General features: G+C 52.3%; 5 protein-coding genes and 1 long non-coding RNA gene across 15 annotated transcripts in view; 4 read left to right on the plus strand and 2 right to left on the minus strand.

The window, feature by feature from the left end:
• Positions 1-1,755, minus strand: part of LOC141424009 (uncharacterized) — a 17,120-nt gene extending 15,365 nt beyond the window's left edge. For both annotated transcript variants that reach the window (XR_012448797.1, XR_012448796.1), the window contains exons 1-2: positions 1,652-1,755; positions 1,031-1,243 (exon numbers count right to left, since the gene is read on the minus strand). This is a non-coding gene — a long non-coding RNA (uncharacterized lncRNA). The remainder of the gene's footprint in view (positions 1-1,030; positions 1,244-1,651) is intronic.
• A 103,121-nt stretch (positions 1,756-104,876) lies between these two features.
• Positions 104,877-140,689, plus strand: Eln (elastin). 4 transcript variants are annotated; one of them, XM_020164826.2, is made up of 34 exons: positions 104,877-105,044; positions 111,290-111,340; positions 112,680-112,709; positions 113,198-113,230; positions 115,186-115,215; positions 117,075-117,170; positions 117,412-117,453; positions 117,537-117,605; positions 118,273-118,320; positions 119,464-119,535; positions 119,786-119,815; positions 120,503-120,574; positions 121,379-121,420; positions 121,775-121,819; positions 122,034-122,081; positions 124,605-124,688; positions 124,773-124,832; positions 125,345-125,560; positions 127,325-127,366; positions 127,843-127,944; positions 128,476-128,514; positions 128,810-128,935; positions 130,076-130,132; positions 131,267-131,353; positions 131,444-131,491; positions 132,280-132,438; positions 132,860-132,898; positions 134,463-134,552; positions 134,645-134,704; positions 134,905-134,997; positions 136,149-136,187; positions 136,694-136,738; positions 137,158-137,187; positions 139,445-140,689. In XM_020164826.2, exons 1-34 carry the CDS (start codon positions 104,963-104,965, stop codon positions 139,486-139,488), a joined length of 2,250 nt encoding a protein of 749 aa, XP_020020415.1. In that variant the 5' UTR covers positions 104,877-104,962; the 3' UTR covers positions 139,489-140,689. The 4 variants fall into 4 exon arrangements, with proteins under 4 accessions (XP_020020415.1, XP_020020394.2, XP_020020423.1 ...); XM_020164805.2 differs by having other exon boundaries at positions 127,843-127,935; XM_020164834.2 differs by lacking the exon at positions 136,694-136,738.
• A 9,405-nt stretch (positions 140,690-150,094) lies between these two features.
• Positions 150,095-175,614, plus strand: Limk1 (LIM domain kinase 1). Of its 2 annotated transcripts, XM_020164462.2 has the most exons (16): positions 150,095-150,369; positions 152,032-152,128; positions 160,636-160,774; positions 161,120-161,229; positions 162,331-162,537; positions 164,908-165,013; positions 165,099-165,265; positions 166,435-166,618; positions 167,323-167,409; positions 167,651-167,782; positions 169,678-169,737; positions 169,943-170,008; positions 172,320-172,476; positions 173,827-173,882; positions 174,104-174,261; positions 174,352-175,614. In XM_020164462.2, the coding sequence occupies exons 1-16, from the start codon at positions 150,315-150,317 to the stop codon at positions 174,512-174,514; spliced, it is 1,944 nt and encodes a 647-aa protein (XP_020020051.2). In that variant the 5' UTR covers positions 150,095-150,314; the 3' UTR covers positions 174,515-175,614. The 2 variants fall into 2 exon arrangements, with proteins under 2 accessions (XP_020020051.2, XP_020020060.2); XM_020164471.2 differs by lacking the exons at positions 150,095-150,369; positions 152,032-152,128 and adding an exon at positions 157,639-157,778.
• A 5,760-nt stretch (positions 175,615-181,374) lies between these two features.
• Eif4h (eukaryotic translation initiation factor 4H) lies at positions 181,375-202,720 on the plus strand. 2 transcript variants are annotated; one of them, XM_020164782.2, is made up of 7 exons: positions 181,375-181,532; positions 194,840-195,027; positions 196,334-196,398; positions 196,488-196,584; positions 196,775-196,834; positions 200,161-200,298; positions 201,048-202,720. In XM_020164782.2, the coding sequence occupies exons 1-7, from the start codon at positions 181,474-181,476 to the stop codon at positions 201,185-201,187; spliced, it is 747 nt and encodes a 248-aa protein (XP_020020371.1). In that variant the 5' UTR covers positions 181,375-181,473; the 3' UTR covers positions 201,188-202,720. The 2 variants fall into 2 exon arrangements, with proteins under 2 accessions (XP_020020371.1, XP_020020362.1); XM_020164773.2 differs by lacking the exon at positions 196,775-196,834.
• A 4,597-nt stretch (positions 202,721-207,317) lies between these two features.
• Positions 207,318-221,470, plus strand: Lat2 (linker for activation of T cells family member 2). 3 transcript variants are annotated; one of them, XM_074075743.1, is made up of 13 exons: positions 207,318-208,107; positions 212,189-212,304; positions 212,511-212,550; positions 214,507-214,550; positions 214,722-214,782; positions 214,948-214,982; positions 215,173-215,208; positions 215,296-215,326; positions 215,943-215,998; positions 217,175-217,246; positions 217,757-217,828; positions 218,097-218,217; positions 220,299-221,470. In XM_074075743.1, the coding sequence occupies exons 2-12, from the start codon at positions 212,208-212,210 to the stop codon at positions 218,198-218,200; spliced, it is 648 nt and encodes a 215-aa protein (XP_073931844.1). In that variant the 5' UTR covers positions 207,318-208,107; positions 212,189-212,207; the 3' UTR covers positions 218,201-218,217; positions 220,299-221,470. The 3 variants fall into 3 exon arrangements, with proteins under 3 accessions (XP_073931844.1, XP_020020350.1, XP_073931846.1); XM_020164761.2 differs by having other exon boundaries at positions 207,986-208,107; positions 219,267-221,470; XM_074075745.1 differs by lacking the exon at positions 207,318-208,107 and having other exon boundaries at positions 214,926-214,982; positions 219,267-221,470.
• An 86-nt stretch (positions 221,471-221,556) lies between these two features.
• Positions 221,557-232,849, minus strand: Rfc2 (replication factor C subunit 2). 2 transcript variants are annotated; one of them, XM_020164705.2, is made up of 11 exons: positions 232,723-232,849; positions 230,433-230,502; positions 230,099-230,140; positions 229,777-229,883; positions 229,571-229,672; positions 227,944-228,044; positions 225,734-225,891; positions 225,496-225,561; positions 224,536-224,616; positions 223,380-223,493; positions 221,557-222,022 (listed from the first exon to the last, which is right to left on the minus strand). In XM_020164705.2, exons 1-11 carry the CDS (start codon positions 232,809-232,811, stop codon positions 221,912-221,914), a joined length of 1,041 nt encoding a protein of 346 aa, XP_020020294.2. In that variant the 5' UTR covers positions 232,812-232,849; the 3' UTR covers positions 221,557-221,911. The 2 variants fall into 2 exon arrangements, with proteins under 2 accessions (XP_020020294.2, XP_073931843.1); XM_074075742.1 differs by lacking the exon at positions 229,571-229,672.
• Between the last annotated feature and the right edge of the window lie 10,944 nt (positions 232,850-243,793).

Genomic DNA, 243,793 nt, shown 5'->3' on the forward strand with positions numbered 1-243,793 from the left:
CAGGAGTGAAGGTGGGGACCAAAGGATGCTTCTTCCACAGTCAAAGGTCATCCCTGGCACGGTGCTTCCTGGACCACATGGGGTACAACTTTAATATTAGGGCTGAGCTGGATTGGGCTGTATGGCTCACATCTGTAATCCCAGCTACTCAGGAGGCAGAGATCAGGATGATCATGGTTTGAGGCCAGATCAGGCAAAATAGTTTGCAAGACTCTATCTCAAAAAAAAAAAAAAAATCACAAAAAAGAGGACTGGTGGAGTGTCTCACAGTGTAGGTCCTGAGTTCAAATCCCAGTACTGCAAGAAAAAAAAATTAGGGCTAAACCAAGGGGTGAGGTGAGAAGTCCCACTGATAAAAACCCGCTCTGCTATCAGCAGGGTCCTGAAACCTCTCTGTGGGAGCCTCATGCGTGTGCAGCAGGTCAGAGGGGTGGGTGGCACTTGGCCTCTGGTTCTTCTTCCACTCTCTCAGCTTGGGCCCCCTAATCTGGCCTCCCCCTGTCAAAGCCGCAGACACAAAGAGAAATCCCTATTGACGTCAGGGGAAGAGCCCACAGGGCCTCTGTGTCTCCCAGAAATTTGGCTCGGGTGCCCTATGGTCGGATGTCTGTGGCTTTTAAAAAGGTGAAAAACAGCCCTCAGCTCTGATTCTGTGTCTGCACCAGAACTTGGCTGGGTAGACGGTGGGCTCTAGGGCTCCCGGTCTCCCGTCACCCACATATGCTATCCGTGCTGTCCCCAGCAGCTCCTGGCCTCCTGATCTCTCCTTCCCCCCATCCTTTGTCCAAGGTTTCTGGATACTACCAGTCTGGTGCCCACTGTCCAGTCCCCCTGGGTGCCCCCCACTCCCTGGATCTCGGGTCTCCCCTCCTTCCTCCGCAGCCAGCACACAGCTTGCACCTATAAGTGCTCACAAGCCTTTGTGGATCAGGATGAGTGAATTCCTCCTTCTGCGATCTCTCCCTTCGCCCACGCTTGTCTCCACTTCCATGAAACCACTGGTTTCTGGGAACCATTCTGTGCCACTCACCACAGCTGCTGGGAGGAGCCTCCAGCAGATCCCCTCCTTGGATTAGACCATTTGTCAGTTGTGCCCTCGGTCAGTGTGACCTGGTCCAGCAGACTGCGAACTTCAGACAGGCAGAATGCTACAGTTGTCAGGCTCACTGGGAGGTCAGCATATGGTCAGCAGGCTCATCTTGCCTCCTGATGCCTGTCCCAGAGACCAGAGTCCTGTCTTGCCCTGGAGGGACAGTGCAGGACAGATGGGGAGAGAAAGACAGACAAAACTCTGTGTCTCACCCTGAGCCTTCTTCATGATCACCACCACGCTCAGCTGTTCCATCACTGGCCTGTAGTATAAGGATGACTCCTTCCCTGGGCCAGTGTTCAAGGTCAGTCTGACCATGACCTTGGACTGGGGTCTAAGCGGCTGACAACCAACCGCCCACATCCATGTTTCCCGTCCCCTGTCCATTCATGGCTCCTCCAGCCCCTGCACCCATCACAGCTCTAGCCTTTCCCCAGCTCCTCCTCAAACCTTACACCCCAACTCTGCTAACAGCAACCTGCCGGCTGCCCCACCCTCTGTGGGCACCCCACTCAGACTTGGGGTCTCCTGAGTGGATGCTCAAACTCTGGCAGCCCTTACCTATTGTATTGACAGGACCACTGACTCCTGGGGAGGGGAAAAGAGGGCCCCAAAGTCACAGGGGAAGTTGCAGCTGGCTCCAGTGGCTACTGAGTCTTCTTTGCAATTTGCTTTTATTGCTGTCTCTGCCAAAGGTCACCTGAGTGACAATGACCACTTTTTACCAGCTGTCATGTGAGGTCCCCTGATCTTGACACCTACTCCACCTGTCTGCTCTGGAACCATGGATAAGCCTTTGTGGGCTTTTCTGGTTTTTTTTTTCACCAGGTTATCTATGTATCAAATAAACTTGATGGTTTCTGTAGAATTAGGATTTGGTCACAGTCTTGGTGGCCTCCTGCTGCCAGCACAAAATGTCATTGAAAGAACTCAAGAATGGGGAAGGTGACCGTCCTGGGTGCGAATCCAGCATCAGAGCTTAGTAACTGTCAAGCAAATTCCACATTGGGTCCCCATTTCCCATAAAGATGGGGGTGTGGGGGGATCAGCCAGACCTGGCTCCCTGCTGAGGTTGTTAAGTGCACTTGTGGTCATGACGGTGTTTGTAACTTGGACAGCGCCAGGCTCCCGAACACAGCGCCAGGCTCGGGCAGATGACCGACCGTGGCGCCCTGCCCAGGGAACGTGGCAGGTGTCTGGACGCTGCGTCCCCAGGCGACTTGTACGGGCAGAATTCCCAGGCCAGTTCCCACTGCTATGTTCCCAGCCTGTCCCACTGCTGAGCTGGGACAGTCCCCACGGGGAGCTAGCCACCCCCCTCCTCCTCCTTGTCAATGGGAGGGGTCGGGGGCCACCTGGCACTGGCCCAGCCTGGCTGGCCTCCCACCCCATGTTTTGTTCACAGAGTTTTTTGGAATGTCCTGAGACACAGAGCGCAGCTCCCTGGGGGAGACACTGGTGCCATCGCCTTGATCTCATCGCTGGACAGGTTTCTCCTTCATTCCAGCTCGGGTCTCGGCAGGCTCCCAGCTCCAGCTGCTGCCAGTCCAGGCCCGTCTGTGTCTGTCCCCGCGCTGGCAGCCAGGAGCCTGCAGCTGGGAACCGGAGGGCTTCCCAGGGGAGGCTCTTTCAGCCGGCCTGCGTGGGCATGCCTCCGAACTGGATCACCCCAGTTCCCAGCTGCCTCTCATCACTGCCTCCCTCGCCTGTGACCCTCTGACGCTGGGGCCCTGAGGTCTGTTTGGAATGAGGTTCTCGGGACCTGAGACAGGCCAGAGCATGTCAGCTGCCCTCACGTCTGTTCCCTTTAGTGGGACAGGCTGTGCACGGGGTGAGACCCTTGCTGGGAGCGTGGAGGAGCGGGTGTTGTGTGCACGTGCATTGATTCGAGGATGATCTTGGTGGTGATGGTGGTGGGGCAGGATGGGCTGGGAAGGCCAGGATCCTTGCTCAGAAAGAAGGCACCTTCACCTGGTCAGTTTACACCTCGGGTACACCTGACACCTTCCACCATGTGGGACCAAGACTTGGAGCCCACCTGGCTGGAGGCAGGAGATACAAGTAGACTTGCTGTTAGAAATGTGCAAAGGTGTGTCTGTCTGTCTGTCTGCCTACACAAGGGATCGGAAAGACATCCCTCTTTACACACCCATGTAACTGGCGCATACCATTGGCCAGTCTCAGACAACTGCACAGTTGTGGCCCACCTGCTTTGGGTGGCAGGCTGGGGGGTATCATAGTCCAACAAAGAAGAATATTCCCTGAGTTGTGGGGGGACAGACAGAGGTCTGGATGGTCCCCTGTAATCTGTCCTCATCTTGGGCAATTCCTCCTGAAGTAGGTCAGTACCCGCCCCAGGCTTAGGCAAACCTCCCTTTCCACATCATTAATGAAGAGCCTAAAAAAAAATCAGTCCCTGTGGGAGGCTCCCCCCAGGCCCCCAGCAGCCTGGCTGGGGCTGTTAATATTCTCGGTGTTTATGGCCCCCTGGCCCTGACGACAGGCCCTCTCTCTAAGCCATTGGAATTAATTTTGTGAATCAGAAAGGGGGGGTTGTACAGCCTGCTAGAATCCAGAATGATGACATCGGCCTCCCCCTGTGGCCGGTCCCACTTGCTAATTCTATAAAACAGTTTCTGTGTCCAGCCCAGCCCAGGGCCGCCTGCCTGGCCTGAGCTGCCTCATGGTTTTGCTATGCTCTCCCCCCTCCTGGGAGGGGGCTGGCCCCAGCCCCGATGATTCAAGCCCCCCAACACCTTCCACTGATGTCAGTGGGAACCGAAGCCTCAGCCTGGGACCTTCTGGCCTGTGGTCTGCGCCCGCTCCTTGCACAGGGCTTGGCCCTGGCTCGTGCCTCCCGTGACCTTCCCTGGCCAGGAGACGAGGCCAGGCTGGACAACTCTCCCTCGACTGTCTCCTCGTGAGAGCTGCCCGCCCTGGCGCCTAGCCGTCCCTTGGCCTCCTCGGGTTTCGAGGACTTGTTCTAAGATTAATATAGGGAATTCAGGGAATTTAGGAGTAAACTCCCAGACAACTCTGGCTGCCCAGGGGACAAGTGTCCCTACTTCCTCATTCCCCTAATTTCCTAGATGGACAGGACAGGTCCTCTCTGGGCAAACTCGCTCAGGATACTATTACTCTTGTATGTTGGGGTCGAGTCTTTCTCCCCCCTCACCCACCACAGAGAACTCACCTAGCCTCTTTTACATGAGAGTCTTAGGACTTGCAAATATTTTGTCTTTTAATTTCCTTTCTTTCTTTTGTTTTTTTCTTTTTTGGTGGGACTGGGATTTGAACTCAGGGCTTCACATTTGCAGAGCAAGCGCTCTACCGCTTGAGCCACACCTCCAGTCCATTTTGCTCAGGTTATTTTTGGAGATGGGGTCTCACAAACTATTTACCCAAGTTGGCCTCAAACCCCAATCTTCCTGATCTCAGCCTCCCAAGTAGCTAGGATTACAGGCGTGAGCCACAAATACTGGTCCATCTTTTTGTGTGTGTGTGCCCTTTGAAACTTTTAATTTCATAAAGTCAGTATCTCTACATTTTGTTTTGCTGCCTCTGTATTTGACTTTATATCTGAGAAATTACTGTTGAATACAAGGGTGTCATTTGCTCCATATTTTCTCCTAAGAGTTTTATAGTTTTAGGTCTTCAGTCTATTAATTTTATATATGGTGTGAGGTAGGGGTCCAACTTTATTTTATTTATTTATTTTTTGCATGTGGAAATCTTGTCATCCCAGCACCATCTATGAATAAAACCTATTCTTTCCCTATTGAATGGCCTTGGCACCCTTATAAGAAAAATATCAATTGACCATAATTGTAGCAATTTATTTGTCAATTTTATTTCATTGATTTATACGTCTGTTGGGCACTGTCTTGGTTACTTTACCTTTGTCATGAGTTTTGAAATTAGGAAATGTGAGTTCAGATTGTTTTGGCTATTCAAGGTCCCTTGAAATTTCATATAATTTTGAATTTTGGGTATTTTTTAATTTCTGCAGACTACATCATTGGGATTTTGATAGGGGTTGCATTAAATCCGTTTTTATTAGCATCATCGTTAACTTTGAACAGAGGCGTCTTCTTGACAATATTAAGTCTTCCGATACCAGAACATAGGATGTTGCCAGGTACCGGTGGCTCACACCTGTAATCCCAGCTACTCAGGAGGCTGAGATGAGGAGGACTGAGGTTCAAAACCAGCCCTGGGTAAATAGCTCATGAGACCCTATCTTGAAAAAACCCATCACAAAAAAGGGCTGGTGGGGTGGTTCAAGGTGTAGACCCTGAGTTCAAACCTCAGTACTGCAAAAAAATTAATAAAATAAAAAAAAAAAACAGTCTTTGACATAAAGTATCAACATACACCTTGTTTACAAACTAACTTTCATGAAGTGAAACCCAACTGAAATCTGCTCTGTTGACCCATTTTCCTGCCCTGCCACTGCTTGGGTCCTGGCTTCTAAGGAGACATTTCTTCTCTTCCGTCCTTCCTTCCTTCCTTCCTTCCTTCCTTCCTTCCTTCCTTCCTTCCTTCCTTCCTTCCTTCCCCTCTTTCTCTCTCTCTCTCTCTTCCTCCCTCCCTCCCCTTCCCTCCCCCCTTCTCCTTTCTCCCTCTCTTTCTCCCTCCCGCTCCCCCCTCCCTCCCTCTCCCTCCCTCCCTCTCTCTCTCTCACTCTCTCCTTTCCTCCTTCCTTCCTTCCTTCCTTCCCCCCTCCCTTTTTTCTTTCCTTTTTCAGATAGAGTCTTGCATTTTTGCCCAGGCCAGTCTGAACCAAGATCCCTCCCTACTTCTGCCTTCTGAGTGCTGGGATTACAGGTGTGCTCCACCATGCCTGACCTGGAGGGGACATTTCAATTCTAGGTCTCCCTGTCTCTAGTGACCCTCTGCCTGAGCCAGCCCCCTTCCCACAAATAATTCTTCTAAATCTGATCGTGCCATTTTCCTGCTTAAAGCTTCTAACAGCTCCTCATCTTTTCCATGAGAAACTGGTGAGTGCTTTGTCCTTGTATTTAAGACAGTTGCCACCACTACAGGCTTCAGCTGCCAGCTCTGTGCTAATGGCTCTTGTCAGTCTTTCCTACTGACATGTCCCAGATGTTACAAAGGTTTAAGGATGATTCAAGTTACAATCCAAACCAGCTCCACCTCCACCTGCAGCACCTCTATCCATCCTCCTGTCCCCACAGGAACACAGCTGTCCTCCCAGGTGTCCCTACAAATGCTGCCTCCTGGTCCCCTCTGCACCTGTTCCCTCTTCACCCATCACCACTTCCTTTAGGCTGCATCCTGGCCCAATCCCAGGCCACCAGAGAAAGCTTTCAGTACACAACCCAGCCTGCCTCAAATCTTTTCCTAAGCCTTGCCCATCCTGGTTTTTCCCCCCTGCAGGTTGATTTGCATGCTCTGTGGGGTCTTCTATAGATCCCTGATGCCTCCCTGTAGACTCTCGCCCCCTGGCAGACCCCTCCCCTACTTCCAGATCACAACCATGGCGCCCAGGATGCTTCTCTCTCTCTCTCTCTCTCTCTCTCTCTCCCCCCCCCCCTTACAAGTCTTGAAACACACCAACCATTAGCAAATGCTCACTGAGCCCCAGATGAATGGGTTTTGTGGTTTGCGGGGAGAAACAGGAACCGTGAATGTCTTTGGGAAGAGACTGGGCTTGGCGCATCAAGGTCAAGTTTGCATTTGAGTACTGTGGTGACTTCAGGTACAGGTAAGAATCACTGGAGGGTATGAAGAGGGTCTGCTGATGGCTGCACTAAGTGGGCCCTGGGGCTGAACCTGTGTGTCCCCAATACCGCCCCTCCCCCATAAGGACCCACCTGTCAGTCACTTCCCTCACCCCTGCAGGTTGGCTGTCCTCACCTCTACACCCTCTCCTGTCACCTCTCTGCCTACTCCTTCTGAGTGGTCAAGCAGCCCCAGGGAGCTCCCCTGCCCATCCTTGTCTCCCTCTGAGACCCCCGCCTTCCCCTCCGACCCTCAGTCCCTTTCCATGACTGGGCTCCACCCTCCATGGCCTCCTGTCTCACCCCACTCCTGGCGGGGTGTTGTCTAGCACTCAAGGTAGTGTTTCAATCATCACGTGCAATAGCCAGTGTCCCCTGCTAGACTGGGAGCCCGTGGAGGGTGGACACTGGTGGACACTCAGGACTTAATATGAGCCTAGTCCGAGGTGGTGCTTGACAAGTTTTTAAGTGGAACTCTAGTTTTTCTTGCTCTCAAAGTTGAGACATCCTTTGAGGGACCCCAGCAGAGCAGGTAGGGGGGTGAAGTACAGGACTGGATTGTTGGGGTGTGCACAGCCTATCATGGTGTCTCAAACCTACATACCAGCCCCAGGTCCTGGCGGCTGTGCGGGCCTGGAGTAGCCACCGGTCTCAGGGTCTGAGCTCTGAGCTCTGAGATCAGGCACTGGGTTGTGGTCTCCGCCCCATTGCTCTTCCTGCCAGGGCCTAATCGCTTCCATCTGCCCACTGAGTCACGGGGCTGTCAGGTCCTAAAAATTTCCAAGTTTCTCTCGCCCTGCGCTTCTAGGCTATTTCCCAGCACCCCTCTGCCAACGTAGGACCCACCAGCTGCTCTGTCTCATGAGGGCCACATGGAGAGGACTGAGCAGCTGGAAGAACTTCGAGACCCTTCTACCCCTGGGGAGGACTGGACAGTAGCAGAAAACATGAATGCTGAAACACTGGGCTCCAAAGAGCTATCGTGACAATGGATCCATTCTTCCGATGGGAAAACTGAGGTCAAGAGTCGATAGCAGGGCAGGGCTGGAAGATCCAGGCCCCTCAGCTGTCACTGTCACTTACATCGCTAGCTTTCCCTGTGGGGACAATTTCAATCCTGGCCCTTCCTTCCCCAAGGACCAGGGCTACTTGGTGACCAGGAGGGGATCTCCCTCTGTCCCCCTGCACCGCTGGCCTCCCTGGAGATCGCCTTCCCCAGAACATATGCTGAGGAAGTGTTTGTACCTAAACAGTGTTTCCAGGGTAACAGGCATTCCTGGGGTTGGTGGTGATGGGGAGGGGGTGTTCTGTCCAATTTCAACATGGTCAGGGATTCACAGCCCCTCTGAGCTTATGGGACTTGGGACATGGGAGCCAGTGTCACCCTTGGTCTTGGATGGAATGAACTATTTGCCATTGTGAGCATATCCTCTGTGGAACGCGTGCGTGAGTGCGTGCGTGTGTGGGGGGGTGGCAGACACACCAAATTCCAGGGGTCTCGCTTCCATCTACTCCCTAGGGAGAATGTCAAGGCTACCCCCGCCCCCTGCACACATGGACAGCCCCCCCCCCCCACTCCATGGCCAGGCCCCTTTTTCTGGCTTCCTTCTCTTTCAAGTTCAGCTTGAGGGACACAATTCCTCCTCCAAGAAGGCATCCAGAGGGAGAGGACCCCTGCCCTACAGCTCACACCCAGAGCAGACCACACAACTCACTGGCACCCAAAGACCTCCAAGGAGGAGCCTGTGTGCCCCTGACCCACAGGCAGGGCCCAAGACCTGAACAGGGCTTTGGAGCCACATCCCACCTGCGTGGAGGGCCCCCCCCGCATCTATGAGATGTCCTCAGAGGGGGGCCCTGATAGACAGAAGGAAGCAGGGGGGGTCAGTTCCCAGCAGGTGGGGAGGTCAGAGGCAGTGTCTGTGGCAGGTGACATGACTCCACAGAGGGGAGAGAGGGAGGACCTGGATCCTTTGGGTCCCCTGGCCAAGCATTACCAGTTTAAGCCTTTCCTGAGCCCGTTTCTCCTCACCATCCCCTCTCCTTCAGGCCCCTCCGGTCTCTGAGCCCCACACAGGGCCTGCAGAACTGCAGATCCTGGTGCAGTGACTTTTTCTTAGGGAATGGGCTACAGCCAAGTGCTTTCCGGGGAGACCTCTGCCAGCTCCCCCTCCCATGGCATGCTGGGAATGCAAGCCCTGAGCACACAGACCAGTGGACTTTTAAGGAGAGAACAGGGAGCTCTGGCCTGGCCCGCTGTCCTCAGCATCTGGCCCAGGCATGGAGGGCTTGGCTGGGTGCTCCTGTGGGGAGAGGTCTCAGGGCTTGGACCAGGAATGACAGCAGGCGGGAAGCACACAGAGCGTGACTGGGCTCTTTCCTTTTCTTCATGACCCAATTGGGGGATCTTCAGCTGAGGACCCCTGACTGTCTGCAGCAGGGTCTCCAGGCCAGGGACTTGGGCCTTTGGGTGGAGCTGGGGTCTTGGGGATTAAGGGTAACCCTGCCTGTGTTTCCCAGAGACAGCACGTTCTGCCTTAGTTCGCGATAATATCTTCCATCCCTGGGTTCAGTGATTGCTCCCATTTCACAGATGAGAAAATCGAGGGATCTGGAGAGATGACATACCTTATATGCCTTATATGCAAGTAGCAAAGCCAAGATTAAAAGCCAGTCCTTTGTCTCCCTGGGAGGTAGAGCTAAAGCAAAATGTCTACCCTGTCCCTGTACCCTTGGGCTGATAACAGGTCCTGGGCTCTCTGGGGAATGACGTTAGCCAAGCGCTTAGCTGAAATGTGGGGGAGAGAATGGACCCACAAGGAAGCCAGAGGGGTCAGGAATCTAGTTCCAACTTGGGGTGGGTATGGCCACCTTGCCCACAGGCCACGGAGTTGGACTTCCCAAGGGCACCTGGCTCTCTCTACCTGTTCCTCCACACTGCTTTGTCTCAGTGACTTCCTGTAGGACCCAGATGCATTGGGTTAGAAGGATACACAGGGCACAGATTAGTTGTTTCCTGTGCCTTGACCTTGGCCCTATGGTCATCAGGAGTTACCTGTGGCCAACCAAGAGGAAAGAGCCCTCTGTGGGTTTATGCCACCTATGTTTGCCAGGGGTTACTACAAACCCATCCCACTGACTCTAAGGACCTTCTGACATAGGTGTCACTGTCCCCATTTTCCAGGTGGGCCTCAGAAAGGTGGAGGAGTGTGAGGTTAGGGTCAGGATTAACGTCCAGGGCTTGAGACACAAAGATAAGCACTTTCCTTTGAGCCCACTGAGTCTTGGGTGCCTGGATCTGGGGTGACACCCACCATGGTGACAGCATCACCATCATCATGGTGATTGCATACTGGTGAAGGTAGGGGATACATTTTTATAAGAGGCACTTCAGACTACTGGGGTTGGGGTGGGGAAAGCATCCCCTGCCCCATTCTGTCCTTGTCCCTCTCTGTCCAGAGATACCTGCCAGGGATCCCAGGCCTCCGGCCCAAGCCGGGTAGCTCTTGACAACCTGTCCTTGGCACAGTAGACCCTATGGGGACCAGGTGAGCCCATGGTGGGCAGGGAGCTACCCTCTCCTCCATCTCTTCCCCGGGCCATCCATCCCACCATCCCACACTCTGGCCACAGCTGAGGGAGGTATTACCCTGGAGAGTCTGGTCTTTGGGGTGGGGAGCTCTGCTCTGGCTTGGGACCCCTGGTTTTAGGGAGACACAGTCTTGCTCTGAAGTGATGGTCTGAGGTGGGGAGGCATACCCAATCCTGGAAGCTCCAGTCTGAACAAGAATCTACCCTCTGGTCTGAGGGTGCAGGGTATGGTGTGGCAGGGGACATGGGGACCTGGGATGTGTACAAAGAGCAGGACTGAAGGTGACTGAGGTTCTCCCTTTCTTGGCAGTTCAGAAGCAAGCTTTGAGTTCTCAGCCATGCCTGGGGTCTGGGCAGTGGACATGGGGCTGGCTGAGTTCCCTCAAGAAAGAGGAGGCATGAGGGGTAAGAAATAGCACATGAGGTCAGGTGTGGTGGTGCACACCTGTAATCCCAGTACTCAGGAGGCTGAGGCAGGAGGATCACGAATTTAAAGCAAGCCTGGGCTACAAGGTAAGAGACCCGGTCTCAAACAGGGCGGGGTGAGGACACATGGAGAGAAAGGGATGAGAGGGGGTGCAATTGGGGTGAGCCGTCTTTATTTCGTGGATATGGAACAGGTAACAACGGTCCCCCTCCCCCTCCAACGCTCCTGCCGCAGTCCACTGTCTGGGTCCCAGACATGGCCTCAGTTTATGGGGCCATGTTCCCTCCCCAGCCAGCTTGGCGGTCACTTCAGACATACTCGTGCTGATCACCCCCTGCCTGGAGAAGAACAGAGAACACAGACTGTGGTCCCCGCCCAGCCACCCCCGCCCTGCTAATCCTGGGCCCACGGTGAGGCCAAGAATGTCTCCCATACTGGGCGGCAGGCAGGCCACGGAGCCCACTGGAGGGACATGAATCATGGCTCCCGCCTGCCAAATGCTCACTTGGGATGTGTTCGAGCCTGGCTGTGCCCAGAGTTGATGGGGGAAAAGAAGGGAGGGAAGGCAAGCTGGCGGCTGGGACGGGCAGACGGAGAGCAATTTGGAGGGGAGGGTCTGTCTGTCTGCCGGACCTTGTCTGGCGGCGGCACAGAAATTATGTTATAGAGTTTTCAGATCCTGGGATCATTCAGGGTTGGCTTTTCTGAGTCCCACCGGCCTGAAACACAATGCCACACGGCCCCGCCTTCCACCGCAGGTCAAGGGCAAGGGCACAGGAGGAGAGGGGGAGGCTCCAAGATGGCAGAGGTGGCCCAAGTCACACAGCGAGGTGGAGGCAGGTGTGGGCTGAACCCATGTGTCTTCTTTCCTGGTCAGAGGTTCTTTCCAGCCTCCCTCTTGCTCTGTCACCTGCTGCCACACCTTGACGGTGACTGGTGCTTTCTGGACGGTACAGTGTGGGCAGAGGTGCCTGCTGCTATGTAATCTTGGGCCTGGAGTATGGGAGCGTGGGGTACCGCCTATGTCCCCCCCTCTGTCTCCCATGGAGATCCTCCCAAATCCCATTCTTCTCTCTCTCTCTCTCTCTCCCCCCTCAGTGGGACTGGGGTTCGAATTCAGGGCTTTGCACTTGGAAAGCAGGCACTCCACCAATTGAGCCACACCTCCAGTCCATTTTGCTCTAATTATTTTGGAGATGGGGGTCTCGAGAATCATTTGCCAGAGCTGGCCTTGAACCGTAATCCTCCAGATCTCAGCCTCCTGAGTAGCTGGGATTATAGGCATGACCCACCAGCACCCAGCCATTCTGCTTCTCTTATCTGCAGTCAAAGTTATCCTTCCTCCACTTGCATCCTCCCCATCATGGATGCAAGTACCATGATGAAACCACACTGATGTCACCTTCTGTCCTTAATCACCCACTATTCAGAAATTGTCCACTGGGCACTGAGTTGGCATATGTTCCTACACCCAACCCCACCAAGCTGGCCGTGCTGGCCTCCCCCTGCCCGGCTCTCCCCCTGCCTCTCCCAGGCCCTTCCTCTGAGCCCCTCTTTCTCGTCATCTCTTTCTGGTGGTCCTCAGCCTCCTCCAAAACCCTCTTCTCTTTCCAGTCTCCTCCTGGCTCAGACCCCTCTTCCATGGCTTGATACCAAACACGCTGTGCCCAAATGGCTAGCTGCATCCTCACCAGGGCTCAGGACCAGCACGGCTGTGACCAGCTTGACGCACCCCACCGGACCTACAGCCCTCGCACTCAGCTCTCTGCTCACCCAACTTCAAGACTCTCTTCACAATGATGGGCCTGCCACCTACCCAGGCAGAGAGCTGGCATCACCCAAGGCCCCTGCCTCTCCCTCAGTCTTGCTGGTCGGTCAAGGCCAATCTGTGCCACTCCCTGCCTTCATTCTCCCTCGTCAACACTGTCCTTGCTCTGTTCTTTGCTTATATTTTTTCAGTGCTGGGATGGATGGAACCCAGGGGCTTGTGCATGCTAGCCAAGCATTATATTACTTCAGCTATGTCCTCCCCAGTATTAGGGTCTCATTAACTTTGCCTGGGCTAGTTTTGAACTTGTGGTCCTCCTCTGTCCACCTCCTGAATAGCCAGGATTACAGCTGGGAACTACCCACATCTGGCTGGCTTCTCATCTTTTACCTGCCGTTCCTTCTGTCTGGAACGAGTCTGCCTCCTTCCAACCCACTGTCTGCCTAAGTCACAAGCCTCCTCATTGCTGGGCATAGTGGTACTTGCCTGTAATTCCTGTACTTGGGAGGCAGAGGTAGGAGGATCAACAGTTGGAGGCCAGCCTGGGCTACACAAAGAAACCCTGTCTCAAAAAAGAAAAAAACACATAGTCCCTCTTTGGTGAAGCCCTCCAGGAGAGAGGCACTCCCCTGTCGCCACTGTCCTACTGAGACTTGCTGGATTGGTGACTCTGAGAGCTGGGTCATGCCCACATCTCTCCACAGGGCCTCCCCTAGAGGGAGCAAGGATTACTGAAGAAATAAACAGGTCCTAGGAGGATGAATGGCACATCCTCCTAGGACCTGGTCCTCTCTGGGGATCCCATGGCAACGGTGCAAGGTACCCCAAGCTGCAGCTCTGGGCCCTGGGAGGTCTGAGATCTGAGTCACTGCCCAATGATTGGCCTCCTCGGAGACTTCTGACCCCATGGGAGAGGGCAGGGCACATGGGAGCCAGGAGAGCTGGCAGACAGGGATGGGAGGAGGAGAGTCAGGGGACCGGGCACCTGTGCTGATGGCTGGCACTCAGCAACATCTCTGGGCATAGGAAGGTCTTTGAGGGCCATAGAGGGGGCCTGAGACCAGTTTTCCATTCTTTCAAGTTTGCCCTAGAAGCCCAGGCAGAGAAACCAGGCATGCAAGAACCAGCAGAAAGACAGATTTGTGCAACACCATTTGATATGTTGGCATAAAAGAGAAAATGGAAAAAATGTTAATTTAATTTTGAGAGTGCCCTGGGGAGGATGCTCGTGGCTATGAGCTCTCCAACCACCACACTGTCCAGCCCTGCTCCAGAGGCTCCAGGGAGTGAGGGAATGTGGGCTCAAGAGTGACGTGCTCTGAGTCCCCTGTTCCAGAATGTCCCCTACCCCTGTCACTGTGCCCAGGCCCCCTCCACGAAGCAGTCCGCACAGTGCTTCTAGAACCACGCGGCTTTTAGCTAAATGCGGGATGGTCTCCAGGGCAGACGGGCTCACTGCCTTTATATCCCAGAAGAGGTTTTGGAAAAGACCATCAGCTTGGGGACATTGCCCGCCAACTCCTGCCATCCCTGTGTGAGCCACAGAGCCTGGCAGGGAGGAGCTGGGGTACAGCAAGGTCCCCAGCACTTTGTGATCTCCTGAGTGTTGCGGCTTGCTTGTGAAAGTGTGTCCCTTCCCCCCACCAAAAAAAAAAAAGGCTCAGGTGTTGAAGGCTTGGTCTCCAGTAGGTGGCGCTGTTGACCGGTAATTGCATGGTGAGAACTGACCGTCAATGGGTTAATCCATTGATCAGTTGGTAGCTGAGTAGACAATTAGGAGGCAGAGCCTGGTGGGAGGAAGTGGGTCGCTGGGGGCGTGGCTTTGGAGACTACATCTTGCCCTGCCACTTCTTGTCTGTCTGTCTGCTTCCTGTCCACCATGAGGTAAGCTGCTCTCTGCTCCACTTACTCCCTCTGCATCATTTCGTCCTATCTCACCACAGGCCCCCAGGAATGGGGCCATGGACAAAAACCTCTGAAACCAGGCGCCAAAATAAGTTTTTCCCCCTCAGAATGAGGTAATTTTGAGTTGACACTGAGCCTGTGTGTCCTCACTGGGAGGCTCTTTAGGAGGGAATTTGCAGTCTGGGCCCAGTAGGATACAGGGCCCAAGTACCTCACTGCAGGTGGAATTTGAGCCCTTGGGTGGGAATGGGGTGGGGACAGGAATAACCAAAGACTCTGACTCCCCCATTCCCACCACTCAGAGCCCAACAGGCTGGGTGGCCCATCCCCAGATCCCAGATCCCAGGGTTGTTGACTTTCTTTTTTTTTTTTTTTTGCAGTTCTGGGGTTTGAACTCAGGACCTTCACCTTGAACCACTCCACCAGCCCTTTTTTGTGAAAGAGTTTTTTCAAGATAGGGTCTCACAAACTATTTGCCAGGGCTGGCTTCAAACTGCGATCCTCCTACCTCTGCCTCCTGAGTCCTGGGATTATAGGCCTGCACCACTGTGCCCAGGTATTGCATTTATTTAATTTATTTAAACAATCACTCCTAACTCTGGGCCACTGTGTTGGACAGTGCATCCCTGGGAGGCTGCAGGACCTGCCTCAGAACAAGGAGGCCAGGGCACTGGGCCACCAGCTCCCACCCCCACTGATTGAAGACTGTGCCTGAGGGTGACAAGTCACCTGCCCTTCTGGGTGGCCCCTAGCAATCTTTCTTGTGTCAGAAGTACCCAGACAAAGAAGAAGAAAGACACAGGCAGGTGCTTAAGGTGGGGAAGTCTCCACCTAAGGCAAACTCAGATGCACTCGGCTGACGCTTGCTGACTCACTCTCTTCTCTGACAACCCTCCCTGCTGCCTTCAGAGGCTCCTCTGTCACCAGAGTCTACCCTTTGCTGTCCCTGTCCTGTGCCACTTGGTCCACCTGCCATCCTTGCTTATGCTACCTTTGGTGCTGGACACCAGGCTGATGTTTTAAGAGGTGCTCAAACTACTTTTGCTGAAAAGCACTGACTCCTGACTTGGGCCCCTAAATTAACTACAAACAGGAGAAGCTTGGCACCCCTGCCTCCATTTTGTATCTGTCTTTGCTCTAAGCCATTCTATTTGCAGTCACTTTGCAATCACCTTGGATTCCAGAAAGGACAGATAATAACATCTTCATGGCAAGGGACAGAAACCACACCCAACAGTGGACCTTCCTTTGGATGGACCATCTGCCTGGCTCCAGATACAACTCTGGAACCTTTCCCAGAACAAGGACTGAGATGAGCAACCAGACCACACCTGTGACTGGGACTGTGTCCCCTGCCCCCAGTTCTTTGTCTGCTTAAACCTCTAGCTCATGTCTGTACCCCGAAGATGGCTGAAGATGGGCTGAGTGTAACCCTGCCTCTTCCCATGGATGTCCCGAGCCGTGTCCTAAACCTCCTTTCCCTGCCTCCACCAGGCCTCGTTATTTGGCGTTTAGGGGCGGGTGGCGGACCTGGCATATGGAGTCTCAGGAGTTTGGGCCTTGGGTTTGAAACTCCAGTTTCAATGGTTCAAGAGGTAGGGAAAACCCACCTCAGACTGGGGCTCGGGATTGCTGTTGAGGAGAGAGAGAGCGAGCGAGAGAGAGAGAGAGAGAGAGAGAGAGCGCTTTTTGCTGTTCTGGTTTTGGTTTTGGCAGTGCTGGGCTTCCACCCGTGACTTTGCACAAGGTAGGCAAGTGGTCTACCACTGCGCTGCATCCTCAGCCCAGCGAGGCCGCCCTTTTCCTTCTTCACCTCTACTTTTGCATCTCCATCACTGCCTCCAGCTTGACCGTTCTCTTTGTCCTGGATGGGGGTTTGCAGATCAGGATCTTGGTGTCTGAGTCCCCTGTGCCCAGTCTGGGCCTGGAATGAGCGGCCGGCTCACTTCCAGCAGCACAGGCTGCACTATGACTGGCGGAATCCGGTATTGTTCAGGCTAGACAACTGTTCTAGCACTAAGCTGTACCCCAGCCCTCCCCATTTAAAAAAGTTTTTTTTATCGGAATACATTTGTTGTACAAGGGAATTCATTGTGACAATTCCAAATAGGCTTATATTGTACACTGGTTAGATCACCCCCACCATCTCTCCGCTCTTTCTTTTAACTTCACATTTTTATTGAGGTACAATTGACAACATGTACAAACCCTAGGCGTGCAGACAGACACATTTTACACATTTTACGTTTGCATGTGCTCTTGCGGTCACCAGTCAGGTCAAGTTTTTGGTTCCTTGCCCCTTAAGAGACATTATCTGCTCTCTCAGGTGATCCTCATTCCCACCTCTGTCACTGTAGATTCGTGGATTAGTTACAGAAACTTTTGTTTTTGGTGGCACTGGGATGTGAACTCAGGGCCTCACACTTGCTAGGCAGGTGCTCTACCACTTGAGCCACGCCCCTAGCCCTGTTCTGTGGTGGGTATTTTCAAGATAGGGTCTTGCAAACTATTTGTCTGGGCTGACTTTGAACCGCAATCCTCCTGATCTCTGCCTCCCGAGTAGCTAGGATTACAAGTGTGAGCCACCAGCACCTGGCAACATTTTTTTTTTTTAGACAGGGTCACACCATGTAGCTGAGGCTTCCATTGAACTTACTACATAGGCCAGGCTGACCTCAAACTCTCGATCCTCCTGCCTCAGCCTCCCGAGGGCTGGGATTACAGGCGTGCACCACCACACTTGCTCGTTACAGGACTTTTAAGAAAAGGAATCAGTCAGACTTCTTTAGCTCAGCCTAGTGATTTTGGAATTCATCCATGTTTTTGCATGTAGCTAGAATTCATTCTTTTTTTATTAACGAGACAATCCATTACAAGAAAATACCGTGACTTGTTGTTATCCACTCAACAGCTGATGGACACTGGGTCATTTCTAGCTGGTGGCTGTTATAGTCAGAGCTGCTCGGAGCTTTCCTACCGGTGCTGTTTGGTGGATATGATGGATGAAATTATTAATTCCTTTTTGGTATATATTCAGGACAGAATTCTCTGCCATTTAGCAGACACCTTTCTCTCTACACCCAATGGACTTCCCTTTGTGTTCGCCTAGACTGAATTCTGCTTTGACTCTGGTGACATTACTAGGGCCACTGCCCCTGGATCCTGGTGGGTTGCTCTCTGGAGTGATAAGTGTCCTTCATAATGCTAACAAGGAGACTTGTGGCTGGGATAGAGGATGGCTTTAGGATGGGGACTGGCCACCAGAGAGACCAGGGCATGGCCAGAGGACTGACCTCCCAACCTCCCACATCTGGAGGGAGGAAATGGTGGCAGTTGAGTTCAATCACTGATGGCTGATGATTGAAGCAGTCATGCCACAAAAATTCCCAACAACATGTGCCTCCCTTCCCTTCTTTTTTGGTGGTACCAGGATTTGAACTCAGGACCTTGTGCTTACTAGGCAGGTGTTCTACCACTTGAGCCACACCTCCAGTTCTGCTTCCTCCTTTTGGCTGTTCTTGAGTTGTATCCTTTACCGTAAGCTAGTAATCATACGTGTTTTTTTGAGTCCCGGGAACCATTTGAGCAAATTATTGAACTTGAGGAAGATAATCACAGAGATCCTGATTTGTAGCCAATTGGTCAAGGTGGCCCAGAGCTTCGGACTGGTGTCCAAAGTGGGGGGTTATCCTTGTGGGACTGAACGCTTAATTTCTTGAGGGTCTGCACCACTCTAGGTAGCTAGCATCAGAATTGAATGGAAGGCTGGGTGTGGTAGTGAATATCTGTAATCCAAGCTGCTTGGGAGATAGAGGTAGGAGGATCTTGGTCCAAGGCTGGCCTGGGCAAAAACAAACCAAAAGCAAAAAGGACTGGAGGTGTGGGTCAAGTTGTAGAGCACCTGCCTAGCAAGTGCAAGGTCCTAAGTTCAAATTCCAGTACTGCCAAAAAAAAGGAAAAATAGAATTGTATTGAACTGTTGGACACCCAGTTGGTGTCTGGAGAATCAAAGAATTGGTTGTGGCTGTCTAAAAGCACCCCAGCTCCTTCCTTCTTGAGCCCCCCACTTCCCAAGAGTCCCATGACTTTGTCCTGTTGGGTTCTCCCCGCCCTTCTGAACCTCATCGGTCTCTCTTTGGCTTTTTTGAGCCCCAAGAGCCTTCTGGACATCGTCGCTATTGGGTTTGGCTTTCACCTTGGCCATCCTATCGATTTCCAAGACTTTGACATTGACCCTTAGTCCAGTCACTCCAGTGAAAATGGTGTCAGGCGAACGGCTCCACCTCCAGCCCTGCCTTACCTTCTAGAATGAGCCAGTGGTCAACTGCTGGCCATTTCTCCACTTGGGTGGACCTAGGCCCCTTGCTTAGTCAGTCCACACACCCGCGGTCTTTCCCATAGCCCCTTAGTTAACCTTTCGCCCTGCCATGGTCCACGCCAAGGACGGCTCCAGCTGCACAGGCCAGGGTCCTGTCTTTACCCACACCATCCTCGTCCTCACCTAGCAGGATGGAGACCCCAAGCCCTGTGGGCATCAAGGCGCCTCTCAGATGCCTCTCCAGCCCACAGCCATCACCCCAAACCTCTCCCCTGCAGTGTCACCTTTGCTCATCAGCCTGGCCCCATGGCTCCAGACGGAGTCCCCAGAGACAGTCCTGGTTGTGTCCCCCTCAGGGAGGCCACACTTTTGAGGCCCTGGGGCTGGGCCTGGACGGAGGTCATTCTTAGCACCGACCGTGCGTGGCAGACACACTCGGTGCCTTGGGCTTGCCGACAGGTTTTTCGAGTTAAAGATTTGGAAAGCGATCCAGTGCTGGTCAGAGTTCAAAACGCGCCAGACATAGGAGAAACCTTGGGTGAGCTCATCTTTCCTGGGGCGGCCGGCCGGGCTCAGAGTTGGAAAAATGTCACACTCCAGCTCGTCACTTGGCCAGCCTCTGGGTGTTTGGCAACTCAGGTGACTTATGGGGGGGACTTTGGGCAAACCACTAGCCAGGATGGCTGGGGCCACCTCCAGATGGGAAACAGGGGTCCCCAAAAGACAGATTCTACCAGGAGGGGCTTCCTTTTATGGAGATACACAGAGAAACAGAGAAAAAACAAGATTGGCGGGACATTTTTCTTTTTTTCCAGGAGGGAGATGGTGTCAGTTATTTGAGTTGGAAATGCTAAATTTTTGTGCTGAAATGTGTCCATGATCCTTTGGAAGAAGGGCAGTAACACATCCCAGAGGCCTTCCCTTACCATGTTTAAGAAATAAGGTCTGAGGCCAGTCTGGCTGAAGCCAACATCTAGCTGTGAAGCCGGCTAGCTGTGTGACCTTAGGCCAGTTGTTTAACCTCTCTGTGCCTCTATCTGCCTCACCAGATTATTTATGATAATTAAATATATTAATACGAGAAAGTCATTCAGGCAGTAACATAGCTCTCTCGTTGCTCCTTCCAGCCCCACAGTGGTACTTTCTACCCTCTCTGGCGAGCTCTTTTTTTTAAATTAATTAATTTTTTTTTTTTGCAGTATTGGGATTGAACCCATTGCCTCCCACATGTTATGCAAGTGCTGTACTATTTGAGGCCCCCTTACCCCAGCCTTTTGGGGCTTTTTGTATTTTGTTTTTGAGATAGGGTCTTAATAACTTTGCTGAGATTGGCCTCAAACCCGAGATTCTCCTACTTCTGCCTGCCAAGTAGCTGGGATTACAGTCATGAACCACCATACTCAAGTACTCTTGGGGAATTCTCTCTTCCTTCAGGCTCTGTTTACTTTTTTTTGTTTGTTTAGTGGCACTGGGATTTGAACTCAGGACCTCACACTTGCTAGCCAGGTGCTCTACCACTTGCTGTGTTGGGTATTTCTCAGAATAGGGTCTCTCAAATGATTTGCCTGGGCTGGCCTCAAATCACGATCCTCCTGATCTCTGCCTCCTGAGTAGCTAGGATTACAGGCGTGACCCCAGTGCCCGGCTCTGCTCTTCTTTAATTAAACATCTGTGTATCTGCCTGGCTTCCCCCCACCAGTCTGGGAGCACTTTAAAGGTGACCCAGTGTATAAATGTCTCCCTTGTTTCTAGCTCACTATTAATAATCACTTAGTAAACTCTTTGTTGAAAAAGAATTAAAAACAACTATTGACACACATTCAAAAAAACACCATACAATAGAAGACCGATCTCAAATCCTGAAATGTGGCTGGCACAATGTAGATCCTGACCAAGTCTGAATTGGCAATGATTCTGCCCAGCACTGATGCGGGGCCGAGGTAGTCAGGGCAGACTGCCTGGAGGAGGTAGACAGCCCGTATCAACCCAAGCTGACTCCAAAGATGTCAAGTGCTGTGGGCTTGGCATGTGGTACCCCATGGTCTGCCAGCCAGGGGATGTTGGCAGAGTCTAAGCCCTCCCTTTTTTTTGGTCCAAGGAAGGCACCCAGATATGAGAATGGGGCTGGTGCAGACCACCCCCATCCCACAGACACACGGAATGTCTTAGGGTGGTTTTCACGCCTCTTCCCTAATGTGAACCGTCTCTGCTTTTTGGTTCGGAAAAAACAGACATCTCCCTCCAACCTCCTGAAGCCAATTGAAGCCAAACCTCAGCTCCCTGCCCTTCCCCCAGCATCCTTGCTCCAGCCACAAGGCGGACAGCATGGCCAGCTGGGGGGGTGGGGCCCAGACCAGAGCCCCAAGGGGTCAAGTGACTCCTTCCTCTCAAGCAGGTGGGACCAGGTCCACCCATCACACGTGATGGACCCTCCAAGCCACACTCCCTTGTCCATCTGTCTGTCCTTTTGGCTCATCGGAGCAGGATAAGGACAGGGCTGGTCAAAGCCACTGCTGGAAGGAAACCCAAAGTCACACTCCCACTGGACATGGCGTCTGTGAAGCCCTCACCCCATCACCTGGCATGGGGCATCCCGCCCTCCTCCTTCCGGACCCCATCCTGGCCCTCAACTCATGTCTTCTCCAACCCCCCACAGTGGGACCAAGAGTGGCCACTTTCTCCTGTTGCACCAGGTTCAAGGTCTGGCTTCTCCCCTTCACAGCCTGGGTGACCTAGACTTATTCCTTACGTCTGTGAGCCTCAGTTTACCGGTTACAATGAGCCCTTGTGCAAGATGGGAGGACTGCAGCAAAGTGAGCATTGTTTGTGTTCCTTGCCCCTCTCCCCCAAATAACCTCCTTGGATCCCCAGAGCCCCCAAAAGTCCTGTGTTACTTTCAAACTCAGTACCATTCAGAATTTACCCCACATACCTGGTTGTACCTGATATGTCTAATTCAGAAGGGCAGCATTGAAAGACAAAGGTCTCGGTTCGAGCCCCCAATCCACCACCATGGTCCAGCTGAGACACCAAGACCAACTTCCTCTTTCCAAAAGTGGAGACAAGGCGGGCATGATAGCGCATGCCTGTAATCCCAGCACTTGGAAGGATCACAAGTTCAAGGCTAATCTGAGCTACATAGCCAGATCCTGTCTCAAACAAACAAACAAATAAAAATGGAGGACTGCTGGAGTGGCTCAAGTTGTAGAGTGCCTGCTTAGCAAGTGTGAGTCCCTGAGTTCAAACCCCAGTACCACCAAATTTTAAAAAAAGGAAAAGGAATAAAAATGGAGCTAGTTCTATCACACACCCCCTCCCAGACTTCTGACAAGACACAAATGGAATTCAGGCGTGTGAGTAGACTATAAAAAAGTGTGTGATCCTGGGGTTCAGTTCTGTTTCTGGTTTGGTGTCATGTTTCTCTGCAGAAAACAACTGCTTCCTGCTGTGCCAGGGAGGGTGACCCGGGAGAACATGGGTGGCGCAGGCAGGTGTCCAGCAAGCAGTCCTGCCTGGCCTCATCTTGGGATTTGCACTTCACCATCAATTTCTGAGAGATCCCGTTCACATGACTCACTAGGGAATCTGCAGCCTAGGCCACTTTGAACTTCAGCGGTGGATATCCAGGCATGTCCAGCTGGCTGGCCCACCTCAAAGTCCACAACCCCCCAAATTGAGGGCCCTGGATGTTTCAGTGGGCGCTAGTCCCTGCTTGGTGTCCAGATGGCCTGCGGGAGTGCTGGCAGCTGGGGGAGGGTGGCCACGGTGACCCCGTGGAGTGATTTCCAGCCCAGATCCCAGTGTAAAAAACAGCCAGATGATTTTTTTTTTTTTGAACAAGTTACCCAGGAAGCCAGCTGCCAGACATGAGGGCCCAGAGGGAGGTCTGAGGAGACACAGCCAGGGGACAGAAAAGGATACAAAAGCGGGAAAACAATCACCACACTGCATTTTCCAAAGCCCCGGCTAGAAACCGTCAAAATATAAACACTCATTGGTAAACAGAGCGTGACCATCAGATCAAGACACAGAGCCAGAAAAGTCCAAATAATTAAAATTCACTTTTGAAAATGAAAGAGTGAGAAAAGGTTCCCTGGTGTGGCTGAGGTTGGGGGGGGATGAAGAGAGGAGTGTGGCTTTGGGAGACAATGACTTCCTGAGTGGCAAAGACCAGGTGAGGCTGGGTCTATGCCACCAAGGACTTTGAACTGCAAACCTGAAGACAAGGGGATGCTATAGCAGGTTGTTAAACAGGGTGATTTTTCAGTCTACCATCTGGACATGAGCTGTAGTGAAGGGAATACTGTCTGGCTGTTTTTGAAAGCAGACAACAAGGAAGGGAGGGCCACCCTGTGGGACAATGAAGACAAAATCTGCAGGAGTTTGGATGGGGTAGGTGGAAGGTGATAGCAGGGAGAAGGTATATTAGTCTGTTTACTGTTGTTATAACAAAGTGCCTGAGGCTGTATCCTTTATAAAGAAAAAAGGTTTCTTTAGCTAGCTCACAGTGCAAAGTTTTTTGCACAAAAAATTTGCATTTCATCATCAATTTCTGAGAAACCCCACTCCCATGACTCTCACTAGGGAATCTACAGTCTAGGCCACTTTGAACTTCAATGGTATATATCCAGGCATGTCCAGCTGGCTGGCCCACCTCAAAGTCCATAATCTCCAAATTGAGGTTACCCTTGGTCTGGATCACCAGGATCCCATGAGCGCTCCATTAATCCCTTCTATGGACGCAACCCCAGTGACCTGGCCACTTCTCACTAAGCCCCACCTCTTAAAGGGCCCAGCATCTCTCAACAATGCCACTCTTAGGGCCAAACTTCCAACCTATTAACAGTTGGAGGACACACTCAAACCGTAACAGGGTAGCGAGGATGACCCTCTCACATTTTGGGACCCAGGACATGAGGTGGGCAGAAAACAAGGGAAAGAAGGCTTGAAACTGACCAAGGGTGACCTCAATTTGGGGGGTTATGGACTTTGAGGTGGCCCAGCCAGCTGGACATGACTGGATATCTACTGCTGAAGTTCTAAGTGGCCTAGACTGTAGATTCCCTAGTGAGAGTCATGTGAACAGGGTTTCTCAGAAATTGACGGTAAAATGCAAATTTTTTGTGAAAATGATTTCTTAAAAGTGTTCCCAGGATAGACTCCACAGGCACGGGGAACACTGGACAGGAAAGGGGAAAAGGGAGCCAAGCCATAGAGTGATTTCAGGCAAAGTCATAGGGGACCTGATTCCAGGGGTTTTCCTGAGCTGAGAGTGTGGTTCAGTGGGAAAGTGTCTGCTCAGAATGCTTAAAGCCCTGGGTTCGAACCCTCACCACAATATAAAGTAAAATAAAATAATAAAGAGTTCCATGGACTTAGGTGTCAGTTGGTAGTTGGGGACTTCCCCAGCAAGGGGCAGAAAAAGTAAATTTCCTAGTCAGGCATGGTGATGCATGCCCAAATCCCAGCTACCCAGGAGGCAGAGGTAGGAGGATTGTAGTCTGAGGCTGGCCCAGGCAAAAACATGAGATCCAAACAAACAAGCAAAAAACCCTAAAAGCGAAGGACTGAGGGTGTGCTCAAGCAATAGAGTGCTTGCTTAGCAACTGCTAGGTCCTGGGTTCAATCCCTGGTATCACAAAAAAAATTTTTAATAAACTTCCTGGAGCCAGGCATCAGTGGCTCACACCACCTCCTCCTCATCTCTGCCTCCTGAGTAGCTGGGATTACAGGCATGAGCCGCGAGCACCCAGCTAGCAATTTTTTTGGTACTGGATTTGAACTCAAGGCCTTGCTCTTGCTAGGCAAGTGCTCTACTGCTTGAGCCACATACCCAGTCCTTTTGGCTTTAGTTATTTTTTTCTCATAGGGTCTCCAATTTTTGCCCAGGGCTGGCTTCAGACTGCAATCCTATTTATGCCTCTGAAGTAGCTGGGATTATAGATGTGTACCACCACACCTGGGCAGATATCAAATCTAAGAGAGTACTGATTGATCACACACACACACACTCACACACACATGCCATCGCTGGACCAATCCCTTCAACAGCCCCATAGTTAAAACCATTCTTCCACTCCCTGGGTCTGCGTTTTGCTGTGTCTGTCTTCTCTCTCCCTCTACCACCCTTCTACAGTATCTGTACACTTCCTCAGGCCTGAGTCCATGCCTACCTCTGTGTGGCATGGTTAGGGTTAGGGTGGTGGGAGGTAGAAGAACAGGGAAGGGTCAACTGCTCCAAACCAGCTGGGATGGATTCCCCATAGAAAAAGAGTTGTGCAGGCTGAGTGTGCTGGTGCATGCCTGTAATTCCAGCTACTCAGGAGGCAGAGGTAGGAGAATCACAGTCTAAGGTTGACCCCGGGCAAAAATGTGAGGCACCCTGTAGTACTGGTGGAGTGGCCCTGAGTTCAAATCTTGGGGGAAAAAAATCCCAAAAGAGTTGTACTACTAAAAGGAAGAGAGGAAAAATGGGTCCTTCCACGCACTACTGGGCACTTGGCCTGCTCTTGTGCATTTGGGATGGGGAGTGACCCCACCCAGGTGACTCTGGGAATGTCAGGGTGGATCCTGGAAACGAGGGGGAGCCTGGGATATTGGAAGCCACCTGAGTCCTGCTCCCAAGTGTGTGGGGCGAGGATGAGGAGAGGCTTTGAGTGGGTGGCTGCAGGTTTCCCAAGAGCTGGCCCTGGGCAGGGACAGGGGCAGAAGCAGGCTTGAGTTGTGGCAGTTGGAGGGACCCTGTTTTTCCAGCTGTGCACAGCTGTCAGGAGAGGTAGCAGGCATGGAGCATGTCCCAGAGGCCAAGGAGGGCCTCAGATCTGGTCTCCCAGGGCAGCCTCGGGGTGGGGCCCCTGGAGCTCCAGCCCCGCAGGTGGGCACAATGGGCACAGTCAGTCCCCAGGGTGGGGAGGGGACTGGGGTGGGCATCAGAGCAGGCAGGGGGGCTCTTAAAGAGACAGAAAGAGGTTTAACCATTGCTTAGGGCTGATGGGGGCTGAGGGGAGCAGGAGAGGACTTTCTTTCTTTTAAAAAAATGGACCATACAAGAGGTTCCATCTATCCATGAGCACACTTTAAGTGGGTGCATTTTTATGATGCATGAATTATATCTTAATAAAGTGCTTTTTTAAAAAAAGTGAGCTTAGCAGTGTGCAGGTGGCTCACGCCTGTAATCCCAGCTACTCAGGGAGGCAGAGATCAGGAGAATCACGGTTCAAAGCCAGTCTGGAGAAACAGTTTGTGAGACCCTATCTTAAAAAACCCATCACAAAACATGGCTGATGGAGTGGTTAAAGGTGTAGGCCCCGAGTTCAAGCCCCAGTTCTGCAATAAATAAATAAATACAGAGGAGTGTGATGTAGGGAACAGGTTACAGAGCAGGAGTGTGTGCCAGGGAGACTGAGGCACAAGCCCTTCCTGTGGGTGGTCCCTGAAAGGGCCACTCCCCTCTTGAAGTTATGGCTGAGATAGACCCTGGGGTGTCACCAAACAGGCTGACCACCAGGCACCCACCGTAATCACAGCATCTTTGTGACACAAAGGTACTCATACTCGTCTCACCCTGATGCTTGCTAGGAGAAAAACAGTCCTTATTTTGTTCTACCAGGCCTTGTATCTGTGAGCCAGGTGTGGTACACATGCCTTTAATCCCAGCTACCAGGGAGTCAGAAGCAGGTGGATTGCAAATTGGAGGAGGCCAGCTCAGCAAAGTTAGAGAGATCCTATCTCAAAAACAAAAAACAAAGTGTAGAAACAAAACAAAGCAAAAGGCCCTGCACACCTGCCCTACTGTCCAACCTCATTGATTTTTTTCCTCTAAGTCTTTGAACCTGGCATGGCCCCAGGGCCTTTGCACTTCCGGCTGCCTTGGACTGAACCTCCTTTCTCCTCTCTTTTGGCCTTGGAAATGCCAGCCTCCCCTCCTTCCTCCTCTGCGTGCACAATTGCACATTCCTGCCTGTTAGGAATGTAAGCTTTTCCAACTCTGGACACTTAATAAAAAGGTGTAAGCTGTGCGAGGAATGGTCTCCCTGTCCTGTGGAGGCCAGAGTCCACTTGGAAGCCTCCAAGACTCCCACGTAGATAGTAGGGTGCGGGTAGATGGCAGGCAGGTGGGCGCTGTGCACCTGAGCCACAGCCAGATTAGTGTGGGGGTCCTAAGGTCACACCTCCCTCTGTGGCCTCCACTTTGGAGGCTGGGAGGTCCAGTCCAATTGCTGCTGGGGTCAGGAGTGGCCTCCACTGTGGCCTGAAGAGATGGGAGCTGGAGTAAGGACTTGTCTCGGGCTGGAAACTCACATCACGAGCTGCCGCTGGCCCTGGGACAAGAAGACCAAGTGCTGCCAGGGCCAAAAGGAGGCCAGGGCCAAAAGGAGGCCAGGGCCAAAAGGAGGCCAGGGCGGGTGGAGAGACAAATTCTTGGAAAGTGGAGTCCCCCCAAGGGGGCTGCCATGGGTCTTTGAGCCACTGGCAAGGCCATTCCAGCTTTGGCGTCATCCTGAGTGGTGAAAACAGAGTGGCTGGGTCACCTCCTGGTGACCCGTGCTGTCCTCGGTAGACTCTGCAGAGTGGGAACGCAGGCTCAGGTATCCTGGTCCCCAGCCTGGCCTCCTTTCTTCCCGCCAGTCCACCGCCTCTTCCAAGTGTCTCCTTGACTCTGAGGGAGGTGACAGTGTGTGGGCTGTGTCCTCTGTACCTAAGCATCCTTGGGACATTTTTTTTTGGTGGTACTAGAATTCGAACTCAGGGCCTCACACTTGCTAAGCAGGTGCTCTACCACTTGAGTCACTCCACCAGCCTTCCTAGCCATCTTTGGGAGGGAACTGTCAGGAGCACCCCTGTAAGCTTGTCCTTGTCAGTCCACTTGATTTTCTTTCATTTTTTTGGGAAACATTTAAAAATAACTGTGAACTTGCAGAAAAGTTGCAAGAGTCGTTCAGAAACTCCTTGGCAATTTTGAAAATCAAGGTTCATCCTTGTTTAAATATTTTGGCTCCATTATAATCTGTACACCACACACACACACACACACGCCCCACTGAGTTAAAAAAAAAAGTGGACTGGGATTTGAACTCAGGGCTTCATGCTTGCAAAGCTGGCCCTCTACTGCTTGAACCACACCTCCACTCCATTCTGATCTGGTTATTTTGGAGATAAGGTCTTGAGAACTATTTCTCCAGGCTGGCCTTGAACCATGACCCTTCCAATCTCAGCCTCCCAAGTAGCTGGGATTACAGACGTGAGCCACCGGGGGCCAGCCACAAACCACGATCCTTCTATCTTTGCCTCCCATGCAGCTGGGATAACAGACACATGCCTGGTTGGTTCGTTGAGATGGGGTCTCACTAACTTTTTTCCCCAGGCTGCCCTCAAACCACTATCCTCCCCACCTCCTGATGTAGCTGGGATTACAGCCAGCCACTATGCCTGGCCCCTGCCTATTTTTAAAACTTGTGTATTTGGGGGCTGGTGGAGTGGCTCAAGTGGTAGAGCACCTGTCTACAAGTGTGAAGCCCTGAGTTCAAACTCCAGTACCACCAAAAAAAAAAAGGTTATTTTTATTATTGATTTCTGGGAGCTATTTCCGTATTTTGGACTCCAGTCTTTTATCAGATATGTTTTTTGAACATTTTCTGCCAAGCCCGTGGTTTCTCTATTAATTTTCTTATTGTTCACTTTTTTTTAATATTGTGCTAAGAGACATATAACACGAAACCAACCATTCTAGCCACTTTCAAGTGCAGAAATCAGTAGTATTTAGTACTTTTTCAATATTGTGTAGCCACTTCTACCTAACTTCAGAACGTTTTTATCCCTCAAAAGGAAATTCAACATCCTTTAAATAGTCACCGTCTAGTCTCCTGGCAACCAAAATTCTACTGTCTGTCTGACTTGTTTATTCTGGCTATTTTATGTTAAGAGAATTATACAGTATATGGCTTTTTTTGGGGGGGAGGGATACACTGGGATTTGAACTCAGAGCCTCACACTTGCTAGGCAGGCACCTACCACTTGAGCCTCTCCATTATCCCTTTTGTGGTGGTTATTTTTTGAGATAGGTTCTTGCTTTTGCCCAGCGATCCTCCTGTTTTGTGATTCCTGTTGTTTCTGGGATGACAGGCAGTTGCTACGGCCACTTTTTCTGTTGAGATGTGATCTCAGGAGCTTTTTTCCTGGGCTGGCCTCGAATCATGATCCTCCAGATCTCAGCCTCCCAAGTAGTTAGGATTACAGGTGTGATCCACTGCATCTGGCTTACTTATCCATTTTCTTATGGTTGAGTTTTAAATTTTTTGTGTGTATTTGGACACCAGTCCTTTGTCAGTTCTGTCTTTTGAAAATGATTTTCTCCCAGTCTGTGGCTTGTCTTCTCGTTCTGACAGTGTCTTTTGTAGAGCAGTTTTAGATTCTGATGCACTCAAGCTTATCAGTTAGCTCACGTGGAGCATGGCTCTGGTGCTGTGTCTAAAAAGCTATCCCTGACATTCAAACGATGTCTTCTAGGAGCTTATAGTTTGCATTTTAAGCTTATGTCTGTGATCCACTTTGACTTAATTTTCTTGATGGGTGTTGGGTCTCTTTCTAGATATTTTTGGCAGACTGGGATTTGAACTCGAGGCCTCATGCTTGCGAGGCAGCGCTCTACTGCTCGGCCTGTCGCAAAGACTGTCTTTTTTGCTTTTGTTCTTTTGTCAAGGACGGGTACACTATAGTATTTGGATCTACTTCTGGATTCTTCATTCTGTCCTGTCTGTCTGTCTGTCGTGAATGTCACACCGTCTTGACTAAGGTGGGAACTGATCTGTCAGCGTTCTGACTTAGTTCTGCAATGCTGAGCTGTCCATTCTGAGTCCTCTGCCTCTTCTTCATAGGGAGCTACGGGGTGCTTCCTGGGATCTTGAGGCGTCGCCTTGGATCTGGATGGCAAGCTGGGAGGAGGTGAGATCTTGACGAGATGGCGTCTCCCTGTCCATGCACATGGGGCAGCTCCCTTTTTATTTAATCATTTAAGATTTTGTGGAGGTGGAGGACGTAAGGCTGTGCACTGAAAGCTGGTGAAATGGGGGTGGGAGGTGAAGGGGTGAGGGAGAGCAATGGGAGGGGCTGAATGGACCAAAGTAAAGTAGGCTCACAGCGGGGACACACTGGGAAACCCCTTTGAACACTGACTTAGATATTCCTGATGAAAGACAGGGCTGTGACACAGGTACAGTGCGGGGCACTAGTGGGGGAGGTGAATGGAGGAGGTGAAGGGGAGGGAACAGGTGGATGACCTCACATTCTTACATGAAGCAGAACAAAGACAACTCTTGCAGGTGGGGCAAGTGGGGTGGGGAGGAGGTCGGGGGAGAGAGGATGGGGGCGATCTAACCAGTGCACAACAGAAGCCTAATCGGAATTGTCACAATGAATCCCTCGTATAATGAATATTCCTGATAAAAATAAATGTGACAAAAGATTTTTCCCGTCTTTGGTTTGTTTTCTTTACATGGATCACGTAGCTAATTCATGGACTCCTGGCTCAGCATTTCACTTTGGGGTCCGCAGAGTGGGGAAGGAAGGGACAGTCCCGTGGACCAGCCTGGTGTCCTGCAATTTCACCCCCATGGTTTCAATTATCTCTTAGAGCCATCAAAAGAAAAAGGATTACACTTGTCTTCCCTCACGACACTCCAGGGGCTTCTCTGTTTTTTTTGGCATAGATGAAACTTTCATTTGATCTCATGTCTATCTGTCTGTCTGAAGAGCCTCCTTCATTATTTCTTGTAGTACTTGCTGACAGAAATACATTTTAAGCCTTTGTTTGTCTGAAAAATATTTTATTGCTTCCTCATTTTTGAAATCTGTTTTCACCAGCTAGAAAAGTGTCACTGAGTCGCTCAGTGATTGTCTCCTGGCCTGCGTGTTCCTGACATCATTTTTATCATTATTCTCGGGTATGTAATCTGTCTTTTTTTTTCCCCTCTGTCTGCTTTTAGTATTTTTTAATCTTTGATTTGCAACATATTTCTAGATGGTTGGGGCTGAAGAGAATTTATTCCACTCGGAGCTCTTTACGCTTCTAGGTCTGCGAGTTAGCACATTAATTAATATTAAAAATTGGCATATGGAATTAACATTGGGAGTTTTCCACTCCCCTTTCTCAGCAGTTTTTCTGCACGATTCCTACCCTCCCGGGTTCCCACTGCGTTTTGCCCACCACGGTTGGATGACCTTTTTCCTTCTCTCCACTCTGATTTCTTTCTGTGTTTCGGTTTGTGTGTTTTCTATTGACCGAGGTTTCAAGTTTGCTGATTCTTTCCTGAGTTGGGTTGGATCTAATGACACACCTATTGAAGACATTCTTTAGTTATTTTTTAAGTTTTTGGGGGGCAGTGCTGGGGTTTGAACTCAGGGCTTCACACTTGCTAGACAAGTGCTCCACCATTAAAGCCACAACCCTAGTCCTTTTTGCTCTGGTTATTTTAGAGATAGGGTCTTGCTTTTGCCCAGGCCAACCTGGACTGAAATTCTCCTATTTATGCTTCCCACTGTATCTGGGATGACAGGCATACACAACTATACCCAACTATTGGTTGAGATGTGGTCTCACCAACTTTTTGCCTGGGCTAGCCTCACGCTACTATCCTTCTGATCTCCACTTCCCAAGTGCCTGGGATCACAGATTTCACCCACCTCACCCAGCAGAAATTCTCCTACTGTTAATGCATTTGGTTCACCTTCTCCCCGTTAACCTTTGATCTATCACTAATAGTCATTTTAAACACCCTTTCAAATACTAATCTGAGTCGATTCTGAGTCTGGCTATGTAGCTTGCATTTTTCTTAGCAGTCAATTGCATTTTCTTGTGTGTACGTGTGTCTTGTAATTTTTGATTGAATACAGGACATTGTGAGTAGACAGAAGAGTGTCAAAAATAGCATTTATGTCTGGGAATGCGTGTTTCTGCTAAGACATTATTGTGCAGTAATTTAATCACAAGTTAAGCAGGCTTGGAGTTCAGTTGTTCTGGTCATCATTGTTTCCCTCTGAGGCTTCTAGTCTCTTCCACCTGAACCTCTGATGGCGACTTTCTTCTTGGATTTCCTGCTCTGATCTTTTTTATTTATTTATTTATTTTTTGGACAGCACTGGGGTTTGAACTCAGGGCCTCACACTTGCTAGGCAGGTGCTCTACCGATTGAGCTGGTCCACCAGCCAGGGGGCCTCTGTGTTTTGAGGTGCAGCCATTGCTACATCGTCTCAAGAACTGACCCTCGAAGGAAGTTAAGAAGGTGAAGATGGATGATGTGCTTTCTGTACAAGAATGATTATAGGATTTTTAACCGGTTGAAATCACCATGAGAAGGGGACTAAGACAGAAAGGAGAAAAATGGAGATGAACCAACTTGAGATATAACACATATATACGTGGAAATGTCACAAGGAAACTCCCTGTACAGCTGTCCAAAACAAACAACAATGCCTTTTTTCAAAAATGGAGGACAGGAAGGTAAATCAGGTCCTGACTGGGGGTTGGCACCAGTGGGAGAAGGGAGGATATAAGGAAAGGGAGCAGGAGGGTGAATATGGTGGAATATTATGCACTCGTGTATGAAAATGGAAAAATGAGACCTGCTGAAACTTCCAGGAGTGGGGAGGAGGAGGGATAAGGGAGAATGATGGGGGAGTGAATTCAACTATGATATATGGTAAGAACTTTTGTAAATGTCACAATGCACCCCCAACACGACAAATAACAAAATAACTAAAATAGCAAGTTTGATAAACTATCAAAAAAATCACCCTTTTATTTTCTATAATATCTTTCTTTGCCTTCATATGAATTACTTTTATAATTGCTCTGACCAAATATCTAACAGAGACGACTTTGGGGGGAGGAATTACTTTAGCCCACGGGTCACTCCATGCACTTGGGAAACATGGAGGTGGCAGGAGTGTGTGGTGAAGACTCATCTTCACTTCTTGACACACAGGAAGTAGACAAAGGGACAGGAAGTGGCCAGGAATGAGATACTCCCAAGCACCCACTCCCCAGTGATCTACTTCCACCAGCTCAGCCCCACCTCAATAGTTGCCAGGACCTCCCAAAATAGTGCCACCAGCTGGTGACCAAGGGTTTAACCCATTTCCTTTTCAAATCATAACATCCGCCCTTAGATGCCAAACACTGATGGCTAACCTCATAACTCAAAACGCATTTAGTCTCCAAAGTCATAATAGCTCCAACACTTCTCCAAAGTTCAAGTTCGAAGCCTCCTCTGAGACTCAGGGCAACTCTTAGCTGTCATGAATCAAAATGCAAGTCACGTGTTTCCCCAAATCCAATGGCATGGAGTAGACATTCCCCTTCCAGAAGGGGAGAGGAGTGGGGGAGCAGGGAAGGACGGGATCAAAGCAAGACAAAACCCAGCGGGGCAAGCACGAAGTCCTGCCCACTCTGCATCCAGCGCCTGCACAGGTGGTGACATCCGTGAGCTCAAAGGGCTGACCCTGTGGCCCTGCCGTCTGCAGGTCTCTTCTGGGTTGACTTCACTCGTTGCCTGTGGCTTTCCTTGGCAAGGTGCCACATGTTCCTGTCATCTCCAACAGGAGGTGGGGTCTCCATTGTGACTCAGGTTTCCCTCTCACAGCTTCGTGCATGGTCCTCTTGGAAGTCCCCCTGCAGGGACTCTGACCCTGCCACACCTTGCCTGGCCTCCCAGGCCTTCCTCTGAAATCTCAGTGGAAGCCTCCATGACCCCTGTAACTCTTGCGCCCCGTGGGACTGAAGGAGCAGCATCACACCGAGGTCACAAAGGTCTGTTGAGCAGCTTGGGCCGTGGCCAGAATCCCTTTGGGTGATGGCTGCCGCAGCCTCTGGGTGGCAGAACCCAGGAAAGCACTTCCTTAGGCCACCCCTGTGCACGCAGAGGGCAGCCAGCTGCTCTCCCTACTTGAGGAAAAGTCTTCCAAATGAGTCTTCACACCCTTCGGCCTGCAGCGGATGGGGTCTGTCCAATTCCCACAAAGCCCCAAGTCATCTCTCCTTTTGTCCCGGTGCCAAATTACTCAACTCCTTCTGCACAACCACACCTCCTTGTCCACAACTTTTTTTTTGACCAGACTGTATGTTTTTCAAATCCTTTTGCTCCACTTTCTTCTGCCAATTCTCACTGTAAAACTGGCTAAAAGCAGCCAGCAATAACCACACCCCAACCTGAAAACTCCACCAAAATAATTACTTCATTACTTTTTTGGTGGGGCTGGGACTGGGGTTTGAACTCAGGGCTTCGTGCTGGCAAAGCAGGTGCTCTAGTGCTTGAGCCACACCTCCAGTCCATTTGGCTCTGGTTATTTTGGAGATGGGGGTCTCCCAAACTATTTGCTCTGGATGACCTCAAACCTCGATCCTCCCAATCTCAGCCTCCCAAATAGCTGGGATTACAGGCATGAGCCACTGCACCAGATTCAAGTCATTCCTTAATCCAATCAAATTTCCAGTCAAAATGAACTTTTTCTTCAAGTCTGTTGTGTCTGATATCACCACAGTCACCCCAACTCTCTTTTGGTTACTGTCAGCATTGAATTGTTTTTTCTTTTCTTTTACCTTCTCCCCGTTTGTGTTTCTTGGTTTTTTTTTTTAAATCCTTTGGGCCAGTGTATGCTTTTGGTTTTATTCATTAATTTACTTATTTACATTTTTATTTTGAGTTTCACACTGCAAGGTTTATGAAAAGCACAAGCAAAGAGCTGGTGGAGTGGCTCAAGTGGTAGAGTGCCTGCCTAGCAAGAGTGAGGCCCTGAGTTCGAATTCCAGTGCAACAAAAAAAATGTTTTTAAAAAACACCCAGGTGAAAGAACCCTTGTGGAGGAAATTGGGACGGGCAGCTCAGCCAGCCTCTGAGCACCCCAAACCCTCTCGAGGTGTCAGGGCTCTGATTGTCCCTTAATGCTTATGTTAATAGCACGTTCTCTGGGAAGGGCAGATGAGGGAGGCGTCTACCTTACAAGATGGTGATTTGTGAGGGAGCCTGTCATAAAACCACAAAAACACACTTTAGGGGTTTTTTTATGTGTTTTTATATTTCTTTACTTTTGATAAACCACAACCTGAATTGCCTATCAGTTGGGTCTTTGCCTGACAGACGTCTGCGGGCTTTCTGCAGAAATAGACAAAAAGCAGGAGATTCACAGTGACAGAAGGTGTCGCAGAGGAGTTAAAACCAGGCCGAGAAGACTAGAGGGAACTGACGGCTTACTGCTGTCACTGGGCCGACTCTGTGTCCTTCCCTAAGACTGTCTCAGGGGGCAGGTGGACTGGTAAACCACCTTAAACTACTCGATAACATCTGCTGAGGCTGAACATGGCTGGGTGTGGTGGTGCACGCCTGTAATCCCAGCATTTGGGGCTCAGAGGCAGGAGGACGATGAATGCAAGGCCTGCCTGGCTACATAGTGAGAACATGTCCCAAAAACCAAAATAAAGCCAGGATCCGGTGGCTTACACCTGTCCTAGCTACTTAGGAGGCTGAGTCTGGGGGGATATGCCGTTTCAGCCCACTCTGTGCAGAAAGTGAGACCCTATCTCCAAAATAACCAGAATAAAAATGACTGGGGGCTTGTGACTCAGGCAGGAGAGCTCCTTTTTTAGCAAGCACGAGGCCCTGAGTTCAAACCCCAGAACCACGCAACCTCCTCACAAAACATTAACACACTATGAGACTAAAATTGTGTGTTTTATAATCGTCCATTTTAATGTCTTCTTGACATTTTATTCATTTACTTAATTTATTAATTTATATTTATGTGTTTATGTTTGGGGACAGGGTCTTGCTATACAGCCCAGGCTGGCCTTGAACTCGTGATCCTCCTGCCTCAGCCTCCCGAGTGCTGGGATTACAGGAGTGCGCCACCACGCCTGGCTTCCTTGTTGTTAATTTTTTTTTGCTATATATATATTTTTTAGTTATTTGTGGTTGCCCTGGGGTTTGAAGGAACACTCGAGTTGTTCTTTTTGCAGCTTTTTTACTTTATTTGTGGAAATAGAAGCTGAACCCTGAGTCTTGCACACATCGTGAGGGTTGTCCACTGAGCACACCCTCAACCCAGCTTCTTTGTTCATGGCAATCTGGCTTGGATTAATTCCAACTGAACTTCAAGAGAATCCCAAAACTTCAATCCTGCGACCTCAACCACTCGAGGATCCGTGAAGAGGGATGTGCAATTATTGACCTGAAGCACTGCCTTCGAGACAGGTAAAAAGGGCATTACAAAACCCAGCGCCTTCAACGTTTACCTGCTCGGCTCCTTTTCCTACTGTTCCAGTACTCCCCTGTGCCCTGGGCTTGTCTGTGAATGTCAATTTCCCCCTCATTTTTGAAGGAGAATTTTTATAAAATATGTCATTCTTTTTTCTTTAATATTTCTTTTTTTAGTGGTACTGGGATTTGAACTCAGGGCTTTGTACTTGCTAGGCAGGCACTCTACCAGTTTAGCCACTCCACCAGTCATTTTCTGCTGAAGCTATTTTTCAGATGGGGTCTCACAATTTTACTCAGGTCTGCCTCAGACCTTTATCTTCCTGCTTTTGCCTCCCAAGTAGCTGGGATTACAGACACGTATCACCACACCTGGTTTGTTTGCTGATTGGGGTCTTGATGACATTTTTTGCATGAGCTGGCTCTAATCTTGGACTTCTGAGTGGCTGGGATTACAGGTGTCCACAACAATGTCCAACCCTAGACACAGAATTCTTGATTGAATTTTTTTTTCTTTTAAGTCTTTGAAATATCTTCCCACTCCCTCTGGCTTCCTTCACTTCTGATAAGAAACCAGCTATTAATTTTGCAAAGGACGTGCTGTGTGTGGCGGTATCTATTCTCTTGCTGCTTTGAAGATTCTGTGCTTTACTTACTATTATTGTTATTATTATTATTATTATTATTATTATTTGGTCATACTCGGTTTGAACTCAGGGCTTCCCACTTGCAAAGCAGGAGCTCAACTGCTCACACCTCCAGTCCATTTTGCTCTGGTTATTTTGGAGACGGAGGCGGGGGGGTCTCACGAACTTTATCCAGACTGGCCTTGAACCATGATCCTCCCAATCTCTGCCTCCCAGGTGGCTGGGATTACAGGCATGAACCACCGAGCCCAGCTTTTCACTCATTTTTAATGGTCTTCTGGATTCCCTCCAGTTTTGAGCTATTATAAAAAGTTGCCAAATTCATTTGTACACAAGGCCAGATGTGGATGTGTTGTTTCATTTCTCTACCCGGGAATGAAATTGTTGAATCACTGGGCAAATTTTTGCTAAAATTAATCAGAAACTGTCAAACTGTTTTCTACAAAAACAAGAAAGAAAGAACGTGGACATATTTAAATTGCATAATTTGATAAGGGTCGACGTGTACAACCACCACTACTAGTAGTAAGACACCCGCACACACAGGGTACCCCAACTCCTGTCAGTAACCCCGATAGCCCACATGTGCTGTCCCTCCCCGTGCCTCCACGCCTCAGGGAACACTTGATCTACTTTTTATCATTATGAAGTCGTTTGCATTTTCTTTCTTTTTTGTGGTACTGGAATTTGAACTCCAGGACTCCACCTTGAACCACTCCACCAGCCCTTTTTTGTGAAGTTTTTTCAAGATAGGGTCTCTTGAACTATTTGCCATGGCTGGCCTTAAACCATGATCCTCCTTCTCTCTGCCTCCTGAGTAACCAGGATTACAGGTGTGAGTCACCACGCCAGCTAGTTTGCATTTTCTTAGAAATGCTGACTGAAAAAAAGATAGAACTGCTGATCAATAGAAATGCAACGAGTCACATATGTAATTTTAAGCTTTTAGTACATAAAATTAAATGGAATTTTGTAAACTGTATCTAAAATATTATTCCAACATGTACTCAACATGAGGTAGAAATGAGGACTAGAGGTGAGGCTCAAGTGGTAAAGTGTCTGCCTTACAAGCACCAACAACAAAAAAAAAGAATTAGAAATTGTCTGGGTGGGTGGCTCACACCGCTAATCCTAGCTACATGGGAGGCAGAGATCAGGAGGATGGAGGTTCAAAGCCAGCCTGGAGAAAATGTTTGAAAGACCCCCATCTCTACCCCATAGCTGAGCATCGCAATGCACGCCTGTCATCCCAGCTGTGTGGGAAGCATAAATAGGAGCGCTGTGGTTCAGACAGACCTGGTCATAAATTCGAGACCCTACCTGAACAATAACTAAAGCAGAAAAGGCTGGCGGTGTCCAAGTGGTAGAGCACCTGCCTAGCAAGTGCAAGGCCCTGGGTTCAAACCCCAGGTGCACCAGAAAAAAACACAAGGGACTTCTTAGGTTACCATGGGGTAATGTCCTGATAGAATCATTGTAAATTAAAAATGTCATTGTTCGAAAATGCTTTTAAGGCCAGCCGTGGTGGCTCACGCCTGAAATCCCAATGCTCAACCTCAAAGTGTCTTCATTTCACATTATCTCTGAAGGATATTTTATTAGACATAGAATTCTGATCGACACCTCTTTTCTTGCAGCACAAAAATGTGTTATACCACTTCTTTGTGGTTCTTGTGGTTTCAGGTGACAAGTCATTCAAACCCTGTGTGGCGTGTCCTTTTCCTCTGGCTGCTCTCAAGATATCTTATCTTGCTCACAGTTCAAAGCCAGCCTGTGCAAATGGTTCATGAGACCCTATCTGGAAAATACTCATCACAAAAAAGGGCTGGTGGAGTGACTCAAGGTGTAGGCCCTGAGTTCAAACCCCAATACCACAAAAACAATAAAGATACTTTATCTTTACTTTTTGTCAGCTTGATTAGGAGGTGTCTGAGTATGGGACGTCTTTGAGGTTATATTATTTGGCGTTTTTCTAAGCTCCTTGGATCTGTAAGTTCATTTATTTCCCCAAATTACAAACTATCTTTTTTCTTTGCAGAATGGGGGTTTGAACCCAGGGCCTCACGCTTGCTAGGCAGGCGCTCTACCACTTGAGCCACTCTGCCAGACCTTTTTTGCTTTGGTGATTTTTCAGGTAGGGTCTCATGATTTTTTGCCATGGCCTGTCCCCTGTGTAGCTGGGACAACAGGTGCACACTACCACATCTAGCTTTTTTGTTGAGATGGGGTCTTACTAACTTTCAGCCTGGAGTGGCCTTGAACCACAATCCTCCCAATCTCAGCCTCCCAAGTAGCTGGGATTACAGGCGTGAGCCACGGCGCCCGGAGCATTTTCTTAAGGCTCTGTCACACTGGCAGCAGTTCCGTCACTGCTCTGAACGGCAGCACTGAGAGTGGACACACTTGCTCTTGATCTTAGGAAGACTGAAATAAGTATTTACTAAACTTAGGAACTTTTCTTGTACGCTCAGTGTTTATAGGAATGGATGTTAAATTCTCTCAAAAGATTTTCTTGTGTCTACTTAAAACCCCACTTTGGGTTTGGTTTTTTTGTTTTTTGGGTATTTTTGGTATTTGGTTTTGCCTTTTATTTTAGTCTGTTTGCACAATGAATTACTGTGATTGATTTTCAAATGTTTAACCAAGCTCAGAATCCGGGGTTGATCCCTAGTTTGGTCATGATGTGATGTCATCTTCTTTTATGGACTGATTGATGATTGATGATTGACAGTTCTGCAGTTTGACCTCAGGGCCTCACGCTTGCCAGGCAGGTGCTTTGTCACTTGAGCCTCTCCTCCGGCCCAGATGTCATTTTAATATACTGTTACCTTTTCTTTTCCCCAGTGACACTAAGAAATTTTGCATTTATCCCTCAGGAATATTGGTCTTTCACTGTCTTTTCTGGAAGGATCTTTGTCTGGTTTGGGGGTCAATGTAACCCTGGCCTGGCATGGAGTTCAGAAGTACATTTTCCTCTTCGGTTTTCTTGAAGGGTTTGTGTAAATTTGGTAATATTTCCACCTTAACCAAAATATTTAAAATTTGATTCTCAATGGGTCAGTTTAAATCGTTGGTGTGAGACCTTCCTTCCTGTCTAACACAATGCTAGAAATTTTCCTCTAAATACTGCTTTAGCTATATGTCACCATCTGTGATCTGTGCTGTTTCTATTTGCTTCAAATGCACTGTATTTTTTGTTTGTTTGTTTTTCTTCTTTGACCCGTGGGTTATTTGGAAGTGTCTTACTTAGATTACAAATATTTTAGGGCCATTTTCCAGATAATCTTTCTTGTTGACTTCTAATTTCATTCCATTGTGGTCAGAGAACATGCTTCGTAAGATCTGAGTCCTCTTAAATTTATTGGGACTTGTTTTATGACCCAAAATAGAGTTCTGTCTCTATGGTTACCACCGCACATTCAAAAATCAACAGAGGTGCTGCTGCTGGTAGAGGGCCCACCATCGCCCCTCAGGTTGGTTGTGGTCGTGTTCAAGTCCTGTCTATACCATAGGTTGTCTGTCCGTCTTCTATGTTTTTTGGAATTAGCGCTGTTGAGATTTCTGACTGCAGCTGTGGACACATCTGTTTCTGTTTTGAGTTTTGGTTTCATGTGTTTTGAATTTCTGTTGTTAGAAACATAAACATTTAGGGTTTTTCAATCCTTTTGGTGCACTGACCTCCTTCTTGTTATGGACTGACCTTTCTCGTCTCTGGCACTATTTGTTGTACTGAAATCGGCTTTTTAATTATTAATTTAGTCCCTCTGCTTTCACTTTGACTAGTGTTAATGTGATAGATAACACGGTTTCAGTTTCTTGTGTGTGAGAGACAGGGTCTCAGGGCATGCCCCAGACTGGCTTCAAACTCATGATCCTCCTCCTGCCGTCACCTCTCAAGTGCTGGGATTACAGGCACACACCACCAGGCCAGGCTTCCTATTCGTTTGTTTTTGTTTTGCTTTGTTTTGGTGCTGGGGATTGAACCAGGGCCTCATGCATGCTGGGTAAGTCCTCTACCACTCCCCCAGCCCTGTTTTTTTTGTGTGTGTGCTGTTAGCTAATTTGTGTCTTCACATAAACAGGTGACTTGAGAGCCATCTAAGAGGGAATTGTTTATTTTGGCTCATGGTTTCAGAGGTTTCCATCCATGAAGACAGAGAGCTCACTGGTGAGCAAAGCTGTTCCACTCATGGCTTCCAGGAAATAGCGTGAAAACAGGAATGGCCCAGAGCGAGATAGGTCCCAGAAGGACACGCCCCCCAGTGACGTATTTCCTCCCTGTAAGCCCCACTTCCTTTCACCTCCTCCCACTCATGCCTTGACCGATGAGTCCATCACGAGACCAGGGCGCTCATTAGTTCAAAGCCTTCCTGGCCTAATCATGTCTGGAACCCCCTAACAGACACCCGAGAGGTGTGTGTTCTGATCTCCCAGGTGTCCCCCAGTCGGCCATCAGACCAGCATTTTTTGGGTCTTGTTCGTTTATTCAACCCAACAATCTCTCCTATGAAAGGGGCCATTTAAAAGTCAGTTGAAGAACCTTTTCTGTAAAGGGACAGGTGGTGAAAATTTTAGGCTTTGTGGGCTGTGTCTGGTCTTCACTTTATTTCTTATTTATTTATTTTTTCTTTTGGCAATAATGGGTGGTCATCTCTCTACCATTCTCCTTTCCTGCTTCTTCTTGCCTTCTTTTCAGTGAATTAAAATTGTCCTAAATCCATTTTATTTCATTTGCTAGTTTATTAAGTATACCTCTTAGGGTTTTTAAAAATTTACTTATTTATTTTGGGGTACAGGAGTTTGATCTCAGGGCCTCATGCTGGGTGTTCTACCACCTGAGCCATGCCTCCAGCTGTTTTTGCATTGGGTATTTTTTGAATAGGGTCTTACATTTAGGCCAGGGTCGCCTGGACCACCATTCTCCTGGTTTTGCTTCCCTTGTAGCTGGGATGACAGGCACGCACCCCCACACCCAAGTATTGATTAAGATGGGGTCTCACAAGCTTTTTGCCTAGACTGGCCTTGAACTGCCATCCTCCTGATCTCTGTCTCCTGAATAGTTAGGATTACAGGCATGAGCCACCATGCCTGGCTAGTTTTTAATTTTTTATTGTTAGTGATGATTTACTGAGTAGGACATCCATCTTTAATGTATCAGCCTACTGTCAAGTAATTTTTACGTAGAGTATACGAAGCTTACAATCGTGTACTGGATTTCCCCCTTCCAGTCCTTTGTACTTTTGTTGGCAATGTTTTTTGTCTACAGATTACAAAATCACAATACATTGCCAGCATTTGTGCTGTAAATTGTCAGTTATCTTTTGTAAAAGATTTTAAAAATAAGAAAACGTCTCAAGAGACATGTACCCACTTGCCTGATTCTGATGCTTTCATTCCTTTGTGAATCTTCAGATTTCCACTGGGTACCATTTCTCATCTGCTTTAAGGACTTCTTTTAGCTAGGTGTTGGTGGCTCACACCTGTCATTCTAGCTACTTTGGGAGGCTGAGATCAGGAGGATTGAGGTTTGAGGCCAGCCCGGGCAGATAGATGGAGAGATCCTCATCTCCAAAATAACCAAAGGTGGTGGCGTCTACACCTCCAAGTGGAGGATGGGGCAGGACATGGTGGCTCCCACTGCACAGTGACAGCTGAGTGACCTCCATCCTGAGCTGTGCCTGGCTTTGTATTCACCTGCCACGTCTCCATGTTCTGTGACAAAGATGGAGCTCTGGCTCATGGCGTCTATGAAGAAGTGATTATCCCAAGAATGGGCAGAGGTGTGCCAAGCTGAGCAGATGCAGAAGATTCTGATTCTGCAGGGTGTCGTGAAGCTGGATTCCCCACTCCTGCGTCCACACAGATTTCCCTGTGATCCTCTGTGAGCTGTGAGCCTGGGGGGGCGACGGCGACAGACACAAGCACCGCCTGCCCCAGCAAGAAACTCCCAGGCTCAAGGTGGGGAGTCCAGGTTGGGATCACAGCCCTGAATCAACTCCACTGCCCAGAACCTTCAGCTGTAAAGCAGGGACAGTCTCGCATGTTAAGGGGCAGTGGTTTATTTGTGGACAGGTGGTGGCTGGTGAAGGCTAATGACAGAGTCACAGGCCCATCTCCCTAACCCCCCTGGCAGGGCATATGCTGGTCAGGAATGCCTGGTTCCTGGTTCTTTGCCCAAGCTTGCTAGGGCCCAGCCCTGCTAGAAGCTACAGCACTTTACAAGCAAATCTGTCTTCTTCCAGGCGCTGGGCTGTGGGGCTGAGCACAAGGAGAGCTTCCTTTCCCTGACCTCCCTTACCCCCTTGTTAGAGCATTTCAGCATCTGCTACCTCCATTCCTCCCGTACTGGCCACGGGCTGGGGGCAGCACAGCCTGATTCTTCCTGCCCACCCACCACTTGTTCCCAGTCTGGGGTGGACAGCTGGCAGCCTGTTAATAGCAATGGAGACTGGTGTAGGGCACTTGACCACTGCAAATGCTTGTTACCCTCCCCCCGATGAGATGGGGCAGGACAGGCTGCGGGTGCCTGGGCCGGTAGGGACTGGCCCCAAGCCACCTATTCTATCTAATCCCTTTTGCTTTGGCACCAGGCTGTTCCCCCGTAGCTTTTTTGGGGGGGGGGAAGGGTACTATCCACTATCCTATGGTAGGAAACAGCACTCCAGGGCCGGTACCAGTAGCTATGACCCAAATAGGACTGATTCTCACTCCTTCAGAATCAGTCAAGGTAAAGTACTGGAGCCCCTTGGTAGGGGCCAAAAGGAGGGGAAAACTGTAAGAGTCTGATTTCTATATAGAGATGATCACTTTTTTTCTTTCTTTTTTTTTTTTTTTTGGCAGTGCTGGGATTTGAACTCTGGGCCTCATGCTCTACCTCTTGAGCCACTTTGCCAGCTTTTTAAAAATGCTTTATTGTGCTTCCAGAGTGCAGAAAATGGCTTGGAGGGGGTGCCTATTCCTACTTGTTAAATTTTAATAAAATTATCTGTAGATCCTGAAAGAAAAAATAATCAGAGTAAATGGAACTGGAGGTGTGGTTCAAGCAGCAGAGCGCCTGCTTTGCAAGTGGAAAGCCCTGAGTTCAAACCTCAATCCCACCAAAAAAAAAAAGAAAGAAAGAAATGAGATATCATCTCACCCCAGTGAGGATGGCTATTATTGCAGAAATGAAAAAAAATGGCAAAAGGAACAAATGGTGGCTGTAGAGAAATAGGACTTCTCGTACACTGCTGATGGGAATGTAAATTCGTACATTCATTACGGAAAGCAGGATGGAGGTGCCTCAAAAAACAAAACATACATCCACCATATGATACACCTGGCCAGCTTCTTGGTACGTGTGCAAAGGAAATGAAGTGAATGCACCAAAGAGACACGTGCACGTCCATGTCGACTGCAGCTCTGCTCACAATAGCTGAGATACGGCATCAGCCGAGGTGTTTTGGATGGATAGCTGGATGAAGAAAATGTGGCATATAGATACACAGTGGAATATTATTCAGCCATGAAGAAGGATAAAATCCTGTCATTTACAAAAGAATGAGTGAAACTGGAAGACATCATATTAAATAAAATAAGACAGGCACAGAAAGACAAGTACCGTGTGTTTTCTGTCATATTTTGAATTAAAAGAAAAAGTTGTCCTGAATGTGGAATAGCAATAGCTAGTGATTAGGAGCTAGTTTTCAATTACAGTGTGTGCAGGTGACTAGACTGCATTATACAAGGTGATAATCCACCTTCCTCACAGATTCTCATTACGATCAATGGCTTTTTTTTATATTGGTGGTTCTGAGATTTGAACTTGTGGCTTCTCACTTGCTAAGCAGGTTCTCTATCATTTGAGCCACCACCCCAATCCTGTTTTGTTTTTTTTTTTTCACTTTTTAAAGGTGGACCCTCCCCTCACTGATTTTAGACCCTTCTTTGTGTGTATAACTATCTTGATCTGTATTTCTGCTCTTATCACAGACTGGATAATTGACAAAGAAAAGAAGTCTAATTGGCTCAGAGTTCTGGAGACTAGGAAGTCCCCAAGCCTGACACCAACAACTGCTTAGGTGAGGATCTTGTTGCTACTTGTATCAGAGCAGAAGGACAAGAGGCGGGAAAGAGACGAAGCTTACTTTTATAACGACCCACTCTCGGGAGAACAGCATTAATCCAGGCACAGGGTGGAATCCTTGTGTCTTAACCACCGCCGCTCGTTTCTGTTACTGCCGCATTAGGAAGTAAGATTCCAACTCAGGAACCTCGCGTTCCACCTGCGGCCCCTAAAAGTCATGTCCTTTACACTGTGCAAAACACATCCATTTTACCCCAAGTGTCCTGAAAGTCTTAACTAGTTCCCACATCAAAAGTGCAAAGTCCCAAATCTCATCTGAATCAGACATGGAAGAAAGTGAGCACATGGTTCGTCCCAGGGTGAATTCCTTTCCAGTGGAGTCAAAACAAATTATCTCCTTCCCAAACACAATGGTGGGACAGGGTTTGCACTCACACTCACACTCACACTCCGAAAAGGAAAAACGGGCAAGAAGAAAGGAAAGGAATGAACAGGCAAGTCCAAAACCCAACAGACATTAAAGCCTCAAACTCTCACTCCACGCACGTACTACTTCCTGGACGTGCTGGGTGATCGGGGCTGCCGAAGCGTCAGGCAGTGATGCCTATGTGGCCTTGGGGACCGACCTCAGCCTTTCTTTTGGGTCAGTCTGTGCTTGCAGCTCTTAAAGGCCAGCACTCACACCGGTGACCCATTGTCCCCACCCCCATCCATAGCTCCACTCACGTTACCAGTTATTTTAGCATTGTCCCCACAGGGGCTTCCTCCGGAACTTTGCCCTGTGACCAGTCTCTGCCTGGACACCCAGGTGCTTTGTGACACCTTTTGAAATCCAGGCGGAAGCACCCACCGCCCCCACAGTTCCTGTGCTGGGTACAGCAGCAAAGTTAGCCCGAGGTGAGCAGCACCAAGGTTTATGTCAGGGACACAGTGGCCTCAGCCACGCCTGGGGCGCCTTGAGCCAGTGTGGAGATGTCACAAAGTGATGCAGCCGAACGCAGGCGGTATAGACCTGAGACGGAAGGCATTTAAACCGTCCCCTTTAGTGGATTTTCACATATATGTTGATCACACAGTCAATTTTATCACATCTTCATTACCCTCAAAGAAACTCTTAGCCCTCCTACCCCAGTCCTTCAACCCTTCCCCTTCCAGGTGTAGCCAACAACGAATCTAAAACCTACTTTATGGTTTTTGGGGAGACAAGGGGTACTGGGGTTTGAACTCAGGGTCTACCAGCCCTTTTTTGTGATGGGCTTTTTCAAGATAGGGTCTTGCCAGCTATTTGCCTGGGCTGACTTTGAACTTTGATCTTCCTGATCTCTGCCTCCTGAGTCACTGGGATTACAGATATGACCACCGGCACGTGGCACTAATCTATTTTATGTCTTTAAAGTTTTGCCTAATCTGGGCATGTTATATAAACGTCATCGTGTCACATGTGATCCTGCCACCCATTTGTTCTCATAGCCAAAAAACATCCCATCCCATGGACATAGTTAAATTTTGTTGGGTGTTGATTACCGTGGTGTAAGCTACAGCAATTTTAGGAGACAGATCTCACTTCTGCTGCCATGTAGGTAGAGAAAGGAAGACTTGGAGCAAAAATTAGAACTTCTATCGCTTCTCTCGCCTTTGGGCTGGAACTTTTAGGATTTTGGCATGATGGATGGCATGGCCTTGCTCCAAAGAGGAGATAGATACGGACCTGCCTCAAAAGGCAGGCTGGGTCTGACAAGGAAGGGATAAGCATGTTTTAGAGGGTCTAGTGGGGTTAGGGGCCCAGGCCCTGCCCTGGGAAACCCCACTCGGAGTCTGACTTGCAGACTGACTCATCAAGCCTCCCCGACCCACAGAGGTCAACAGGTCTGGACCTGCAGCCCAAGACACCATCGGCCAGCACAGGGTACAGCCTGCCTGCCCTACAGGAAGCAGCACCCAAGCAATGCCCACAACCGGGCACTGGGTCAGGACCCTATAGCACCCAGCATGGACTTTGTCCATTGCTGGTGTTCAGAGATGTCCACAGAGCTCCTGGTGAGCAGGTATTTGCTCAGGTCTGCTGGGTGTATAAGATGAGGCCCTCCATCGTGTTCTGTAGCCTGCTGTCTGATCCAGATGTAGGAGCAGCTGGGCAAAATTAATTAGGCAAAAGTAATTCCAGACTTTCCCTCTGGGACTCTCAGCCTCGAGTCACACTGGTTCCATGTCTCACTAATTTTGATGTTTGTTTATTTGTTTTTTGTAGTGCTGGGGTTTGAACTCAGGGCCTCCAACTTGAGCCACTCTACCAGCCCTATTTTGTGACGGTTTTTTTTTTCCAAGATAGGGTCTTGCAAACTGTTTGCCTGGGGTTGTCTTCAAACCATGATCCTCCTGATCGCTGCCTCCTGAGTAGCTGGGATTACAGGCATGAGCCACCAGTGCCCAGCTAATTTTGGCATTTGAGTACTGACTCCCTTCCTGCCACCGGCCTCTCCTCACATTCTGGGGCAAAGCTGAGTCTTTGTCTCCAAGTGTCCACTACACCCTGGCCTCTTTCTTAACCCAAAGTTCCCTGGGCCTCCCAGCCATGCGTGCTGGCCTCTGAATGTCTTGTGTGAGCTCTGGCCATACGCCAGGCCCATGCCTGCCTCGAGCATGTCTGTATTCCCTCTCAACTCTGCCCTTCCATCACTGGTCACTGTGCCATCCCATCAGACTTCACCCCGAGCTCTACTCCTCCCACCTCTACTTCGCTGTACCATGTACAGCTAAGTCCTGTCCTTCTGGTGGTTCAGACCAAAGCAAGACAATTGTGACATGGGTGCCCACAAATCTCTAAGGCCACCACCATATTTGGCTGGAGTTTGGGAAGAATGACATGACAGATGACTGCAGAGGCGTGTCAGGCCTCCCTGGGTGGAGCATTGAATCCTTGGGGTCACACCGCACTATGATGGAGAACTCTAAGTGACGCCAAGTTGAGCATCACGCACACACCTGGTTCAGTCTGGACATTGCAGAAGCAGAGCCTGAGTCGGGGATTTGATGCACAGCATGTCCTGAGGGAAGCAGCAGGACATGGCTGCAGGGACAGGCTGCCTGGCTTGACCTCGGGGAGGTTCTGGACCATCACTTGCACCACAGTGTTGAAGAAGGCCTCCATTTCAGTCAGTCGCTAACCAAGGCCACTCAACTTCCTTCTCATCAATGCTCCTAGCTGCGGGTCCTTCTTGGAGGAGGGGCACCTGTTGGTCACAGCAGTTGGTGGCTGGGTGCATGGCTCCATGAAGGGGCCCACTGCATCCTTCTCTGTCTCAGTTTTACAAGCAGCAAGCCTTCAGCCCGAGAGCAAGAACAACCCGGATGTGGGTGTCAGGGTGAACTGCCTGCTGGTTTTTCATTTCATCGCTGTGACAAGCACCTGAGAGAAACAATTTAAAGGAGGGTAGATTTATTTTGGCTCATGGTCGCTTGGCCCCACCGCTGTGGCGGAGAGGGTGGAGTAGAGCAGAGCTGATCACCTCATGGCGGCCTGGAAGCAGAGAGAGAGAGAGAGAGAGAGAGAGAGAGAGAAGGAAGGAGCAGCCAGGGACAAGACACATTTCAAAGGCACACTGTCAGTGACCTACTTCCTCCAACCAGGCTCCATCTTCACGTATCCACCACCTTCCAATAACACCAACAATTATGCCTCCATTAATGGACTGACCCACTGATCAGGACAGAGCCTTCATGAGCTGATCGCCGCCCCCCATGACTGGCTCCACCGACTGAGGACCAAGCTGAGCTTTTCTGGGGGACTCTTCATGTTCAAACAACACACCCCAGCAGTAGCCCTTGACCAGGTGGATGGGAGCTTCCAGGAAACGTCAATCACCTGTCAAAGCTGGGAAGCACATCCCAGAGTTCTCCAAGGCTCCTCTGGATACAAGAAGCAGGAGGCCGACCAGCTCTCAAGGGCCTTTCTTTTTTTCTCACTCTTCTCTCTTATCTCTTGAGACAATTGTCTCCCAGCTGCACATCTGTGACCAATGCTGTGTTCAGGGTATCATGACTATAATCCCTGGTGCTAAAATTTCAGCAGGCTTTCTGCTGGGGGGGCCAAGTGACTTCCTCTGGTTCTTACTCAGAATGGTCCCTTGGGGTCCCTTGGGGTCCCTTGGGGTGGTAGGAAGGAAAGATTAGGGGAAGTGAAAAGTAGAATAGTGTTTATGCCCAAGGGGGTCAGCTGGTAGATGTGGGAAAGGGACAGTGGTCACTCTGAAGGAAAAAGAGACAGACTAAGGGCTAATAGAGGGAAAGAGAGCCTGCAGCCCAAAGTCCTTGCAGTCTGGAGCCTGGGAGCAGGATAAGACTATCAAAAATGGCTGGTTTGGTGGTATACACCTATAATCCCAGCTACTCAGGAGGTGCAGATCAGGAAGATTGTGGTCAATGCCAGCCCAGGCAAATAGTTGGCGAGACTCCATCTCAACCAATAATCCAGGTGTGGTGGTGTGTGCCTGCCATCCCAGCTACCAGGAGGCAGAGATGGGAGAATCACAGTTTGAGGCCAGCAGCAGCAAAAATGCAAGACCCTATCCAAGAAAATAGCTAAAGCCAAAAAGGGCTGGTGGAGTGGCTCAAGTGATAGAGGGCCCATCTAGCAAGTGGGAGACCCTGTGGTAAAACCCCAGTACCAGAGAGAGAGAGAGAGAGAGAGTGAGAGAGTGTGTTACTGGTTTGGGAAAAGCAGGCCCTGTTTATCCGGTGCCCTCCTTCTTTAAGGAAGTAAAGATTCTTTGAAATGTCCAACAAAGGCAAATTAATGGAAGCAGAACAGACGGGTAGCTGTCCAGAGCTAAGGTTGGTGCTGGTGGTGCTAGTGATGGAGAGATTAGGAATTGGGGGGTGGGGGGGACTGATAGCTAAAGGGTTTCTTTGTGGGAGGTGATAAAAATGTTCCAGAATTTACTAGAGAACCAGGCATGGTGGCTCATGCCTGTAATCCTAGCTATTTGGAAGACAGAGATCAAGAGGATCATGGCTGGGCAAAAATTCCCCAAGACCCCATCTTAATGAATGGCTAGGCGCTGTGGTGCACACCCGTCATCCCAGCAACACGGGAAGCATAATTAGGACTGTGGTCCAGGCTGGCCTGGGCAATAATGTGGGACTTTATCCAAATAATAGCCAAAATAAACAGGGCTGGAGGAGTGGCTCAGTGGTAGAGCGTCTGCCTAGCAAGCATGAGGTGCTGAGTTCAAACCCTCATAAAGAATTGACTACTTTTTTTCTATAAATTCTTGGGTAACCCAAAAACCACTGAATGGTCTACTTTAAATGGGTGAAGTTGTATGGTATGTGATTTATACCGCAATGAAGCCATTCTTATCTGCTTGAGGCAAGGTCCCCTATGTCCCCAGAGTGGCCTAAGCAAGCCATCCTCCTCCTCCCGCGTAGCTCTGAACGCTGTTCTTTCCAGTCAAAGCAAACAGTGCAGTTACACCAGGATACGGGGGGGGGGGGGGGGGGGGGGGGGGGGGGGGGGCTGTGGGAGGAGACTGTGTGACTGATAGAAGGTGGGAAAGACCTCAAATGTCCTGTTACCCAGCCACCTGAGTTGCCAGTGGGGCCACCCCTGTGCCTGCCATGGGACATGGTGAGGCAGGGACTTCAGCCCAGACCTTCCAGACTCACGGTCCCCATGTACCCTGCCCCCCTCCCTGCCACTCCAGTCGGCAGCCGAGAGGTGGGTGACACACCACGCCCACCCTACCCTGCCTGGTGAGTCCAGCCGACCCCCCGGGGATAGCAGCCTGGGAGCCAGCCTGGGAGGACGCAGCTCGGGTGGAGGGACGTGGTGTTTGGTTCTTTGAGCAGGAGGGGCAGGAAATTGAAGCTGACACCTGGCAATGCCCAGGCCCAGGCAGCAAGCTCGCTGCCAGGCTTGTCCTGGCCAGTCCCTTGCCGGGGTCCTGGCACGGGCCAAGCAGGCGTGCCCAGGGGACCACGGGGGAGGCCGCCCACGGACAATGGAAAGGCTCACGCAAGGGTCATGGTAGGCCTGACAGTATTGCGTGTGTGGATGCGACAACAGAGCAGGGATTTGTGAGCTCTTGCCAGACCCCGGGATCTCAGTGACCGCCTCCGTGAGCTTTTAAAGAGAGCATTCTGGAACCTTCCTGCCACCACTGCCCCATTGTCACTGCAAGCAACAACCCCTCCCTCCCCAAAAGGCCCTCGGCCTCTAGTGCCTCCATCAGCGTCATCCTCTGCACCCCCAACCCTTGGCCTAGAGCTCACACGCAGGGACCCTCCACCCTTCAACGATGTCCTTGCAGACCCCCCTCCATCACAGGCCCTCCTCCCTCCCATGTCCCCAGCACCACCATCACCACCGCCAGTGTGGCCATGGTTCCATCATTCCTTCACCTCCACCTCCACCTCCACCATCACCTCCATCCTCACCTCCACCTCCACCTCCACCTCCATCACCTCCATCCTCACCTCCACCTCCACCATCACCTCCATCCTCACCTCCACCTCCACCTCCATCACCTCCATCCTCACCTCCACCTTCACCTCACCTCCATCACCTCCACCTCCATCTTCACCTCCACCTCCACCTCCATCACCTCCATCCTCACCTCCACCTTCACCTCACCTCCATCACCTCCACCTCCATCTTCACCTCCACCTCCATCTTCACCTCCACCTCCACCATCACCTCCATCCTCACCTCCACCTTCACCTCACCTCTATCACCTCCATCCTCACCTCCACCTTCACCTCCATCCTCACCTCCACCTCCACCTCTACCTCCACATTCACCTCCACCTCCACCTCCACATTCACCTCCACCTCCACCTCCATCACCTCCATCCTCACCTCCACCTCCACCTCCATCACCTCCATCCTCACCTCCACCTCCACCTCCACCATCACCTCCATCCTCACCTCCACCTCCACCTCCACCATCACCTCCATCCTCACCTCCACCTCCACCTCCACCATCACCTCCATCCTCACCTCCACCTTCACCTCACCTCTATCACCTCCATCCTCACCTCCACCTTCACCTCCATCCTCACCTCCACCTTCACCTCACCTCCACCTCCACCTTCACCTCCACCTCCACCTCCACATTCACCTCCACCTCCACATTCACCTCCACCTCCACCCCCACCCTCACCTCCACCTTTCACCTCCATCCTCGCCTCCACCTTCACTTCTACCCTCACCTCTACCTTCATCTCCTTCCTCACCTCCACCCTCACCACACCCTCACCTCCACCATCAGCATTCTAACTCACCCAGCCAGCACTCAGTTGGCTCCTGACATTGTTAAATGCTTCTTGGCAGTCAGGCATGTGTCTGGTGGCCCTGGCTGGGCTGTGTGACCAGGACTACAGGTCCTCACTGCCTGTGGCTCATGCCTGCCCTTAAAGTGTGACTCTTCCTTGCATGGCCGTGGTGGCCAGATGGTGGACATGAGTGCTGGCTAGAACCCAGACAGCCACTGCTCAAGAATCTGTAGATTGGCAGCTCACAGTCAGGGCCAGCTGGGTCACGTGCTCTGGAATCCAACAGCCTGGTCCTCCTCATGTCTGACCTCAAAGAAATCAGGGACCCAAAGAATAGAAGAACCAGAAATGGGGTCTGTACGCTAGCTGTGCATGGACTCTGAGTGCCTTTAAAAGCCACCGTCTCTCTGGGCAGTGAGTACACGTGTCTCTGCTTCTTTGTAGACCTCCCCTCCTGTCTCAGACCACCTGGTGAGTTACCAGTCCCACCTCTTCCAGCGCTGAGACCTTGGGAAGTCACTCACTGTCTCTGCTGGCCTCAGTCTCCTTGTTTATAAATGGATCAACAATGAAAAGTACCTTTTTAAGCTTTTTTACTATTTTTTATCAGTACAGGGGGTTTCACTGTGATTTGTGTACATGTATTTTGAACAAGTTTCCCCCTTTTATGGAATCTCCTTCAAGACAGCTCTGAGGATTGACTGAGCCCATCCACATAGAGCACTTGGTTAAATTCCCTCCTGTGAGCCAGGCATGCAGGCAGGCAGAACCCCACTTTTCAGAAAGGGTCATGGAGAACTCCCTAACCTCATCCAGCTAGGAGCGACAGCAGGGACTTAGAGCCAGGCCATGAGCCCCCTGTTTCCTTGTTCGAGCTCTTGTTGACTTGGGAGTATGTACCCAGACTTTAGGGACACCGAAGCCCAGCTCCTTCCCTGGAGCCCATGACCTGAGCCAGAGGTGGGAGGAAGATTGGTTGCATGACAGCAGAACTGGGCCAGAAGGGAGTGTGGAATTCTGTGCCTGGCACCTGGACCCAACAAAAAGTACTTGGGCGGGCTCAGGGTCAAGGATCCAGGGAGGAGCTGGCCTTGGGTGAATGTCAGGGAACCAAGAGGACTTGGAAAACCAGAGGCAGGAAAGAAAAGCTTCTCAGATAAGTGAATCTGAGACCCAAGTGAGCAGAGTACGTGTGAGGTCAAAGTGGGTGGACGCCCTCTTGGCCTAGCTGGCAAGTAAGACGGATCCTGGCTCCTGAAAGCCAGTGTGCAAAAGATCCATGGAGGTCACCAGCTCATCCACGTCACTCCAAGGGGAATCCATGCCAGAGAAGAGCTGGTTGGGGGCAGAACCAGAACTGGTGCCCAGGTTCCCCTCCATCCTGCCACCCATGGCTGGAGTTTGTATTTCTTACCATTGGCCAAATGACCCAGTGTCCATGAATATGGTTGTCAAAAACAGACCTAAGCCTTGGGTTTTCTTCCCTGCTGGTCTTTCTTGTTCTAGAATCCATGTCCAGGAGGCCTCCTTCCATGGGAGGCCACAGAGTCCAAAGAGGATGTTGGGATTTTTGGTGATGGGTTTTCAGGAGTGCCTCCTTCCTGGCCCCCACCACAGGCCCGCTCACCGCCGAGAGCTGCCCTTCAGTGAGCACCTACCGGATGACAGGCACCATGTCACCTTCATGTCCTAGTGGAAAACTGAAACTGAGAGAGATTAAGTAACTTGCCAACATGCACAGCAAGACCAGAGCTGGGGTTGGTCCACAGCCTGTCTGATGTGCCTAAGATACACACCACACCAGGGCCTGCAGGGGAAGGAGGTGAGCTGGTGGGTGCCCTGGGGAGGCGATGGAAAGGATGAGCCGCCAATGGGCTAGGGCTCCCTGCCACCCATGGTCCAGCTGACTCCTACCAGGGCCTGCTGCCTGCTGCACTGCGGGCGGCCAGAACGCCCAGGTTCCTCGGGCCACCACCCTCTCCTCGTAGTCCTGGCACAGTGTCCCACACCATAGGTTTGGACGCCCCAAATACCATCCACAGGCAAGCCCAGGGCTTGTCACCGGCCATGGCCAGCCCTGGGGCCTGAGTAACTGGGCAGGGACCTGGAGGGTGCTGCTCTGTGGGCTCGAATAGACCCACTGAGCAGGTGCTACAAGGCCCAGGTGACAGGGTTAGGTCTGGGCTGCCTAGGAAAGGCCTTGCTCCCTCCCCAGCTGCCCACAGCCCACCTGGGCAAGGGGAAGTCAGATGAGACCTGCTGTGGGAGGGGATCTGGGGTCTGGCAGGCATGGGCATTTTAGAAGGGAATTTCCAGATAAAAGGAAAGGAGGGAGGACCCCATACCCAACCATCTATCTCAGTGGCCAACTGTCCCTCCTCTGCACACTTCTCCCCACTTCCTGTCACTAAACATGAGCCAAAGTTTTCTGGTCAGGTTATTCTCTCTCTCTCTCTCTTATTCTCTCTCTCTCTCTCTCTCTCTCTCTCTCTTTCAAGACAAGTTCTCCCCTGCAGCCTAGGCTGACCTCACGTTCCCAGTGCTGCTGCCTCAGTCTGTCAAGAGCACTAATGGTTCTCCTGAGGGACACTGTGGTTGTTCCACTCAGGACTCCGACGTGGCTCTTAGCCTGTGGGGGCGGAAATCCACCGTCCTTCCTTGTCTCTGTGGCTACGGGACCCAGCAGGCTGGCCAGGGAAGGGCCCTGGGAGCACATTCGCCCACTCCTCTGTTCAGTAGCATTCAGGCGTTCTGTGACTACTGAGCACCTTGTCAAGTGACACAGCCCTGGGTGGCTCTACTCAAAACCACAGGGTCCAGGGCCACTGGTGGATCTGGGAAGCCAGGAGAGGCAGGGGAAATTGGTGTCTGAGGACAACTTGGTTCCTACACCCAGGGAGGACCACTTGAGGCAGCCTGATATGGGGGATGACGACTCTGAATTCAAGTTCTACCATTTCCTAGCTGTGTCCTCGGTAAGCCAATGACCTTGTGTTCATCAATTTTCTGTCACTTTGACAAATGCCTAACATAAACAACTTAAAGAGGAAGAATTTATTTATTTAGATTCATGATTTTAGAGATTCCAGTCCATGACCTGTTGGGTCCCTTGCTTTGACCCATAGGAAGGCAGAAACATCATGGCGGAAGGGCACAGTGGTGGTGGTGGCAGCCAGGAATCAGAGATAAACAGAGGAAGGAGACTGGAACAAGAAATAGTTCCCAAAGACATGCCCCCAGTGATCTACTTCCTCTAACTAGGCCCCACCTCCAAAAGTATCCATCAACTTCCAATACTGCCATTGGTGGATTAATCCACTGATGAGGTCAGAGCCCTCCTGATGCAGTCACCTCCCAGTGATTGGATCCGCCAGCTGGGGGATCACACCTTCCACACATGAGCCTTTTGGGGGAACACTCGGTATTCAAACCCTAACAGCCCTCTGAAATGTTTCCTTGTCTGTGAAGCAGGAAGTTGATGCTGGCCTGACACCCTTTCTCCTTCTGGAAGCTTCTTGTTCAATGTGGGACACAAGGGATCCCTCCTCAAAGAAGCAAGGAGTTGGGGGTGGTCCCCAGCCTGAAGAAGCCACCCTGATGTGTCTCTGTAGGGGTGTGAAGGGAACCAGGTGGTCTGGAGAAGGGGTTGCCTAAGCAAGGAGGTTTACAGACAACCATGGGCCCTGCCCTTCACTTTCCTCAGTTGACAGCGCCAGACACCAGGTAGACCCAGTACTGGCCCCATAGTCACAAGTAAGGCCAACCTTGGCCCTGGGCCATGCTGCCACTGCTTGATCACAGATACAGGTTTGTGCTTACGCTGGACAGAAGTACCTGGGGGGCTGGGCCCTGCCTGCTGACGCTTCCAGGGAAACCTGAAAAGTGGGGGCTCCTCCAAGTAGGAGCACATCTCTCTGGGTCACAGCTCCAAGGGTAGGGTCACATCCCCTCCCCAGACTTGGTTTTCTCAAAAAGACAGGGCCAGTGTCCTACCCATCCCCCAACATACCCAAGGCCCCAGACTGGACTTTGTAAGACAGGGTTGTCTTCCTTCATACCCACAGAGCAGGCTGGGTCTCACTGTTACGCTTTAAATCTGAAATGTCCCCCCATGGGTTAAAGTCTTGGCCACCAGCTAATAGATTTTGGGGCAGTGACTGGATCCAAAGGGTTCTGACCTAATCAATGGATCAATCCACTGACCATTCATAATTTGCTGGGAGGTGGTGTATTCTAGAGGCGGGACATGCCCTTGAAGGGTACCTCTTGTCCCTGGCCCCTTCCTGTTTCACTCTCAGCTTCCTGGCTGTCATAAAGTGAGCAGCTCTTCTCCACTAAGCCCTCTCCACCATTTTGTTCTGCTTCACCACAGGCCCAAAGCAATGGAGCCAATGACCATAGACCGAAATGTCTGAAACCAGGAGCAAAAATAAACCTTCCCCCTTTTACATTATTTTGCACAGGTATTTGTCACAATGACAAAAAATAAAAACCCTAACCAGCACACTCGCCCCTCCCCAGACCCTTCCTAGACTTGGTCATGTCTCCCCAACCCCTCCAACTGACTTGTTTTTCAAGGCAGGGCCATGCATCCTGCCCAGACTAAGGAGGGGAGTTCAAGAACATTCTAGAAGGAAGTAGTGTGAGAAGAGCCTGGGTGGGGGAGCCCTACAACGTGTTCCATGAGTAAGGAGAGACAACAGAAGATAAGAAATGCGGGACCAGATGGCACCCCAGGACTGGGCCTCTGTCCTGAAGACTCCAGTCTTTTGGGCCACTGTGGAGGATGACTTGGAAGGCAAGATGGCAGGCAGAGGGCTGGCCAGGAGGAAAGAGTGATTGAATATAGAAGTCAACCAGCTACCTGGTTTCTGAGGTGAGGTCCACAGGAAAGGGACAGAGGCTGGACCCACCCAGTGCCCACGAACCTCAAGAAGCAGAATTTTCAGGAGTTGGCCTGTACAGGTGGAGTTGCTGTGTGTGATGGGGAGAGGGGACATTTTGCTATGGAGTCAGGGGTCCCAAAGAGGAAGCAAGGAAGAGAAGGTTTAGAAGGCTCCCTCCCCAGGTCCCATGTGTCCAGCTGAGCCTCTCACTCTGTCCTCCAGCCCTGAGCTCAATCCTGGGCCTTCTGGAATTTTCCAGGTGGAAGTTCTCCTCAAAGGCCCTGTGTTGTTGTGCTGTGTCAATACAGCTTGTCTCTGGGCCACAACCTCCACCCCACAGCAGTCCTCTGTGTTGAGCCCCCTAGAGTCCTGGGCCCTCCTCCCAGAGGGGAGGTGGCCACGGAAGGAGACGGGCCTCCTGGTGACCCCCGCTCACCTCTCCCTGCTCCCCACCAGCTCCAGACACATTTGCGATCTATCTTTGTTGTTTATTGTATGGGAAGCCAAGCCTCCCGGCCAACTCAGGGCTGGACGGGCCAGCCGCAGCCCGAGACGTCTGTCCCAGCCAAGGCTGGAGCAGCCCCCCGCCTGACATCCCTCGGTCGCCCCTGAGCCAAGCGGGCCCTGAGCTCTGGCCTGGCCGGATGCTCTTTATGGGCCGCAGGGCCTGTCTCCCCCATTGTCTGCCCTTGATTGTCCTCCGGGTGACGCCCGGCTTGGACAGGGCCTGCGTGCCAGGCCGCGGGCTCCTCATCCATCGTGTCAGCCTCACTGCAGCGCTGCTGGGAGGGCGGCTCCCCCCCAGAATCACTGCGAGGCGGAAACCCGTTCCCTCTGCTGCACACACTGAGGGCCGTGTGTGTGTGTGTGTGTGTGTGTGTGTGCATGCATGTGCATGCGTGTGTGCATGTGAACCCGTGTGTCCATGTATATGCACATGCATATGTGTGGATTTGAGCATGTGTGCTCGTGCGTGCATGTGTGTGCATAAGCATCTGAGCCTTGTGCCCGTGTGTGCACGCATGTGTGTGCACGCATGTGTGTGCGCTCAGGAGTGAGTACATATATGTGCATCCATGTGCATATTAGGGTTGGGAGAGGGCTCACCCTCCACCCCTACCCGAGGCCGAGCAAGCACGTGAGTGGTGCTGTGTCCTTGAGTCTGTGTGCACATGCATCTGTGCACATCTGTATGCGTATGTGTGCGCGTGCCTGTCCTTTGAGGCCGTGTGTGCACACATCCAGGCATTGTCCTCCTGACAGCTCCCAGCGTGGAGCTCTAAGGACATGGACAGCACAGACCAGGCCTGGCATCCAAGCAGCTCCCTTCTTAACAGATGTGGGACTTTAGCCAAGTTGTTCGCCTCACCTGGTCTCAGTTCCCCTAGGGTAAAGGAAGGCCAGGTGGAATCCGGCCTCATGGTACACTTTGGGCCAGGGAAGAGCTATGCTGCAGACGCAGAGCCTGTCCCTCTGTCCTTCTGTCCCCCCTTCATTTGTAGTTGTCAATCTTTGGTACTCTTCCCAGAAAAATGCACCTGTCCACACGCACAAAATTCAGTAAGTTCCCCAAGTGTTTCTTTCATCTTTTTTTTTTTTTGACAGTGTTGGGATTTGAACTCAGGGCCTCATGCTTGCTAGCCTGGTACTCTACCGCTTGAGCCACTCTGCCAGCCCTCCCACCCCCTGCCATGAGTCTCTTAGTTAAATAAAACCTTCTCTATGGAGCGAAGCAGAAAATGCCTTGGGCCCGGAGCTTTCTGTAGAAAAGACAGAGCAGTGGCAGTCACCAGGATGTCCCTTGGGGCAATCAAGAGACCGGGGAGGTCACTGAGACTGCCTCCTCTGTCCTCCAGGAAACAAGTGGTGGCCAGTTCTTGGGTCCCCTGAGGCAAGGCAGAGGGACTAAGGCCACACCTTGAGCTGCGTGATGAAACAGAAATGGGGGCTCTGGGGTGCTCATGCTGCTGTGTGGCCCGGGGCTGAGGCTCCCACAAATCCCTGGCTGAGGGAGAGATCAGAGGCGACAGTGAGGAGATGGCAAATCTGAGGACCAAGGAGGGAGAGCAGGGGGTGGGAACGGGAGGATGCCTTTGTCCCCGAGCCAGGGACTGGGGGTGCGCAGGACTGTGGTGTGGCATTTGCCATCTTTACGGTGTGCTGACAGCTAGACGATATGCAGGACACATCTTCCTGCTCCCAGGGGACCGGAGTTCTGGTGGCCAGATGACCACCCCAGGACTCCTTAGGGCAGAGCTGTGTGTCTGAGCTCAGAGCCAATGGTCCACGGCGCCTCCTGCTCCCAGAAGGAGCTAAGTGCCAGGCTGTCCCCAGCCCCCCTGAGAGCAGTGACTGCTGTGGCCCTGTGCCCTCTGGGTCCCCCCTTGACCCAGTCCAGTGATCTACGGAGTGAAGACCTACCTGGGGCGCCTGGGGACCTGAGGGGCAGGGTGATTGTGGCTGAGGATGGAGGCGGGTTGTCCCCAAAGACATAGAGTCCCCAAGGCACAGCCATATCTGGAACCCAGCTAACTCATTTCCACCAACCCCCCCAAGGGACCTTTGGAGGCCAAGTGACCAGGTGGCCTAGCTGTCACCACATGCATCTCCCCAGGCTGCCTCAGGCCCCGAGAAGTTTCCACCTACCCCAGCCCAGGGCATCCAAGGAAGGGGCCGACAGGAGCAAATCTCCTGGAATGTTCTAGGAGGTGAGAGAGGAAAGGAGGGTCCTGCATAGGAAACCTTGCCCTGACCCAAATCAGATCTTCCAGGCTCTAGAGGGAGAGGGATGGTTCTGGAAAACCAAACACCTTCTTTCTTCCCATGGCAAAACCTGGTATGCAGGGAAAGCTTGCACACGTATGTGTGTGAGTGTGTGTGCATGTGTGCACATGTGTAGGTATGCTTATGTGTGTATGTGTGTGTACACGAGTGTGCTTGTGGGTGCACGCACGTACAGGGTGTACCTGCGTGGGGGTGTGTGCATGTGCACATGTGTGCAAATGTGCATGTACATTGTGTGGGTGTGTGTGCGTGCACCTGTGTGGACGTGTGTGTGTGCATGTGTGCGTGCATTGTGTGTGCATGTGTGTGCATGTGTGGACGCGTGTGCATGCGTGTGCACACCCAGGAGTGTGAGCTGGACACCTTTTCACTTTGCAGCCTGCAGGTCTGGCCCAGTCCACTGGGAAGACTCTGTGTGTGCCTGTGACTTGGGGGGAGGGGGAGGCCTTACTCAAGCCAGGTGCTAAGGGGTCGCAGGAGGTCTGGCCTGTCCCCCCACATCTGGAGTCCATGATCAAGGCCAAGGATGGCGCCCAGCCCACCCACCCCATGCACACCAGAAGCCTGCACCACTCTCTCTTCTGCTTTTCCAAGGAAAGGGGGCTGGGGCTTGCAGGTCTCCCGAGAACCCATAAAACCCAATAACCATGCGTGTTCCTCAAACTCACACCATAACACAGAATCCTGCAGAAGGAGCCGGGGCTTTGCACATCTTAAATCATCGTCCTGGGGACAGTGCCATTCGTTTCCACTTACTCTTCTTCTGCACAGGAACCATCCGTGTCTACACTGAACCTGATCCCACCCCGCCCCACATCCCACTTCCACCAGACGCCCATAAATCTGTGCGCTTGCTCCCTCGAGCTGCCCGGGAAAGAGCCGCTCGCTGCGTCTGCGTCTCCGTCCAAGCCTCTGCGCTTCCGGGATTTTACGATTTGGGGTTATGGACTTGGCCTTCCGAGTCCCCTGTGGTCGGCGGCTGTGTGAGGACAGCGGAAGGTTTTGGGTGACCTCACCTTCACCCCTCGCCTGGCCAGGGCAGGGGGGATCATGCAAGGGCCTGATGGCTTCTCATGGGGGACCTGTGGGGGAGCTCGGAGTTTGTCCCTTTATGTCCGACACAAGCCCTGCACCCCACCACCCTGAGGCTCTGGATTGCTGTTCCCTCCACTTCCTGGATTAGAGTCACCAAAGCTGCAGGCTCTGCCTCTCCCCACCTCATCCTCAGCGACTCACTTCCACAAATGACCTCCACCCCAAATTAGGGACAGACACGAGCTGCTTCGTGGAGAGATCAGTGGCCAGGGCCTCTCGCTCATGCCACAGACAGTCTGAACCTCCTCTGAGCTGCCACCGAGACCCAGGTGAAGACACGGCTGGTTTTCAGCTGATAGCCCGAAGGGCGGCACAGGTTGTCAGAGATGTTAACCAGCATCTGGAGTGAAGGGACATCTATCCTTGCCCAGAGGGGACACATAGCCCTGGAGGGGGGCAGATAAGTGGACAACCAGAGAACTGTAAGTCCAGTGCGTGCGGTGGCTCACTTCCATAATCCCCGCTACTCGGGCGGCAGAGATCAGGAGGAGCCCAGTCTGAAGCCAGCCTGGGGAAATTGTTGAAGAGATCCTGTGTTGAAAAAAATCAGTCACAAAAAAGGTCTGGTGGAGTGGCTCAAGTGGTAGAGCACCTGCCTAGGAAGTGTGAGGCCCTGAGTTCAAACCCCAGTGCTATCAAAAATAAATAAATAAAATCAGCACAAATGCTGATTGATAGAAAGTGTGCTTGCTTTTCCCCTAGCACCTTCCTGATTACAGGAATGAGGGAGCCACGGCTGGAGCTGAAGCAACCATTTTGGACCATGAGGTACCTGTTCTACATTGATGCTGGACAGAGAGAGAGAGAGGCAGGAAGGGAACATCCAGAGATTCAAGTGACTCTTGAAATTCCACTCTTGTTGACCCTTGACTGTCTTCCTCTTAACTCTTCTTAAAGATGAATAAATCCCTATGTTGAATAACTTACTTCTATTTTGGATTTCCTGATGGTAAAACACTTTTACCACGATAAAACACTTTTCTAACTGACACCACCATAGAAAGGTGGCCTCTAAGACAGAGAGATAAAGAGTGAGGACCAGTGACGGTAGAGAAGAGGGGAGTCCACACACTGGAGAACCTGATGAAATTGGGGACACAGGTGGGGTGAGAGCCAGAAGGTTGGGGTGCTGGAGTTGGAAAGGGATGGTGGCCAAGGGTTCGGGGTGGACGGGAGATCAAGAAGCCCACAGGCTGGTCCCAGGCAGCAGGAGCCATGACACTGGGCCACAGAAGAACATGCAAAACAGCGCCTGTCACCTCCAGCGTAGGAGAGGGGTGACAGAGAGGTGTGGAGGTGACCACGGTGAGGCAGAGGAGAAAGTGGCTTAGCAGAGCCTACTAGTGGGGTTTGGGGTGGGAGGGAAAAGGATAAAGAAAACACAGGACCCTGAGAATTCCATCCTTAGCCCGGGCGGTGGCTCAGGGGAAGCAGGGTTTGGGGACACAGGCTCCCTCTGAAGCAGGATGGCGACTGTGGTTCTAGAAGCCCTGGGGCCAGGCATGGGGGTGGGGGAGTAGTGAGGGGGTTAAAAGCACAGAACAGAGGCCACCGGGCAGGTGACCTGGGACTCCACTCTGGGCAGGAAGGAACCAAGAGTGGGGAGCTGCTGGCAACAAGGGCTGAGCCCTGAGCTGGCTGCATGGTGAGGGACTCGCAGCAGACAACCAGGCCCCGGGCTAGGGCGGCTGCCCGAGGGGGCTCCAGGTTCGAGACCAGCAGCCGGGGGATGGAGGGCCCCACGTTTCTGGGTGAGTAGAAGTGGGGCACAGCCCTGCTGCCCCATGTCAGGAGGGGAGGGGTGTTTGAGAGTGGCAAGGCGTCACCATGCTTACGTCCCTGCTCCTGGGCCTGAGTGTTGGAAGGTAGGGCCTCAGGTCCCCAGTTTTCTCAGGACACAGCTGGGACTGGTTCCTGAGCCACACGGCCTCTCCCACCCCTCAGTTTCCCTCCCCATTTCTTTCCAGGCCCACAGTGCAGCCCAGAGACCTAAGGTCACACGGCACCGCCCTGCGCTATCCTTACCCAGGTCTGGAGGCCGCCAGCTTGCATCCAAGCTCCCAGAGAGGACCTAGTATCCTGGACCCCCGGCTCCCAGCCACCCCCGCACCTCTGTTGAAATCATGCAGGGGCCTTGAGGCTAAAACTTGTGCCCTTGACTCAGCAGTCAAGGCCTCCATGGCCTGACATTGCTGCCACTCCAGCATGTGAAACTCAACCTCTGAGTAGCTGGGATTACAGATGTGCACTGGCTTGTTTTTTTGTTTTGTTTTGTTTTGTTTTTTAGATAGGGTCTCAATAACTCTTCACCCCAGCTAGCCTCAAACTGTGATCCTCCTCTCTCTGCCTCTCAGGAGTGCACACGTGTTGGGCTTGGATGCAGGGGGTAGTGGAAGTGGGGAGTCTGCAGGGAACAGTTCATATGGTCCACTCGGGGATATACACTGCCAGGCCATGTTGATTTGGGGGCTGGGAGGGTGCAGGTCTGGCTATACACTGACAGACACATCTGGCTAACCAGAGATAGACCAGGGACAAGCATGTCATTCTGCATGTTTGTCCTGGTAGGGAAACTAAGGCAGAAGCTTGAACCTGGAGACCTGGGGTTATGCAGTGGGTGAAGAGAAAGGACAGAACCTGTGTCCCTAGGACGGGTCAGCAGAAGGGGTGTCCCAAGGCTGAAGGATCCCAGTCCAGGCTCTGCCAGGGAGAAGAAGGCTAGGACCTGGACCAGAAGGGTCCAACAGGGGATGCAAAGGAAGGGAGCATGTCCCCAAAGAGGTGGTGGGGGTGCTGAGGCCCCACCTAAGAGTCCTGGGAGCTGGACCATGCTGTCAAGGTCAGGCTCAGTGAGAGCTGGGACCACGCAGAAGGACCTGCTCCACCCCCAGAACTGTGGTCTGGAGGGACACAGCCACCAATCACAGTAAGGCCAGGCATGAAGAGAGTCTGGGAAGAAACCCCAGCATCTCCCAGCTCCCGTCTCCAGCGCTTACCACAAGGGTGAGGGGTCAGTCAGCTGGGCACAAAGGGACAGAGAAGGTGGGGAGTGGGTGGTGGCAGAGACAGAGGGTGCATAAGAATGGGTATCATCACTCCATCATCCTTCAAGATGTCTGATTGGCTCTTTTTTGGTGTGTGTGGAATTTGAACTCAGGGCTTCCCCCTTACAAAGCAGGCACGCTACTCCCTGAGCCACACCTCCAGTCCACTTTTCTCTGGTGATTTTGGAGATGGGGTCTCATGAACTATATTTGCCTGGGCTGGCCTCTACCCACAATCCTCCTGATCTCAGCCTCCCAACTAGCTAGAATTATAGGCGTGAGCCATCGCTCTTGGCTGACTCCATTTGTTAAAAAATTTTGTTTTTCACTGTTCTAGTTTCATACATGCATATGAAGTACTTTCATCACATTCATCCCCCATCACACTCTCCTTTCACCCTCCCTCCTCCTGCTGCCTCTCCAAAAACACTTCCCCTTTACCTTCAAGTCATTTTTTTAAAACCCAGATTCCACTTATAAGGGAACAGGAGAAATTTGTCTTTCTGAGTCTGGCTAATTTCGCTTCATATGATGATCTCCAGTTCCATTCATTTTCCTGCAAATGACATGATCTCATCCTTTTTTCTGGCTGAGTAGTACTCCATTGTGTACCTGTACCACATTTTCTTCATCCATTCATCAGTTCACGGTCACCTAGGCTGATTGGCTGTTGTGAACAGTGCCGCTATAAATGTGGGTGTGCAGGTGTCTCTCTTGAATTCTGACTTGTGTTCCTTCAGGAGTGGTAGCGCCTGACTTGTTTGTTTTCTTGATGACAGCCTATGGTAGTGCTATTTTGAGTTTTTGAGGGGCCTCCATACTGATTTCCATTATGGCTGCACTAATTTACACTCCTACCTATAGTGAATTAAGGGTTCCTTTTTCCCCACATCTTCGCCAGCATTTGGTGTGTTGTTTTCTTTCCTTCCTTCCTTTTTTCTCTCTTTCTTTTTTATTGCAGTTCTGGAATTTGAACTCAGGACCTTCACCTTGAGCCACTCTACCAGTCCTTCTTTGTGTTGTTTTGGTTTTTTTTTTTTTTGAGATAGGGTCTCATAGAACTATTTGCCTGGGCTGGCTTTGAATGGTGATCCTCCTGATCTCTGCTTCCTGAGTAGCTGGGATTACAAGCGTGAGTCACCAGCGCCTGACTTGTTGTTTGTTTTCTTGATGACAGCCATTGGACTGGGGTGAGATGGAACTTCAGTGTCATTACAGTTTACATTTCCTTTGTGGCTAGGACTGTTGGACATTTCTCCATGGGTCAGAGTGTGATCTTTTTGTGGTCTCAGTGTCACCGCAGACTCGGGTGGCAGGTGGACCACAGTTAAGCGGGCCTGGAGGACCCGAGGTCAGTGTCTCTCCCTTGGGATGGCGACCTCAGTCCTCTCCTCCCTCCCTAGAGCCAGGGCCCTGAGCCCAGCTGCCTCTCATCTGGTAGCTCCCTTGTGGCCATGGCTGGCCGCCGGCCGTCACGCGGCCCGTGCTGACAGATTGGGTGTCTCCGGTGCACCGGCGGCTGCCGCTAAGTGGCTTTCTGGCAGAGAGTCAGGGGTCACCTCATCGCTGCTGTACTCCAAACAGCACTGGCCTGTTCTGAGGGGCGCCTCCCACATCCGTCTGCTGCAAGCCACTGTGTTTAGGGTCAACACTGAGATCCAGGCCCTGCCTGGTATCTCTGGGGGGAAGCAGCCCCTGGGACTGATGGCTTCCTGGCCAGAGGGACCCTGGGACCCTGACAAGTCTCTGCACTCTTGTTTGTTGTGTGCCACACTTTCAGGGTCCTTGTGTGTTCTGAGCCCTGGTTTCTAGGTCCCATTCTGTGGGTTGAGGCCTATGGCATCGCTCAGGTCTGTCAGTGGGCCTCGACTTTGGGCAACACCTTGACCTTAAAATTCTTTTTAACGTCATTCGGCATGTCCCACCGAGACCTGGCATGTCTTTGAGACGGTGGTCCCCTGTGGTCAGTGAAGCCAATATTTCAGGAATACAGTCACGGGGGTTCCAGGACTGGGGAGGCCTCCTGTGAGCTGAGTGACCCTGGGACAGTCACTTCCTCCCAGGGACTCAGTCTTGTTCAAACAATGGAGGAAGAGAGTTGACAATTTAATAGAACATAGGCAAATGTTGCCTCTCTGTCTCTTGTTCTCTGTCCTGTCCTCTGAGATGCATGGCTCTGACGTGTGTGTCACTGTAAGGCTGGTGACATGGCCCCCAGCTTGCCTTGCTTGGCCAGCAATCTTTGGCTGACTCTGGATGGAGCAGGGTTTGGGGGGAGGTTTGGATGTGACCCCGACTTTGGACAAGCCCTCAGCCTGATTGAAACCAGGGGGCTTCAGTCCAGAGGGACAAGCATTAGCAGATTTGTCACAGCGTGCAGACAAAAGACAAGACAGAGCTCAAGAGGGCTTCTCAGGCCACACTGGACCTGGTCTGGAGGCCAAGAAGGAATATTTGGGGCTAGAAGGGAAAGCCAGAAACAGAGGGACCAGCACGCGAACAGGGAAGGTTCCAGTGCTTTGGGGGAACAGATGTGGTTCTCTGGGGTCAGACAAAAGATGCTAGTGGTGGTGGCAGCTGGAAAAGGCTGATGGAGACATGGCAGAAAGAACCCTTTGGAGCCGGGCACCAGTGGCTCACGCCTGTAATCCTAGCTACACAGGAAGCAGAGATCAGGAGGATCACGGTTCAAAGCCAGCCCTGTACAAATAGTTCACAAGACCCTACCTTGAAAAATCCCTTCACAAAAAAGGGCTGGTGGAGTGGCTCAAGGCGTAGGCCCTGAGTTCAAACCCCAGTACCACAAAAAAGAACGCTTTGGAACTTGGGAAGAGAGGGACAGTGACATGGGGACCAGAGCAGGGTCTCTGTAGCTGTGGTTGGAATTGTCCCGGCTGCTTGGGGCCTGGGGGAACTTGGGGACTGTGTGCTGGGGACAGCTGAGGCCAATGTTGAGTCCCTGGAGCAACCACTCCACACTACGCTTGTGTCAGGTTCCTAGTTCAAGGTCCTGGTGGACACTCAAGTGACATTCCCAGCAGGCTGAGGTCCATTTAGCTCTACACCCTCCTCCTCCTGAGGCCAGGAGGCCCAGGCTGCAGCCGTTGGGTCCCTGGCACGGCCACAGCAGGAAGCCAGCCCCACAGCTGACGGGCGGGGCCCCATGCCGCCACACACTCGCTCCTTGTCTGCGTCTCAGCGGGAGAAGGGGCTGGGTTGGTGTCCAGACTGGGTCACCAGAGCCAGCCTGGCCCTGAAGATGCCCCCTTCTCTGGGCTTCAGGGCTTTTCTGAGAGAAGCCAGGATGGCTGCACCCCCACACTTGCTCCAAACATTTCTGGGGCTCTGTGAGTTTGCACATGGCTGTGAAGCACCCCAGACCCCCTGAAGTCCTTGGGAGAGGTTTGAAAGAATCCCTGCCAGGGGGCAGAGGGGGCTTGGGGACAGGGCCCAGGCAGGGTACAAGGGCTCTGTGAGGGGTTCGGCTCCTAAGCCCAGTGACCAGGAAGAGCTTGGCCTGAACCGAGGCCCCCTTGGCGCCTGGCACCGGGTGAAGCTGGGGAGACGCCTGCCTCTCCCGAAGCCCTCCTGGCCGGGCAGCGTGGGGCGGGCTGGGCCCGGGCGAGGCCACTCATATCTTCGTCGTTACTTCATTCATTTGCTTCTGCTGATCCTTGTTTATCTCACTGGGAATGGGGCCCATGGTAAAAGCTGGGGCCAAGGGAACAGCCAGAACCTGGGCCACCTCCAGGAGCCCTGGCCTCACCCCTGCATCCCTCACCTGGGTCCCTGAACTGAGTGCACCTGGGGACAGCCATTAAGGCACTGGCTGGGTAGAAAGAGCCGGCCTGAGAACCCACTCTCTGGAGCCCAAAAACCCAGTCTGGACTGAGCCCCGCTGCTCACAGGCTGTGTGACTAAGGCAAGGGGAAAAGTCTCTGGTCTGGCTTTTTTTTTTTTTTTTTTTTGTCTGTATGTTGAGGGATTGTTCCAAATGACCTTGGAGAGGCTATTGTCCTCAGGAAAAAGGTCTGTCATTCCACAAGCAAGCACCCTGGGCCAAGCCCCGCCACACTGGCTTCCAACTTCCTTTCTCGGTCCCAGATGCTGTCGGTCACTGTACATCACCATAATCTAGTTTTGGAAAGGGGCAGAGAGGAGTTGAGAGGTGTCCCTAGCTGGCATCCTGAAACTTCAATTGCTGAGGTAGCAATTCCTGCAATTCGGGGTTCAGAGGTGTCTCCAAGCTGGGAGAAGCCCCTCTGGGCCGGGTAGGGGTTGTGAATAGAGAAAATGAGGGCTGCTGTGGGCAGGTGTGCGAGCCCAGCAGGCCAGTGCCTGGAATGTTCATTTAAGAACTGTGGAAGGCCCGGGCACCGCTGCTCACGCCTATAATCCCAGCTACTCAGGAGGCAGAGAGCAGGAGGATTTGTAGATCAAAGCCAGCCTGGGCAGATAGTTCTTGAGACCCTATTTCAAAAAAAAAACATCACGAAAAAGGGCTGGTGGAGTGGCTCAAGGTGAAGGCCCTGAGTTCAAATCCCAGTACCACAAAAAAAAAATGCCAGATCCCCGCCAGGACTTGTCCCTGCACAGCCTCTGGGGACAGGAGGCATTGCTGGACCCTGGACACATGAGTTTATGGGTTCTGAGCTCCACTGCCAGGCGTGCTATACCTGTCTACCCTAAAAAAGCACAGCTTGAGAACAGAGGAAGTTTCTTTGCATTTTGGTTTGATTTGGGTTGGTTTGGGTTGGAGTTTTTTTGATGTGCTGGGTTCAAACCCAAGGCTTTGTGCATGCTAGGCAAGTGCTCTACCACTGAGCTCCATCCCCAGTCATTGGATTTGGGGGAACTGGGCCTTGCTATGTAGCCCATCCTGGCCTGGAACTCGATATCCTCCAAGTGCTGGGATTATAGGTATGCACCACCATGCCCAGTGGTACATTGGATTTAACCAGACCTGTCTCAGCTCTTGTCTTTAATGACAACCTCAAGGACACAACCCTGCAGGAAGGTACTGCCAAGTTTCCACCAGGGTCTGAGACAGTGGTTACATTGCTGAAAGTCACACAGCCATAAGTGACGAAGCTGGGGTAGAAGCAGAGCCTGACTGACCTGGACTTTGCTGCCCCAATAAACCCCTTGTGGTCCCCTGTGGGCTGGTCCATGCAGGAGAGTGTGAATTCAGGTTGGGCCCTCAGACCAGTGCCTGTGTTTTCTTGTCTCTTTTCCTATTTGTGACTTGATTCTCTTTTTCTTTTCTTCTATTTGTGTGTGAGAGAGGGGCACGGGGTTTGAACTCAGGGCCTCCAGCATGTTAGGCAATCACTCTACCACTTGAGCCACACCTCCAAGCCCCATGACTTGCTTTTCCAGTCTGCAAAGTGGGTCCAAGTCCAGGCTTGGAGCCTGGAGCGGGGCGAGGTCACATCTGTCTAAGGGTTGCAGCATCTTGGAAGGAGAAACTTTAGCAAAGAGAAGACTCTATTGTCCCCCCCTTTCCTTGGCCTCCTGCCAGTCCCCACCGCAGCCACCACAGCAGGCCAGCCCTGTGCATAGGCCCCGGTGGCCGCCATGTGCCAGCATGGGGTGACTCAGTGCCCCTCCCTTCCCGTGGGTGACTCAGTCTCACCATCAAAGCTTTGCTGGGGTGCTGGGGGGTGGGGTGCATAAAAAGCCAAGAAGACTGAGAGACCTTGGCTTAGAGATTCCTCACTCAGGCCATTATGGTGGGCTTGGGTAAGAAGCCAGGCGATAACAACAATCCCAGTATTTGCTTTGTGGAAGATTTGATGAAAAACTTGCACAAGCATTACCTCGATGGATGCTTGCAGTGTTGCTGGAGGGGGAAAGAGGCACCGTGATTGTCACCCCACTTCACACATGCAGAATATTTGTCCTCAGTCACCCAGCTCCTAACTTAGTAGAAATAAAAGGAAGAGATGGAATTTGAACTTGGGTCTGTAAAGAGTTCTGCAGCCAGGCACGGTGGTACACACCTGTAATCCCAGCTAGCTAGACTGGAGGCAGATTTAGGAGAATCATGGTTCAAAGCACAAGATCCTATCTCCAAAACTAACTAAAAGCAAAAGGGGGTGTGGCTCAAGTAGTGAACCACTTGCCTAACAAGAGCAAGGCCCTGAGTTCAATCCCCAGTACCCCCCTAAAAAAGAGCTCTGCAGAAGAGTCTGGTGACAAGGGCTGGACCAGGGGGACAGACCAGACCCTAGAGCTCACATCAGGCAGAGACCAGATGCCTTCTTTCTGAATCAGGACAAGGCCCTAGTACTTCTTTGCTGCTGAACCAAAAGGTTGGGACAAGTTAATTCTTTCTCCCCTGGGGTGGGGACCTTGGCCCCAAGAAGGAAAACAAATGATGCCCAAGCAATTTCCATGCTGTGAACCTCATGGGACCGTGCACAGGCAGGTGGGGCTCTACCTCTGTCAGCCACTAGCCAGGCAGGACAAATAATAGCTTGTACTTCACACATCCAACAGCAAGCTCTCGACTTCCTCCCCAGCCTGCTCCTCCCTGCGTCTTCCCCATGTCAGGAAATGGCACCATTGCCCGCCCAGGGGCTCACGCCAGAAAACTGGGAGGCAGCCTTGGATCCTCCTGCCCCTCCACCACCCACGTCCTGGTCTTTGCCAAAACCTGTCAATTCTTTCTCCAAAATAAATCCCAACTCCACTCCTCTCTGTTCGAGTTACCACCCCTGTGTTCAAGCCATCACCCGCTCTAACCCCAAACCACAGCACAGGGCCTCCGGGCCTCCCTGCCTCTCCCCAGCCTTCTCCTGACGCCTCTCCCCCCACCCCATATAAACCAGCTGGAAACCAGGTCACTTCAAACACCCTCCCCTCAATGGCTTCCTATCATATTAGGACCAAAGTTGACAGTCCTAAATTGTCCGTGACTCCATAGTGACCAGGCATCTCTTTGTAGGACCACTGGTGGTCCCTCTGCCTGGAAGCATGGCCCCGTTCTCCACCCAGTCAGACCCTCCTCGTCCCTCAGGCCTCAGCTGGTACCTCACTTTACTTTGACCTTCAAGCACAGTCTCACCCTAAAAGGCCCGTTTGCCTTCTTCCTAGGACTTCCTAGGACTTTTGTTCCTGCCAGCATTGTGGGATCCCTAAGGACACAGGCTTATTAGCTGGTTCACTGCAGGACTTCCTGGCAGGCACTTGCATATCTGTGACATGAATTAGCAACTAAGATCATACCAGCAGTCGCTATTTACTGAGCATTTCCAAGTCTTTTAGGGTATGGTGTCCTTAACCAACCACAGGTGCGTCCCATTTTTCAGACATGGAAACTGAGACCTAAGAAGCTCAGATGAGTGAAGACAGAGCCACGTTTAGAACCCAAGTGTCTGAGCTTCTAATCGTGATGCTGCGCCAATCATCTGTTGTATAATTAGCACCATTATGGTATTTATTCAGGGGTTTTTAGTTCTTTGCCATACTGGGGATTGAACCCAGGGCCTACCATGTGCAATGCAAGCATTGGACCATTAGTGCTATGCTCCAGGTCCTTTGGTTTTTATCTTGTTTTGTGCTTTTGCCTGGGTTGGCCTGGAACTCACAATTCCCCTGCTTCTGCCTGCTAAGTAGAAGGGATTACAGGCATGTATTACCACACCAGATGTCCGTGCGTTTCTTCATGGAAGTCAAGAGTTGTAAAGTGCATCATTGTTTTATGAGTCACTGGGGGAGGTAAAAACCCCAACAATGAAACCACACAGCACACCATCCCATGTGAAAATATGAAAGCAGTGCTTATTTGAGAACCTTTGAAATACAGTATTGAGGGAAGAAAAACTATTCTTTCCTTAGGGTCCAGGGCAAAATAAAAGATGGATTTCTCAAGCCAGATGTGATGATACACACCTGTAATCCCAGCTACCTGTGAGGCTGAGGGAGGAAGATCAAGTTCAAAGGCAAAGTCATGGAGTCCCTATTAAAACCCCAAAATAAAATTTGAAAAGCATGGGGGCATGGCTCCTGGGGCAGAACACTTGCTAAGGATTGGTCTGTGGTCACCAGGACACTTGGAGAAGCCCTAGCTTTGGAGGTTCAAGGTCACTGGGGGTAGCTGGGCAACGACAGCCCAATTTAATGAATTTGGTGGTTTGCGTAGACCAGGAAGGCAACAGAGGGCATTAACCCCTCTGGGGGAGGTGGTGAGGGACGCACAACAGGTCAAGCATCCCTACAAGCCCACAGCTTGCCTCAGTGGCTGGGAAACAGTCTGTAACTCCCAGGATCACAGGCCAAAGAATCTTCCAGACATATGGAGACAGTCCTCCCAGGGCCCATGAAGGAGCTGGCGTTTCCTCTGCAGGCAGGGGACCCATGAGGTCAGGCAGTGGAGTGCCAGGACTGGGTCTTTAAGTTACAAGGACAGAGTGAGGGGTGCCAGGGAGCAGGGAGGCCTGGGAATGTGTGGGCATATGCCTTGGAGGATCCTTGGTCACCCAGGACTGAATGGTGACAGATGGCTTGGGTCATATGCTCCCTGCCCTGGCATGGCTGAGCCCTCTGGAGAAAGGGGCCTGGGAGGCGGCGGGCTGGAGGACAGCATCTCCCACCCAGGCCTGGGAACGTCCGGGCTGGCCCAGGGCCCAAAGAAGGCTGGTGAAAGGCCCACTTACCATGACGGATGGGAGCCCCAGCCAGGCCTCGCCAATTATGCAAGATGGAGTGCCAGGGCCGGGCTATAAATATCTTAGCCGTCCACCGGCCCAGGAATGTAAATGGTGGCATTGAACAAGCAGGAGAAAATGTTCAGTTTGGACAGGATGGGCTTTGGGAGTTTAAAATAACATGTCCTTTTTCTCCATCATGACTTCAAGTTGGGTAGCAACAAGGCTGGTGCCCAAGGGCCGGAGGTGAGAAGGGGGGAGCCCCAAGGTTACAGTATTTGAAACCCAGAAAAACCCCACTTGCAAATTTGTCCTGATCAGAGAGGCTCTTGGGCAAGGGAGGGGCACACAGCCCAGCCAAGCATCAGTGACCATCAGCAAGTAGATGCATCCTTTGACCTTGAGTTGCCCTTCCGAGTTCACTGAGCACCTGCAGCTGGACAATGTGTGGTGTTCTTACCATGCTGAGGGGCCAGAGAAAGGAAGTCTGGCTTTGTGTCGGGGCCATGGAAGAACAAGGCTGGGAAGATCCTCAGAAGTGTGTCAGGAGACACTTGTCCTCCTACCCTAACACCTTTTAAAATCTCAAAGTAAGCCAGGTGTGGTGGCTCACACCTATAATCTTAGCTTCTCAGGAGGCAGAGATCAGTAGGATCACAGTTCAAGGCCAGCCCAGACAAATAGTTCAAGAGACCCTATCTCGAAAAAACCCATCACAAAAAAGGGCTGGTGGAGTGGCCCAAGGTGTAGACACTGAGTTCAAACACCAGCACCACCAAAAAAATAAATAAATAAACTCCGAAAGCAACCCTGACTTACAGAAAGATTAAGCTTCCGCCTCATTGCCTTACGGGTTTTGAACCAAAGGTTGCAAGAAAGACAGAGAAGCAAGGGCTGATGGGAAAGCCAGACATAATTGGTACACCTCCCTCAAATGAGCGAGGGCTTGGAGCCCCCCACCCCAAAGCAGGCGCTCAGAGGGACATAAGGATACCTGACTCGTGACAGTCCAAGTGGGGGGCCAACGCTGGAAAACGGTAGAGTGGCCACAGTCCAGGGTGAGCCAGGCCTGCAGAGACCCCAGTACAACAGCCAAGGCCAAGTCCAGGGTGTCTTGAGTACTAGAGCCTCGAGCTGGCCGTGACCCTGGGTGCCACTGTTCTGTGGCACCTGGGGACAAGTGCTCTGAAGCAGAGGAGGCCCTCTCTGAGGGAGGGAGAAGCAAACAAGGTGCAGATGTGAGGGCATGGTGGGGGGCACAAATGCAGAACTGCATCTTCTGACCCACAGCCCATCCCTGGGGACAAGGCCTTGGGGACCAGTCAGTGAGCTCGCTGGTCTATTTGAGAGATTTGCTGAAAAGTGGACTCATTTGGCAAATGTCTTTTTGGTGTGCCAGGCACTGCCCAGCTCTGGTTGGAGTTCCTGGGCACAGAGGCAGGAAGGGGTCTAGTCTGTCTGCCAGAGGAAGGCTCCCAAAGGGGACTGAGATGTCACAAGGGCTCCGTCAATCTCCACACAGAGCCCAGTTCCAAGGGAACCTTTGGGGTGGCCGATGAACCCCGGTCAGACACCAGGAGTTAGAGCTACACCAACATAAGAGGGCTGTTTAGGGCTTGGTGGGCAGAACAGACCCAGGAAACACAAGGTCAAGGTCAACACTGGTCCCACAGGAGGGACAGTGCTGCATCCTCAGCCTGTGCAGGGTGGGCTTAGGATGGAGAAAGGCCTGGGGTGGGAGGGGGAAGGGATGATCTGGGGGGGACAGAGCAGAGCAGCAGGGTGAGCTGGATCCCAGGCTCCTCCCAGTGGGCCAGCCTACCTGGTGGAGTCCAGGGCAGGCCCTCAGCTACCTGGAGAAGACCATGCTGTATAGACAGACAGAGCCCCAGCCTGTGCCCAAATGCCAGATGCACCAGAGAGACTTCAAGGGTTGTGACATTGTGCACACCAAGGTGTAAGTGTGCCTCCTTCCTAAGTGGGGCTCATGTGACCCTCCAAGGGCTCCCCCAGGGCTTCCAGGAACAACCTGAGTGTGTTAGTGTCCATTTCTCCTTCAAGTCCATGGTAACGGCCCTCTGGTCCCTTCCTCTGCGCCATCCATCACATGGCCAGATAAGTTCATCTTTTTTCTTCTATTGTTTGAAAACTTATGTAAAACTCCTTGAGAAATTTAAGGGAAATTGAGAAATGTTTGCAAACATTTCTCTAGAGGGTAAAAAAGAATTCCATTTATTGCCTATGTGCTAGAATAGGTCTAGAATTGTAATACTCATTTATATATGTCTTAACTTTAAAATCTGTCTGGAGATCACTTAATTTTTTTATATAAAATGTTTGCTAATTTGCCCCCAAATCACTGGCCCTTTGTTTCTCATTGTTAGGGGATGCTGACTTCATTGTGGATTGAATTTTTCTACATAATTGGTTCTTAGATATAATTGCTATTTTCTGTCCTATTCTAGAACGACGTATCCCTTCCCTTACTCCAGAATCATGCTATTAAGTTACTGTTCCTCGAGACCACGTTTTACTGAAGGCTTTACAGCCTAGTGATTAAGATGGTGGCTTTGAAGTCAAACTTTCATAAGAACCTTGTCACTTAATAACTGACCTTGGGCAGTTACCCACAGTTGACCATCCATAAAATGGAATTTTAGAAGTCCTATAAAAAATTTCTCTCACAAGTTCAGAACAAACTGAGAACTAGATATGCAAATCTATCGCAGACAAAAACATCAGCCCTAAAACAAAAAAATAAAAAACATCAGCCTTCTCACAAATTAAAGGTGAGCGCTGTCCACTGGCACCATCTGTACTTAATATTGTACTGGAGGTTCTAGCCTATGCGATACGGCAAGAAAAGGAAAGGAAAGGTGCTCTAGTGGACCTGGACTGTTCCACCAAAGCCTCATGTTTTAAAGGATTGGTCCACAAGATAGTGTCACTGGAAGGCAAGGGGCACTTTGAGGTCATCAGGACTGTGCCCTTAGGGCGTTGTGGGACCCTGGCCCAGTCCTCATTCTCCTTTTCTTCCTGATCATGAGGTCACACCATGATGTTCTGCCTCTGCAGGCCAAAAACAATGGGGCTGATCGATCATGGACTGGAATCACCAAAACTGTGAACAAAAATAAACTTTTTGGAAGTTAATTATCCCAGGTAATTCAATATAGTGACAAAACTGACACAAAAGGCATGACGATTAGAAAACAAGCCAAGACATAAATCTCCCTGGCATCCTAACACTTATCTCTGAGTTAGGTGAACTTGATGTCCCCAGGTCTTCCTTCCACCCTTCCACCAGGTAGAACATACCCCGAAAGTTACCATGGAGCCCAGGGGAAAATGTGAGCACCTGGGGAAAGAGAAACAGGAGTGGAAGGACCTTCAGCTGAGTCCCTTTTTACAGAAAGTTGAGATGAGGGTGGTGACAGAGCGTCTCCCAGTGACAACCTCATTTATGGCCAAAGTGGGTACAAGTTAACAAAACTGTGAAGCTCCCAGTTTGGCGTGTGACACACAGTGGGCACTAGTAAACGCCACTCTTAGCCACATGTGTGTGGTCTTGTTCTGTTTGATTTCCCCTGCCCACCCCACAACCCACCATTCACTGGATGCTACATCTACATGTATGTGATCCCAGAGAAGATGGAAGTAAATTCTGGCTCAGGACTGGGGCATCACGGACTAGAGTGGCCTGCAAGACCCAGAGAAATTGAAGGTCACAACCCAGAGGGGTCAGGGGTCAAGTGCATGATGGGAGAGGCTAAGGCAAGGATGGGGCGGTGAGGAGAGGTTGATGGGTTTGGAAACATGAGGTCCACGGTGTAGCCAGCTCAGGAGGGTGAAAGGTGGCTTTAAGAAGGTTCTGGAAGGGACACAAGGATGAGAGAGAGCAGAAGGTGTGGAGAACTCACAAGTTCCCCAAGAGCACAGGCCAGAGACAAAGGCGGCGTACTCCTCTGGATGGAGACTGAGCCCATATCCCAAGGTCAGGGTCCTGGTTCCCGTGTTCAATTCTGTCACCAACTACTGTGTGACCATGGGGACATCACCAAACCTCTTAGGACCTCAGACCTCCTTTGTCAAAAGGGAGGTGTCAATGGGGACCTGCTCTTTCTTTCTTTTTTTTCTTTTCTTTTCTTTTTTTTTTGGTAGTGGGGTTTGAACTCAGGACTTCGCATTTGCAAAGCAGGAACTCTACCACTTGAGCCACACTTCCAGTCCCATTTTGCTCTGGTTATTTTGGAGATGGGGGTCTCCCAAACTATTTGCCCCAACTGGCCTCAAACTGAGATCCTCCCTATCTCAGCCTCCCCTGTAGCTAGGATGACAGGCATAAGCCACTGCTCCCAGCCAACAGGTTCTTTCCTTACACCCATTTTTCCAGAAATGGTTCTGAGGGTTTGCCATGAGCCTGGAAATTAAAAACAGTGGTGGGCTCACAGACATGCCCTCTATGTCTGGGGGAGCTTCCAGAACTGATGTCAGAGAATCAGAAAATCATGACTTAGGTAGTTTGTGCTCTTCTGGTCCCATTGTAGCCAGTGGGGGGCCCAGTCCAGACTTGGGAATCAGGGAAGACTTCCTAGAGGAGGTGAAGTCTGAGCTAAGATATTGATGAGCAGATGTGGACCAGTCACAGCTATGGTGGAGGGAGAGGAGGGAGAGTATGGCCCAGAGAGGGAGTTGCCTGACTGAGGATTGCATGGTGCTTTGGGGGAAGGCAGGGGAGGGATGGTCCAGATCAGTTGGAGCAAAGAAGGAAAAGGAGAGGCTGGTGCAAGACTGGCCCAATAACTGGGACCAGATAATCCAGGGTCTTGTGGTCTCAGAATAATTTTTTTTTTTGCAGTACTGGAATTTGAACTCAGGGTCTTGTACTTGCTAGACAGGTGCTCTACCACTCAAGCCATGCCCCAGCCCCTGGAATGAATTTGTTTTATATTATCCTGCAGCTCGTGGGAAGTGACTGGTGGGTTTCAGGCAAGTGACAAGATAAGATTCGCGTTTCTAAGAGGGATCCAAGAGGACAGGGGTGGGTGAAGGTGGTCCTGGGTGGACCTTTCTGTTTGGAAAGCCGTCCCAGAAAGGCAGGTGAGGAAGGACATCAACCAGGAACATGGAGGGGGCGGGGAGGCTGGTGACAGGGAGGAGGGTGGTGGCAGAGGGGGTGGCGGCAGGGGGGGAGGGGGGCGGCGGGGGGAGGGGGCGGCGGGGGGGGGGGAGGGTGGCGACGGGGAGGGGGGGGAGGGTGGCGGCGGGGGGGGGGAGGGTGGCGGGGGGGGGAGGGTGGCGGCAGGGGGAGGGTGGCAGCAAAGGGGAGGGTGCTGACAGGGTGGTGAGGGTTCACTGGTGACGGGAAGGGCAAAGGCGAGGAGAGGTGGCCGTGATGGAGGAGTGTGTTAGTCACTTTTCTGTCGTTGTGACAAATTACTTAAGCGAATCAACTCAAAGGAGCAAGGCCTTAGGTTGGCTCGCGGATTCAGAAGTTTCAGTTCTTCGTCCACCCGGCCCATTGCTACGGGTCTGGGGTAAGGCAGAACATCATGGCACAGAAGCATTTGACAGAGGAAGCTGCTGATATGGCGGCCAGGAAGCCGAGACAAGCAGACAGGAAGGGGCGGGGCCAAGACCCATCCTTCACAGCAAGCCACGCCCCCGGAGAGTTGCTTCCTCCAATCAGGCCCCACCTTCCACAGTTTCCACTACCGCCCATCAAATTATGAATCCACCAATGGATTGACCCATTGGTGAGGTCAGAGCCCTCCTGATGCAGTCACTTCCCAAAAGCCTCTGCCTCTGAATTGCATTGGGGACCGCACCTTCAGGGGACATTTCAGATTCAAACCGCAACAGAGTGTTGGGGGTGACAGTAGACAGTGAGCAGAGTGGGGGAGGGCATGGTGGAATGGGGACACTGTAGGAACAACAGTTACTGGGAAAGAGAGAATCGAGGTTTGGCCCTTCAGAGGTTGAGGTGCCCAAGACACAGCCAGGAGGGGTGACACCACAGTCTGGGTTCATGGGTTCATGGGAGCCTGGGAGGGAGGGTCTCAGGTCAGGGAATGGGTAGGCCGAGATGCAGAATGTCACTAAGATGGTGAGTTCAAAACCCATCAGGCCACTGGGCGCTGATGGTTCACACCTGCAATCCTAGCTACTCAGGAGGAGGAGATCAGGAGTTTTGAGGTTCAAAGCCAGCCCAGGCAAATAATTTCTGAGACCCTATCTCGAAAAAAAAACCATCACAAAAAGTGGAGTGGCTCAAGATGGAGGCCCTGAGTTCAAACCCAGTCCACAAAAAAACCCAACAGGGCCCATGGGAGGGGGCTACATGGATGTCACAGCTGACCACAGTGGCAAGAGCTATTTGAAGGGTTGGAGGGTGAAGAAGAAGGGAGGGGGAGGGGAGGAACAGAAACAATGGCGCAGACAGCTTTTGGGGGACTCTGGTTGTGACAGGGGGACAGCCAGAGGCAACAGTGGGGTTCCAGAGGGTTTTTAATTTGCGAATAGAATGTTTAAATGCTGACAAGGAACCAATGAAGGGAGGTGGCTGCACCTCCAGGGGGTGGTAGGCTGAGGTGACTGCACAGGTAGAATGAGGCCAGCCTCTGGTGGACGTCTTGCCTGGGGACAGAGGACAGGAGCAGAGAGCAGCCAGGTGGTTGGAGGTTTGGGCTCTTGAAGACTCAAGATTGAAAACAATCCTGTAATCTGAGGGACCAAGGACCAGAGGCTTAGGGACAGTGAAGGGGATAGGAACTTGAGTCAAAGTCACTGTATGTTGTAGTCAGAAATCATTGTAGACCTGAAGCCAGGTTGGACTGGAATTAGGGTCAAAACTCAACTGGGGGTCAGAGATAGCTTTGTCTAAAGTGGGGAGCCCCTCACCCCTGGGATCCTACCCCAAGCCACTAAGGTCAAAGGTGAGCTCTTGTAGGCTGCTCACCAGCCAGGTGCCTGACCTGGCCCAGCTTCTCTCCAAAAGCCCTACACCCCAAGAGGAAATGCCAGCCCAGACCCCCTCTTTCTTCAAACCCAAAGGAGACCCCCCCCCTTTTCTCCAGCCATCTGGGCCCCAAGCCGAGTCCCGCCCCACCCAGACCAGGGTGAGAATTCCGGCCACACGTCCCTGTGATGTGGTCATGTTGGAAAAATGTTAATCAAATATTCTCCTCCGTGATTCCTTTCTTTCCCAGGCTAGATTCCTAGAAGACAGGAATTTATGGTGTGAGAGCTCCAGCCCCTGCAAACCCACGGCCAAGGTCAACAGCAGGAGGCAGCCAGGGCTGCCAAGCCGGGAGGGGAGCTGGAGTTGAGTTGCTGGATGTACAGAAAACCAAAGCACACTCATTTACAAAGCCCTGTGGCCTCAAGTCCCCAAACTGGGGTCTCAAGCAAGGGTCCCCCACCCTGCCTGGGCGGGCTCCAGTCTGGGAAGAATGCTGCCTTCGGGGACAGAGCCTGGGAGGCCACCAGCAGATCCCTCCTCAGGCGAGAGCCCACCAACTCAGCAACCAGGCCTCAGGTCATGGGCAGGGTGCTCACTGCGCCCCCACCCCTCTGGCTAGCAGCTGAAATGGAAGGAAGCCCCCTGTTGCCTCTGTTTCCCTCGGCCTGTGGAGTCTGAGGTCCTCGTGGTCCCCACACAGCAAAAACCCAGTCCCCTGTGGGCTGGAACTCCCTCTCTCAGGCCAGACCTTGAGTTTCACTTACAGGAATAGGCTGGTTCCAGCCTCTTTCAGGCCTCAGGTTGCTGCTTAGGGGGCAGGGGGGACCAGGGGACAAGGATTGGCCTGGAGATCACCTAGGTTCAATCCCAGATCAACCTCATCCCAGTGGGATGAGGCCAGGCACCCAGAAACAAGAACCAGACAGAGGGGGCCCCACTTCCAAGTGGGAGAAAGGAGGCCCAGCAGGCATGGAAAAAGAAGGTGACCATTGTGTGAAGCCAGCCAGGAAGAACTGCAGGTCCCCAAGGGGAAAGTGACAGCCCTGGAGTTGGGGAAGGACCGGAATCTGAGAAAGTTTCCTTAGAGAGGTAATTCCTGATGGGTGGCCAGAGTTCACCAGGCGGGCACAGGGGGAGGGGGGGACATTCCAACTGAGTCTGCAGCATGTGCAAAGGCCAGAATGTTTACACCTTGGTAAGACTTTTTATATAAATAAAATCTCAAATAAAAAAAAAAGGTCAACCCTTGGCAAGTCACATATCTGGATTTCTTGCTTTAAAAAATGAAGCCCTAGCCTGTCCTGGAGCCCAGGGATCAGCAGACAGTGTGACCAACATATCTCAGGGTCCCTGTTCCTCCCCCTCAGTCACCCCGAGAGTGCCACACCACACCCCCAAGGGATCCTTCACCCTTGTTTCTGCCATGCTCCCTTGCCCACTTAAGATGCCTTCCTTGTCTCCCCACACACACCTGGCTCCTCCCAGCACCTGCCGGGCACAAGCCCAGTGACCAACTCCAGCCTGTCCCCCACCCTGTGCCAGGAACCTGGGGAGGAGACAAGAAGCAGCCCAGAGTCCTTCCAGGGCTCTGGTCTAATGTGCCTGGATAGAGGAAATCTGAGCCTCTGGCTTCTATTTCCATTTTTAAATCTGCTTCTCTTTGCATATCTGAATTCCAACATCCTTATTTTGAGAGCTTTGGAACCATTATTAGGTACAATAAAGGTGACTCAACATAAACACTATGATATCTGACCAAGTGAGTGATTAATGAGAAGGTAGCATATACAACATGGATACGCAGACAGAGGGATGATTCATGTCTTGGGCACACGAGAGACAGCACAACAGATTTCATTACACTTCCCAAAAGAGCACACAATTTAAAACGTGAACTATTTATTTCTGGAATTTTCCATCTCCTTTTTCTTTTTTTTTTTTTCAGACTGTGGTTAACCATAAGTAAGGAAAACCACAGATAGTGAAGCTGGGTAAGAGGGGTTGATTTTCTTTATCCAGTCCTCCTTTCCCCAAAGGACTACTCTAAGGCATTGGTGTGTGTTCTTACACAATGTGGATTCCTAGTGACAGCCCCTGGAAACAAAGTTTCCTTTTGCAGTGAACTTGTCTAAGAACTACCTAGAAGTGATGGCTTTGTTACATTGTACATTTGCTAAGTGCTGCTACTTTGTTACATTTTTAAGTGGTTCAGGGTTAGTTTTATGTTCTGTGAATTTTTTATGCTGGGTGCATCACTGTTTGGGAGGGGATTTTTATTCACGTGACCACGTAAGCAGCCAGGAACCATTGCCCACAACTGTCACCAACTATCATACCACTTGAACCATCTTAAGTCAGGCACCGTCCATCCTGCGAGGTGGAACTCAGTGTCACCCTAGGCTCCCTCACTTAATGCCAGCCCCCGATGAACGTTAAGCAATGCTCATCACTCTTTTAAGTGAGTTTGAGCCTCTCCTGTTACGAATGGGTTTTTTCTTATTTGTCAGTTTCTTTTTGGGTGGTTGAGTTTGAACTCAGGGCTTTGCACTTACAAGACAGGCCCACTACTGCTTGAGCCACACCTCCAACTCTTTTTTCTCTGAAATAGAGTCTTTGAAATAGGGTCTTGCTTTTTGCCCAGGCCAGCATGGGGTTTGATTCCCCTGTTTTACTTCCACATAGCTGGCACGACAGGTATGCACCACCACACCCGGCTTTTCCCTCATTGAGATGGGATCTTGCGAAATTTTTGCCCAGGCTAGCCTGGAACTGCAATCCTCCTGATCTCAGCCTCCCACGTAGCTTGGGATGACAGGCTCAAGCCACCACCCCCAACTATTGGGGTCTCATGAACAATTTGCCCTGGCTGACCTTGATTCTCCCAATCTCTGCCTCCCAAGTTGCTAGGATGAGAGGCGTCAGCCACTGGCACCTGGTGAATTTTTTTTGAGCCAGGAAATCGCTACATAGCCCAGGCTGGCCTGGAACTCAGGATCCTCCTGCTTCAGCCTCCTGAGGGCCGAGATTACAGCTGTGCACCACTACTCCTGGCTTCTCAGCTGGATATTTTCGAGTACCTTGATAAACTTAGCCTAAAATTAGCAAATAAGGATAAAAATTTGGGAATGGTGAGAGGACTTTGAAAAGGGACGCAGAGAGACCTGTCCTATGCAATGTTAGCACACAGCCCAAAGCCTCAGCAAGGACAACAGTGTGGTATCAATGAAGACTAGCCCATGGGGCCAGCAGTCATAGACATGTCACAGATTCATGGGGAGAGGACAGACAGCTCTCCTGATGACACCTGGGTCCCCACCGAAGACCTCATAAAAAGTCAGCCCCAGTTGGCCCAACGGCAGACCTCACGGTGAGGAAAAGAACCTGAACTTGCGGGACCGAAGCGCAGAGAATGACTTTGGAACACGAGGTGCAAACAAAACCCCCATCGCACAGCCAGAAGGCGCGAAGGCCGCCCACCAGCCTTATCCACAGGAAATGGCTTTCCTCCCGGACGTGGCCGGCCCTGCCCACCTGGTGACTCATGGGCTCTCTAGGCTGCAGAGTGGCCGCCCTTCCCGTCGATCCCCAAGGGGGCAGCATGCAATGCCCACCTTATCTCGCCCGCCCCACCGGCCTGCAGACGTGAGGCCAGGGTCAGGGTGTGAGGAAGGGGAGGCCGGAGACACTGGAGGGTCAGGGAGAGGACGGGGTCTGTCAAAGCTGTCCCTGACTTTTGAGGTGCAAAGCAGACCCCTGGGGAACCCCAGCCGGCCTCTAGGGCTAAGGCAACTTCCTCTCATAGTGAGAGTGGCTGGGTGAGGGGACCAGGACAGGCGGCTGGCAGGGGGACAGGACCCAGAGCTCCAACCTGAGTCTCCCCACAACCCCTGCCCTCCCAGCACCCTGTCCCATTTCCCAGTGGCTCTCAGAAGCAGGCCACTTGCAACCAAGATACACGGCCAGATAGACATAAAAGAGGACCTGTCTGGTCCCCAGGGACATTTCCCAGGAGCTCTGCAGGTATCTGTGACATCTACCAATGGTCCCCCAACACCAGCACCAGCCCTTCCCGTGGGACACTGAGCCCATTGTGACATTTGTGACACCATGTGTGTCTGTGATGCAGTGTTTTGTGGCTCCTAGAGTGCCTGACACCCTGACACCTATGTGTGTGTCCACATGTGTCACTTCATGTGACAAGGATATCCAAGTACCCAGATTCCCATCTCTCTCAATTTTGCCCCTGCCAACTACACCAACCACTATTTTTCCAGAAGGTCCCTGGCACAAAGTGGTGTGTCCTCAGCCTATGTCTGGGGACTAGACTTGGACAGTTATCAATAAGTCGGTCAACAAATGTGTATAGCTAGGCCTTGATTTGCTGAGAGCCTGGTCTGCCTCTGACAGCTTTAGGGTCTGTGGAGAGGACAGTCATCCCCCCTGGTCCTGGCCCGTTTATCTCTGCAATGGAAGGCACTTGCTGCAGCCCTCCCCCTTCTCTGGGATACCATGTGTCTGGGTCTTCTTCTAAGGTGGGGGCTTATGGGGCTGTCCCATAGTCAGTCCTCCTCCCGGCCGCGTGTGGTGGTTCACACCTATAATCCCAGCACTCAGGAGGGTAAGGCAGCCTGGGCTACACAGCAGGGTCCTGTCCCAGAAAACGAAAACAAGATTCCTCCACCACCCATCCCCAGCAGAGAACCCAACTGTGCATGGAGAAAAGGTGTTAGAGAAGTTCTCTCAATATGTAGAAATAGATGACAGACAGACAGACAGATGGACAGATAGACAGACAGATGATGCATAGACAAATAAAAAGATGGATAGATATAGAGATAAAGGATAGGTAACTAGATAGAATGTATACACACATATATTACATTCGTACGTATCTCTATTATATCTAATAAAATACATCACCTGGCCAGGCACAGTGGCTCACAGCTGTAATCTCAGCTACTCGGGAGGCAGAGATCAGGAGGATCGAGGTTCAAGTGTAGCCCAGGCAAAAAGTTAGTGAGACCCCACCTCGATTAATAAGCCAAGCCCGTCATTCCAGCCACACGGGAGGCGCAGGTAGGAGGATCGCAGTCCACTGTGGCTCTGGGTAAAATGGCGAGACCCTATTTGAAAAATAACTAAAGCAGGCCAGGTGCCCGTGGTTCACGCCTGTAACCCCAGGTACTCAAGAGGCAGCGAGCAGGGGGATCACGGTTCAAAGTCAACCTCAACCCAGGCAAATAGTTGCTGTGACCCTATCTCGAAAAAACCCCGTCACTGAAAAGGGCTGGCAGAGTGGCTCAAGTGGTAGAGCGCCTGCCTGGCAAACGAAGCAAGCATGAGGCCCTGAGTTCAAGCCCCAGGACTGCCAATGTACATCAAGGTCTTCTGTTATTCATACCAAGAATGTACGTGGACTCAGATGTGAGTTTTCTTACAGCGTCACCCCACGCCCACGATGGCCACAGGTGGACAGCTCTCCCCAGAAATGACTTCTGTCTGACTTTGAACTTGCCGGCAGTGGAACAGGTCCTAGGGTTGTTCATCCGAGCTGTTGCATGGGCCCTCGGTGTCCTCAGTGAGATTTGAGATTGGATGGAGCTGCAGCCTCAGTCCCCCTCCCTCCCCATGAAGCTGCCTCCTGCCCAGGTTTGTCCCTGGACACGAGGTAGCAGAGGGGTGAGAGGCCGAGGGACAGTCTGAGGTTCCAGGGTCCTCTCACGGAAGGGGACTCGTGACCACCGCTCTGTGGGAAATGCCGAGTGGGTTGATTTGAGCAGGTGTGCATGCAGACACAGCCTCGGTCAAGAGGGGATGTGTCTGTGAGCCAGCAGACACACGTGCTCTCTCCCTGTGCCCCAGGTGTGCACAGTCCAGGGACACAGATGTGGCCACACACAGCCCTCCAGGTGTCCCTCCTCTCCTTCTCAGGGAGAGCCTGAGGCCCAAATGAGCTTCGCCTAGGGAAGAAGCAAACCTTGGGCAGCTCCTCTGATTTAGGCGTCCCCTGATTCCTCATCTGCAGCCTCCCCTTTAGGATTCCAGGACCCCTTAACAGCGATCCTCCACCTTCCCAAACAGCCGAGGGCACCTGTTCACATACAGACCAACTGTGATGCTCACTGCCTAGAACCCACTATGGCTCCCCAGTGCCTCAGGGCAAAGTCTTGGCCTGATCAACATGGTCTGCTGATCTCTCCAGCCTTGTGTTTCACTGCCCAACACCCCAGTCTATCAGAATAAACCAGAGCAACCTCCTCCCCCTGCACACACAGGTAGGTTGCTCCCAAACCTTTGCCCATTCACACCTCTACCTGGGGTACTTTCTACCCCCACCCCCACCAGGCCTCAACCACCCTGCAGTGCCCCCACCCTCATCCTGAACCACGAGATGCTTTGGGACTCCCTCTGTACCTCCAAATGGTGAACTGGGGACTCTGCTAGCCTCATCTCCTTGGACATCTGTCAATGTTTGTTGAGTGAATATATGAATGTACCCATTTTGCACACAAAGCATAGAAGAGCTGTGGCCACAGTTCAGATCCTTTGTGGAACATGGACACAGCCATCCAGGAGACTTCCCAAGAGGCTGTGAGTGGTGTCTGGGCCTCTTAAAATATGAGCCTGGGGTCACCCCACCCCAGCCCACGTCTCTCAGTCCCTACACAGAGCAGCAGCTGGATCACCACCATTCAGGAGCCCCAGGCTGGACTCTGGGGCTCACTCTCTCTCCCAGGCCAGGTGAGCCTGGGCGGGGTGCACAGCACAGAGGTGTTGGGGAGCAGCGTCTGATTTCCGATCCGGCAGGGATGGGACCAGTCTGACATGGTGGGTTCACAGGACAGACGCTCCGAGATAAGAGCCCAGAGGTATGCAAGCCATGTAAACAGCACACCGCGGGCACCCGGGCTCCCGTACCAACCAGAGACGCCGAGATGGGCAGCCATGATGGAGCCAAGAGGCTTCCAGGTCTGCTATGGCTGCCACCACTGACTGTCCCTCCCACTGCCACGGCCATGCCCTATGCAGCACAGCTCTGCCCTTCCTCCAGGCAAGCCTGCCCAGCACGGCCACCTGAACGGCCATGTCCATCTTCTAAACTGACCGTGTCTTCCTGTGGCTGGCTCTGAGCTTGAACTCTAAACCTCATCAGACCCTGCTGGTCCCTTCTCCTCCATGGAAACCTGCTCTGGCTCAGCCTTCCTGACTTCCTGCATTTCCTTGTGTGTGCTCAGAGCTTCTTGTCACCTCTGGGTCTCTGCATATGTGATGCCTTGTCCCTGCTATCTTTCCCTGCCTTGGTCAGCTGATAAACTCCTACTCAACCTTCAAAACCCATATTATAGGTGCCCTCCTCCAAAATCTTCTCTGTGCTTGGCTCTCACAGTTTTCACGTGTTTGTGTGCCTTTCTGGGTCTCTGACCTCCACTTTGGGCTAAGGAGGATTCAGACTCTCTGAGTCCAAGCTAGAGGCTCCCTTCTTTTGGAAAGAGGCCCGAGCTAAGAGGGAAAGGACGAGATCTCTGGCACTGTCCCCACCCCCACCACTAAAAGACACATCTCTCTCTGTGGTCCACCACCCCCGGGGTCAAGGGCAAAGCGTAGTCTAGCCTTTGTCCTTGATCTACAGCAGTGGAAGGAAGCAAATGAAAGGATTGGTTTTGTTCTTGGTGGCTTTTGGTTTTTTTTGGGGGGGGGGTTAGCAGTCCTGAGGATTGAATCCAGGGCCTCCCACATTCTGGGCAATACCCCCAGCCCTTTTAATTCATTTATTTATTACTTTGGTGGCATTGGGGTTGAACTCAGGGCACCCTTGAGCCACTCCCCATCAGCCTGCCCTTTTGTTTTTATAAATTCTCACACTTTTGCCTGAACCAGCCTCCAGCTCAAACCCACCATCTTCCTGCCTCCACCTCCCAATCGCTGGGATTACAGGTGTGTGCTAACACACCCACACCCCCACCGCCCCCAGGCTCACTTAAAGAAGAGGAAACAGGTCTGGGGGTGTGGCTCAGTGGTACAGCACTTGCTTAGCTGGGTTCCATCCCCAGCACCACAAAAAAAAACAGAGCAAAACAGTAAACTGAGGCTGGGGGGCAGGGCCATGCCTTTCCAAGCCACACTACACACAGCGGCAGAGCTCGAGCTAGTTGACTGTCTCTCCCTAAGTGGCCTCAGGACATGCTCACTCTAAGTACAGGGCAGGCATCACAGCTGGTACCAGGCAGGACACACGGACAAGGCAGGCCCAGGCTGGGAAAGGTGGGTCGTGTGCAAAGGCAAGAATAGATTGCTTCTTGCTCAGGAAAAAAGCCACCGTGGTCTCCATTGGGCAGAGACAGGTGCCCAACAGGAACCAGGACCTCAGCTGTGTGCACAGGTGGCCAGGGACGCAGTGGGCACCCAAAATGTCCCCATCAGACTCCCATAGCTGAGCAGCCAGGGACCAATGACTGCAGACTCTGTAAGACATGTGCCCTGCAGCCCCCACCCCTGCAGCCCTTCCTGCCCCTCCTCTCTGCCCTCCCCAGGAATGCATGACGTGGGACAGACCATGTCATCCAAGAAGCGTCCCATGTTTTCCTTGGTGTGTGCTCTGGGAATGCCACAGAAACAACCACCCACATTGCTGTCTAGATACTCGGGTGGCTGCCAGGCTGACGGGCCGCCCTGCCAGCCATGTCCTCGGTCCAGCAGGACTCAGCCCGTGCAAAGTCACCTTCTCCACCACCTGCCCGGGAGACCAGGTGGGAGTCCGGGACTGGGATCTAGGGGGACAGGGTGGTTTTCAGGGAACGGGGTCCCCACCCACCTTGTCTAGGAGTCCAGGAGACAGAGACATAGATGCCCCAAGCTTTGCAGATGCTCCTCCCTGACCCTTAGTCTGGCCCTCTGTGCAGTGGTCTCTCCAACTCTGAGGAGGCTGAAGTTAGAAACTTCTTAGTTTTGCCACGCATAGTGGTACACGCCTGTAATCCCAGCACTGGGGAGGAATTGTGAGTTCCAGGTCAGCTTGGGTTACATGGTGAAATAGTCTCAAGTTAAAGTAAAAAAAAAAAGGGCGGGAGGGAAGGAGAAAGGAAGGAAGGAGGGAAGAAGGAGGGAGGAAGGAGGGAGGGAGGGAGAAAGGAAGGAAGGAGGGAAGAAGGAGGGAAGAAGGAGGGAGGAAGGAGGGAGGGAGGAGGGAGGGAAGAGGGAGGGAGGGAGAAAGGAAGGAAAGGAAACTTCGAGTCTTGCCCTGGACAGCTCGCTCTAACAGGATGTACCATGCCCAACCCCAAGACCACAAGGACACCCAGCCTCTGTCCCTGCCGGCTTCCTGCCTCCTTCTCCCAACTCTCGGGCAGAGACCAGTCTCAGGGTCCCCCGGGAAGCCTGTGACCACAGTCTCTGCTCACCTTCCTCCAGGTTCCTGCATCCCATTCGGTGCTGTGTGTGACCCCAACAGAGTACCTGCATTTCGTTCCTCTCCATGGGGACCCAGCCCCAGCCCCCAGGTGACTCATCTCTGGGGTGGGTGGATGTCCCTGGGGACCCTGGGAGAAAAGGGTCAACCCCTGCAGCCACCTGACTTCTGTCCCTCAGAGAGACCTTCGCCCAGTGTGTGGGTCAGGTCAGTGTGTCATTGGACCTTGTGTGTGACATCAGGCAACACCCGGCACACATCTGCCAGCCAGTCATGGGCACACCATCAAAGAAGCCCACAGAGGGGACAACAGGGCTGTGCACATGGATGGGCTGGGAGGGGCTGGGGCTCCTGGGACAGAAGTGGGATGTGTCACCTGGCTGCAGCCCCCAGCCCAGTCCACTTACCCGCCCCGCAGGGGTTAACTGCGGTGCTCGGGCCTCCTCTGTTTTTAATCTGGACTTGGTAGACACGGCTAAAGGATTTGCTTATTTCCTTAAACATGTCTGGACTGAGGCCCTGGGCAGGAGCAAGTGCAGGACAGATGTCTTCAGAGAGAGGAGCTGGGCAGGGCAGTGGAGTGCTGCCATCCCAGCCTCTTGGAAATGCCCACCTGAAGGCCACATGAGAACAGCAGGCCCAGGGCTGCCCAGGCCCCAAGCCCAAAGTGCTGTCTCCACAGACAGGGAAACTGAGGCCATGTTGGGGTGGAGAAACCTGGCCTGGAACCAGGGCCCAGAGGGATACAGCTCACATGGGGACACACACACCTGCCTCTCAGTTCCTAAGGTTGTGTCTTGGAAGAAGGGCACCTCTGCAGGCCGGCTGGAGATTCAGGTTGCCATGGGCCTGTGTCTCCCCACTGGGCCCCAAGTGCCCTGTCATGGGGTACTGGTTTGTGTCTGCATGAGTGGATTTTTTTTTTTTTTTTTTGAGACAGGGTCTCCCGAATTATTTGCCCAGGGCATGCTTCAAACAGCAATCCTCCTTATCTCTGCCTACTGAGTAGCTGGGATTACAGATGTGAGCACCGGCACCAGGCAATTAAGGGATTCTGAATTATTTAGCAAATGACCAGCAGGTCTCAGGGCCTGGTGTAGTAGACCCCAAACTCAGGGTTTTGGGGGTGACAACCAAACCTAAGGTAGGCAGGGCCTCTCTCTGGTCAGCTCTTGCCTAAGAGGGAAGCTGGGCCAATCCTGAAACTCTTGACCGCCAGGCCACCCATCCTGCCTGCCCTCTGCCCAGCCTCGTTTGCCTTGGCCTCCCTCTCCGCCAGCCTGTGGAGGCCTGAGGGCCTGGAGCAGGTTATATCCGGCCCAGCCGTCTAAACAGGCCTGAGGCCTCAGAGTGTGCCGGGCCCAAAATAACATCTGAGTCAGTGTCCCTGCAGACACCCTCACTCGCCAGAGCCTCAGGGAGGGGCCTAGAGGCAGTCCAGACAGAGGACCAAGCCAGGTCAGGCAGCCACCTGCTCTGAGGGGCCTGGCCAGTGTCTGGCAGAGCTCAGGGTGCAACAAGCTTGGAGGGTACTGAGGGAGGCTGGGGAGGAGAAGGAGGAGAGGTGGGCCTGTCCAGGGGGCTGTGGGCAATGTTCCCTGAAGAGAGAAGCAGGGGGCTGGGGGAGGTGAGAGGGAGCCCTCTGTCCAGCCTGGGGTCAGAAAAATCTTCTCAGAAACAAGCCAGTCCTGAAGGATGAGCGAGGTGTAGTCAGGACAGAAATGGAGGAACACGCTAAACACCCCCGCCACTTAAGCTCAGGAACTCCTCCCTGAACCTCTGGCCTTCACTGGTCAAATGTAGACAGCCTGTGGCTTCTGCCCCAGCTGTCACACCAGAATGTCCCTTCGGACGGTGACTTGGCAGCCACATTGAGCCCATGAATCCCACACCAGCCCAGCAGAGTGCACGGGACCCTCATAGGAGGAACCACAATCATGGAGTCACCCATATCACACCCCACCCCTGTCCTTCTGGGGAGCAGGCCTGACCCAGGAGGTCCTGAGTCTACGGAAGGGTCTGCAAGATGTGGACAGGTCTTTGGCCACTTTCACTCAGTGTCTGACCCATCCAGGGTGGGATCACAGGGGCAGAGGATGCTGGGGGGGGTCACGACATCTTGGCCTATCTTAAACAGGGGTCAGGAGGAGCTATGTGACCTCAACACATCCCCACAGTGCTGGCTCAGACCACGTCATCTCCGCACGTCCCCAGTGGGTGACCTGTGTGGCTGAGGTCCCCCAGGCTGGGGCAGCAGGCAAATCCTGAATCCCTGCTGGCCTGCAGGCCTAATCCCCCAGCTTTCCCGAGAGCTGGTGTTGGCGGGTGGTCTCTGCTGAGCCTGGCACAGCCGGGGCTTGGCGCTCACCAGCGAGTGAGGGTTTGGCTGCAGCTCAGCCATGCAGTGGACATCACCAAAGCACAGAATGCGGGGCCTGGGTGGGCAGCAGGGGCCCAGATGGGCTCTGGTCAAAGGTCCTGAAGCAGAAGGGGCTGGGCGCACCACTCCTGGGGTCCGTCTTGTCTGGCCAAGGCTGCCCAGCCTCCTCCCAGCTTGCCTGGCAAAGAAAGCAGACCAGTCCTGCCCCCGACTCCTCCAAAACCAAAGTCCAGACATTGAGAGCAAAGCCCCCCATTCTTGCCCCCATAAGACGCCCCAATTCTGTCTCCACCATGGCCAGGCTTGGGGCCAAGCTCTGAGCAGGGGGTGCACAGACAAATTTTCGACAGAACCCCTCTCTCTCTCTCTGGTTTCTCAGAGTGACACAGAGCCAGCAAGTTGAGGGGCTACAAGAATTTGTCACCAACACTTGCTCAGCAACCACCCAGGACAGGCAAGTGCAACGTGCACTGTGCGCCAGCAACTCAATTCCCTGCAGCAGTTCTCTCTAACAGATGGGGAAACTGAGGCATGGGAGGGTGTCACGTGCCCAAGGTCAAATGGCTCAAAGTGAAGCAATGGGGAATTGAGCTTGAATTTGGGAAGGGAGAGAAAGACAGAGAGACAGAAAGGCTCACAGTGTAGGGAAGGGCGGAGGCTCCCCAGCTTGCTCAGAGGAAGCGAGGCACACAGTGGGGCGACCCAGGGTATTCACTACCAAATAGTGCCTGAACAGTCCTGAAGACTGTTTCAGAGACCCCAGATTTCAGATTTCAGCTCTCCCCATCCGTTTACTTAGCAGGAATTGGTCTTGGGGGTCCCTTTATGGAATACCACCTGGAGGGTACAAAGCCCCATATGCCCACCAAGAGCCTTTTTTTTTTATTATTTTTTATTTTTGGTGGTGATGGTACTAGGATTTGAACTTGCAAGGCAGACACTCTACCACTTGAGCCACTCCTCTAGGCCTTTTTGCATTAGATATTTTTCAGATAGGATCTCGAGCTTTTTGCCTGGGGCTGGCCTCAGACCATGATCCTGCCTATGTAGCAGGGATGGCAGGGGTGCTTGGCTTGTTTGTTGAGATGGGGTCTCACTAACTTCTTACCCAGGCTGGCCTTGAATCTCCATCCTCCTAATCTCCACCTCCTGAGTAGCTGGGATTACAGGAATGAGCCATCATGCCAAAATATGGAACAATTCATGAATTGGTATGTTTGTATCAGCCCAATTTTAGAAAAAATTGTAATATGATCCCATCCTCAGGAATGGGGCTGGAGGTTAGAAAAATAACACGCTCACCAGATGGTAAATGACTGTCCCATGAGACCAGTGACCCATTGATTCTGTGTATCAGTTATTGGAGTCAAGAAATGATATGTTTCTTCTTCTTCTTTGCAGATGTTGGGGTTGAACCCAGGGCCTCGTGCATGCTAGGCAAGTGTTCTACCACTGAGCCGCACCCCAGCCCCAATGATGTCAAATGAGGGATACATCAGACTAGGTTTTATTCCCCATTATAACCTCAATGTCCAGCACAGGGCCAGAAATGCAAGTGCTCAATCAGTATCTATAGAATAGCCAGCCATGGTTGAGCACGCCTGTAATCCCAGCACTCAGGAGGCAGAGGCAAGAAGATAGAGAGTTCGAGGACAGCCTGGGCTACATAATAAAGACCTTGTCTAAAAAGGAAAAAACATGAAAAATTAAAGAATAAACCAGTAAGTGTCTCTCTGTTCAAATGGATAACACCTGAGGTTCCAAACCAAGTCTACTGACCCAAACGCACTGACCTACTCTGGGTTAACCCTAACCAGAGCTTAGACCAGATCAAGGTCATTAGACCCACCCCCGCCCCTCACTCCCAGCAGAATTACCAATGAGCTGTGTGATTGTCACTTGCTGAGCGTCAACAGCCTCAGAGTCCCTCTCAACGCTGCTCAGACATCCGGGCATGTGGTGAGCAATGCTAGCTCTTAAACCTATAACCGATAGACAGGAAAAAAACTGGAAAGTCTAATCTGTGGCCACAGGGTTAGAAGGAACAGGTGAAGAGGATCCTAGGTCCTCCTTGCATCTGGGGACAGTGTGAGCAGGTGAGTTTGTCCCACGCCAGGTGGGAAAACAAGCAGACATGGCAGGAAACAGATGCTTCCCGCTCTGTCCGAATCCTGGCAGGCGTCAGACCCAGCTCTCGGCCTGTAAACCCCAGGCTTCCATTAATTCCAGGGCCTGGAGGAAAGGCTGGGGCTGTTGAGACAGGATACAGAGCTGGTGACCCAGGCAGGAAAAGTTCTCTCTCTCTCTCTCTCTCTCTCTCCTCTCTCTCTCTCTCTCTCTCTCTCTCTCTCTCTCTCTCTCTCTCTCTCTCTCCTTCCAAATACTAAGGCCACCATTGTGGAGGCATGGACAGGCAGGCTAAGTCCTGACCGTGCTGAGATTTAAAATGTTCTGTGTCTATGTAAATCATTGTCCTAAATGTAAAAAGACAAACTGTAAGTCTCCTAAAAATAAAATATCAGAGAAAATCTACAAGATTTTTGGGTAGGCAAAGATACCTTAAACAGAACAGAAAAGGCACTAGCCACTAGAGAAAAGACTGATTAACTGATTGATATATCCGACTTCATAAGCATCGAGGACTTAGCCAGGTGTGGTGATGCGCACCTGTAATCCCAGCTACGTGGGAGGCAGAGGTAGGAGGATCACAATCCAAGGCTGGCCCAAGCAAAAGCAAGACCCTATGTGAAAAATGACTAAAGCAAAAAGGCCGGGGAACCAGGCGCCAGTGGCTCACGCCTATAATTCTAGCTAATGGGAAGCTGAAATCAGAAGGATTCAGGTTCAAGACCTGCCTTGGCAAATAGTTTGAGAGACCCCATCTCCAAAACAACCAAAGGAAAATGGGCTGGAGGTGTGGTCAAGAGGTAGCACGCCTGCTTTGCAACACAAAGCCCTGAGTTCAAATCCCAGTCCCATCAAAAACAAAGAAAAACAATTAGAGTCCTACTAATTGTCTGTTTATGAGAAATGAATATAAAATGACCAGGAAAGACAGAAATATTCCTAGCAGCATTATTCATAATAGCAAAAAAGTGGAAATAACTCCAAATGTATTTCAACATTGGAAGGAGTAGATAAATTGTGATACGGGTTTCATACTCTTTATCTGAAATGCTCAAGACCAGAAGTATTACAGATATTTTTGGATTTTGCATATCTTTGTATATTTACATTATGTATATATGTATATAACATAACAAGGTGTGTTGAGGAGGGGACCCATCCTTTATTTTTTTCTTTTTGTCAGTGCTGGGGTTTGAACTCAGGACCTTGCACTTGCTAGGCAGGTGCTCTACCACTTGTGTTTTATACCCCTTACACACCTAGCGTGAAGGTAATTTTAGACAATGTATTTAGCATTTTTGTTCATGAAACAAGGCATCATTGTATGGATCTCCCAGTTGCAACCTCATGTTCAAAACAATTTTTGGATTTTGGAGCATTTAAATTTTTCGGATTAGAAAAATCCAATCCATAAAAGAGCCTGGTGCTGGTGGCTCACGCTTGTAATCCTAGCCACTCAGGAGGCAGAGATCAGGAGGATCATGGTTCAAAGCCAGCCTGGGCAAATAGTTTGTGAGACCCTGTCTTGAAAAAAAAACCCATCACAAAAAGTGTGGTAGACTGGCTCAAGCAGAAGAGCACCTGCCTAGCAAGTATGAGACCCCAGGTTCAAATCCCAGGGCTGCCAAAAAAAATTGTGAGCTATGCACTTCTGGGTTTTGTGCACTCTGCTATGTGTAGGCAATTTTGAGGGTGGCTTTCAAGACAGAGAGAGGCTGTGTCTTCCCAGAGCCGGGGCCAAGGAAACCACCCAACAAGGGTGTGTTCTCCACTGGCCTGCAAGTCTGCTTTAGAAAACCAACTTAGTGCAAACTTGGGGACCTGAGAGCCTCAGACTGTAGGAAGCACCCTAGGAGGAAGAGAAAGACACAGGCAGCAATATAGAGAGGTAGGTGGGAGAAAGAGAGAGAGATGGAGGCAGGGATGCAGGAAGAGAGGGATGGAGAGAGGAGCCAGTAAAGGGGAACCTCCATCCATCCATCCATCCATCCACCCACCCACCCATCCATCCATCTAGCTATCTATCCATCCATCCATCCATCCATATATATATTCACTTTTTTCTCACCTTCCAGATGTATTTTCCAGCCATGGACTCTAGATGGTTGCTGGGCACACAAAGGAACCAAGATAGTGCAGTGCCCAAGGATCTTCTGCCTGGGGCAGAGACTCCAGACGTCCAGAGGGAAGAGGGGCCAAGTTTTAGGTCACTTGCCTCTTTCTCTTCCTCTCTCCAGGAGTCTGTGTTTCATCCCCCTTCCCCTGTGCCACCTCAAGAATCCAGAGACCTGACCAGTCATGGTGGCACATACCCAAAAAGAAAAGGAAAAAATACAGGAAGTGATAAGGAGTGTGAGCTCTGAATGGGTTAGCTTCATAGGAAGGGTGAGTTATCTGTAGGAATTAGCTAGCCCTGAAGGGACAGTCCCTCCAGGACCAGCAAGGCCCCAAGAGATCAAAACATCAAAATACAGAATAAGAAAATGTGACTAGGGCCTGGCATGGTGGTTCACACCTGTAATCCCAGCTACATAGGAGGTGGAGATGGAAGAATCTCAGTCCACAGCTGGCTATGGGCAAAACCAAAAGATTCTATCCAAAAAATAAACTAAAGCCAAATGGGCTTGTGTTGTGGCTCAAGAGGTGAGCTCCCGCCTAGCAAGTGCAAAGCCCTGAGTTCAAATCCCAACCCTCTGATGCCTTAATCTGGGACTTACAGCCTCCAAAATTGTGAGAAAATAAATTGCTGTTGTTTCACAATCTGGGGTGCTCATTACAGCAGCCCCAAGCAACCTCCAAAAAAGTTTCTGCTTCTGTCTGGAATTAGAAGCTATGGTTAGAGATACAGTGACCTTCACACGGGGCTCTGAAGTTTGCGATCAGGATCCATCAGCCTCATGCATGAATACACACCAACATTGCCTAGCAGTCAGGTTAAAGCATGGACCACCAGTCCTGCTCCCAGAGTTTCTGGGTCAGGTCTAACCAGGCATGAGAATCTACATTGCTAGCAAGTTGGTTCCCCAGCTGAGCTGATGCTACTGGTTTAGGGTCCACACTTTGAGAACCAAAGGCCCATCCATCCACCCGTCCATCCATCCATTCACCCATCCATCCATCCATCCACCTACCCATCCATCCATCCACCTATCCATCCATCCACCCATCTACCCATCCATCCACCCACCCACCCACCCACACACCCACCCATCCACCCACCCATCCATCCATCCATCCACCTATCCATCCATCCACCCATCTACCCATCCATCCACCCACCCACCCACCCACACACCCACCCATCCATCCACCCATCCATCCATCCATCCACCTATCCATCCATCCACCCATCTACCCATCCATCCACCCACCCACCCATCTATCCACCCACCCACCCATCCACCCATTTATCCACCCACCCACACATCCACCCATCCATCCATCCACCCACCCAACCATCCATCCATCCATCCATCCACCCACCCACCCACCCACACACCCACCCATCCATCCACCCATCCATCCATCCATCCACCTATCCATCCATCCACCCATCTACCCATCCATCCACCCACCCACCCACCCACACACCCACCCATCCATCCACCCATCCATCCATCCACCCACCTATCCATCCATCCACCCATCTACCCATCCATCCACCCACCCACCCATCTATCCACCCACCCACCCATCCACCCATTCATCCACCCACCCACACATCCACCCATCCATCCATCCACCCACCCAACCATCCATCCATCCATCCATCCACCCACCCACCCACCCACACACCCATCCATCCATCCACCCATCTACCCATCCATCCACCCACCCACCCATCCACCCATCCATCCACCCACCCACACACCCACCCATCCATCCATCCACCCACCCATCCATCCACCCACCCACCCATCCATCCATCCATCCATCCACCCACCCACCCATCCATCCATCTATCCAACCATCCATAAATCCACCCATAAAACTCAGAGAACCACTGGCTGGGGTTGGTGAGGGTCACCGAGGTGAGGATCACATCAGAGATGGGTCAAGCTGTTGTGCCTGGGGAACCCTGGGAAGCTTTGCTGACATCGATGCCTGGGTGTGGGTGGGGGAATTCTAATGCACAACCAGGGTTGAGCACCTCCACTCTGGCCTGGACCCTCATTGCCCAGAGGGAGCTCCTGGTCCACAGAAGGAAGCAAGAAACCCAGAGTCACACAACAATCGGGGCAGGTCAGAAGTAGAAAGCCTGAGGACCCTGCCTCCCACCAGAGTGGTGGCTTTTACAATTTTAAATGCCTCAGAAGCATCTTCAACTTAAATGTTACTCAGAACCCTAGTATCTAAACCAGGTTGGCCTCACCAGGCATGGTGGTGCATGCCTGTAATCCCACCTAATCAGGAGGCAGAGGTTAAGACAATCAAAGTTTGAGGCCAATCCTAGGAAAAGCTTGAGACCTTGTATGAAAAACAAAAGGGGCTGGGGGGAGGGGCCTGGCTCAAGTGGTAGAGCACTTGTCTAGCAAGTACAAAGTCCTGAGTTCAAACCCCAGTACCACCAAATATATATCCAGTGTTCAGTGAAAACACCTGAACTCAAACAACAGGTGCAACAGACAGAGCTGATGTCATTTGCATGATATTTGCATATGCAGATGTTCCTCATCCTATTTATTTACACAGGAGTGCCATCTTATATCTGTCCTAGGTTGAAAATGTATTTAACATGTGCTGGGGAAGCAGCTTGGTGGTACAGCCCTTGTAAAGCACGCATGAGACCCTGGGTACCATCCGCAGTGCCACAAAGAAGAAAAAGGAAAAAAATGCCTCCAACGTCCTTCATCTAGAGTGTTGGGTGTTTTTGCCTGATGGTGCAGTGTCCAAAGACAGTATTGTACCAAATATGACTAACTCGGAAAAAGATCACAATTCAGCCAGGTGCCGGTGGCTCACGCCTGTAATCCCAGCTACTCAGGAGGCAGAGATCAGGAGGATCACAGTTCAAAGCCATCCCCAGGCAAATAGTTCACAAGACCCTATCTCAAAAAAACCCATCACAAAAAAGGGCTGGTGTGGTGGCTCAAGGTGTAGGCCCTGAGTTCAAATCCCAGTACTGCAAAAGATAAAGAAATATATGTATATATATCAGAATTCGAGCATGAAATGGTAGAGCACCTGCCTAGCAAGAGCAAAGTCCTGAGTTCAAACCCCAGTGCTGCCAAAATTCAGCGTATGGTTTCTTTCTTTCTTTTTCCCCCTTGCAGGCACTGGGGGATGAACTCAACACCACTTGCGCCCTCAGTTCCAATACATGGTTTCATAAAAGAACATTGCTTTCCAGCCATTGTAAAATCAAAAAAAAATCATAAGTGGATTCATCGTAAACTGGGACCGTGTATATTCTCATTTTATTCTGTTCAATCTCATCAGGTCTTAAGATGCTGTTTCTGATTCACTCAGTTGAGGTCATGCCCCGCTGACAGGTTGCACCCTACAATTTGAAAAGCACTGAATGAATCAGGGGCCGGAGGCTCACATCTGTAATCCCAGCTACTTGGGAGGCTGAGATGAGGAGGATTGCAAGTCAAGGCCAGTCTGGGCAAATAATAGTACACAAGACCAAAAGTAACCAGAGCAAAATGGTCTGGAGGTGTGGCTCAAATGGTAAAGAGCCTGATTTGCAAGTGCAAAGCCCTGGGTTCAAATCCTAGTCCCACAAAGAAAAAGAAAGAAAGAAAAGTGCTGAACACCATCTGTGGCACTTTAGGAAGGGCTGGCGTCCTCCGAAAGCTACTGACAGGCTGCAATGAGAAAGGGATGACGGGATGAGAAGCTCCCCGGCAGGCAGCCTCGTGGGTGGGCTGAAAGGCCAAGGCCACCCCAAGGTCAGGGCAGCCTTCAATCTTCCCGCCTTTGAATGCGCCTCCCAGAAGGGCCCTCCCTTTGGAAACTGAACATCGGAACTGAGCCCTGGCTTCAGCACCCCCAGGAAGCCTTCCTGACTGCCAGGCCCTGACCCTTTGTTCCCAAGACTGCAGGTGCAAGAGAGAGGAAGGTGGGGGTGGGGGGGTCTCTCTGTCTGCCTCCCCTCCCATCGGCTGATGCCCACCACTGCCAATGTTCAGGGATGCAGAGCACTGCATCAGGTACACACCTGTAGCCCCAGCACTGGGGAGGCTGAGCCTAAAGGATCTTGAGTTCGAGGCCAGCCTGGGCTACACAGCAAAACCCTGTCTCAAACAAACAAACAAAGGAATGCACAGCACAGAACGGAGGAGGAGATAACCCCAGGGCCCAGCAGGAGCCCCGGGCCCAGCCTCTCCGGCCTCCCACCCCACATCTGGCAGCTGTCCTGGCTGCCCAACCCCCACCCCCCAACAGGACCCGCCTGGCGCCACAGGGATCAGGCCAGCTGAGGGTTCCGGGCATGGGTGGAGGGCATTGCCCAGGGCAGGGAGCGGCCAAATGTGGTGTGGTGATAGAGATGGGCAAAACGCAGGGGGAAGAGGCTCCCGCCCAGCCTTGGAAGGGCTCCTGGGCACGCAGCAAGCTCAGGAGATAAGCACTGGGGGAAAGGAGAAAGCACAGGCAGGCGTGACAGTGCAAGGACCCCAGAGGGCCAACAACTCAGCCCCAGGCCCTGTAAAGTGCCCAGCAGAGAGGAAAACAAACAAACAAAAAAGGACACTTCTGTCTAGGCACTGAACAGGCTTTGCAGGTGGCTGCATGTGGCCACAGGGCCTTTGAATGACCTTGGGCCAAGTCCTGTGCTTCCTGGAGACTCAGTTTCCTCATTTACACCAGAGTCAATGCTCAGGAATGCAGAGCACAGTGCCAGGTGCATGCCTGTAATCCCAGCAGTGGGGAGGCTGAGGCTGAAGGACCCTGAGTTCGAGGCCAGCCTGGGCTAGGTACATTGGAAATGGTTCCACCCAGAGATGGCCCAAGCCTGGGCTTCTCCAGCCTCAGCAAGACCCCTAAACATTCTTAGGGTACAGAGAGGCACGCAGATTCCAGAAGGGGTCAGGAAAGTGGGGTTCTCCTGTCTCCAGGGAATGTCTGGATTTTGACAGCGAAGGGAAGGTGCAGAAACAGATCCAGTAACTGGGATGGAATGTGCCTGCCCCCATGACAAGGGCTCTGGGTTAAAATGAAGTTGCTCTAAGGAGATAGTCACCCAGAGCTCTTTCTGGCAGGCCCTGGGTTTGTAGACAGGGCTCCTAACCCTTCTGTTTATAAACTGAGATAATAATAACCCGATCACAAATGGAGATGTACTTTGTAAACTGTCAAATGTCAAATAAGAAGCGTGTTCTGGACGCCTCCAACCCTGGGTCCCTGGGGAGGGGGTGCACAGAGCTCCCAGCTAGGCACAGCTCGTGACGTTCCCCTCAGACTGCAGCAGACAGCCCATGAGGCCATGTGGGAACAGCCCGGGGGCAGAACAGCCAGTCCAGGACACCCACCTCCCCCTCACACCGGCCAAGGACCCAGACTGACAAATGACTCACTGACAAACAGCTGGGTCTGGGGGGGAATGCAGGAGGTGGTAGGGTCAGAGCCTGGCTGCTCGGGGAGCCAAGGCAGCCCTGGGGGTGGGGAGCAGTGGGAGGGGGGCAGCATTTGTGGAGAGGGGCTTCTCCCTGTCCCTGTCCCTGCCCCTCACCCATCCTCCATCATCTGCTCCAGTTGTCTGAAATGATGTCAGAGACCCCATCCCCCATTTGAGCACTCGCTGTGTACCAGACTCATATAGACATGAGTTTGCATTCTCACGGGTTTGTGAAGTGCCCTGTCCCCATAGGACACTGAAACTCTTAGAATTAATCATTGCTGATGTCACCATTATGAGGTGTTACAAGGTCATCTACCCAAGCTCACACCAATATTAGTGATGCAGGAGGACTGAGAGTTCAAGGCCAGCCTGAGCTGCAAAAGGTGACCCTGTCTCAAAACACCAAAAAAGAGGGGAAAAAGTGACTAGTTCAAATGGAAATGCACTCTAAATGTAATATGCACTCCAGTTTTTGTTTTGTTTTATTTGTAGTCATGAGATTAGCAGGGACTAGTTTAAGACTTAGTATGTACAAGAATTATAATTCTCTCACTAAAAATTTTGCATTGATTACCTGTTGAAATAATATTTTTAAATACGCTGGGTTCAATATAACATTACTAAAATTAATTTTACTGAAGTTTTCTTTTACAGAGCCACTAGGAAGTTCAAAGTCAGGGAGAGGAAGTTAGGTGGGGTGACCCACTCCTGTAATCCTAGCTTCTTGGGAGGCAGAGGTCAGGAGGATTGCGGTTCAAGGTGAAAAATAACTCAAGCACAAACAGGGCTGGTGGAGTGGCTCAAGTGGTAGAGCGCCCACTAGCAAGTGCGAGGCCCCGAGTTCAAACCCCAGTGCTCTCATTAAATTAAAATAAAATAAAAGTCATACTTGGAGTGAGCATGTGCTCAGTAAATATTTGCCAAATGGAGCCAGGCACTGGTGGCTCACCCCTGTCATTCTAGGTACTTGAGAGGCTGTGAAAGGGAGGATTTCGGTTCAAGGTCAGCCAGGGAAAATAGTTCACGAGACCCTATCTCAAAAATAACCAGAGCAAAATGGACTGGAGGTGTGGCTCAAGCAGTAGAGCACTGAATTCAAATCTCAGTCCCACTTAAAAAAAATTACTGACCCCCTACAGGTCTACTTGTGGCCCAATCAGCAAATCTTCAGAGGCCTGGGAGGAAGCACCACTGGGTTCCCAGCTCTTCCCAGCCCAGCCACACAGCCTGTCTGTCCTTCTTGGCTGGGCCACTGTCCCACACAGCTGTGCATCCTGCCACCAATAGAAGACAGGACCACGTGGGGACTGACTTGCACCTGACAACCAGTTAGGCAGATTTGGTTCTGAATCTTGGCCCCTTTGGAAGGTGCACAGAGCTCCTGCCATGAGCTGGGGCTCCTGAGGAGAAGGGGGACTTGGGCTGGGGTGACAGGATCCAGGACCCAGGACAGTGCAGACTACAGTCTACCCCAGCAAGTGCCCCACTATACCTCTCCCAGTTCCCCACCGCAAGCCCACTCCCTCTGGCTCTGGCCTCTCAGTCCTGGAATTAATAAAGTCAGTGAGCAGACTGCGGTTTGCAAGTCTGAAAGCCTGTTCCTGCTCACGTCACAGCCCCAGGAGCACCCCCTTCTTCCCCCTCCCCGGCACACAGGCACTTCACAGCAGTTCCTATCTCCACCAAGAGCTGGGTAGGGGACTTTAGGTCCTCAGAATTTTCATTAGCTACCCCAGTGCACCCCCAAATAAGCATACATCATATAAAAAGCTATGTACTTGCTATGCAAACATAGCTTCAGGATAATATATTCTCTCTTTCTCTCTCTCTCTCCTCTCTCTTTCAATCCCTCTCTCTTTCCAGGGTCTCTCCATATTAGCCCAGGCTAGTCTGGAACTCACAGTCCTCCTGCTTCTGCCTCCCAAGGGCTGGGATTACAGGTGTGAACTACCATATCCAGCTTTGGATGATTCTCCTAGCAGGTACCAACCTGCCAAAATCCTGGAGCTGACAAAACTGGAGATCCAGGGAAAGAAAGAGCAGATGCTCAGGGTCCCAAGAAAGTCAGGAAGAGAGCCTAGCCCAACAGCTACACCAAAACAGGAACAGAGCTTGCAGAATTGGTGACAGCAAGGGTAGTATTAGTTTAAAAAAAAAATTAAGTTCTAGAACCAGAGTGGTCCTAGGTCCACTTGAGTCTAAGACCAGTCTTGGCAGTACTGGGGTTTGAACTCAGGGCCTCATGCTTGCTAGGCAGGTGCTCTACCACTCACTTTGCCAGTCCAAGGCCTGTCTTTGACCCCTCTGCTCCTAGCCCCCCAAACCCCACCAGCACTCCACACTGTCTCTGTGCTCCTGTCTGGACCAGAGACATTTAACTCATCTCTCTCAGCCATCCTGGTGCAGGAAAAAGCCCCCAGGACACAAGGTCTCCACTTTGTCCCCTGACCAATTGTGACCTAGGTCAAGGAAACTGGTTAGTTTCCTCTCTGGTCCTCTGGCTCCCTACAGAAGCCTGCAGGCAGAATGGTCTAGAAGGTAGGATCAGGCTGGTGTTGCCCTGGAGGGGATCTTGGGGACAGAATAGGGACCTGACACACTACAACTCCATTGGAAGGTCTCAGCCTCCCCCCTGAAGTGAGGGGACAGTTGTTAGCAGATCTGGGGCGGGTGTGTACAGAGACCAGCAGGCTGTGGGACTGATCTGGGATCTAACTAGGTATAGAACGGACATGATCTTCCCCTGACCCACCCCCATACACACCCAAAGCCCCCCAGGGTCCCCATCCACTAGGGGACCCTGAGCTGGGGCTCTGAGCTCTGCTGACTTGCTGGCTTGGCTGTTTCAGTGCAGGTCGCCCCCTCCTGGCCACCAGAGGGATGGAAGTCGCGGGCATTCCCAGAGGAGCAGGGAGAACCAGCCAGCCGTCTGCAGCTCCCAGGTCTGATGTAGACACTGGTGTCACTCAGTGTGGAGACAGGTGACAAAGTGATAACATGGAGGGTGTCTGCCTGTTATCTGCATGGAGCTCCCACCTCCCTGGTCCCTGCTGGACACTGGGGGTCCAGCACGACCTTTGTCAAACACTAGCTAGCCTGCTCACGTCTGTGACCTTGTCCCGTGCAGGGTAGAATCATGTACGCCAGGATCTCCAACCTGTTCCGGGTGCCCAGACAACAGCACTTTACATGGCCTTCCCTCCCAGGTCACTCTCCCAACTACAAGCCCCTGGCCTCTGAGTCCACCAGCCCCAGACAGAAACCCTACCCCATGCACAATGAAGCTGTAGCATGTCAGAGTCCCCATTCTGTCCCCAAGATCCCCTCCAGGGCAACACCAGCTTGATCCTACCTTCCAGGCCATGCCCACAGGCCTTTCACCTCTACAAAATTCACCCCCGCCCCCAGAGCCCCCAGACCTGCCCAGCCTCCACTTTGGGACAGAGCCTGTCTCTAGCCAGGCCTGGGGGTGTTGGGGTGTCTGGAGAGCCAGGGTGGGGGCCAAGGCTCAGGACAGCTGGCCTGTGTCCCCACACTGGGCCTGGGGCCCAGCCGGAGGGGCGGGGGCCTGGCCACTCAGGCCTTGGCTGGGGCCTGGATTTTTTGGCCGGGCTGTGAGGGCCCTCCCTCCTGCTTCCTCCCAAGGGCTGTCCTGGCAGAGGCCCCCTCGCACTTTCTGGTGGGAACAGGGCCAGTGGCAGAACAGCCACAGAGGGAAAGAGGTGGGGGGGAGCATGTGTGTGTCTTGTGTGTGTGTGTGTGTGTGTGTGTGTGTGTGTGTGTGTGTGAAGGAAAAAAGCCCACAGTCCAGGCAAACCCAGCCCAGCAGGCCTTTCGTAACTGCCCCCCCCCGCCCCCTCCCCCAGCCTCCCCCTCTTCCCGCCCTCCCGCCCGCCCTCTCTCCCTCCCTCCTTCCCTCACAGCCGACGAGGCAGCAATTACGCTTTGAGGATAAAACGGGGCGCAGAGAGAAGACTGGGGCATTCCTACCCGAGATGGCGGGTCTGACAGCGGTGGCCCCACAGCCCGGAGTCCTCCTGCTTCTCCTCAACCTCCTCCACCCTGTGCAGCCTGGAGGTAAGGGCCCCTTGTCCCCCTCCTGTCGCCCACAGCCCGAGGATCCCAGCGGCTGGACTGACAGGGGGGCCTGGCAGATGGACTGGGCAGAAGGGAACCCTTCACCCCCAGGTCCTCCCTTCAGCCACTGGGCCCTGTGACCTGGTCCTCCTGGGAGCTAGCCCTATGCCACCTTGTGGGACCCTGTCAAAGGGCACCTCATCAGTCTGATGCCCCAGAAGGTCCCTGTTCTCCCAGCGAGACCCCACAGGCAGTCTGCCTACCTGTGACCCAGCTAGGTACACATGCTACTGTGGGGAAAGGAGACCTGTGTGTGAGACCTCTTAGCCACAGCCAGCTGTGTGACCCCGGCAGGTTCCTGGTGTCCCCTGGGAAGTCAGGATCCCTCTCTGAGGAAGGTCAAGGTCAAGTTCATTGTGGGATTGCAGGTTGGAAAGCTATGGTCCCTGGTGAAAATGGGTTGGGTCTCCTGAGTACGTGTGTGCACACGTGAACGGGGACTTTCGGACTCTGTCACACAGGTGTACAGGTGTGTCTACACCCAAATATGTCACTGAAGTGGGGGAGGGTCTGGAAAGGTACAAATGTCTGTTTACAAGTTCATCCCTAGGCAGGTATAGTGGGGACAGGGAGGGCGGGGAGAACACTCGTGAAGTTGCCTGTTAGTGTCTGCAAAAGTCTGCCACCCAAAACACATGTGCACATGGGAGATGGGGCGTCCAGGTGTGTGGGGGGGGGTGGAGTCCCAGCAAGGAAAGGCAAACCAGAGAAGGTGTCATCCTGGCAGCCAGGCGGGGGAGCACTGCTCTCAGCTGGGGGCATGAAAGGTGCTTCCGGCCACAGGAAGAGAGAGGTGCGAGCTCACGGGCCATCTGGAAGGGAGGCGTGGGTGGGGTCTCCTTTCCCAGGGAGTCTCCTTGCCATAGAGAACAGGGGGACTGCAGGGGGGAACAGAGCTGGGTACATTGCTGGGGGCAGGAGCTCCCAGAGACAGCTTGTCAGTACCTTGCCCTGAGTTTGGCCCCCAAACACCTGTCCACCTCCTTCCCAGACACCTGTAGTCTGGCAGTCATGAGTGGAAGAAATCCAGAAAGTAGTTGGAAGCTGTTATTTTTTACAAGGGGAGAAACTGAGACTCAGGCAGTCCGTGGGGGTTAGCTTAGGGTCCTCAGCTCTCTTCCCAGCTCAAAGGATAAGGCAACATTTGGGGACAGGCAAGCCTGGAGCCCTTTAAGGGGAAATCAGCCCTCTCCTTGTAGCTGCGGTGACATCACTGCGTGCCCAGCTGGCATCCTTCCTTACAAAGATAGATCTCGGCTCTGCCCCAGGTGGCTGCAGAGGCCAGGCTCAAATAAGGGGTTTGACCTGATGGGGTCTTCTGGGGTCTGTGTACAGAGTCTACCAAAGTCTAGAGAGGTTGGGGAGGCAGAGGGACCCCAGTCACACCCTCCCAGCTCCCCACCTGGAGGAGCCCAGCCCCATTCCTTCCCCAAAAGCCAGTGAGGTACTAATCACATTTTGTGATTAGAGTAAACAACTGTCCCCAGACCCCGTGCCATTTAAAAAGAGAGTGTGCGACATTAAATCAGAAATAACCCAACCTTGGAAATATTGGGTTTTTTTTCCCCCTGGTTTATCTCAGGGGTTTTCAACCCTGGCTAGACAGGAGAGCCACCCGGATAACTCTGAACCACTCTGGTGCTGGGGTCCTACCCAAGAATTCCTGCTGCCCTTTGGGTCTGGGGAGGAGCCTGGACAGGTGCCTCTGATGGCCTGCCAGGCAGAAAAGCTCCGGTTTAGAGGTTGATCCACTCGTGTTTCTGCTGAGGCCAAGGCAGGAGGACAAATGTGGCCCCATGTGGGAGGGGACACTCACCCACTCAGGGTGAAATTGTTTTTGGAAAGCCCTTGGTCACCTCTCCATGCAAACAACAAACAGCTTTCAGGAGGTCCCCCTGGACTTTGGTTTGCCAAAGTCCCTTGCCAAGGCCTGGCTGGCCCACTCACTGCTCAGTCTCAAACAGTCACTCAAAGATCTTTCAACCCGGAGCCCAGGGTGTGACTGGGGTCAACTGTGGGTCCCCCGCCAGGTGCAAACTGGAAAGAAACATACTTGCCTGCCTCCTAGGGCCAGTGGGAGACTGTAGCCATATAACCTCTGCCAAAAACTGAATCAAACTGGGTGCTGGTGTCTGTAATCCCAGCAACTTGGGAGGCTGAGATTAGAAGGCTTGAGGTTTGAGGCCAACCCTGGGGCCAATAGTTCTTGAGACCCCATCTCCAAAATAACCAGAGCAAAATGGACTGGAGGTGTGGCTCAAATGGTAGAGCACCTGCTTTGCAAGTGGGAACCTCTGAGTTCAAACCCCAGCCCCACCAAAAAAAAAAAAAAAAAAGTATCAAATTTGTAATATTCACTTATTTGGGATTTGCCAATTAAGGCTAAAAGATCCTTGTAGCTACAACTTTCTAAATTTAAATTCTAAGGTTTAATTCTCCCTCTCAGGAGCATCTACTGCATAAGTAGAAGAAGGAAGCAGATAGGACCAGGTGAGGGTGGCCCAGAGGAGTCGCAGGAAGGACCAGGTGAGGGCGGCCCAGAGGAGTCGCAGGAAATCCTGGAAGTCTTCCCAGAGGAAAAGACCTTTGAATTAGACCTTGAAAGCAAAAGGAATGTGTTAGCAGAGTGTGGTGGTACATTCCTGTAATCCTAGCACTCCAGTCCTCCTGGAAGCTGAGGCAGGAGGACTGGTTGGAGACCAGCCTAATGTACAAAGTCAGAGTCTGTCCCGAAAGTAGAGAGAGAGAGAGAGAGAGAAGGAGGGAGGGAGCAAGAGATACAGAACCACCTCTGCGGGCCGACCTCACAGGAGTGAGAGATGGTGAGCTTCCCGTCGCGGGAGGTATGCAAGCAGAACTAACTCGCATGTTTTACAAGGAGTCCCAGCCAGGTCAGAAGTCTGCAGTGATCCCTGAGCCTAGCATCTGAGTCCTCAATGCAGGAGTTCCGCCCTGGGCTGCTCACAGAACAAAGCCAAACCCACATAAAACAAGACAAGTGTTGCAGGCAGGAAGAGCGGGGGCTCAGGGAAGGCAGGAGGGAGAGGAGAGACGGATGCAGAGAGGGCATTCCTGACAGGATGGACTTTGCTCCTATGCGGGAGTGGAGGTAGAACTGAACCCACTGGGCTGGGGCGTGTGGAGAGAGTGTGCTACTTTCCGCTATACCGCTTGGCTTATTTAATTCTCACCTGTCCTGTGCTTGAAGAAAGACAGGCAAAGATCCTTGCAGTTTTCCAATTCCTTTGTATGAAATGGGAATCAAAAAAAAAAAAAAACACCAGCTCCAGGACAGGCAGCAGCAAGGTGGCTCACACCTGTAATCCCAGTTACTCAGGAGGTGGTAGGAAGATCACCACCCAAAGTACAAGACCCTATGAGAAAAATAACTAAAGCAAAAGGGCTGATGGAATGGCTCAAGTGGTAAGAGCACCTGCCTAGCAAGTGTAAGGCCCTGAGTTCAAATCTCACTGCTGCCAAAAAAAGAAGAAGGAAAAAAAAAAAACCACCAACTCCCCAGACGGTTCTGTTTCAGGCGTGGAGTTCGGCCAATGCTTTGGGTTTGTGTCGTGGGTGTGGAGAGGGAGGAGAAGATGAGAGCTGGAGAGACGGAAAGGGCGGGGTGTGGGAGAACAGAACCCCAAGAGGAAGGAAGTGGGGTTCAGCCAAACCAGAGAGCTTGCCGAGCCTAAAACCAGAAGGCTCCCAGGCCACTTGTGACCAGGGGACCCTCTGCCTGTCCTCCACATCACTCACCCACCATGATTTTGTGTGTGTGGTACTGGGGTTTGAACTCAAGGCCTTCACCTTGAGCCACCCCACCAGCCCTCTTTTTGTGTTAGGTATTTTCAAGATAGGGTCTCATAAACTATTTGCCTAGGCTGTCTTTGAACCTTGATCCTCCTGATCTCTGCCTCCTGAGTAGCTAGGATTACAGGCATGAGCCACCTGCACCCGGCTCATCCATCACTTATTGATCACCTATTGTTTCCCTGGTCCCAGGGCCATGGACTGTGTAGCAAAATGGGAGCGAAAGGAAAGCATTTTTTGTCAATCAACAAACACTTTATTAGCAAAAGAGACAAAATAAGTACATTGTTCTTTTGATTTTTTTCTTGGGGATAGGGTCTCACTATATAGCCCAGACTGACCTCAAACTCTTGATCTTCCTGCCTCAGCTTCCTCCTGAGTAGTGGAATTACAGGTGTGTAATTTGGTAAAACCCTGCATGGTTTCACCAAATTTTTTTTAAAACCAATTACTCTGCCAGGTGTGGACAGGCCACAGACTCCTTACTTGAACCTTTGCAACCTTATGAGGCAGTGAGGATCAAACACATTGCAGAAAAGCAGAGCGAGGCTCAGAGAGGTTAAGTGACTTGCCCAAAGTCACACAGCTAACAAGAAGCAACAAAACCAGGATTTAGAATCCAGAGGAGTGGTCTGGAGCTCCTGGCTCTTCCCACCCAACATGTTCCCTGCAGTCTGCTAGAGGGCTGGAGACCAGAGGACAGGGAAGAGAGGACAGTGAGGAAGGAGGGACAGAAACCACAGGAAGAGAGAGACAGAGAAGGAAGCATGAAAGTGCTCAGAGCTGGAGGCCGGAGCCAGGGAAGCCATCAAAGGCCCGAGGCAAGCCATGTGTGGGTTTGGCAGCTGACAATGGAGCCAAAGTGATCATTCCCAGAAGGCCCAACCCCTGGGGCCACCGCTCGGAGCCCCCAAGGCTCTGAGACATTCTTCAGGCCTGAAATGACGTCCCTGGGTGGAATGGGGTGGGGGGACAGTCCTGGGAGGGATGGCACCCAGCTTTGGCATGAGTGTGGTCATGACAGCCGGGCATCACCAGCCCTGCTGGGCTGCAGCTGACCAGGGCTGACAAGGCCCAGAGGCCGCGGGGCCATCTGTGACATGTCTCCAGGCCTCTGAGGCCAGACGTCTGGACATGCTACAAGGCTGCCTGCGTGACTGTCCCCCAGCAGCCTGTGGCCCTGAGAGACTCCCAACCACCACCACCCCCTCAGCAAAGGCTGACCAAGGCAATCAGCAAGGTGACTTGCCAAGGGTTGGTGACAGTCCATGGTAGAGTCCCCAGTGTGGCGCCCTGTGTGTTCCCAGGACCACAGCTTTGCCCCAGGTCCCCAGCCAGCATCAGAGTCTCCAGCCAGAGCTTCATGGGTCCGTGGGGACTGAACCCGTGACCTTGGCCAGGGAATTAGCTGTTCCTTAGGAAGCTTGACTTTGCTCATTCGTGGTGTTTCCCTCGCCGGGCCTCCAGCGCCTCCTAAAACAGCCCTGGGGTCAGATGGCCAGAACCCCACCCAAGTATAGCTGCCCAGCGGCCAGGATGGTGACCTCACCCCCTCCTATCAGTGTAGAAATGGCTGGGATGCAGTCGACAACTTGCTGTTTGCTGTCTGCCCTCCCGTGACCCTGGCTCTGGCCACACTGCTCGGCGCCGGAGAGCACTGTGTGCCCAGGGCTCCTAGTACCCAGCCCCGTGCAGGGCCCTCTGCCTTCCAGGACAGCCGGATGGATCCATGTCATCCACGTTGCTCACAGGAGGGACCTGAGCTGAATCCAGGCTCTGTCTCTTTCCAGCTGTGTGGCCCCCGAGACTGCTTAACCTCTCTGAGCCTCATTTTCCCAGCTGCTAAAACCACGACCATAATCCCAGCCCTTCCAACCTCAAAGGCCACTTGGGAAAGCAAGAATGTTAAAAACGTAAGCCGGCTGTGTGGTGGTGCACGCCTGTAACCCCAGCACTTGGGAAACTGAGGCAGGAGGATCTTGAGTTCAAGACCTGCCTGAGCTACATACATAACAAGACCCTGCCTCAAAAAATAAAAAGGAGTCAGGCACCGGTGGGTCACGCCTGTAATCCCAGCTACTCAGGAAGCAGAGATCAGGAGGACAGAGATTCAAAACCAGCCCAGGGAAATAGTTCACGAGATCCTATCTCGAAAAAACCCTTCACAGAAAAGGGCTCAAGTGGTAGAGCGCCTGCCTAGCAAGCATGAGGCCCTGAGTTCAAACCCCAGTACCACCAAAAAATTTAAAAATACAAAGTGAAAAGAAGAAAGAAAAAATGCAAACAGAAATGTGTTTGGCCCGCTGAAATAATCACTTTTTTTGCCATGGTTTTATGTGCTTGGCTAATGGAAAATTCTACTTCCTTCCTTCCAGGGGTTCCAGGAGCTGTACCTGGAGGAGTTCCCGGAGGGGTCTACTACCCAGGTAATGTGCGCGAATTGTCCTCACAGCCACGCAAGGCATGTTAAGATAAGACACACACACGCCCACCACTGAGGACCCACAAGGCAGGCCCAGTTAAAAACGCAGTCAACACGCGACACTGCTTCACAGCAGAAACGATCTGAAAGGTGAAACACAGTCCTGGGGAGGCTGTTGGGAGGCGGGCATCTTCACGAATTCCTCCCGTTTTACTCACTCCTAGAAATGCATCGGAAGCAAATTACTGAAAATTTGCTGGGTCCAGTGTCACACACCTGTAATCCCAGCCACACCGGAGGCTGTAGGTTGAAGGATCGGGGTTTGAGACCAGCCCCCTCTGGGGGGCTATCTGAAAAAATAACTAAAGGTCAAAGGGCTGGGGGTGCGCCTCAAGTGATAGAGCAGCTGTGTTGCAAGTGTGAGATCCTGAGTTCAAATCCCTCCTTTTCCCATTCCCCCCCAAAAAAAGAAGAGAAAAAGACCAATGCTAAAATCTGTAAAACCAGGGGCAGGTGGAGAAATGACCCAAACGATGTATGCACATGTTAACAAAAAAAGAAAACTAAATGAATAAACAATAAAATAAAATCTGTAAAACCAGAAACGTGACAGAAGGGAGTAATCAAGTGAATATTAGATAGCTATGTATGTGGTGTGCAAGAGAGAGAAGTAGCTTTGTTTTGTTTTGAGACAGGGTCTGACTATGTAACCCCAACTAGTCTGGAACTCGCAATCATCCTGCTTCAGCATCCCGAATGCTGAGATTACAGGCGTGAACCACCGTGCTCAGCTGTAGTAGAGTGTTTTTTTGAAGTAAAAATAATATAAAAACAATGATATGTACATTTGAAGATCTCGGAAGAGAATGAGCAAGATGTTTGGGTGATGACATGCGGTGGGGGGGGCTCTTTTAATGTAGACAAGAAAAGCAGAATGCTTTCAAGTTGATTAAAAAATTGAAAAGTAATATATGCAATACTTGAAAGGTATTTCAGCCGGGTGTGGCAGTAAAGCCTATAATCCCAGAAGCTGAGGCAGGAGGATTGCAAATTCAAGGGCAGCCCATGCTACATAGTAAGACCCTGCCTCAAAGAACCCAAAAAGAAAAAAGAAAAAGAAAAAGGAAGCAGAAAAGTTATTTGACTGTTCAGAACTAACATGAAGTGTTCACAAACTGACCAATGGGTTGGACACGGAGACTAAGACTTGCCCAGGGCCGTGCAGCTGGACAGTGATGGATTTGACCATGAGTAGAGGGGTGACTTGTCTGGAAAAGGTACTGATCTCTCTCTCTCCTCTCCTCTCTCTCTCTCTCTCTCTCTCTCTCCTCTCTCTCTCTCAGGGGCTGGTCTTGGAGGCCTGGGAGTAGGAGGTGAGCTCAAAACCCAGTCCTGTCTCTTCACTGAAGGGGTCTGGTGTCACCTTGTCCCCACCCACAGACCAGAGAACCCCAAAGGACCCAAGCATCAAGAGTCCCTCATTTTACAAAGACAGCATCTGTGGGGAACAAGAACCCAGGAGCTCCGGAGTTCCCCCAGCTCCCTCTGCCCCCGCCTTAGCCAGGGTCTGGGTCAAGAGGATGAGCCTCGCCTGGACGTCATGAGGTCCCAGGATCCACCCCCAGTCCATCCCTGCCCAGCTAGCTGAGAACTGGGGTTTGGAGAGTGTACACCACAAACCCAGGGCAGAGCGGGGTTCCTAGTGGCTCTGTGACCAACAGGGAGGACCGTCCCTTCCAGGGCTGGGGGTGAGAGACCCCCACAGTCCTCACTCTTCCCAGAGTAAGACTGGGGGGGTGAATGAGTCCTTAAGAGGGGTGGGGTGGGGCTCCCTGCTCACCACCATGTCTTCCCTCCACAGCCCTGGGGCCTGGAGCCAAACCACCCAAGACAGGTAAGACCCGGCCAGGTAAGGCCTGGCCAGGTAAGATGCAAGGACTCAGAGGCCTCTGAGAAAAGGCAGAGAGGCAGGGGAGGGAAAAACCAACAGAGCTGTGAGCCAGGCAAGAAGCCAACAGGTAGGAGGAAGAGAGAGAATGGTGGACAGGGGCAGCACCCAGGTATCAGCAGCCCAAGGTCAGATCCCAGGGCTCCCAGAGCCAGGGGCTGCAGGCAGCAAAATGTCCCACTCTCGTGATGAGCACCCGGCCTCTGCCCAACAGAGACCCATGTGACAGCTCCCAGAAGCCTCAGAAACAGCCCTCGTGCTACAGGCAGACATAGAAACTGAGATCCCAGTGGCCCCCAAGCCTGTAAAATGGCACTCCAGACCTAGACACATTTGGAAGGTGCTCCAGACGCCACCTGACCAAACCTGAGCTTGGCGGAACCTGACCTTGACCCTGCCTGCTTCCAGCCCCCTGCCAGCTGGGTCCAGACCTTGGAGTTTTCCAGTAAGAAAGTGTTGATAGGTCTGTCCTGGCCTCACCCATGGGGGACTGAAATCAGCCACCAAGAGGCACTCTCAGCTCTGGGGAGGGGGCCACCCCCAGAAAGGGGAAACATTGGAGGGTAAGGAACAGGTGGAAGACTGTCCATATTTACACACACGCTCCCTCCGAGTGGGACACTGCACAAGTGGCCTTGGCGTCCCCACCCTTTGCCGTGCCGCCCTGGCTCTGAAGTTCCGCATTGGAGAAGAGTTTGGATGTCTCACAGCTCTTACGAAATCCTGATGGTCACTGATCCAAGATCAAATGATTCTCGGAGACCCAGATTCCCTTTTGTTAAAGACCATCTGGGCTGCGAGACTCCAGAGCTGTGGCCGGCAAGAGTGGCGTAGGGCAAGGTGTCTGGGCACAGAGGGTCCTGGGGTCTTTAAGGGTCCCTGAGGCCAGGAGATGCTGGGGTTTGCTGCCTTTCCCTGCCAAAACCTGAGTTTGTCTTCCTGGAGGGTCGAGGGCTCTGAACAGTCTTTCTTTGATGGTAGAGGGGAAGGATGGACACAGATGGGACCACGCTTAGCCTAGAAGACCCCAGAGTTAGAGGTCATGGTTCCAAAGCTTCAGGATGCCCTGGTTGATCCACTGACAGCAGAAGAACCGTGACAGGTTGTCACTATATGCTAGAAGGAAGACCGAGACTTCTGGATGCAGAGTGAAACTTTTACGAATGAACAACTTAAGTCAGACTTCCGAAAGAACTTCCAGCTGAAGACAAAGAAGTGCACTTAGAGGAAATTCAGAGTATCTCTTCAGGAGGAAGAGGGCACTGTCCAAAGACAAGAGACTAGAGTCCGTGGCCTCCTCCCTCAGGTCGTGTTTCAGTCTGAGGACTCAGATTTACAAAGGCCCAAAGGAAAGCACCTACATCCTGGGCTGGGGGGCACATCCGGGCCTGCCTAGGCAGGATGAGATAGGGCATTAGGCAGTTCGCCTGTTGTGCTTGGGAACAATTAATCCCTTGGCAAGAGAGGGTGGGTGGCCTGGCAGCGGCTCCTTGGTGTGGCCCCACCCTGCCTTGACTCTCAGTGGGGGACCAGGCAGCTGGGAGTCAGCAACACCCACACCCACAGCACCAGCTGGAGGCCAGCCGCCCACCAAGACAAGTGTGGGCAAGGACAGGAAGGGGCTAGGGGGCACTGCCTGGGCACCTGGCAGGTCACACACTGGGAGCTGTCTGCTCCCAGGCTCCCTGGCCCTAGGAAAGTAGAAAACACGCAAGCCACAAGGACATGGGGAAACTGAGGCTCAGAGCAATGACGTGACTTGTTCGTGCACACAGAGAGTGGATAGGGGAGGCAGGATCTGAATCTAGAACTTTCTGAGTTCAGAAAGAAAGAAGGTGGACTGAAAGGGTCCTGAACTCTCCCAGCTGTGGTCATCTTGTTCCCTTTCTCCTCCTTTCCAGGTGCTGGACTTCTGGGGGCATTTGGAGCAGGTGAGTCCAAAGGGAAGTGGGTGCCAGATGGGACCGTGGAACAAAGGCCAATGGCCTGACCCCACCTCGGTCACAGCCTCCTCTCACTTCCTGGCCGGGCCCATCTTCCCCGTCAGCCCTTCTGGGGAAGGAAAGGTCTGAGCATGTCCCCAACCCTCTGGGAACTCAGGAAACAGGGCTGTCTGGAGAGAAACCGATGACAGAGCCGGGAAGGGGAAGGGGAGGTGGTGTCAGGAAGTGTTTCTGGTGGCCCCACACCATCCAACCACCACACTACCCCACATGGGAAGGACAGACCCACCTGACAGAGGTCCAGGTCACCCAAGTAGGAGATGAGAGGAAATGGCGGGTTGGAACAGAGACCATGCCCGGGGGAGCCAGCTGGACCCCCACAGGGCTCAGCAGGCCCTGTGACCGGAGCTCTGGATCCTGCAGCCCGGGCTGGCACTTCCAGGACAGACTCCCCGTAACTAGAAGCAAACCTGGCATGGTCACGAACTCCAACCTGACTGTCCATGAGTCCCAGCCAAGGCTGTGGAATGTCTCCTGGAAGGGGGTTGGGGGCGGGGGAGAGATTGGGCCCAGATGTAGGAAAGCGAGAGCCAGAGGGACCCACTGGTTCCTGGACAGCAGGGCAGGCTAAACAGAAAGACAAACAGATGGTGGGGAACAGAAGGGAGTCCCAGCCCCAGGTGAAGGGAGAGGGCTGAGTCAGGACACACCTGCCGGGAAGCAGAGGAGAGGCCTGGAGTGGGGTAGCGCGTGGACAAGGCCCGGCCTGGCCTGGGTGAAGTCTTGCTCACAGACAGTTCAGCTCTGGCACCGGCTAGATCCTGTGTGCTGCTGGGGGTCTTATGAGACACACAGGCCCGGCCCAGCTTGTTAGGGATGTTTGTCACAGTCATGTTTACCTGGTCCCTGAACTGTGGCTGCTATTTAACTGTGGCTGCTATTTCATTAGTGTCACCACACACATACATGGAGTACCAAAACTTACAGACCTGAGTTGCCATATGCCAGTCAGGTCCCCACTCATGAGGTCCCTCTCACACTGAGCACCAGTCTATTCTCACCACCTGTCTCTTCCCTACAGGCCCTGGAGGGCTCGCGGGCGGTGGCCCTGGAGCAGATTAGTGTTGACACCCGCACAAGATGCCCCTTTGGGGCAGGTGCTGGTGCTCACGCCTGTAATCCCAGCTACTCGAGAGGCAGAGATCAGGAGGATCAAGGTTCAAAGCCAGTCCTGAGCAAATAGTTTGTGAGACCCTATCTCAAAAAAAAAAAAAATCACAAAAAAACGGGCTGATGGAAAGGCTAAATAAAGGTGTAAGCCCTGAGTTCAATCCCCAGTACTGAAAAAAAAAAAAAAAGATGCCCCTTTGGGGTGAAATGGCAGCCCCTAAGCCCAGCCCATGAATCTACCTGGTGCAGAGAGCAGTGAGGATAGAGCACAAGCCAATTGCTGTCCTTGGCACGGATGACAGGGAATTGATGCCACCTGCCCTGAGCACAGGCAGGGGACAGATGTCGCAGGGGACCCTGGATACGGTTACAATGTAGTGATGAGGGTTCAGAATACAGGCAATTAGGGGACCCAGGGCTGGCTTACCAGGGGACAGAGGAAGGTATTTTGGAGGAGGCAGATGGACACTACCCAGAAGACCTGCACAGCTTGTTCAGGCTGAGCAGAGCAGCCTGACACAGTGACTCCAACCCGGAATCCGGTCCTGGTGACCGGTCTCCTCGTGGCCCTTCAGACCTACAGAGTCCAAGGTGCTTCCTGAGTGTGGACAGGGCTGGCGGGACTGGGCCTTGGCAGTGTGACCACGCAGGGCCTCTCCCCATCCTCTCTTCCACAGGGCTTGGGGCCTTTCCTGGAGGCGCCTTCCCAGGAGCTCTGGTGCCCGGTGCAGCTGCCAGTGCAGCTGCTGCTTATAAAGCTGCAGCCAAAGCCGGTGAGTGACACTCTTTGGGCCCCTGGCTTCCCTGTGTCCCCGTTTTGGAAAGAACCATCCCTTGTCCAGGCCTGGGAGGAGGTGAGCAGGACCCTCAACTCCAATCTGCTGAGGCTGGGGAGACAGCTTCTTGTGCTCAGTCCCTAATAGGTTGATGGACCCTCCAGGTGTGGTCCAGGGCCTGTTTGCCTTCCAGCATCCTTTGCGTGCTCCCTCACCTCTCCCCCTCTGGGTTCTGCAGGTGCTGGACTGGGCGGTGTTGGTGGCTTAGGAGTGTCCACAGGTATGGTGGCTAGGCCTGAGTTTCCTAGGTGAAGCCTGCAGGCCCAGAGAGAGCCAACACTGACGTGGTCTCTTTCCACGCAGGTGTGGCAGTGCCTCCGGCCGGAGTGGGAGTTGGAGTCGGAGCTGGCGGAAAGCCTGGGAAGGTGCCCGGTCAGTGTGGAATCCTGGGGGGCTGGAGGGCAGATGTCAGAGGGACCAGAGCCAACCTCTGCCTCCATCACACTGAAGAAGAAAAGGCAGGCCGTGGCTGTCACAGGGCAGGGGACATCAATCCAGGCCACACAAGTAGATGAGACTGAGGAAATTGCCTTCCAGACCCTTCTCTTATAATCTTGGAGCAGAAAGAGACCTCAGAAACAAGTTCTGTGACAGACTTGGGTGACAGATGGGGAAACCAAGGCTCAGAATGGAAAGGAGGGTGCACAGCTGGTCCCAGCAGACTGGGGTGAACTTGACACCCATCTGGAGCTCATTTCCCTGCACCAAGCTCTTTAGGAAGTGACTTCAGGTTAAACAAAAGGCTGCCTGAGTGCACACAGCAGGAGGGGACATCTGGAAGCTGTTAGCCAGAGGTGGGCTGACTGGGCCAGGCTCAGGGTAAACAGCCTCCAGGAGACAGAGATAAATCCTTGTGCAGAAGAGTTTGCAAGATGACTTCTGACAGCCATGGGAGGAGGCTAGTCACCCTTTGTCTGTCCTCTGTTGCCCTGACATTCACACAGGCTGCTGGTCCAGAGACCCCTGGGGCTACCAGGGTGGGAAGGCCTGGGAGGGGTCTGAGCTGCTGCTCACAGCCTTCCTCCTTCTCGCCTTGCAGGTGTGGGACTCCCGGGTGTATATCCAGGTGGTGTGCTCCCAGGTGCAGGTGAGCACAAGAAGGAGAAGGGGGGTTTCTAGAAAGAAAACAGCCCCGTCAGCCTCCCTGGCACCCCCACCACCCCCCAAGCAGAAGCCACCAGAGGCCTTGGGTCCTGGTCCGTGGCTGTTTCTCTAAGTGTCAGAGCCCCAGTAGTGGACATAGGTCCCTAGCATCAAAAGTCAGCTTCCTAGGCTGGAGCTGGTGGCTCACGCCTGTAATCCCAGCTACTCAGGAGGCAGAGATCAGGAGGATCACAGTTTAAACTCAGCCCAGACAAATAGTTCATGAGACCCCCATCTCAAAAAAAAAAAAAAAATCACAATAAAGGGCTGGCGGAGTGGCACGAGGTGAGGGCCCTGAGTTCAAACCCCAGTACCACAAAAATAAAAATAAAAATAAAAAAGTCAGCTTCCCCAGCCCAACCCCCAATCCCAGGCCCACACCCTTGTCACAGTCTAAGGCAGGCCCCGAAGGACAGAGTGGGTTCCCAGTATGACCAGCTGTTTCCCAAAAGCTGTGAGTCACCAGAGGGCACGCCCAGCCAGCCTGCCCTATGGGAGACCCTGACAGCTGCCCCTTTGCCTCCCTTCCTTACCAGAACCTGCCACCCCACCCAATATATGACCTCTTAAAAACCCCCCAAAAGTCCAAATTCAGGCCATTCTGCAGAATTTGCTAGCACAGAGGTCCCTATCTCCACCTCCCAGGAAAGGTGGCCCAGCCCCAGGGGAGACAAGAAAGGTGGGAGTTACTGGCTCAGCCCAGGCGCTGTCCACATCACACTGGCTTTGGATGGATTTGTGATTAGCTCAGTTTAAGAATGAGGCCCACTGAGGCACGAGCTCCTTTTGATGGGAAAACTCAGAACTTGGGCTAGGGGTGGAGCTCAGAGGTAGAACACTTGCACAGCCTGCCCAAAGCCCTGGGTTCCATCCCCAGCACCACAAACAAACGAAAAGAAAAGAAAACTCAGATTTTCTGTCCCTGGGCCAGGCAGGCAAGGAAAGTCCCCAAACAAACAGGTCCTTTGTCTCCTGCCTCATGGCCCTCGCCTGTGACTGGCAGTAGTACTGAGATCAGTGGGGGATCCCAGGCAGGATGGGGGTGCTAAGCCTCATCTTCATTCCCATACCCATCTTTGCCACTCAGGAGGTCGGTTCCCTGGTGTTGGGGTGCTCCCTGGAGTTCCCACAGGAGCAGGAGTCAAGCCCAAGGCCCCAGGTACGTAGCTGGCTGGGCTAGGGACCCAGGGTAGGACACCCTACTTGCCTGCAGGTCCCTGTGGTCTGGGGTATGGGATGCGAGTGGGAACACCCAGCTTGCCCCAGGCCCTCTGGGTAGGCACTTCACTTGCCCCAAGCCCAGAATATGTAAGACGGCCACTGTCCAGGACTGTCTGTCTGGCACCAACCAGTGGAACCCATGTGCCCCGCCTCCACGGTGCAAGGATAACAGTTTTATATCATTGCAGGTGGAGGTGGTGCTTTTGCTGGAATCCCAGGTAAGGCAAGGCTGGACCCTCCAGGTGGGAGGGTGGGAGGACCCACAGGTAGCCAGCACAGCCCCAAGAGAGGGTAGGTACCCAAAATCCCACCCAAGCCTGCTCAGTTCCCCTCATGCCCCCCACTTCAGGCCTGACTTCTGCACAAAGTGGCATCAGTCACAGTCTTGCCTCCCACCTCAAACCCCATCTGTGTAAGGCCCAAAAGAGCCCCAAAAATCCAGCAGTTTGTGCCAGGGGTTTGAGGACTGTAAGTTGGAACTAGGTCCTGAGACCCTGGCAACTTCTTGGAGGAGGTGGCCTGTCATTGGGGAATGCTCCACTGACCCACAAAGGACAGGCAGAGGGGAGCTCCAGGCAGAAGCAATGGGGAGGAGCTCATTCTGTCTGCTCAGAAAGAGGAGCACCAAGGAACAGGAATGGTGGTACACACCTATAATTCCAGCTACTCAGGATGCAGAGGCAGGAGTATTTTAAGTTCAAGGCTAGCACAGGCAAAGTTAGTGAGATCCTGTCTCAAAAACAAAACACAAACAAAAGGGCTGGGAGCATGACTCAAGTGGTAGAAGGCTTGCTTAGCAAGCTCAAAGCCCTGAGTTCAAATCCCAGGAATCTCAGGTAGAGAATTTAGAAGGGGCTGCTCGCCAAAGAACAGAGCCCAAATTTTTGTTCTCTTTATTTTCACAGGGGTTGGACCCTTTGGAGGCCAGCAGCCTGGTGTCCCACTGGGGTACCCCATCAAAGCACCCAAGCTGCCAGGTAAGTCAGAGGGAGGTGTCAAGGGGTTTGACTTGGCTGGGGTGTAGTGCAGAGTTCATCAATAACATGTGCAAGGCTGTGGGTACTATCCGCAGTAACACACACACACACACACACACACACACACACACACACACACACACACACACACAGGCTGGGCTCCTGCTGAGAAGTCAAAGTCGGCCTGAGGAGAATTTGTTTGGCCTGTGATTCTTCCGATGGGCACCAGGGAGTCCCTGGGTATTGAAGTCAGTTCTGATCAGCCAAAGAAAGCATGAGGAAGTAGTCCTCAGGGGCAAGACACACACATGTGCACACCTGTATGTGCACACACAGAGGCCCATAGCCCTGATGGGAATTCATGGTCATTATGGCAAGAAACAGGACTGGAGCCGGGCACCAGTGCCTCACGTCTGTAATCCCAGCTACTCAGGAGGCAGAGATCAGGAGAATGCCTGCTCAAAGTCAGCCCCAGGCAAATAGTGTCTCAAAAAAAAAAAAAAAAAAAAAAAAACCATCACAAAAGAGAACTGGAGGAGTGGCTCAAGCAGTAAGAGGGCCTGCCTAGCAAGTGCGAAGCCCTGTGTTCAAACCCCAGTGCTGCAAAAATAGAAAAGAAAAAAAAAATCCTCTGATGTCAAGCCAGCCACACTGCCATCCCATCAAGACCTGGCTGGAGCTGTCTCCCTCCTCCACCCGAGAGCCTCTAGCCGCAGCTCAGGATCCTTGAGCTAGGTAGCTAGTGACCCAGCAAGGTATGGGCAGCTGTGGGGTGGTCCCTGAGCCCACCCTGCCTCTTCTTAGGTGGCTACGGACTGCCCTACACCAACGGAAAACTGCCCTATGGTAAGGCATCCTTTCTGCTGGGCCTCCAGCTCTTTCCAGCTCCAGGGACCAGGCAGGGTGCTCCAGCTCCACCTAGATGGGCTGGGGGAGGGGTGGGTGCTGGAATGAGTACCCCCCCAAAAAAAGAACACTACCTGAAAGTTAGACTCACCTTGACTCTCAGTCCTGGCCCGTCACTTATCATGAGGGCTCAGACAGCGTCAGTGTCTATAAAATGGGTATAATGTCCTATGCCCAGGTTCATGTTCGTTTGCACTTTGGCTGGGGGTGACAGAGAGACTTGGGAACCTGAGAGGGGGGCATCGGAGGGATCTGAGAGCAGCAGGTGATCACCAAGCCTTCTCTATCTCACAGGTGTGGCAGGGGCAGGGGGCAAGGCTGGCTACCCTACAGGGACAGGTAAGGAAAGCCTCACCCTCTTGCAACCAAAGAGGCACTGGTTACCCCAGCTCCAGGGTCTCTCTGAAACGCAGGCCAGCCCCTGGTGAGAACCTGGAGGCAGATCCAGGTGAGGGGGCAGCTCTGCAGCCTGTCTGCTGCAAAGCCCCCACCCCATGCCCAGGGGTCCAAGTGGATTGTCCTGGGACTCACGCACTGGCCCTCCCTCCCCCAGGGGTCGGCTCCCAGGCCGCAGCTGCAGCAGCCAAAGCAGCCAAGTATGGTGAGTGCCTTGGAGGGCCCTGCCAGCTCCCAGTCCCCACCTCCCCATCCTTGTTACTCCTACTGAGAGCTGTTTCACAGGCAGCTGGCCACCCTGCCCCACCCACCCCACCTATCCATCTATCCCTCCCTCCGTCTCCATCCATCCATCCCTCCATCCATCCATCCATCCATCCCAACATCCCTCCATCCATTCATCCATCCTTTCATCCATCCCTCCATCCATCCCTCCATCCATCCATCCATCCCTCCATCCATCTCTCCATCCCTCCATCCCTCCATCCATCCATCCCTCCATCCATCCCTCCATCCATCCATCCCTCCATCCATCCCAACATCCCTCCATCCATTCATCCATCCTTTAATCCATCCATCCCTCCATCCATCCCTCTATCCATCCATCCCTCCATCCATCCATCCCTCCATCCATCCATCCATCCATCCCTCCATCCATCCATCCCTCCATCCATCCATCCATCCATCCCTCCATCCCTCCATCCATCCATCCCTCCATCCCTCCATCCATCCATCCCTCCATCCCTCCATCCATCCATCCCTCCATCCCTCCATCCATCCATCCATCCATCCATCCATCCCTCCATCCATCCCTCCATCCCAACATCCCTCCATCCATCCCTCCATCCATCCCTCTATCCATCCATCCCTCCATCCATCCATCCCTCCATCCATCCATCCATCCATCCCTCCATCCATCCATCCCTCCCTCCATCCATCCATCCATCCCTCCATCCCTCCATCCATCCATCCATCCCTCCATCCATCCATCCCTCCATCCATCCCTCTATCCATCCCTCCATCCCTCCATCCATCCATCCCTCCATCCATCCATCCCTCCATCCATCCCTCCATCCATCCCTCCATCCATCCATCCATCCCTCCCTCCATTCCCAACGTCCCTCCATCCCAACATCCCTCCATCTATCCATCCATCCGTCCATCCATCCCTCCCTCCATCCTCCCTTATCTCCACTCTTCACTCCTTCTTCTACCCATCCATCATCCTTCACTCCCTGTCTCTCTCTCCCCCACCCACCCATCCATCCGTCCCTCCCTCCATCCCTTCCCCCATTCTACTCATCCATTCATCCCTCCACCCATTCCTCTACCCTTCCCTCCCTATCCTTCCATCCATCCATCCTTCTTTCCTTCCTCCCTATCCTACTCATCCATTCACCCTCCATTCCTCTACCCCTCCTTCCCTATTCTTCCATACATCAACCTATCCTCCATTTATCCCTTCCTCCCACATATACCCTTCCCCAACCCACCCTCCCCCGTTCCCTCCCCATCCATCCATCCACTTTGCCTCCATCTATGGCCTCCCTCCATCTTTCCCCATCCCTCCCTCTCTCTATCACTACATCAGTTCTCCCTTCCTCTCATTCTCTCCCTCCTTCTTTCCCTCCCTCCCTCCCTCCTTCTCTCCCCCCATCCATAGGGAGCAGGTGACATCTTGACTGGACAATGAGGGAGGCATTATTTCTCCCTGGGGAAAATTAGGGACACTCCCAGAGAAGCCAGCACTCGGTTCAGATCTTAAAATAGAAGCGGAGTTTGCCATGTGCTTAAAACAGGAAGGAGAAGCCCAAGTAGAAGGGTGCCTTGGGGCTGGTGGAGTGGCTCAAGTGGTAGAGCACCTGCCTAGCAAGCGTGAGGCCCTGAGTTCAAATCCCAGTACTGCCAAAAAAAGATGCATGGAGGTTAGAATGATAATTTTAGGTGGTATCTATATGAGCATTTAAAAAATACAATAGTCATGATCCATTTAATTTCTACTATAAAAATGTAACTCACTCAAGTCTACAATCATTTGGAAAACCTTGCTGTGCCCATGCGTTCTGCAGAATGAGCACCTATCTCCCACCCCAGGAAAACTTCCAACTCAGGTCAGACGACTGAGGGGCTGATATCCTTTCCTCTGTCCCCAGTACCAGAGAGCCCTTATCTCCAGAGGGGGACAGAAGACAGCTCCCTCCAGCCCAGAGGCAGGGTTATGGGAGAAGCTGGGACCTGCCTCTTGGAGGTCCCCCCAGGCCTCCCTCTAGACATGGAGGCCCTTGGCCCACTGTAGCTGTGGGGCTGGCTGGAATGTGGGAGCCAGAGAGCTGGCGGCCAGGGGCTGCCAGAGTAAGGCAGCCAGGCGCTTGGATTGTGAACTTGGCCGAGTCTCCAGAACACAGGGAGAGGAAGCCTTGAACATTCCTTAGGGGGCCCCTCTGGCCCAGGGAGCGGTCGCTTGTGGTTTCTCCGTATGTAGCAGTGATTAGAGCGGGATTTGTCTGAAAGCATCCAACTCCCTTAATGAGCGTGTTGAAACAGACACTTTGAGGCCAAATCAAGAACTCTGGGGTGGGGACCTTCCCAAACAAGCCCAGCTGGAGAGGCTGGGGACCTGGCTCCCCCAGAGGCTAGGGCTGGTTGAAAGGCTAGCATCCGGGTGGCCTTCCTGCCCGGCTCAGGAAGGGACCATGGGGAGTCACATCGCACTGTCCCTGTCCATCAGGGGCCGGTGGAGCTGGAGTCATCCCTGGTGTTGGAGGGCTTCCTGGAGGAGCCGGCGCCATTCCTGGGATCGGAGGCATTGCAGGTAGCGTCCATGGCAACTAGGGACGGAGGTGTCCTTGACAAGGCCACCAGGACAGCACCTCACCCTCTGTGGCTGTCTTTCCAGGGGCTGGGACTCCCGCAGCTGCAGCAGCTGCAAAGGCTGCTGCGAAGGCCGCTAAATACGGTGAGTGTCCCCAGGCAGTACCTTGTGGATGCTGGGGACTCCAACTCACGAGGCTGGAGGGACTCTGCCTCTGTCCACCTACGGAGTCCCCTACCTCAAACAGAAGTGCACGCCTGCACCTGGGCTGCCACCTCCTGGTTCTCCGTGGATTGGCTCTGCAGGGAGAGGGGACCATGGGGAGCACCTGGCCCCTTCCACTTTAGCCCCACCCAGGGCCTGGGTCCCCACTGCAGGAATTCTGATTTGATTTAGAAATTGATCCTTTTCTTCCAAGTCATAGATTTAAACCCCAGAACTCCTTGGGGCCTCTCTTAGTGTCCTCCCACCCGCCTCCCCTGACCCATCTCTCTGATGAGTTGGATCCCTGCAAAGGAGATGTCAGTTCACCTGCATGTGATCCTGCACTCAGGACTGAGTGTCACCCCAGAGTTCCCCTGGATCCCCTTCCCTGGGAGGCCCACCGAGGTTGCCACAGAACTCAAGCAAGGAAGACAGCCCTTTTCCTTTCACAGGAGCTGCTGGAGGCTTGGTGCCTGGTGGGCCAGGAGTTGGGGTCCCAGGAGTTGGGATTCCAGGAGTTGGGGTCCCAGGAGTTGGGATTCCAGGAGTTGGGGTCCCAGGAGTTGGGATTCCAGGAGTTGGGGTCCCAGGAGTTGGGGTCCCAGGAGTTGGGATTCCAGGCGTTGGAGTTCCAGGTGTTGGAGGCCCAGGCATCGTGGGTGGACCAGGTAAGATGGGCTTTGTGTGTGTGTGTGTGTGTGTGTGTGTGTGTGTGTGTGAGAGAGAGAGAGAGAGAGAGAGAGACAGACAGACAGACAGAGCACAATGTAGAGACTAGTGCCAAGACATGAATGTTCCTCACTCATCCATCTGTACTCTTGACTGTGCCTCATCCCTCATCCTTCCTTCCTTGGCCTATAACAGCCTCCTAATTATCTACCACCACCAGCATCACCTCCAATTCCCCTTCTGGCTCTCAGTGAGCCCTAGAGAGCAAGAGCTGTGTCTTTTTCATCTGTGCTCCCAGCCCTTAGCTGAATACATGCTCACTAGCTGGTAGACAGGTGGCTGGGTGGGTGGATGGACAGATGGGCAGATGGACAACTGAGTGGACAGGTAAGTGGTCATGTGAATGAGTAGAGAAACTGATGAAAAAGGAGTGAGTACATGGTCGGATAGAGGCAAGAACGATGTACATACGCGGATGACCAGATAGAGGAGTTAAAAAGTAGATGGAAAGATAAATGGGTATGGAGAAAAACAGATGGATAGGTAGGTAAGGAGCTACATAAGTGGTTAGAAAGATAGTGAATGGACAGATGGACAGATGAGTGGATGGATGGATGGATGGATGGATGGCTGAGTGGGTAGACAGATGAATGGGTGGATGGATGGAAGGGTGGGTGTGTGGATGAATGGACGGATGGATGATTGGATGAATGGATGGATGGATGGATGGATGGATGAGTGGATAGCTGAATGGATGGTTGGATGGATGGTTGGATGGATGGTTAGATGGATGGATGGATGGATGGATGGATGGATGGTTGGATGGATGGTTGGATGGATGGTTGGATGGATGGATCGATGGATGGATGGTTGGATGGATGGATGGATGGATGATTGGATGAGTGGATGGCTGAATGGATGGTTGGATGGATGGATGGATGATTGGATGAATGGATGGATGGATGGATGGATGGACGGATGGTTAGATGGATGGATGGGTGAGTGGATGGCTGAATGGATGGTTGGATGGACGGACGGATGGATGGATGGATAGATGGATGGATGATTGGATGAGTGGATGGCTGAATGGATGGTTGGATGGATGGATGGATGGATGGATGGATGGATGGATGGATGATTGGATGAGTGGATGGCTGAATGGATGGTTGGATGGATGGTTGGATGGATGGATGGATGATTGGATGGATGGATGGCTGGATGGATGGATGGATGGATGGATGGATGGATGGATGGATGGGTGAGTGGATGGCTGAATGGATGGTTGGATGGATGGATGAATGGATGGTTGGATGGATGGATGGATGGATGGTTGGATGGATGGATGGATGGGTGGATGGGTGGATTGATAGGTAGATGAATAAATGAATGATTGAGTGGATGGCTTGATGGATGAATGGATAATTGGTTGAATGAGCATATGGATAGATGGATGAGTAGGAGATAGGTAAATACAAAATGGATAATTTGAAGAAGATTACATGAAGGCAGATGGTGGAAAAGTTGATGGACAGATGGGTGCATGGGTGGATAGAGAGTTTGGTGGGAGTTAGCTTGGGTGAGTGGATTAAAGTCCAAACACAGACAGACATCCAGTTCAGTGGATGAATGGATTGGTGAACAACTCTATGTTGACTGAATACATAGCAGATGTACCAACAGACAGATCGATGAACAGAGGAATATGTATTGAGCATCTCCCTCCATTCTCTCCTGACCATTTGTGTCCGCCCTGGTCTCTCCAGGGGCTGTGTCACCAGCTGCAGCTGCCAAAGCAGCCAAATACGGTGAGTGCTCGACCCCCCACCCCCACCCCCCCACACCCCCAGCTCTACTTCACCAGAACTAAAAGAGGAGAGCGATTTACCCAGGTCACAAAGCAAGTCCCTCACAGAGCAGGACTAACAGGAGAGTGTCTCCCTCGGTGCATCTGCCACCAAAGGAGCCTTGGTCTTCTCCAGTGGGGACAGTTCTCTGCCCTCCCTGCTCTAGCCAGAGCCATCTCCCAGGAATCCAATCCTGGCTGAGGATAAGACCACTCACAGTATCCCCCAACAAAGGGGTGCTGCCCCAAGAAGAGAGAAGTGGGGGGAAGAAAGGCTTTGTGGAGGAGGCCAGTCAGGGGCCCAGACATCACAGTTCCCTGTCCCCATGGACCACACTTGGGGGAAGCATGCGCTCTGCTTCCCTACCAGCCATTCCCCAGAGCCCACCCAGTGGCTCTTGCTGAGGTCTTTCCCACTGGGTTCTCTTCCCTCTACAGGGGCCCAAGCTGGAGTCGGAGTCGGAGGCATTCCTACCTATGGGGTTGGTGTTGGGGGCTTTCCTGGCGTTGGAGTCGGAGGACTTGGAGCTGGTATTTCCCGTGAGCCTCAGTTGCACCCAGTGGAGTGGCGGGGGGCTTCCCTTTCCTTCCCTTCTTTTTTTTTCTCAGTACTGGAATTTGAACTCAGGGCCTTACACTTTCTAGGCCTGTGTTCTACCACTTGAGTCATGCCCCCAGCCCATTTTTCCTTAATTATTTTTCCAATTAAAATAATTTTTCCAATTATTTTTCAATAGGCTCTTGAGTTTTTGTCCAGTTCTGCCTCAGACCATAATCCTCCTATTTATGCCTGCCTCATAGCTGGGATGACAGGCATAACCACCATACCTGCTTTGTTGATTGAGATGGAGTCTTGCTAACTTTTTGCCCAGATAGCATAGTGCTTCAATGGTCCCAACCTCTGCCTCCCTGGTGACTCGGATTACAGACATGAGCCATGGCATCCGGCTCACAAAACTTCCCTTCTGCCAGGCCATGGAGAAGTGGGAGGGACAGTGGACTTTAAGGTGCTTGGGAAGGGTGGGGAGAGGCAAGGGATCTCAAGGGCTCTTTCTTTGCTTTTCGTTGTAGCTGCAGCTCAGGCGGCGGCTGCCAAAGCTGCCAAGTATGGTAAGTAGCCCTGCCTGTCTGTCCCCAAGCCCTTCTCTCCCAGGCTAAGAAGGCTAGAGGGAGCTCACACTCAGGCCTCCAGGACAAGGTGGCAGGGCCACAGTCTCCCACTTTCTAAGTCATGCACAGTTCTTCTGCCCTTTCCAGTTGCCCACCGTTGGAATTATTGGCACCCAATTTACAACTTCACCCCAAAATAGCAAACTGGAGGTGCCAGGTAGCCCTACTATTCCTCCCACCTCCTGTCCCCTCCCCCACACAAGACATGACCACTGAATACTTTTCTCTTCTCCAGGTCCTGGGGTAGCTGGAGCCCTGGGAGGGCTGGTACCAGGTGCCGTACCAGGTGCTGTACCAGGGGCCATACCAGGTGTTGTACCAGGGGCCATACCAGGAGTGCCAGGCACTGGTGGAGTGCCAGGTGAGCTGTGTCCCCAACCCAGATATGGGATTGGTTTGTCCCATGGAAGAAGTTGACAGTCACCAGTGTGTCGTTTTACAGATGGGAAAACTGAGCCCAGGGAGGGAGAGGAGAGAAGTCAGTTTCCTCTACCGAGTCCTCCTTCCCAAGTGGGGAGGCTCAGGAATGTCAGCCGACCTCACCGGCACAGCCCAGCACTGCCTGGGACCAGGTGGTCCCATGCCCTGAGCCTCTCTGGTTCCTTACAAGTGGAGGACCCAGCACCCTTGCATCCTCTTGGGTTCTTTCTCCTCCACAGTCAGAGGCCAAAGAGAAAAGATTAAGAGACCATGACATTCAGTGACACCCTGTTTTGGTTTTTGGTTTTGGGATTTGGTTGGGTTTTTTCCCCCTACCAGAATATTTGTCTTCTGCATTCTTTCTTCTTTCTCGGAGAAAATTCCCCTTCTGAATTTCCTTGAGACATGAGCAGGAGTCGGAGGAGTGGCTAAGTGGTAGAGGGCTTGCCTAGCAAGTGTGAGACCCTGGGTTCCATCCCAACATGAGAGAGAGAGAGAGAGAGAGAGACAGAGAGAGAGAGAGAGAGAGAGAGAGAGGCAGAAAGAGAAATGAAAGGAAGGATGGAAGGAGGCACTGGTGGAAGGAGGAAAGAAAGGTGTGGTGGTGCATACCTGTAATCCCAGCCACTTGGGAAGCAGAGGCAGGAGGACTGTGAGTCCCAGGCCAGCCTGGGCTACATTGCAAGTCCCTGTCAAGAGAGAAGGATGAGGGAGAGGAAGAGGGAAACAGGAAGGTCATTTCCTGCGATAGTTTTGGACGAAGGTACTATCAGGATTTTTTTTTTTTTAACATCACAAGCAGAAAGGTTCACACATCTTTCAGGGCCTGGTTTGGAAGGGGGGAGGAGCACAGCACTGCAAGCTCCCTTTCAGCCCAGGGCTAGAGCCCATAGACTCACGCCTGCTTTTCAGGTCTGCACTGAAGACAGAGGGACAAGGATAGGAGCCCATGGGCTGGGGGTGTCCAGAGAGCCAGGCCCAGATGCACTGAAGGGGACTTATGTGGGGAGGATGGGGGAAATTCCGGGAGGGATGGGTGACAGTAGGGACCACCCCGTACCCTCTCTCTTCCCCCATCCAGGAGTGGGGACCCCAGCAGCTGCAGCTGCCAAAGCAGCCGCCAAGGCTGCCCAGTTTGGTAAGTGGCCCCACCTGTATCCCACCCTTTTCCTAGAGTGTTGCTCTCTCCTGTCCCCTGTTCAGGGGTCTGTCACATTCTGTTGTAGCTTTTGTCCCCTATGGTCCCATTTGGGGGGTACAGGTAGTGTTTCTGGTTGGGGAAGCAGCGTGAGATGAGGCCCTGGTGACCCCCCAGGATCACCAGGCTCCCCATCGCCTTCCCTGAGCCCCTGGACCTCCAGTGCAGCTGGATCTAGCCCTCCTTCTAGACCTCGTGCTGGGGTCCTGCCTTACTCCCTTGAGTTACCACAATCCTGATTGCTCCCTGACAAAGTTCCCCCATCTCTTGGTACATCTGAGGGCCACCCCAACAGTTCCAGGTACACACACTTTCCTGAGCATGGCCTCTTTGGAGCCCAGCTGTACTTCAGACCATGGGCTGGGGGGGTCTGTAAGCCTTGGCCTCTGGAACCTGACAGGTAACAAGGTTCAGACCAAAATCTTCAGGGCTGATTAGTACCCCCCACCAAAAAAAAAAAAACTCCTTAACTTCAAGTTCAAATACCCTTGGCCGGGCATAGTAGTACACATCTGTAATCCCAGCTATTCAGGAAGCAGAGGCAGGAGGATCAGGGGTTTGAGGCTTGCCCAAGCAAAGTTAGTTAGTGTGAGACTCTATCTTAAAAACAAAATACAAAAAAAGAACTGGGAGCATAACTCAAGTGGTAGAGCTTTTGCCTAACAAATATGAAGCTCTGGCCAGGCTCCAGTAGTAGCTCACGCCTGTAATCCCAGCTACTCAGGAGGCAGAGATCAGGAGGAACACGGTTTGAAGCCAGCCCCAGGCAAATAGTTCAAGAGACCCTATCTTGAAAGATGTCAGGACAAAAAAAGGCTGGTGGAGTGGCTCAAGGTGTAGGCCCTGATTTCAAATTCCATACTGCAAAAAAAAAAAAAAACCCTGAATTTGCACAAGCTTCATGTCAGGAAGAGGAAGCGGGGCTCCGTCAAGGGTCAGGGTCATCCAGCAAGCGACCAGGCCAGGGCTGGAATGAGACCTGCAGCTCCTGACTCCCAGCCCAGCAGCCCTGCCTTTGCTTCAGAACAATGAGTTTGGGTCTTGGATGAAGTTCTGCTGTTCCTACTCTCACAGGAGTGGGCCCTGGCATCGGTGGTGTTCCTGGCGGTATTGGCCCTGGTGTAGTTCCTGGCACCGGCATTGGCCCTGGTGATGTCACAGGTGAGTAGCCTGAGTGGACCTGGGGACAGGCAAGGGGGTCCCCTGAAGCCTCCCTAAGCTTCCATTCCTGAACCCTTTCTCTCCCTTCAGGAGCAGGGACTCCAGCTGCAGCTAAATTAGCCGCCAAAGCTCAGTACCGTGAGTGTCCCAACGGCCTCTCTCCCCTGTCACCACAGAGCTCATGGCTGGCCTGACTGGCCAGCTAGAGCTGGGCCCCAGGAAACACAGCCTCTTAGACCCACCCTACAGCAGGCCAGGGCTCAGAAGCACAGATTCTGCAGGAGGGAGACCTGGGTTCAAGTCCTGACTCCCGAGCTATAGCTGAGTGAACTCTGGGGTTCCCTGTACTCCTGCATCAAGTGTGGGTGTTGATGGCATTTATCGTATACAGACAGGTGTTAGAATTAAATAAGTTCACACAAAGAAAGAACAGGAAGTGAGCCAGGAGAGGGAGTAGGGTCCACAGTGGGCAGCCCTGAGGCCCATCCTGGGACAAGACAGCCTTAGTGGTGAATGGAGGGATCTTAGGAAGACCATTCTAACACAAGGCGTGGTGCATATGTCTATAATCCCAGCTACACAGGAGGTGGAGGTAGGAGAATCAAAGCCCAAGGCCAACCAGGGCAAAAGTTTGAGACTCTCTGGAAAACAAACTAAAAACAAAAAAAAAAACTGGGGAGCGACTCGAGTGGTGGAGCACCTGCCTTGCAAGTGTGAGGTCCTGAATTCAATACCCAGTACCACCGCCATGAAAAAAAAAAAAAGACAGTTCTAACACAGCATGGAGAGTGAGTGAAGGGGGCCAGTCTGCTGATGGGGACAAAGCCATGGAGGAGGCCACTGCTGACTGGGCTCCAGGGCAGGACACCTCCATAGGGGCATCTCCCCCAGACAGCTGCCACCACCAACTGCTTTCCTGTCTGCAGGAGCTGCTGCTGGGCTTGGGGCTGGCGTCCCTGGATTTGGGGTTGGTGCTGGTGTCCCTGGATTTGGGGTTGGTGCTGGTGTCCCTGGATTTGGGATTGGTGCTGGTGTCCCTGGATTTGGAGCTGGTGCCGGTGTTCCTGGGCTTGGGGCAGGAGTAGGTAAGGAGCTTCCTAGGTGAGTAAAAACTGCCCCTGAGCTCAGAGGAAGGAGACCCCTTTTCCTAGTGTTCTGCCCCAGGATGTCCTCACCCCCAGAGGTGCACGCTACACCCTCCACTAGGTTTTCCCCAGCTGTCACAGGCAACTGAGGCAGCAGATGGGGGAAGGCGAGGCCACACTGGGTCTGGAGGGGACAGGACAAGAGGATGGAAGGAAAAAACACAGTTCAGTCCTTAAATACCCTAGAGCAGATTAGCACTGGCACAAAGATACTGGAGCCCTGCATCTGGCCGTGGGAACGCCTAGCTGGGCAGCTCCAGGACTGTAAGGAAGCTTTGTAGGAAGAGGAAGTCAAGGTGGGCTCCCTAGAGGAAGCAGCAGATCCCAAGGCACAGAGCTGACACCTTTTCTTTTCCCCTAGCACCTGGAACCCTGGCCGCAGCGAAAGCAGCCAAATATGGTGAGTGCAGCCCCATACCCTGGTCCCCCGGCACCCTTGACAGCACAGAGCTGTGACAGTCAGGACAGAAAAAGGCCATTTGTAGGCCAGGCATGGTGGCTCCTGCCTATAATTCCAGCTACTGAGGAGGCAGAGGCAGGAGGATCACAAGTGTGAGGCCAGCCTGGGCAAAGTTAGTGAGACCTTTTCACAAAAACAAATACAGATTGGGGTGTAGCGAGGCCCTGTGTTCAGTATCGAGAGAGAGAGAGAGAGAGAGAGAGAGAGAGAGAGACAAAAAGAAAGAAGGAAAAGGCAGTTTCGGAGACATATGAATGACAGCAACAGACCTGGCACCTACCCACTAAACACCCACTAAACACCCACGTGCCTCCAACCACTATGACAACCAAAAACACCTGTCACATGTCCAAGTCCCCTGGGGACAACTCTGTCCTCAGTAATGGCATGGGTCCCAGTAGGTTGGGGCTTTAGGCTGCCTCTGCCTCCTCCCAAACCTCTGGCTGAGCCGAGCCTCCTCCGGGCCCCCAGGCCCCTCCCTCCCTTCCTGCCAGCAGGACACGGCCAGCGGGCCAGCCTGGAGGACGTGGCAGGTCTGCCTGCCTTGCCACTTGGCGCTCTGGCAGCCCAGGCTGGCCAGACTCATGCTGTCTCTGGCTCCGCATTCCTGGTCTCTTGGGAGCCAGGCAGGGGGCCTCAGCCAGGGCTGTGCCAATTGGCCTCAGTCTGTCCACTTGGGGCCAATTTCTACCTCGGAAAATCCCAGCTTCCTCAGTCACCTCCCCCTCCATTGCCTCCACCGTGGCCCCTGGTCACCCTCGCCTCCTCCTGGGTTCCTTGCTGGCTGCTCGGGAGTCCACAACCAGGATTGGGCTACTGGACTACCTCCCACCCGTGCACCCTCAAACACATGGCTTCATCCGCTCTGCCTCCCCTTTCTCGTCTGAAAAACGGGGTGATGGTGGTCCCCATCTTTTGTTATAATGCATAACAGTCAGGCTGAAACTTGGAGTTTGAATACCCATAATAAGGCAAAGGAGAGCCGGGTGCCATGGCTCACACCTGTAATCCCAGCTACTTGTGAGGCTGAGATTGGGAGGATCACAGTTAGAGGCCAGCCTGGGCAAATAGTTCTCAAGACTCCATCTCCAAAATAGCCAGAGAAAAATGGACTGGAGGAGTGGCTCAAGTGGTAGAGCCCCTGTTTTGCAAGCTCAAAGCCCTGAGTCCAAACCCCAGTCCCACCAAAAAAAATAATAAAAGTCAAAGGAATGGGTGTCATCATACCCTACAAAGAGGTGGGGATGTGGCACTCAGAGAGACCACAGTTATGACAGGTGGAGAAAGCAAGGCTTGCATGGGATTCGACCCTAGGGCTGTCAGGAACTAAGATGAGGGACCAACACTCAGTAGCTCATGGCCACCACTGTTATCCATCCATCTGTGGCTCCTGGCACAAGCCCAGGGAAGAGGGAATCAGGTCAGCCTGGACTACACAGTGAGGCCCTTCCTCTAAATAAATAAATTAATAAATAAGAAAACATGGAGGTGCCATTGCCCACAGGTGCAGCAGGAGCCGGGGCCCTTGGAGGCATTAGGGGTCTTGGAGTCCCAGGCGCTCTCGGTGGAGCAGGTGTTCCAGGCGGTATAGCAGGTGAGTTGTCACCCCAGGCTGAGCTGGGTGGGGAATGAGTCTGAGACCCCTCCAGATGGTCCCTCCCTGAGTCCTTCTGTCTGCGTCCCCAGGAGTCGGACCCGCTGCCCAGGCTGCCGCCGCCAAAGCAGCGGCCAAAGCCGCCCAGTACGGTGAGCACAGACTGGGTTTGAGGGAGCCCCTGACCTGTCCCCCAGGCTCCTGGGGCCCAGCCCACCTCCTGGCCCCTGTGTGCTGTCAGGGATCCAAAGCCCTGGCCTCACTCAGGCCTGGGATGGCACCTCGTCCCCTCTGCAGACAGTCTGGTCACAGTCCCCTGATCAGTGGGTTGACTGTCCTGCTCTCTCCACAGGTCTTGGGGGAGTTGGGGGACTCGGAGTTGGGGGACTTGGTGTTGGAGGACTGGGAGCTGGAGGAGTCATCCCAGGCGCTGGGGGCCTTGGAGGTGAGGGCTGCTGTGGAATCCATGAGTGGCTTGTGTGTGACAGACAGACAGACAGAGCAGACCCTTTCTTTCCTGCCCGAGACACCAGTTCAGCCCTTCCCAGCAGGAGACAGCAGGGGAGGAAGAAGGACATGGCAGAGTCAGCATGGGGCCAGCAAGCTGGGGATCCTGGGCAGACCTGGAGAAATGGTAGACCATACCATCTAAAGCCAGATTGGATCTGATTGTCCACTGTTCCTTACAAAGGTTTCTTAATTGAACACATGCCACCTTTTTCGAGGCCCTTTATATATGGTAGCTTGTACCCCGTTTTTCAAGCTGTCCCCTCCAACCCAGTCTGCCCAAGACCTCCGCCTCTCCCCCAGGGTGGCGAGGGCCCTACCCTCTCCTCTGGGATTCTGCAGCACTTAACTGGAGGCTTAAGCCAGGCTTGGTGGTGCATGCCTATAATCCCAGCACTCAGGAGGCAGAGGTAGAAGGATCACAGTCAGAGGACAGCCCAGGAAAAAGCATGAGACCTTTAATTAAAAAAAGAAAAAGCAGCTAAAGCAAAAAGGGCTGGGGCTGAGAGGGCATGGCTCAGGAGGGCTGCCTAGCAAACACAAGGTCCTGAGTTCAAACTCTGGCACAGAAAGAACCTGCCCAACCCCTGCAAGGGAGGGTTCTTTGGAATAATGATAGATAGTCAAGGGACTGGAGGTGTCTCTCAAGTGGTAGAGTGCCTGTCTAGCAAGTGTGGGGCTCTGAGTTCAAATCGTGGTACCACCCCCCAAAAAAAACCTTTGAATGATAGACCCATTTTCCAGACTTAGAAATCAAAGAGTGGAGAGAAAATTACTTTCCCAAAGTCTCCACCATCCTGGCAGACCTGTGTTGACACTTCCTTCTCTCTCTCTCTCTCTCTCTGTCTCTCTGTCTGGTGGCCATCAGGTCCTCCCATCTAAACTGGCCTGTAAAACTTCCTGTGTGCTCTACAAGACTGAGCACACAGTAGGAGCATAATAAAGGCTATTGTATGCAGCAGGGTGGCAGCATGTGCATGGACAAGTCAGGGGCAGAGAGTAAATGATGAATTGATTAGCAATTAGCAGAAGGCCTCAGGGAGGGACAGAAGTGGCATTCCTGAGCGCTCGGGTTTCCCCTCCCTCCAGGTGTGTCCCCAGCCGCAGCAGCTAAAGCGGCCAAATTCGGTAAGTGTGCCCCCAATGCCCTGTCCCCTCCCAAACCTGCTGGCAGCTTGCACCCCTATCCCTGTCACCAGGCTCTTGGTCTAAGGTGTCCCTGAGCCCATCCATCTGCCCTCTTCCAAGGTGCTGGTGGCCTTGGAGGCGTCCTCGGAGCCAGGCCATTCCCAGGTGGAGGAAGGGCCAGTATTTAAGTTCCAGTCAGCTCTGCCCAGTTCTAGAGGCACCTGTCTGTCTAGCAATGAAGCCATGTCCACAGGAGGACTCAAGTCTGGGGAAGTAAACATCCCAGGCAAAGGAGCAGGCCCCAGGGTTGGGGACAAGGCCAGCCCAGCTTAGAGCTGAGGCCATGGGGCACCACACCAGGGTGCCAGGCAGGGAAAAATTTGATTGAAAAAGCTTTGTGACTGAAGTGGGGATAGGGAGGAGGGTGTCCCAGACAGAAGGCCTGGGTGACAGGGCCACAGCAGGACCCACCTCCACCTGCCACCAACCACAAATCTCTCCCCCAGGAGTGGCAGCAAGACCTGGCTTCGGATTGTCCCCCATTTACCCAGGTACAGCTAGGTCCCTGTCCCCCAGGCCTTGTTCTGAGCTCTGCCAAGACTGCTCTACCTCCTGCTGGGAAGGGTATCCAGGGGTGGACCCCATGAAATGTGACCCCAAGCTGATACAAGGGTGTCCTTCGGTCTCCCTCCCTCCCCTCCGCAGATGAAGAATGCCAGCTTTCCTATCACACATTTTGTGTGATCCGAGGTCTCCACTCTGCAAGGCACACTGCTTAGAGTGAGCTGGGGACTGCTCCAAGGTCACACAGGAAGCTGACGCACAGCAGGGCTCTGGGCTTTGGGCTCCCGTGGCCCTTGGCACACTGCCTGCCCTGCTCCAGCCTCAGCTGGGCCCTCACTGTCAGGAAAGAAAGACTTGGTAGGCCCCAGATTTAGGGACACTCACAGCTCCTCTCCTTGCCTTGTAGGTGGTGGTGTTGGAGGCCTGGGATTTGGTGGTGAGTCAGCCAGAAAAAGGCATTTCATAGCGGGGACAGGGAGGGGGGGACTTCCGTGGGATGGAGAGTCCCATTGAGGGTGTGGCCAGTGGTGACCATGGCCTCTGGTTTGGGAAGGGGACCTTGAGGTAGCCCCCAGGGGAATCAAAGATGAAAATTCAGCCCAGACATGTAAGGACCCAAGTCACAGATTCCTCGGACTCCCAGCCGGGACTGAGTAGGCACCTGTAGCAAGACAGGGACCTGGTCACCCTGGGGCCTCTGGTCTAAAATAGACAAGATCCCCTAAAGGGGGGAAGAAACTGTGAGGGGAGGCCCAGAGTCCTTCAGTGGACCAGGCAGAGCCCAAGGCTCTAACAGATGGGCTGGGGTGCCCACCAAGCTGTCCAGGCTTCCAGGGGCAGCCCATCAAAAGGCACTGGAGCCAGGTACCTATAATCCTAGCTACTTGGGAGGCTGAGATCAGAAGAATTGCAGTTCAAGGCCAGCCCAGGCAAAAAGTTCCTGAGACCCCATCTCCAAATTAACCAGTGCAAAATGGACTGGAGGTATGGCTCAAGTGGTAGAGCCCCTGCTTTACAAGTGTGAAGCCCCGAGTTCAAATCCCAGTCCCACCAAAAAAAAAAGGACATAGGCTTAGGTCTGGGAGGAGAACATAGTTAGCCCACCCCCTCCCCAATTCCACCTTCCCACTACAGGAAAAACCCCAAAGTCCTATAGAGGGGCCCTGGGTACCCGGAGCTACCAAGATGAGTGACGGTCGCAGGAAGAAGCTGGGGCCCTGTCTACCAGCCTGGGATTAGGACAGGGGTGTCACACTTGCAGAAGAGAGGGATGCTGTAGGAAGGAATGACTGGATACCTCACACCAATCCCTTCTACCTGCGAGGCAGCCATTTAGAGCTAGGAGCAGACCCAGGCCCCTCCAGGCTCACCCTGAGCCAAGCAGTCCCAGAGCTGCTGCCCCCCGCCAACAGGGGGATCCTGAAGGAAAAGTGTAGACCTGGCAGGAACATGGAAAGAGAATGGGTGGGACAGAGCAGAGCCCTGGAGTCAGGGAAATTCACAGTCTTGCTTAAAGATGCAGACACAGCTGGGAGTGGTGGCTCACGCCTATAATCCCAGCTATTTAGGAACCTAACATCAGGAGGATGATGATTTGAGGCCAGCCCAGGAAAATAGTTCTTGAAATCCCATCTCCAAAATAACCAGAGCAAAATGGACTGGAGGTGTGGCTCAAGCAGTAGAGAGCCTGCTTTGCAAGTGCAAAGCCCTGAGTTCAAATCCCAGTTCCACCAAAAAAAAAAGTGCAGACAAGCATTGGAGGAGCGTAGAGGGCAGTTTCTTATCACCATCTCCCAAGGTTCCCCGGATACCCCTGGGGAGCCCCAAGAAGCCACAGCTCTGCTCCTGTGGTTTGCACTACCCAGACGAGGCAGACAAGGCCAGAAGTAGGAAGGGCCAGGGACAAGACCAGACTGACCCTTCCCAGGGTCTCCTTGGGCCCCTGCTAATCTTGTGATCCTGTCACAAGCTTCTCAAACACTCAGGATGAGTTTCTGAGAAAATTGCCTTGCCCTGTTTTTGCCTTTCCCCTCCCTGGTCGTTCTGCTCTCTGCCACCAGGTGGCGGTAACAAGCCAAGTTTAGCTCCAGCAGGTGCAGGAACGGTGGCAGTGCTGCCTTCCTGTTACAGGCTGGTACCTAGACATGAGTCTGGCACCTGATGGAAGTCCCTCTGAGCTCTTCCCTAAAACGCTGCCCAGAAGCAGTAGACTCAGAGCATGGGAATCTCACCTGGTCATTCCCCCACCTGAATGTGACCTGTCCCCTTCCTCATTCTAAGCCTAGATCTCATGGGTGATGTCTGAGTCTCTGCTCCCATTCCTGGCGTCCAGTGCAACTTTGTACAGTGGTCAGATTTTCCCTGGGCTGTAGCCTGGCTTCTCTTGGCTTCCCTGAGCTCCTGATGGAGGTGGAAAGGACAGAGCAGGCAGGAGTTCAAAAAGCAACCCAGGAGCCGGGCGCTGGTAGCTCACACCTATAATCCCAGATACTCAGAAGGCAGAGATCAGGAGAATCAAGGTTCAAAGCCAGCCCTGGGCAAGTAGTTGGAGAGACTCTAGCTTAAAAAACTCCTTCACAAAAAAAGGGCTAGTGGAGTGGCTCAAGGTATAGACCCTGAGTTCAAACCTCAGTCCACAGGGGAAAAAAAAGCAACCAGGGAAATTGACTACTGTGGGCTTCCCCCTGACCCAGGTGGGGCCTGCTTGGGGAAGTCCTGTGGCCGAAAGAGAAAGTGAGCTTCCCAGGACCCCTCACTCACGACCTCATCAACGTTGGTGCTACTGCTAGGCGGAGAATGTAAGCCCTCTGTGACCCCCACCCCACCCCTAGTCCCCACCTGGGAGGGGACGGCAGGCCAGCAGCCTTGAAGATGCACAGGACAAGGACACAAGAGCAGTGGCCGTGTGCCCCAACCAGGAAGCCCCCTACTTCAGAGGCCAGGGTGGATGGGCTCGGGCCCCCTGCCCCACCCCCACCCCAACCCCAGAGCTCCCCCACCCCGCACAGTCTCCATCTCCAGGGGAAATTGGTGCTACACGCTGGTGCTTCATCTTCCTGGGGGGAGGGAGGAGGGAAGGGCAGCCTTGGGGACCCCCTTCCCTAAGGCACCCCTAAAGATGGTGCAGATACTTTCTGGGCAGTCCCCACCTCCCCCTGCCCACCAGGACACCCACCCCTGGCTGCGTCCAGTTGGTACCCAAGCATCAAAGCCTCAAATGCTGGATTCGGTCCACCATTCCCTCTTTCCATGGATCCACCTGGGACTCCCCCGCCCCCCTTCTCCTGTGCCACAATGGCTGTTTCCCAAATTTGGGCACTTGGAGTCACAAGACCCCTGCTCCCTTCATTGGGAACAGATCCCTCGATCTTATGGAATCTATCCATCCATCTGTCCATCCACCTGTCCGTCCATCTGTCCATCCATCCTTACCCCCAGTTGATTGCCCAGTGCCACTTGCTGTCTGGGCACATCCACCATCAACCTGGTTCATTTATCATGGCAGCCTGTGCCCTGCCCCACCCTCATCATGCACCCCCGTCCCCCCCAACACTGGCCCAGTGTGTGGGGGCCGTGCGGGCTGGGGTAGGGCTCCCCCCCCACGCAGTACTGTATCCCCATCTGTCCCTCGAGCCACTGTACTACAAAGCATGTCCCCCAGCCCCGCCCATCTCCGTGTGGCTGTGATAGAACAATAAATATTTTATTTTTTGTCCTGGATATTTGGGGATTATGTCTGATTGTTGATGTTGCTCTTGAGGTTTTATTTTTGTGGTTAATTGAAAACAAAATTTTTTTCTTATCTGGGGAGCTGTATTCCCAGGAGAAATTCATTTTAATCACTTTGGTATTACTTTGGATGAAACACGTTTTTTAATAAGAAAAACAGAATTAACTGCTTCAGAAAAGACTAATAAATGAAAACCTTTCAAAGGAAATTGTCTCAGGATTCTTTGTGATCTTCTATCTGCCTTAAACTCCTGACCCACTGATGTGGGGTTCTTCCACTGCCCCAGTATATTGTGGAGGTGCCCACCTTCTGGGGCACAGCTCCTTCTACAAGGTCAGGTTTAACTATGAAAACCCCTTGAGTCAGGCACTGGAGGCTCACACCTGTAATCCCAGCTACTCAGGAGGCAGAGAGCAGGAGGATCACTGATCAAAGCCAGCCTGGGCAAAAGTTCTCAAGACCCTATCTCAAAAAAACCCATCCTAAAAAAGGGTTGGTGGAGTGACTCAAGTGGTAGAGCTCCTGCCTAGCAAGCATGAGGCCCTGAGTTCAAATCCCAGTACTGCCAAACAAACAAACAGTCCCCCACCCTCATGCAAGATCTGTGTAAGGCACCTCTCGCTTTTGTATAAAATACAAGAAATAACACCTTGCCGGGCATGGTGGCTCACACCTGTAATCCTAACTACTTGGGAGGCAGAGATCAGGAGGATCATGGTGGAAAGAACAAAGGAAGGAAGGAAGGAAGGAAGGAAGGAAGGAAGGAAGGAAGGAAAAAAGACCTTCAGCAACAGTGGGAGAACTAACCCCACGCTTAAGTGACCTGTTCCCAGAGCACATCCCAGAGCACATCCTCTTATTCTGAGAGCCCCAAATCCCTGAAGCCCTACAACTTGCCCACCTGGAGCCCTCGTACCCCTCTAACCACACTATGTATTTCAGATTCTAGAATTCTCTCCCCAAACCACCAAGTGCACTTGCAGGACCTCATGGCCGCATGTCACATCTGCCCTCCCGTGGGCAGAGCCCGTTGTCGGTGTGCACACCTCTAGGCAGGAACAGTGGCCGGGAGCTGTGGCAGGACCGTGGATGGCTGGAAGAGCTGTGCGTTCCTGTGCACAGACCCTTGCAGTACCAGAGAAGGGGATGGAAAGAGAAGTCAGCGATGCTTAGACGATAGGACCCGTGGAATTTTAAAGGGCAGAGGGCAATTTACCAGGCAGAGAAGAGAGAAGGGGAGGAGCAACCCTTCCAGGCAGAGGGCAGGACAGCCAGAGAGCCTGCACAGAGGGACAGAGCTGAGGAAACAGGGTGAATCAGCTGGTGGCAGAGTTGTGACTCATGAAAATGCAAAAGAGTGCTGGGCATGGTGGCTCACACTTGTAATCCCAGACATGCAGGAGGCAGAGGTAGGAGGATCATAAGTTCAAGGTTAGCCCAGTCAAAAGTAGCAAGACCCTATCTCAAAAGCAAAATAAGAAAACAAAAGGGTGGGGGAGTGGTTCAAGTGGTAGTGCACCTGCCTAGCAAGCTGAAGGCCCTGGTTCAATCCCCAGTATGGCAAAGAAAAAAAAATGGTGGATGGGCTTACAGCAAGGGCAACCCAGCCTGCCCCGGAGTGTGACTAAAGAGATCCAACCACTCATTCATTCATTCCTTCGACGATACTGGGGTTTGAACTCAGGGCCTCACACTCACTAAGCAAGCACTACACTACTTGAGCCATGCCCCTACCCTTTTCTTTGTGTAGGGTATTTTTGAAATACAGTTTGCCTGGACTGGCCTCAAATCACAATCCTCCTGATCTCTGCCTCCTGAGTAGCTAGAATTACAGGTGTAAGCCACTGGCACCCAGTTCACTTATTTCTTCATCCAACAAACAATATCTTTTGCTGGATCATCTCCAGTTCTCTGGTCTGAGGAGGTTAGCAAGTCCCAGCCTTCAGCCATGGTGACCCCTACCTTGGCCTCTCATCGCTCATGGCTTTATTTCATTTTTATTCATTGATTTATTTATTGCAGTATTGGAGCTTGAACTCAGGCCTTTGTGCTTCAGGCAGGAGCTCTACTGCTTTAGCTGCTCCTCCAGTCCATTTTGCTCTGGTTATTTTGGAGATGGGGGTCTCGAGAATTATTTGCCTAGAGTAGCCTTGAACTCTGATCCTCCTAATCTCAGCCTCCCAAGTAGCTGGGATTACAGGTGTGAGTCACCAGCATGCAGCCAGCTCATGGCTTTAAATACCACCTGCAAACAGACGACATCACCTGCACCTCTCCCGGGACCCTGGGATTGCACATCTAAGGCCAGTTTTCTCTGTGTTTTGCTTTGTTTCGTAATACTTGGGCTTGAACTCGGGCCTCCTGCTTTCTAGACAAGCATTCTACCATTTGAGCCAAGCCCCAGCCCTTTTGCTTTTCTTAATGTTTTTTGAAATAGGTCTTTGAGTTTTTGCCCTGGATCAAGATCCTCCTACATCTACCTCCTGAGTAGCTGGGATTATAGGCATGTACACACACCTGTCCACTCCTTGTTTTGTTTTGTTGGTGGCAATGGGTTTGAGCTCAGTGTCTCATGCTTGCTAGGCAGGCACTCTTAACACTTGAATTACTCTGCCAGTCCTCCTTTTTTTTTTTTTTTTTTTTTGAGACTAGATCTCACTACGTAGCCCAGGCTGACCTCAAACTTGAGAACCTCCTTCCTCCCCCATGCTGGGATTACAGGCATGCACCACCACACCTGGCTGCCATTTTACTTCATTTATTGTTTGATGCCTGGAACCACCCTGTAAACTCTAAGAATAGGTGCTGTTTTAAGAACAAAATAGATGAAGTTCCTGTCATCACTGATAGAACCTTCAGGTCAAAAGATGAAAGGGAATGTGCTAGGCTGATAATGACCCCAAAGACATCCAGGTCCTCTCCGTAAAACTTCCGAATGTTACTGGATTAGAGTGGTACAACGGCCATAACAAGGAATAACAGAAACGCACTTTTGTACGTTTTGTTTGGAGGCTGGAAATCCGAAATCAAGTGTTGGCGAGGTTCAATCTTGTGTGTGTGTGTGTGTGTGTGGTACTGGGGCTTGAACACAGGGCCTTTACCTTGAGCCACTCCACTAGCCCTTTTGTGAAAGGGTTTTTCCAAGATAGGGTCTCATGAACTATTTGCCCAGGGCTGGCTTCGAATTATGATCTTTCTGATCTCTGCCTCCTGAGTAGCTGGGATTACAGGCGTGAGCCACGGCACCCAGCTTAGGTTTGATCTTTTTAACAGCTCTCTGTTTGGTAATGGCGTTGCCCTGTGTCTTCACCTGGCTTCCCCTCTGTCTGTGTCCTAATCTCTTTTTTCTTTTTTTTCTTCTTTTTGGTACCCAGAACCCAGGACTTAAGCCACAACCCCAGTCCTTTGTTTTGTTATTTTATTTATCATTTTTGGCGATACTGGCATTTGAACCCAGGGCCTTGTGTTTGCCAGAAAGGTACTCTACCACATGAACCATGCCCCCGGAGCTCAGCCTAACGACGTCATCTTGACCTAAGTACCTCAAAGGCCTCATCTCCAGACATAATCACAGTCTGAGATGCTGGGTAAGGACTTCAATATTCAATAATTTTGGGGAGTCACAATTCAGCCCAAAAGAGTTACCATATGTGATTAAGCTAAGCATCTTGATATACGGAGATTATTCTGTGCGCCCTAAATGCTATCACCAGTGTCTTTATAAGAAGCTGGGGCTGGGGGAGGGGCTCCAGTGATATAGCACCTACCTAGCAAGTGCAAAGCCCTAAGTTCAAGCCCCAGTACCACCAGAAAAAGTGTTAGAAGCTGAAAGAGAACTGGACATGGTGACACACACCTGTAATACTAGCACTCAGGAGATGGAGGAAGGAGGATGACAAGTTCAAAGCCAGTCCAGGCTACCTAGGGTATATAAGACGACACAGTTTGAGGCCACTGTGTAGCCTAGGATATGGAGTGAACCCCTCAAAAGGAGTAGGAGAAGAAGGAAAGACAGCAGGAGAAGACGAGGAGGAGGAGGACGCAGGAAGGAGGAAGGAAGAGGAGGAAGAAGAAGGAGCTAGAAGAACTGTATGTCAACAAATTGGAAAATCTAGATAAAATAAGTAAATTTCTACAAACATCCAACCTACCAAGACTGAATCATGAAGAAATAGATACTCTGAACAGATCAATAATGAGTAATGAGTTGAATCAGTAATAAAAAATCCCAACCAAGAAAAACCCAGGACCAGATGGCTTCTCTGTAGAATTCTGCCAAACACTTGAACTAACACCAATCCTTCTGACAGTCTCCTAGAAATAAAGAAGAAATGCTCCCAGCCTCCTTCTCAGAGGTCAGCATCACCTTAGTATCAAAACCAGACAAAAGCCCAAGAAAAGAACTGCAGACCAAAATCCTTGGTGAACACTGATGCAAAAATCCCCACAAGCCAGGCACTGGTGTGCACACCTGTAATCTTAGCTACTCAGGAGACAGAAATCAGGAGGATCAAGGTTTGAGAAACCCTATCTCAAATATATCCAACACCAAAAAGGGCTGGTAGAGTGCCTGCTTAGTAACTGTGAGGCCCCGAGTTCGAATCCCAGTCACATATACACACACACACAAAATCATTAACAAACCAGCAGCAAGCCAGAGCCAAAGGGAGGGTGAAGGAAGGAGATAAGGTGACGGTATATGGCAGATGGACTTCATATACTTATATGAAACAGAACTAAATTACCCTTTGCAATTGCTTTAAGTGGAGTGGGGAAGGAGTTAAGGGGGAGAGACAATGGGGATGATGTAACTAGTGTATGATATAAATCTAATTGGAATTGTCACTACGAATGCCCCCTGTATAACACATATAGCCTAATAAAAATTTAAAATAAAAAAAAGCCAGAGCCAAGTGCTGGTGGCTCACCCCTGTAATTCTAGTTACTTGGGAGGTTGAAATTAGGAGGATTGAGGTTTGAAGCCAGCCCAAGTGAAAAGTTCCATATCAACCAACAGCTGAGCAAGGTGGCTCACACCTGTCATCCCAAACTACATGAGAGGCTGAGATCCGGAGGATTGTGGTTTGAGGACAGCCCATGCAAAAATGTTTGCAAGACCCCATCTCAGTGGAAAAAAGCTGGTGTAGCAGTGTGCGCCTTTCATCCAGCTACAGCAGGAAGCTTAAAATATGAGGATCACCATCCAGGCCAGCCTGGGCAAAAAGCAAGACCCCATCTCCAAGATACCCAGAGCAAAATGGACTGGAGGTGTGGCTCAAGTGGTAGAGGGCCCTGAGTTCAAACCCCAGTAGTGTAAAAAAAAAACAAAAACCAAAAACTAGCATGCCAGATTTGATAGCATATTAAAAAGATTATTCATCATAAGTTAAGTGGAATTTATCCCTGAAAGACAAGGATGGTTCAACACAGGAAAATCAATCACTGAAATATGCCACACTGACAGAAAGACAAAACCACACATTATCTCAACTGAAAAAGAATTCGACAAGACTCAACTCTCTCGTGATGAAAACACTTTGCCTCCACCTCATAAAAGCCCATTGTGAAACCCCCAAAGCTTCTTGTGCTGGTCAATCTTGACCATCAACTTGACTGGATTGAGAGACAGCTAAGAGACTTGTAAAGCACACTTCTGGGGGTGTCTGGGAGCACAGACACAATCAGATCATGAGGACTCTGACTTGATCAATGGCTTAATCCACTGATGGATTTAAAATCCGAACAGTTTATTGGGAGGTGGTGGGACTGTAGAAATGGGGTCTGGTTGGAGGAACTGGATCACTGGAGGCATGTTCTTGTTCTATGTATCTTACATAGTATTATATATGTATGTATACATGGTGGAGTATTAGTCAGCCCTAAAAAAGGAAGGAAATAATGTCACATGCCAAGGGTCAAATGAATCTTGAGAACATTACGCTAAATGAGGTAAACCAGTCACATAAAAAAAGCCAAATGCTGCACGATTCCACATAAATGAGGTCTCTGGGGTGGAGGTGTGGCTCAAGCCATACAGTGCCTGCTTTGTGAGTGTGAAACCCTGAGTTCAAACCCCAGTCCCACCAAAAAGAAAAATAAAAGGCTTTCTGTTAAAAAAATAAATAAATAAAATAAATGAGGTCTCTGCAGTAATCAGAGTCATAGAGACAGGAAGTAGAATGATGTTTACCATCAGATGGGGAAGCAGGGATTGGGGAGTTGTTTAAGGAGTCAACTTCAGATTTGCAAGATAAAAAGTTTCTGGGAAGCCAGGCATGGTGGCTCACGTCTGTAATCCCAGCTACTCAGGAGGCAGAGAGCAGGAGGATCGCAGTTCAAAGCCAGCCTGGGAGAGATGTTTGCAAGACCCTGTCTCGAAAAATAAACCTCATCACAAAAAGGGCTGGTGGAGTGGCTCAAGGTGTAGCCCCTGAGTTCAAATTCCAGTATTACAACAACAACAACAAAAGACAAAAAAAGTTTCTGGGGATGAGTTTCAAAATGAGGTGAAAGTACTTAACACTCCTGAAGTGTATACATAAGATGGTTAGGATGGGAAGTTTTGTGCTATATGTTTTTGTTTGTTTTGAGGGTATTTGGCTTTGTTCCTTTGTTTGGTTGGATTTCTTTTCTTTTCCTAAATTAAAAAAAGAAGCAGCTGGAAGAGCTAAGGTCAGCCAGGCGTGGTAGTGTAAGCCTGTAATCCCAGCACTCAGGAAGAGATTCAGGCAGGAGATCATGAGTTCAATGCCAGCACATAGTGAGACCCTGTCTGAAGAGGGAGAGGGAGAGACAGAGAGAGAGAGAGAGAGAGAGAGAGAGAGAGAGAGAGAGAAGAAGGATGAGGAGGAAAAGGAGGAGAGGAAGAGGGAGAGGGGGAGGGAGGGAGGGAGAGGGGAAGGGAGGAAGGAAGTGTCACACTTTGCTGGTGGCTCACGACTGTAATCCTATGTATTTGGGAGACTGAGATTGGGAGTCCACAATTCGAGGCCAGCCTGGGCAAATAGTTCTCAAGACCCCATTTCCAAAATAACCAGAGCAAAATGGACGGGAGGTGTGGCTCAAGCAGTAGAGCACCTGCTTTGTAAGCCTGAAGTCCTGAGTTCAAACCCCAGTCCCACCAAAAAAAAAAAAAGAAAACAAAGAGATTCACTCTCTGACCCACACTTTGACCCATGCTCAGAGGCTCTGAGAGTTAATGGGGAGGAGGAACTCAGAACCCTGTTGCCCTAAACAGCCAGCTAGACCAGGTAGCAGGTAAAGGGTGGGATTCTGGGTGTATTTTGTACACAGGGCCAACACAACTTGCTGGCAGATCAGACTTGGGGGGGAGGAGGAGCACAAGAGTCAAGGATGCCCACAAGTTTAAAATTGTGGCTGGGGATGGGGTCACTGGCTGACATGAGCAACTCTGAGGCAGGAACCGAGCTAGACACAAATTAGCACTCTGAAGCAGGATGTGCTAGGTGTAAGGTGTCACTCTTGTGACTGCAAATGAAGAGGAGATCAAAACAGTCACCAACCTATCTGCCTGGGCGAGGCCACCCAAGGTAGGCAAGGAGGGGCAGCCTGGGTCTGTTAGCAGGGATGCCTGTCTCTGTGTGTCCCTAGGCTAGGACAGCTCAGGGTTGGCCCCTGTCCTTAGCAATGACCTTGTGTGCACCCCTGAGGCAGTGTCCCCAAGAATGTGCCTGGGTACATTTTCTTTATTAAAGTCTTGCAGGGCTCTGGGCACACCTGGAGTCCCAGCCACTTGATAAACTGAGGCAGGAGGGTCCCTAAAGTCAGAAGTTCAAAACTAGTCTGGGCAACATAGCAAGACCCTGTCTCTAAAATAAATAAGTAAAATAAACATCCCAGCAAGTGAGACTTGTGTTTCCTATGAGGGCCTGACACACACCACATAAGACAACAACAAACAAGTCAGTTGGGTGCTGGTGGCTCACACCTGAATTCTCAGCTACTCAGGAGGCAGAGATCAGGAGGATCATGGTTCAAAGCCAGCCTGGGCAAATAGTTCTTGAGACCCTCGCTTAAAAAAACCCATCACAAAAAGGGCTGGTGGAGTGGCTCAAGGCGAAGGCCCCAAGTTCAAATCCCAGTACACACAAAAAAATCCAGCATTTTCTTCCCTCTCCAGGGTTGAGTGCCTCCTGCAGGCCTCTGGCCCACGGTCCTGCCTAGAGCTGTCTGCACAAACACAATTGCTGGGGCTAGACTCTGGGCTAGCTGTCTCAAGCACACTAGGTGAACTTGGCTCAACTCCATTCACTGTGGCTAGAGGCCTGGCTTCAGGGGTTCCACATGTCAGGTCCAAACCCTTGCCCCAGTACATCCACTAAAGACACAAGCAGTGGCGAAGGGCAGAGAAAGGACTTCAGCCCATCTTCGGGGTGCAGACGCGAGCTTTAGGTTTCCACAGAGGGAGAATTGGGCAGGGAAGGGAGGCTGCAGAATTACGCAGTCCTGGTCACAGTGTGGTCCCAGTTCTGGTTCTGTGAAGGGTTCGGGAAGTGGTATCACTGTCGTCACTTGAGGGAGCCATCTGGTCCCTGTGAGATGATTCCTCCTGCTCCAGGGTGCAGCCTCCTCTTTTTGTGCAAAGGGAAGTCTGTGCTTCAGAACTCTGCTGATCCTTTCCTTGAGGAAAGATGTTATCCATCAGTCCTGTCCTTCCTGGAACCCAAGGTGATTGTGGGGGAGAGAGAGAGACAGATGCAAAATGGAGACAAAAATGTCAAGTTTTTCTCTTGCTTTCAGTTAACTCATTGGGCCCAAGTAAGGAGTCAGTGGTTTTAGCAAACGCAGTTTCTAAGCACCTGTTATAACAGCTTCCCAGGCAGTGAGATGAAGTAGGAGGGTGGATCTAGGGGAGATGGGATCCAGCATTCTAGAATCATCCACTTCTATGCAGGTGCTCCACTCTTCCGGTAATGGACTGAACAGCCTTTGGTCACTTGACTCAGCCAAAACCCACTTCAGCTGTGCCTCCTCCTGGACCCTGGGTTGCCAGCAGCAGATCAGGATGACACTGAAAACATCTGCGGCAGCCTGGCACCGGTTCAATTTCTCTCCCAGGTTCCTGTGCGTTAAAAATGCATTCATGCATTAATGCCCCTGTGCAGCCTGGGAAGGCCTGAAACTGCAGAACTCGGGAAGAGGGAGAAGTCCCAGCTGGCGACCCTCTCCAAGGTGACCACCAGCTTCCTCTGGGTCCATCATGTCTAGTCTGGGTTAAGTTCCAGGTGACTTGGATCAGAGGAGGAAGGCGCTCTCTCTGAGCATCCACACCCGCCTAGTCCACTCCATCCAACCCACAGCCTGGCCGCGCCCAGCAGGGAGTTGTCACCCACAAGGAAAAGATGAATGAAAGGAAGAAAAGGCGGGGCGGCTTGCGCGGGGAGGGGCGGAGCGATTCGGTGAGGGGCGTGGCTATTGGGCGTGGCCTATCCGTCCAGGGGGCGGGGCGAGACAGAGCGCGCAGACTCAAATGCTGCAGCCGGGCCGCAGAGGGCGGGGCGTCCGCCGAGGGGCGGGGGGCGGAGCCGCGCAGGGCAGTTCCAGCGCCGCGCCGCGCCAGCTCCGCCCCTGCCGCAGCTCGTAGGCCCCGCCTCGGCCCGCCTCTCCGTGCGCTCCCCGGGTCGCCGAGATACCAAGCCGGTACCTTAGCGGTGTCTGAGAGGCGGAGGCTCCACGAGCCCTGAGCGCTCAGCTCGGCTCGGCCCGCACTCCCCGCCTCCGCCTCCTCGGACCGGCGGCGGTGGCGGGCGAGCTTGCGGGCCCGGCCGCCCCCCTAGCCCCCGCCCCGCCGGGCCCCGCCCCCCGCCGAGTGCATGAGGTTGACGCTACTTTGTTGCACCTGGAGGGAAGAACGTATGGGAGAGGAAGGTGCGCGGGGCGCAGGGTGAGGGCTGGGAGGGCGGAGCGGGGCCCCGGGGTCCCCGGGAGCAGTGGACACGGGAGGGGGCCGGGCCGGGCCGTTGTGGAGGCCGGGTCTGCTGCGAGGCCGCGCCCCTGCCTCCTGGGGATGAGCTCGTCCTTCCGAAGCCAGCAGGCCCCTCCCACCCTCCCACCGGGTGTCCCCCTCGGCCCCAGTGCTGCGCTCCCGCGGGCGGGGGAAATCCCCATTTTCCCTTTCATCCCCTTCTTGTAACCCCCCCATCCTCTTGGCCGCCCCGTAGGAATCCCAGGCACTGCCCGTCCATCCCGGCCTCCGTCCGCTGCTCTGTCCATCCGGCCTTACCCGCCCTGGGGGCCACCCCTTTATCCAGTGTCCAACCCGGGCTGAGGAGAAAAGAACAGCTGGGGAAGCCGCAGTCCTGGGTCCGAGTCGCCGCCCCGCGTTTGCTGGGCTCTTTGACCTTGAGCCTGGTGCTAACACACTAAGCCTCAGTTTCCCCATTTGTACAGTTGGGGACCGGGTAGTTGCGCTCCCCCCTCCTCCCACGTACTGGTTTTTTTTTGGGGGGGGTGGACGAGCAGATCAGGGATAATGCGGCCAGAGAACTGGTGAAGGTTAGACTACAGGACCCCTCCCCCTCTCTCTACAACAAATCGGGTGCTTGCCATCAGTCTTGGCTAGGGCTCCTGTCCTGACCTCCTCTTTACCCTCTCCCCCATTTCTGGGGTCCAGGGCTTAAGGTTGCATTACATTAAGGTTCAGAGACTACCCCAGCCTTGGACAGAGTATGGGAGTCTCCTCTTTCCTTTTCCAGGCCCACTTGGTCCCATGACAGGTCGTGGGCCTGATCTCTCTAGGGGCTTCCACCAGCCTGTCCCTAGGCCCGTGAGCATGGTTTGGTGCACAGGCTCACCTCACGTTGGCATCTACCTTAGATCCTTGAGTACTGATGGAGAATCAGGCCATGGCTTTGGAGCTTCGCTATGTAACAGAGCAAGCTTGACCTCTCTGGGCTCAGTCTCCCCTACTGTACAATGGGGAGGGGCAGGCCTAGGGCATTTTGCAGAGCCCACCAGTTCCAAGAGTGCCAGGCCCCAGGAATGACTAAGCATGCTTAGTTCCGGCTTCAAGAGGTATCAGAGTGCTAGCTCTGCCACTTCTGCCTCTCATCAAGTCAGGACATAGCCAAAGTTCAATAGTACCTTTGGGCTTCCTACCCCTGCCCATGCCAGTTCCTGCCCTTCGAAGGACTCTTAGCACTTTCTCCTGGGCATACGGGGAGGAAAGGAGGCTGGGACGAGAATGTCACCCTCTGCCCCTTTTCAAAATGCCTCTGCTCTTTCTCCCTGGTTTCCTTGCCAGACCCTGCGTTGAAGGATGCTATTGCTAGGGGATGGACATCAGATCTTCCTCCTCAGGTTTCAGATGGGGATACTGAGGCCCAGAGAGGCTTGGTGCTTGGCCAGTGTCCAAGCAGGTCACTGGCTAAGAAGGGAGCAATCTCCTTTCTTCCCTTGATTGGCACAGTGACCACGAAGCCTGGGGTTGCACAGGTGTGCACTCAGTCCCTGTGGGATCAGCAGGACAGGCTGGGCCTGCACCACTGTGAGCCCCTTGAGAATGGCTCCTGACCCCCCTTCTCTCTGCAGGAAGCGAGTTGCCCGTGTGTGCAAGCTGTGGCCAGAGGATTTATGATGGCCAATACCTCCAGGCCCTGAGTGCTGACTGGCATGCAGACTGCTTCAGGTAAGCCGGACAGGCAGGGCCAGGTGCCCAGGGCCTGCCAGAGACCCAGACATTCCTCCTGGTGCTGTCCTGGAGGTGGTTACCTCCCATGAGTCCTTGGCCTCAGTTTCCCCTTCTGTAAACAAGACCTTCTGACCAGAACAGTCCCTGAAGACCTTCCTGTTTTGTTATTTGGGATCTCTAAGGAGAGGGTGGGAGAGACTCGAATTCCAGAAAGCACAGGTGTCCTCCAGGTGCCCCAGATACAAGTCCCTTATAGAAAATGACACAGTGTTTGCAAAACCTGTGCACAGCCTCCAATATGTGTGTGTGTGTGTGTCTTTCTTGAGATGGAATCTCAATGTGTTCTGGCCTTGAACTCCTGGGCTCAAGCAATTCTGCGTCCGTTTCCCAAGTAGCCGGGACTACAGGTGTGCACCACTATGCCCCAGCTTCTCCAGTGTACTTTAAGGGCTGTCTTATTACTTGTAATACCTAGCACAATGTAAATTCTACATCAAGAGTGATTATACTGAATTATTTAGGAAACAATGACAAGAAAAAATCACCTGTATATATTCAGGATAGATGCAATTTTCCCCCCTGAATATTTCCAGTCTGAGGCTGGTTGACTCAGTGATACAGAACCCACGGGTGGGGTGGTGTGGAAGGACTGTGTTACCAAGGCCTCCTGGCACCCACAGAGGGGAGGAGGTAGAGAGCAGTGTGCCCCGGTCTCTCCGAGTGTGCTTGCTCCAGGGGAGAAAAGACAAACAAGGCCACTGTCCCTGGACCCCATATGGTTGCAAAGATGCATAGCCCAGTGATAAACACAGGGACAGTGGGGGCAGAGCTGTGGCTGAGGACAAAGAAAAGCATGTGGAGACCTGGAGGTGGCCCAGTGACCCCTCAGGGGCATCCTGAGAAGCCAGGTATAGGAAGTAGTGGGAGGCAGCTGTGGGGACAGACCTGGACCGGCAGAGGATGTGAGCCTCTTGAGTGGAGCTTTCTGGGAAGGAGCTCCAGGCAGAGGACCTGGCACTCGGCATACTGATGTCCAGTGAGTGACACAAATGCACTGTGCCTGCTGTGGCTGGTGAGGCCAGAAGAAAGGCAGGCAGCTGGTGGAGTGCCTGCCTAGCAAGCGTGAGGCCCTGAGTTCAAACCCCAGTACCACCAGAAAAACAAATACATACATATATATCAATTTTTAGCCAGGTGCCAGTGGCTCACGTCTGTAATCCTGGCTACTCAGGAGGCAGAGATCAGGAGGGTCACGGTTCAAAGCCATCCTGGGCACATAGTTCGTGAGACCCTGTCTTGAAAAAAAATCACATAAAAGGGCTGGTGGAGTGGCTGAAGGTGTAACCCCTGAGTTCAAGCCCTAGTACTACAAAAAAAAAAAAAAAAAAGGGAACATGCCCTGGGGTGGGAAGGAGGAGGTCTTTGGGAGCTCGTGGGGCTTTTGAGAGGGAGGCAGGACAGTTCAGGCCACTGAGAGAATGGGCACAGCATATTTGGTGGAAACCGGATGAGTCAAGGATCCAGATGAGACAGAGTTGAAGTCAACTTGGGAAAGGCACTGAATGCCAAGATAAGGACTTTCTGACGGTGACAGGGAGCCAGCACGCAGCTGGAGGCATGCTGTAGAAGAATGCCATCCCAGCAGGCCAATCGTGACAACTTGGAGCAAAGGGACTGTCACCATAGTTAAGGGTCTGAGCTCATGAGCCTGACCGAGGATTTCTGATACAGAAGGGCCAGTATTTGGCAAGTGCGCATACCTTATCCAAGATGCTCCAGAATCCAAAACTTGAGCTCCAGCATGATGCTACGAATGGAAAGTTCCACAACTGACTTCATATGACAGGTCAGTCAAAACAGAGGTACAGCTGGGCACGGTGGATCACACCTGTAATCCTAGCTACTCAGGAGGCAGAGATCGGGAGGATCGAGGCACACAGACACACTAATAGTATTGCATAAAATTATCTTCAGGCTATGTGGATAAGGTGCATGTGAAAGACTGATGAATTTCGTGTTCAGGTTTGGGTCTCATCCCTCAGATATCTCATTATGCATGTACACATATATCAAAATCCAAAAACGTCTGAAATCTGAAACACTTCTGGTCCCAAGCATTTCAGATAAGGGATACTCAACCTTTATCACATGAACTACTATTTGTGAAGCACTCTTTTTAATCTGTAAATTAAAAATCTTAATGTTACTACTGAAAATTGTTTAATTGAAAAAGAATATTTAAAACTATTCAGAGAGAAAGGTAAAATATGTCAATGCATAAAAGCTTTAAAGTTGCTGACCATGCACCTGTGACTCATGCCTGTAATCCCTGCTGCTGGGGAGACTGCGAAAGGGAGGGAAATAGCTCTGGAGACCCTGTCTCAAAATCACCAGAGTAAAGTGGACTGGAGGAGTGTCTTGAGCAGTAGAGCGCCTGCTTTGGAAGCACAAAGCCCTGAGTTCAGAGCCCAGTCAGGGCTGGCAGAGCAGCTCAAATGGTAGAGGACTTGCCTAGCAAGCATGATGTCCTAAGTTCAAACCCTAGTTCCGAGAAAAAAAAAAGAAGTCTGGCTTATGGACTAGCAGAGTGGCTCAAGCAGTAAGAGCGCCTGCCTAGCAAGCGTGAGACCCTGAGTTCAAAACCCAGTACCACCAAAAAAAACAGAAAAAAAGTTGCTTTTCTTTTTTTCAGGTTCCATTGCTTTATTTTCATCCACCAATGCAAACTACATCCACCATATTTCCCCTCCCCCTCCTACTTAAACTCTTTTTTTTTTTTTTCTGGTACTGGGGTTTAAACTCAGCCTCATGCTTGCTAGGCAGGCGCTCTAACCATTTGCACCATGCCACTGGCCCCTTAAGCACTCTTTGAATGTTGGTTCACCACAACCTCCCATAGCCATACGAGGTAACATATCTGCCCAGCAAATAGTTCCAGAGACCCTATCTCAAAAAAACGTATCACAAGAAAGGGGGCTGGTGAAGTGGCTCAAGGTGTAGGGTCTTGAGTTCAAACCCCAGCATGGAAAATATTTTAAAAAGGCATGCCTCTTGCAGAAGGTTGTACTAGCTTGAGCTGGGGTCAAGTCTGTGTCTCTCTCATTCCGTGGTCTGCAGGGTAGAAGTGACAAGGGTTTTCTGGGGGGCTGAGTGACAGGTCTGAGGAGGGTGTGGTTTGCTGGTTCTGATGGAGTGTTGTCTGTCTATGTTGAGTTGCGGGCACTCTGCCCAGAAATGACTTCAGAGTCCTATGGTGGCCAGAAGGTCAGAGTGGCCTCCTCAGAGCTAGCACTCGAGGCTCGAAATGGGGAAGACCTTTGCAGTGGAAGCCCTTTGGGATCCCTGTGGCAGGGTCAGGAGGGATGATGGAGCCATGGGAGATAGGGGAGGCCCAAGTGCAGCCACAGGAGAGAAGCACGCAGGGGGCAGGTTGTATGGTACCTGGCTTTGGAGCAGCCTGCCCTGCGTCACCAGAGGAGGGAGGCCCCACTGGGGTCCACAGGAGAAGGTGGAGAGAGCCCATGGGCAGTGAGGGCCCCGGCTCCCAGGTTGTGGCTTACACAAGTGTTCCTGCTCTGTGGTGTGTGGTTCTCCCAGCAACCCCCAAAGGCTGAGTGATGCTACCAGCGTCCCCACCCTTGGCAGTTAGGAAAGGGTTTAAACAGGTCACTGCTGCCCTGGGCCAGGCTGGCTGTCAGCAGGACACCTAAAACCCTGGACTTTGCTCTGTCTCCCTTTGGAAGTATCTTAGTGACATGAACCCTTTGGTAACACTGACACCTTTGTCCCCAACCCCCTTGTAGCTGCTAAGGCAGGAGGGATCTGTCAGGGCTGTCCAGGCCTGAGGTAGGAAAGGTGGCCCTGTGATGTACCACCCCTCTTCCAGATGGAACCTCCCAGGGTCTCTGTGTCAGCTTTTAGCAAGCAATCATGGAACCGCTCAGGTGACCTGTGAAGAGGATGCTGTTTGTTGAAGTGACTGGACAGATGAGGAAACAGGCACAGAGGTCAGCCTTATGCCTGCAGTCTCCCCTGCAGCCTGACTGTCCAGCCTGTGTCATCCCATGGCTCCTTCCTGCCCCTCCCAGACACAGGGGCCCTGCCTTCTATCTGGCAAGCCCAGGAAGAGACAAATGCAATGTCAGGGGCTGCTGCCACAACTCAGGACCATTCATGGATCTGGGAGGGGCACGTTCAAGGGCCTGGGGTGGAGTGTGCTCGACCTGCCATCCCAGCCACTAGATGTTTGGGGGAGTTGGGGGAGCCTGTGGGAGAGCCCTCAGATCCCATGATCTGGGGCCTGGAGTGCTGCTGCAGTCCTTAGTTCCCTGTCCTTGAGAAAGTCCCATGCTGGTGGGACAGAGAGAGCCTTAGGTGCTATTACCAGTGGCCTAGAGGAATGTGGGGAGGCTGAGCCAGGAAGCAGGTACAGCCTATGGGGAGTGGTAGAGTCGGCATCTGGCAGTAGCACTGGGTTTAATTATCACCCTGGGGCCTGCTCCTTTCCCTGAGCTGACTATGCACAAGCCCTGGGGCCACCTGTAGCAGAGGCTGGCAGAGCTGGCCCTGGGTGGAGGAAGGCAGAATGTGCCACTGGCTGGCCACTGGAGGCTGAGCCGGGATGCAACCTCCCCTTCTTCTGGGGACTTTGCATGCAAGGAGGACACACTGTCCATGCGATGTTGACCTCTGCTCCCTTGGGGGCAACACAGGAAGAGAAGAGGCAGCTGGTTCTGAGCTTGTTCTTGTCCCCAAAGAGGCCCAAGTCCTCAGTGCCTTTATCCAGGCAGAGGCTGAGGAGCACGCAGGGCACCTTTCTCCAGATATGCAGGACAAAGGGCAGACTGGTGGGATCAGAGCCTGGATCCCTCCTTCCTTGCCTCCCTGCCTGGTGTCAAAGCCTAGATACTGTCTTCCTTCCCGTGGTCAGAGCCTAGATCCATCATCATCATCTTTTCTGGTGTCACAGCCTAGATCACTCTCCACACCTCTTTGCCTGGAGCCAGAGCCTAGATCCCTTATCACAATCCTACCTGGGGTCAGAGCCTAGATCCCTTCCTCCTCACCTCCCTGCCTAGGATCAGAACCTGGATTTCTCTCTTCCCACCTCCCTGACTGGGATCACACCCTAGGTTCCCTCCTCACCATTCTGCCTAGGGCAAGAACCTAGGTCCCTTCCTCCCCACCACCCTGCCTAGGACCAGAACCTAGATTCCTCTCTCCCCATATCCCTGCCTAGAGTCAGAGCCTAGATCCCATCCCACTACCCTGCCTGGAACCAGAGCCTAGATCCCACCCTCCCCACCTTCCTGCCTGGGTCAGAACGTAGTTCTCTCTTCCCTAGTCACAGCTCCTTTTCTGTAGCCAGAACCTGGATCCCTCCCTCTCTACACCAAAGCCCAAGCAGAAGGCACTTCAGCTGCTTCCTGTTGCAGGCTTAGACCAAGGCCACATGGCTGCACCCTCCCATGTGGTGTGGTCATGCTGGCCCCACCCTCTGTACTCTCCAATCCCGAGCCCCTGGAGTAGGATGGGGAAGCTCGGGTCAGGCCACCCCTGTGCTCCTACAGGCCTCAGAGCCCCTGCCATAGCTGTAAAGGATGCTGCTGGCCCCAGCCCTGAAAAGGAGTCGCTTCCTCCGAGCTAAGTAAGTGGAAATCGTCCCCACCTGTGCCAGGCCCCTGGCTTAAGGGGTGAGACTAGGGCTGGGGGCCACAGTGGGGCAGACCCACCTGGGGCCGGCTGTGGGGCAGAACTGAAACTCCTTGGTCAGGTCAGCGGCTGAGGGGAGAGCAGCCACTGCAAAAACTTCTGGCCCATCTGGTATGGCCTCCCCACCAGGCTGTTCTTCCACCTGCTCCTCCTCTTCTGGTGCCTAGGGATGGGGCCTGGGGAGCAGGCCTGGGAGGAAGGGACCTCACACCTGTCATTTCAGACATAGCCCAGCCTCCCTGACTACAGAGTACCCATCCTCCATCCCCTGCCGCCTCCCCAGCCGTTGTCCTCTCCTCCTACCTAAGCCTGGCTCTGTCCCCACTCTCCCACCCCAGCCCCCCCACTCACTGCCTAGGGACCCCAATCTTCCTCCTCACCTCCCTGTCTGGGATCAGAGCCTGGATCTCTCTTCACCACTCTGCCTAGGGCTAGAGCCTAGATCCCTTCCCACTTCCCTGCCTTGTAAAGAAACCAGGAGGCAAGCCTCCTCTGGAGTTCTACGTTTTGGTCCTGAGATGGCTGTATACACTGGCAATACTTGGTGTGCCTCTGTTGACAAGTTTGGTGCCCTCCCTCTCCACTTCTCCTCTCCCCTGGCTGAATGTAGGCTGGGGGGGGCAGAATGGGGGGCTCCTGTGTACCTTCTACCTGCAAAAGTTCACCGAGGCCCATCTGGGATGGAGGCAGAGATACCCAGGAGCATCCAGGAGGGGAGGGTACAGATGGGGTGGGTTCCAGGCTTTGAGCCCAAAGAGCCTGCTGTTCTCTGGGACAAGCTTTGTGGCTGCCCAGCCTGGGGCCCAAGGGGGCTGACAGGTGCATGGCAGAGGGGAGGACAAACAAAGGCTGGTGACTGGGCTGCAAGGGGCCAGGAAGGGCCATCAAGGAAGTGGTGACCGGTGACCAGCAGGGGAGCTGCGAGCACTCACAGTTCTCTGGTCCCCACTGAGAGTGAGCAGCAGTGATGAGTATTTGTGGTGAGCGGACAGCAGAGGAGGAGAGTAGGAGTTTCCAGGCGGGAGAAGAGCATCTTCTTCCCCGAGGGACAGACAGCTGCTCCTACGCTCCTATGACAGAGGTGGGGGGTGGGGGGGAGCACTTCCTACAGCCTGCCAGTGGGGACTGAGGGAGGTTCCGTGATGCTTCTGTGGCCTAAGTCATGTGTGGTCGGTGGAAGGACAGGAAGCGAGTCACTGATGGAGTGGGACAAGAGCAAGAACCCAGCTACCTCTTCTACCTTTTTGTAGGGGTGCAGGGTTCTTGCCTTTCCTGCACCTTCCCTTAGGTTTACGCCCCAGGGATGGTGCGGTGCAACCTCCCCCATTGAGACTCCTCCCACTGCCCCAGCCTACTGTGAGCCTGCCCTAGGCTGTTGCTGGGGCCTTCAGGCAGTAAGCATGAGGTCATGATTGCTGTCCTGCCTCCTCCACCACCACACTCCCCCAGAATGAGCCCATCAGGCCCCTTTTCTGGGTGCTCCCCACCCAGTACTTCTGAACCCTGAGGTTTTTGTTTCCCATTGCCCTAGCCACCCACCCCTGCTACCCCCATACATACTAGACTCCTAGACAATGAGGAACCAGCTCCATTCTCTTAAAGGGACAGTGTCCCACTAGCTGCTTTGCTGTTGTCCTTCCCTGCCTCATCCCTAGCAACCAGTGCAGTGGAGGGAGTCCCTCAGCGTGTGGGGGGAGGGGCAGTGTCATGCAGACCCAGGTCCTTCCAGCCTTCTCTCTTTAGGATCATTACTCTGCAGAGCCTGGCTCCTGTCCCTGGGTGACCTGGCAGATCCCCTGGCCTGTTCTCTGCCCTGTCTTGACTGGCTGAATCCTGGCTCTCCATCCTGCCTAGTCGATACTGAGCCCAGTCCCTACCTCTTGGTTTTGGTTTTGGTTTTGGTTTTGGTTTTTTGCAGTACTGGGTTGAACTCAGGGCCTACACCTTCAGCCACTAGACCAGCCCTTTTTTGTGATGGGTTTTTCAAGATAGGGTCTTGCAAAGTATCTGCCTGGGCAACTCCAAACTGCATTCCTCCTGATCTCTGCTTCATGAGTAACTAGGTTACAGGTGTGAGCCATCTGCACCCAGTACCTACCTTGTATGTTAGTGAAACAGTAAGTTAGGTATGGTTCAAGTGGTGGAACACTCACCTAGCAAATATGAGGCCCAACTTCAAGCTCAAGGCTAAAAAAAAAGAAACAGAGAAGCTTCATGGGCCTGTGACACCCAAATGTGGGATCTGGGGCAGGGTGGACCCTCTGAGATCACCCACCTTGTGGTTCCCTTGAGCAGGAAGGTGCTGGTACTCAGTAGGTCTGTCAGCTGTATGGCCGCTGTAGCTGCTACAGGGAGGGGGAGGAGAGAAGCTGATGGCCCTAGAGTGCTGTCCTGGGGTTGCTCCACTCCCACCCCTGTGTCCTGGGCTGCCAGGTGTTGGTCCTCCCGCCACTTTGCTGGTGACCAAGAGCAAGTCACCTACCTTCTGGACCATCCTTCTGCATTTCTGGGTATCAGGGGCTCAAATGAGAAGCACTCCTCCCTCCCAGGGCTAGCAGATGGGCCAGACCCTCTGTGCAGAACAGCTCAGGGTGGTTGTGCAGGCTGCGCAATGTGTAAGGTGTACCAATAAGGAGTCCAAAGGCGGTTGGATCTGCCCCTGGCCTCACCTGTCACATCTTGTGTCCAGCACGGGCTGCTTATGCTCTAGTTCTCAGAGAGGTCCCCAAAGACCGGCAGGGCCCCGGTGTGGTGGGAGTGGACATCATCAGCCCTGCTCTCTTGCCACCCAGGTGTTGTGAATGCAGTGCCTCCCTGTCACACCAGTACTACGAGAAGGATGGACAGCTCTTCTGCAAGAAGGACTACTGGGCCCGCTATGGCGAGTCGTGCCACGGGTGCTCAGAGCACATCACCAAGGGGTTGGTCATGGTGAGCACTCTGCCCCACACACGTGCCTCACCTTGGGGTACACGCATGCATGCGTGTACACACGTGTGTACATCTGTGCATCGTGAGTGTGTTTTGTGTGCGTGCAGCTCTGCACACACGCATGTGCTCTCAGGAACGGCTACTCCACGCCTCTCTCATCCCATCTTTGTTCTTCCTCTCACCGCTTCTCTGATTGCCCCATGCATTCTGAGCCTGGCTGGCCATGTCCCTCAGCCCCTGTCTGTGCAGCCAGCTCTGTCCAGTGTGTTCAGGGATCCCTACGGGAGGCAGCTATGGAGGTTGAAGGCACCGCTGAGCTGGGTTGTTCCCCCACCCCTCCACCAGGTGGCCGGGGAGCTGAAGTACCATCCCGAGTGCTTCATCTGCCTCACGTGTGGGACCTTCATCGGAGACGGGGACACCTACACACTGGTGGAGCATTCCAAACTGTACTGGTGAGTGCCTTGGCCCCCTCTGAGCCTGTCACAGGTGTGCAAAAGCACTGGCTCCACCACACCCCACCTTGCCTTTCTGTGCAGCAAAGTTTGGCGGGGAGCAACCACCACCCTTCCGTACCTCCTTTTCCCTCCGCTGTGTACAAATGACAGAGAGCTGTGACCCAGACATAAGACACAGCAGTCTTCTTAACATGCTACCATGCAGCTGGCACAGGCCCCACAAGCTAAGGACACTGTCCCCAGAAAGAGTGTCTCAGCTTCAGACACCAGCCGCAGGATCAGGGGTCCCGGGCCAGTCACTCGCACTTCTACCAACTGGTTCCAGGTTCACGGACAACGGTTAAATTTGGACAGTTTGCTAAATAACTCACAGAACTCCTGCAAGTGCTACACATAGGGTCACAGTTTTATTACAGAGGATACAGCCCAGGACTTGCCAAATGAGGACCCTCCCCTCCCTGCCTCACCGCGCTCACCATCTGGAGCAGTGTAGACTCTTGAGATTTTTGGGGGGGCCGTTCACATGTGCTTGTAACAGGTTGAATCACTAGCCATGTGAGGTCAGGCTCTGCCCCTCCTAGGAGGCCAGGCTGGCTGACAGCCCCAGTCTCCCTTCACAGTCACTCTTCATGGTGATCAGCCCCAGTCTGACTCACTTTATTAGCAAAGACCCAGCACCAGCTGAGGGGCTCATAAATAACCCAGATCCTCCTGTTCCAAGGACTCAGAGTCTCCCAGGATCGGAGACAAAGACCAGACAGAGTGTATACAATGGCGATAAAGCCAAGTCAGAACAGCACGACTCCATTCCAGATGGGCTTTTAATGACTTCCTCCTGCACTGGACACCTCCCTGGCCCTGTCTTGGCCATCGTTCAGCATTCCCAGGAACACTCAAACCCAGACTGAGCCCCAGAGAGGCCCCAGTGGCTGGGCACACTCAGTTCCTGCTCCGCCCCCACCCCTATTCAGCGGGGAGCAGTAAGGGAAGCGGGAGGCACGGAGGGCTTGGCCCAGGGATGCAGGGAGGGTGATGCTCACGACCAGCCTGACTCTCTTTTCCTCCTCTCTGGACCCCCACCACTGGTGGCCTTTGCAGCGGGCACTGCTACTACCAGACTGTGGTGACCCCCGTCATTGAGCAGATCCTGCCTGACTCCCCTGGCTCCCACCTGCCCCACACGGTCACGCTGGTGTCCATCCCCGCCTCTGCCCATGGCAAACGAGGCCTCTCCGTCTCCATCGACCCCCCCCATGGCCCACCCGGCTGCGGCACAGAGCACTCCCACACTGTCCGCGTCCAGGGGTGAGTGACTGGCCTGCTGAGGCTGTGGCCGTGGATGTGGTGGGTGGCAGACGTCAGGACTGGGGTCCCTGAGAATGGGTGAAGCTGAAGAATCTTGAGCAAAGCAGGCCCTCTGCTGCTTAAGCCACACCTCCAGTCCATTTTGCTCTCGTTATTTTGGAGATGGGGTGTCATAAACTATTTTCCCAGGCAGCCTTGAACCATAATCCTCCTGATCTCAGCCTCTCAAGTAGCTAGGGTTTCGGGCGTGAGCCACCGGCGTCCAGTTGCGTGGCTCCTTCTGTGCATGACTGTGTCCCTTCCTGCTTCTCTCACATGTTGTGATGTCAGGAAGGCCCCCACCACAGCTGGTGCCATGCGCGGTGACTTTTGAGCCCCCAGAATCAGGAGCTAAATATTACCCTCCTTCTTTATAAAACGTACTGCCTTGGGTATGTTGTTACAGCAACACAAAACGGACTAAGGCAGATCCAAAGCCCAGAAGGATCTGCTCAAGAGTCACACAGTGTGACAGTATCTGGGCTGGCTCCCTGTACCCCTTATAGCTCAGACCTCTTTTACATTTTCTTGTCTGCTAGTATCAAAGCTTGCCTATTTGCCTAAACATGACTGCTATAGTTTGGATGCTGAATGTCCCCAGCTTGGCACTGTGGCGAGTAGTAGAACCTTTAAGAGATGGGGGTTAGGTCACTGGGGATGTGCTCATGGAGGGGATTGTGAGATCCCAGCCTCCTCTTGCCTCCTGACTGTGAGGTAACAGGTTATTCTGCTACATGCTCCTGGTCATCGCCATCCAGTGGGCCTGGCTGAGACCCACAGCAGTCAGCCTGCAGAGTTGTGAGCCCACATAAACCTTTTCTCTTTATAAACTAGCTTATGTGTTTTGTTATAGTGATGAAAAGCTGCCTAACTCATATGCCTTGTGTGTGTGTGTGTGTGTGAGAGAGAGAGAGAGAGAGAGAGAGAGAGAAGGGTTTTCGAGATAGGGTCTTCAGAACTATCTTACCTGGCTGGCTTTGAACTGCGATCCTCCTGAGTAGCTGTGATTATAGGTGTGAGCCATTCATGCCTTAATCACCTGGCTCTTGTTTTTTTTTTTTTTTTTTTTTGAGATAAGAGTCTTGCTACATGGCCCACACTGGCCTCACCCTTGCGCTCTTTCTGCCTCAGCCTCCTGTATATGGCAGCACAAGCCTGTAATCCCAGCACTTGGGAGGCTAAGGCAGGAGGACCCAGAGTTCAAGGTGAGACCCTGTCTCAAAAAAAAAAAAGTTAACAGAAAAGTTAAGACAATGAAGAATTTTTTATAGCTGGGTGCTGGTGAGACCCTATCTGGAAAAACCCATCACAAAAAAGGGCTGGCCGAGTGGCTCAAGCTGTAAGAACACCTGCCTAACAAGTGTGAGGCCCTGAGTTCAAACCACAGTGCTGCCAAAAAAAAAATTTTACAAATCTGTTTTCTTAAAGTCCTCAGTCTCCTTTCTGCCTTATCTTCATCCCTTCCCCATCTCAAGGACCTAGGAGCAAGACAAAGAAAACATTCCTTAAAAAAGCCTTTATGAGAGCCGGGTACTAGGGCACCTGCCTGTAATCCCAGCACTTGGGAGACAGAGGCAGGAAGGTGGAAAGTCTTTATGAGACAAAATAAAAACCAGAAACCAGCTAACATGAAAGAATTAAAAGAAGCAAGAGAATTCAGCAAATTGGTGGATAATCTTGGTCATCACTCTGTGTCCACCCTGGCATAGAGTGGCTGCTGCTGCCAGTTCAGGAGGATGGAGCCAGGCACCGGTGGCTCACGCCTGTAATCTCAGCAACTCAGAAGTGAGAGATCAAGAAGGATTGTGGCTCAAAGCCAGCCTGGGGAAATAGTTCACGAGACCTTATCTTGGAAAAACCCTTTACAAAAAAGGGCTGGCCGAGTGGCTCAAGTGGTAGAGCTCCTGCCTAGCAAGAGTGAGGCCAAGTTCAAACCTCAGTACCACAAAAAAAAAAAGGAGAATGGGAGCTGGAGTTGACCTTGAAGGGTGAATCTGGGGTTGAGGAGGAAGCTGGAGGATCTGGACCCTATTAGAACAGGCAGTCAACTCTGTGCTCCATGGTGGGAGCTATCGAATGGGGGCAACAGGGCATCCAATGCAAGTGGCAGATACCTGTGCTTGTACCAGCTTTCCCCATGTCACGCCCCTGGCAGACATCAGCAGGGACTATCGAGTTCATCACTCCCAACCAGAACTCTGCCCTGGATGGCGGCTACCTCCCAATCCCACAAGACACAGGCTCTCCCCAGTTCAGGTCCCCTGGCTTGGGTTTCCTGTTGGGGCTCCTGGGGACCCGCGGGAATCAGTCTGATTGCTGCTCTACCCACAGAGTGGACCCAGGCTGCATGAGCCCAGATGTGAAGAACTCCATCCATGTAGGAGACCGGATCCTGGAAATCAATGGCACGCCCATCCGAAACGTGCCCCTGGATGAGGTCGGCTCCCAGGCTGGGCAGACTGGGAGGACGAGGATGTGGTGCCACCACACAGTGACTCACCTGTCCTCATACCTGTCCCCAGATTGACCTGCTCATCCAGGAAACCAGCCGCCTGCTCCAGCTAACTCTTGAGCATGACCCCCATGACACGCTGAACAACGGGCCGGGGTCCGAACCCAGCCCCCTAGTCTCCCCTGTGCACACTTCCAGCGGGGAGGCTGGCAGCTCTGGCCGGCAGAGACCTGTCCTGTAAGCCAGCCTCATACTTCCTTTGTGCTCAGTGTCCCTGGTGCTGGTCCCCACTGTCCACTTACTCAGGCTCAAGAGGAGCCAGCCCAGCATGGAGATGCAGGGACCCCAAGAGAAGGAGAGTAGTGAGAAGGAACGAGCAGGGAGAACTCCTCAGCTGGAGTTACAGAGGTGTCCAGGGCGGAACAGCATCCTGGCTTCAGGGAGCAACTGGCAATTGGCTCAGATCAAAGGAGCATGGGGGATGGTGGGCTCCAGGCAGAGGGGTTTTGGCCTTGTCCTGGGTGGGCAGGGCCTCTGCTTCCCAAAAGGGTATATTTCATAAAGACCACTCTTTGTGGGCCAGGCATGGTGGTTCACACCTATAATCACATCTACATGGAAAGCAGAAGTAGGAAGATGGAGGTCCAAGGCTGGTCCCAGGCAAAAGCTCGAGACCCCATGTGAAAACAAACCAAAGCAGAAAGGGCTGAGGGGTGCTGAAGTGGTGGAGTGCCTGCCTAGGAAGTGCAAGGCCTGAATTCAAATCCCAGTAGTTAAAAAAAAAAAACAAAACACCAGTTCACTGGATGGGAGGGACATGAGGACACTCAAGACCAGATACAGCTAGTGGGCTACTGCAGTGGTCCAGACAGCAGTTGCCAAGGGTCCCCTTATCCTTGAACCTGGGGAGGTGGGAGACTGGGCACAAGGAAAGTGCCCAGAGGCAGCCTGGTCTTCACCACACTTTGTTGGGACCTGCTCAGGATTCCTGAAGAGGCCGTCCTGGGTGACAGCCTTGATCTAAGAGATTGCGCTGCTAAAGGCACATCCCCCCATTTGCATTTGCCTGGAACTCAGCCCGCCTGTAGAACTACCAGGGTGCAGGGTTGGGGGCACCATCCCATCTGCTACACCCCCAAAACCTAGCATGCAGAGCGTCTGTCCCTGGACCACCAGGCAGAGAAATCCCAGGACCGACATTCCCGCAAGGGCCCCTGTGCAACAATGGTCTGAAGGAGGACAGAGCAGAAGTAGGTGGAAGCTGGGTGCTAGCCCCAGAGTGCAGATGGGGCCAGGGTCATACCGCAGCCCTGAGCTGTGCCACCTCCCAGCACAGCGGGGCCACATGGACTGGGGTAGCTGGGTGGAGAAGGCAGGAGAGGTGCCACCTCCGTGTGCCTTCCCAGGAGGAGCTGCAGCATTGACACGTCCCCGGGTGCCGGCTCGCTGGCCTCACCAGCCTCCCAGCGCAAGGACTTGGGTCGCTCTGAGTCCCTTCGCGTGGTCTGCCGTCCACACCGTATCTTCCGGCCCTCGGACCTCATCCATGGGGAGGTGCTGGGCAAGGGCTGCTTCGGCCAGGCCATTAAGGTACGTGGGCTAGGGGGCACCCCTCTGTCCTCTCCTTCCCCTGGGAATCCACCTGGGAGAGTCTCTGGCTTCTAGCTCTCTGGTCAGTCTCCCCTCATCCTCCTTGAGCAAGCTATTGTTGGGGGGGGATGTGTTAGGAGTCTGGAGGTGGGAGTGGGGCAGCAGGACAGTCCAGACTGGCCCTCTGAGTCCCATGCTGAGTGTGGTGCCACCCACCATGACCTCAGAGCCGCTCACCCCCTTCCCACTCTGCCTGAGCAGGGAGACAAGCCTTTCCCTGGGTCTGATGTCCCTGCCTGTGACAGGCTGGAAGGGCCAGGATTAAAAGAAAGAGCTGCCCAGTGCCCCCCTCATTTCCCTGCCAGGCAGGGAGTCCTTGCGTGAGCCATGGCCATTGGACCACCAGGAGGACACAGTTCAATAGAGCACAGAACTGGCTAGGATTCCATTCCAGACCCAAGTCCAAGCAGCTCGATTCTGTGCCAGCTTGGTCACCTTGGGCCCTGTTAGAAAACCTCAGGGCCACAGTTTCTCCATCTGTAGAGGGATGGACACACCTGCCCTTCAGGTGTCTGAACATCCTGAGATGTCTGAAGAGCTGAAGCCATCTGTATGTCCCCTATCCCCCTGGCTGTCCCAGGGTGAATGTGGGGCTTCCTGCAGGGAGCGGGGCTCTGTCCTGACTCTTTGTGCCTCCTGCACAGGTGACACACCGGGAGACGGGCGAGGTGATGGTGATGAAGGAGCTGATCCGATTTGATGAGGAGACCCAGAGGACCTTCCTCAAGGAGGTCTGTGGGGCTGTCCTGTCCCTGAGGATCAGACATGTAGTTCCCCGCCCCTTCTCCACTGAGGGGTGGCACAGGGTTCCGGACAATGGGACACTCACGGCACATGCTGAGAGAAGAGACTGTGTCCCCCTGGAGGGCATGAGGGGGTCGGCTCAGGGCCTGGGCCTTTAGTGCCCTGGTGAGCTCTGCTGGGTGGAGGGGGGAGGGGAAGGGTGCGGGCCCAGCCTGTGTGCATCCCCAGGTGAAGGTCATGCGCTGCCTGGAGCACCCCAACGTGCTCAAGTTCATCGGGGTGCTGTACAAGGACAAGAGGCTGAACTTCATCACTGAGTACATCAAGGGGGGCACTCTGCGGGGCATCATCAAGAGCATGGTGAGTGCTGGCAGAGCAGCCCCCATCTCCTCCCCCATCCCCACAAACCCGGGAGGGCTGCTTCCTCCAGGCTTCGGGCTCCTCACCTGTTGAGGGGGACTGGCTGCAGGGGTCTCAAATACCCTCCAAGCCCAGATTCCAGATCAAGTAGGGGAACTCCTGATTCTGTCTAAAGCTGGCAGATTTAGAGAAGGTGGCAGATTTCTCCCGGGGGACACTTGGGCTGTTTCTGGTTAGACGTCCTATGGGCCTCGGCCCTGCCTTGTTGCCACTGGAACCAGCCACCCCTGCCACAGGCAGGACACCTGAGAGGCAGGTGTTCCAGTTACCAAATAAAATCATTTTCACAATACATGCCGTGTGCTGGTGGCTCCTGCCTGTAATCCCAACTACTCAGGAGAGATCAGGAGGATCAGGGTTCAAAGCCAGCCCAAGTAAATAGTTCTCGAGACTCTATCTCAAAAAAACCCATCACAAAAAAATAGGGCTGGTGGAGTGGCTCAAGGTGTAGGCCACCCCAGCACCACAAAAAAGAAAAAAAACTTAACACATTCCATAAAATCCATGCCTTTCTTTAAGGATTTAGTTAAAACTACAGAGTGCTTGGGATGGAGCCAGGGCTGAGGGCTTGTTTGCCAAGTGTATCGGGCTGAATATGCCTTGCTCCTGGTTGGTTTGAGATAGTCTTGCTATGTAGCTCAGGCTGGCCTCAAACTCTTGATCTTCCCGCCTCACCATCCTGAGTGCTGGGATTATAGGCCTACACCACTATGCATGGCTTCATAATTTCTTTTTAAAAAGTAAGCTGAGGCCAGGGATGTTACTCAGTGGTAGAACATTTGCCTAGCAGGTGCAAGAGTTCCAAGCCACCACTGGGCACTGTTGAGTCACTCCTCTAATCCCAGCTACTGAGGAGGCAGAAATCAGGAGGCGGGGAGTTCATGAAACCCTATCTCAAAAATGCCCAACACAAAAAAACAAGGCTGGTGGAGTGGCTCCAGTGGTAGCACAATGCCTACCAAGTGTGAAGACCTGAGTTCAAACTCCAGCACCACCAAAAAAAAAAAAAATCCAGGCCAGCATGGGCTACATTGTGAGACCCTAGCCCCAAAACAACCACCACCAAAAAAAAAGCCAGGCTCTGGTGACCACACCTGTAATCCCAGCTACTTGGAAGGGTGAGGTCAGGAGGATGGAGTTTCCAGGCCAGCCCAAGCAGAAAAGATCATGAGCTCCTGATGTCTTCCATCCAAGTACTAACCAGGTCCAATTGAGCTCCTGATGTCAATGGGAAGAAGCTGGGTGTAGTTGTGCTGGTGCATGCCTGTCACCCCAGCAATAGTGGAATCTTAAAATAGGAGGGTCAGGAGCCAGGCCAGCCGAGGAAAAGCAAAACCCTATCTTCAAAATAACTACAGCAAAAAGGAGTGGAACCAGCCAGTTACCAGTGACTCACACCTGTAATCCCAGCTATTTGGAAGGCTGTGATCTGGAGGATTACAGTTCAAGGCCAGCCCGAGGCAAATAGTTCTTCTGAACCCATCTCCAAAATAACCAGAGCAAAATGGACTGGAGGTGTAGCTCAAACAGCACCTGCTTTACAGACTGAAGCCGAGTTCAAGCCCCAGTCCCACCAAAAAAAAAGTGTGTGGGTGGACGCATGGCTCAAGCAGTAGAATACTTGCTTAGCAAGTACCAAACACTGAGTTCAAACCCCAGCACAACCAAAAAAAAAAAAAATTGATGTCTTTAGTTGTTCACCCACACCCCTAGAAGCAGTTGTGTGTGCAGGACAGAGCAGGGCCCCTGGCCTTCTAGGACTGTCACACACCTGTCGTCCCCTGCCCGCTGTGGTTCCCGAGAGCTCTAAGCTAGTCCATCTCCCTGGTCCCCAGGACAGCCAGTACCCCTGGAGCCAGAGGGTGAGCTTCGCAAAGGACATCGCCTCAGGAATGGTGAGTGGCTGTGACCCACTGTCCCTGTGATCGCAGCCCTGCCACTCACCTGCAGCTCCCCAAGGAAGCTTCAGAGCAGGGGCAGCAGGGACCCAGTGGAGAGTGGCCTGTCTGGGGTGGAGAGGAGAAGAGGGAGCCTCCAGGGCTTCAAGCCCTGGCTATTGTCTCAGCCCCGTGTCTCTGAACCATGCCCCGTCCCCTCCAGGCCTACCTTCACTCCATGAATGTCATCCACCGGGACCTCAACTCGCACAATTGCCTGGTCCGCGAGGTAAGCAGGGAGCCCCACGGCAGGGGCAGCACCGCCACCCTCCTGGCCTCCAGGCCCATCCTGAGCTGGAGGTCACCAGGCTGCCCCCAGCTCCGATTTAATGTCAGTGAGGAACAGGAGCCTGCAGGGAGGCAGGCAGAGGGCAGGGGACCGGCATACAGACAGACCAGCCTATGTTCCAGTCTTAGCTCTGCCGTTCACTGTGTGACATCCACTCTCAAGAAGCTCGGGTTCCTAGAAGGAGCTAATTAATCCGTGGAAGAGAAAGTGACAGGCATCTGAAAACCAGGACTGTGATATTCACGGAGGGCAGAGTGGCCTCGGCATGTGGTTAGGTTGGAGGCCAAGAGTGGAGGCCGGCAGCTGGATACATACCTATGTGTGTGATGGAAGTAGATGGGTTAAAGCATCAGAGCTTTATCCTCTCGGGTTCAGGAAGGCTGAAGTCCAAAGTCAAGTGTTGGCAGCCTTGCTTCCTTCTGTTGACTCTGGGGAAGAAGCTGTCCTGGGATCTCAGTCCTGGCTGTCAGAGGCCTCTGCCATCCTTAGCTTTTCTTGGCTTGTGTCCACATCACTCTCATCCTGCCTCTTCTTCACCTGGCCTTCTTCCCAGAGTGTGTCTGTGTGTCCTCTTCGTACGGCAGAAGGTTATACTGACCAGTATAACCTGGCTTTAACTAATCATGTCTGCAAAGGCTGTATCTCCAAAATAAGGTTGCATCCTGAGTTTGCAAGTGGCCATGAACTTGGGGGTTGGGGTGCTGTGTGCCACACCACAGGCAGGTTGAGACCCAGTCCTGGAGGAGGACCTTCCCCAGGTTAGGAGTTTGCAAGGTAAACAGTACAGGAAGAGTTCCCAGTGGAGGGAACAGCATGTGCAATGGCCCAGAGGCATGACATTCATGGTGACAGGTTTGCATAATTACACAGTCCTGGTCACAGTGCGGTCCAGTTGCTTGTGATCTGAGGATAAGTCAGGTGGGTCCAGGTCACAATAAGAATGTCTCTGCTGATCCAGGTGCCAGTGATTCACATTTGTAATCCCAGCTACTTGGAAGGCTGAGATCAGGTGGATCATGGTTCAAGGCCAGCCCAAGCAAATAGCTCTCAAAACCCCATCTCCAAACAACCAGAGCAAAATGGACTGGAGGAGTGACTCAAGAGGTGGAGCACCTGCTTTGCAAGTGCAAAGCCCTGAGTTCAAACCCCGGTCCCACACAAAAAAAAGACTCCCATGCTCAGGAGACTGAGGCAGGAGGATCTCAAGTTTAAAGTCGGCCTCAACCATGTAGCATCCAACCATCTCAAAAAAAAAAAACAAAACACCTGACCTGCCTGCCACCTGGCATTACACCTCAGGTGACAGCCCAGAGATGCCAAGTGGAGCTAGACCCGGACTCATGTTCAAACCCCCACACACACCTGAGGTGCTTGTAATTTCCTCCAGATGACTGTCCTCCTTGTATCACTCCCACAAGCAGGTCAGGGTCCTTTCCTTCAGGGTGAGCCTGGTCCTTGCCCCGTCTGGCTGGTGCCATGCCTCAGTGCCTACACAACAGTGGCCACCCAAGGCTGGAAGTGGGGTCCAGGACCCACGGACAACTTGTCCAGCTCCCTGCCATGGCACTGATGCCTAGGGGCTTGGCCTCTATCCCTGTGTTTCAGGATGACCCCCACACCTGGTTTCCTGTCCTGCTGGGGCACCCAGCCATTGGCACTGCGCTCTGTGCAGGGTTCCAGGCAGAGCAGTGGAGGACCTCAAACCTAAAACAGCAGGGTCATGGACTCTGAAGCCCTGTGTTTGAATCCCAGCCTTGGTGCTGATAGGGCTGGGTGGCCTTGGACAACTTTCTTAATGTTTCTGGGCCAGAGCCACCTCATCTGTGACGAGCACAGCCACCTTCCCAGGGTGGCAGGAGAATTAAAGACGAAGCCTGTGACACGGGGGGGTTGGGACCTGGGTGTCCAATCAGAATCTCTGTCTTCCTTTTCAAGCTGGGCAGCACCAGGGTCCTGATGGGGTTGGAGGATGGAGTGGCAGGGACACAGGCATGGTTTGGGAGAGCAGGTGGGGAGGGACAAAGGTACATACGTGCTGGGGGATGTGGCCATGCTGGCGTCTTCACGAGCTTCGGGCAACTCTATTTGCAAAGAGCAGAGGAGCTTGGGGATTGTCCCCACATGGGTCCCTCAGTGTCAGAGCTGTGTTCTCCGGGTGGACTGTGACTGGCAGGGGTGGGGGTGTCCCAGCGAGGAGCGGGCAGGGCCAGGCCTGGGGCTCAGTGGGCCGTGGCTTCATCGGAATGCGCAGAACAAGAACGTGGTGGTGGCCGACTTTGGGCTGGCCCGTCTCATGGTGGATGAGAAGACCCAGCCAGAGGACCTGCAGAGCCTCAAGAAGCCGGACCGCAGGAAGCGCTACACCGTGGTGGGCAACCCATACTGGATGGCACCTGAGATGATCAACGGTGGGCACCTCCCCTTCCCCTCGGGTGCTGTGTTCTGTTTCCCTTGGGTCGGCAGCCTAACCTGTTTCCTGACTTTCTCGGGCTCCCAGACACTGCCTCGTTCCTTGGCTCTAGGGCCCCGCCTCCTTTGTTTTGTTTTTTTGGGGTTTTTTGAGACAGGGTCTCACTATGTAGCCCAGGCTGGCCTCAAGCTTGAAGTCACCCTGCCTCAGCCTCCTGAGTGCTGGGATTACAGGCATGCATCACCACACTCAACCCCTGCCTCTACCTTCAGGCCAAACAGCACAGCATGTTCTTGTCACATCTCTCCCTGACTCTGTGCTTCCTGCCTTCCTGTGGTTGCACTGAGCCCACCTGGATAATCTAGACTAAATTCTCTACTCAACAGCCAAAATCCAGGGGCTAACGGTGTAGCTTTGTGGCAGAGCACTTGCCTAGCTCTGGGTTCCATCCCAGCATCAAAAAAAAAAAAAAAAAAAAGACCCTAATCATCCCACCTGCAAAGTCCTGTGTAAGGTGGTCACAGGGCTCAGGGAGTAAGATAGGGACACCTTCAGGGGCCATAATTCAGTCTTCCACAGGAGCTTTCCCCACTTATCCGTGGTCGGTGGTCAGTAGATCTGCATAAGCCCAGACTATAGATTACAAGGTGTCATTCCCTCCTCAAGCAGGTGACACAAACACAGGTTCAGAGCAGGCAGACCTGGGCCAGCCAGCACCAGCACCAGCACTGGCTGACATGTAGTTTGCTTGGTCCTCAGGCAACTTGCCCCATAAAACAGTGTCAGCAGTCCCTGTTTTGAGGGTCCCTGCTAACCAGTTAGCATTCAGCCAGTGACAGTGGCTGTCCTGTTTTCAACATTACCAGGCGGATGGTATTATTCCCATTTGACAGATAAGCACACTGAGGCTCAGCCTGAATTCATTGCCTGAAGCTACTGTAACAAATTACTGCAAACAGTCGCTCAAACAGTAGCAGCTTAGACTCACACTTGGGGATGCCAGAAGTCTGGGTCCACCTGGTCCGTGCATGGGACTTGGGGAACGAGATCCACCCTCCCCTCTTTCAGCCTGGTGTTTCTGAGCTTCTGGTGCCTCTCCCCAGCCTCTGCCTGTTCTTCATGTAGTCACCTCCTGTTCTTTGAGTCCTGTCTCTCTAAATACATCTAAGTTGCAAAGGGGTTTGGGTTTTTCGGGCCACACTGGGCTTTGAACTCAGGGCCTCACTCTTGCCCAGAACACTCATCCTCATCCCTCAGAGCTTCCCAAGGGTTGCTGGGACCTGGTGGAACTGGGGGCAGAGCCCAGCAACTGCCTTCTGGTCCCCACTGACCCCGTCTCTCCTTCCAGGCCGCAGCTATGATGAGAAGGTGGATGTGTTTTCCTTTGGAATTGTCCTGTGTGAGGTAGGCCTAAGGGTGGCAGCATTTAGCATTAGGGCCTGGCGGCTTCACTCCTGGTCCTCCCAGACAGTGGCTGGGAGTTCACAGGAGACTCGGGCCAGGGGCTACCCAGAGCAAGGGGACAGCCTAGCCCCAGCCAGACCCCATGTGACCTGCCCTCAGAGCACTTGGGTGGCCCCAGGCCAGGGGACCCCAGGTTAACTGTTGGGCCTCGTGCTGGACAGATCATCGGACGGGTAAATGCAGACCCCGACTACCTGCCCCGTACCATGGACTTTGGCCTCAATGTGCGAGGCTTCCTGGACCGCTACTGCCCTCCAAACTGCCCCCCAAGCTTCTTCCCCATCACTGTGCGCTGTTGCGATTTGGACCCTGAGAAGAGGTGAGGTGGGGGGTGGCCACTGTGTGGGGCAGCCAGTGGGTGGGGCCGATCCCCAGAGAGCCAGACCCACAGCCACCATCTATCCCCTAGGCCATCCTTTGTGAAGCTGGAGCAGTGGCTGGAGGGCCTGCACATGCACTTGGCCGGTCACCTCCCCCTGGGCCCGCAGCTGGAGCAACTGGACAGGGGCTTCTGGGAGACCTACAGGCGTGGCGAGAGTGGACTGCCTGCCCACCCCGAGGTCCCTGACTGACCTGGCCCACCCAGCTGCCCCTGTCCCCACCTCTGGAGAATCCACCCTCACCAGATCCATCTCCAGTTGGTGGCCAGACATGGAGCTCTCAGCCAGGGCAGCAGTGCCTGGACCCCTCCCTAGAGCCAGGCCCTGCCTTGCCTTCTGCCCCCGTGGAACACACCCTGTCCTCCCTCTGCCTCTGGCCCCGGAGCTGCCAGGCTGCACTCACCGTCACGTCGCCCTGCCTTACCTCTGTCTCAGTGGGGTCACCCTCACTCCTCCACGCATGAGCTGGATGCAGGGTGAGCTGTGCCCCTGCACGTGCCGTCCCAGCCGTCTGCACGCTATACCCGCCCTCAGCTCCCTGGAGGAGGGCTGGGCTGGGAGGCAGCCTCCCAGGTGTGCCCTGTGGTGGCTGGGCACCCAGGCCCTGTGTACAGGAGAGACCCTGGCCCCGGGGACTGTCTAGGTGACAGCCAGTAAAGATCCAAACCTCAGAGCAGAGAGGCTGAGCCTGGAGGTGCTGGCCAGGCAGTGGTCTTCCCTCTTGCCTTGGATCTCCTTTGTTCCTTTGTCAAAGCCACTTTAATGGGAAGCAGGTACCAGGCCTCAGGGTGGAGAGAGGTCCCAGGAGGAAGAGGGAGCCCCGGGCCAGTGGAGGAGGCTGTGCAGCATGGGTGAGGCAGGTGTCCAGCACAGCACAGCCCTGTTCGTGAAGTTCACCTCTGTCCCCTCCCTGGCCTCTCCCAGCGACTGGAGCAACCCCGCCCCTCTTCTCATACCCCTCTGTCCTCTGGGTTCTTTCTGTGTAATCTATTTTTTAAGAAGAGTTTGTATTATTTTTTCACACAGCTGTAGCAGCAGCTGCTGGAAGCTTCGGGTTTTATTTTTCTGGCGGGCGGGGTGGGAGGGCCATTTTGTCACTTTGCCTCATTTGAGCATCTGGGAAGTATTAAAACTGTGAAGCTAGCTCAGTGCACTTTGAACCTGGAAAACAACCTGGACAGGTCCCGTGGGACTGTGGCTGAGATGGGACACGCTCGCCCCTGCCCAGGAACCGAGCTGTCTGACAAAGAAAACCCAGACTCAGAACAATAAAGTCAATTCTGTGCTCCCCACAGGGCCTGCATCTCCATACGTGTTTAAGGCCCTGAGCCAAGTCCAGAGGGGATTAGAAGCCTAAGGAGGGGACAAGTTGGAAAGGAGGCATGGGACAGGAGAGGACCTGACCAGAGCCCAGTTAGATACAGAATGGAGTCCAGTCAGGACAGAAGGAATTTTCAGAAGCTAGGTTGGATCCAGGTATGATGGTTCACACCTGTTATCCCAGCACTCAGGAGGCTGAGGCAGGAGGATTTTGAATTTGAGACCACCCTGAGTTGCATAGTGAGCTCCCGCCTCAAAAAAAATAGGTTGCAGGTGGGCACCGGTGGGATTACACCTGTAATCCCAGCTACTCAGGAGGCTGTTATCCTCGGGAGGAGGATCACAGCTGAAGCCAACCCCGGGCAAACAGTTCCTGAGAGACTCTGTCTGGAAGAAAACCATCACAAAAATGGGCTGGAGGGATGGCTTAAGTGGGAGAGCACCTGCCTAGCAAGTCTGAGGCCCTGAGCTCAGACCCCAGGGTTGCCAAAAGAAGGAAGGGAGGGAGGAAGGGAAGGAAGGAAGTGGGCTCTAAGAGAATCAAGTACAGTGGCCACTTGAGTTATCCTACTGCAGTGTCACAAATCTCTCCAGCTTTGATGGCTTAAGGTAACAGTGGTCACTGTTGCTCACAGTTTCCGCTTGTCAAGGATTTGGAAGCGGGGATGGGGTTGTAGCTCAGTAGAGTGCTTGTTTGTCAAGTCCTGGGTTCCGTCCCCAGCACCCTCTCCCCAAAATGGGAGCAGCTGTGTTGCGTGGTTTAGATTTAGGGTGTCTCCTGAGGTTGCACTCAGGCACTGCCAGGAGTTGGAGGGTCCCTTCCAAGGATCCTTGTCTGAGGGGCTGGCAGGTTGGTGCCAGGCAAAGGGCCTCAGTTCCTCTCCTAACCTCCCTGAGGGTCCCTTGGGAGTCTCACTGCAGCCTCTAGAGAGCAAGCGTCCACAGGAGCCTTGGGGGTCACATGGTGTCACTTCCATCCCAGGCTACTAGTCACAGCCAGCTCTGATTCACTGTGGAGGTGACAGCCCCTGGCCATGAACACCAGGACCAGAGCTGGGAGTGTGGGGGTGTGGTGGGGAGGGCAGGATGCAGAGCACGTGACTAGGGACTCAAGGATACGGGTGCACGTGTGGCAGGTGAAGAAAGCCTATGCCCTCCCTTCACCTCCAGTGCTCCTCTTGGCCTCTGTTAGTGGGTGTGAACTTAGCAGGAAGCTGGTATGCAAGGGAGTCTGGGAAATGTAGTTTTCAGCCATCCAATAACAGCTGCCCAGAACAGAACAGGGAAGGGGCTTGGGACTGAGTCATGAGCACCATTCACCCACAGGGCAACCTCTGTACACAGACAGGTCTTTTCCTAAAAGGGAAACTCAGCTGGGTGTAGTGATGCATGCCTGTAATCCCAGCACTCAGGAGGCTGAGGCAGGAGGATTGGTCTCCATAGTGAGAACGCAGAAAATTAATACAAATAAAGACTTAAATATCACTTGCTAACGGAGTAAAACAGGGGTGGGGCTTTGGTCCTGAGTTCAGATCCCAATGCTGAAAGCAATGATGTTTATGGAAATTTCAGTAGCCATGTGTAACTGGTGGCTTCTGCATTGCTTTAGAGAAGAAGGAGGAGCTCACCCTGCCCTGGAGGGCTGGCAGACTCAGATCAGGGTGGGACAACCTGAATTCCAGCCCACCCTGTCTGGCCTCCTTGCTGGAGGACACAGGGTCTGAGGGAGGTCAGGTGGAAGGTTACCGGTTAGCCTAGATTCCTTTGGGCCCATAGCTGCCAGATGAGTGGATCACCCATCTTGGATGGCCTGCCCTGGGGGGCCCTCACTCATGTGTCACTCATTCATTAACAAAGAGTAGGAGCGCTTTGATAGACTCCAGATTTTTTTTTAAGTGGAACTGGAGTTTGAACTTGGGGCCTCACACTTGCTAGGCAGGCACTGTACCACTTGACCATTTTGCCAGCCCTGTTTTGTGTTGGGTATTTTCAAGATAGGGTCTCTGGAACTATTTGTCCAAACTGACCCAAACCACGATCCTCCTCATTTCTGCCTCCTGAGTAGATAAGATTACAGGTGTGCGCCACCTGTGCCCAGGGAAATTTAAATAAAATTTAACAAGCAGTTCCACAGCTGCACATTACCTACATTGCAAGCACTCTGTAACTCACTCAGTACCTCTGATTTGCATACAAAACAACCTGCCGGTCTCCTCATCACAAAAATCTCAAGATGGGAGGCTGGAGGTGTAGTTCAGTGGTAGGATGCTATACATGTAGTCGTTGAAGTACAATACAAATTTATTTAAAGCAGGGCATGGTGGCTCACGCCTGTAATCCCAGCACTCAGGAGGCTAAGGCAGGAGGAATGAAAGTTCGAGGCTAGCCTGAGCAACATGAGACCCAATTTAAAAAAAAAAAAAGTTATTTCAAATACTCAACAGTTCCCGCCCCCCCCCCCCCAAAAAAAAGAAAAACTCTCAGATACCAGAAACAAGGAAGGGCAGCCCCCTGCAGACAACAGCTAATGATACAGGAGCAGGCAGGGAGTTAGGACACCTGATGGCTGAAAACAATGGCAATCCTGGATTGCATCATTACCAGAATGGCTCACCACATAACAAGGGTCTTGCTGCCTGGCACCAGCAGCCCCACGGCCAGCACTGACAGCCCTCATGTGACCATCCAAGGCCAGGAGCTCCCTGTACCCCACGTGTGGGAGGAGTTGAAGATGCAGAACCCAGTTTGCCAGAACTCCTGCCCCCATGTCCTCAGACCCCAATAAAAGCTTGAGGGACCCCCAGGGTAACAATCCTTCTTGAGCTTCATACACTGGCCTCTGGAGGACGCACTTTTGTGGGCTTTGCATCCATAAAACTGCATTGTGGGCGCCAGTGGCTCATGTCTGTAATCCCAGCTACTCAGAAGGCAGAGAGAGATCAGGAGGACAGGGTTTGAAGCCAGCCCAGGCAAATAGTTCAGGAGCCCCATCTCAAGATAATCCATCAAAAAAAGGACTGGTGGAGTGGCTCAAGTGGTAGAGTGCCTGCCTAATAAGTGTGATGTTCTGAGTTCAAAGCCCAGTGCCACCAGAAAAAAAGAAAGAAAGAAACAACATATGGCCATTCAAGAATAAATATTACAGAGTCAGGATATAGCTCAGTGGTAGAGCACTTGCCCAGCATGTGGGAGGTGCTGGGCTCCATCCCCAGCACTGCAGAAAGAACAGGGATAGGGCTGTGGTTCAAGTGATAACCCTCCTGCTTAGCAAGATAGGAGCCCTGAGTTCAAACCCGCTCTACCAAAACAAGCAAATGAAGAAGAAACCTTGCAAGGAGAGAAGACATCGTTTGTTCCTTTTCTGAGCCTTGTGCTAAGGTCTAAGCTACATGGCCTTGGGCAAGTCACTCCTCTGGGTGGTTCCATAGCTGTAAACAAGATTTAGGGAACTGGGAGTGTGGTTCAAGCAGTGGACACCCAAGAGCAAGGCCCTGAGTTCAAACACCAAACAGACTTGAGCCCAGTCAAATGGCTCATGCCTGTAATTCCAGCTACTCTGGAGGCTGAAATCAGGAAGATCTCAGTTCAAGGAGGAGGTGGGTGGGGTGGGTGAGGTAGGGAATGAAGAAAGATCACTACTGTCCATCCCAACCAACCACTGGGCACAGTGACATGTGCCATCATCCCCAGCAATGCAAGGAATCACAAATAGGAGGATCACTGTCCAGGACCCTGCCAAGGCATAAAACAGGACCCTAGCTCAAAAATAACCAAAGCAAGGCTGGGTACAGTGGCTCATACCTGTAGTCCTAGCTACAGAGTCAAAGAACAGGAGGATCACAGTTCAAGGCTAGCCCAGGCAAAATGCAAGTGAGACCCTATCTCAAAAATACCCAACACACACACAAAAAATGGACTGGCGGAGTGGCTCAAGTGGTAGAGTACCTGCCTAGCAAGTGTGAGGCCCTGAGTTCAAACCCTAGGACTACCGAAAAAAACAAGAAAAAAAAATGGTTTGGGGTGTGGTTCAAGGGGTAGAGGGGTAGAGCACCAAGCACTAGGCTCCGACTTCAAACCCCAGAACTGGCAAAAAAAGGGAAAAAAAAAACAAGCCCAAGTTTAATTCTGGTGTATCTGACAGTAAAATGTTTTATGACTTGGTAAGAAACTGGTACAAAACAAAAAGCTGCTTAAGTTAAAAGACCTGAAAGCTGGGTGTGGTGCTGGATATCTGTAATCCCAGCTACTTGGGAGTCCGATGCAGGAGGATGGGGAGATCTAGGCCAGTCAGGGCTAAGGCCTAGACCACCCTATCTCAAACTAGAGCTGGAGGCATGTTTGTGCTTTCCTAGCATGCAAGAGGCCACGGGTTGATCCCACTATCACAGGTACACACAAATAATAAATACTGGCAACATGCTGCAGTGTATAGATGGCAAGAAAATTTTACAAGGTTTTTGAGGGGACAGAGTTTGAATTCAGGACTTGAGCCACTCTGCCAGCCTTTTTATGATTTTTTTTTTCCGAGATAGGATCTCACCAACTATTTATCCCTGGCTGGCTTCAAACCCCAATCCTCCTGATCTCTGCCTCCTGAGTACCTTGGGTTACAGACGTGAGCCACAGGTGCCTGGCCAAAGTTCTTTTACATTGTGCTTATGTCACATTACGGTTTGTCAACAGTGGCATCCCCAAGGGTAGGTGTAGTCAATATTTACAACAATCTCAATCACAAACCTAGGAAGTAACACCAATTCTCACCGCATACCATTCTTTTTTTGGGTGTGGGGGGAGGCTGGAGTTTGAACTCAAGGCTTCACACCTGCAAAGCATACACTCTACCACTTGAGCCACATCTCCAGTCCATTTTGCTCTGGTTATTTTGGAGATGGGGCTCTTACAAACTATTTGCCCAGGCTGGCCTCAAATTGCAATCCTCCTGATCTCAGCCTCCTACAGAGCTAGGGTTTTAGGGGTGTGGTCCATCAGGACCTGTTTTTTGGGGTTTTTTTTTTTGCTACTGCAAGAAGATGCCATGCGGATCAGGGTTTTTTCATAGCCCAGTGACTTCTGCAAAATCTAATTGCACCCACTCTCTTGCCAGTTCAATGACAACCTTCACTCTCTCAATATTGCTGCCCTTGACCGCAGGATTTGCATCTGCATCCGACCCACCACCTCGCACCCCCTCCAGGCATTTGGCCCCTTGTGATTCATTGCCTGTGCCCAGCTCCGTGGGGGTCCCCGCCTGGAGGAGGTGGCTTTTACTTTGGTGTCACCCAGCTACCATTTGGCCGGAAGAAGTGCACGAGTAGGGTCAACTGGAGCAGATCCCCGGGGGGGGGGTCCCCATCAGGACTGGGGCACAGAGGCTAAGCGACCTCGGGCAGGTGCAGAGTGACGATTTGGGGGTCCCCCCCAACACACACACACACACTCCCGGGACCTCTGCACGCACAAGCAGGACGGGGCGGGGCAGGGACCGACAGTAGCGACCACGCATGCGGCTATCCAACCAGCCAGCACACAATGGGCCGGGGCGGCAGGCCATGCGCACGACCCCTAGCGCGGCCGCCGCCGCCGCCGCCGCCGCCGCCGCCGCCGCCACCACACCACGTGGGCCGCAAAGCGCGCCGGGGCCATCAGTGGGCCCCGTCGGCCCAGGCCGGGCGCGGCACGGCGTACGTGCGTGCGTGCGCGCGTGCGATTTGCGATCAGGCAGCGCGGCGGACAGCCCCAGCGGCTGGGTGGGGCGGGGCGGGGGTGGGAGGGAGTTATATTGCGGGGTCCTTCCTCGCTCACCCTGGTTCCTCTCGGAGCGGAGACGGCAAATGGCGGACTTCGATACCTACGACGATCGGGCCTACAGCAGCTTCGGCGGCGGCAGAGGGTGAGACTATGAGTGCGTGGGTCCCGGCTGGGCGGAATCAAGGGGAAAAGAAGGGAAGGGGGGTCCTGAGGCGGCGGCCTTGCTGCGCTCATCCCGGTGGCGGTGGCGGCGGAGGGAAGGCAGAGGCCAGGCGGAGGCCTGGGGGGCCGGGGTCTGGAAATGGCGCGCTCCGGTAGGAAGCGGGCGGCGGCGGTTAGGTTCCCCGGGCTTTGCTCCTTGGGGCGGATCTGCGTCCCGCCGACGGCAGCGTCGCAAGGCCCCGCGGCTGCCCGGGGACCGGCGCCATCCCATCCCCCTCTGGCGGGGCGGGCGCGGGGCTTGGCTGCAGCGCAGGGTGCGGGCTCAGCCTGTCCCCTCCCCGGCCCTGTCCATCTCCCCGTCGCCATGAGGTCAGCAGGCCCACTGGGGTCTGAGGCCGCGAGTCCCTTCCTTCCCTTTCGAGCCCAGGGGTTTTTTTGGGGGGTGGGGGGAGGAGTGGGGAACCTGACAAAACCCCCAGGAGCCATCGTAGCGGGCTTTTGTGTGTTGATCTCTCTTAGGTCACAGTGGCTCATTGACAGGTGCTCTGTGCTTGCAGGCGGAATTTTTTTTATTTCCCCGTAATATTCTTCTGACCTGGAGCAAAGGATCGTAGGTAGCCTCGCTCTGATTCTGGTCCAGTGCAGATTAGGTATAATCGAAGTCTCCGCTTTGAAAGAAAAAAAAATTTTTTTGACTTGAGTAGAAAGCTCATAGTATTTGATTCCAGAATCCTACATTGGATTTTCTTAAATATAAAATTCCTGCATACAGGATTTAGAAGATGGGTTATAAGCATCTTGCTGTTTGTCAAGGACACACTTGGCCTTTGTGTCGCGTTTTTTTTTTTTTTTTTTTTGGGGGGTTTTTTTTTAGAGAAAAGGTTCCTTTCCCAGGATCACACCATAATAGTCCCTGCTCAGGTGTCTACCCTCCCCGGTTGCAGTCCGAAAAAAGTATTTTTGTTGGGTGGAGAACTTTTAATATCTCAAAAACTCAGACAAAAGACTTGTGGGGTGAAGGCGCATGTACCCGGCGACATTCAGGGCGTGCTGACCTGGAGGCTGGGGTAGGTGGAGCCACCTGGCTTTAAAAGAATATTTTATTTGCTAGTAAAAAAAAAAGAAATAAGATGTTGGGAGCCCGTGGGGTAGGTTTCTAGACCTCAAATTTGTACTTCTGCCTTCTTGAAATTTAATAACTAGGGCTTCCCCGCCCCTCGTTTTACTAGTTTCAAAAACCATTTAGCAGCCCCCAGGAAAAGTCTTCCTAAACAGAGTGGTTTCATTAGAGGTAGACCTCAGGCATTTTACTTGATTGGATTACAATAAGTGGTCATACCACACTGAGTCTACAGTTGTGTTTATTTACTTTGGCATTACTGGGGTTTGAACCCAGGGACTGGGGTTGCTAGGCAGGCGCTCTACCACTTGAGCCACACCTTCAGCCCCCTTCTTTAAAATATACTACTTTTGGCCAGGTGCAGTGGTGCACCTCTGTAATCCCAGCACTCAGGAAGCTGAGGTAGGAGGATGGAGAGTTTGGGTCAGCCTGGGCTACAAAGCAAGTTCCTGTTTAAGGGGTGGGGGACAGCTCCCTTTGAATGTATTTGCCAGCTTTTCTGGTGATGGTGAAATGTTTAAGGTAGAGAGTTTTAAAGCATGTGAAAATTTGACAGTTGGGAGAGCCTTGAATGAACGATCAAAAATTAAAAAGAAGTGACCAAAAGTAAAATTTTCCTACACACATCTCTCCGGCTACCTGATAGGAAGGCCTTTGCTGTTGTGCACCTCCTGCCTCTGACCTTGGAATTTTCCAGTTGGCTCTGTGCTGAAAGTACTAGCAAATGTTGCTCGGTGTCCTAAAAGTTTTAGGACATGCTGGTGAGTTGTTTCTGCCAGAGTGGAGCTTCACAGGGCACAGGCGAGGCATCTAGTTGCTGGAGCCTCTGAGGTGTAGCAGTAGGGGTGCTGGGATAGGCTAGTTGACTCCTCGGTGATCACTTGGTGATCATTTGAATTCTCAATGAGCAGTGTCCCAGCGCTGTATGATGCTTGAGCACCATGGTGCCTGCCACTGCACTAATCAGTGCTTTCATGGATTCCCTTCCCCTGCTAAAACATCTTCCAGTAGGCTTAAAACGAGTACTTACAGCCTAAGCCATCATCACCATTTCCTCAGAAACATCCTTGAATAGTGGAGGCTATCAATGGATATGAGTTTTCTAAAATTGTTTTCGCTTAAAAGCTGGAATTTTATTTTTGTCAACAAGTCTTGCTTGCAGCAGGCTCACTCTGTTGTCAGGAACTTCTGCCCAGTGCTGAAGTCACACCCCCAGAAGCTGGTCCTGTAGCTGTGTTTGACAGCCTGTGCAGTGGTCAGGAAGTATATATTGGACTACTTGCTCCTTTCCCCGACCTGTCCCCAGCCATCGTAGGGAACCAGGAACTGCATTGTTCAGCAAGCAGATGAAAACACGATTCCAAATCAAGAGCTGATCAAGCCGATCAAAGCCGGCACTGGTTCCTCACACCTGTAATCCCAGCTACTTGGGGGGTTGAGATTGGGAGGATCAAGGTTTAAGGCTAGCCCAGACAAATAGTTGGAGAGACCCCCATCTCCAAAATACCCAGAGCACAATGGAAAGAGCATTAGAGCACCTGCTTAGCAAGCATGAGGCCCTGAGTTCAAACCCCAGTTCTACCAAAGAGGGAAAACAAAACTGACAGCTAGGTCTTAGTGGGCTTGATTTATCTTTCTGGGGTTCCAGTTTTTCATTAGCCGTTGGTGGCGTAGTGCAGAGCACTGCCCTTTTAGATTTCTAATGGCAACAGAGCATCTTGAGGACCTCACTGAAAACCATCAGTCTGGGGTGACTGAACCTGGTGATAGCAGGTATTGAGATTGTAAAATAGACTGAAAAAAAAAGTGCTAACACTACAAGTTTAAGTGGTCTTGAAGCCTGGTGTGGTGGGGCATGGCTGTAGTCCCAGCTTCTCAGGGAGAATCACTTGGAGCCTAAGAGCTGGAGATCAGCCTGGGCAACAGAGGTAGACCCTGTCTCAAAAAAACCCAAAACAAACAGCGCAGTGGGTGGCGCACCCCTGAAATCCCAGCATTGGGAAGCCTGAGGCAGGAGGATGGTGAGTTCCAGGCCAGCCTGGGCTATATGGTGAGACCCTGTGAGAGACTCAGGTGGTAGATTGCCTTCCTAGCAAGCTTGAGGCCCTGAGTTCGAACCCCAGTGCCACTGAAACAACAAGAGGGAGCTGTCTAACTTTCGAGGCTTGTGGGGCTTGAGCTTCAAACTCTGCCTAAATTTCTTTTTTTTTTTTTTTTGGTGGTGCTGGGGCTTGAACTCAGGGCCTTCACCTTGAGCCATGCCACCAGCCCTATTTTGTGAAGGATTTTTCAAGATAGGGTCTTGCAAACTATTTGCCCTGACTGGCTTCGAACTGCAGTCCTCCTGATCTCAGCCTCCTGAGTAGCTAGGATTACAGGTGTGAGCCATCAGTGCCTGACTTGTCTAAAATTCTGAGTTTAAGTTTTCTCTACATTTTTTAACTGGTAAAACACACCCAACATTTGGTGGCATCACCACTTCATCTTCCAGACTTAAAACTCTGTACCTAGCAAGCAGTAACACACACACACAGCCACCATTCTGCTTTCTGACTGCTGCATATTTTAAGACTTAGAACAGGAAGGAAGGCAGTGTAAAAACTATTGCTACTTCCACTGATGCTGGGGGCTCTTTTAGGTCTTTTGTTTGTTTTCAGCAGCGTTGGCAGTTGAACCCAGGGCCTTGCATTTGCTGAGCAGGCACCTTTCCACTGAGCTATATCCCTGACCCCAGTTGTTTTTTTGTTTGTTTGTTTGTGTGTTTTTTTTAACTTGTTTTTGAGTTTTTTAAATAATTTTTTTGTTTATTGTTTGGTCAACTTGAGTGGAAGGCTTTTCCCATCCCTGAGGCAAGGAGACATTTATTAAATGCTTGTTGAATGAATGAATGGCTAGCACTTGTCGCAACTGTGTTTCACTTGTTGGTTAATTTAGTAATACCCTGCCAGTCCTGTGACAGTCATCCCATGAAGCCACTGCTTCATCCCCTAGCCTTGTCCAAGGCTCTAGTGGCTTAGCCTGTTAGAAGGAGGGGTGGGAAAACAGTGAGACCCCACAGGTAAAAGGCTCACATCCTGCCTACTTGTCACATGTCAAGTCTGAGTTTGCTGTCACCTCTTCCTTTTCACCTCCACTGTGGCATTGCTGGGTATTAAACAATTTTCCAAAGAGAAGCATTACCAGAGAGACTTGGTTTTACCAGGCGGTCGTCATAAGTCAAGTCAGGCAGTGCCCCGGCCTTTCAAGTCAGCAGGCCAGAGTTTGGGATTGGCTGTGTAAATCTCTGGCCCAATCGACTTTGCTTCTCCAAGCTGTGTTTTTCCCAAATGTACCATGAGAGCTGTTAGGAATATTCATGAGCTGTGTCTAAAGTGTGTAGTACAAGCTAAGCGTGGCGGTGCACTCCTGTAATACCAGCACTTAAGAGACAGAGGCAGGAGGAACGGGAGTTCAGGGTCAGTCTGGGTTACATAGGGAGACTCTCGCCTCCCAAAAAAAAGTATAGCATAGTATCAGGTACATAAGAAATGCTTTGATAATTGAAGAGCTCTTGGTTTTCTTTTGTGGTGCTGGGGAGTGGACCCAGAGCCTTGCTGACCTCTAACTTTCTTAAATGTCTTAACTTCCTCTGGAGAAGAAGGGGTGGGGGAAGCTCTGTTGAGTTAAATTTCTAAAGCCAAATATAATGAATAATTACTTTGTTGTAAATAATTGATTTGTTATAGAATTTATGCTTGGAATGTTTAATATAAATGCTTCTGAGGCTTCTAAAAATAGAGTGTTTTCTGCTTCTTTTTGCAGTACTGGGGTTTGAACTTAGGACCTCTCACCCTTGCTAGGCAGGCGCTCTACCACTTGAGCCACTCTACCAGCTACATATTAATTATAATTAATTATATATTGGGTATTTTTGAAATAGGGTCTATGAATATTTGCATGGGCTGGCCTTGAACCACAATCCTCCTGATCTCTGTCTCCCTGAGCAGCTAGGATTATAGGTGTGAGCCACCAGCACCTGACTTTTTTTGTGGTGCTGGGAATGGAACCCAGGGCCTTACACATGCTAGGCAAGTGCTCTGCCACTGAGCCACACTTGTAACGCTGACATCTTGCAGCTTGATCAGGGCCCCCAGATGTGTCATAGGGACACTTCATTGAGCATGTGAGGCCTCCGGCGCCCTTGCTCTCCAGCTGTTTTGTGATTAATCTGAACTTGGTGCATTTTTAGAGCGATAAGGGCTGGCTTCTCATACCTGCTTCTGTCCTCACCTCAGGACCTGTTGTGTTGGTTGATGTAGGAAGAATGTACAACAGTATGCACATAAATGGTTGGAATGAGGAGTATTCTAATAACCTTTTCAGGTAATTGTGACTGTTCTTAGTTGGTACTACACCAAAACTCAACCAATGCCAAAAGCCAGGCGCCTGTGACTCATGCCTATAATCCTAGCTACTTGGGAGAATCGAGATTGGAGTCTAGCTCAGGCAAGTAGTTCTGGTGATACCAGAACGACTCTAAAATAGCCAAAGCAAAGTGGACTGGAGGTGTGGCTCAAGAGGTAGAGTGCCTCCTTTGCAAGCTCAAAAGCCCTGAGTTCAAATCCCAGGCCCACCAAAAAAACAAAACTGGAACTCTACCAGTAACTTAGCATAGTTTATCTGGTAACTCTCCTGTCTTGTACTTTGAATGAGTTCTTTACCAGTGTGTGATTTTGGTTTTGTTTTCTTTTTTTGTTATTGTCCTGCTGGGGAACATTGTTACATTTACAAAAGTTCTTACAGTGTATCAATCAAGTTCACAATGCTGTGAGGTTTGGAAACTGTCAGTCACTGGCTTCTACAGATCTTTACGTACAGTATCAAAACCACGGATACAGTGTCAAACATCAGTCATTGATCCCAGCTCTCCACTTCCTCACGCTCTTTGAATAGTCTGATATCAGGCAAGCTTTTGTTACAGAGACAAGTTTTCTTTTCTTTTTTTTTTTTTTTTTGCTTGAAGGCTGGAATTTTTTCTCCCGTAGCCAGCAATGTCATTTTCCCTCTAACCAGAGGAAGACTCACTTTCCAGAGAACACGTGCCTAAGACTGAAGTCTGTAGCCCTGGTTTGTCTTCTGTTCTTTGAGGTCAAACGTGGTGCTCTGAAAACTGGCAAGTCTGGCTTGTCGCTAGTTGGCAAGTGCTGTCCCTGGAGAGGCTGACACCCTGGTCTGTACCACAGGGGGCTTTGTGGACCACTTACTTCCTAGTGGATCAAGATTTAGTAAAATCATCTTTTGCTGTTTTACCGAGGGTTGATTTGGTTTTGGTGCTGGAACATAGGGCTTTAGGCAGGTTGGCAAGCCCTCTGCCCTGAGCTACGCCCCCAGCCCCCAGCCCTGTCTTCATGAGACACGTTGTCCTGGAACTCACCATCCTCCGGAATGCTGAGCTTTCAGGCGTGTGACACCTTGTCCAACTCAGCCGACAGCCTTTAGAAGAGAAGGCTTAGCAGTTTTCAACAGCTAGCAAGCCTCAGAAACTGAAGTAGATGGAAAGTGTGTTTCTGGAGGACAGACTGCGGAGCAGAGGAGTTACATCTTAGTGCTCTTCTCACTGAACTCTGCCGCTTGAGCCACACCTCCAGTCCATTCTGCTCTGGTTATTTTGAGATGGGGGTCTCTCCAACTATTTGCCCAAGCTGGCCTCAAACTTTGATCCTCCTGATCTCAGCCTCCCAAGCAGCTAGGAGTACAGGGGTCGTGGTACCTGACCATTTCAGCCATTTTTAACCATACAGTTCTTTGACACAGAAGACATTGAGTTGTTCAGCTGTCAGCACTGTCCAGCTCCACAGCCTTTTCATTTTATTTTTCCATTTTCTTTTGGTGAAGTCCCCCCACCCAGCCCCACCCTGGTTCTGGGGTTTTAACTCAGGGCCTACGCTTGCTAGGCAGGTGCTCTTACCACTTGAGCCACTCCTGCCAGCTCTTTTTTTGTGATGGGGTCTCATGAACTATTTGCCCAGGCTGGCTTCCAACCTTGATCTTCCTGATCTCTGCCTCCTAAGTAGCTAGGATTACAGGCATGAGCTGTCAGTGCCGGCTCCAGTTTTTATTATGGTCCAAAAGCCACTTTGGTACACCCTTGAACCATCACTACTTTTTTTTCCCCCTCCTTTGTTTTTAAGCACATCCACGGGTGTATTGTTTACTTGTACTTACCCCTGACAGAGGCGGCTTCCCTGTGACTTTTATACAGGCTCTGGTGTAGGGTCCTACGCCAGACGGTTCTATTCTCGATGCTCAGTGTTTGGAGGGGCTAAGATAGGCCAAGTGAATAACCCTTCAGTGATCGCCTGGAGGCCACAGGGAACACTCCCCTGCCAAAGACCGGAAAGGGGAAGGTTCTTTAGGCCTGGGTACTTGTCTTGAAGTTTTAAGAGTGACAACATAGGCTGTGTGGTGTCCAGTATACTAGAAATCTTACCAAGTCCGTCCCTTCATTGTGGGAGAGTAAGTCTGGAGCACTTGATTTTCAGCTTCATCTACTTACTGGAATCCCGGCCCAAGTAACCTCTTCTCTTTGCCGGGGGTGGGGGGTGGGCATGCTAAACATACATGAGCAGTGAGCTGCTCCCCTAGCCCAAGTGGGCTTGGCTCTTTGGTCGGCACCCTCTCTCTAGCCCATCATAGGAACTGCTGCACACTGCAGAGACTTCTGCTGTCACTGGACTCTGGTCCTTTGGGTGGTGTGGTCTCCGTTCGTGTTGCCTGGCCCACACAGCTGAGGTGCCAGCTCCTGGAGGGCAGGCCCCAGAGCAGGGACTTAGGCTTCTGTGCCCACTCTGACCTTGACTCCTGACTGCTTACTTGAGATTTGTCTAGGAAGCACCTGGGTCCCACTTGGAGCTGAAAATCGAGTTTCCTGACTTGTGGGTACAGCTTGCTCCTCGCAGATCAGGCTGTCCCCAAAGGGCAGTGAGACGATGTAATGAGCAAGGTTGGCTGGGTGGTGGCAGGTGAGGAAGCCTGGAGCCTGGTGGCACAGACCTTGACTTGGGGGTGGGTTCCGAATGGGCACAGTAGCCCTGTCACGACCTGGGCTTTTGCTTGCCTTCTTCCCCTTTGCATTCACACTGACAGCTGCTGCCTGTGCTTGGACTGGAGCCTCTGGCATGTTCAGTCTAACCGCAAATGTTTGAATTGTTATTAAATTTTATATAGCACTCTATTTCCTGAAGTGTTTTACAGTCAATTAGGCATCTGTATAAAATTAAGAGGTGAGGTATTTATAAAATAACAGACAAGAAAACGGAGACGCAGCCAAGTGTGGTGGCATATGCTTGTAATCCTAGCCCAAAAAAAATGCCTGAGGTGCAGAAGTGATTTTGCTCACTTAATGTGTCCAATGAAGGAAGAATCCAGTCTCCCGTTTCTATATATTTATTTATTTTGTGGTGGGACTGGGATTTGAACTCAGGACTTCCAGCTTGCAAAGCAGGGCTTTACCATTTGAGCCACACCTCTAGTCCATTTTGCTCTGGTTATTTTGGAGATGGGCGGGGCAGGGGGGTTCCTCAAACTTTTTGCCCAGGCTGGCCTTGAACTAAGATCCTCCCAATCTCAGCCTCTCAAGTATCGAGGGTTACAGGTGTAAGTTACAGTGCTTGGTTCCCATGCATTGTTTTTAACATGTTTAAGGAAATTTGGGGGTTTTTTTGTTTTTTTAAACAGGGTCTCTGTAGCCCATACTGCATACTGTCCTTGAACTCACAATCCTCCTGACTCTGCCTTCCGAGTGTTGAGATTACAGGCTTGTACTAACTCTAAGGAAGAACTTTTATTATTAAAACTTACTGTTTGGATAATAGCCATCGCCTCAGCTCAACTCTAGGATTCAAAATTATCTCAGACTTTTTTGTTTAAGGCTTTTTGAAGCAGGAGCTCATTATATAGTTCAGGCTGGTCTTGAACTCACTGTATCCCTGACTGACCTCGAACTCATGGTCTTCCTGCCTCAGCTTGAGTGCTGAGATTACAAACACTGGCCAGCATGCCCAGCTGTCTTGGGGATTTAGCTCGGAGCTGTCCTGACATCTGATTGTGTAAATTTGGCGGGTTATAGACTTGTCATCTTGCACACACGTGTATGCCACAGGGATCGTCTCCTTCACCCATCTCAAGTTAGTACACAGCATGCCCTTGATAAATGTTAGCAGGAGGAAACCCACCCCACCAGTTAGGGTGCCCTGGACAAGTTGGTGGCTTAGTTGACCGGCCCTGCGTGGCTTCCACCTGGTGCTCAGCTAGCAGTTCTGCCAGGTAAACCTGGGTTGTCTGTCATCCCTGCCTGCTGCACTTGACTGTGCTTGTCAGCGCCTGGCCTGGCCCTCAGTCTTGAGTGCGCCCTCCATCCCCACACACAGCCTCTTAGTGGGTCCCTTCAGCAAGCCTTCCCCATGTCACCTCCTCAGACACCTGCAAATTCAGCATCCAGCTTGCTTTGCATCTCTAGAGACCTCTCTAGCTTATACACACAGTGGTAGCCCCTCAGCTGCGGTTTGGCTCCGCACAGTTTTGGCTACCTGTGGCCACCTGTGTTCTGAAAAGAGAATTCCAGAAATATCAGTGCTTTCAGTTGGGCGTGGGTGTGAGTCATCCCTTTGTCCAGCATATCTGCGCCGTATGGGCCACCCACCAACATCACCGTGGCCAGGTGACCCTCCTCCAACGGGTCAGCAGTGGCCTGACCTCTGTGTCTCACTGCCTTCGCCATTACCTCTTCATCTTGCTGCTTAGACATCGTACCATCTCACACAGCCATGGGGCTAAGAAGGAGGGTACCGTACAGTCGAGGGACCACGGTGACAGCATTCATGGCATTGTGCTGTTTAATTGCTCTTTCCTATTCTTGCTGTCAGTCTCTTACAGTCATGACAACTGAAGCCTGATCACAGGTCTGCATGGAAACAGGCTCCGTAGGGGTTGGGGCTAACGGGGTTCAGGCATCCCCTGGGACTCTTGCAGTGCATCCCCACAGTGAGGGGGGGAGTACACAATCTGGTTACACATTTTTTGGTGGGACTGGGGTTTGAACTCAGGGCTTTGTGATTGCAAAGCAGGTGCTCTCCTGCTTGGGTCACTCCTCCAGTCCATTTTGCTCTGGTGATTTTAGCCATGGGGACTTGAGCTTGCAAACTGTTTGCCCAGGCTGGTGTCCAACCACAATCCTCCTGTTCATAGCCTTCCACGTAGCTACATTCATAGGCTGAGCCACTGTGCCTGTGTGGTTACACGTTTTATATATGTACTCAGTTGGGAGCTGCTTGAATGCAAGGGAGTATTTATCAGATGTTTAGTGTCTAATGAATGAATGTAAGGTGTTTCTAATGTCATTTATCCTTGACGGTAGTGTTTTTTCAAATGTTTATAATGTATCTTATACATCCATTATCTAATCCCAAAGTGTCTTACTGACTTGCTGGGGATACGTGGTTTTGCAGTACTGGGGCTTGAACTCAACCTTCACAGTTGCTGGGCAGGTGACCCACCACGCCTCTGACTCCAATACCTGGTTTTGTAGATGGGGACTAGAGAGTAGTAAGGGCAAAGGGCATTGAAACACTGAGTAAGTTGTGTTCACTGGCAAGTTAGGATCAGATGAATTAAAACTAAATTGTCACCAAACAAGAAGCACCATGGGGCTGGGGGAGGGGCTCAAGCGGTAGAGTGCCTGCCAGCAAGCGGGAGACCCCGAGTTCAAGCCCCAGTACCACAAAAAAGGCATCATAGCTTTGTCTTTTTTTTTTAGAGAAACGTTTTAAAGAATTTTTTTTTATTAGAATAAATTTGTTATACAGGGGAGGATTCATAGTGGCAATTCTGATTAGGCTTATAGGTTAGATCACCCCCATCATCTCTCCTTCTCAACCTCCTCTATGTCCTATATTTATTAGATCCTTGAGAGGTCTGGTTTTATCTGAGGGAGATGTGGTATTTCTAGCGGTGTACATGTAAAAGTGAAGTTGTTCTCTGAACAAGAGGGCGGAACAGGTTCTGCCCAGAAGGGGGGTGGGGGGCAAGCAGTGTATAAACGTGTGAATAAATATAAAAACGATTTTTAAAAAAAGTTATTCTCTGAGGCTGGTTTAGTATTCCCCAACAAAGAGGACAACTTTGAGTAGCTTTTTGTTTTAAATGTCCCCTTTTAACAGGCATAGTGGTACATGTGTGTAATCCCAGCTCTTAGGAAGTGGAGCCAGGAGGACCGAGGACCACAAGGCCAGCCTGGGCTCCATAGTGAGACCTTGTTTCAGAAACCAAAACAAAGCCCTTTCAATTTTCTTTCCACCTGAACTTTTCAGATGTGTTATTTCAAAAGCTTTCAGATCTGCAGTGATATGGAAAGAGTGACTTGGAGTGTTCTAACAGGTTCTACAAGTTCTCATCTTGCCACATCTGCCTCAGCATACACGTGCACACGGACCCTCTATGGCAAGGGGGTGGGGTGTTGGCTGTCCTGTGCCTCCCTGTTACATACCCTTGATCCCTGCTGAGAGCAGGATGTTCTACTAAGGACTGTGCAATTTCAGTCCTAGATGCAACACTGACACAACAATATCTACAGGTGCCATGTGCTTTTTTTTTTTTTTTTTGCGGCGTTGGGGGGGGTGTTTCTGGGGGTGGAGCCCAGGGCCATGCATGAGCCAGGCAGGCACTGTGCCACGGAAGTACAGCCCCGGCCCTGCCTTCTGTATAGCTGTTTGTTCCAGGATCCAAAGACCATGCAGCAGTGGTTGTCATGTTTTGAATGATAGATGTGAAGAGTCTGACACAGTAGGAAGAATGGTGTCAGTTTGTCCCATTATTAGTGACACTAAATTCAGTCAATCTGGTTGGGGTCTGCTGGTCCCGCCTTATGAGTAGTGGCCTGTGGGGATACAGTGGTTTTGGGCGGGTCTCTTGGTCCTCCTAAACCATTACACTCAGCTTGGCATCCACTGAAGAGCCCCACTTGAGTCGTGTCTGCAGTGGGGGTGCGGCAGGCTCGTGACCATCTCATTGTGTGGTCTCCTTTGCACCTCCTGCCCCCGTCCCCAGGGCTGCAAAGACAGCTTCCCTTTCATTTCAGCGCTTTTGTTCTGGAGCGGTTTTGGGTTCACAGCAAAACTGAGCAGAAACTACAGGGTTCCCATTGATCCCCTGCCCTTAGTGACGACCTCCCCGCTGTCAGCTCGCGTGCCAGCCAGAGTGGCCCATCAGTTTTAGTGCGTGCTCGTGTCCTCCACGTCTAGCTTACATTGGGGTTCATAGCATTTCTAACAAGCTGGTTATGCGTGGAAACTTTTTTTGTTTTTTTTTGGCAGTACTGGGGTTTGAACTCAGGGTCTACACCTTGAGCCACTCCACCTCTCTTTCTTGTGATGGTTTTTTTTTCAAGGTAGGGTCTCATGAACTATTTGCCCGGGCTGGCTTCAAACCACGATCCTCCTGATCTCTGCCTCCTGAGTAGCTGGAATTACAGGCATGAGCCACTGGTACCTTACACATGAACTTACACATGGCTTACACATGAACTTTTTTTTTTCTTTGCTGGAGTTGTGTCTCACTGTATAGTATAGGTTGGCCTGGAATTTGAAATCCTTCTACCTCGGCCTCCTGGGTGCTGGCCTTAGAGTGTTCTTATCACCCAGTGGGCAGTGGAGAGGAGCGACTATGGTCGTAATTGTGTTAGGAATATGTGACACCTGAGCAGCTTCGGTCACCCCTCCCGATACAGCTTGTCCCTGAGGCCAGTCCATTTCCTGATTTCTTATGCTACCATGGGTGCGAGAGGAGGTGCTGGCTGACTTTACAGGACAGGCATAGTTTGCAGATGGAGATTCTAAGTGACAGCAGAGAACCAGGTGTCTTGGGGCAGTGGGTTGGGATCTGCTTTTCCAGAAATGTATGTTTGCTTGCATTCTGTGTTTCTGTGGGCATTTCTGTCACCAGAAACAGGCACATTTGTGATGAGTGACATTTTGTAGTATTCATAGAGCCCAAGCAGCTGTGATTGTATCTGAGAGCAGAGTGTTGGGCTGGGATGCTGGGTGGCCAGTGTGACCACGTAGAAGACAGCTTGGCATGTCCTGCTCTGGGCAGAAGCCATGGGAGACTTGAACCTTGTCTGTCTCTCCTCCTAGGTCCCGCGGCAGCGCTGGTGGCCATGGTTCCCGTAGCCAGAAGGAGCTGCCCACAGAGCCCCCCTACACAGCTTACGTAGGAAATCTACCTTTCAACACGGTTCAGGGCGACATAGATGCTATCTTTAAGGACCTCAGCATAAGGAGTGTACGGCTAGTCAGAGACAAAGACACAGACAAATTTAAAGGTGAGTTTGGGGGTGAAGGCTGGGGAGGGGGCTAAAGAAAGATATGTTAGTGAAGCCAGAGGCTCTAGTTGAGTGTCACACAGACCTGCTCCACAGAGCTAAAATGCACAGTTCTTGAACTCTCTAGGCCTGCAGTTGCACTGGGGGTGCTTTGCACATTGTCGGGTTGTACAGTCATGTGGTCCCAGGCCCAGGTTTGTCTGCCTGGCCTGTGTAGCAGTTCTGTCTCCGCCAGTAGAGGAGTCACCCAGAGAGAAGGGCGGAGGTGAACCAAGCAGTCGTGGCTGGTCTGAGTGGTGGTGCGCATAGGCAGCTCACCCCCTTGCTGCTCTTACACCCTGGAGCGGGCAGGCTGCTGAATCACAGGGTGCACAGGGTGTCGGGAGTGTGCCTGCTAAGTAGGCATCCAGATGTGTGCACCAGCCCAGCTGCAGATTTGTGCTGGCCTTGCCTCTTTGAACGTGGGACTGGGAGTGGGTTGCTCAGTTGCTCTCAACCTTGAATCCACTCGGGAGGAAGCTGAGGAAGCCCTCCGACACCAGAGGTGTTTTCCCTACGCAGAAAGCTATCTCAGGCACAGGGTGCAGGAAAGCCTGGAGAGTGAGTGGTGCTTGAAACTACAGTCAGTGAGAAAAGGGGTGATGTCAAGATCACGGTTAGGACACAGGATTTCAGTGATACCTGCAGGGACCTGACCTGCTGACACCAAGAGGGGCATGCCCTTGTTGCTAAAATTGGTTTTTTAGCTTTGCAAAACAAATTCTGTATCTTCCCTCACCTGTTTTTTGTTTTGTTTTTCCTCACCTGTTTTTGTTTGTTGTATTGTTTTTGTTTTTGTTTTGATGATGATAGCGAGGATTAAACTCAGGGCCTCGTGCTCTACCATTTATTCCTACTCCCAGCTCCCAAACAATTTAGGGATTAATCTACAGGGACCCAGGGAGGTTTTACTATTGTGGTTAGCACACACCAGAGGGGGCTGGAGATGGAGCTCAGTGGGAGAGCACTTGCCTGGCAGGCCCAAGGCCTAGGTTCATCCCCAGAACCACAGGAAAACCCAGACTAACATGCACAAGAAGGCTTTGTAAAACAGCTGCTGCTGTTCTCCTGCCTCTTGTGACTGGGTAAGTAGAAGCGAGAGGGAGCAAAGATAGCCTAGCTGTTTCTTGAAGGTAAAGTTGAGTCTCAGCTCTGCTGGTCTGTGTTAGCTCAGTGCCACAAAAACGGTGGCCCTGATGTGGGGTTGAGCAATCGCCGCAGTCCTCCATCCAGGATGGCTTGAGGATGTGGGTACCTTGTCTTCCAGGATTCTGCTATGTAGAATTCGACGAGGTGGACTCCCTGAAGGAGGCCTTGACCTACGACGGTGCGGTAAGTGCCCACCCTCAGGCGGGTCGAGGCCAAGCCTAAGGCTAGTGTGTTTCCTTGTCAAGACTCACACTCTTTCCCTTTGCTATTAGCTGTTGGGTGACCGGTCACTTCGTGTGGACATTGCAGAAGGCAGAAAACAAGACAAAGGTGGCTTTGGATTCAGGAAAGGTGGACCGGATGACAGAGGTGACTGGTTCTTCTAAGATAACTGTCCTAACTGTGTTCCCGCTGGTTCCAGCCCTTGGGCGTTCCCCGTAGCACTGTCTTCTAGCCCTTAGAACGGCTTCATGGCCCTCTGTCCTCTCATACAGTGTTCTATGTTCTTGCGGCAAGGTACTGATGAGACTTCGCCTTTCTCTCTGTTGTGTGTCCCCAGGAATGGGTGGCTCTCGAGAATCTAGAGGAGGATGGGATTCCCGGGATGACTTCAGTTCGGGTATCAGTATTAACAGCATCACACCTGCCCCATAGCCTTGCCGCCCTGCCACTTCTCGTCAGGAGGTGGCCTGGCCTGTCTCTCACCACCTTGCTCTTCTGTGGGGCTCGGGGCTGCAGTCTCCATCAGTCAGCCTTTCGCTGCTGAGGCTGCACCCCAGGCCAGCTCCTTGGTAGTTTTGTGTGTGGTACAAAACTTCCAGAAAAAGCATGGGGTAGAGGCTCTAGAAGCTAGAGAAAGTTCAGAATTGTGAGTTTTAAGGACCTGGAAGGTGTGGCACGCCAGCACTTTATGGGGGTGGGGAGATGGCAGGATCCACTTTTCCTTTACCCTTTTCCCCACCCAGGTGCGCCAGTGGGTGTCCAGCTCAGAAGGCTGGTCTGCAGGCCCGGCCTGCAGGGCTGATCTCCCATGCCTTCTGCATCTGCCTCTTGAAGTAGTTCATATACCCACAGCAGTGTGGGCATTGTAACAGCTAGAGAGGGTAACAGGTCTGATTTCCTCCCCACAAACTTGGGTGCTCTGTGCCCTCCCTGTCCTCTGACAGAAGAGCACTGCCATCCTGTCCCACCTACCCCCATCCAAACCAAACCCACATCATGGGTAAGCACAGGAGGGCTTCTGGGAACTGGACAGTCTGAGGTTTGTAAAGCTCATTTCCAGTGCCGCTTGGGCTCAGCAGGGTGCTAGTTGACTGTCGAGCTGTTCAGTCCTTAAAAGTCACACAAGTCAGTCTGATTTTTTTATGTCTAAGCTAGTGTCAGATTGAAACCATAGAAGTACAGTGTCACACAGTCAGTGTGATTTTATGGCTAAGCCAGTCTCGGATTGAGACATAGAGCTGCAGTCCTCCTAGAGCCACCCCAGTATGCAGCCAGTGGTAGGAATGGTACCCTTTGACCTGCCAGCTCTGTCTGCAGATGCTACAGAAACAGCCCCAGGGGCTCAGGGCTCAAACTGTGGGGCCTACCTAAGTGACTAGTGCCTTTCCATTCTTGGCCCTGGACACCCTAGAGACCCAGGAAACACAGCCAGAGATACTGCCCTGTCACCCTCCAGTTCCAGGGTGAAGTGACAGGCTTGCTTGGAGTGTGGCTGATTTGTACCTTACACATCACTTGCAGAAATAAGATCTTTTTTGCTCTAAAAGAATGGTGCTATTTTTAAGTGGTACATGCTTATTGCAATAAAAAAACACCACACAGAACTGAGCAATACTGAAAAATACAGAGAAGGAAACAAAGGATCCCACCAGGACTTAAGCCCAACAACGCACGCACGCACACATCACACATCATTTTCCCATTGGGCATTTCATGAGATTTTGAAATGAGACATTTGTGTGGTTTTGTTTTTTTCCGAGGCAGGGCCTCACTTTGTAACCTGTGCTGGCCTGAACCTCCCCCCTGCCTCAGTGTCCTAAGTCCCAGGATTACAGTCTTGTACCACTTCACTTTAAGTGAAGTTGGTCTGGGGAGGTACCTGGGATTGAACCCAAGGCTCATGCATGCCAGGCAGGAACTCTTATCACTGGAGCCACTGAAGAGTCACAGTTATGTGTGTGTCATCATTGTGGCTGTGAGCTGATTTGTGTCATGCTGAGACACTGGGGCAAAATTGAGCTCATTAAAGGCACGTGGCTTTCATATGCACGGGAAAAGGGATGTCACAGTGTGGGCTGGTGGCACGCACCTGTGATACCAGCTGCATGGGAGGTGGAGATAGGAGGATCTAGGATTGAGGCCAAAGTCAGCCCTGGGCAAAAAGCTTGAAACCCTATCTGAAAAGTAAACTAAACCAAAAACAACTGGACTGTGGCTCAAGTGGTTGAGCTCCTGCCTAGGAAACACGAAGCCCTGAGTTCAAACCCCAGTACCACCAAAAGAAACATATTGGGAAGGGCTTGGTGCTTGCATTCAGTATTTCCCCCTGAACAAGGTTTCTGTTGGACTAAATCTATTCAAAATGGTTTTCACTACTTGTATTATTAGTTGATGTTCAGTTCAGTTTCTGAACTGAGTTTCAGATAAAATCCTGTCATCCTGAAAGAACAGAAGCGGTATGCTCTATTCAGAAGATGCTTGTGTTCTTCCCAGCCTTATTGTGTACTCCTGTAATCCCAGCACTCCATCCGTGGAGGCCAGAGGCCAGCCTGAGCTACAGAGCAAGAGCCAGTCTCAAAAACAACCCAGGATGGTGTTCTGCAGAGTCGCCCTACACGCTAGCAGCCTAGACTGAATTATCACTAGGTTGGCTTCCCGGGAGCCTCTGGTCAGGACATGCGCAGTGCCCACCTTGTGTGATGCCCAGCACTGACCCCGTAGCCACTGTCACACTCCACAGTACTGTGGCTTAAGCCTGCCTGAGCCTCACCTGTTGTCTTAAGGCACAGGCACATGTGTCCCCGCAGTCCTGCTTCTGGGGCTGTTTGAAACAGTGCAGTCGCCAAGAAAAAGGCAAAGCCTAGTGGCCTGAAAGGCTGCTGGCTCCCCATGTGGGAGCTGGAGCCCTCCGCTCCTACGTTTGTTCCACTGTAGCTAACCTGTCTTCAGTGGGCCATGCTGTTAGAAGGTCCACTGGGGTAGCCCTCCCAGCTGCACGCTGGAGCCCAGCCTGCCTTTGCCTCAGTGCAGGTGTGGGGTGACAGCGGTGACTGGCACTCTTTAAGTTTGTCCTCATACTCTTCTTCCTTGTGATTTTGTGTCCTAAACTATAGATGCTTCTAACTCTCGGGTTTGTCTGTAAATAACTACATTTATGTTAAAAACCAGACCAAGGCCTGCCGTGAGGATTTTTGTTTTCAGCCATAGTACAGTCTCTAGCTTTCCTGCATGCTGATCATTTAAACAGCTCATTTTATTCTTGTATGATTTTGTGTCTTTATTTTAACGTCTGTTACTGAGCCGGGAACTGGTGGCTCACATCTGTAAATCCCAGCTACTCAGGAGGATCCCAGTTCGAAGCCAGCCTGGGCAAATAATTTGTGAGACCCTATCACAGAAAAGGACTGGTGGAGTGGCTCAAAGTGTAGGCCGAGTCCAAACCCCAGTGCCACCAAAAATAAAAAAAAAAAGTCTGTTATAGGCTGAACTGCAGCTCAGTGGTAGAGCACTCACCTAGCATGCGCAGGCCCTTGGCCCCACCCTGGCACTGGGGGAGTAGTAAAAGGAAATGGCAGGTCTGTCAACATTGTGACCCCACAGATCCCCTCATGGGCTTGTCTCCCCGGGGAGCCTTGTAAGGGGCAGGCTCAGACCCTATTCACAAAACACTGCTGCCACCCTAGAGGCTAGTGCAAGCACTCATAGCGTCCCTTCTCTTCTCAGGTTTCCGGGATGACTTCTTAGGAGGCAGGGGCGGCGGTCGCCCTGGCGACCGGCGAGCAGGCCCTCCCATGGGGAGTCGCTTCAGAGACGGCCCTCCCTTGCGCGGATCCAACATGGACTTCAGAGAACCCACAGAAGGTACGGAGGGTCTGTGGGACCAGTGCCCCGCCCAGCTGCCACTTAGCACACCGTTGTTGCCTCAGACCCAGCTTGTCTTCACCAGAAAGCTGGCCTTGCTAGGCAGTCTCGAAATCTCTGTTCTTTTATGTATTTTTGGCTATACTGGGGTTTGGACTCAGGGCCTTTTGCTTGCAGAAAGCAGGCTCTCTACTGCGTGAGCCATGCCTCCAGTCCATTTTGCTTTGGTTATTCTTGGAGATTGGGGGATGGGGGGGCGTCTCTCAAGCTGTCTGCCCAGGCTGGCCTTGAACTGAGATCCTCCTAATCTCACCCTCTCAAGTAGCTAGGATTACAGGCATGAGACATTTATTTTTTTTAATAGGCTCTCAGGTCTTTGCCCAGGCTGGCCTGGATTTTGATCCTCCTGTTTACACCTTCTGCATAGCTGGGATTAATAGCACGGGTCACTGTGCCCAGCTGTGTTGGTTGAAATGGGGGGGGAGTCTCTTAACTTTCTCCTCCAGGCTGTCCTTGAACCCCAGTCCCCCCAGTCTCCATCTCCCCAGGAGCTGGGATGACTGCCTGAATTCTTTAAAGTTGTTCACTTAGAAAATAGGCTGTTCCCCCGCTCTCCCCGTGCCTGCTCCTGGCTGCCTACTGGGCGCTCTGGTGGTTTTTGTAAGCAGAAGAGTGGAGTGATGACAGGTCACTCCTGAGGGAAGCACACGGGGTCTGCTCTGTGTAAATCACCTCATTTTCTCCCCCAGAGGAAAGAGCACAGAGACCACGACTTCAGCTTAAACCTCGGACAGTGGCAACGCCCCTCAACCAAGTAGCCAACCCCAACTCCGCCATCTTCGGGGGAGCCCGGCCCAGAGAGGAAGTTGTCCAGAAAGGGCAGGAATGAGCTTGCGGTGGGGAGGGAAGGGGAAGGGGTGCGGGGAGTTAGAGCAAGACCTCAGCTCGGTGGCCTGGCCCGGCCGCCCTGCAGTCACCATTCCCGCGCCTGACACTGTCCTTTCTCAACGGAACACGGAGCTTGTGAATGAATGCATGTCACTGTTAACAAGTGGTTTCTAGCACATTCTTGGCTTTGCTATGCTACCTAGCGCCTGTTTTGTGCTTTTTTCCTTTCTTCCCTCTCCTCCCCATCTCCTACTGTCCTCTCTCCCTCCTTGTTTTCCATAACACACAGGTGTGTGGAGAGACGAAGGTAGCCATCTCTTTGTGTTAGCCGCGCTGGCCAGGTTCCTGCCCCGCTCCCTTGACTTTTCTCGGTGCTTCTCTCCATCCTGCATGCTGAGTTCTGCGCTGCTGTGGCCTCTGGGAAGGAGCAGAGGTGACACCTCTGCACCCAGCTGCAATCAGCATCCAGAGCTGGCCCTGCCATCCTTGCAGGTCCTATCTCCATGCCCACCCCAGGGGGTGGCTGCCCAAGCAGAATAGGTCCCTTGAGAAACAGTGAGGGGCGCTGGGGTAAGGGGCGTGGAATGCTGGGTGGACCCACAGAGGAGAGCTGTGCTCCCACGGTTCAGTCCAGCTCGTCCAAGACCAGCCTGGTCTTCATGTGGTGTGGCACAGGCTCCTCTGCTGGGGGTGGCTGGCTACCGCCAGCGCCTTTCCCTGCCCCTCCCTCCGTGCTGAGGTGCTGTGGGGACAAGGGGCAGTGCTGGAGCTGCTCCCAGTGTCCCAGGATCTGTTCCTGTATAAGTAAGGAGAGCCTCTGCTTCCCACGCCCCTCATCCACAGCACAGGTGGGCCTAGACAGACGCTGGCACTCTTGCTCAGTCGAAAGTGTTCCTATGCAAACCCTCAGTGACCGTAGATGACCGTGAGTGTCCTGACTTGGGGCCTCCTCTTGGGGACACACTCTTGCTCCTGTGACAGTGCCAGCACTCCTTTGGAGGAAGGATTAGACCGTGGCATTGAGCTTGAGCACCTGCACATGCGCAGATGGGAGATTCGTTGGTGCCTGAGTCCCCGTCTGTCGGGGGGAGCAGTGGCCAGGTGGCTGGAGGCCAGTGGCTTCTGGCTGGCAGCACAGTGTGCTTAGACAGTGGATCCTCCCCGCCGCCATCCTTGGCTCTCATCTGTCTTTGTTGCAAGGTCTCGGCAATTTCCAGAACTCTCGCTCCTCCTCTCGCTCGCCATCTTCTCTGCTTCTGAGATAAGAACCATTTGTGTAACACCAGTACCTAACTCGAGAAAGACATGCGTTCTGTGGTCGTGATCAAACCTGATGCTTTCAGACGGCCTACTTACATCTTCAGTGTGGAAAGTTCCAGAACAAAACAAACCCATCCAAACTCGGCCACCAGTTGGCTTTTAAATGTAAGAATGGAATTCCAGACACTTCACACATGAGCTCTGTGACAGAAAGTGAACCTGGAATACGGTATTTTGTGAATGATCTTTTAAATAAAAAGAGAACCTTACGTAATGTTTGCTCTGCTCTTCTCAGTCTCTTCACGACATTGGCAGACATCGAACTTCACAAGAAATACTGTCGTGGAGGTGACAGGTTTAGTGAACTCGTTTTTGGTGGTGTTGGGGGTGGACCCCAGGGCCTGGCACATGCTAAGCTAGCACTGTCGCACGGAGTGCCTGCATTACAGGTGAGCCCACGAGTGAGGTGAAACCAAGCATGATGAGGCCCTGGGGTCGGTCCCCAGCAGCACAGAAAATGTGGACAGGTTTGGGGAGGCAGGGGAGCCTGGAGTGGCTTCAGAGATTTCCCAGACAGGATGGGGAGCCTGCTGGAGTCTTCTGCGGGCAAGGAGATCCCAAACACTGAGGACCCCTGCCCCTTGAAGTGGAGGAGTACGACTTTCTGACACAGAAATACCCAGGGCTGGTGGCCTGACTTGTGTCATGCTGGTGCCTTCTCCAGAGCTCTGGGGCCTATGCAGGTGACAGACCTGTCCCCAGATGTCGCTGTAGTATGACCGTGGACACTTGTCAACACTGCCTGTGGACAGTACTCACAGAAGGCTGCTCGCCACCTTCTGTGAGCCACAGAGTTGAGGGTGGCTGTGCCCGGAGAAGCCCCACGCGAAAAGTCCTTTACTGGAGCAGGGCCTCCCTGTGGCCTCCTCTTGACCCTCCTGTATGCACCTGCGTCCGTGCCTGGCTTGTATACCTTGTTTCTTCACATTGGTTTTGGTGAGCAAGAGGCAGGGAGGAAGGAAGCTAGCTGTCCCTCTGGGTGGTGGGGATGTTGGGATTGTCACCTGCCATCCACCATCAGTGATTTTCACAGGTGGGCCTGGTGTTCTTTGGGAGGGGACTGCTTAGTAGTGATTAGGGCAAGAATAAGAAGAGCTAATTAGTTAACCCTGAATGTGACTTTACCTCTCAGGCAGGGATAAAAACCCAAAACCTCCCACCTGAAAGAAGACCCTTTCAGCGTGAAGGGCCAGTCATCATTTGGGCTGCAGGAAGAAAAGCTTTTGCTTCTTTGGTGAGGTTTACTCTTCCTTTTGTCTTTTCTTGACCAGTTTTAATGTGGATAAATTTTTTGTCAAAAAAATAATTAGAAGCCATGCACCTGTGGCTCATGCTTGTAATCCTAGCTACTGGAAAGGCAGAGATCAGGAGGATCAAGGTTTTGACATCAGCCCATTGTTTGAGAGACCCTATCTTGAAAAAACCCATCACCAAATAGGCTGGTGGAGTGGTTCTAGGTGAAGGCCCTGAGTTCAACCTCCAGTACCGCCAAAAATACAGACAAATGGGCATAAGGAAAAAAGATGGCAGCTGAGGCTGTGGTCTCATCCGAAGACTTGAGTGGGCAGAGTCCACTTCCAATCTTGAAAATTTGGAGAATTAGGTTCCTCACTTTTGGTTGCTAGCTCCTACAAGTATCATTTGGAATAGAGGTGGGAGGGGAAGTCGGGCAGCTTAGGATCCTGGCAGCTGAGAAACAACCATTGTGTTGGGTTGGATGGGCCCGCATGGTGGCTCAGTGGGACAAAAGCCTCAATGAAGCTTGCTCTCTTCAGGAGATACTTTTTTTTTTTGTCAGTTCTAGGATTTGAACTCAAGGCCTCACACTGCTAGGCAGGTGCTCTACCACTTGAGCCACTCCCCCAGGTCTTTTTGCTCTGCTGGGTTTTGTTTTGTTTTTTTCAGTACTGGGGCTACCAGCCCTTTTTGTGTTAGGTATTTCTGAGATAGGCTCTCGTGGCCTATTCTGATCTCTGCCTCCTGAGTACCTGGGATTACAGGTGTGAGCCACTGGCGCCTGGCTTCTCTTCTGCTTTGGAGATAAGGTCTCATTTTTTGCTCATTTTTTGGCCTGGACCACAAACCTCCTGTTTTACACTTAGCTGGATGGCAGGTGCCTGCCACCATGTCCAGCTGTTTGTTGGAATGGGGTCTCAAACTCTGTCCCTGGGCAAGCCTGGAACCACAGCCCTCCCAATCTCAGCTTCCCAAGTATGAAGGTTCTTAGTTACACGTCTTGAACAGTGACGATGAGTCTGCTTAGGAGAGGTCATGGGCTCGTGGATGCGCCCATTTGTAGCACCTGCTCTTTGCATTCCTTTGCCAGGCTGTACTTAAATTGACTCAGCCTCTTCCCGTATCTGTAGTCACCCTCTAGCTCCCTAAGACGTCAAATAAGTAAAAGCATGCAGTGTCACAAAGGCAAGCCTGTGTCTCCAAGCAGCTGTCATCCTAGCTACCTGAGAGGCTGAGCTCCAGATGATCGAGATTTGAGGTCAACCCAAGCAAATAGTTGTGAGAACCAATCTCCCAAATAACCAAAGCAAGAAAAATACAGACGGGAGGTGTGCCTCAAGAGGTGGAGCACCTGTTTTGCAAGCGCAAAGCCCTGAGTTCAAACCCCAGTCCCACCAAAAAAGGAAAAAAATGCTCACCAGTTAAACATACTTTAGAGGCTGGGGGTTCAGCTCAATGGTAGAGTGCTCGCCTGGCCTGCACAGGCCCTGAGGCAAAAACAACTGCTTGGGTTTTTTGAGACAGGGTTTCCCTATGTAGCTCAGGCTGCCCTTAAATCGTGATCCTGCCTCAGACTTGCGCTGGGATTACAGATGTGCACCACCACGCCTGCTAAAAGTGGTTTCTTATCCAAAAAAGAAAACTTCATCGATAATCCTAGCCCTCAGGAGGCTGGTGAGGAAGGCTCACAAGTTTGAGGGAGGCCAGCCTGGGCTGCATCGTGAGACCTCATCCCTAATGTGCTACAGGGAGTGGTAGAGCACTTGCCTAGCATGGAGGAACCCCTGAGGCCATAGGTTCAATTCCTAGTACCTCCCTCGCAAGAAATTATCCAATCATATAAAAAAATATTTTAAACAAGGTACAGGCCAGGCACCAGTGGCTCACACCCGTAATCCTATCTACTCAGAGGCTGAGACCGGGAGGATCCCGGTTTGAAGCCAGCCTGGGCGAATAGTTCACAAGACCCCTATCTCAAAAAAACCATCCCTAAAAAGGGCTGGAAGCGTGGCTCAAGTAGAGTGTCTTCGAGGCCCTGAGTTCAAACCCCTGGTGCTGCCAAAAAAAAGAACAGCCAACAAGTGCTGGGGTTTCTGCTGCTCTTACCTTGACTTGAAAATGGAACTGTCCAGGGCTCTCCTCCCAGTGTCTACCACTGGGGCAGAAGCAGCAGACAGTGGGATATTGGCACGGCAGTCTGCAGAGCCTGCAGTCACACAGTGAAAGGATCGGAGCAGTGTGGCAGGGGACACGGCTCCAGGCTGCTGCTTATCTGAAATTCAACACTTGTAGGGCTGGAGTGCGGCTCAGTGGTATATATATCACTTAGCTGGCGTGCTCCTGGGTTCCATCCCCAGCAATGCAGAAATGAAAATAAAAACAAGGCCGGGGGTGGTGTCACAGGCCTGCAATCTCAGCACTTAGGAGGCTAAGGCTGGAGGACCGTGAGTTCTAGGTCAGCCTAGGCTACACATAATGAGGCCCTGTCTCAAAACACCAAAACAATATTTAAAAAAAAAAAGACACTTTCTAAATACACATTAGGTGACAAAACCAGAAGAAAAAGCACTTTGGGTAGAGGAGGCAGGAACATGAGGGAACATTCTAGATTCAGTTGTGTCGTGGGTTCAAAAGGTGCCTTTTTCTCAGGGTAAGGGATGGCTTTCCTCAGCCTTTACGTTACGCTGACCCTGGAGGATTCTCAAGCCTGGAATTTGCTCACTGAGCTGGCGTTTTACTGCCCACCTGTGAACACTGGCTTCTGTAACAGACGTGTCACTCTTTAAAATGGTGATGGGGACCAGGAGCCTATAGCTCCCGCCTGTAATCCCAGCTGCTTAGGAGGCAGAGATCGGAAGGATCACAGTTCAAAGCCAGCAGGGGCAAATAGTTCAGAGACCCTGTCTTGAAAAAACCAATCACAAAAAAAAAAAAGGGCTGGTGGAGCGGCACAAGGTGGGCTCTGAGTTCAAGCCCAGTACTGCCAGTGTACTCCCCGACCAGGCACGGGTCCAGGGGTGGGGGGCAACACTGGCTTATCCCCAGATATGTGAGAACCCAGGAAAATAGCCCCAGTGGGGACCACTGACTTTGGGGTCTGGGTTCGAGTCCAGCTTTGCCTCTGCGGGCCTCTGTCACTTCTCCCTTCACTGTGGAAAGGACACATGGTTCATGGGCCCAGCGGGCAGGGGGTGTGGTGGTTCCTAGCACTGCTATCAATTTGGGAGGCAGATGACAGTGACTTCACTCAGTCCTGCTGGAGGGGTGGGGTGAGCTCCTGACCGCACCCCCACGGTCCCCAGCCATTGCTCCCCAAGCTGCGCTGCCCTCCTGCACCACAGGGTGGCAGCAGCGGGCACTGCTACCTCCCTGGACAGCCAATCTGGACAAGAAACCCAGATTCAGGCCAAGGAGGGCCCCATGCCAGTGTCCCAGGGCTGGGGGCCTGGGGTCTGAAACAGCAAACTTACAACAAGACCCCGGCACGTGGGAGGCCACGCATAGTTGATGGCTTGGCGGAGGTTTGCTAGCCAGTGGCACCTGACGCCACAGGACTTGCTACTGTTCCATCCATGTCCCCCAGGTGCCAGGTCACTCATTCAGGGCACCTGTGCTGTGGCAATGCCACTCAACTCCTGAGTTCAGAGGAACAGTGACATTCCTTGGCTTGGCTGGCTGTCCTGCTGCCTCTGATGTTGGTGGCTGTCCACTCTGTCCTGCCATCTTCAGTAGGTCACGTGAGATGTGTCTGGTCCTGTCCCCCATGTCTCACCCTCTGGGATCTGCCTGTCCCTGACTCCCTGGGTCTGTCTGCCTTCCTGACGCCTCTGTGTGGCACTGCGTCTGTCTGTCTCGTTCTCTCCCGGATCTGGCCTGTGCACCTCTCTGTGTCTCTCCATTGCTGCTTCCCCAGCTCTGCACGTGGGTTTCTGTGTGTCTGTCCACGTCCCCCGCTCTCCTTCTGCCTCTGTGTCCACGTGACCACCGTGGCTTGCTTTCTCGCCGTCCCTTGGTGTGTCTCTTCCTGTGTGAGTGACCTTTCGTGTGAGTGCATCAGCGGTGTCCTGCGTCTCTCTCTCTCCCTCTTCCTCTGTCTCTCTGTCTGTCTTTGTCTTCCTCTGTCTCTCCCCCTTCTGCCTCCTTCTCTTCCCCCGCCTTCGCCTCTCCTCCCCCTCAGTAGCCGGCCAGTCCGAAAGAGAGAGAGAGAGAGACAGAGAGAGAGAGGGCGGATGTGTGCGGATGATTCAGGGCTGACAGGAAGCCACCACCTTGCCTGCTGCCCCCAGAGTCTGTGGCCTTGACATTGGCCGGGCAGGTGTGCAGCGCAGGGTGGGGCGGCCGCAGCGAGGAGCCCCCGACTCTCAGGTAAGCCTTTCTCAGGGGTGCCCAGAGCCTGGCTGAGACCCAAGGTGTCCCCTACGCCCCAGGAGCCCTGGGCGGCCATGGCGGGGGGAGGCCAGGCCACCTTGTGATTCTGCCTGGGCGTTTTTGGCCCCGTGGTGCTCAGGGGTGGCCTTCCATCTCTCACCCAGCCTGCACAGTCTAGGGGAGCCTTGGGGTGACCTGTCCCTGCCAGAGAGTGGCAAAGGGCAGCCTCAGTGTCACCATCTGTACAGTGCAACTGTGGCCTTCTGCCCAGGCTGGGTGGACGCGCCTGTCCCTGCATCCTACCCAGCCTGCAGCTCTGCCAGGGTCTGAGCGAGCGACTGCCAAAGGGACAGCAGGCTTCTGTGCCCAGCTCTGCTCACAGGTGGCCTGGCTGGCCAGACCCCAGGCACCCTGACCCTGGACAAGGGGTGCCAGGTTCCTGCCCGCAGCTTGTCCCTCTGGCCACTTGGCTCTTGATAGCCTCCCTGTCAGAGGCCCCTCCCCAGCCTTATGGGAACCCCAGAATTATTTGGACCGAGCAACAGGTCACAGAGCAGTGTCTGGTGAATAAGCCGCCCCAGGGCCTGCACCCCCCAGCCTTAGTTTCCCCGCCCGCAGCGCGCCGGCCTTGTTCATCTGGAAAGTTCTTACTTCCCTTTGGGTTATTTTGGCCTGCAGAACCGTGGGGCTGTGGCGGCCCCTCCCTGTCCCTTGGCCCCTCGGGGCCTTCCTGGGCCTGCCAGGCTCCAGCCTCTGCTCTCTCCACCCTTGGCCCACCTGTTCTCACTCTGGGCAGGAACAAGAAAGTGAGAGAGAGCGAGGACAGACACAGAGACAGAATTGATTCAGTCTGGGGTAGACACGAGTCTCTTTTTGAAAATGTTTTGTGATTTTTTTTCAAATGTAGCCTTAAACGGGAGGGAAGAAGCATGGTAACTGGGAGTTAGCCTGCCCTGGGTTCAAATCCTACTTCGGTGCCTCGCTTGCTGTGTGGCCTTGGGACACAGTACATAGCTCTCTGAGTGTCCCGTTATGGGGCTGGGCTCAGCGACATCTCCCATGGAAGCTGTGTCATTGGAAAAGTCATCCCTTGCCTTAATGTTTTTTGGCATTACTCAGGATTTGAACTCGGGGCCTCCACTTGAGCCACATCCCCGGCCCTTTTTGCTTTACTTATTGTTCTGATAGGGTCTTCCGCTTTTCCCCCAGGGCTGAGCTCACACCACTGTCCTCCTATGTATAGCTCAGCAGGCCTCACCATGCCTTGCCTGTTTGTTGAGATGGGGTCTCTATAACTTTTGCCCACACTGACCTCAAATCTCAATCCTTCCCATCTCCACCTCCCGAGTAGCTGGGATTGCAGTTGTAAACCACCGCACCCAGCCACATCTACTTCTCTTTAAGCCGCAGCCCCTCCCAGGGGCCCACGGGAGCGAGTGGAAGACAGCTCGGGTCTCATGTCTGCACCCTCAGTGTCCCAGTGTCTGCTGCAGGCTCCAAGCAGCACCAGCAGAGCCTTTCAGGTCACAGGGCTCAGGAACAGTGACAGTGACAAGTCATGCCAGGCCAGACCCTCCATGGCATGCATCCTCTTGATGTGTGGCATGTGACAGCCCCGAGGGGACACTGTCACTGTTTCCCCCAACAGATAAGGAGACGTAATCTGGTCTGACCCACTACGGATACTCCAGGCCCAGCTCTGCCCTCAAGACAGCAGGTCTGGTGACAGATGGGCTCTCTGTTGGCCGAGGCCTCTGTCCCCCCAGGGACAGGGAAGGCGTGAGGTGTCCTGGGGGGCAGCAGAGGTCAGCAGCCATCTCCCTCAGCCTCAGACACCACAGCAGGAGTTGGGACTCGACTCGCTCCTGGTGTGTAGACCGTGAGCTTGGCGGGTGGCCCCACACCCTGCTCTCACGGCCAGAACTCGGTGTGTGGCTGTGCCTGAGCTCTTTCGGGGACAGAAGGACAAAGATGCCAGGGGTCAGGAGAGATAGAACCTCCAAAGCAGGCAGCCAGAAGCGAGGTCTTAGCCAGTGACTCTTCAGGAAGGAAAGCCAGGCTGGGCAGACTGATCCCCGCTCCCACGACAGCTATTTGGTTTGGTTTTGGTTGTCTTTTTGAGAAAAGGTCTCGCTATGTCGCCCAGGCTGGCCCTCCTCTTGGGTAGCTGAGACTACAGGTGTGAACTACCACACTCAGCCCCAGTGACAGTTTGAGGAAAACTGGATCAATCCTGTATTTTTTGTTTTTGTTTTTGGTGACACTGGGCTTTGAACTCAGGGCCTTGTGCTTGCTAGGCAGGTGCTCTAACACGTGAGCCACTCCTTCAGACCTGTTTTCTGTTTTTGTTGCCCAGGGCTGGCTTTGAACCGTGATCCTCCTGATCTCTGCCTCTTGAGTAGCTGGGATTACAGGTGGGAGCTACTGGCGCCCAGCTTTTTTTTTTTTTTTAATGAGAGAAGGTCTAGTTACGCAGCCTTGAGTTCACCATCCTCTTGCCTCTGCCTCCTGAGTTCTGGGATTACAGGCGTGAGCCACCAGTGCCCAGCTATCCATCTCATTTTATAGATGTTAAAACCAAGGCTAGCCACGTGCTGGTGGCTCACGCCTGTAATCCCAGCTACTCAGGGATCCCAGATACTCAGAGATCAGGAGGATCGCGGTTCAAAGCCAACCCAGGCAAATAGTTCTAAAGACCCTATCTTGAAAAAAAAAATCACAAAAAAAAAAAGGGCTGGTGGAGTGGCTCAAGGTGAAGGCCCTGAGTTCAAACCCATACCACACACACACACACACAAAGGAAGGCTTTTCAGGCACAGCCAGGATTGGATCTCAGGAGTCCTCCCTCCAGACAGGAGGTCACACTCTGAGATGGACTTGACATGGCACGGGCTCGGGAGCCTTGCCACCATGTCAGGGAACGTGGGACGTGCCACTCACCGGCATGGGAAGTCCCTCGTCCGACTGACTCACTTGGCCCCGGGGAAGCGGGGGTGGGGGGCTTCTCCCCAACAGCCCTGGACTGTGGCCGGCACCATGTGGAAACTTCTTGTCACTTTTGCCACAGTAACTCAGGAAGCTCAGAGGGCTTCCGAGGCTGGCCTGAGGCCACAGGGGCTAGTGAAGGGGACAGCCAGGTCCAGGGCAGCCTGGGGAGGTGGCACAGGGTCTCAGGACGTGAGAAAACAGAGTGGTCGCTCAGCAGCAAGCAACAAGGGCTGAGCCTCTCCATCTTAATAACAATTCTTCTTGGAAGGACTGTCCCTCCATTTGCCCCCAGGTTGTGGTGTGGGGCTTCACCAAGACCACTGGGACCAGCCACGGACCATGAAGGGGATCTGTGCCAGCAGGGGACTCACTCCATGGTCCTCACTCCAGCCTGGCCTCCAGGTCACCCCAGTTCATCTCGGGCAGATCCCTCAGGCCCCATCTTTCAGCAGGGTACCCTTCTTTGCCTGAGGTTCTCAAGGACACCTCCTCCAAGAAGCCTTCCCTGCTTTTCCTTCCCCTAGTTCCCATGACAGGCTTTCAATGCCTCAGGAAAGAAAATCCCTTTGGTAGGTTTCCTGGGAGGCAGAGAAGGACCCCCAGGTACTGAGTGATAGTGGGGACCGCAGACCTGACCTTGGGGACAAGTTGGTTGACAGAGCAGCAGGCAGGATGCAGTGGTCAGAACCAGAGCTGGGGGCAGGGTGGGTGTGAATCCTGTCTTTCCCCTTACCAGCTGTGCAAAGGCTCCCAGACTCAGTTTCCCTGTGAACGGGGGACAGCCTGTCACTCACAGGGCCGGGTGGCTTCAGGGTGGGCGTCCAGGGCTGTATATGAGCACACAGTGCTCAGTGGGCCTGGAACCTTCCAGACACACCAGCATGGCCGGCCATGGCAGGGGTGATGGGGAGTGTGACTTGCTGTCACATGGCGGGGGGGGCAAGGCTCCTCCCACCCGGCACAGAATCGGGGTATGGTGCTGACGGGACATGGGCTCAGGCTGTGGGCCTGTCAGGGCTCAGTGGGGTCAAACCCTGAGTATGGGGTTGGGCTGGGCCTGTGGCCTCCAGACCATGGTGTCCCATTACAGGTGGGACGCCAAGACCAACATGAGCGGGGACACTGAGCTGCTGTGGCTGGGAGTGGCCCTGCTGCTGCTGCTGTCTGGGGCCACAGCTGGGCTCTGCGTGCGCTGCTCCCGTCCAGGTAGGGGACACGGGAGTGGCGGAAGGCCACAGGGAGGGGCGGGCTCCCCTCCTTTCCCTCCCTCACGATGTGGCCCAGCCTCCCAAGTGCTGGGATTATAGGTGGGTGCTACCACACCCAAGCCAATACCCTCCACCGGTGGGCGGCCCAGGGAGCACAGGGGAGGCCTGGGGTGCACTCCTGGCTAATTCGGCTTGTTCCCACAGGGGCGAAGAGGACAGAGAAAATCTATGAGCAGAGAAACCTGTGAGTTGCGTGGTACCTTCAATTTTGTGCTCTGGGCATGGCGTCTCCTTGGGGCACCCTGTCCCCCGTGCCTCACTCACCCTGTGCCCCATGGCAGGCTGTAGTGGTGCCCAGCAGCCGTGGGAGAGGAAGAACGGGGACACCTGGGCTGTTGGACTGCCACTGTCCAGCCCCCCGCCCCAAGATCCAGGGGTTCCCACTGTGCTGGGGAGAACAGGGTCACAGGCAGCGAGCAGCGGGTGGTCGGGAAGGGCTGGACATGTCCCTGTGCGGTCAGAGAGCAGTGCAGGGAGGACTGTGAGTGGGAAATGGCCCCTTGTGGCTCTGTGTGCCAGATGGAGCCAAAGTGCACCAGAGCAGTGGCCTGTGATGGCCTGTGATGGCCTGTGATTGAAAGAGTGACCGGCTGGGCACCGTGGCTCTCGCCTCGCTACTCAGGAGGCTCAAGTTCAAAGCCAGCCCGGACAAATAGTTCTCAAGACCCTATCTCAAAAATACCCGACACAAAAGGGCTGCTGGAGTGGCTCGAGGTGTAGGCCCCGAGTTCAAACCCCAGGACCACAAAACAAAAAAAATTGTAACTGATACCCACACATGCAGCCCAGCCCGGCTCGCTCTCTCTCTCTCTCTCTCTCTCTCTCTCTTCCTCATTTCCTTTTGCAACGGACAAACCACAGTGAAATCTGAAAATGAAGAGCCCGTCTCTCCCACCCTGGGCCAGGCCTCCAGCTTTCCGGGCTGTTTTGGCCATGTGCCTGCTGACTTGAAATCTCCCTCCCTTTCTCCTGGGCTCCAGTGCCCTTGGGCACCTCCCCGGTCCCTCTGCCTCAGTCCCTACCAGTCCCCAGTGTCCTAGAGCCAGACACTGTAGGGGCCAGAGGGTAACCCTCCCATGTGTGAAGTGGGGAGGTGGGACAGGACACGGACTGTCCCCTTCCCTAGAGGGCTTTTCCCTGCCCCTCTGTCTCTCTCCATTGGCATCAGTGCTGCCATCTTGCTCGAAGCCACTGTGTGCCAAGCCCAACTTCCAAATGACTTCCTTCAGGATTTAGGGCATCCGTCCTGAATCAGCTCACCCTGTTTCCAGACCCACAGGAACTCCTGGCAGGCTGGGTCAGGTACCCATCCTGCTACAAGGATGGAACCCCAAACCTGCTTTCATGAATTGGCTCCATTCTCAAGGCCACTTTATGGTCCAACATGGCAGCTGGAGCACCGTCCCTCATATCTGCATTCCAAGTAATAGGAAGAAAGAAGGAATAAGGACATAAAGGGTGGAGCCCAGCTGATAGAACCCCTGTAAGGAGGTTCCTTGGAACTATCAACTATGGCTTGCATCTCATTGGCTAGAGCTTGATCACGTGGCAGTACCTAAGGGCAAGGGATGCTGGGAAGTGTAGTCTTTTAGATGGGCACCTGATGCCCTATAAACACATGCAAAATAAGAATGGGAGGCCAGGGATAGCTAAGAGTTGACAAGGCTCCCCAGTTACTGGGGTGTAAATGGTGGCTTTGAACATGCCCAGAGGGCATGGGTGGTCCCGAGGAATGAGCAGCACCCAGGGGGCAGTGTCTGGGTCACTCCAGGTGAAGTCATTTCCTCCAAGTCACTACTGGGTCCCCAAACATCCTTCTGGTGCCAGAGTCTCAGGGTGAAGTCCCCAGCCCTGCCAACAGACCCCTCTCCCTGCCTGTCTCTGGGCGTCCTGAGCGGAATGGCACCATGTTGAGGCCATGCTGGGAACAAGTCTGGCTGGCTGGTGACTGGGCTCCAGTGATGAACCCTGTGAAGGGCGGGCACCCCGGGGGGACAGGTCCAGGACATGGACACAGGTCAGGGGCAATTGGCGCCACTTCCTCCACCCCTTTTCTCTCTGGTCCTCGTCCTTCTGTCCCTTTGTCCCTTTGGCTGTGAGAGGCCAGACCTTGGCTGAGCAAAACCCCTCGTGTTTCCAGGCAAGAAAACCAGCAGAGCTTTTCCGTGGCCCGGGCCTATTCCTGTGAGTCCTTTGAAGGGTCCAGGGGCCGGGCTGGAGTTGGGAGGTTCACGTCAAGGTCCCTTCTGTCCCCATTTCCCTGAGGCTATGAGCCAGGCCTGACTTGGTGAGGTGAAGGCTATGTTGGGTGGCCTGCCTGGGGGCCCAGCCAACACTGCCTGTCACCCTTTGCAGTTGTCAGGCAAGAGTGGCCAGGGCCCCTGTTGGACACGGCCTCTGATGGGGCACCTGAAAGGTAAGAATGAGTCCCTTGTCCTGTCCCCTAAGGGGACCAGAGCGCCACAGGAGTGAGAACTAGGGCCCAGGGGTTTCCCTACCTGGCCCAAGGCTGGACTCTGGGGAACCCCGAGGGGCTGTGAGGCTTAGGTCCCTTCTCAGCCTCTACCTGCCCTTCCCCCAGGAAAGACAAGCTGCTTTGCTCCTCCCACCTCGAGGGTGAGTGACAGGGTCAACGGGGCAGGCCTGGCTGAGGGGGGCTGGGCAGGTGAACTCCTGATGAGACAGAGGGGACAGAAACGTACAAAGCTGTGGACGCCTGGATCCCCTGGGCCCTTCCTTGGGCTGTGGATCCCCAGCTGGGCGGGGGCAGGACCAGGAGGGAGGATGAGCCCAGTCTGTCTTCTAGATCCTGCGTCCCCGAGGTACCAGAACTTCAGCAAAGGTGGGTGGCTCCGGGGGTGGGGGGAGAGGGGGGGACATGGTGGGGCAAGTCCAGGATCTCAGGCCTGACTCTCACCACCTCCGCCAGGGAGCCGAAGTGAGCCAGATGCAGCCTATGTGTGAGTGGCCTTTTCCCTGTCCTGCCACCCTCCCCTGTCCCCAACTGCCACTGTCCCCAGCTTTCTTATCTATGAACCATGAACCACAACCACACTAGTACACAGCTCTGGGTGGTGTTTTTTTTTTTCCACCCCCTCAGGTGGTCATGGCTTTGTGGGACTGGGCTGTCACCTTGTTCTAGGAAAGGGGCCATCTGGGAGGGGACTTATTCTATGTCATGCAGTCAAAGATAAATTGTAAGCCTGGTAGGGTAGTTAACACCTGTAATCCTGGCCCTCAGGAGGCTGAGGCTAGAGGATCTCAAGGTCGAGGCCATCCTGGCCCGTCCCAAAAAAACAACAAAAAAAGAAAAACAAATTACAGGGATGCCCACCACCCCAAAGAGAAAGTCCTCCACTCCCACCCCCAGTGTGTCCCATCTCACAAATGGGCTAAGCAGGTGGGGACTATTGGAAGGTCACCTCACAAGTCATCCAGGGCCAGGCTACCACCCTCCAGCATCGGGAGTGGGGAGGGAGGATCGGAGGGGAGACTTTGACCATGGCCGGAGTCACTGGGTCCCCACCCTGACACGGGCCTGCCCAGCAACCTGTGCTACGCGATGTTCTTGGCCAGAGACCTCATTGCTGCAGACTATTACAACTGGGGACGCTTCCAGAAGCCCCTGGAAGGTGAGGGGGGGGTCAGGTGGGTGGGTGGAGTAGAAGGAAGTGACTTGGGGAGGGAGGCAGGGCCCAGGCCTGAGGGAACAGCAGAGATGAGCCTGGGGGCAGAGGCTGCTGCAGCAGGAGCTGAGGTGGGTATGACAGACAGTAGAATAACCAGGGTGAACACAGGATGGAGGGAGGGGACAGGAGGTAGAAGGGAACTGGGGGAACGGCATACAGGGTGTCCAGTCCTTGTCACCAGGGCTGACCGGCTCCTGATAAGGACAGATAGCACATGAATTGGGATAGCTTTCCGACAGACACTGAGCCCTTACTTAGCCCTTAAGGTCTGTTTAGCCAGGCACTGTGGCTCATATCTGTAATCCCAGCTACTCAGGAGGCAGAGGTCAGGAGGCTCCCAGTTCAAAGCCAGCCCAGGCAAATAGTTCTCAAGACCCTATCTCGAAAAACCCATCACAAAAAAGGGCTGGAGGAGTGACTCAAGCAGTAAAAGCACTTGCCTAGCAAGTGTGAGGCCCTGAGTTCAAACCCCAGTGCTGCCAAAAAAAAAAAAACAAACCCCAAAAAACCTCGATTTTACTACTTTACAGAGAGGGAAGTTGAGGGTCAAGGTGCTTGAATCCAGGTCCCCAGCCTGGCCTGTGCCTGGGCCACACTGTCACAAAAGTCTTCTCCCGGCCACATCTGAAGTTGGGCGCAGGCTCACTTCTTGGAGTCCTCTCATCACAAATGGACACTGGGTCTGGCCGTGGGTAGACTCAGTTTCCCTATTATAAGGGGTGCCAGGCTCTGAAGTACCACACCCAGCCTTGGTCCCTCAGCCTGCCCTGCTGGATCTGGAAGAGTCCCCAGATGTCCCGGCCACCAGGCCCCCAGTGGCCCTCCAGACTGCTCCTTGCCTCCCAACCTCCTGCCATCCGTCATCATCCACCATGTGCCTGACTTGCAGCCCCTTCCGAGAAGTCCCCTGCTCCCCCACACCCCGTGACCTTGGGCGTGACCTTGGCAACAGGGAAGGAGCTCAGGGTGGAGGTTGCAGGAGGCTGACCAGTGCCCCTCAGCAGCTTGTCCAGAAGAGGACCTTGGGGCCCCAGTGAGAGCCTGGCCAGGTGGGAGGCAGAGCCAGGACTGCCCGGCAGGGCCACCTGCAGGCTGGATGTCACTTCCTTTCTCTTACAGATGACGACGACGATGATGATGCTAATTCTTACGAGAATGTGCTCATATGTAAGCCAAGGACCACTGAGTCAGGTGAGGCTCTCCCACCTGGGGATGCAGGCAGGGGAAGGGGCGGGGGCGCAGCCATCCTTGTCCAGGCCACCTGTGCTTGGGAGAGGTGAGGTCCCTGAGACTCAGCCCAACTGCCTGGGAGCTCAGAGGTTTTTCTTTTTCTTTTTTTGTGATGCTGGGGTTTGAACTCAGGGCCTTCACCTTGAGCCACTCCACCAGCCCTTTTTTTGTGATGGGTATTTTTGAGATAGGGTCTCCCAGAACTATTTGCCTGGGCTGGCTTTGAACCTTGAGACTCATCTCTGCCTCCTAAGCAGCTGGGATTATAGACGTGAGCCACTGGCCTTGGCTGCTCAGAGGTTCTCCATATCTGGGCATTGTCCAGTGTCCTGGGAGGAGGCCCACAGGCTCCTGATGACAGAGGACCTGTCCTCCCTCACTGGGCCTCAGTGGGGTGGGCTTGCACCCTGCTGGCCCTGAGGACTGGCTGGACGGCTGAGCCCCTCCTTTGTGTCCTCCTGGTCCCCGCAGGCATAGAGGAGTGTGAAGATTATCAGAACTCAGCATCCATCCACCAGTGGCAGGAGTCCATGAGGATCATGGGTACGTGGGCTGTCAAGTAGGCCGGGTGGGCTTCCCTAGAGGCCCTGCACCCCCAGGTCTCCCTGAATGGCAGCTCGGCCTCCAGGACTGGCCACCCCATCCAGCTCCAGGACAAGGCTACTTTGCACACAAACGTCTCTGGCAAACCCCAGAGACAGACAGACCCGCCACCAAGTCCCGTGCAGTGTGACTCGTCCTGCAGGCTGGGGTCCCAGGCACCCTGGCTGGGGACAGTGGCTCAGAGAGAACTGTGTCCCTTGGTCCACAGGGCAAGTCAGGAGAACAGCACACCTGCCCCCAGCAGGGAGCCCAGATGACGACGGGGAGCCGGACTATGTGAACGGGGACGTAGTGACAGTTGCTGAAGTCTAGGGAGACCTGGAAGGAAGGTATGGTGTCCTCCACCGACCTGGGGCTGAGGGTTGAGGCCTCACATTGCTCCTGGGCCCCAGTCCAGGAAGAGCATGGAGCCCGATGGGGTCTGGATGGGCTGTGTGCAGCACCCACAGGAGCCGACTTGCTCCACTTCCCTGCCTCAGTGGACTTGGTGAGAGGACACACCAAGGGAGGGTGTGCACAAGGTGGACACTGTTGTTGTCAATCACATACACGCTGCAATTTGAACCCAGTGCCTTATGCTTGCTACGGCTTGAGCCACTCCACCAGCCCTTTTTTTGTGATGGGTTTTTTGATAGGCTTTTGCAAACTATTTGCCTGGGCTGGTTTCAAACCTCGATCCTGATCTCTGCCTCCTGAGTAGCTGGGATTACAGTCGTGAGCCACTGGCACCTGGCCACACACTACACAGAAAGGCCAAGCCACCTGCCCAAGGTCACACAGTAAGGGGGAGGGGATGAGAACCTCAGCAGTCAGCCTAGGATCATGCGGGGACCTTGGAAGCCTGCTGAGTCCTGACCTGGGAGATGTGGACCATCCACCCATCCAACCCATCCAACCCATCCACCCATCCATCCATCACCTTGGTGGGCAGCTAGGGACAAATACGCAGGCCCAGGGCTGTTGGAGAGCAGGAGCCAAAAGGGCAGAACCATCCCCACCCACCCCATTCATGCAGCAGCGTTCACTGTCACAGATTGCTGATACAGCAGAACTTACATTCAAGCCAGGTGCCTGTAGCTCACATCTATAATCCCAGCTACTCAGGAAGCAGAGAGGAAGATTTCAGTTCATAGCCAGCCCAGGCAAATCGAGACCCCCCCATCTCCAAAAACCCAATACAAAACAGCTGTGGAGTGGCTCAAGTGCTAAAGTGCCTGCCTAGCAAGCGTGAGGCCCTGAGTTCAAATCCTGCCACAGCTCGGACTTCTAAGATGGGGGGAATCTGGTCTCCCCAGAAAGCAGGAGGGCACCTGAATACAGCAACCCTCTGGTTCCAAGTGGCGGTACTAGTGTGACAAATTCTTCCTCTTTATCCAAGGAGCTGAGGAACCCCGACCTCAGGATGAGTTCTGTCCTCCCAAGGATTGTTTTCCAGCAGCGCTCAAGTTTCAGCCCTGACCATGGCTATTCCGGGAAGGCCACCAAGATACCCTGGCCCAAGGGACAAAGCCTGGGAAAGTCACACATGGGGAATGGCCACAGCCACACCCCACACTCACCCCTGGCCTTGCCCTCTGCCCTGCCCTGAATGACCTTGGGTCAGGGCAGGGGTCTGGTGGCACATGACTCCTGATGCCCTTGGATGCCTAGGATTTGGGGAAGCTGCACCCCAGTCCCCGAATCTAAAAAGTTGGAATTTTTCTTTTTTTTTTTTGTGGCACTGGGATCTGAACTCAGGGCTTGAGCCACTCCGCCAGCCCTTGTATCTAAAACACTGACAATATGGCATTTGTGTCTATTCCCCCATACTGGGACTTGAACTCAGGGCCTTGCACCCCAGCGCTCGACCACTGGAACCACACGCCCAGTCCTTTTTGCTTTAGTTATTTTTCAGATAGGGTCTCCCTTTCTACCCATGATCCTCCTACCTAAGCCTCCCAGTAGCTGGGGTCACAGGCATGCACCACCAGGCCTGGCTTGTTAGTTGAGATGGGATCTCACTAACTCTACCCTAGCTGACCTCCATCCTGTCCTCCCAATCTGTCTCCCTAGTAGCTGGGATTACAGGTATGCACCAATGTGCCCCAGCTTTTTCTTCTTCTTCTTCTTGAGACAGGCTGCTCTAGAATTCTGTCCTCCTGCCTCAGCTGCCCTGGGAGCTGGGATTACAGGCATGCCACACCACACATGGCCTTCCGTCCTTTTTTTGCTTTGTGCTCTCATTACTTACGAATGTTGGTTTCTGGAAATTTTAAAAAATGATTGTTCAGCTTGTACAGTTAACTTATGTAGGTAGAACAGTATTTAATGTTCTGGATTCCTGTCTCTTGGAAAGCATTACACGTAGGTGACCTCAGTGGACTGGTAACAGGGGGCCCAGTTCTCCTTGTTTTGCCTTCTGTTTACTCAGGAGGAAAGAGGCCAGAGCCGTCGTGATACACTGCAGTGGAAATTATTCACTGCTGAAATCGGAATGGGATGGGCCCAACTCTGCTGCCCTGGGACCCTGGGCTCCAGCCTGGCCTGGATGAGCTCACAGGATAAAACATGGCTGGCTGGGGGAACGGCAGGGCACACAGAGCCCCAGTGGGCCAGAAGTAACCTCAGGGAAACAAAATGCCTCTTCCCTTGGAAATGTCTCAATAAAAACTATTTTAGCTTAATTTCGATGATTCTCCCATGTCTGCTTTTCCCTGCAAATCCTTTTATCTTTTTTGGGGGGCAGCACTGGGATTTGAACTCAGGGCCTCATGCTTATTCTACCACTTGAGCCACGTCACCAGCCCTTTTTCTTTGCTTTATCTTAGAAATAGGGACTCCCTTTATGCCCAGGCAGGCCTGGAGTACAATCCTATTTACACTTCCTGTGCAGCTGGGATGGCAGGTACGTGCCCAGCTTTTATTGGTTGACATAGGGTCTCAAAATTTGGTTGGTTTTTTTTTTCCCCTCAGTCTCAGGGAGCAAACTCAGGGCCCTGCACTTGCGAGGTGTGATCTTCCACTAAGCTAAATCTCCAACACCTCTCTCAAAGGGGCTGGGCCTGACCTCCATTCTTTTAATCTCCACCTCGGGAGTAGCTGGGATTACAGGAGTGAACCACTGCACCTGATCCCTCCCAACCTTTTTTTTTTATTTATATTTCTCTCAAGTTTTGTTGTGACTGGGATTTGAACTCAGGGCTTCACACTTGCTAGACAGGTGCTCTACCACTAGAGACACTACACCAGCCCTTTTTTGTAATTTTTTTTTTTTTTTTGAGACTGTTCACAAACTATTCAAACTGCGATTCTCCTGATCTCTGCCTCCTGAGTAGCTAAGATTACAGGTGTGAGCCACTGGTGCCCTGCTTGAGACAGGGTCTTGCTATAGCCCAGGCTGGCCTGGAACTCTCAATCCTACTGCCTCAGTCTCTGGAGTGCTGGGATTACAGGCATACACCACCACACCCGGGACCAAGCCCTTCCTGAAGGGCTGGTTCCAGAGAAGTCTTCTTAAACATTAGGAAACTGCAGCAAGCCCTGCCCTCACCATGGAACTGGTCCCTCTAGGCTTCTAGAAAAACTGAGATTAGCCGATCCAATATTCGTCACCTTCTTACTTGTGGAATGCAATGGGCAGCAGAGGCAGGCCACTGGTTTTTCTTAAGGCCCTAAGTAGTCAGACATCATCCTAAAACAAGCACCCTGAGGCTTTATTGGGTAAAATGCCAACACTGCCAGAGAGGAGGCTTCAGCCTTGGCCCTGAGCCTGGCTTTAGGTGGAAGGCAGTCACCTGGAGAACAGAGAGGTGCTACAGAGGACATGGAAGCCACTGGAGTTTAAAGTCAGGCGTTCCTAGTGCCAGTCTAAGGCGGTTCCCCCATCAGAAGGCTGAGATTCCAGCATTTCAGGGATGAGGACTATTTTTTTTTGAAACACGTCTTGCTCTGTAACCCAGGCTGACCAGTTCGCAATCCTCCTGCTCAGCCTCTCAAATGCCGGGATTACAGGAGTGCACCACCTTCATCCAGGCCATCTCCACTCTAACTGGCCACTGAGGCCATGGTCTTCTGACACAGCCTGGCCAGGAGCCCAGCCATCTGCAGAAGGGAGTTCACGCCCTCTGCCACTTTCATGTGAGTGTATCCAATTTCCTGAAAAAAACAGAATAAAATGAAATCGAAATCAGGTTAGTGAGGTCTTTTGTGTATGTGTTGCTGGAATTTGAACTAAGGGTCTACTCCACCAGTCTTTTTTTGTGATGGGTTTTTTCAAGATACGGTCTTGAGAACTATTTGCCTGGGCTGGCTTTGAACTGTGATCCTCCTGATCTCTGCTTCCCAAATAGCTGGGATTATAAGCATGAGCAACCAGCTAATCACCTTTTTCTTTTCCTCTAAACTCATAGCACACAAAATAAACACAATGAACTCAAAATCAACTGGAAGATGAGTGCTAAAATACGATCAATTAAGTTTAGCTAAAATTTATTTCCTAAAAGGATACTGATTAAAAAAAAAAAAAAAAACTGTTGCTGGGTGCCAGTGGCTCCGCCTGTAATCCCAGCTACTCAGGAGGCAGAGATCAGCAGGATAGAGGTTCGAAGTCAGCCTGGGCAAACAGTTCATGAGATCCTATCTCAAAAATACCTAACACAAAATAGGACTGGTGGCTCAAGGTGAAAGTCCTGAATTCAAACCCAAGCACCATAAAACAAACAAACAAAAATCACTGTCAGTTGCAGGTACAGTGGTGCACACTGCAATCCTAGCTACTTGGGAGCGAGGTGGAGACTGAGAGGACTGAGGTTGAAGCCCAGTCTAAAAGTTAGCAAGACTCCATCTCAACCAATAAAAGGCTTGTGATGGTGCACGCCTGCAATCCCAGCTATTTGGGAAGTGTAAATAGGAGGATTGAGGTCCAGGCTTGCCTGGGCATAAACTTGAGACCCTATTGGAAAAAAAAATAAAGCAAAAAAGGTTGAGGGAGTGGCTCAAGTGGTCACTTGCCTAGCAAGTGCAAAGCCCTGAGTTCAAAAGCCAGTACTGCCAAATAAATAAATAAAATACTAATAAAAAAAAAAAAAAGTCAGGCTAAAAGAAAATACATACAAAACACATATGAGTATCTGATGAAGGACTTACACTCAGAATATATAAAGAGCTCTCAAAACTCAGTAACAGGTGGCATGGTGGCACATGTCTGTAATTCCAGTGGCGTTGACTGAATGCTATCAGCAGGATGTATAGAAAGGACCACGCCCCAGACCTCAGATCCAGGCCCAGCACCACGATCAGTGCATTAGAGGACCTGTTGTGAATGATGACAGCCACCCCAAAGGACACCTGGGTTGCTGACCAGGTGGAACAAACTCAGCCCTCAGAACAATCAGCCACCCCCGACCCAAGGCACTCTTAGGGAACACCTTCAAGGGGCTTGGCCCGTAAGCGCTGAAGAAAGCCATGCCAGGCAGGTCCCCTGCAGGGACGGGGACCCCATGCTCTGACCCACCTTGATAAACTCCAGCTTCAGGTACTCGGCCATCGGGAAAGTTTTACACACTCGGAAGATGTTACCGATCACATCCTCAGGGGAGTAGCCCAGGTGCCACAGGTGCGCGAGGATCTAGGCAAAGGAAGTACAAGGCTCTGACACTGTCGCCTGGGAGTGGAAGCCAGTCTGAGTGGACTTGGGCCTCTCACAGCAAGGAAGCCTTGGCTCACCCAGCTCAGGGACCCATGTGGCCTTGGGAACCACCTGGCTGCCCTGGAGTGGCTGCCGGTCTCACAGACACCTTAGTGTGACCTATTCCAACCATGGGAGTCAGAGACAGAGTGGCGACTGTTCCCACTGATGCTGCAAAGTGGCCTGCATGGTGGGCCAGAGCCTCCAGGCCCAACAGCCCCACCAGCTTTCTCTGCTTCCAGTCCTGTCACTGCCTCTGGGGACAAAGCCCACCCCAAGCCTGGCTAACGGATGTGTCACCTCCTGCTTCTCCCTCTCACCACATGGGCCCCACCCAGAGAGGGGGTCTGGAGGCGCCTCTCTTGGCCTTGGCACCTGGAGGAAGGAAAGCTTCACCCCTACACCCAGGGCCACCTGAAGGCTTCCCTCAAGCCCTCAGTGACCTGCCTCTGGACCCCAGCTCTGCCTGTCTCCCTGTGTTTCCCATTAGGTCAAACCTGCCATACACCCAGTCACTTCCAACCTGGTTTGTTGGGCAGAGGAGAGGGAAACCTGTCATCAGGCTGTCAGACCAACAGTCTGAAGTCCCATAACTGCCAAAGGAGCCTCAGAGAAGCAGGTCCTAAAATGACACTAGCATCCGCCTGGTCCCTTTCCCAGCTGGCCAGGGAATGCTGGTTCTCATGTTCTCAGGACAGAGGTTGATGTGTCACCCCTATCCAAGGGAAGAAGGCATCAGTGGAGGAGTTGGGCTGGTCTTTCCTTGTGCCTCAGGTGACAGATTTCCCTTGCAAGGGACATAAATACAGCAGAAAGACATGATGCTCAGTTCCTGGTCTACTGCTTTCAGTGTGACCAGGGTGAGGAATCCACCATCTGTAGGTCACTGAATCTGACAATGACTGGAAGAACTGAGCACAGTGACGGGCAGAGCCTGGCAAGGCCCTCGGGAGGCAGCTGGGGACCAGGACAGGGCAGCCACCTTGTAGGCCTCATCGATGTTGGCGTCTACGCAGTGCTGAATCATTTCTTTCACCAGGAGCGGGTGTGGCTCGTCGCAAACCTGAGCACACAGGAGAAAAGGCATCAGGAGCCCACCAGGCTGGGCCTTGGTTCCCACCAATCCCCCAGCAAGCAGAACGTCCCCTCCCTACCAAAGAGCAAAGCCCCGAGAACAAAGCTTCCAACACCCCGATACAAATTCCTCATCCCATGTGGATGTGTCAGTCTTGACTGGGGAATTTGGGGGTGGTGTGCCCAGAACCACGGGGGACCCACTGGAGAACAGGGAGGACATCTGGGCCCATCTGTCCCCTGGAGTAGGAACTGGCTTTCCCTGCAAGGGTTCTCCAGCCTCAGCGTGACACGAAGGAGGTGACCTGGAGGATGACACTGGTGGCTCACACTCCCTGCAACCAAGGCTGCCCCAGGTTCTGCCCTCTAGGACCTTCTATAATGACGCCCTCTCCCAGCCCTGTCACCTCCTCCTTATTGAACCCTACTCTCAGTGGCTGCACAGGACAAAACCGGGCCTGAACCATCTACTCGTTGCCAGGCAACTTTCTCCTTCCTGAGGATCTCTGGTAACACGTTCATTGCTATGGTCTATTTTTTTAGTTTTGGCAGTAACGGGATTTGAACTCAGGGGCTCATCCTTGCTAGGCAGGTGCTTTACCACCTGAGTCACACTCCCAGCCCTTTTCTGTGTTGGATATTTTGAGATAGGGTCTCTCGAACTACTGACCCAGGCTGTCCTCCATCCATGATCCTCCTGATCTCCGCCTCCCTAGTAGCTGGGATTACAGGTGTAAATCACCAGTGCCCAGGCTGGCTCAGAACTTTCCAACCTCCTGCCTCTGTCTCCTGAGTGCTGGGATTAAGGCGTGGCTACAACACCTGGATGCACAGGTCCACTGTGACCAGGCCCTCACAGCTCTGGTACCTTGAACACATTTTCACTGTTGACAAAGCCAAATCCAGAGAAGGTGGACTGCAGGTTGTTCAGTGCCTGGGGAGAGACAGAAAGACATAAGGGGTGACTGTGACACCCCCACCCTTCCCCGCCTCTCCTCTTGGATTCCCAGGGAGGTAGCCCACAGTCCCCACTCGGGCTGGACTTGGTACAGCACTTCTCTCTTCCCAGAGTGAGGCTGGCACTAGAAGGGCAGCAGCCCACGCACCTGCCGCATGTCTCCCTGGGCTGTGAAGATGATGGCTTCAAGGCCGTCGTCTGTGTATGGCACTCCTTCCTTTGCGATGACATTCATGAGCCTTGTCAGGACTTGGGCGTCTGTGAGCTTAGTGTAACGCAGCACTGCACACCGGGACTGAATGGGCTCTGGAGAGAGATGGCAGGGTGAGGCCTGCTCAGAAGGCCAGCTCCTGATCACAGGGACACAGCTGCCTAACCCGCAGATGCTCAGGAGTGACCCGAAGACCAGGGTCAAGAAGCAATGACAGAGGCTTCAGCTGACACTGCCTGGCATAGCTGCGGCCAGTCAGAAAACCAGCACAAGTTCAATGCTGTCACAGCCAGCCCAGTGGACTCAGAGTCACAGAGCAGGCCGGATGTCAGCCCCTTCTGGGACAATCAAAGCTCACCAGGCCAGGGGACACCCACAAAAGGACTGCGAGCATGGCTTAACTGGGAGAGGCCTGCCTACTAAACTAGAGGCCCTGAGTTCGAACTCCCATACTGCAACAATAAAATAAAAAGTAACTAAAACTCCACAGGCGGTTTCTTGACTTAACACAGCAGCTTCTTTTTGGCATTCAGGTCCCAGCATGGTTACTCTCTGGCCTGTGTGTGGCCACCATGCTGGCCTTCCTAAAAATGCTGTTTATGTTAATACATTTGCAACCGACAGGAAAAAATGTTTTGTTTTTTGGCGGGAGTAGGGTTTGAACTCAGTTCAAAGCAGGCAGGTTCTCCAAAGCATTAGCAGGCATGGCCTTCTTCAAAGAAAACATCTCTCTCTTTTCTTTTCCTTTTTTTTGGGGGGCAGTACTGGGATTTGAACTCAGGGCCTCACATTTGCTAGACAGGTGCTTTACCACTTGAGCCACTCCACCAGCCATTTTTTGTGATGGGTTTTTTCAAGACAGGGTCTCAAACTATTTGCCCAGGGCTGACTTCAAACCACGATATCCTGATCTCTACCTTCTGAGTAACTGGGATTAAGGCATGATCATGGGTGCTCAGCTTTCTTTTTTGGAGCGCTTGGGATGGAACCCAGATAACCCAGGACAGAACATCCTAGGCAAGTGCTCTACCACTGAGCTGTGGCCCCATTCCCTAAATTGAGAACTTTCCCTGAACTACACTGCTGCCATCCTGCAGGAAAAGATTTGTCACCAAACTCTGTAAAATTGGCCCAAGCATGCAATGCTGTCCCAGGGGGAGTTTGGTGAAGGCAGGGTAAATGATTGAGCAAATTCCAGGCCACAAGGGGAAGGAGGGAGAACATGCAGGACTCCCAGCAACACGGAGCAGACTAGTCTGGCCGGATGTGGAGTTTGGTAAGGTGCTTGGTGACTGTCTGTGGCCGCACGCCAAGCGGGTACAGAAGGGGAAGTGGGTGGGGTACAGGGGCTCAAACAGCTGGGGTTTAGCAAAGCAGAAGTGAGACTTGGACGAGAGGGCCACGAGAGAGAGGCAGACACAGGCTATACCAGGCAGGGAGCTGGTGCACTCAAGAGGGGAAGGCCCACAGAAGGGGCTGCTGAAAGAGTCAGGGAGCCGCAAGGACAGACACCGAGGACACACAGAACACTGGTGTGTAAGAGTTTACAAGGATGCTGAGTGCAGTGGCTCACACCTATCATCCCAGGAGGCAGAAATCAGGAGGATCATGGTTCAAAGCCAGCCAGGGCAAATAGTTTGCAAGACCCTATCTTGAAAAAACCCATCACGAAAAAGGGCTGGTGGAGTGGCTCAAGGTGATGGTCCTGAGTTCAAATACCAGTTCCATAAAACAACAACAAAAAAAAGTTCACCGCAATGCAATTCCTGGTGCTGACCAAGCCCAAAGCACAGACTATGCCACACCAAGTACTTGGGGCACACAAAACTATGACAGTCCATTTGGAGGACAGTGAAGGTGGCACTCAAGATATGAAAGAAGTCATGAGGGCCCACAAGATCACAGGAGCCAGACGGACCTGGGGCTCCAACCCCAGCTCCTCCACTTGCTGTGCGACTTTGGGAAAACCAGGCAACCTCTCTGGGCTTTGGTTTTTCTCATTTCTAACATGAAACTAAGGGGCTGTGGGTGTAGCTCAGTGGTAGACAGCTTACTTGCATGCATGAGGCCGTGGGTTCTGCTCCCAGCACTACCAAAATAAAAACCAAAAGGCCAGCTGAACACCACGTGTGCACAGCCACACTCACCTATGATCTTGTCCGAGGCGTTACAAGCAAGAGCAAAGCGGGTAGTTTTGGAGTAGATTTCCATTGTTCTCCTCAGGGCCTGCTGGGCCCCATCGGTCATGCTGAGGGACAGACACAGAGACAGTTTGCACCGGAGGACCTGGACGTCCAAGGACAAACTTCTCACTACCCAGAAACCTAGGACTCTGGACACATCCACTGGCCTGGACAGGGTTTCAGAAGTGAGCACACCACCCCATTAAATGAAGTGGGAAAAGCCAAAAGCTGCCTAAGATGACCCAGACATTACCTGCACCGACAGCATCCAGAAACAGCCCTCCCGTGAAGTCACAAATATCACCACCTACAGTGGCTGTTGTCACATCAGCCCAGCATGGCCCTCCCTTCATTCCTTCAGGACATAAAATAAGTCAAGAGAGGAATCAGAATGACTGCTGGAAACTATTTTTCCTTTCTTGTTTTCGCGGTACTGGAGATGAGGCTCAGGCCTCCGGCATGCTAGGCAAGTGCCCTACCACGGAGCCATGCCCCAGCCCTAGCTGGGGACCCCATCTGGATCTCACAGGGGCTGATTACACACAGAAGCCAGAGCAGGGCCGTGCAGCCCACTGTTTACTGGTTGTGGGACCTCACAGGGGAATCCTGTAAGATGGAGACAGTCCCATCTACTTTGGAGGGATGTCGCAAATGACAGAGTAACATGTGAAGTGCTCAGGAGGGTCCCTAGAGTATTGTAAATGAACACATGGGATTCAGTAAATGTCAGCTTCCATTAGTGATACAAGCCATGTTACAGACAAACAGGTAACACACACCCATACTATGAATAAGTGTAACTGCTAAGGTCTATGCTCACAGCCTGGCACCAGTAGCTCACACCTATAATTCCAGCTACTCAGAGATCAGGAGGATTGAGGGTCAAAGTCAGCCCGGGTGAAAAGTCCACAAGACCCTATCTTGAAAATACCCAATATAAAAAAGGGCCTAGCAAGTGTGAGACCCTGAGTTCAAATCCCAGTACCTCAAAGAAAGAGATAGACAGAGAGACAGACAGACAGAGGAAGAAACAAAGAAAGGAGTTCTATGCTCACAAACACACGACTAAAAATAAAACCTACATTTGCAGTCAGGCACAGTGGAGGCACACCTGTAGTCCCAGCCAGGAGAATGGAGTAGGACGACCCATTAAAGGGTGGAGGTATTGGGGTTGGGGGCTTAAGCTGTAGAGCACCTGCCTGGAAAGCTCAATGCCCTGAATTCAAACCCCAGTACCGAAAAAAAAGGAAAGAAAAAGAAGATGGGCACCAGTGGCTCACACCTGTAATCCTAGCTACCTGGGAGGATCAGGAGGATTTAGGTTCAAGGCCAGCCTAGGCAAATGGTTCTTGAGACCCCATCTCCAAATAACCAGAGCAAAATGGACTGGAGGAGTGGCTCAAGTGGTAGAGCGCCTACTTTGCAAGTGCAAAGTCCTGAGTGCAAATCCCAGTCCACCAAAACAAAACAAAACAAAACAAAACACAAAGGTTTAAGGCTCAATGTCCTATCGAACTGCTTTCTGAAGATGTGATAGGGGCTTTTTCTCCAGATTTGATAAGGCCCGGGATGCATCTGGCAGAGCTGGCACCTGTCCGCCTCGTCCAGAATGATAATCTTGTGCCGGCCTTTGGGAAGAGTGACTTTCTGCTGGGCAAACATTTTGATTTTATTCCTCACTACATCGATGCCCCTGAAGAAATAAAGCAGAATAAATCCTTACTACCATCTTCTGAGACAAATTCAGTTACCTGCACGGGGACTTTAAAACCTCCGTAGAGCCACGGGGACACACACCTGTCATTTGAGGCATTGAGTTCCAGAACGGCGTCCTTCAAGGCTGGGCCCAGCAGGGCTCGGGCCAAACACAGGATGCTGGTGGTTTTTCCAGTGCCTGGAGGGCCCTGGGAGCAAGGGCTCTGGTGAGTGGCTCACAGCACAAGGACCCAGACCAGGCGGCCAGCACATGCTCCCAGGGACTTCCCGCCCCACCATAGCACATCCCGCATCCATCCAGCCCGTGACACACAGCCTGTGCAGGAGGCTCCGAGTGACAGCAGCATGTAAGAGGGGAGTGACATGAGATGCCAGGATGTCCCCAGCAGGAGCGAGTACTCACAGCAATGATGATATTGGGCACGTTTCCTTCTCTGGCAAACACCTGAGAGAGAGAGGTTCATTAAAATAGTTCATCTAGCCGGGCACCGGGGCTCACACCTGTAATCCTAGCTACTCAGGAGGCAGAGACCAGGAAGATCAAGTTTCAAAACCAGCCCAGCAAATAGTTCAAGACCCTATCTCAAGAAAACCCATCACAAAAAAAGGGCTGGTGGTGTAGTACAAGCAGTAAGAGCACCTGCCAAGCAAGCATGAGATCCTGAGTTCAAAACCCCAGTGCCACCAAAAAAATAAATAAAAATAAAGATATCAGATGGCTGTGTGGAGTCACTCACCTCCAGCCTGCTGACTGTGTCTTCATTCCCCACTATTTCATTCAACTTTACTGGCCTGTATTTTTCAACCCTGTTTTGAAGAAAAGGAGTAACAATGTCGACTTGGTTATATTCATGTTATAAGGGGTAATTCTGAAAGTTTTGTCAGATTATACATGTTCAAGCTGGGCGTGGTGGTACACGCCTGTAACCCCAGAACTTAGAAGCCTGAGGCAGGAGAATCGAGGGTTGGAGGTCAGTTTTGGCTACACAGCAAGTTCAAGGTTAGCCTGAACTACAGAGCAAGACCCTTTCTCAAAACAAAAAAGTAACAAACAAAAACACCAGATTATCTACATTGAATAAATATATGCAAGTTTTTAATTTTATAAGGTCCCCAAGTGCCATTTGTAAAGTTAAGTGCATGAGACTTGCCCGCCACAGGCCTCACACCCGCCACAGCAGAAATGCACCTGCTGCTGCTGGAGAGGGGCCAGAACAGGCCATCTGGACCAAGGGGACACTGCGTGGCAAAAGTTACAATGGAGGCTGAGTACATGCAGCACTGACATCATCCATTCTGTCAGACATGAGTGCAGTTGGACCCTTGCCTGCCAGTTTTGGCAGCCGTGTGCCAAGTGCACAGCAGGGCTGGCTAGACAGAAACCACAGGCCTATCCTGGGATCCTATCAGGCCATGTGTAGTGGACAGGTCAAGGGCCTGTCCATACCAACAGTTTTTCCTTTGAAATAAGCAAGCTGTAGGGGCCAGGCATTGTGAATCATGCCTACAATCTCAGCTACTCAGGAGGGAAGATCATGGTCCCAAGCCGTCCCCAGGCAAAAGCACAAGAATTTATCTGAAAAACAAAAGCAAAAGGACTGAGTAGATAGGATTACAGGTGGGAGCCACCAGCGCCCAGCTAAGACATGATTCTTGCTCTAATGGAATTTTCCACTAGTAGGGAGACAGCCTTTGGTGAATCCTGCCATAGTGGAAGCTGATGACATACACTAAGGGCTGTGCATGCCCAGAGCAGGAAACGAATCAAGCTGGGATTGTCAGGACCTGAAGCTGCAGCTATAGTTATTCTTTTGTTGTTTCTTGGTGGGACTGGGGTTTGAACTCAGGGCCTCGAGATAGCAAAGCAGGTGCTCTACCACTTGAGCCACTCCTCCAGCCCTTTGTTGTTATTTTGAGACAGAATCTCACTATGTAGCTCAGGCTGTCCTCAAATTGCTGATCCCCCTGAGTACTGGGATTACAGGCATGTACCACCACACCTGATTCTGGAGCTGGATTTTGACCAAGGGAAGCAAGTTCCTTTTCAGGGTCTCTGCACAGCTGCTCCCCCTGCCTGACAGTTCTTCCTTCACAAAGTCACAAGGCTTGACCCCTGACTTTTTGAATCAATTAGCAAAACCTCATCAGAGGCCTTCTTTGACCATCACAGCTATTTTTCTTCACAGCACCTTTCCCAGCCAAATATACATCACATTTACTTGCCCTCTCTCTATAGATACATTTTTTTGGGGGGGAGGGGGTTGCTAGGGATTGAATCCAGGGACACGCACTCTACTATTGCACTTCAGCTTTATTTATTTACTTTTTTTTGCGGTATTGGGGTTTGAACTCAGGACCTACACCTTGAGCCACTCCACCAGCCCTTTTTTGTGTTAGGTATTTTCAAGACAGGGTCTCAGGGAATTAATTGCCAGGGGCTGGCTTCGAACTGCGAACCTCCTTATCCCTGCCTCCTGAGTAGCTAGGATTACAGGCCTGAGCCACCAGCAGCCAGCTAGCTTTGTTTATTTGTTTATTTTTTACTTCGTCTTTATTAGATGTAACCACCATGACAATAGATAGCAAAGAAGTGGGTTGGCTCCCTGAAGTGTCTCAAATCATTTACAACAGCACTGTGCAAGAAAAATGGAAGGCCAGTCGCCTATGTCATTTCACAATTTCTGGTAGCCACATTAAAAGGTAAAAAGACAATGAACAAAATTAAATTCTAACAATACAACATACTGGCTCCAATATACTCAATGGCAGTATCATTTTCAGCATGTAATTTAACATAAAAATCACGAATAAAAATAAAAAACAGGTCCCATGGAGTACCAAGACTCCATTCACAGAATTCAGAAGCCCACGTCCGTCGCCTTCTGCAAACAAACACCTCCGGGACACTATGGGGACCCCGCGGTCGGGCCCGAACCCCCGTCTCCCGGATTCCCCCGAGGCTCAGCCCGCCCCTCGCCCACCCTTGTGCCCCCATGCGCCCAATTATTTTACGGCCTGGGTCCTCACCACGGCAGCTCGTAATGGCCGGCGCTGCCCGTAGCCTTGCTGGAGGCCTGAGCCCCGCGCTCCCCCGCAACACCTTCCTGCACCTCCATTCCCGCGTCGCTTCTTCCCGCCGTCGAAGCCCGGGACATTGACGTCATCACGTAAAAAAGCCCCCGCCCCCGGCGCCGACAGGACTCCGGAAAACAAGCGGAAGTTGCGTGTTGCGTCATTCCGCGCCTGCGCAGAAGGCTCGCCGGAGAGGGCGCCGGCCGCTAGGGCTCGCGCGGTTGCCACGGGAGACCTGGTGTTCCGCCTGCGAGCCAGAGGATGGCAGAAGCGGACCGGGTCGTCCTCTGAGAAGGCAGGTCGCTCCAGGAACGGACGTTTGTGTGTTTTATCGGAGGAGAAGGGGGGTCTCCCCACCCCGGCGAGGCGGGAGCTTCCGACCCCGTGCATGCGGGCCGCGGCCCCTGGGCGGCAGGACGGAGCCCAAGTTGTCCCATGGCTCCGGGTGTCCAAATGATCGGTCCCCTGCGGGTGTCTCCTGTGCCCCCAGCCGTGTTCCCGAATCGGCGTTCATTATCAGGGGACTGTCGCCCTGCTGCAAGACGGGGACCCTCCCCCTCCCTCATTTTGCAAAGGAGAAAAACTCTGGATCGTATGAAAAATAGGAGCATTCTTTGGGGTTGCTGGCTACCTGTTAAGCTAATCTTTATTCCCATATCCCAAATGTCATAATAATAATAATGACTGTCGTTAGCTACCGCCTTACTATGCAGTAGATCCGAGGCTGACCCTCAGTGTTCTTGGTGACAGACCAAGAAGCAGGCTTGGGAATGATTAATTTGATCAATGTCAAGCGGCGCTGGTGACTCAGGTGTGTAACCCCAGCTACTTGGGAGGCTCAGATCAGTAGAATCACCGTTTGAGACTAGCCCAGACAAATAGTTCTGAAACACCCCACCCCATGTCCAAATTAACCAGAGCAAAATGGACTGGAGGTGTGGTTCAAGCGGCAAAGCGCCTGCTTTGCAAACTGGAAGCCCTGAGTTCAAACCCCAATCCCACTAAAAGAAAAAATCTGATTAACGTCATTTCGGTTGCCAGGATGCAACTCTGTAATTTCAGAGTGAAAACTGGTGATCGTGTGTCTGGGATCCATGCATAAGGCCCTGGATTCCATCCCCAGCATGGAAAGAAAAAAAAAAAAAAAAGTGGTGCAGGCTGTGTGGCTCCAGTAGTAAAACACCTGCCCAGCAAGTGTGAGACTGCCTGAGTTCAAAACCCAGTACTGCCAAAAAAGAAAATTGCTGTTAACGTTTGAGTTATTGGGACCTACTTAGCCCCAGTGTTCTTAGCTCAGGCCTGGAGCACTGTAAATGCTCAGTGAGGTAAGGAGCAGTGCGGATCAATGTTCCCATAACCCTTGGATCAGGGACAAGGAACTGAGTTGCTTTCACCAGCAGACTGAGGAAGGTGAGAATTTGCATGTACTACAGACTTGTCTTCTCATCTTTAAATCAGTCCATTAGTCACTCACCTAATTATGGCTCCAAAATCAATATTGCAAGGACCAGAGATGAGGCACAAGTGGTAGTGTTTGCCTAGCAAGCACAAGGTCCTGGGTTCCATCCCAAATACTGTAAAATAAAAAAAAGGGGGGGGAAGCCACCTTGGGAGGAGAATGTCTTTTTTTTTTTGTGCTCGGGGGAGACTGGGATTTGAACTCAGGGCTTCACACTTGCAAAGAAAGCGCTCTACAACTTGAACCATACCTGCAGTACTTTTTGCTTTAGCTATTTTTAAATAGGGTCTCACTTTTTCCTGGGTAGGCCACAGGCCTCAGTCCTCCTGACTGTACCTCCCACATAGCTAGGCCTACAGGCATGTGTCACAATGCCCAGCTTTAAGTGTAGACTGTTCTTGAAATGTCTGCGTTTTTTCCTTGCTATGGTTCTCATGTTTTCCTTATAGTCAGTGGTCACATGTCCCCTTCCTGCCACATAGCTGTTTAGAAGCTCAACATTTTCTTTTTTTTTTTTTTCATTTTTCTTTTATTATTCATATGTGCATACAAGGCTTGGTTTATTTCTCCCCCCAAAGCTCAACATTTTCAACCAATGCAGAAAACAGGGTGTAATTCTTTCTCTTTGGTTCTTGTCTTCAGCCCCCTGAACAAGAGGCCCTTTGGTTCTGCCAGCACTCAGCTCTCACTGGGGTGCTCAGAATGCCAGGAGAGCCAGAGAGGGCAGTGACCTTTGTGGTGGAACTGCATTCAGGACATTTTCTTTTCTCTAGACTGAGCTTCTGTGACTCCTTGAACTTGGGCCCAAACAGCTCAGAGCTTCAGAACTCCAGCCACTACCCAAGGCCAAACAGCAGCCATGTTGGAGGACCAGGGAGAGTTGGGGAACCCACAGGCTATTGGGAAAGAGACTTCCTCCTAACAAATCCATGAGTTCCCAGGATACCCAATCCACCCAGGCTCAGCTCCCCAACTCTGTGGTCCCCTGAGGACCAGGCAGGTAGGTAAGAGAGGAAGAAGGCACGCAGGAGATCAAACTGAACACAGCCAGGCGCTGGTGCTCACGTCTGTAATCCCAGCTACTCAGGAGGAGGAGATCAGGAGGATCCAGGTTCAAAGCTAGCCCGGGCAAATAGTTCTTGAAACCCTATCTTGAAAAAAACCTATCACAAAAAAAGAGCTGATGGAGTGGCTCAAGTGGTAAAGCACCTGCCTAGCAAACCTCAGTGCTACAAAAAAAAAAAAAAAGACAAAATCCTCACCCAGGTCCGTAGGATTCCAGTGCAATTTTTAGATAGGCTGAGCAGCAAATCTTGGTTCAAATTCTTTGACTGTACCATCAGCATACAGCCCACTTCCTGTGTGATGTTGCTAGTGGGCGGGTCAAGACTGGGGACATCACAGCACAGGACTAGGAAGTGTACCGGCTTTCCGCCCACTTGGGCCCCCACCGCCCAGGACGCCCAGCACATTGGTTCCTGTTTGCCTGCTTTACACTGATTTTTTTCTTTTTTCTTTAGGTTCTGGGATTTGAACTCTGTGCTGTAGCTTGTTCTTTGACATGGGCTCTCACTAACTTTCTGGGGCCGGCCTTGGAATCAGGATGCACCCATCTCCACCTCTGACTGGAGGATTACAGGCTGGAGCTACCGTGCCCAGCAACACTGCAATTTTGTGGGGTTTGGGTGGTACTGGAAATTGAACTAAAGGTCTTGCACTTGCTAGGCAGGCACTCATCCACTTGAGCCACATCCCCAGCCCCTACACTGGCTTTTAAATACTCGTTTTTTCTTTTTTGCTTCCAAGTAGATTAGATTTCCCTGTGGTCTGTAGCTTGCCTTCTTCTTTTTTGGTCATACTGGGGTTTGAACTTTAACTCAGAGTCTCCCACTTAGTAGGCAGGCACTCTGCCAATCCACCAGCCCCTCCCCCCTTTTTATTTTTTTTTTATTTTGGGTATTTTCCAGATAGGGTCTCACAAACTATTTGCCTGGGCTGGCTTTGAACCTGAATCCTCCTGATCGCTGCCTCCTGAGTAGCTAGGATTACAGGCGTGAGCCACCAGCACCCAGCTTTTTCTTTTTTTTTTTTTGAGACAGGGTTTTACCATGTAGCCCAGGCTGGCCTGGAACTCATGCTCCTCCTGCCTTGGCCTCCCCAGCGCTGGGATTATAGGCGTGTGCCACTCTCAACATTAGAGGCCCATCAAGAAGTGAAAAAACACGTGTCTTAGTTATATCTACAGTGGAAGGCTGTTTCTGCCCTGAGTGAAATCTGTCCCTGGAAATGGCTTCAGTGAGAATTATGGGATGTAGAACTGGTTAGAAATCTTTGCTTCAGTCTTGCTTCCCACCTTTCACAAATATTGACTAAGCACTGCAGCCATTGTGAGAGGCACTGTGTAAGGACAGGGCAGCAGTCCGAGTTTTATTTAAATATAATTAATGGTAAGTGTCAGATATCAGCAATCCAGCACCCTGCCAGGGAGGTTAGGAAGGGCTTTTTTGGGTGTGGGGGCAGGGAGGACATCTGACCTGGGATCGGAACCCTGAATCTGAGATTTTTTTTTCAGTACTGGGATTGAACCCGGGGCCCCAGCATGCTATGCTAGCCCCAGTCCTGAATTGAGATTTGACTGTGTTGACTGACTCCCCCGCCAGTCACCCTGTTTACCATCTACACTTGTCTGGTTCACTGACTTGTTTATTAGTTGTGTCCCCCCCCCCACACCCCTGCCATGACATCTTTGATACAGGAACTCTCTCTGTTCTCTTTCTACTGCATCTCTCTTGCCTATAATAGCTACTCAGAGTAGGGGCGCCCTATTTCCTGAAGGGATGAGTGAGTCAGTCAATCAGTCAGTCGATGACAGGAAACTGGAATACAGTGACTGGAGGAATTGGGAAAGGGCAGGAGTTGGGGTGGGAGAGAGAGCCTGCCGGGGCTGGGTCACACAGGGCCATGAAGGACTAGTAAGAGCAGTGAGAGCTGGGCTTGGTTATGAACGCCTGTAATCCCAGCTACTCAGAAAGGGAAGGTGGGAGGATCACAAGGATTGAGAGTTGGAGACCAGCAAACAAGGTGGAGGTGTGGAAACCCTATATCAGAAACAACCTACGACCCAGGCTCTGTGGCTCACACCTGTAATCCTAGGTATTTGGGAGGCTGAGATTAGGAGGATTGAGGTTTGAGGCCAAAAAAAAAAAAGCAACACAAAGCCCCTGGAGGGCTTCCGGCCAAAGCCACGGTCACTCTGCTTCCCACACAGTGAGTGGTCTGCAGGGAGCAAGGGAAGAAATGTGTGCAAATGTTGCTTTTGCTGTGTGATTTTTTTTTTTTTTGGCAATGGGATAGAACGAGGGACTTGAACGTCCTAGGCAATCACTCCTCCACTGAGGTATACCTCTAATCCTACTTTGTGACTTTTTTTGTTTTTGAGATGGGGTCTCTGACACGTGTGGCTGGAATTACAGCTGTGCACTGCAGTGCCACCTTGAGTTTTTGTTTCTGAGATGGGGTCTTGCCGCGTAGCCCAAGCTGGCATTGGACTCAAAGTCCTACTGCTTCAGCCTTCCAAGTGCTGGGATTACAGGCGTGCACCACTTCATCTGCCTCAGTACTGTGTGTTTTGTGTGCTTTTGTGCTTTTATGAGATGCAGTTACCTGTGAGTGTGACGTAGCACGAGTTTATGGGTTTTAAATTTCCTATACATCTAATCATTCTGGGTATAAATTTGGGTCTTTTTTTCACTTACTATGTTTTTGACATTCACCTTTTCAGGTCTGTGTCATCTAGAATGTCAGCTGTGTGAGAGGAAGAATTCTTTTTTGTTCACCGGCTGGCATAGAGTAGGTAGTCAATAAAAACTTGCTGAATGAATAAATGAATCTGTCTGTTTTCTGCATAAGTGAGACCCTGTCTCAAAAAATAACAGAAATGTACACATTCTGTAATACTCAAATCAGGGTAAACACACCTCCTCAAACTGCTATCATTTCTTTTAAAATTATAATTATTAATGCCTTATAACTGTACATATTAATAGGTTTCATTGTGACATTTCCATAATAATTGTATAAATAAAAGAATGTTTTTAAATTTTGTAACTTTCATAAGTTAAATAATTTTTTTTTTGGTGGAACTGGGGTTTGAACTCAGGGCTAAACACTTGCAAAGCAGGAGCTCTACCTCTTCAACCACACCTCCAGTCCATTTTGCTCTGGTTATTTTAGAGATGGGGGTCTCTTGAGCTATTTGCGTGAGCTGGCCTCAAACTGTGATCCTCCTGATCTCAGCCTCCCAAGTAGGTAGGATTACAGGCAGGAGCCACCAGCACCTGGCCCAGTAAATTTTCAGTTCCGTTCCAAATGAAGTTTCAGTGCACAAAAGTTGTTCTTTGACACACCTGAATGCTCCCATTCCCACAGGGGTCACCACACTGTTTTAGGGTCGTGCTATAGGCTGCATAGGGAAGGTTTTTTTTCTTTTTTTTTTTCTTGATACAGAGGATTGAATCCAGGGCCTCAAGCTTCTGAGGCAAGCTCAGTCTCCACACCCTGCTGTGCCTTTTCTTAATTACTAATGTTTGGCCCTGGTAGAAGGACTTCACAGTGACTCCTGGCAGCTCCCTGTGAGTTACTGTTATCCATGACTGTGGGGAAACTGAGGCACATAGAACCAAGGTGTCTCTGTGAGCAGAAAGGTGCTTCATGGATGGCCTGACCCAGAACTGTGCTCTGTGGTCAGCCACTCTCATCCTGCCTCTCTGACATCCTCTTGGCCTTGCCAGGAGATTCCTGGGGACATTGGTGGGCTGGAGCCCACGAAGGAGGCCACAGGGGACAACCCTGTCACCTGAAACACTTTCCCCCTGAGCTGGTCTCACCTGTTCTTTAGCTCCCCTCTGAAGCTCTCATGACTTTCTCCTGCCACTACAATTAACAGAGTCACAGTGCAGCCTTCGGGTCTTCTCCCAGGCATGACACCCCATTGGACAAAAAGGGACACAGTCTCAAATGTGACTCCTGCACGGCCAGTGCACAGAGGCCCAGCGAAGCTATTCACAGTGGGAGGTGCGCCCTGGCGGGCAGCAGGGCTGGCACCTCACCACTGAGCAGGTGCTGGAAGGCACTGGCTGGGGGGACGGGGGAGGGGAGTGTCACAGGCAGCAGTGGCCCAGGCACCACAGGGAGGAGGCCTTCAAAGGAAGCAGAGGTCAAGTTTAAGCAAGGTTCTTCCGAGCAATGGGCTTCCATTTTTATGTGCTCACCCCCTCTCACCCCCAGGAAGATTGTACACCCCAGCTGCAGATGCATCTTTGAAAAAGCATTCTTGACAGGTGCTGGTGGCTTGCGCCTGTAATCCCAGCCACAGGATAATGGTTCAAAGCCAGCCTAAGCAAGTAGTTCTCGAGACCCGATCTTGAAAAAACCCATCACAAAAAAGAACAGTGGAGTGGCTCAACTGGTAGAGCGCCTGCCTGGCAAGTGTGAGGCTCTGAGTTCAAATCCCGATGCCACCAAGAAAAAAGACAGTCTCCTCCCAAGGTGGCTTCCCCCCCCTTTTTTTCTTTACAGCTCTTGGGATGGAACCCAGGGCCTTGTAGGCAAACACTTGTGCCACATCTCCAGTCCTTTTGCATTAGTTTACTTTTTTGAGATAGGGTCTAGCTGCCATCTTTGCCCCGTAGCTGACCTCAAACCACAATCCTCCTGCCTCCAACCAACCTCCCAAGTAGCTGGGATTACAGGTGGGCGCTGCCACGCCCAGACCAAGGTGGCATTTTCCAGTGTTAAGGCTAGTGATTTCAAAGGGTGCCTGTTAGCAAACCTTGAAGGGTAAGATTAATACTTTACCACCCCTGCTGAGAAGGAGCTAGTCTGTATAAATACATGTTCAGAAGTGTCCCGTGTGCAAAGGTTTTCGTCTGATCTCTTGTTAAACTTTAACAGTTTAGAAACTTTGAGAACTGCCTTCCTTCCTTCTTTCCTTTCTTTAATAATAAATAAGGGCAGAATTTTTCCAGATTCCTCAGCGTCACGGGCACAGAGGACCACGTGTTTTATGTGCCAGTGTAGGAGTGACCCTGAGACTGGAGGCGGGGTGGCAACCCGCCCTATACCCACAGCCCCCATCATTAAACCGTCTGGACCTTGACTGTACTTTTGGTTGGAGAGTTGACTCGTCGGGCTCTCCTACTTCCTGAGCAAGCCTGCCCAGCCTTCCTGAGGCCACTTCTCCATCTGGGGACCAGCCCCCAAGCTCAGCCCACCCGTGTCCCCTTTGTCCCCTTACCAGTGGTGCACGGGAGTCAAGTGCGTTTTTTTGTCTGTATGTCAGACCTGTTGTGTATGTCACACACACGTGTTACACATAGGCCTCAAACTCTCCAGCCTCCAGCCTCCAGCCTCAGCCTCCCAAGGGCTGGATTTGGATTACAGGAGTGCACCACCGTGCCTGTCTCATGTGGTCTTCTTTTTTTTTGGAAATACTGGGGTTTGAACCCCGGGCCTTATGCTTATAAACCACTTGAGCCACACCTCCAGTAATGTATTTCCTTGTCTGTGACTTATCTGTTGCCCATTTTTCTTTCCTGTGTAAAGAGTAAAGGCCTTTGGGAGATCAATTTGTCAGTTTTTAGTAATACACCTTTGTTTGACCCAGAATTCTGCTTCTAGAGGCTTGTCTTACACAAACACCTAAGCCAGGCTTCATGCTACACTCCTGTAATCCCAGCACTTGGGAGGCTGAGGCACGGGGATTGTGAGTGTACAGAGATGTGTGTTCTAGGATGTTCACAGTGGGTCAGCAAATTATGGGACATTCACATTATTCAGTCACTAAAACATGAAGGCCACCTACCTTCACTGGCAAAGGAAGGTCTCCATGTCCCCCCAAAAAGAATCACGTCACGTGGGGTGGAGCTCAGTGACAGAGCACTTGCCTAACACTGCAAGACCCTGGTTCAAACCCCAGCACCACGCACAAAGGCACAGAAAAAAGTGTAATCCTGTTTACATACATTTAAAAATGACGTCCATCTGGAGAGCCCACTGCTGGCCACTTTTTCTCTGAGGAGGACAGCTGTTAAAGAGATAGGATGGACCTGGTTCCATGGCTCATGTCTGTAATCCCAGCTACTCAGAAGGCAGAGACTGGGAGGATTGTGGTTCGAGGCCAGACCGGGGAAGAAGTTGGTGAGACCCCCCCACATGGCAAACGATAAAAAGCTGGGCACATCTGTCATCCCCGCTACACGGGAAGCATAAATAGGATTGCAGCCCAGGCTGGCTCTGGAATAGATGTGAGACTGTGTTCAAAAAATACGCAGCCAGGTGCCAGTGGCTCACGCCTGTAATCCTGGCTACTCAGGAGGCAGAGATCAGAAGGATTGTTGTTCAAAGCCAGCCTGGGTAAAGAGTTCAAGAGACCCTATCTTGAAAAAACCCCTCACACAAAAGGACTGGCAGAGTGGCTCGAGTGGTAGAGCACCTGCCTAGCAAGTGTGAGGCCCTGAGTTCAAACCTCAGTACTGCCAAAAAAAAAAAAAAGGCAACACAACACTGAGGCAGGGGTCCCAGCCACCCAAGAGATTGTATATGTGTGTGTAGGTGTGGGGGGGCATGTGGGGGGGTGGGGGTATGGTTGTGTGTTTGGGGGTGTGGGGGGGTGTGAGGTGTGTGGGGGTGGACACAGAACCTGGACCCCACCATGCTACACACACTCTACTACTGAGCCACACCTCCTGCTTCCTTTCTTCCTCTCTCCCTCCCTCCTTTCCTTCCTTCCAGATGGGGTCCCCCTATGTTGCTCTGATTGGCCTTGAACTCCTGGCTCAAGTAATCCTCTAGCTTCAGCCTCAAAAGCAGCTGGAACTACAGATACTCACCACTGTGCCTGGCAAGGTGCTGATGTAATTGAACTGGGGAACACCAGTGTTTCAGGGCTGAGAAGCTGCCGCTGTGATGTGCCCATAAACTCAGGCGTGACATGTTAGGCCATGGGTTAGGGGCAGGGACTCTCCCACAGGTGGTGCCCTGGATACTTTTGCTTCCTATTGGGTTTTTCCGTGGCTAGCATATTTCGGTGACCCCATCATGGAGCTTACTTTAAGCTAACAACTGCCGCACTGGAAAAATGTACAAGTCCACACAGGATCAACTAGGAGGTGAGAACATTTTTTTTTCATTTTTCTTTTATTATTCATATGTGCATACAAGGCTTGGTTCATTTCTCCCCCCTGCCCCCACCCCCTCCCTTACCACCCACTCCGCCCCCTAAGAGAACATTTTTTAAAAAGATGAGAAAGCCGGGTACTGGTAGCTTACACCTGTAATCCCAGCTATTTGGGAGGCTGAGATCAGGAGGATCAAAGTTTGAGGCTAGCCTGTGCAAATAGTCTCAAGACCCATATCTCCAAAATAACCAGAGAAAAACGAACTGAAGGAGTGGCTCAAGCAGTAGAGCACCTGATTTGCAAGTGCCAAGCCCTGAGTTCAAATCCCAGTACCACCAAAGAAAAGTCTGGGTATAGTGGCCCATGCCTGTGATCTGGGCACAAAGGAGGCTGAAACAACAAAGATGTCACCTCAGTGGTTTGAAGTTCCTTTTCAACAGAATGTCATTATTCCTCAAAGCAAGGTCACACTTACCATTTCAATACCACATCCACCTTGGATAGCAAAGGAGCACCAGAGGCCAACCCAGATTTGGGGTACTCCAGTTTGGGGGTGTATTTTATGCTCTTCCTAGCCCTGGAAGTCTCCCTAGGGCTGGCCTGTACCTGAAGAAGGCACCCTGAGCATTCTAGAAGCTCTCTCCATCCTGGCATGTCCACTCTTGTGCAGAGGGCGGGCCTCACCACCCATGGCCTTAGGGCATCAATTCCCAGAAGGCTGTGTTCACAGGAATGTTTTCCTCATACCTAGGTGGCTGGGTGCAGGGTGTCATTTTGAAAATCCTAGCTAGGATCCCAACCAAACTATAATTTATTGTGCTCCAGGTGTGGGATGGATCGCCTGGGGCTGAGGGATGAGCGTGAGTGTGTGCGTGTGTGTGGAGGGAGGAGAACACAGTCAAGACACAAAGGACAGGCCAGGTCTGGTGCTCACACCTGTAATCCCAGCTACTCAGGACGCAGAGATCAGGAGGATCGCAGTTAGAAGCCAGCCTGGGGAAATAGTTTGCAAGACCCTATCTTGAAAATACCCATTACAGAAGGGCTGGTGGAGTGGCTTAAGGTGAAGCCCTGAGTTCAAACCCCAGTACCACAAAAAAAAAAAAAAAAAAAAAGACACAAAGGACTGGGGCACAGCATGTTCTGTCCATGGGGTGGGTGACACATGACAGACACTTGTGATGACCGACATGGTCTCCATCCATGCACGCGTCCATCCATCCATCTGTGCATTCGTTAGTGAGCCAGAAACAAAGAGCTAGGGCTGGTGGAGTGGCTCAAGTGGTAAAATGGCTGCTTAGCAAGCATGAGGCCCTGGGTTCAAATCCCAGTGCCACCAAAAGAAATAAAGTGTCACAGAAAGATAGGTCTAGACCCTATCACAGCCTGG

Source organism: Castor canadensis, chromosome 6, assembly GCF_047511655.1.
Source record: "Castor canadensis chromosome 6, mCasCan1.hap1v2, whole genome shotgun sequence".
Classification (NCBI taxonomy): domain Eukaryota; kingdom Metazoa; phylum Chordata; class Mammalia; order Rodentia; family Castoridae; genus Castor; species Castor canadensis.

What these genes read in the sequence shown, in the direction of transcription:
- Eif4h (XM_020164782.2), top strand. Translation starts at nt 181,474, where the DNA reads ATGGCGGACTTCGATACCTACGACGATCGGGCCTACAGCAGCTTCGGC. An exon ending in CCTTGACCTACGACGGTGCG is followed by an intron (nt 196,399 to 196,487) that starts GTAAGTGCCCAC and finishes CTTTGCTATTAG; the next exon opens with CTGTTGGGTGACCGGTCACT. An exon ending in CTTCAGAGAACCCACAGAAG is followed by an intron (nt 200,299 to 201,047) that starts GTACGGAGGGTC and finishes TTTCTCCCCCAG; the next exon opens with AGGAAAGAGCACAGAGACCA.
- Eln (XM_020164826.2), top strand. Translation starts at nt 104,963, where the DNA reads ATGGCGGGTCTGACAGCGGTGGCCCCACAGCCCGGAGTCCTCCTGCTT. An exon ending in AGGCACTGGTGGAGTGCCAG is followed by an intron (nt 128,936 to 130,075) that starts GTGAGCTGTGTC and finishes TCCCCCATCCAG; the next exon opens with GAGTGGGGACCCCAGCAGCT. An exon ending in AGCCGCCAAAGCTCAGTACC is followed by an intron (nt 131,492 to 132,279) that starts GTGAGTGTCCCA and finishes TCCTGTCTGCAG; the next exon opens with GAGCTGCTGCTGGGCTTGGG.
- Rfc2 (XM_020164705.2), bottom strand. Translation starts at nt 232,811, where the DNA reads ATGGAGGTGCAGGAAGGTGTTGCGGGGGAGCGCGGGGCTCAGGCCTCC. An exon ending in ACAGTGAAAATGTGTTCAAG is followed by an intron (nt 224,617 to 225,495) that starts GTACCAGAGCTG and finishes CTGTGTGCTCAG; the next exon opens with GTTTGCGACGAGCCACACCC. An exon ending in ACATCGATGAGGCCTACAAG is followed by an intron (nt 223,494 to 224,535) that starts GTGGCTGCCCTG and finishes TCCTTTGCCTAG; the next exon opens with ATCCTCGCGCACCTGTGGCA.
- Lat2 (XM_074075743.1), top strand. Translation starts at nt 212,208, where the DNA reads ATGAGCGGGGACACTGAGCTGCTGTGGCTGGGAGTGGCCCTGCTGCTG. An exon ending in ATCTATGAGCAGAGAAACCT is followed by an intron (nt 212,551 to 214,506) that starts GTGAGTTGCGTG and finishes TCGTGTTTCCAG; the next exon opens with GCAAGAAAACCAGCAGAGCT. An exon ending in GGAGTCCATGAGGATCATGG is followed by an intron (nt 217,829 to 218,096) that starts GTACGTGGGCTG and finishes CTTGGTCCACAG; the next exon opens with GGCAAGTCAGGAGAACAGCA.
- Limk1 (XM_020164462.2), top strand. Translation starts at nt 150,315, where the DNA reads ATGAGGTTGACGCTACTTTGTTGCACCTGGAGGGAAGAACGTATGGGA. An exon ending in CACACTGTCCGCGTCCAGGG is followed by an intron (nt 162,538 to 164,907) that starts GTGAGTGACTGG and finishes CTCTACCCACAG; the next exon opens with AGTGGACCCAGGCTGCATGA. An exon ending in GGCCGGCAGAGACCTGTCCT is followed by an intron (nt 165,266 to 166,434) that starts GTAAGCCAGCCT and finishes GTGCCTTCCCAG; the next exon opens with GAGGAGCTGCAGCATTGACA.